Here is a 223,951-nt window from a genome sequence, read left to right on the forward strand (position 1 = left end):
ACGATATATGATTAGAAGTGCCTAAATACACGTTTTTTGGCGCAATTATTTAGACGAATTTTCAATGATTATCATGATCGTTTCTCATCAACTTCCTCCCCTCATAGCAGGATATCCTCCAAAATCACATAGCATTTAATAGTATTCCTGGCCCGGCACTCTTCATAGTCAACAAATACCTGAATTGGAACGAATAAGTTAAAGGTTGTAGAGAGGTCTTGAGTTTAGGACGGGTGCGGGAGAGAATCAGAGAATTTGTCGCTAAGGTGTTGGCATAATTCGCTTATTACAGACATATTAAATGCATATCGTGAGTATGATTTTTTTTCAAACTAGCACGACAACGGTATCATTAGACTACTTTCACCCATTCCATTCTCGTTAAATCCGATCTCGAAAAGAACAAATCCAAACACAGGCTATCAACTTCCCGAGTATTCATTCCCTTACACCTAAACAGTTGGCTTCTGTGCCCATATCCTCCGTCTCCAGTGCTGTCAGCTAGAGTGAACCGTAGAAATTAAGCTTGAGACGAGTCACTTACCCCCGGTGCCATATATGATGACTAGGATTCATCAGCTCATTTCTCACCTTGGCCACATAAACTTGGACTTCCTCCTTGCTCCATGGATACGGGGCTCCAAATTTAGTAAACAACCGCATACTCCATCCTGCCATTCCACCCATCCAGCGCTGAAGGCTCACCATACCTGCGTCCTTGAACTGTCGTTCCCTGGCCCATGGTCCAACCGGTATCTTATAATTCTTCTGATGAATGTTCACGAATCCGACATGGTGGACACGTGGTACCATAGTGTCGATGATGTAGAAGGTTCGACCTGCCCTTTTAGCACAATCCAGGATATTCAGGCCCCATTCCTTGATGATGTTGTCGGATGCCAAGCTTTCGTTGCCAGTCTCAGCGAGAGGATGGTATTCTAGTTGTTTGATCCATCCACCTGGGCGTAGGTTGCTGTTATTTGTAACATCATATACCAGGTACCAGAATTCAATTAAAGTCTGTCTCTCCAAGAACTCACTCGTAGCATGTCTTGTAGAGAGATTCCCATTCAGCTTCACTGAAAGCCCCTGTCATTGTACGTATATGGATCAAATCGAATTTCTCACGCCACGCCCAGTCTTCCAGCACGTCATCAACTTCGAGAAAACAATTCGGGGGTACCCAAGAATATTTCTTCTGCATTGACGCCAGCTTTTTGGCTTGGCTGCTGAGTTCCGTGAAGATCTCAAGCCCGATGTATGCGTCCAAGACCACAGACCCGATTACGCGCGCCCAAAGAACATCTCGCTCGCCGCGATTGAATAGCGGGTGACTCATGCCCCTAGTATCCTTCAGCATTTCCTGCCGATGGTCCTGGGCATCGAGGACAGCCCTGGAAAAGTAATCAGGATCCTCTCGCAAAGCCCAAAGATGATCTTCCGCAGCAGATGCCCTCGCGGCGAGTAGTGACTCAATAAGTCGAAGGTCAAGTTCCGCTGGCACACGATAGGGAGCCTCTGCCGCCATGATTCCTAGAGACTCAAATCCAGTAATCTCGCTTTCAGGCTTGAGTGGTGGTTCTGGTAGAATTGGAAAAGCATCTCTTATCAGGTCTGACTCTCCCGGAGAAGCTGCAAGCAGCATTTGAGGAGAGCAGTCAAAAGTCTCTCCTGGACCTCCAGGATCAACAAGCCCTCCCCTGGAAGGAATTTTTTTTGTTTGGTCATCCAGTCAAATGCGTCAGGATGCTCATCCCAGCCCACAAGCTTGCCATATTCCAACAAGTTCTCAGTTATGCCATTCAAGACCATGATGTACTGGTTTAGAAAAATAGGCACGATTGCCTTAGTGACCAGGCCCAAGTGCATGGCATCGATATCAGCGGCAGCAAAATGAGATGGTGGGTGGCGGCCTCGCGCGTTCAACAGCAATGGCAGTGTCTAGGTATTTAGGATATCTTCCTGGTTGATGAATGGGGACAAGAAAAACGCGGTATTTGGTGCCTCTGTCAGGGTCGGCCTCTGACTCCTTGCGGAAAGCCTCAAAGTCGGGGCGATGCATTGTCGGCATGTTAGGCCAGGCATTTAGCAAAACTTTAAGCCTTTGGGGCCGTGTTTTCTTGAGCCATCGCTTACGAATTGTAGTTCGTGGCGCTGTAGAATTGCATGCAGCGTCTTGTAACTGGTAAAAATCTTCTCTGACCTTGCTGTAGCCTCTTGACGAACTTCTGGGGCTGATTTTGTTTCAGGCATAGGGATGCCACCCGCGCCAGCACCCGTGGCTTTTAAGAAGGATGAAGGATCACTCCAATCAATACTATAGACGATATCATCGTCAACACCATCATAGGCATCTGCATCAGGACCGAAAGGGTCGAATTGATGATTCGGCCTGAGCTCCATATCTCCTTCAATGGAGCAATAGAAGGTTCATATATGCAATCTGAGGGGATTCTCCTCAATAGTCAATGTAAAGTGACGATGAAAAGTGCCAAGATAGCAAGTGCAGTTATTATGTTTGAATAAACACTGGGAGTGAGGGTCATAGAGTGGGGGGAGTGGCTGGTCACATGATCCCCTTTGTGATGGGCCCATAAATATGCTGCACTATAACCCAATAAGAATCCAGGCTTCCTGGCATCGGGTATTCTTTGCAAAAACACGGTTGTTCGAAGCTTGTTGCCCGTAGATATGGCTAGATATCTCACCCTCTCAATGCGTTTCTTCTGATGGACCCATAAATCTATCCTAGCAACTTTACGGACTTTGCCTCTAACCTTGATGATGTTTCAGGGCCAGATTCGAGAAATATATATCGTAGGATGACGCTTGGGATCTGAACCTTGTTTTGCAAGTAGGCTCAGTCACATCTATCTAAGTAACTAGAGGTCCCGGTACTAAAGTGCGAAGGTGCTTTAAGGTATGTAACCAGGCAGATACATGGAGTATGGTTTGTCGTGGTTCGTTCCATAGGTGGATGCAAAGTAGGGTACACACATCCATGGTAACCTTCAACTAAATCTTACCGTGTACCTCTGAACAATACTTTCTCTTCCACATATTTAGTGCTTAACCTCTTCCTTATTTTTACGTTCATCTTAGTAGACCATGATGGATGCAGCATTCATGTCCGACCTGCAGGCTTGTTTTGGCCCCCGCGCTGACACGACGACCGCCCCAAAAGTGGAGCAGCACCCCCGCCATGTGATTTGACGCTATAAGCCTCACTCCTCGCCAGCTCAGCTGAATGCGCTCTTGCATTCTGCACACGAGGAGTCATGGATCCTGTGACGGCATTTGGGCTCTTTTCAGGCGCCATACAGGTCCTGCAGGCTATTGCTTCGACTGTTGGTGGCCTACGACAGCTGACGGGGAAATTACGAGAGGCCGATTTCACCATCCAATCCCTGATTCAGGAGCTAGCGTGTATTCGGACTGCGCTCACCAGCCTCAAGGAGTGGCTTCGCATCCACCGTAGTGGCAACGGTCGCGATGGGCCCGAATTTGACGAGCTTGACCAGGACCTGGCCGTCGCCATGGACGGATGCCGCGTTATAATGGAGATCTTGTCGTACGAGGTATTTGAGTTGGTCCAGAGTACAGAAGAGAGCGGCGGCATCAACTTTAAGACCCGTATGAAGATTGTTTGGAATGAGGATGCCATGAGAGGGCATCAGGAGAAGCTGCGTGCTCAAGTTCAGGCTTTGCAATTGCTACTTCAAGTCTGTCAATGGTAGGAATGCACACAGCTGATTTGTTGTTATTCTTTGAAAACTAACCAGGACAGCCATTCCTCAACCGAGCAAGTTCGTCTGCTCAGAAGGGCGACAACCCGTCAAATCATAGGCAAAGTCGCCGATGATACTGCGACGCTGAGATCCGGTCGGCTCAGTCGCACCGCGACCGACACAGACGCCGTATCACAGAGCAGCAGTCGGCGGGCTTATAGCGATCGGATCTTTGATTTTGATGCGACTATCATGGACTCGCCTGTTTATCAGCGAGCTTTGCAGCAATGGACGACCCCCAGCCTGCCTTTGGAGACTCAGCAGTCTCAGTCGCAATCAAGTCAACCTAGTATTAGCGTCACTCAAAGCTCCTTTACCGACGAGGGCTATAGTAGCTATCATTCAGGGGGGCATAACAATACTGCGCTGTCCCCCGATATGGCTCAGCAGCAAGAGAACTTTCTTGCGTTGCCAAAAAGTCCTTCAGCACCATTGCATAGTAGGAGTGTATCTCATACACAAGTTCCATTGCGACAAAATATTGGCAGTATACGAAGGATTGTTTCCGACTCAAAAACTTTGACACGGGGGCAATCATCTGGATCTAAGTTAGAAAGGTTCTCATCTTTTCTCGGCCGCATCAATACAACCAGCCGAAGAAGCCTTAGGGTATCGACGGTGGGCTCACAGAATTCGCCAATCAGCCCAAATACCCAGGGACGAGGACACCGGTTACGTCCAAACTTCCATACAAGCATTGATCTCACCAAAGATGGTGCATCGGTATCCCCGCTTATCAAAGCCGCCCAATCAGGCTCTCGAGACGAAGCAGAACGACTCATCGAGCGAGGCTTTGACATCGAAGAGCGACACGAAAGGTCAGGTCGAAACGCGCTTTTAGTCGCTTCTCATTGCGGTAAAGAGAGCGTGGTCGATTTGTTAATTCAAAGTGGCGCTCAACTTGCCGTAACGGACGGATCAGGCGAGACAGCTCTCCATTTGGCCGCATCGCGAGGCCACTGGGAAGCAATGGAATTACTATTGATAGAGCGGAGTCTCATCGAAATTCCGAATCTCAAGGGCCGTACTGCATTGCGTGTAGCAGCAGACTGTGGGCAACCAGATTCCGTGCATGTGCTACTCATGCACAATGCTCAAGTGAATGCCCGAGCCGAAAACCAGATGACAGCTCTCCATGCCGCTGCAAAGCGTGGTGACGGCGAGATTGTACAGCTGCTCGTCACTCATGGGGCTGACGTGGAGGCCAAGGATGGAACGATGATGACAGCGTTACATTATGCCTGTGAAGAAGGCCACCTTGATGCCATTCGCATTCTCCTGGACCATAGAGCGAACATCGAGGCTCAAGGTCGAGACCGAAAAACGCCGTTGATTTGTGCGGCCGAAGCTGGACGTGCGCTAGCGGTAGATTTTCTTCTCAAGCGAAAAGCATCTTCACGCAGCACTGATGATAGCGAAATGACAGCCCTCCACTGGGCAGCCTATAATGGGCATGAACAGACCGTCAGAGCTCTGAGCGAAAAGAAAGGATTGCTTGATATGGTTAACAGTGTGGGTCGAACGGCTCTGCATTTAGCGGTCATTCAGTCACAGTTTGCTGTTGTGGAATTCTTGCAGCGCAAGGGGGTTCCCCTTGAAACTCGATGCAAAACTGGTCTAACAGCTCTCCATTACGCATGCATGGCTGACAGCTTCGAAATAACACGGCTGCTGCTTCTGACAGGCGCTGATGTTGAAGCTTCTGGGTCCAAACACCAAGAGCGGCCTCTGCATATCGTCGCGGCTCGGGGCTCGCTATTTCTGTTAGACCTACTCTGTGAGAAGGGAGCATCGCTCGATGCTCGTAACGGTGTTGGTGATCGGCCTCTTTGCGTGGCTAGCCGGTATGGCCACGTCGAAGTTGTCCAGAAGCTACTCGAGCGAGGATCCCCGCTGTCTGTCAAATTTGGCACTGGATTTCGAGAAGACTCGCCATTGTGCCTGGCCGCCATGGGAGGTCATTGGCATGTAGCATCTCTGTTACTGGCACGTGGTGCATCCGTATTGAAAAAGGATGAGGCCGGGTGGCAGCCAATTCGCTATGCTGCGTATTATGGCCAACCGGATCTCCTGCAACTACTTTTATCAAGCGGGAAAGTGCCCGATGCAGACATTACGGAAATCATCAACATGCCAGACACGGTCGGATTCTCCCCTGGTATTCCTGAGGATCGAATGTATCAAGTGCGACACCTTCTTAGTCAAACACTCAGCCAAAGCCACCGACGTACCAATATACCAGCTCCAATGAGTCAGGTTGGAGTTTTCCAGAGTGGGAGTCTACGCGACTCACTCTCAAGCCCACCCACGCCTCCTCCCGCCCTTCCCCCTACAATCCCGTTTGCTGTTGAAGCAGATAGTTCAACCCCTTTTGAGCTTCCGGGGAGCTTGGATCAGGAGACTTCCAGTGAGGTTAGATCTGCGGATATCAGTCCACGGACTGCCACCCCGGAATCAAGACAATCCATCGAGCAGCCACCCCCTTTGGCCAGTGACCGAGTCACCGCACTATTGCGAGAATCCAGAGGCTCCTCACCACTCAGACGTCCAAACAGACGATCCAATGGGAATAGAAGTCGAAGTCGATCCCGACCGGATGACGCCCCATTGGTGTCTGCAACATTCACACCTATAGCATCTTCATCTTTCAGCTCACCGCCGACACATCAGTCAAGCTCTCATATTCACCGGCCTTTATCACATCGAATGAAAGAGGATACTCCTGTAGCTTTAGTCCCTACTTCAAACCCAACCTCGGAGCAACCAACCGACCTAGAACGAACTCCACGAACAATTCCAACGAAACCTTTTGCAACAACCCGGGCTGGCTCTCGGGCTCGTGCAAACACTCAAGAACATTATGATGACTCTGATTCGGATTCGATATCCTCTGTATATACAGCACCGGAAGGCGAGGCTGGACCTGACAATGCGACCCTGGATTATCGTAGTGGAGTTGCGGAGTCCGCATAACCGAGGGTTTACGCACGTTTAAACCCTCCTTCTGTGGCCATATCGATATATTTTTAACAGAATTCAAAGGGCTTGACCACAATCTCTTCTATGATATCTTCAATCTGTGGAAACGACGTCTTGTTCTTCGTAGATAACATATGCGCCAAGATGGTGGTCGTTCTGCTCACAATCGAACCATTATTCAAACTCCCATCTCATTCGCTTATCCACGAGCCTCCCCTCACATTAGAAGTTAATCAGCTTTGGTGGACTTTGAACATGGTAGCATCTATTCAAATGTCTTAAATGGCCTCTGTAACCTTCACTGTCATTATTCTACAGCATTCTTGGCCATCTCGTAAAGTGTCTCATATATCCCTGGTACATATGACGTCAATATAAGTTTCGACGAGACCCTGACTGCGGCGCAATAATATTCTAAATTAGGATAATTATGGTATAGCCACAGGGGCTTCAGTGGAGAATCCGGGGCCAAAATTCCCTATTTGTCCAGTGAGATCAAGAGTTGATAACAAGGCGCAGATGTGTCCTTAGCGGCTGTCGATCCCCCAGAGATCCTTCCAACCAGCACACAAGCACTGTCCCCTAGGCCACCCATGCTCTTGGCTGACATCGCTAAGATCGATAGATCTCAAAACTTGAAGTTGTTATTAAAGAAGATGCTGCCCGACTAATAGAGTACTCTGTGTTTGGCCGCTTCACAGCAAAATGTCGACCTATTCAACTTCAGTCTCGACTTCAATGTCTCAGTCGGCAGCTGTGGCGGAAGATCTCAAACAGAATCTTGCGATTGCGAAGTTTAGTTTGGATATTCTTGTCTGTATCTGTGCTCTGGGCTGCTCCATTTGGCTATTGGTGCTGCGAAGGCGCAGAAAATATGACTTGAAGGCTTTGCCAATGTGGACTGTCCTAGGGTCTGTCACTTCGGTTTTTCTGTGAGTCACTCATACTTGATGTTCTTCAGTGAGGGATTTCAGTAATAATAACCCCTACAAAACTGCAGTTATGGAATTTTCGCTCTTCCTACCGAAGGCCAGAATATTTTAAAAACCTCCAATTCGTCCAAGGCTTATAGGGACTTTTACTATCCCGGATCTATCATAGGGGCTTTCTTCCGGCATGCAACCATCTGCGCCCTATTCTATATCTTTTACCAAACCATCCATATTTGCCTTGATGTTTTAAGTGCTGGTACCAAGCCACCAAGGTGGATCAAGAACCTCCACTGGGGCATCCTGGGAGTCACCTTAATAACAGCCATCATCAACTGGGCTTTTTACATTCAGCAAATGCTCACACAAAAGTCTCGGTCTACGGGTCACTCTGTCAAAGCAATGACTGACATTTTGAATCGCATGTATGATATCGAGCTTGCATGCTCGATTATCCGATGGATATCTTCCATGGAAATTTTAGCCTGGACTATTTACCTTTCTACCAAAACTATAAAGACTCGAGCAAAGATTAGGGCAAGTATTTGGGAAATCCTCAGGCCTTACCAGCTTCCACTAATCTCCTTCACTTTAGACACCCTCGATCTTCCTCCTTTTCAGCAGCGTATTCTTGTTCGCACTGAACATGATGTGGGCCATCTACTATATCAACCTCTTTGTCACCACAAATATAGCAGCAACGACTATCTCCGGCGTGGGTCTCATTCAGACAATTTTCATCTTCCTTATTTATCTCGGATTGGTGCCATTCTGCGTGAGATGGGGCCTGGTCCGTTGGCATAACTCTGAAAAGGACTTGTTAGACTTGGGACAAATTGCCCGGCAAGATGAAGCTCAAATCGATCAAAGTCCAGCTGAAATGGATGCCAATACCAGGCCTTCTTTCATAGTGGAGGCAGACTCACGGATGGTACTGGAGGTCGGGGAATCCAAACCGATTGTGGAAGCAGATGGATCGAAGTCTCTCGTGGAGGCTGATTCAAGGACGGTTCTCAAAGACCAAAGCGAATCTCCTCCGCGATATGAAAACCCCGAGTAGTCTGAAATATCCAGGGAGTCTTGACATTCTGATACTTGCCTATACTAGGGACGCATCTAATGATTCGACATGAAGTATGAGAAGAGCATGCATTAAGCTAACACTGTGTTATATACCCCGATTTTGGTGTGATTTTATGGACATATACAGAATATCAATCTTTTGATTAATGTTTCTACGCTTGGGTTCCTATTTTCATCGATTAATCACATCAGGCATTTGATGCTTCAAAACACCTACGCAAGCCCTAAGAAGATGTTTTCAGGTTTTCTCTGAAAGTACTGCGAGATATAAGCTTTCTAGTACTTGCTTCAATCCCCCAAAGGCATTTCAATAGAGACGAAGCTGATTCCTATACGGCCTTCAGATGAGCGTGAAGATATGTGAGGGCATCAGCCTGGTACTGCCACTTCCAAGATAAATCGCCTGCCTAGATAGAGGAATCTTATCGAACCTAGAAAGCAGTACTTTCCTTTTCGGATGTGTTGGACATATCCGACATCCACTTGTCCGTCTTTCCTTTCCTCCCTGGCCATCTCCATCCACACTCTCATCCTCCTCCGTCTCCCAACTTTCCACCCCCATTATCAAAACAACCTTCATAAATCCAGAAAGATGTCTTTCCTCTTCGGTGAACATGTCATCACCCACGACGGCGAGTACTTCTGCCGTCTCTGCCAACACCAGTACCCCTCCTACGACGCCATCTGCTCGCACTGCCAAGCCGCCTCGCACCATTCGTGGTGCCAGGCCTGCGAGTTGGTGTTCCCAGACGAGACAGAGCTCTGGGAACACCTGGAGGACCCAAGGTACCACAATCTCTGTCTACATTGCGACGGCAAGGTCGACTTCTCCGATGAGGAGCAGCTCGATGCTCACCGGGCGGAAGCCCATTTCTGGTGCCCGGGGTGCGACCTCACCTGCGCATCGAAGAGGAGCCTGAACACGCACCTCATCTATGAGCATGCTGCCTGCGAGTACTGCTTCGAATGCTTCGAGGACATGGAGCTCTGCCGCGATGTACGTTTTCTCCCACATCTACATTCATCAGACGAATGGTAACTAATATACGATTAAAGCACATGAGAACCCATGTCCCGGATGAGTACCGGTGCCCTGGATGCGGTGACAAAGACGAGGTTTTCTCGACCACCATCCAGCACCTGGAGTCGAGCAGTGACTGTGGCGGCTACCAGCAAGTGATGCGCCTTGTGAAGGCAACGCCTAGCTTCCGGGATTTCTACATCCACTCCGGTTCGGGATTCGACTTCTACTGCAAGAGTTGCCTGCGCCGCTGGTCTACCCTTAGTGAGCTTGCCCTCCATCTGGAGGGTGCCAATGACTGTGGGTGGCTCCTGGACCCGGATGAGGCATTTTCATCCTTGCGACAACTTCTCGGTCGACGCCGCCGGCAAGACTTGCCTACGCAGCAGTAGCTGGAGATTCTGGGGACGATACAGAGCAGACACCTCTTCAGAGTTTCTGAATACTCTCTTTCTTTTTCCTTTTCTTTTTAGTCAGGGGGGCAGGAATGAGTGGACGGCAGTGTTCTTTGTTTTTTTTTGTTTTCTTGTTTTCAAAGTTCGTTCCCGTGAATGTTAGAGTAGACCAATACCCCGATGGCATCGGATCAGCCCCCCAGAGATTGAATTTCAAAGTTATTCTTCCAATTCTGTAATCACGTCGGTAGCAGAGATCGACAAATATGGTTACGTGTGAGCATGTTTCTCCGAGAGGTTAGGGTTAAGGAATATAGTGCGTGGCTCGACTAAAGTGCGTGGTTATATTGGTAGGACGTAAAGCTCTGGGGGTCTAGTTGGGCGTTTTTTGGTGCTGGGTGTTAGTCGTTGATCGCCGCGGCAACACCAACTGGCTAGGCATCTGAGGCATTATTCTGCCTCAGGCATGACTTCTTTATCGGAGCTGGGCTGCTGAGCTCATCTAGGTGCACCAATCGGATTTCAACAGGTCTGAATTGCAAAGAAGCCCCTAGCTAGCAATTTGGTGGGCAAAATAATGACTAATACATGCGGGTCTATAGTAATTCCTTCTTCCGAGTATCCACTCCTGGTTCTGCTCCGACACACCCCCTCAGCGCTTAGCGAGTGTTGAATAGCTTCGCCAATTGGTCTTCCTTGTTGAATTCAATCGAGATGAGCGCTGAATCTCTTCCAACAGCTCTCTCTTTTCTCTCAATTACACCTCAATTAGGTGCTGTATATCTTGCATGCGCAAGATCTTGATGAAATCTTCATGTTTCTGGCGTGGCAGGATCTTTGTGAGCCCATCTGCTGCCATCTTGGCAGTAGGCACCCATTGAATTATGATTCGACCTTCTCTAATCTCTTGTCTTAGCCAGTGCCCATGGATATCGACGTGACGAAGCTTTGTATCGATTTTGGCATGCTCCGAAGTCAATAGGTTGACTGTCTGTTGATTGTCACACTTTAATGTGATTGGGTGGCTTGGTTTGAATGAGATTCGGTCGAGAAACCTCATCCACCATAGGAGAGATCTTCCTGCGTCGGATAATCCAAGCAATTCGGCTTCGGTAGTCGATGTGGTGACTGTGGGTTGCTTGGTAGCTTTCCAATCTACTGGTCCACCATAAACCTGGCAGATATAACCTGCAGAGCTTCGGCGATCTCTGTTATCTGCGAAAGAAGCGTCGCTTGCCAATTCAATCGATTCCATATCTCCTTTGTCACCGAATTGCAAAGCGAGGTATCGCGTGGTATAGAGATAGCAGATGACCCTATCCACTGCACGTTGATGTTGAGGCCCAGGATTCTGAAGGAATTGTGAGAGTTTGGCGGTTGCCTTCGCTGCATCTGGCCTAGTAATTGTAGTGGGATATTGCACAGATCCCACCTTTCCTTAGTACAGTTTGACCTCTGCAGGGGTTGCAGTGCTATCGTATGGCTTCATTTCTTCCACTGGCAGTGGTGTATAGACCGGCGGACGGTCTGTCAGATTGTATCGGGCTGCCATACTGCTAATATAGGCATCTTGGCATAGCCAAAGCTTATGTTCACTGCGGTCGCGGATGATTCGAATGTTCAAGAACCATTCAGCTTCCCCATGGTCTGTGAGCTCCCAGTGTGCCTCGAGGTCCTTTTCTAGCTGCTTAGCTTTCTCGCGCACTGATGGGTGATTAGCAATGAGGATATCGTCAACATAGAAGAAGACGATGATTCCTTGTGAGACGAAGACACAGGGGTCTTCTGGTATTGGTGTGAGACCTAGTTTCTCGAGTACTCGAGATGCTTCTTGTTGCCATAGCTTTGGTGAGATGCGCAATCCATATAGCGCCCGCTGTAGCTTCCAACACATCCCTGGTCTATCGAATCCTTCTGGCATTCTTGTGTAGGTCTCGGTAGGCAGTTCACTATTTAAGAACGCTGTAACTGCATCTCTCTGGCGGAGATCGAGGTTGAACGCTGCGATTAGTGCGAAGATCATCCTCGCAGACCTTGCTGCGAGTGTAACCGCCCTCTTATCCTCTGGGGATATCGTCTCGAGGTCACCTCGCACGCAGATTCGTGCCTTGAGCTTCTGGAGGTAACCGTCCTGGTCGAATTTATATGCAAAGACCCATCGGAGTGGTAGGATCTGCTTCGAAACGTCTCTCGGTCGGTTTATGACGGTAAAGGTTGATTTCTCTTGTAGAGATCGTATCTCTTTCGCGCATGCAGCTAGGAAACCCTCTGCCATTGGATGCTTCATCATCTCTCTCCACCCATTAGGTACTGGTGGTAGATCGTCTCTGTGGCGTTGAATCGGCTTCTCGGTGTATAACGCTGCTGCGAATGTGCGAAGCAGTTCAGGTGGTTCGTTTTCGATCAGTGGTGTTAGGATAGTGGCGTATGCGTGGTAGTCGGGATCTACCCTTGGTCTTCTTCTTCTGCTGCCCTCGAGGATATTGGCAGTGTCGATTCCATCGCTTCTTCGTGTGTGTAGTTCAGTGTGTAGCTGCTGCTCGCTATCAGAAAGCGAATCTTCTTCGGTAACCTCTCCTGTGAGAGTTTCAGGCGGTATCTCCGGCTCTGGCGGCTGGTCTTCATTGAGACAGGATCTCTGGTTGGTAGCCTGGGATATTGGCTGGTTGTCCACCCCCTGACCAGCTGCACTAGGAGACACAGTGGTGATTTGGTCTCCTGGAGGACTTAGTGGTAAAATCGTAGGCTCTTCGATCGGAAATGAGCCTGGTAGGGTCTCCACCGGCAGAGGATGATCTACCAGTAGATGGTCTCTACTGTCAGGTTCCGGGGTAATCGGTATAACCACCCCCTGAGGTTCAGCGGTAGTCTCAACGGTAGGTTCTGCAGGGTCTCCTTGGTCAGGATCTTCTTCTTCAACCTCACAAACACGCTGATGAATCGCTTGGTCTTCGTGACAGATTTCGTTATGATCCTGTTGCCGATCCTCCTCTGTATTTCGGTTCGCTGATAGCTCCGCAGGCATCCCGAGGTCCTCTCGTAGGACATTCAGATGTTCCTCGTCGGTCAAAATCGTCGGTTCAGGTATAGGCAGTTCGATATCTTGCCAGTACTGCATATCAGGTTTCCATCGTCTCGCTTCATCGAACCTTGCGTCTCGCACGATTTCAACCTTTCCTTTCGCAGGGAACCAGACCTTCCAGATATTCGAAGCAACGTATCCTACCAAGAACCCAATCTCTGCACGGGGAGAGGTCTTCTGCAAGCGTGGTATATGGCGGATTCGGCAGTAGGTCAACGACCCATACACGCGGAGATTGGCAAGACTTGCCTTCTTCATCCTCTCGCCGCCGAAGTCCTTTCGTGCTTCATTCCACGGCACAATCCAGTGATTCTCCTCTTTCAGGTGTGTAGGGATTCGATTCAAAATCCATACTGCAGTGCTAACCATCTCTGGCCATAGCTTCTGTGGTAACTGGCTCTCTATTTGTAGGTGCCTAGCCATCGTCAGGATGACACTTCCCGATCGTTCTGCAGAACCGTTCTGCTCAGGGTGGTATGGGATACTGTGTGAGACGACGATGCCGATATTGCTTAGGAAGCTTTCGGTTTCTGCTCCTGCGGATAGCTCGTTGTCATATTGAAACGCTCTGATTGGTAGGTTCCACCAGTTCTTGACTAGGGCAATGAAGTTTCTGACTGCATCCCTACACTCCCATTTGAATTGGTGTGTATATAACCAGTGAAATCTGATGCCTTCAACATAGAAATGGGTCATCCATTGGTGGTTATTGTACCCAGGGGGAAACTGCACTAGATCGAAGTGGATTCGACCGTATCTCCCGAAACTACGACCGATGGGTCGTCTTGAGATCTGGCGTGGTGCGCTTGCAAGATTGCATATCTGACAGAGTTCCCTTTCTTCTTCCTCCGATGTCGAATCTGGCAGATCCTCGTTGATTTTGATGCCATCCACTATCTCGGCGGCCTTCTTGACCACACGCTTGGATACGTGGGCTAATCGTCGGTGCCAGCGGTCTACTGAAGCTTCTGCAACCAGTGGTTTCTCCGATGTGCGTACCGCATGTGCATGTGCATGGGCAAGGTCTTCTGGTAAGATTTGCTCCTTCGGTTGATCGAATGCCCATATATCTAACGCTTCGTTTAGGCGCACATTGATGACGGGTTCACCATTGGAATCCTTAATGCATTCGTTGTCCTCATCCCATTTCAGACCCTTCTTCTTTAGGCCTGCATAAGACATCAAATTCGCATGGAAATCAGGTGAATATAGCACATTGCTTAGTTGGATTGGTCTGGTAGAGCCATCAGGCCCCACGCCTGTCATTATGGCACTTCCAATTCCTTCAACAGCGGTATACGAGTCACCGGTCTTCAAGCCATCTTGCTTCGGTGTGAGCTTAGTGAATAGGTCCCTCTGGTTGCATATATGTACTGATGATGCGGTGTCCAAGAACCATCGCTTGCGAGTATCGTCTTCTCCTGCTGCTTTCACGCTTTGGTACACCTGCTTAATTGGAAAGCTGGTAAAGTACGAGCCCCAGAGCTGCGTTGAATTGGCCATTTTAGTGGTATCGTTAACCCCGTTCTTCTCGTTATGGTCCTTGACCATCTTCTCTATCCAGGTCTTCCACGCTTCATCTTTCGAAAGACGTTCCTCGACACGTTTGACCTTCCATCTCAGTGCAGGTTTGTCTGGGAAAGCCTCTCGGTTGATGACCCAGCAGTCCCATGGCTTATGGACCTTATTACCGCATGGGCACCAGCGCTTTGGAATCGGTGGTAAGAATCGTGGTTGCTGCGGTTGTAGCGGTTGCGCTTGCTGTTGATCTTCTTGCTTTGCTTCTTCGAATCCTTGCAGAGTTGAGAAAGAAGCTTTTGAGATCGTACTAACGGTAGATCTCTGTGGGTGTATCTCACGATAGGTTCCTCTGAAGTTTTCGATCAAATCGCGAGTATCCCACTCTTCTTGATGCAATACAATTGCCTCGAATTTGGATTGCCACCACATAGGAAGCAGATCCTTGACCGCACGAAGGAAGTCCTTGTTAGCGTTTTTTATCTCTGGCAGGTCTAGGCTGACACCCTGCTCTCTTAGTGAATCCCATTCGTTAATCCACTGGTCGATATCTGCACCTTTCTTTGGTGGTAATGCAGACACTCGCTTCCACTGCGTACGCACGTCTTCTTCTGCGGCTGTCGCTCTACCGAATCGAGTATGGAGATACACAAGTCTTTCGTATGGGGTTTGGTAGTTCAACATGGAAGTATGGTGAATTGCATCCAAATTGGAGATGATCCACTCGTTAATAGCGTCTAGGCTCTTATTCTGTTGTTCCCATTCGTTCAAATCGAGCTTATAGATATCCATGCGGTCTCTCCACTCTCTCTTCGCTGATTCGTTGCCATCTTCTGGGTATTGAGGTCTTCGAGGCTTGCGTATTGGTTCCTCGAGGTAACCTTCTTCGGTATGGGGGTCAATGAGGTCCCACACCCTCTTCTGGCGTGCGTACAGCTTAATTCGTGCGAACCAGTTCCTCCATTGCAGAGGGTCTTTCAGCTTTTCGCCCTTCATGGCGGAGATCACTGTTGACTCCATATTGATCGCCTTTCAGCAGTGTATTCAGCGATAGGAAGTTCAGGGGTAAGATAGGGCAGATCGTATATGTGGACTATCGCAATCATCGACGTATAGTCTCGAATTCGACGAATCTCCCTTCTTAATGGCGAATCGGGCTCATAACTATCGGAGCTGGGCTGCTGAGCTCATCTAGGTGCACCAATCGGATTTCAACAGGTCTGAATTGCAAAGAAGCCCCTAGCTAGCAATTTGGTGGGCAAAATAATGACTAATACATGCGGGTCTATAGTAATTCCTTCTTCCGAGTATCCACTCCTGGTTCTGCTCCGACATTCTTCCATCAAATGCCACGAGCCACGCACAAAGGCATCGTCACCCCACGATCTATACGAGCCTACCACAGCGACCTTCTATTGCTCAAAATAGTCAGTTGGTGTGATTCAAGTGGTACATTATACTAACTTGCACTGCATTGTAGGCGTGCCATAGCCTTTCTGTCGCCTGGACCTTCGCCCTTACTTTTGTCGTCAGTTTCCATCAGCATATCTCCCTCGAAGTCGCTTCAAACTAAGAGATCGCGTGCCCTGGAACGCTAAATGGCAATCCCCCACAATCAAATCGCTTGCGACTACTGAATAGAAGGAGTTTACATTTTCTCAAGGATAAACGTAGCGTTATTATTACATCTTGGATGAGAAACCAGTGGCTGCGCGGCAGGCTGCCAGTCGTCCTATCGCTGCTACCAAACGGCGATCCCTTTGTTCCTGAGCTTCATCAATCTTTTTGGGCCACCAAGGGATTCTTCGAGACTACATGTCTTGGGAGCTTTCTGCAGCGAACAAGCTCTGGCGCATATCCACCCTTCCAACTCCCGTTCGCCCGGGTCTTCAGGCCCAAAGTCTGCGTTTCAACTGGGCAACGTCCTCGTCTTCGATTCTCTCCAATCCTATAGATATCCATGCAAATTCTCCGGGTGGCTTCGTACGACGGGCCTGACCAGCGCAACGGCCCCCGTTTTTCAAATAAATGAGGGCCTCGAACGAGACGAAACCCCAATGTAGGATATCTTTAGTGGCTCAAGTAACACACTCCAAGCGATCCCAGAGATTCCAGTGATGAGAGCAAGAATTGTCATCATTACAAATCATCCACCCTTGTCAGCCGTTGCAGCGTATACCATGAATCAGGAAAACAAAGGCGATCAGCCATAAACTATAATATCGCGAAGCGATCCATATCCCTGGTCTTGTCTATTATAAGTCCTAGTTCTCTGCGCATGTGTTTATCGTTCCTGATGTTTTGGCCCCCGCTCAAGCAACCTCTGCAGAGGCACAACGTGGGTTTCTTATTTCTTATTTTTATTTTTAGCATCTAACTTGCGGGCCGGCGCGAACGGGATCAACTGAATTTGACATCTACACCTTCTATTCGCGGTTAGGTCTATGGTCAAAAGGCAATATTAGGTCGTGCTATGTCTATTTAGATCACAATTATTAAACCGGCGTTGTACTACAGTCGGTCGGCGGGATTCGAGAATAGCGTGCCATTTCCACGGGTCCTTGGAACATGAGTGGCTTGATTTAACTAGTAGATAACTAACCGGTTATTGTATAGTTACTCCTGACCGAGTGACTACTCAAGTCAACTACGATGGGGCTATTCTTAGAAATCTGACACAAATACTGACACCATTTCCCGCCTCAAAATGTCCACAACAAACGGTTCTACAAGAAACAATAAACTCGAATACCACCATGCTATCATTCCACGACAAATATGCCAAATCAACCCAAAATGGTCCCCGACGTAACTAACTAGCCGAGAATGCATCCACTCCAGCTGTCTCTCTAGTAATACACGCAAATGAGCCTCAGGCCTAGTCTCAATCTCAAACACGCAGCGCCGACCGTTTAATTTATTTTGTTCTCTTCAGCTGAATCCCCGCCAGTCCCCGCGTCGACTCATCGACTCATCGACTAATCAACCACTCACCTAAGCCGGTCCTTGTCCACCGTAGGCTGCCAACAGGCACCGTCACATTTCCTAATTAAATAATATCAGGCTATGGCGTGCCAAGCTAGTAGATAGTGGCATAGTGGCTCCCAAGCCGATCATTTGTGGCTTTGTCGATGCCCTTGTGGCTAGCAGGGGGGCTTGTAGCTGGGGTCGTAGCTGATAGTTGGTGTTTCCTGTTATCCTTACTCATTCCATTTTTCCTCGTGAAGAGTAGGTACCTATGAGTCGGCCCTGACTCAGACATGCACGCCGCGACGAAGGGCGCCCCATATTTAAAAAAAATAATTCTGGATTTCGACCGGTACTTCGGGCTGTTTCTTTCTGGATTCATCTGGAATATTACTTGAATTGGGAATTGGGGGCTCGGGATTTGCTGGGAGGCTGCGTGGTTCATTGGTGCTGGAGGATGAGCTCAGGCAGACATCGCGCTGTGATTCAGGTGATGCTGTGTTTGGCATTTTTGGGGGTTATTTTTCTGAGTTTTCTTGAAATTGTCAGAATAATTGGAATTTTCCTCTAAGAAGCTTTTTTTATAAATAAGGTCGTCGATCATGGCGATCAGACTTTACTTTTTTCTACATCACAGTTCAGAACATCCATACATTACGATATACTCTTGACTTTATACTTCAGCGACTTCAAAGACTATCATACATACTTGAGACACTATCATACATATTCGTCACAAGGCTAATCTTCCTTCTCAACTGATTGCCTATTTCAATCGATCATCTACCACGTCTGGCCAACCTTTGCTTCAATCCATCATATCGTCTCGATCCACACCTCAAGACATCACCAACACATTCACAATGGGCCGCGGCGGATACAACGGACCTGCCAACGACGCAGATGAGTCGGACGAGCAACGCTTCACCAACTGAACGCATAACCAATGCGCAAAGAGTCCAGTGACGGGCATCATCATCATAACACTCCACTCAAGGGTATCTTGACGGCACACAATGGATACGAGCACGATCACCCAGCAAGGACTGGGAGTTGACTTGAAACAACATCGCCACTCCATTTTGCAAGGGTTTCACGAGCTCTTCGCATCCGAAGATCCAGGATACGAGATCTCGTATCCCCACGACGCATGGATACCGTGAACATCGACATCACTTGCCGACGCAGAATCTACAACAGCGTTAGTCGCGTCGAGAATCATAGGGGTTAATCCGCTGTAGGAGGACTCACTTTTCAAAGACCACGCCGAGCACGTCTTCAACATCCCCGCTCTCGCCTTTGCCGGTGATCTTGGCCAGCATGTCGGCGGCGAAGCGTAAGTGTTCGGCGGCAGTCACAATGTCGATTTCAACATCGACAAAGGTGGAATCACATTCAGACGAGTCAGGAGGATTTGAGGTCGCAGCGGTGGTCTGGGATAAGAAATCGTTCAGGTGATCGAGACATTTCTGTAGATTCGAGCTTTGTCGATGTGTGACGCCCAATGAATCTTCCCAATACGATTTATCATATTGACCACTTTCATCTCCATCCGTGCCTAGCGGCGAGGCTATCTGCTCAAACGTCGAAATGAGCCCGCGTAGAAATGCCTGTAGATTGCCCGGGTCCGTCAGACTTGAGTCTTGATTTCCAACAGAAGGCAGCGACCCGCGCTGGGCTTCATTGCAGGATATAGCAAAAACTCGATCTGCAGGCACAGCAGGGAAGACCTCATGAATAGTCTTCGCCAAAGTCTGCGGCAGCAATGCACCCCTCTCGCCAGCAGGTAAATTGTCGCATTTGTTGACAGCAACGACGAGACATTTCCCAGCCTCGACGCAGTCATTCACGGCGTCCAAGACCTCAGGTTCCACAGACAGCCTCACATCCCCACCAACATCCTCCAACGAAACAACCACAACAACAACATCAGATTCAAGAGCCCTCTCCCTAGCCCTCCGAATCCCCTCCTTCTCAACAGCACCAATCACAACGGCCCCAGACCCGCCCACTTCAGCCCGAATCCCAGCCATATCGCCCAACTTGCAATACCACCCCCCAAGATCAACACCCACATCCACAATATCACGCGTAGTCCCTTCCTCGGTGCTAACAATAGCAGCTTCCTTCCCAACAACCCGATTCAACAACGAACTCTTCCCAGCATTCGGCGCGCCCAGGAGCGCAACACGGATTCCACTTCGCAGAAGCTCGCCTTTACTAGCATTCTGCACATGAAATCCAATCTGCACCGCCAGCGCACGTACCTGTCCCGCAACGGAAGTAACAAGTTCCTCAGTGGACTCGTCGAAATGCTGATCCTCGGAGAAATCAATCAACGCCTCCAACTCGCCGCGCGCATAAAGCAGCGTCTGGCGCCAGGCCTCGTACCGCTTTAGCAAGGCATCGCTGGCCCCGCGCACAGCTAGACGTCGCTGTTGCTCTGTGTCTGCGGATAGTGTATCGCCCAGGGCTTCGATTTGCGGGAGGCCGAGGCGGTCGTTCATGAAGGCGCGGCGGGTGAATTCGCCCGGCTCGGCGTATCGGACTACCGCGTCCGTCTGGCTGGTGCGTGATATAGCAGATAGCACTGCTTTTACGATAGCGGGTCCACCATGGATGTGCAGTTCCAGTACGTCTTCGCCGGTGACTGTCTTCGGGCCGGGGAAGTAGAGGACCAGGGCGCCGGCGTCTAGGACGGTGCTTGGGGAGGGCGGGCGAGAAGGATCGTAGAGGGTGCGTAGCGCCGCGAAACGCGGTTTCGGGAGGGGTTTATTGGGGCATAGTGCTTTGTATATCTAGAGCAAGGGCGTTATCAGTATACGGCGCGAATTGCGGAGTCTGCGAGAATGCATACTGAAGCACAAGCTGGACCAGATATCCGCACCACAGCAATTGCGGCTCTACCCGGAGCTGTTGATAGAGCATAGATTGTAGAGTCGGCATCTAGCATGAACCCCTTGTGTTGAGAAGACGAGAAGCTCCGAACATTGCTACGTGCTTGGTGCGGAGCTCGCGCGGAGACCGGGGCATGATTTCGGAGCAATGGGCGGTCATCTAGCCCTGATATCCTTGTATAGGGTTGTTTCCATGAAGGGCGGAAGGGAGAAGCCCAACGCAAGACTCGAGGGCGAGTTACTTGCATGCAGATGATTAGGCGCTGGTGCGGAGCTGCTGGAAGATTGCTCAAGTCGCCGCAAATGATGCGATAAGGATCTAGTCACGTGACTTCGTTGTAATAGCTCGTGGAATATCAACCTCGTCCTTGGAGGTTAACAGTGGCAGAGGAAAATCATATCATACATCGAATGACACACTTCAAAAAATGATCTTTCAGAGAAAAGGTGAACCCTTGGCTAAGAGGCTAAATGCTATAGGAGCATAAGCATTCCGAAATGTATCCCCATGTACCACGACCCCATTGGGTATCTATCTAGATCTAGGACACCAACAACACACAAGCCTGCCATAGAGACATCAACATACATGAACTAACATCCCTCCTACACATCAACATCTAACCCGACATACCTACCCCAAAATACAAAACACAAGAAAAATTCACCATCGAAGAAGTATATTCGATGCGCACACGCCCAGCAGGGACAGTCCACATAAACCGCCATGACCAGGAACGCATATGAAGACGGCTTTAAAAAGGGAATTATGTACAAAGAGAGAAAGAGCCACACAAAGCTTCAACAGCCAAAGCTAAGTGCGAATGCGAATGCAAGAGAAAAAAAAAATGTACCCTCGACCGGACCCAAAGATTGCACACGAATAGAAGGAGAAAAGGGGGTGGACAGCAAAAGAAAAGATGAAATAATGAATAGAATGGAGAAGATGAAAAAAATTCACAATTAACAGACGATGGTATCATGACACCATGCTTTGCTCATCACGGATAAGTGAAATTGGAGGTAGGTGAGGACAATGAAAAGGAAAAGAAAAAAAATGAGGAAAAAGAAAGATTGGGAGTTCGGAGTTCGAGGTAGTGGCTTGTAGGTCTGGTAGGGATGGAGACTTTGAAGTAAAAGAAGGGAGGGGGAGGGTCGGGTATGATATGATACAGGTCGAGGGCTGTGAAAGGCTGTGTGCGGTATGATGCAAGAGATGACAAGGAAAATAAAAGAGCATTCCGAGACGGCATCAAGGAGAATCTATCAGACATTAGATTATGAGGGTGGCCGAGTAATTGATGAGTGTGAGTCAGGGGGGTTCAGTCTGGTCTCAATCCGATAATTCAATCGGATGGGTGGCAGAGGATCCGTCAGCTGGTGATTCTGTTTCAGGCGGGCCATCGTCATGCTGCTCTGAAACAACAATCTCGGGGGGCACCGAGGGCTTGAAGTCGTCAGGCAGAGGGCTTGGCAATGGCTGATCTTCAGTACCACCAACAGAGTCTGTTTGTGATGGCGATGCCGGTTCCTGGACAGTTGCAAGACCCGATCCAGAGCCATCGGCGCTGTCTTTGCTTCCGCTCGTTGCGCCATTACGGCGTCTCATACGACGTTGACGACGCTCTTCATCAGCGCTTTCTCTTCGGCGACGTTGACGATCTCCATTCGCGTCAGAGTTACTCCTCAATCCCAGGAGCATACTAGCGGCACGGTCAGCAACGTCCTCGCCTTCAGATATCTGAGCCTCTTTAGCGCTTTCTTCACCCTCTGCAGGAATGGGCGGGCTCAGCAAGCCATTCTCATCCGTTTGGGCATTTCCGTCAGCAGGCTGCTCTGACCCTTCGCCTCCCTCGGTTCCCGAGAGATCGGGCACCTTCTGACCAGAAGCAACGCGAACTTGATGGCGTTCCTTGAGACGGGCACGACGACGGCGATCCCGCACGTCCTTAGTTTGAGGCGCAGCAGCACGCAGCTTCTCGAGCAACGAGTCCATGGCTCCACTGGTGGCAGGTGAATTGGGCGACTCGGTAGGAGCGCCATTAGCAAGGTTGACATTGATCCGCTTGCGAGCCAAAGAAGCTTCCGTGCGCTTCCTGGACTCTTCCAAGCCGATATTCTTTTCGCGCGATTTCTATATTGAGATGAATTAGCAACCGCAATCTTATCAGAACCCTTTCCTCTTTGTAACTCACCTTCCATTCCATCAAGAACGAAGCCAACTTCGCAAAGAAGTCTCGCCGAGCATTCTCGTCAGTGTTGTCCTCGCCATAGAAGACCATAATATCATCATAAGTCTTGACCATCTCATCCAGGTACAGCTGCAACTGCTCAGCCTTGCGACGAGCATCCTTCATACTCCGCTGAACGACCTGGCTCACACGATCCTGAGGGTGGAACTTCTTCGGATCGCTGAGGTTACCAGCATCCAAGCTCGACTGCACATTCTTGATATTGCTGATGTACTTGACAGAATCAGTGCGCAGCTGATCAACGCTGACCTTCTGCAATCCAATAACGCCTCCAATCTCGTCACTGAAGCCCTCCCATTCGGGATACTGGTTGCGCACGATACGCTCGACAAGATCTGCAAAAGTAGTCTCGTTCTTGTCATCCTTGACCATACCAAGGCGGGCAAGCGAGCTTAGCTTGAAACCTTGCGCCTGCTTGTTTGCGTCGTTCATGAAGTTACCGATATCAAGAATCAACCCGAGAACGTTCATCAGCGCAACGGAATCACGCAGGGACTCGCTGACCCGAACCACCTCCTGCAGTCTGGTAGAGATGTACTCATACTCATGCTCATAAGAGCGCGTCAACGCAAGAGCCCTCATACGAGCCTTCCAGTAGTGATTCAGTTCAAAGGCAGTTGAGAGATAGATCTGATCTTCACGGGTCAGTTCACTCGGATCCTGCTCGCGCTCAGAGCTAGCAGCACCAGGAACAGTCCAGTCACGACTATACGGAGCCATCAACTTGGCAACATTCTCCGGGATCGCGCACATCTCCTCTCTTTGCAAAAAGTCCATCACAACCATATTATCCAATATCTCCTTGTCACAGTGAATAATCATGCGTGTGACATCGTCAGCTGGGAATTGAGAGAATTTAGAAAGAGCAATCTGGAAATTCTTCGACAGATCATTAGAAATGACCTGCTTCTTGTCCTTGCGCTGCTTGGCTGCGGTGCTTGCTCCAAAGATCTTAGTCTCCTTGGCCATGAAAAGACGCTCGACTTCATCCAGAACACCCTTCTTAGCTAGGTCGGTATACTTCTGCTCCTTCTCTTGTTGAGTTGGTGCGTGGGCAGCCCAAACGGTTACCTGAGGAGTATCGACCTTGTCCCAATGCAGAGCCTTGAGCTTCTTCTTAGGCCGGATAGAAGGCATGCCGGTGATGGAAGAGGATACATCGTCTTGAACCATATACGTAGGTCTCCAGCCAGCGCCCAACGGAGCACTGGGAGGCGGAGGAGGGGGAGGAGCAAAGCCACCGGTTGCTCCAGGAATTGGAGGAGGAGGCGGGGGTGGAAGACCAATACCACCACCAGGTGGAGGTGGCGGAGGGGGAAGCCCAATAGCACCTCCAGGAGGAGGTGGCGGAGGAGGAATGCCAATCTTTCCACCGGGAGGGGGAGGAGGTGGTGGAGGGCCAGGGATAGCTTTGGCGCCACCAGGCGGAGGCGGAGGAGGGATAGCGAGTTTGCCGCCAGGGGGAGGAGGGGGAGGAACGAGAGCTTTGGCACCACCTGGGGGAGGAGGTGGTGGTGGTGGAGGTGGGGGGCATAGCTTTTTGATCTGCCTCTGCCTTGGCTCCAGACTCGGGCACCTGCGTAGGAGTAACATCACCAACATCCTCAGCCTTAGTAGATTCGTCCGCGACGGCGGCAGCAACACCAGCATCAGAATCGTCATCATACTTGGGCACCTTGGAAGCAAGTTCACCAAGCAAGCCAGTAGCCTGGGCAGGGTTCATGCGAGGACGCTGGTACTCAATCAGGCGAGGCTTCTCGTACACAGCCTCTTCATCCTCATCAACGGGAGACATGGGTAGACCATCAGGGCCCTGGTCCATATCCGGTACATGGCTGCGCTTGCGGTAAACAGATCCCAGAGAACCAGGGTCGAGATTACGACGAGTAGACTCGGCGAATTCCTCACTGTAGTCGACGTCACCTTCCATCTGCTCACGCAGCTCACGCAAACGGTCAGACGGGCCATGTTGACCCCAAACCTTGCCCTCAAGCTTGAACTGAGTCTTAGTTCGCTCAAGCTGGCGCTCGAGCCGTTCCATGAGACGCTCGCGATCCATGATGCCCGGCAATTGAGAAGGATCAGCAGGTCCGGCCTCCGATGCATTAGCCTGCTTCCTAGCATTCGAAGCAGCAATGTCCTGTGCGTCACGGAGCATAAGATACAGCTCACGAGTCTCCAATTCATTGCGCTGCAACTCCTGGGCACGTAGTCGCTGGACTTCAGAGACCTCGGCCTTGAGTGTTTCAGTCTGGCGACCTTGCAGCTCAATAATTCCGGCCTGCTCATCGATTTGCTTCTGCAATTTCAAGACTAGACCCTCAGCACCAAGCTCTACCTGGGCTTTCATCTCATCGCGCTCCGCAATGGCAGCCTCGGCAATCTGGCGAGCCTCCAGAGCTTCATCATACACACGTCGAGCCTCAGTATCGGTATGCAGACGATCCAGAAGGCTCTGCACGGTAAAGTTCAAACCCTGACGAAGATCTAGATCGGGTAATCGCCGATCCATAGCAACGTAGCTCATCATAGCATCAACGAGCTGGAACATACGGAGCCCCTCTTCGCCGGCATTCTCCCGAATCAGCAGCATATGCTGCATAGCCGAGAGGAAATAGTCATGCGAACGGGTACCCTGGATCTTCACGGCAATAGCATCCGCAATCTGGAGGGGATCAGTCATATCCTTGACCTCTCCCTCGACACTATCCTTCATACTACTGCCCTCACGCTGGAGCAGGTCCTCATAGTCGATAGCCTCATTTTCGCGGAAGCGCTCGATCTGCTTATCAATGACCTCATACTGGAAGCCCTCCATCTTCGTGAGCAGGCGCTTCACGCCACATGAGATGAATTGCGCACGGATATGGCATCGCAATTGCAGGTCGTTCTCGGCACCATCGACAAGCATGTTGATCAGAATCATTGTCGAGACAGCATACTCCATCAGCAGGTTCTCCATGCCAATACCACCGCTGCGGTACTCCTCGCTAGCGCCGACCAAACTGCCCATCTTGCCGCGGCCATCAATTGTGACCTCGGTGATACGCATCCATGCATCGAAGCGGCCGGTTTCATTATGGTCATGTTTGACTTTGTCCATAGCCTGGAGGACCTTTTGGTGGCCTTGACCCTCGGCCCAGTGGCACAGGAAGGTGAGGACCTCGCTGACAAGTTTCCGGGTATTGAGACGAGGGGACGAAAGCGAGTTGACGAGGGCGACCAGAACACCTTGGTGCTCCAGAGCATCATCCGCACCATATTTGTTGTTCATGAGACCCTTCAAACACTTGGCAATGTCATATTCACGGTCTAAGTCCTTATCACCCGATGGCGGAGCAGGAACGGGACCAGAGGCTTTGCGCCGGTTGATCTTTTGGAGGACATTCGTGAGAGCAACTTGACCCTGAGCTTCGACGAAAGCTTTCACCCAACTATATCCAAAGTCAGCATGGCGTAACACAAAGAGAACAGAGCATATAGCAGTTCAACATACCTGATGGGCTGCGTCCGCAGACTAACGCTAAGACTCGCAAGTTGCTTGGAAGTAATCGTATCATCCATAACCTTCTTCACATACCACTCCGGACTCCCTTCCTCATCAGCCCGCTCCAGCAGGCCAGAAAGTCCGTCATGCCCATGCGTCTGGCGAGCATTCTGTCGTCGTTTCTGCTCGCCTTGCAACTCCGTCAATCGATCCTGGTGAACCAAAGTCCACTTCTTCGAGGCCGGATAAGACAGCATCTGCCGCTTGGCCTGCTCGGGAAGATTCTGCCATCCACGCTTCTGCATCAACTCCAAGAACAACTGATCCACAACCCGATCATCCCGTGGCCGGGTCAAGTAGTTATCCGGCGGGCGCGGTACCGCGGCGGGTATGGGCTGGTGCGAGGCAGCATTCGACAGACGTCCAGAACTGCTGCTAGGAAAGACGGTATTGCGGTCACTCGAGTGGGAGGGGGTGAGGGTGCGGGAGGAGCCGTCGGCGGAGTAATAATTCGAGCCACGGGTGTTGGAAGAATGGGAGGAATATAGGCTGGTCTGATCGAGTGATGTACGAGAATTGGAAGAGGAGTCGATGGAGTGATTTGCAGCGGAGCTGCCAGGGCGACCCCATTGTTGGTATCGTGTGCCTCGGTCTCCGGAGGTGCTGCTGGTCATGGTCATGCCCGAGGTGTGAGGGGGTGGGCGGGGGCCGGAGGGATGTGATGATCCGTTTGGCGCAGAGGTCGATGTCCACGTAGGATATTGGTGGTAGTCACCGCCAGACTTGCCAAGGTTGTTGGGTGAGGGTTCCAGGCGGGAGGAGTCAGGGCGGGACATGCTGTCGATCGGGATAGGTGTTCTCGTGTCAGACGGCATACTATCGTAGGGAATGGAGGTGATGACACCGGCCGTGGGAGCGAGGCTGGCAGAGTCGATGTCTCCGGTCATATCAACAGATTGGATCGAGGAGCGCTTGGAGTATCGGGATGATCGAGAACCGGCTACACTGGCGGGCGGCGCCAGGCTGTCGAAGGAACCCCCATACCCATCCGAGCGCTCATCAGCGGGCCTCTCCTTGTACAATTTCCTCCCGAAAAAGGACTTCCCAGCGGACGTTTGCCTGGACTTATCGGCGGGCGGGCCGGTGGGCATTTTGGCGCGGGTTTCGCTCTCCTCTTCTCACACTCTCTCTTGCTGAGCTGGCAGGGTGCAGCATAAAGGAAGCCAACAGCCCTCCGTCGCGCAAGTCAGGGACGGGTGGCAGAGAGAAAGGCACGAAAGAAGTCGATTCACAGGGTGGTAGCGGGGTCGATCACTATGGATCTCGGTGTGAGAAGCGATAACATTCACAAATTTGACGAAAGTCTGTTTTTGTCCCTCCCTGGCTAAGTTAGTTTAGTATACCCGCTTTTGTTGCTACGGCGGAGCCGCCGCGCGCCTGGGGAGGGGTGTTGGAAGCAGGCGGGCCGCGCCAAAAACACATGGATTGGTGAGACTTACCGCACAAAGAAATGAAGGACAAGAAAATCAAATTATGGAAAATATGAAACGATCGGAAAATAGGTGCAATATGCAAGTCCCGGTCCTGACGCCAGGGTCGATCAAAGCACGGGCGTTTGGATCCCAAAGTGCCTGATTAGGGGGCTGCCAAACTGTCCCGGAGAAACTCCCCGACCGTGGCACGTGATGCTGATAGGAGAGTGTTGTCACGTGATGCGCTATCTTGAAGATCGGCCAGTCCCGTGGGGAAACCACACTTTGTTTCCTTGATTGATTTGACAGGTGTGGGGGAAGTTAAGCTATCACTGGTCTGGACTTGCAGAAAAGGATTACAACCAAAAAAAGAAGGATCCTATCATTTCCACTTCTGCCGTCAGTCCCCTCGATCCCGCCAGAGGCCGAGTTCACTCCCGAGTCCGAAGGTTCAAGGCACCAATCTACAAGCCCCGTTTGCCGAACAACCCGACTATAAACAGAACTCAGAATCCACCACAGACAAGCGGACTCGACACAACCTTGACCACCCATTCCCCCAAGGCTCAGCCAGAGGACAACCCTCCTCCAAACCCTTCCTAGCAAAATGGGCTCCTCACTAAACTTCGCAAAGGTCCGCCTCCCCAACCCCCCTTACCCTCCAATCCCCCATCCACCTCTCTGTACACAAACTAACAAACACAGACAATCTTAATCCCCGCCTCCATAGCCCTAACAATCTACCTCCTCTTCACCCTCCTCATCATCCCCTTCTTCCGCCGCTACCACCAACGCTACTCCCAATACCTCCCCCTACACACCCTCTCCGCGCACACCCTCTCCCTGCGCGACCGCATAGCAGACACCATAATGCGGTTCTTCCTACCATCCTCCTGGCGACGGGACGCACACCTGCACGAGCCTGATAACGACAATATCAGCATCGACGAGGAGGAGGGGGAGTTGATGGTGGGCATGGATATGGATGCGCGGAGGAGGGAGGCGCTTGAGCGGAGGCGGAGTCAGGCGCCGGAGACGCAGGGCAGGCTTAGTCGCGAGTTGGAGGAGGGGTTTATGGATGAGAGTGATGAGGAGGAGGAGACGGAGGTGCTTGTTAGGGGTGTGCTGGGGACGAGGCGTTCATGATGCCAATTTTGGTGTTAACCTTGAGCCTGAGGTTGATGGGTTTGTCGTTATGGGTTACGGTCATGGGTGGCGTTTTTTTAGGTTCAGCGTTTATACTTCGCATAAGAAGGTTTTAGGGCTTGGATGCCCTGGAATCAAGGCATTTGTTCTGTTATTTTTTTTCGAATCGTTTCGAGTATACTAGAAGACTCAAGCTACGTTATAAACTGTTCTTCTTTTTTTGATAGACGAGGTTGAGCTATAGAGAAATCTACATAGTACCGAAACAGCGTTTTACAACTTAAGAATTGACAATTGTAAATCAGACGATAGTAGCAGGACTATTCGCATGATTATCACAAAGCTTCAATCACTGATATCCGGCTTATCTCGAGATCTACAGCCCGTCCAGATCGACGCCCCACAATCGAAGCTCTAGAAGAAGCGGAGCCGGTACCTTACCTGTGACAGGAAAAGCAAACAGAACAAATATAGCAAAGAGGATGTGAACCACCAAAAATCAGAAATATGTATGAACAGGTCATGTCATTGGTATCGTAGCTGCTACATTTTGAAAACATAGCCCATCCCATCCTCCAACCGAGGAAAACAGGGACACATTGTAAGAAATGAAATATGCACAAATGGAAAAAAAAGCCCTTATAAATCCTCCACCCTCGCAATCAAATTATTTCCTTTTATCGCCCATAATTTACTTGCGCTGGCCGTAAGCCTTGGTGGCGTAGTCACCCTTGTGGACAATCAGATCCTCAGGGCGGTAGTCCTCACGACCGGAGAAGTAAGAGTCCAGAATGTTCTTGGTGCCCTCGGCGTAGCGGACCTGGGCATCGATGGAGGTACCAGACATGTGGGGGACCATGGCGTTACCACCGCCCCAGGGGTACTCGGCGTAGCGGAGAGGGTGGTCCTTGGGGGCGGGCTGGGGGAACCAGACATCACCACCGTAGCCGCGGAGGTGACCCGACTTGAGAGCCTCGGCGACGTCCTCCTTGACGACGATAGCGCCACGGGCAGTGTTAACGAGCCAAGCACCGGGCTTCATCTTAGCGATGAGGTCCTTGTTGAAGAGACCGCGGGTCTTCTCGTGCAGGGGGCAGTTAATAGTGACGACGTCGCACTGGGCGAGCATCTCCTCGAGGGAGTCGACGCGACGGCAGCCAATCTCCTTCTCAACCTCAGGGGCCAGGGGCTGGTAGTCGTAGTAGAGGAGCTCCTTGCAGTCGAAGGGCTTCAGGCGGCGCAGGACACGCTCACCGATACGGCCGACAGCGACGGTACCGACGACCTTGCCCTCGAGGTCGAACTCGTTCTTGGCGACGGCCGCGACGTCCCAGTCACCGTTGCGGATCTGGTCATGGGCGGGGACGAAGTTGCGGACAAGGAGGAGGATGGTCATGACGACGTGCTCGGCGACGGAGACGACGTTGGAGCCGGTAACCTCGGCGACGGTGATACCGCCGTTGGTCTTGTTGGCGGCATTCAGGTCGACGTGGTCAGAGCCGATACCAGCAGTGACGGCGAGCTTGAGCTTCTTGGCCTTGGCCAGACGCTCGGCAGTGAGGTAACCGGGGTGGAAGCTGCAATTTGTTAGCTGCGGGAGTTCCATTCTCGATCAATCGAGGGGTTCACTCACGGAGTAGTAATGATAACTTCAGCGTCGACGAGCTCCTTGTCAAAGGTAGAGTTCTCACCCTCCTTGTCGGAGGTGGTGACCAGAGTGTGGCCAGCGTCCTCGAGCCACTTGCGGATGCCGAGCTCGTTCTCGGTAGTACCGAGGAGACGGGGCTGCTGCTTAGCGTGCTCGCCACCCTGTAGAGAGTGTTAGTATATCGGAGAGGTCAATGGCGACGGGGATATCAACTTACGTCGTACAGAACGAGAAGAACCTTGCCCTGAAGATTGGCAGATGCAGTTAGCGTACGTGCATGGGAAAAGGCACCAGACACCGGAGCTCGTGCAAAGGAGCCGGTGGCAAGTGTAGGTTTAGAGCCGGCAGAGATGAACTGAGTGGCAGGACGTCGTAGTTGACGGGAAAGGGAACGGATAAATACCATTTTGAAGGATGATTCAAATAGAAAGTTTGAAGTGTGAAAAAGGGGGAATTGATCAAAGCACGAAGCTGTAGAAAAAAAGAGAGAACCAGGTCAGCAGAATATCCTTTATATAACAGTATCTCAACCGGTCGCATGTCTATGAAGTCAATGCTCCCAAAACGGCGTTGGAGAAGCGGCTAAAAGACTGGGAAGCGGGGGTGGGAAAAAGAGTGGGGAACATGCAGGCCCGTCGAGGCTTGAAGGAGGAAGTTTGGGATTAACCTTACCTAAGATAGATAGATTTTAAGGGGTAAAGAAGGTTAGAAGAAGGTTGGAATGATGAAAAGAAAAAACCAGTATTCGACCGGTCAGAGGAGCCAAATATATAGACAAACAAACAGGGTGGGAAATAGCCCCCTCTCAAAGCCCCTCTTTGAACCGGCCAACACCCCAGGACAGAGAGTGAGTGGGATTGGAGAGCGACAGAACCCAAAACGAGTTGTACACCCCTCAGATCCTCGAATTGTCCTGCAAGAGGGTACGAGAGGGGGACTCCACCATGGTCGGGTCGGAGGACGGGGGGATTGCACCACTCATGATGGTGGTCCGTCTCTCCGCATGAGGGACAACCAAAGAGGGGAGGAGAACCTTCGCAGTTCGTGTTCGTGCAGCCCGAGAGCTGGGGGAATCCATGCAGAAGCCTGGCCAGGTATTCTCGGAGGGACCGGCTTCCCGGACCGATGTTCTCTTAGAGTGACTTATCGACCATCGGATGTCGAGGTGGTGCTGGTGATAGTAGTTGATGGTGATGGCGATGGCAGTGAGCTCGTGCGGGGAAATTCCTAAACTTCTGGCCTGAGGCCACTATCTGATAGCACTCGGGAATTGAACCGTAGTCCACACTCTCAGTCTAGTTCCTACGAGACACTACTATAGAGATACATCCCTCTATGATCGTCCGTTTCATTGACACGGTACATGCATGTACATCCCCCGTCTTCCCCGTCAGCCCATCAGCCCAGCAACACGTCCAAGCGTAACCTTCTACTGGAGTAAGTTGGGCTGCTTCACCCGTTTGGGATAGCTCTCCGCAGCGGGGTGCTGACGTAATGAGGGGTAAATGGCCAGAAGGGCCCCCGCAAACAAGAAAAAAAGTGTCGCCGCGGATCGTAAATGGAGGTGGTGGTCCGAGTCAATTCCGAGCGGATAGCACGGCTGTTTGGGATTGTTGAGGTTGGTGATCAGAGGGATCATGGAAATGCCATCCTGGGTTGGCGATGGCTGATTGAGGTTGACATGGTACCTATACTTTTTTTCTTCTGCCAGCATTGTGTCAGGTCGACGAGCTAATGACTCTCCAGTACGGAGTACTTTGCTAGATTATCGAGTCCTATAATTCGAGCGATTGGAACAAATGCATCAGAGATATTCTCTATTCGACTATTTATACTACCGATTCTATGGAAAGCTATATGGAAAGCTACACTGCCAACCCACGATACACAGCGATCGCGATCGGATCTAGCCAAGTCCAGTCCAAGAGACCATCCCCCAGACAGCGAATAACCTTCAGAACGAAGACCAGGCCTGAACAACCCCATCTCAAGACCAAAGCAACAATCACAATCCTAAAATGCCGAGTCAGTGAGCTGTCAAAAACAAGTCAAGACATATGCAAAGCAAAATTGAAGGAAATTGATCAATCAGAAGGAAGGCAACGGAAATATCGACACGGTTTTGCGCATTCCGAACAGGTCTGTGAGTTTACATCCGAATATATTTCATCATGTGATCAAGTGGCCGACGAGGGAGCGGCCTGGCGAAGTGCAGGTGGAAGAAAAACGAAAAACAACATTCAAGGGGCAACTTACAGCAATGATAGCAGAGTCGTCGGTGCATTTTACATGACCCGACGACTCATCGTGTGTCAATTGGCTCTTGTCAATTGAGCACTCCTATCCCTCCAGTGTCGACTGCGCCCTCTGTCAATCATAGCATCGAGCGAGCGACCGAATGCGACCTGTCCCACCCAGAACGAGTCCGACGAAGACGAAAGCTCGAGCAGAATGCGACCGGTCCCTAGACGAACAGCCCCTTTCTAGACCTTCAGCTTTGTCGAATACACATCCTCGCGACAATAACCCTCGTCTTAACCAAAGCGAAGAACAAAAGAGATCATCGAGATGTCAAATCACGGGCGCATGGCGATGGCGACCACATAAAATCACCATGACCATGACCATGCAGGAAACCCCATGAGGTGAACACGGATGAGAAAGAAGAAGACAAAAGTCGAAAGTCCAAGAGTCAAGAAAGGAGAAGGTAATGTTAGGCGAGGAGAATTTTGCTTGTGGGGCCCAGCCCTAATAATTTGACCAGAACAGCACAATTCACCGCACCCGCTTCTGAATCGGGTCAAGTCTCCCGAAGTTCTCTGAATGAGCTCTGCCTCGAGTATCACCTCAGTAACGGACTGATAGTCTGCCAGGAACAGGCACACGGTATGCCCGTGGTGGATACCAATCGTGAGGGCGAGGAATCTCCAAAAACCTCCTCACGGAGGGGAAAGCAGCACCAGAACCAGAACCACAGAGTCGCTCAGCCAGCACAAGAGAAGCGGGTCCAGCGAGTTGGAGAACGGGCGAGAGGCCGAGTTTCGGCAGAAACGCGGGAATCGCTCGGCGGCGCTTGCCCAAATGCTTGTCCCAGTACTAGTAGTATGGGTTTACTATGGAATAGGATTGGACTACTAGGGGCTGGGAAGACGCGGGGTGATGTTAGCTGTCTACCCCAAGGTCCTTGATGAATATAGACACATTACTGTACGATACTGTAGCACTAAAAAAGGCTGATGTTGGAGTCTCTCCGCGGATCGGAGGCCCCTCCGCTTCGTGCGGGCGGTTCAAAGATAGCTATTCCGTACAGTAGCTTGTTGGAGATAAAGCCTCGTGAGGGGACTCCGATCACCTGGTTCTCTCTGAATTATTCAATTTGATATAACATATCTGTCAATTTCCCCTCCATAACTGAATTGCTGTCTGGAAAACCAACTCTGTGTCAATTCTAAGTCACGTGGACGCTGCGCGACTTGAACCGCACTGTTTATTTATTTCCGAGTTTAGAAAGACAACAGAATTGAATTCGAACTATGTCTTCCAAAATTCCAGTTTATATACCACATAACAATAATTGAGAGTTGAAAGAGTGGTTATAACTCTCCCTGCACCGGGTTCTCAGCCGGAGCTTGGGGAAGATTGACGATCCCGCTAATCTCCGCTCCGAGCGCGTTCTCGGAGATACAACATTTCCCCAATAGCATCTGCCTTATTAACAATTCTGTCGCGCCGCCGTTTCTGACACTGATTTCACTCTTGCGCACCTTGCAAAACCCCAGTTCAAAATATCCGCCAGAACCATTTGGATCAATGAGCGCGTGCCCAACAGCCATCGCGCAGTCGCTTATCCGCGACTTGCGTGGACAATACCACCACTGTCTCAGCACCAGGTTAACAAGACCTCTTTCCACGACACAATGCCGCACCAGTCGACACCGTACGCGCCTCGAAATCCCTCCCCCATTCCCAGTCACAAAGACATGTCCCGAGTCGAGCTGTAACTGCCCACCCACGCCAGCGATGCCCGAGGGCCTGCCTATTGACCACCACCATGCATTGAACGGAACGATGGCGGCGTATGCACAGCAGCTCGTAGTCTGCACCGGACAGCGGGACTGGACGAGTCGAATTGAAGATGACGGGAAAGATCAAGGATGGGGGAATCTTGTCCGAGGGCTGAAGCAGTTGATGGGTCGTGGAGGGCCATATCTCGATGTATGTGAAAGCCGTTTCAAAGATAAACTATACAAGACCAACTGCTAACTTCGGCTTTTTACTAAACAGCCCTTCAACAACATCCTCATCACAAACTCCTCCATCACCCCCGCAACAACAACCCCCTCAACAGCCTCAGCAATCCTCTTCCCATCCTTCAAATACATCCCCTCAATCCCAACCTCCCCACCAACCCTAGAAACCTTCATCCGCGCATACCTCCTCCCCAAAACCCCCCACAAAATGCACCACTCCCTGTCATCCACAAAACAAGCAGCCATGACCCGCGCCCCAGAGCTAGCCTCCCACTTCCCAAACACGCTAGACATAACCCACTCCCCGACAATCCTAATCTGCGGCCACGGCGGCCGCGACATGCGCTGCGGTGTGATGGCACCAGCCCTGGAAACCGAATTCCACCGCGTCCTGCGCGCGGCTGGATTTGATTCCGTCTCGGGTGGGGGCGGGCGGTTGGATGGGTCGGGCCATGCGAATGTGGGATTGATTAGCCATGTGGGCGGGCACAAGTATGCGGGGAATGTTATTGTGTATATCCCGCCGGAGATGACGGTGTCTTCGACGGGTTCGGGTGCCGGATCAGAGTCGGCGTCAACACTGCATCCATTGGCTGGTAAGGGGATTTGGTATGGGCGTGTTGAACCGAAGCATGTGCAGGGTATTGTGGATGAGACTGTGCTGGGGGGTAGGGTTGTGACGGATCATTTCCGGGGTGGGATTGATCGGGAGGGGAATATTTTGAGGTTGTAGATTGATGGATCTAGGGTGGATAGTTGGACGGGGAGGGTGTTGTATATATTGTATGAATATAGATTATGGCGATAGACAAACATACCAACCTTGCAAATAGGTTTTCCTAGAGGGTCCTTTTGAAATTTCCATCGGCTAGAAGGTATGGCTTAGTAGAGTCTCTGAATATTCCATGGAAGTAGGTTTATCATCTAGCGTGTCTCTGACCTCGAGGGCACATGGCGCCATTACATATATCTTAGACCATGCATGGCTTCCCGAAAAAACAGCACCACTGGAATTCCTTACTTTCCCGGCTGTGAATATTATGCTTAAGCCATACAATTACCCTCTCCACACTCCATCCTACAGTGAACAATACCACTCCTTTTGGGTATACATCCAATACAAACCCACCAAGGCAGTCGCAATAGGAATCCATCCCTCTTTCACCCGAACCGTATGCCAAACGAAGAGCTCAGTCGAGAATAAGAAGAATACCCCCGCCCAAGTCAGCATGGCGAGATTGTACAAGTTCGGATCATGTATATTGTACGCAGCGTACAATCGAATCATAGCCGTATAAAAATTTTTGACCCCATAAACATGTGCAGTCAAGGCGTGACGCGGCGGTGCTCTCTCGCCGGAAAACTGTCGCTGCGAGGCGCTAGGGAAGATGTATGTCACGATGGTATGGGTGCTTCCGACTATTACGGCCTATATAGTGAATTGCTCATATGAGAAGCGCCCTGTTCATTTTTGTTTCAGAGATTAGATCTCACATAGAATAAGAAGTATGGGAGATAGCCGTGATCGGCTGATGGGAGAATGGACATGGTTGTAATTCGCTAGCGATAAAATTCGTAAAACTCAAGAACATAAATTGGATAGATATGCAGAAAGGAAGTAAAGGGGGACTGAAATTAATATATTCTGTATGGATGGCCCCCAATCTCGGAGTCTTAACTCCGCGTCAACAGGGGTGCTTCTTAAAGTAAGACCAAGGCTGGGGAGCGCGGACGAAGCTCCGGTTGTGAATCTGACGACATTACGTGGCATAAGCATCGAAATCAATACCACTCGACCAATTCTACACTATGGGCGACAATCTTATTCTATATGTTTGCATATTTCTTCGACGTACATGATACGAAATCGGCACCGATGCTAAGAGATTACTATAGATGTTTGCTCTCGGTTGGAGGGGATTTGACTATTACTCGTCAACCAAACAGTTAAATCAGCGACTACCCATCTAAGGTATATGTTTCTGTATGATAAAACTGGGTCAACCCGGAAACCTGCTCTGTAACAAACTCGTGCGAGCCTCGCCCAGAGCCAACATTATTTTTGGCCCCAGTAAGCTTTATCCTGCCCTTCGATCCTTCAAATGCAATTGGATTTACTGGCTTGGTCGCCTGACCGTGCCCAGCCTTATCCCGCGAGCTGATTTCATCTTACTTGATTCCGCGGCTGGACCCGCGTAGGAATAGGTTCCACGCTGCGACTGGGGCTGTAGTCTCTTTAAGAGCAACCGTACGCAATCCAATTGTGTGCTATAAATAAGGGCTTTACGTCCCAGGCTTTAAGGCCTCGCGAATACTTGATACTCGTCTTGCACACTGCAAAACTAACCGTCACTTTGGTCTTTCAAACCGCTATCAATTCTTTCCTCTCGCATAATGGAGTGGACTCAAGTCTCTCCCACCCGGTGGGAACGCACGCTGAGCGGCATGGAAGAGTATTTCGTATTCATCGGGAACATCACCGCAGCACTCTACGACGGGCGCCAACAGTACACCGTTCTCTCCAAAGTAAAAGTCGACTTGAACATCCCCGACATCGAATCCGCTCTCCGACATGCATGGAAACAAGTGCGATACGAAGAGCCCGATATTGCGACTACCCTTGAACCGGGGAAGAAAGTCTTCGAGGTCCTCGACGATTCAAGCATCGACAAATGGGTCAATTCTACATTTATCATTGACCACGAACATGATGGCGAGGAACTATACCGGCTCGGCCGCACGATGAAGCCGGCGACACTATACTATCTGCCAAAATCGTCAGAGCTGGTCATGCACGCTCACCACGCTACGGTCGACGGTATTGGCATGATCATGTTCTGGGATCGGTTCTTCCGCGCCCTGACTAGTCCTAATGCCAACATCAGCTTTGGCAACGAGCACATCCGTCTGTTGCCTGCATTAGATGACATCCTAGGCTCAAGCGACCGCCCAGCCTCAGAGCAAGCCGAGATGGGAATGGCAGTGCTCATGGAGTACATTGGCAAGCTCCCCGCGATCGGATTCCCCTCTAAGGTGGGGAAGGTGCCCCCAGGCCAGTGCCAGGCTATGGAATATGTGTTTGATGAACAAACCACATCTGCAATTATCAAGGGGGCTAAGGCGAAGGGGATTACGGTAACCTCTGCTGTTCACGCCGCATACATTACCGTTCTCAGCAAATACGCTGATCCGGAATCGAACACCACGCGGTATGCTTCACCCAACGAATTTAATCTTCGCAATCGTCTCCAACCGCCATATAGCCTGGCCGCTGCTGCGAATTACTACATCCCGCTTCCATTCTCAATTGACCTCCCGGCTACCTTTTCGGAACTCTCAGTGGAGTTGAATAAATACTATCGGACGACGCTTAGCGCGAGGCCGGAAATTTTGGAGATTCAGGCGTACTTTACCCGTGCGTTGGAACAGGTTGTCAAAACGCCCGAGTATCAAACTGCACCAATTCCCACGGATGCTCTGGTGAGTAGTCTGGGTATTGTGGAGAACCACTTAAGTCGTTCGTATGGAGAGGGAGACGCCGTTGTTGTTATTAAAGACTGGAAACTTGGGTGTGATTGTATACTGGGTATGACTGGGTTCCATTTCTATACTTTCCGCGACACGTTACGGTTTGTGTACCAGATCAATGAAGCATATCAGGATCCGGCGGATATCAGGATGTACATGGAGGAGATTGAAAAGGTATTGAGGCAAGAACTGTTGAGTTTTATGGCTGTTTAGAGGATTTCTTTCCTGTGTACATAGAGTCTTTCCTTACTGTCGACCTAGTGAAATAACTATCGTCCAGGACTAAGGGGCTTGATTATTGGTATTATCTGTTCATTTTTAATTCTTCTCTTTTGTATGTTTATTCTATTTTGCCTGCCATGGAATTTCAGATGAGTAGGATCCCTCTCAAAGTGACCTTTTACTGCAGAATGCCACTAAAGATTTGGAACAGGACGTTCGCACCGTTTTGAGGCTTTACGAAAGCGAGATTTCGTATGGCGAAATCGCATATCTCTCCACGTGCTCGCCCGCGGAGAACCGAGCGAAGCGTTTAATAGACGAGGTACTCCACGTTGTGAGTGGGTTCCAGGTCGCGGGCTTGAGACATGTTATTGGGACATTGTGGCCGTCTGATGATAGTGTTTGTGTGGAAGTTGTAAGATCATTCTATTCTGAGGTTTGTTGCCCGGGTACGCTGGAATATACTGACAGAGATATCGCAATGGCACTTCACAAGGCAGTTTCAGCGCTTACAACGAGTAGTGAATATCGAGGGTTGCCGTTACGATAGGCGCAGTATGTCCATTATGGAGCATGATTATGATTTTATGAGAGAACAGTGTTATAAAATCCAATTCAATGAGTTACCGAGCACATACGACCATAGGGTGTGGAGAACAGGGCTTCCCGTCCGCTCAGCCGTACTTAAGCCACACGCCGGCCAGTTAGTAGTATGGTGGGTGACCACATGCGAATCCTGGCTGTTGTATGTTTTTATTTTTATGTTTTTCTCTAGCCTACTACTGCCTTGCTGGTTTTATTCTTCAGCCCTCCCGCTCCTCCTCCTCGCTCATGTCCAGTCCTTATTTTTGGTGATCCTGATCGGAGCTGATAGCGGAAAATAGATCCACGGTGGCCAATACAGTACAACGTCTAGTCTGATCTTGCTTATAGTCACAATCGAAAACAGATCCCCCTATGGACACTGACCATTTCTTTCTTATACAGTATCATAATGTTGAGAGAAGACCGCCGAAGACTACCCATTCCGCGGCAGACCGCGCTTCGCAAACGACACTCAGACCCCTGCATCCATCCGCCCGAAGTATCTGAGCAGTCACCCATGATATGGGCATTTGGCTGCATAGCCGGACGACCTCGGTGACAACTTCGGGAAGGATTTGGGCTCAGACTGTCGCACTTTAGGTTTCTCTGGTGTTCGAAGATACCGGTCTCTCTCATGTGGATAAAGCACTGCCCATCTCTCTGCTCTTTTAGAGTTCAATCAACCAATTCACTCTTTTCTCTCTGCAAGATTCCTCCTTACCGCTCAGAATCAGCTTGCCCAACACATAACATGATATAGTCTCTTTTGGATTAGCTGTAAGTTACAATGTCTCCAAGAATACAGAGTACCCTTCTCCACTTTCCTAGAAACGAGTGTGACGTATAATACTGCATACTATGGGTATCCTTAATACGTACTGCCGCTATCCCTCTATGACCGTCAATATTCTAGGGTTGGCAAGTCATTTTTTGTCAATAACCATCATCTCAAGTTTTATCAAGAAGGTCTGTGTTAAGAGATCAGCCTGGCTGATACTCCACATAAGCTAAAAAGACCATTAGATCCGCTATCAGCGCATATGATCCAGGAGCCAATGTATAGAGTAGCGCACTGTAATATTGTTATCGCATAACAGTTTGTACACATGGCCCCGAGACCTACCCCCAAAAAGCTACGGTTTCCTCACGATATGATATAATATGATACAAAGTCAGTCTTTAACAAAGTCTCAAATGCCTGATGCAGCAGAGTGCAGTGAACGGACAATGGAAAAATCCGTAGTAACTTGGGACAGTTTGGCACCCCACTCCCCGAACATATATGTCGGAGACGAAGCATAGCGCCACTGATGCTAGAAGCGCTCTGCGATCGTCAACTTAAAAATCCTGGTCTCTTATCTCGATGAAACGGCGGTCTTAGTATGGGATGGATTTCAGACAAAAGTAATTACTTTCAGTATTAGGTCGATCAATCATACGTGGTTAATCTAGGATAACGCCTAACCTAGCTGCTTTGAAGCCCGAGCTTATTCGTGATATGTTAATCAGTGGAGAATAATCTGCATTATAACTAGGAGCGGCGACTGGGCAAGGCAACGCTCCATCCATCCTCAGGATTGAACGCATCCACCCATGGTGAACACCATGTCTCGTACGTCCATGCCAGCACAGTTTTATCTGTTGCATCAGTAATCAATTGAGACCTAATGATGAACATCGCCCGGATAGTAATTGGTTTAATGATTGTTATATGTCCACATGTCCACTGCATCTTTCCAGGTCATGAAAAAGGGGTTTTGAAACGAAGCTACGTCCCGCTCCCCCAATTCATGGATCCATGGGTGGCCACCACGGGTTGAGGCAACGTGCTCTGAAGCGACATTGTGACCGTACCACCACCAGTGAGCATGATCTTCAGGATTTGTGCTTAGAGGTGGGAGCCCGTATACCTCAATAACGCCAACTGAGAAGAATCCCCGACAGTCGTCACACCAAAAGCTTTCCGAAAGATGAGCGGCGAGTGATCGTGAGGCAGCAACACGTTTAGGACTCAGAGGAGCTACTTGGTTGTGAATCAGGAAGTGAACGAGCGACCAGACTTGGTTAGGCTGCGAGGAAAGCGTGGCCGCACTAGCGAGAGCTTGGTTTATGTCCGAGCCAGGAACGTCAGCTTGAGCGACGCAATCTGAGGGGCTTCCGAAAAGATTGGGATCCGGAATCAGTCGCATAACTTCATCGAAACTGGGTATTTCATCGAAGAGTTGGGTGGGCCACAGGGCAGCGGCAATGTTGTAGATCCGATGCTGTGTAGCGAGTACACTCACGCCGACGTTACTAGTGCGATTCCAATAGGCACACTCCCCAGGAGAGGCAATCTCGCCCGGGTACAACAGGATAGCCCGACGAAGAGCTTCCACCACCTGATTCATGGTCAAGCCGCCTTTTGGTGCATCTGATTCTGTTCTCGGACACTCGGTGGAGTCCCACCATGGACCATCAAAGCACGTATTAGGAGGGCGTTGGATAACACAAGTCGATGGCCGGACTTCAAAGTCAGCACCCGTGCAGGTAAGTCCCGGACCGCAAACGAGCGGGCGAGGGAATGGCCAACCATTCTGTTCCCGGGCATAGTTCAGACCAAATTCGTCTTCAAAAGGACCAAACTCGAGAGGGTTGCCAATGCAGCTCTGCTCTGCTTTTCGGAATGCGACGCATCTGCCTCTTATAGGTTTCCAGGCTTCCGTTTTGGGTCCAAGTTTGATGCCGTAATCGCCAATGGTGCTGGCAATACAGTCAGCATTGTAGCTGGCGATCAACGCCTCATCAGTTGAGTTCGCGACGAAATCTGCGGCACCGTAGCAGTATTCCCATTGAGGAGTAGATCCATCACGGTCCATGGCCCACGGACCCCATCTCTCGTGGATGTCGATCATGCACCATTCATCGGATGAGCAGATACCCGGCTGTTCATAACAGTCGAGTCGAGCTGGTATCGGGCAATAAACGTCGTCGCAAGTCAATTTGATGAGATCCCCCTTTGCAGCCGTGCGAATAACAGTGGTATTACCGCTCATGTCGACATAGGTGAGGTCTTGGCTTGCAAGGCTGCAACCACCCTGAGTGAACCACATCGGCTGACCCTCGTCAGGCGTTCCGCATTGCACGCCGCCGTTACCGTCTGGCATGGTGGTGATCAATGGGTGACCCTGTGACACACGTTCATCCCGTAACATTGCCCAACGGTCCTGAACCGCGGCCGGCCAGGAAGTGCGGTAGTGTTGTGGGTTCGCATACACACTGCTACAGAATGTCGAACTGACGAGGGCGAGAAAGACGTTTTTTTTGTGGCGCGTAGCCCGAGTGCGTGGTAAAAGTATCGAGGCTACTGTATTGGCCGACATTTCTGCTGATATTTGGACTTGCAGATCCAATTGTAATTGAATGTGATCTTGCCATTGGAAGTTCGTGCTTTCGTAGGTATTCCAACCTATATATAAACACAGTGCGGCTACCAAGCCTAGCTGCAACCTTAGTTATCCCACGGAATGTGAATCACCGCTGGACCATGCCTAGCACACAATGTTCATTAAGTGACAGGGACAGCAATCCTCGTTAGAGCTTAAGTTGAAAAGTAACACATTCCATTGAGGATTGCATGGCATCGACGGAATGCATTTGTGGCATGGTGACATTCTAAAAGATGTGAACTAGGAACAGAGACATAGGGAGGATTGAACGAAGCGGGCAATCAGCAGTCAGAACTATTGGCCCGAAAATATTCTGTTGACAAATGACGAAGTGATTAGGCGTATGAATTATAGCCTCGAAAAAGTAATACATAATAGTAAGGAAGGGTGTGGCCTTTTCAGCTCTTTACTGGAGGACGGAATCCCTCGAAAGCTGATTCTGCCCAACCTGCAAGCAGAAATAGTTACGTAATCACAAAATTAACGTAACCTAATGTTTTTCTTGCTAAGTTGGAGCTCGGTGAAGCTGAATTAAGCTGGGCTGTATGATAACAACTAAACCCCCCAGAGGAAACATTTGAGAGTCTTATGCAACAGTCGGGCACGCTTGACCGTGAGTATGTTTTATACTACGATATGCTATAGGACAATTCGCCTCCAAGATCTTTTGGTAAATGAATCCTCCGTGACATTGGTGGACTAAACTAAGCCTTACACTCCTCGCTTGATGAAGGCTGCGGAAGGAAAAGGAAACTAAGTATACTGACGTATATAATCGAATAAAACTTACCATCTCTTCATAATCTGCTCTTTATGTCTCTCATTCTTAATATATATTTGAAAGAGGTCGGGGCTGTTCTCTCTTACGCAGGGTATTGTTATGATACAGTGGTACCGTAAAAGTCTGTGACCCCCTAAAGTATCGCGCTAATATTATGCTAGCAACTAACGTCTGTACCACTCACAAACTATGTATTATTAGCGGGCGGTATGTCTCTTATAAGGAGGCCGTAAAGAAAGGTACTTTGGGGGTTGCCACAGTACCCTGGGGGCGAGCAGCCGATCGTATCGGGCGTAAGCCAGTCATGGTCTATTGGTTGTTTAGCGTGACACAAGCTACGGGTCTCTTTAGATTTGCAAGGACAATTTCATAGATGATTCTGTTCGGATGCACTGCTAGCATTTTTGGTAGACCTATCGTCACCATTCATACCATGGCAGCGGAACATAGCACGCCCAGGACTGTATAAACACGAAGTCTCATAGTTTGGCGTTTCTCGAGATATGTTTAGGTTTATGTATACATGCAGAGGAAGCCCTAATTAGACACCAAGTCGCTCAATTCCTATTCGCGGAATGTTTTGCCGATGTTATTATGCATACCAAAAGCCCTGGTTACATAGTTGACTAGTTAGTTAAGTAGTTGGTTGGTTGACTGACATATTAGTCATCCGTGCGGAAAGAAAACGAGTTACATTCTAGGGAATATGTTCACGCTTTCCATATTGTAGTTTAAGAAGATAGGATATGAAGGCACACATTACCAAATGGGCGCCCTGTTACAAATCTGAGTAAGTGAATGTACTCGCAACATTTCTGTTATTCCGGCGCTATCCTTAGTGTAGACTAGTTGGTCCTTGGTATCTTGTTCTAGAAGACTTTCTTTCGAACAAGGCATAGCTTTTTCGAGATTAATTCCCAGTGGGAACTTAAGACCAAGTCCTCTTCCGTATTCGTCACTAAAATGTTGGTAGTAATGATGGAATTTTCTCATGTCCATTATCCAGATAGCGGATTCTCCTGCTTGGGTACAATATATGTACTTTAACCGCGCTTTTCAAGGCGCAGAACCTATGACTTTGGAATTAAGGTCGAGCTATAAAAAGTAGTTGGTAGTCGTTAGCTAGGGTTCTCTCGGATAAAGCAAAAATAAAAAGGAAAAAACATACAACAGCCAAGATTCGCATGTGGTCACCCACCATACTACTAACTGGCCGGCGTGTGGCTTAAGTACGGCTGAGCGGACGGGAAGCCCTGTTCTCCACACCCTATGGTCGTATGTGCTTGCTAACTCATTGAATTGAATTCTATAGCACTAATGTTTGTCACACAAGAATACTCATGCTCTATCATGTAACTATATACTGCGCCTATTGTTGTGGAAACGTTTAATTTAGAATTTCGATACTGCTCGTTGATTTAGGTCCCCATTAAGGTACCGGTCTGCTGGGATCGCTCAAGACAGTTTAGTTGGTTATCCACAACACGACAAAACTTCTCCGTGGGTAGACGTTCAGAAAGGAGGGTGTCGGTATTAAATAACTTGGACTGCTTCGAATTGTCAATGTACTCGCCGAGCTGTGGAGTTCAAGTTACGGGTTTTGGACGTCTCATTATCAAGGCAAGATCAGTTTTCTGTTAGGTGTAGAGTCCGTAAGAAAGTGAATCAGTTGAGGCGTATTGACATACCTCGAACATAAAAGAAAACAGCCCAACCAGGCTCGTCGGGCCTCCGATCGATTCCACACGCCATGAGTCCTATCAGGAGTCTTTGATTCTTCAATTCGGGCAAAGCTAAGATCTATAGCTATAGACAAAGCCACAGAGGCAAGCTGATTTTGATTCGTCCGTGCGTAAGTCTCTGGTGCCTTGTACCAGAACGACACGACAAGCTATGCCTGAACAAGCTTAAGTGACTTCTCCCCTATGCAAAAAGCAATTTCTGTCAAGAGCTTTCTAGCTTCGAATGCAAATTTCCTCTGTTGATTAAGGGTACAGAACCTAGCGGAAGCAACGCTCAGTATCGACATGAATAGTAATAGCTTTTGTCTTCCGCGTCTATGCTGCCGCTATGGCCAAAGGGAATACAATTATAGGGCATGTCGGAACAAATTGACTAGTATATTGATAGAATATTTGTTCCGCTATTCTTGGATAAAAGAAATTGTCGATCATATAATCAATCTAGCTTGGGTTGCGAAGAATGGCTTGACTGGGAATAAGCTGTAATGTTTGATTAACCAGGGTTTGGGAAGTAATGGGGTTACAGAGAGGACAGAATTTTGACAGGAATCATTGTCATTTGGACCCACATCTGTCAGGATCATTATGAATCGTTAGGAATTCCTCGGGTAATTTCGTTTTCGAGCTGAATTCGATTTCATGCGCCTTCGATCCTGCTTCGCTTGTCGCGTCATTCTTTATTATTCCAGGACTTTGCCCAATGTCTCAGTCAAGTGTTAGACATTATAATATTACAAAGGAGATCAGGCTACCACCTTTTGCTGCAACTAAATCTTTGGTCTCTGGTGGGAGCTAATAAATCATGGGTCTGCTTGAACTCGGGGGACTTGTGCTGTACATGATCATTGTTTACGTGGATAATAGCCGGGAAGGGGCAGCAGCTATAGGAACCAGAGTAGTGCGTTGGCCAGTTCTGTTCACTTTAAATTTATTGAAAGGTATTGTGGGCCCATGAGGTCATTGAATACGCCACGGCTATATTCGAAAATACGAAGCGTGTCAGAAGTTGTAACAGCGGTAGCATTCCGGAGAAAGGAGATACTCTAGTTAGTTAAATCCACAAGATTAGTCATTATTTATGTCAACATAAATTGTCAGTTAAGGGCAAATAGGCTCTCAGCAGAGCTAAACCTTAGGGTCGGCAACCTACCGCTAGCGTCGATTTCATAGGCGCGATGTGGAGCACTATCCGCATGACATGGTTGATCTCGGCCGTGAAGAAGGCCAACGCAGTCAGAGTGTTGTGGACCAGAAAAAAATCTCATCGTGTCGTCGAATTCATCGGCCTTAGTGCTTATGTACGAATATTGACCTAGGAGTCAGTTGTAGTGGTGCTTCTTCGTGGATAGTTAGTTCTCTGGCAGCACTTTTTGAGGGCGTGGACTTCAGAGACAGCAAGCGAATTAATTCCTTCCCTAGCACCCATAATGCTAACGGAGTATCGGGATACTTAGTACATGTAATTATGATATCGAAAGGAAGAACTAGCAGAGAAAATATTCGCATAGCCCTCCGGTGTTCTCATAATGTCCTGATTACAAACACTTTACAGGGCCGGCAAGTCCAGCGCCTTCTTACTCTTTCGCTTTTACAAAAACAGTCAATACACCCAGTATAGCAGGCCAAATTTAAATAATAATGCAACTGCATTTCTTGAAGTTGCCGCTCTTGAGCATTTGCGGAAGGCATACCGGCCCCCTATAGCCACGTGCAAAATGCTACACTTGTGCAGATCTCGTCTCTCTATGCTTCAAGCGAGGCTTCAGATCAGCTCATCCATAGCCTCATATGTAATTTCATTCGAATCCTTCGAATGTAGCCCCACCTACCTAAAGTCTTATGTATTTCTTGTCTGGCGATTGGGCCCATGCCGCGGAGACTTTTTTCGGCTGCTAAAAGAAAGTCCCCGGGCTGCTCTAGAGGGCATAAATAGACCAGTTCTGAACCAAAAGAGTCTCTTTTCATAGTGTATCTCTATTTGGCTTCCATAGATCTACTTTGGTTTCTTTTTATTATTATTTTCTCCCTCCAGGCGGCCCTTTTCATAAACTTGCTTCCCTGCACTAGCTACCACAGACAACGCACGTTGAACTCTCACAATGTCGACCAACAAGCTGCTGTCCAACGGAACTCTCCTTTTCGACGTGCTTATCATTGGCGCGGGCCCGGCTGGTCTTTCGGCTGCGACGGGGCTGGCTCGTCAACTGCACACGGCCGTCGTCTTCGACTCTGGCGTGTATCGCAATGCGAAGGCGCAACACATGCACAATGTCCTTGGATGGGACCACAGAAACCCCAGGGAGCTGCTAGCCGCAGGCCGCGCCGACTTGACCAACCGATACTCGACGGTTCAGTTCGAGAACAGTATTATCGAGACGATCAAGCAGATCAAGGGCCAACAACTGTTCGAAGCGCAGGACACCCAAGGCCAACGCTGGTATGGCCGCAAGGTCGTTCTGGCGACCGGTGTTCGGGATATTCCGCTGGAAATTGAGGGATACTCGACCTGCTGGACGAATGGCATCTACCACTGTCTCTTCTGCGATGGCTACGAAGACCGAGGCCAGGAGACCGCCGGTGTCCTCGCTATGGGACCCATCGCGAGCCCTCCGCGCGCCCTGCATTTGGCTCGGATGGCCCGCCGACTCTCTGAATCTGTCACTGTGTACACCAACGGTGATGAGGTGCTAGCGAAAGAGATCCAACAAGCCGCAGGGGCATCCTCCGACGCCACCTCATGGCTGAAATTCGATGCAAGATCCATCACGCGATTCGAAAAGGGTGGTATCGCCAAGACCGTCATAATTCATTTTGGCGAGACTGACAAGTCGAAAACAGAAGGCTTCTTGGTAAGGATTTTATCCAGGAGTAATCAGGCAAAGATATTTCCTGCTAACAAGACATTATCCACGCACTGCAGGTCTACAACCCCCAAACAGAGGTAATCGCACCGTTTGCCAAGCAACTCGCGTTGACCATGACCGAAGGAGGTGACATCCAGACCACGCCGCCCTTCAATGAGACCAGTGTGTCTGGAGTCTTTGCGGCGGGTGATTGTGCTACCCCGATAAAGGCCGTCTCCCAGGCGGTGGCTATGGGATGCGTAACCGCCGTAGGTGTGGTAGTTCAGCTACAGGCTCAACCATTGCCGGACGTTCGTCTCGATCAGGAACTGTAGGAGTATGATTTGGGAACGTCGTCCATGTGTTCCTAACTTCACGAAGTCTGTGATGTGTTAGGCCCGCGTCTCACTATATATGGCTTTGCTAAACAACCTTTCCCCACACACACTCCGGTCCTACCACTACCCTGCCTGCTATTTAACCAGTATTCTTGTCAAATTTCCACTCTTCCTGTTCTCCAAACTTTGGATGTGGCCGAATCAATTTTGAATCGATTCGGCTTTGGTCCTTCACAATCAGTACATACTTCACATAGTGTAGTAGTTATTGTCTTTCTATCCCATTCATTTCTATGTCATTTGTCATTTCGGGTATAATTATCATGCTTATCCTATAACTAGCAGTTCAGACTTGAATACTGCCATTCTTTTCTGACTACTTTCCTCTATAGATCAAATCATACCATACCATTTTCGTATAATCTTCCTGCAACCACCAGCGTATCTCTCTTACCATCTTCTGTAAGGCTCTCATCGCTGAGAGGAGTTATTGAAGTCACTTGGGTTTACTACTTTAGTGCGGACGACATGGATGAGCGGCCTGGGGACCCGGGTGAGAGTAGGTAAGAATAGGTTGAGCGCATATTTAGCAATTGCAATCCAGATCTATGGTGATTTCTAATATTGGTGCACCCGCAGGATCCACTAGTAATTCGACTACTGTAATCCTCCCCTCCTGGAGTCTTCGAACCTCTTGTTTCTCAGATCCAGTTATTCAGGTAGCCTTAGTTGAAAATGATAGTAGTATAAATAGGCGTATATATGATAGTGGAATCGTATCAAAGATCAAGGGTATAAGGGGACTTATTGTCGCCCAGAAATTATGGCGAATGCTTAGATATAGTACGGTCGGGCAGTCTATTATAGTAACAGATTTTCCTTTGTATGCTAAATCAATGAAGAGCACGGTACTTCTTCTGGTTGGGTAACTCTGAACTATAATTAGGAGTTGTGTGGTGATTTCTGCTACCAGTATGTGCAATATATATCTCTGTTATTTCGGTCGGATCTCGACACATTAAAAGCTGCAGAATGCGCAGAATGACAAGAACCTGGCATTACAAAAACGAGGTAAACCAGCATTTAGCTCGATCTCGACCTCGACCTTCACCTCGACACCATCATAGGTAAACCACGCATCCCGAAGCTTCACAACGCCATAGTACATGTGAACTCTATTCTTTAAGCTGCCTTCAACAGCCTGTCCGGCTAGCTCAATTGGTAGAGCGTGTGACTGTAAGTATCATCTGATTGGCTCCTTACGAATCCATTCTAACCCATTTCCAACAGTTTAAATTCGAAAGAATTAGAAATCCCAAGGTTGCGGGTTCGAGCCCCGCGTCGGACGTTGACAACGTTCAATTACGCTCCAGTATCTTTTTTTTTGTTAGATAAGGCTTATTATAGCACCTATCATATTTCCCCATCGTACCCTAAATTCTGCCTTACTGCTTGATTTCAAGTTTCGGATGAAAACCAAGCATACTGGTTAGGAGTTCAGACGAAATGGCCAATTAGTGGAGCAGAAGGGTCATGTGATTTGAATTGGTGCTGGTTACTAGATAAAATACTCAAGCAATAAGGCAGAATTTAGATTGGTATTAGGCTAATTATCACTCCGGAAGCTGCTTGAAACTTTGAAAGGTCCTGCGGTGCACTCGCGCTATCTTTTGGTTGGCACGGCAATTTTTTGCTCACCGTCAAAGAGTACCCCCCTGACTGGAGCCACGATGAACCAGAGCTCATCATGCCGGCACTCCTCCGACTCCGATTGAAGCCTTCGTTCGCGCAAGCTCGGCCATGCGCGCTCACGTTTCCAAGCCTCCGAGCATCCAATCCCTACTCTACCTCCCTCCGTCGAGCAGCGACCGCATCTCTTTCCCAAAATCTCGACCTTCCAGCCTTAGACAAGAAATGGCAAGCGAAATGGCAGTCCGCGGGCGCGTCATCGCGACCGGCCGCGGAAACGAGCTCGCAACCCAAGCCCAAATCCTACGTCCTGTCCATGTTCCCATACCCGTCTGGCACACTGCATATGGGCCATCTTCGAGTATACACGATCTCCGATGTGATTTCACGCTACTACAAGATGTGCGGACATGATGTCTTGCATCCCATGGGCTGGGATGCGTTCGGGCTGCCAGCGGAGAATGCGGCGATCGAGCGAGGCGTCGACCCGGCGGTTTGGACGGAGCAGAATATCGCGAAGATGAAGGAGCAGTTGCAGTGTATCTCTGCTTCGTTTGACTGGGATAGAGTGAGTGGAATCCGGTTGCTCCGTGTTGTGATGTTGGTACACGTGCTCCTAACTGACTGGGCTGGTTCTTCTAGGAGTTGGCGACTTGCGCACCTGAATTCTACGAGCAAACGCAGCGCATCTTCTTGATGCTATACGAAAAGGGATTGGCATACCAGGCCGAAGCATTGGTCAACTACGACCCCGTTGACAAGACTGTGCTGGCAAACGAACAAGTGGACGCGAATGGCTTCTCATGGCGATCAGGCGCGAAAGTTGAAAAGTTGAATCTGAAGCAGTGGTTCTTCCGTATCACCCAGTTCAAAGAAGCTCTATTGAAAGATCTCGACTCGCTGTCTGGAGGCTGGCCCGAACGCGTTCTGTCTATGCAGCGGAATTGGCTTGGGAAATCACATGGAGCAAACGTCACGTTCCCCGTCACGACTGGCGGAGATGGTCAGGAAGTCAAGGTGGACGTGTTTACGACGCGCCCGGATACTCTGTATGGCGTTGAATACCTCGCCCTGTCGTTGGACCATCCAATCGTCGCAAAGGCTGGCGAGAAGGACGCAGCGCTTCGAAAATTCTTGGACGAAGCTTCCTCGCTGCCGGCGGATTCAAAGGCTGGTTATCGCTTGAACGATGTGTTTGCGTCCCATCCTTTGCGCATGATCGACACAGAAAGTCCCCACGTCCAGAGGAAGCTTCCAATTTTCGTGGCGCCGTATGTCTTGAGTGACTACGGAGAGGGGGCTGTGATGGCCGTTCCTGGCCACGACAACAGAGATATGGCCTTTTTCAAAGAAAATGTCAACCCCGAGTACATTCCCATCGTCATCGAACCAGAGTCTTCCGAAAACGCAACGAGCGACAGCATCGTACTAGCCAAAGGGGCCAAAGCCTTCACTCAGGATGGGCTTTTAACCTCGCGATGCGGAAAGTACCAAGGTCTTCACTCCAAGGAGGCCGCAAAGCAAATTGTGGCAGACCTGGAAAAGGTCGGGCAGGCCAAGTTTGTCGAGACCTGGCGCCTTCGCGACTGGTTGATCAGCCGGCAGAGATACTGGGGAGCTCCTATTCCGATCATCCACTGTGGTGATTGTGGCCCTGTTCCAGTACCGGCGAAAGACCTGCCCGTTAAACTGCCCAAGATTGAAGGAGATTGGCTGAAGGGGAAGAAGGGTAACCCACTTGAATCGTCGAAGGAATGGCTTCACACGAGTTGCCCTAGCTGTGGCGGTGCTGCAAAGCGTGACACCGATACTATGGATACCTTTGTGGATTCGTCTTGGTACTATCTGCGATTCTTGGATCCTGCAAACAAAGACGCTCCATTCTCCTCTTCCGTCGTCCGGCCTGTGGATGTGTACATCGGTGGCGTGGAGCATGCTATCTTGCATCTGCTTTATGCTCGATTTATCTACAAGTTCCTTGCCCAGTCAGACCTGTTCCCAGCCATTTCCCACTCCGATGATGCCCCAGCCGAGCCCTTCAAGACTCTTCTTTCACAGGGCATGGTCCACGGCAAAACATTCACGGAGCCTTCAACTGGTCGATTCTTGCTCCCATCCGAAGTCGACTTGTCTAGCCCTGACAAGCCCCTGATCAAGGGCACCACGATCACGCCCAATGTATCCTTCGAGAAAATGTCCAAGAGCAAATACAATGGCGTTGATCCCACCGTTTGCGCAACCAAGTATGGCGCCGACGCCACTCGCGCCCATATTCTTTTCTCCGCGCCCGTCAGCGAAGTACTAGAATGGGATGAGACCAAGATTGTCGGTGTGGAGCGCTGGTTCGGTCGACTATGGAAGCTCGTCCACGACGCGCAACAGACTCTAGCTAGCGCATCCTTTACTATCAACGCGGCTGATCTGGAAACCTCTACCGGCCATATCGTCTCCCTCCCACCCTCACTCCAAGACCTGAGCGACTCCGATGCCGATGCTGTTCTAGCAACACACAACATCATCTCATCCGTGACATCATGCATCGAGTCAAACCCCTACGGTCTAAACACCGTCATCTCAGACCTAATCAAACTAACCAACGCCCTATCATCGGCTCCCCCCTCCTCCCCTCTAGCCCTCTACCTATCTATCTCCTCACTCCTCCGTCTCCTCTCCCCAATCGCCCCAGCCCTTTCATCCGAATCCTGGGAAATTCTCCACGAACCCCTCCTAAAGAACACCAACCCCCAAACCCCTGTTCCTTCAATCCTCTCCGCCCCATGGCCTACACCCCTCCTCACCCCAGACCAAGCAGAAGCCCTCTCAGCGCGCGGCGGCCAAACCGTCGCAGTCCAGATTAATGGAAAACTGCGCTGCGCCGTGACTATCCCGCGCATGGACTCGTCGGCTACTTCTTCCAAGGGTAAAGGTCCGTCGCAGGAAGAGCAGGACTGGATTATCAGTCGTGTTTTGGAAACCGCTGAAGGCAAGTTGTGGCTTCGGGAGAAGAATGATTGGGAGAAGAGGAGGAGGGTTATTGTTGTTAAGGGTGGGAAATTGGTGAATGTTGTGTTTTAGGTTGGGTTTGGTTTGCTTCGAGGTGCATTGTATTGCGTTGCATTGCGCTGCGTTGCATTTGCATTTTCCTGGTTGTATGTGTGGTCAGCTCTCTCCATTCTGAAACTTGTATTTTTATGTTAAACTAGAACTGTACATTAGATATTAAAATTCATCTCTTTCTCATGGAGATACTGATCTGACACTTTAATGGGTGCTAGGAATTGTTGGGGATGTGGTCCTTAGGCTCCAACTTAAGACTGTTAGCAGGAGCCCCAATATAAAACAAATCCTGCCCGCTGCCTGGAATCCAATGCTACGACGCCTAACTTCACCAGCTCCATTAAGACTCAGAAAAGTGCTATTTTGAAAGAGCAGTTCAAATTAAAAGGCAAAACTGAACAAGATATAAACATGATCCAAAAAAAAACATCAACAATTTATAAAATGTCAAACAGATATTTCTCACAAACCAATTTCTTCCCGGCTTAGACCTCTTTGAACGAATCATAATCCACCCGATATTTATAATGAGATCTAAAATGATAGCCCATCATTCTGGCTTTAATCAAAGAAACACTCTTTTCTGGGTGTGTTCTGTGGAAGAGTATGTTTCCTGCAAATGCCAGAACATCTGGCGGCGTAAAACTGACCACCGAACCCCCTACATCTCTGTCCTTGAAACCAATGTTTCTCATGGCTTGGATAAAACTTGTGAAAGAGAATTTGCCAGGGGGGCCGCCACCTTCCCGATCATGAGCGAACATTGCTCGCCACACTTTCATATCGTTTTTCTTTTTCACATAGAACACAATCGGCTCTGGCTCTGGCTCCGGCGTTTGCGTTGGCTGTGGCGTACTTGATGCGGCTCGTGCGGGATCTGCTATCCCTCTTGTCTTGACCTTGACTTTCTTGTCTCCGATCTTGATAGCCTTGTTTGGTGCTTCAATTTCGGCGTCTCGTTGTCGCTTGTGTCCTTTTTTGGATGTCTCTGCTTTCTCTGGCTCCTCCTCTTGCTCCTGTTCTCCCCCCACGCTTTATCCCATTCTTCCTCCCACATCTTTTTATATCTCTCGTCGCTTGTTTGCTGGACGTCATTCTCATCTTCCTCTAATGCTGGCTCGTCCTGTTGCTCATACTCCTGGATCATCTCCTGCTGCTGCTCTTCTTCTTGATCTTCCTCGTCCTCTTCCATTCCCGGCTCGACTATCTCCTTTCCTTTCTTACTTTTCTTCTTCTTGGGTCGTTGATTCTTCACTTTTGCAGATTCGGCCAATTGTTCTTGTTGTTCAATCTCGTGGGCGTCCTCCACAATTGGATACTCAACGAGGATAGGTCTGAGTTGCCCATCGACTTTCTTCCAGAATTGGGCAAGAGCATTCTCGGATTTCTTTCGTAGAGCTGCGACTTCTACCTTGTGCTTCCCTTCGGTAGGATAGATATCGTCCGGTGATGTGTCGCATAGATGACTCGCCAAATCGAACATGCCCGTCGCGGAACTCGTTAGAGAAAGGTAAGAGGATATGCGGTAAATCACACCTTGGAAATCGCGGAAGTCTTGTGACAAATCGTCTCGTGAAGAATGGTTTTGTGAAAAATCATGCTGAACGGCCAATGACCAAGGATGAAGGAGTTCCAATGTGTTCAAGATCTCTGACAGAAGTCCAATGTCGGCCACCAAGCCGTAAATGTAATTAGTCAGAGAGGCCTGCGAATTCTCCATAGCGTGATGTAGCAAGCTGATCATCAAAACAAACGGAACTTTTCGGTTCGGGCCTGTATTCACGAGCGTGTCAATTAACCAGGAAACATCGGACGGCTTGTCCACGATGGTCAAAGGTTTTCGTCTCTCGATAAGGTATTTTGTCTGGGAGGGTGGCTTCGGATAGATCCAAAACTGCTCCCGTAGCAGCGGAGACGCAGCTATCGTGTCTCCCAGTGCCTCGGTAGCTGGACAAATGATCAAGGTTAACCTGTAGAGAAGATGGCCAAGTTCCTTGAAAACGTGTTTCGGTAGCTCCTTGTCAGGACTGATCAAGGAAGCCGTGGGGTTGGATGGATCGAACGAGTTGTAGATTGTGACAAGCCGGTCGTGCAAGTCGTCGAACAATATGAGTTTCCAAAGGGTCTCTTTAACCAGTTCAATCAAGACATAGTTCCAAAATAGTGGATGTGATTTTTCATCACTCAGAATAGGGTGTTTGCCCCTGTGGGGGTCCTTTCGCTTGTCCCACGGCGGTCTTCTGTTCATGTTTTCCACAACGTAAGCTTTGACTTGAACATGCTCTAGTCGGTGCTCGCTCAGATCTTTCAGAGCTTGGGCAAAATATGCGGGATCACGCCTCAATGATAGGTAGTGAGCTCGGGCAAAGTCTCGAGTCGCTGCCACATTTTGTATCAAGGTTTCGAGATCGAGTTGATCAAACCTCGGTACTCGATATGGGAATTTGATCAACGCATCGACTGTCGAGGTTGGTTTAAGCTGCACAGTCGAATTTCCCAGCGGAGATGCAGGATCAAGGTGGTTATGTGAAGCCTGAAATTGCGCCTTGGTTTCATCCAGAATAACGAGACAACAATCGAACAGGAAACTATAGATGTGTGCTTGTACTACCATCGTCGTCAAGCCATCGCCTGCACGCGCAGCAAACTGAGGCCATATTTTAAACTTCGCATCGGACATCTGTTCCCCCGTAGTGATGTTGCAGTAGTCATCGACAGTGTCTTTTCCAGTGACCTCCATGAGGTGTTCACTTAGCCAATATGCCTGGACATACCGGTTGGCTGCCGCAACAGCCCAGGACTCTTTATCAAGCCAAAAGAACATCCAAGGTGGTTGACGAGTTCGTGAATCAAGGAACCCAAGAAGATTGTCGGATTGTGACAAGCCTTCCACGTTGATATGCGGCCATAGACATGCCGCATCTGGGGGTTTATTGTGCTTCATGATGTCTCGCACATGCGACAGGTGTTTGGCGCTGATAGCTGGCCATACCTGTCTCAAGATCTTCGCACGGCCTTTGGCGTCTGCACGGGCCCATCGATTCTGAATCTCCTTCTCACTGGTTTGCATCAACCTCCGGAGGTTATCGTAGTTCTCGAATATCACCTTTGCATATTTATCACGAAGTGCCTTGGCTTCCTGAAGCGTGGGAAAGAAACTCGGAACTGTAATCTCCAGGTCCAGGCCTTTAGGAACGATCGCAAGCCATACCGCCAAGTTACCAGAGGTTAGGGCGATTTTCATTGCGCCCTCCAAGGTGTCATTCGCTTGCGCGGTTAAATTTGAGGAAATCAAAGTAGGGAGGGTGCATGAGATCCAGGAGAACAGTGCCTTAGCTCGCTGTGTATCTTCAGGGGGAATCGCTAGTAGAACGCGGGCTACCCTGTCCATCCAAATTGTCCCCAAGTCACGATTGAACTTCAACCCAACATCGATAATGAGCTCCTCAAATTCTGGATCCGCATAAAATCGAGCTTTCTTATCCGGCGGCCATCTCACGACCATAGACTGGAGCACCGATTTTGGATCTCCGAACCCCTGCTCACTTGACTTTCGGACTTCTTGATCCATCGTTCTGAATGAGAGGGAGAATTGATACGATTGAGAACAAATGTAGAGAAAATGAGGTAATTTGCAGTAGGAGTAGAATGAGATAGATATATTGACAATATTGGCAATTCTTGGTGACTTGGGAAGGGTAAAAAAATTGACAGTGGGAGAGAAACTGCAAGCGATTTATTTATCTTGAATGTCCTCAAAAAGGGTCGAGCTGCTGGTCTGACCCCGAGGGAAACCTTCCCATGACCCATGGAATCCAGAGTCTTTGTTCGAAAATTTCGGCGATATAAACACGCAGACATTCAGAGAACCATCGTTACATGATTCGAACTGTTCAATCAAAAGTGGAAAAAGAGGATCCATAGGATGGCGCGAGCTGATTTTCTTTGATAGATTATGGAACCTGGGGGAAATCTCAAGATTATGGACAGCCTTCGTTCAAGCTTTGGGACTAGTGGACAAAACCACAGAGGCTGAGTTTGATAAGCCCATGTTCTTTGTTACTCGAAGGTGGGCTGGGAGAATGTGGTTGAACCGCGCCTGTTCGAATCTATGAGGCTATAGAAAGGAAGAATTTACCTTGTGGAAGGTTAACCTACTAGTGATATGTAACCAAATCACTGACAATTTTCACTCCCTAAGTAATAATATACTCGATGCATTCTCCTACTTCTATGTTAAGATCTAAGATACGAGTAACAAAGATGAGAAAATTGTTTTTCTACAATCTCCTCTCGCTTCTACGACTTTGGTAAATTTCTTGGTCCTGTCCTAGATTCTCCCTCGGAGCTGCTTCTCAGACAAAGGGACCTTTAGACTCGGCGCAAATTATTCTTTGTCGGTGTTGATGATGGCGGGGAAAGGTGCAGTTTGTGGCTTACGAAGAGACAAGCCCCAAATCCTACCGTGTTGAAAGCCGTCGAACGAGGGGGCTGTGCATATTCTCAAGACTATTTTTGTTGCTAAAGTCTTATTACAAGAACCTTCTATGGAGTCCAGACTATTGCGTGATTTGGACCTTGACGAGCTTGATGTCTTTGCGTCGCGCACACAGGAAGTAGAATAGCCGGAGAGGCAAGCAACCACGTTTGATTTACCTAAGAGGAAATGAAAGGGGAACATCCACAAAGGTCTAATGGGGCTGACGAGGGGATTGTACTGGAGATCTCCGTGGGAGTATCCTTTGTTCAGACATCGATAGTTGATGTTCGTTTCCAGGAACCTACCGAGCGGGACTAAATCTCGAAAACCGAACTCTTTGTCTAGTCTGAGCGGTGGAGTGAAGTGTATACCGTGTCACAGCCATTAGTGAGGTCAGTCTTTGTCACAAAGAATATCTAGGTCTCTCCGTGGGGTATGAACGCAGCCTGATCTTCATCAATGCCCCGACATTAAGCTATGTACCCGAAGGGACACTGAGCAAATCCAATTTTTCGGATCAATTGGCTAGATGTTGTCGTTCTCCCCTCTCTGTGCATTTATTAGAAGCAACAGCAAGATGGTTCACGAGATCATCGCAAGCCAGATACTGACATAGCCTAACTAGTCATAGATCCTTGCTTTCTGTAGTATTTTATCTACTCCACATGAGTCTTGTCTGTCTTTACAGTTGACTTCAAAGCGATTACCAACTTTAAAATTTTAATAACACATGAACATACCTCTTGGAAGAAGATAAAATAGCCCCATACTATACCTACCAGTGACGTAGTACGCTTTGACACCCAAACTCCAAACCCAGTTAAGGTTAACCGTGTCCCTAATTTCCCCAATGAACTTACCCCGCCCGCTACCGGACTGATGTCACCGCACAAGAATCAAGCAAACGCGTCACAAGAGTTTCTCCAACAAGATTAATCGTTCCTAAAGTCTTTTGTCGGTCGGGATTTGGCTACCATACTAGACCGAAAGTGGACTTGATCTACTATCGGCGCCTTATCGGGCATCAGGCTGCTCCATACAAGAAGACCCTTGGGCGCTTGATAGGCGCGTTGGCCTGTGCATCGACTGGGCGTTTCTCCTGCTCCACCCAAACATCAACATGAGTGCGAATATTTTTGTCACAGGGGCATGTGGTTACATGTATGCTTTTTCCCTTTTTGGCGATGCTTTCCATGCTAATCCGGTCATTTATAGCGGAGGATCTATCGTCGCTGAATTTGCTCGGCATAAGGGCGGGCTCCTTGAGTCAGCTAGAATACACGCTGCAGTCCGGTCAGACGAGCAAGCTGAGAGTTTGTCGACGTTAGACGTCAGCGTTGTCAAGATTGATCTTAGCAATCCCTATGCTTTGGCAGGGTATATGATCCGCAATGACGGTAAGTTAGTAGATGACTTTTTGGTAGTGTAACCTACTGATCCCTCCTTGGTCTAGTTAGCATCGTGATCCATACTGCAACCTCGATAGACGCAGAGGTGGTGCAAAACCTAATAACGGCACTGAAGAAACGGCGTGAGGCTAATGGAAAGAAAGCATTTTTCATCCATGTAAGTTCATCGCGTCCACTCTGGATTCATTGGCCATCATTGACTATGGGACAGACTTCGGGGTTATCAGCATTCGATGACAACACTGGTTGGCCATTCGGGGAAGTAAGAGATATTGACCCAGTTTATTTTCTTGAGAAGCAGTGTACGGACTCGTACATTGTTAGACAGGTAGTCGCTATCATTCTCACCACATCGACTCGAGGACTCTTTCTAATACATCCCAGGTTGACGTTCTTGTCGCCGAACAAACACAAGCAGCCGGTCTAACGGGGTTGATAGTGATGCCCCCAACACTGCGTAAGTATACTTCCCGCACATTATGGAGAGCCTTCTAACAATGATATAGATGGAAGAGGCGGCGGAACCTGGAACCGACTATCCCCGCAAATCCCCGCCCTTGTCAGAGCCGCAATTAAGAATAAACAAGTATATAAGTTTGCAAAGGACAGGGTAGGTTTTATCGTAAATCTCTAACCGCCTAGCCAACCATGCTCATTCTCTCCGCAGGAAGTCGTCTTAACCCACATCTCCGACCTAACCACCTTCTACGCGCAAATGGCCGAAGCAATCCTCCAAAAGCGAGCCCTCCCTGCCGGTATGTCAGGGTACTACTTCACCGTTTCCCACTCCGTCCGGTGGTGGGATATTCTCGACTGTTTAGCAGCAACAATGCACGCACGAGGACTGGTAGACGAACCGACCACGAAAGTATGGCCAAGCAATGCCTTCGCAGCAGAGGCGCTCGGTGTCCCGATTAATTTTGCTCATAGCATGTGGGATTCGAGGTATGACTGTCCAACATCTTTCTTTTTTTCACTTGCAATTTACGAGTACCGATTATTGTATGCGCAAGGCTGATGCGAGATACTATAGTCCGAAGGTTGTCTGCGTGAATAAAGATTTAATTGGCTGGAAGCCAGTATGGAATAGAGAGCGGTTATTGCAGAGTATTGATGAGGAGATTGATGACTTTTTGGAGTTGGGAGTGCCCAAGAGTAGTCTTCTGGATTCTTTGAGACAAGCAAGGGGGTGAGGCTCGGAGGGAGAGCCAGCAGTACAATAGAACCTTGCTTCGAACTACGACGAACACGAGCATGATTACAAAAAGGGTCTTGACAAGCGATGTAGATTTAGCATAACTAAGGCGTGGTGGACTAATAAGCCATTCCGATATGTACAAATGAGGTATCGTGCAGTGCTGTGTGAAGATTGCATCCTCCATGACCTCCCAGTGTCATATCTCGCGCACACAATAAGAAGACGCTAACAGAGTATGGATTCTCTAACGGACTTTCCGAAGGGAGGTAGCGCTATATGACCCGGAGCCAGCAGTCATTGGCGTTTCCGGATGGGGCAGTGTACATCTAGGCGCCTTGCACGCAGACCGTCCCGATAAAAATTTGTTGTATTGTAGGCATGCGTGGTGACAGCCGTAATAGAGTTGCGCGAATAAATACACTGTATAATGAGCGTGGTTTAAAAGGGCCGCTAAGTCGCCTCTGCCCCTATCATCATGAATATGGGAGGTTAGTATCGATCTATGGAACTTGTCGCGGGCTGCTTTACTCACATGCTGAAGAAGCTAAGAACTCTGTCCCAAGGCGAGTTTAAGTTGACAACATTTTAAGGGGCCTCTTGATCTAAAGTGCTACGAAAAAGCACGATCCGGAAGTTCTAAACTTAGGATTCTCTAATCTTCCCTTAATGTAGATCAGCAGTAGAGTTCGGTGGCACTGATATCCAGCACGGCACGGCCAACATTCAATCCTGAGCTTTGTATACCGCCATAGTGTATGCAATCACGGTGATAGGGACTGTGTACGAGCATATCCTGTCCACCAAGGTTTGAATGGGAGGTTGAAGAAATTAAACAAGAAAAACGTCTCCACGATACCACCTACCTTCTAGTAGAATGGAAAGACTGGCCATTGAAATACAATCAATGGATACCCGAAGAAGATGTAAAAAATGCGAAAGGTTTGATTTCAATTTTGGGAAAACAACGAGGACGACCTCTGCCTGAGCGAGGGGGGAACTACTTCACTGCATCAAAATTGGAAAGCTAGAAAGTGAACACACGAAAAAGCATCGAATCCATGCTGAATGGCCGGTTCGACACAGTTTAAACCGTGAGTCGCACAATGGGCCACAAAGATAAGACTGACTCCGTAGGAGCTGCATATACGCATCGACCTTACGTCAGACGATCAAGGCTCCTAACCATTTCGGAATTCTCGAACTCTTTTGCCCGTCTAGCTCAGTGTTTGGGCACCAACCGAAATATCCATCTATCGTCCCCAAAATCTCCTCCCTATGCTGTCCTCGCGCCCTTCCAGCAAAATTTGATGGCATCGACACAGGTTAACATTGACCTGGAAAAGATGAGCGTACTTCTCAAGACCGGCATGGCTCCGGTATTTGGCGGGGCGTTGAATCCTGGCGTACCCAAAAAGTTGTATGTCACGTTCAGTCTGCGGTAGAATTCCTCGACGCTGACGGGGGAAACTATCGTCAGCCGTAAAGGAGGAGACACGTTTATCCTGGAGTTTGCGGATTTCCTTTATAACAGCCTAGGCATGCTTTCCAAGCCTAGGCTCTTTGAATTTAGCGCCAGTTTCAGGGTGAAGTCTCTTGTCCGGCAACTTAGGTCCCTACACAATCTCATCGCTACCTCAGGATAGTCTTTGCTTCTTCTTCAAAGTCGCCGACTCGAGCATTAATGTCTCGTAGACTTTTTTGTCATTTACCCAGGCATTTCGAATGGCATTGTGGAAGATCAGACACTGGACGTGCATGCAATGAGACAGGATGCGAATCTGGCGTTCGATCTTGCTCGGCCCTTTCTTGCCATCCAAGAGGTCTGATACATGAACGAAGACTTCGTTCTTGTCCAGGATTAGCTCTAAATCTTGTAGCTCCAGTTGGGGCCCGGCGACGATAGGCGTCGTTGCGCTGGTCGTATTAGTGTTGATAGCATCCTCCCAGTCGACATCCTCTTCTTCCTTGTCGTCAGAATCAGCTGGACCCAGTCCCTGCGGTGTCTCAAGATCGCCCTCGTCTATACACCGCTGTCTCTTGCACGGCGACCCCAGACCCCAGACTTTTGACCCGTCCCAGTGGACCCGGTCCCCAGGAGCCATGAAGGATCTATGCCCTGCAGTCAGATCCTTAGAGACGAGTGAAGGAGAGATGGCTGGTATTGGAGATAGTTGAGAACAAGACCGAGTGAGAAGAAAAGATGAAGACAAGAGTGAGCAGAAGAAGACGAAGGAGAAGAGATCGCCGATTGAAGCATGGGTCTTGATCTCGTGATATGCTCAAGTGGAATCCAAGCCAGATAGTTTCAAGAAGCATGAGCATGCCACTACCGAGTTAAGACAGTTGTTGACTAGACCCGCCATTACTGGACCGCAAAATGGCTTCTATGAAAGTGCTGGCAAAACCGACCCCTGAAGCTGGGGTGTTCTCCGACTGCTTCTGGAGAAGAAGGTTGGCCTGGAGATCCTCGCGTATCAGAAGAAGAATCTCGTAGGCATGCGCCAGGTTTTGCACGAAGGGTACGATATGGCCGCGGTAATTATACTGGTTCAGGCCGATGTCCGCCATAACAACGCCCAGTCTTGATAGGACCACATCCACTCCTTCCACATTAACCGCCCCCTGATGCATTACGTACTGCCCACGTCCATGTTGTGCCGGTACCGTAGTCGTATCATTTGCCGGGTCGACTCCGAATACCGAAAACCCCCTTGCCAGCAGCGCCTGTGCTAATATGCCGGGATAGTCGCCGATCACGACTGCCCTCTTGTCACCGCAGCACATCGAATGTAGCATATTCGCCATTGTAGAGTATTTGTCTTGTGGCGAATGGCTGGGGTGGAGAACCGCGCTGTCGAGGGACAGGATCGCTGTGGGGCCATCCACCCCATCGCGGAACTCGAGCTATGTCTTGTCGCCTAGCATGGAAACTACGCGCCATGAGGAGCTGGAGAGTGATATAGTGCCAAGATTGGAGAGTTGTTGAGATGCAGAAGCCAGGTGAAGAATCGATGAGTTAAGAGGCCAACACCAAGTAAAAGCAACAAGAGCCAAACCAGCCTCCTCAAGTAAGGCTTAACACACTGGTCCTCGCTCACAAGAGTTCAATGAGCCCCTCCAGGACTCCCTTGGTGATTATGACTTCATCCGCTTTATCGTAGGTGTAGATTCGAACCAAGTTCCTCATGGCATCACTGAAAGCCTTGGAGGCGATGACCGGTCCGAGTAGCCAGTTTCCTCCGGCGATTCTGGTGGTTGCGTTATCCTTGGGAGGTCGGCGAGGATGTAGTAGCCGCGGAAGACAGCGATTCAAGGGACGCCGAACACGGAGAAGAGCGGGCTTGAGTTGAGGGGGACGCGGTCTGCGCGGATTTCGCCAGTAGCATTAATTTTGTCCGTGGAAATGTGCTTCTTCCTCCTCGATAATTGAGAGGCATTTGGTGACCATGTAGACATGTTTGTCCGAGAGTTTGACGTTAGGAGGCGGCAGTTGGTAGGTAGAGAGGGCAAAAACCAGCGCCAAATAAACCACCACTCAACAAGTACTATACATCTTTTTTTCCAGGTCTTTCACTTCCCAGGAAAGTCCCACGACGCAATCACGTGTTCTTGCCAGGTTCAACGCGGATAGACGATCACAAATAAACCGACACATCCCCGTAATGCGGAGGGCACTGTCGAACAGGCAACGCTGATGAAATCAAAGAAGTTGTCGAACCCAGCTTCCAAGACATGGTCGCGGTTTCTCCAGGTTCCAAGTATAAGCCAGAGTACAGCAGTGAGAGCTCTCTTGTTGAGAATGAACACAGAACTTGTCAGGTTCGAGGAGTAGAAGACAGGATATATGCATACTGTATAGTGTGTATAGTGCGGGGAGGTTGGTACTCAAGCCCGTCTGGCTGAACAGGTACCCGAGTGCGGAGTGCGGAGGTGGATGTGGATGTATGAGGTGTTCGGTGCGTATTGAGAGAGAAGCTCAATCTGGTTTCTATGCCGGCGTAGCAGAATCGAGAGTCCTGCCCGGTAGCAAGGAGTGAACAGCGAGGACAGAAGGGGAAGCTCGATAGGACCCTCAGGTCGGAGAGAGGTACCCGTAAGGGTTTCGTTCCAGTGCAAAGCCTTATGATAGCGTGGTCAGAATCGAGAAGGGAGCCTCCAGCTGATGGCTTGAACGATGCACTTTAAGGTGGCTGGGTAATTTCCCGGTCCGTGATATCTCCCAAAGCCCCAACCTTGAAGCGGACGTGTCCGCATTTCCCGAGACTCGTAGGGAAGACGGGGATATATATCTCGCCGAGACAGCAAGGGTAGTTATAAATATATAAATATATGTGCTTCTAGCCCAGCAGTGATGATATATATAAAAATATATTCAGTCTATATTTGCTCTTCGAGAATTTTGAAGAGGAATTTAAAATCAATTAGGTTGAGAAAGGTGATTGTTGTGCTTTGAGGTTGAGGTTGGTTGTTATACCTCTCTCGGTTCAATATTACGCCGAGACCGAAGTGTGTAATTTCCAATATGGAACATCCCGACTACAGTTATGTATGGACTAGTTGCTCCAGCAGATGTAAATCATATTGCGTATTCATTAACCCGTTTCAAACCGGGGATAGCAGCCATGGACATCCATACCGTAGACTTCGTGACATACAGATTCATATTCAAACCGCACTCAAAATGTACCGCCATGCAAAAACACAAATCAATCATAACGAGGAAAACGAAAAAAAAGGAACAACCTCATGGGAGAATCCCTCCTCATTTAACCCCCTTCCTCCCAAAATCTACCAAAGCATTATACGACTCCGTCAACGGCCACAACGTCCACGCAAAACCCACCGCCCCAACAACCAACAACACATAATACACAACCGTCCACCAAACACTCAACTCCCCATCCCCAACACTAACACCCCTCCCCTTCCCATCCTCATCCTCCTTGCCCCGCACCGGCGGTCCCAAAGGCTCGCCAGCCTCCACCCGGCCCCAGAACCGGGGCAGCCCGCACCAATTGCAGAAGCTATGGACCAGGATGACGGCGGGCAGGGAGCCGGTGCGTAGGTAGACAAAGGTAGCGAACCAGCCGAAGATGGTGGTATAGCCGAATTGGAAGAGGGAGCGAAGGAGGGCTGCTAGAGCGGGGGTGTCGGGGTGTGTGAGGCGGAACTCGTAGAAGTGGTGGATGTGCGCGATGCCGAAGTACAGCGGGGAGAGGAAGGTGATGCGTCCTGGGGAGATGTGGGCGAGGATGTGCAGGGGGATTATGGCGGAGCGGAACATGACTTCTTCGGTGATGGGGCCCTGCAGAGGAGATAAGTTAGTTTGATATGATGTGTTGAGGAGGGAGTGGGATGTGAATACGTACCGCGACGTAATTCCTCCACCCAATCCACCCGCCTAGCGACTCGGACCATTTCGCCCGCCTAAACCATGACCGCCATTCACCCTCGACGATTCCACGTTCATACAGCGGGCCGATGAACAGGATCGCGGTCAACAGGAGACTGCGCAGGATATCACCGAGATCAATCGGCCACCAGCCGAGCAGACTCAACGCTGCACTCAGCGAGGAACCGCCCTTATCAACGACAAGCCAAAGTACGACTAGCGAGCAGACGAAACAAGAGCCTGTCACCGTGCGAATACGCGCGCGGATGACGGAGGGCGCATCGCGGCTTAGACTGGGCGACGGCCTGGTTGCGGGGGAGAGGTAGAAGGGAACGACGTAGAGTAATGTAAGGGCGACCTGGGAGGGTTTCGTTAGTGTTGGGCACGGGCGTGGGATTCGAGATGTATATATTCTGGGTGTGATTTACCGAGAAGAGCGCGACGGTGTACACTGATAATGAGGGTTCATCTAAGCGGGCAGGTTAGCTGACAGGTCTGAACTTTGTGTCGGTCAAGAGTATTTGGGGGGTTGGTAGCTCGAGGCCAGGAGGATAGAAGATATAAACCTTGATGCTTAGTGTAGAGGCTCTTAAGACGAGCCAGAATGCCGACGGGAGCCATGGGCAGCAGGTTGAGGGTGATGCTCAACGGACTTTGGAAAAGCGCTGGTCAGCCAGTTTATCAAGGCAGAATCAGAGTCGAGACCTTTGTTGCGTGAGCAGTTGCGGGTGACGCGGGGTGACAATACGAGACCATAATTACCGGTGGTGAATTTGGGTCTATTATGGGAGAGGTCTTACGTGGATGGTAATTACATTGTCACAGGATAGTTTTCTGGCTGGATGGTTCCTGGATGGTTCCTGGATTGTTCTTAGTATTGTTCCGGATATTGTTACCTTCCATCAATGGGAACCGTGGTATTCTGTAAAGTTCATATCCATCCACAGAACCAGTCTGTGACGGTGTCAATTGTAGTTTCAACTACACCTACCCCGGCTCTAGTCCCGACCATAGTCCCGATCGCGATATAGACTTCGTCAACCTGGCTAACGCCAGGAACTATTGAAATAAAACTTCCGTGGCAGGCGAGAGATCTCATTTTCAGTCCCGAACACATGGACCGAGCGTCCTCATCGCTCGTGGGCTAGGATGTGCCTGGATTAGTCTATTTTGTGAGGCATCAACTGCAGGGCCCCATCCCTTGCCCATCTTCATTTCCAAAATCTGAGTCAATGCGAGGGAATCGTGGACGATAAATCTCCGATTTCACGAGCTGCAATAACGGGTGGATTGGAGTGTTTTGGTTGCTAGGTGACGGGCTATAATCGGGAGAGTGTCGGCGAGGGTGGGATATAGTCTTGAGACATGATATGTATGAACTGTATAGTTTGTTGTTCGTACATTGCTTTGACAGGCACTGGCACTCCTTGAGCCTCTCTATTCTGGCTATCTCGGCATGAGGTCAGACGGCGCTAACCATTCTCTCGCTAACTGTTCATAGTTTAGTTGGCCCGAATCCTGGAGGGGGAGGACAACGCATGGGGATCCACCGGGCTGACGGAGAAGAGGAGAAGAGAGGAATTGCAGGGGAACCGATGGAGTTGGATGGGGCGTGTAAATGAAAAGAACGATCTCGATTGCGTGGAGAAGCTAGCTCGGAGATTGCTATTAAACCGGCATCCTACTGTAATCCGAGATAATTATTGACAGTTGTCCCTATTAAACCCTAAATACTTGTTAGCACAGTACTTTCCGAGTTTGCCTTTTTCTTCTCTCAAATCTACACCTATCAGCAGAGCCATAAAAAAAAGAAGCCAGCCATGCAGCTTTAGCATCGTCTCGCGAACCATACAAATCGGAGCAGATCCACTTTGAAAACCAAACAAACCCGTATTTTCCCCTAACGAGGCCAACGGTCGAGGCCGTAATTTCGCGACCGTGCAATGCCTGCATACCCCTGCGCCTCGGTCTCGTCGTGATAGGGGCTCATCAGCCAGTGTCAGCCACTAAACAGAAGTACAACCCACACTGGCTGGCCAACTGTGACTGGCCGATTATCAGGCGCTTCACCGCCGCTGGGGAACAAAATTCCTGGCGCCCCCCTTGAGATCGCCCGAGTGTCTCACCATCTCTCTTTTTTCCCCTTTCGTGTTTGTTTCTTTTCGGTCATTTCGTTGCCAGTCGTTCTGCTTTCCCCGTCCTTCCTTTGAAACTCTTTAATGACCTTCTTGACGCTCTCTAATGTCGCTGAAACGATCATACGCTTAATTTGCTTGTCCTTGACGACTTGAACGCTCATTGAATCACTTCCGCTCTTTCATGAACAATTTGAATCTCCCCCGGCCCCATCGACGAATATAGAGTCTCTTATCCACAGTTACCCACCACAACCACCGGTCTCTCCGGCTACTATCCTTTTCAAAACCGACCCTTCGATCCAACATTCCTTACGTCGTTCCAATCTAGGAAAACAACAACATCTTCCCCCTCCCCAATTATTTCGGTACAACGTCATTCTTGTTTATGATTCTTGATTTTGGCTTTTGCTATTTGTGATTATATCATTCCTTCGCATTCTTCATTGCGGTTGGGTCATCTCTCTGGCTTTCCACCAACCTGGTCCTCGTCTTCCAGACCATGCCCTAATATTCCCCAACTTCGACAACCTCGACAACCTCAACGACAATGCCGACGTCTAACCAGTCAACGTCGCCGCCTCCTCGCCGGCGACGAGCTCTGCAAGAGCGCAGCTCAGCTCACAACAATGAACGATCGCCAACTCGGTCCATCCAATCACTCCGCATGGTCTTCGGGGAGAAAGAAGATGCCGACATGTATACAGCTACTCCATTTCCCACCAAGCCAGAACAGATCTTGCTGCCGATTCCCGGTAAAGGTCAGCAAGGGTATATCTCGGATACGGGCTTTAGCTATGCAGATACCCCCGGCCCATCCACGTCAACCTGGTCATCGCCCACTTTTAGCCATGCCGCGGCTAGTAGCACGCGGGACCTGTCTATTCGCGAGACATGGGATGTATCGTCAACCGTGGATACGGTCAATTCACCACCCCAGATGTGGGATGATCCTACTTCTAGCAAGTCCTCCCTGCCAGAGGTCAGCCCAATGATCAAACATGAGGAGTATATGTCAGACGGCCCCTACGAGCCAGAGTACTCAGATGATGAAATGATAGTACTGCCCACGGCAACACCTACTATCAAAGCTGTCATCTCGGAACCTCCGACCTCGCCCAAGTCTGTCAGTGAAGAGGATCAATCTATCATTGCCTATTCCAGTCCCAACATCGAGCAGATCGGTGCCCCGTCAAGCCCTAACTTTGAACCCATTGGCGCACCATCAAGTCCCAACTTTGTGACACTGGACAACTCGAGCGTCACCTTCCTGCCACATGGTGCAGACAATTCCGACTCAGAACCACGCTCCAATTCGCTCTCATCCTGGAATTCTCGTGGAACGGCCGTTCGACACGCCGGTACGTCCGCTCCCTGGATCCATACGGCTGGCTCATCCGAGCAAGTGAGCACGCGCTCGCCATCACCATTCCACTCCAGCCCGCCATTGCGCTCAGTATCATCATTCCGGTCTGTGACTAGACGTCCATCAGCAAGTCGGTCTCGCTCCACGAATTCCTCCACACGCAGCTTCCGCTCCGTCTCGGAGATGGCCGCCGCCATCGACAGTGGTATCCCAATCCAGTACGCACGTATCAGAGCACCGTCATCTAGCTCCCGCGCCGATACATCGGTCTCCTCAGATCGTGACTTCACTCCGACCCGAGACTTCACACCCGGTCCAGCCTCCGGACGCTGGAACCCGCATCTGTCCCGTGTATCTTCAGTCTGGTCCGACGAAGATCTGTCTAACCTCGCCGCCACGGGTCAACCCGAGTCTACCCCAGTCCGCGAGATGTCAATGTCCGAACCGGCCGTCCCAGATGCAGTCGCTCTAAGCTCGAAAACCAGCAACTCAAGCGACTGGGCGGTAACAGACAGCGACGAAGAGGAGCGACTAGACAGTCTGACAAATCTACCCCCACGCCTGGGCTTCCCAACAAGTCTCTCTTCAGGGTCTAAGCGCAGCAACAGCAATCGCAGTCTCAAACGACCTGGCACAGCTTCAAGCACCGTCTGGCATATCCTGCCCACCTGGGCAAAGATATACTACCGCGCCGACGCACTGGGGCTGAACTCAGCTCTCTCAATAATGGACGTCAGCAGACCTGGTACCTCCAACTCCAGCGTCTTCAATTTCAATCTCATGCCCACACCACTAAACATCCCCCGTCCTCGATCCCCGGACCGTCCTCACTCCCCACCGCAACGCCCAGCATCACCACCCCAACCCCAGCAACTTGCTCAAGAACCCTCCGAGCAAACTGCCATCCAGCAAACTGCAGTCTCACTCCCCCAACGCCCCGGCGCAGTCCGCTTCGTCCAGGGCCACATAGAAAACGACCCCCTCGACCCGCGCGCGCACTGGGTCCCCGACCCCGAAGAAAACGGCCAAGTCGTCGGTCCATCACGACATCGAACCCGACACAGCTGGTCCCCGCATTTACACTCTGACCGACGCGGGATTCCGCACTCGAGTAGTGCATGGACGGCGCCTTCGTTGGATTCTACGAATGAACCCGCCTTCGGGAGGAGGAATGTGCAGGTTTATTCTTTTTGTTTGGGGTTTATTTTTCCGCTTGGTTAGTCTCCCTCCCACTTAGATTAGGAATATGCCGTGTGAGAAGGGTCTAGTTTACTGACGAGGTAACAGCTTGGATAATCGCATCGTTCCTACCTCTCCCGCCAATGCCGAAACTTACGCCGGAGATGGTGCATGTGAATGACGATGATGTCGAGATGGCGCTGGAGTCGCAGTTGATTTCGTTGCAGCGGCGACGACATGAGAATGCGCGGTGGTGGAGGAATCTTAATCGGTGGATGATTTCTCTTGGTGTGGTGATTATCGTTATTATTGTGAGCTTATAACGTATCTTGGATAGATTTGAGTTGAGGCTAACTTGTGTGATGCAGATTGCATTGGCTGTTATTGGGACTACTACCGGCTTTTAATGTCTGATTTTTTGATCCTTTTCGACTTGAGTCTTGTTCTTGTCTTTTGAAGACTGGACTGGACTGGACGTCTTTCGACTACACTTTTCTTTGGAACTTGCACTTGATCGAATCTGCTCGCCTGTTCTCGGGACTTGCCTTGGACAGCCATCTACCTTCTGGTACTTTTCCTACACGTGCTTCGACCTTTTCCCTCTTATCCCCACACTCTCTCCCTTTCACTCAACCTGCAACTGCAACTACACCCTCGACTTGACATTCGACTTTGATTTCAACTTCATAGCGACAACACCCCGCCATTCCCACATTCCACAATACATCTCGAGATAAAACATTTCCCATCTCGGCTTGCTTTCGTCCTTGTTTATTTTTTTTTCTCTTCGTCGCACATTTATCAGATACGACCTCCACGACACGATTGTACGCACATATAATATTCCCCGCAACACGGTTCGCTTGACTTCGCTTGATACTTTTGCACTTTGCACTTTATATTCTACTTTTTTCGTGTTCTCTTCTCTTCTCGTCTTACCTGTCATACTGGCGGTCTTATTATTTACTTTTACTTTATCTTCACCTTTGACACGAAATGTGTTACTTTGAACTTAACTTTCGTCTTCATTTCTATCTTCATTATCAGCTAAGCTTGGGCTTGACTTGACACTTGATTTCTTTTCTTGATTGCATACAGCATCTGTATAATGGATACATGCTCTTATTTTTCAATTCTACTCTTAGCCCCAGTGCTTTTTACAATCCTTATATTCATACCTTGTATGCATTACTCAACGATCTGAATCTCTTTGATAATTTCAATTTCAACACTGTCATTCTTGGAGTAGACTTGACATGCCGCGCACTTATGATTAATGCGATGCTCGTTGATGAATTACATCTTGCGAAGCGAGACTTTTCGATGTCGACATGGACGTTTGGTCTAGCTAATTAGTCAACACCGTCAGTAAATAAGTTAGTTAACTAGTTATGAAATCGTGTATTATAAAGACTTTTTCGCACCATCTCATGTGCAACCCGAAATGACATTCGTCGTGATTAAAACTTGAGAAGCAATGCACTCTCTAAACGCTATTCGCAAAAAGACACCCACAACAAGACCCAGGCCAGACCAGCTCTCGTCTCAACAAGAACGTAGAGCCAGCCACCCCACCACCACAGTGGTCCCCATATCTATATAAGCCCTGACCCACAAGTCAACCAAGCAAATCCAACCTGGACAACAGCCTAAAGCTTCCGTCCAATCTTCTGCTCAACGGCAATCTTCAACTCCTCCCCAGTAGGCATAGTAACCACACTCCCCCTCCGACGCCTCGACTCAATCTCCGCCTTAATCTCGGCGACAGCTTCATCAAAGTCGCGCTCCGGGTCATTCGGCAGACCCAGTGTCGGCGGGCGCACGGTCTCCTGGCTCATCGTGCGCGGGGCATGAGGCCGGTTGCGACGCTTGAGTTGACCCACTAGATAGGCCTTGACTGGGGAGAAGGAGGCAAAGGCAGCGAGGGAGGATGCGGTGCCGATGATACCGTAGAAGTATACTCGGGACCAGACGGTCATTGAGTCGGGAAAACTGAGGAGGATGAAGGGGAGGACGGCGAAGCCGAGGGTGAATTGGGTTACTACCCAGCTGAGGATGTCGTAGTATCGCTTGTTGGGGGTTGGCTTGGAGCCGTCTGGTGTGAGGAAGAAGGGGCGCACGTAGCGGCGGAAGTCTGTAAGATGTTAGCATTGAGACCAAATAATGATGGAAGTTTTATATCTTGTGGTGGAATAGGGGTCATACTCTTTGCAACGGTCTGGATGAAGGAGCCTAGCACAAAGGTCATGTAGTAACCGGGATAGAAGCCGTGCCACAGGGCACTAGTCGCAAAGGTAGCCATGCTAGCACGGAAACCCGGCTTCTTGCCCTTTGGCGTGACACGTAGGTAGACATAATTGCGCAGCCAGTGGTTAGTATTCTTGTTCCAGCTGCCAAGGTAGCTATACGAGTTCTGGGCAGTCTCAAGACCATAGGGGTCGACGTTCTCAAGTCGGTTCCAGAAGACTTTGCCTGACTTAGGATCGAAGCCGTTGTATCCCATGCCAGACAGGATACAGGCGCCCTCGGTCAAGGACCACACGCCATAGTACTTCAGCCGCGTTGTAAAGCCGAGCATGTACACGGTGAAGACACGGCGAGGGAAGGAAAACTCCAAGAATGCATCGGAAAGCACAAACTCAGTGGTGAACCACGAGCCCAGTTTCAGGAAAGCAAAGATCCAGAACAGGCCGATGGCGGCTTTCTTTGCAGCAGGGGTGCCGCTGCGTGGGATCTTGCGCTTCTTCCTTGTCCGAGGGACCTTGGCCGGGTCTGTGCCTGGCGGAATCTCGAACAGGGTTGTATCCAGCCAGCGGCGGTAATCCACATACTCAAAGGAAGGACCAGCAAACAGCGACGGGAAGAACAGTACATAACCCAGGTAGTTGGGGATGCTGGGGAACTCGGTGATTGCAGAGTACTTTTGCGCATCCGATAGCTGTTCCTGAGGGAGACGGCCGTCATGAATATTCCAGCAGAAGGAAGACAGTTTCATGACTAGAACCATCTGTGCTCCGGTAATATCGATCACCTGTGCATCGTCCAGGATTTGGCGGTAAATGTGGCTAATTGACATGTGGCCCATGAGGAAGATGAACCCAATCCAGGGCATCAACGAGCCATCTACATAGTATGCAATGGCATAGGTACCAGCTGCACTGTAAAGAAGTGTCCGGAGACCATCCCATAGGTCGAAAAGGCCGACAATGTAGAAGAGCGAGGCAACGATAATAAAGGCATTCTTTTTCCAGGGCTGAGCGTCGGGAATTCGTTTTAGTAGGCCGGCGAGCGGGTATGAGAGCAGGAAGGAAGCGATCAGCTTGACTAGAGAGAAGAGTTAGAAGCTTGAATCTCGAGTTTCAATCGCGGGTTGAAGACGTACGCTCATCCACCGACGCGCCTGTAAGCTGAGCAGGGTAGCTAAACACTGCGGGGAGGTCAGTCCGAGGTCCAACAGCTATTTGTAGCTTCGCAAGGAGAAAATATGGGGGGACGAACAAGCGTCTATATAGGGCAACATGGTGTCGACCCAGATAGAAGACTGGCGTTTAGATCCAAAGAAGGCATACACGCTGGAAAAGAAGAAAGGCGGAGGAGGAAAAAAGGCGTCAAGAGATCACCGGGGAGGGACGTCATGTGGAAAAGCGGATGCACCCAACATTCAACCACCTCGACTTCTCCACCTTCCCCTCGCGGAAACAACACGACACCCCCGAGATCAGCTGCAACTTCTTTTTAACTTCCTACTCCCTCCTTTCAGTTCCGTTGATTACCTGCACTCGGGCGCATTCTTCTTCCACCATGGACGTCGTCGCGGCCGTCTCGGGCTACATCTCCAAGATGGTGACGGCTGGCGAGTCGGCCTCGGGGTCGTCATCTACCAAGATGAAGATCCTGCTTTTGGATAGTGAGACAGTGGGACTTGCGCTTGACTAATTTAGGATTGGACATGATAGACTAACCACCGTTCACCCAGGTATCCATTGTCTCGACCGCCATCACCCAATCCGCCCTCCTGAATCATGAAGTCTACCTTATTGACCGCCTGGATAACGCCGCGCGCGAGAAGATGCGCCATCTACGATGCTTGTGTTTCGTGCGCCCTTCCCCAAACTCGATCCAGCTTCTTATCGATGAGCTCCGCGAGCCCAAGTACGGCGAATATTACATCTACCTAAGCAACATAATCCGCAAGTCCTCCCTTGAGCGACTGGCCGAGGCGGACAGTCACGAAGTCGTGCAGTGCGTGCAGGAACAGTTTGCCGACTTTCTAGTCATAAACCCGGATCTCTGCACGTTGAACCTAGGATTCCCCCTGTCACGACTATGGAGCCATTCGCCAGATCTATGGAATCCGGACTCGTTGCAGCGGGCCACGGAGGGAACTCTGGCTTTGCTGCTATCGCTGAAAAAGAACCCTTTGATCCGATACGAGAAGAACAGTCTACTAGCTCGGAAACTGGCGACGGAGGTTCGATACCATATCACACAGGAGGAGCAGTTGTTTAATTTCCGCCGGACGGACACCCCTCCCATCCTGCTTATTCTGGACCGTCGCGACGACCCGATCACACCGCTGCTTTCACAGTGGACATATCAGGCTATGGTGCACGAGCTTCTCGGCATCAATAATGGACGAGTTGATTTGCGCGACGTACCGGACATTCGGCCAGAGCTACAGGAGATTGTTCTCGCTCAGGACCAGGATCCCTTTTTCAAGAAGAACATGTACCAGAACTTTGGCGATCTGGGACAGAACATCAAGGAATACGTGGAGCAGTACCAGGTCAAGACGCAAAGCAACATGAATATCGATTCCATTGCCGACATGAAGCGATTTGTGGAGGATTACCCCGAATTCCGCAAGCTCTCTGGCAACGTGAGCAAACACGTCACCTTGGTGGGTGAACTGAGTCGTCGAGTGGGCGAGGATAATTTATTGGATGTGAGTGAGTTGGAGCAGAGCTTGGCCTGTAATGATAACCACTCCAATGACCTAAAGGTATGTTTATTCCCTAAAGGAATGGATTAATTTCGTATACTAATCGAACACTCAGTCACTCCAACGAATTATCCAGCTACCAAATGTCCCAGCAGACAGCAAAGTCCGCCTGGTAGCTCTCTACGGACTCCGCTACGAGAGTCAGCCCAACAACTCCCTTCCAGTCTTGCTCGACCTGCTCGTCACCGCAGGCGACGTTCCCTCCAATCGCGTCAACATCATCCCCAAGCTCCTCGCATATCACCACTCCCTTCAAGCACCGCCAGTTGCTGGCGGCTTCACCGATCTATTTGAATCAACCTCCTTCTTCTCAGGCGCCAGAGACCGCTTCAAGGGTCTCAAGGGTGTTGAAAATGTCTACACCCAACATTCCCCGCGACTAGAGGTGACTCTACAAAATCTAATCAAGGGTCGTCTGAAGGAGCTGCAGTATCCGTTCCTCGAGGGCAGTGGGCATACCCGGGACAAGCCGCAGGATATTATTATCTTCATGGTCGGCGGTACCACATACGAGGAAGCTAAGATGGTGGCACAGGTCAATGCCAGCTCTCCCGGTGTGCGAGTCGTCCTGGGTGGTACCAGTGTACACAACAGCACCACGTTCCTCGAAGAAGTGGATGATGCCGTTGGCAGCTGGCCAGAGCCTGGGCCTACGACAGCTGCTGGTCGGCTGCGGAGGGAAGTTGGGCGCTAGGTGACTAGAATATAGGCGGTGTCTCCTTTTTAGGAATTCAATATATGATAATGTCATTCATCTTTACTATCGAGCCACAAGAGAAGGAATATTTTCCTGTACCTGAACGACAGTACACCGAGGAATACCAAGTGGGTCCGGAGAATGCGGAGAGCCCGCCAGATTTCCACCGCCTGTTCCCCTCGTTCTCACCTCCTCCAACTACCTGCAAATGGAGCAATACTCCCCTCCCAAGGGAGGCCCTTCTTCTCCGGCTGCTTCTCGTGAGCCGCGACTACATCTACCATCAACTACTGATCCCCCAGGCCCGCAGAATCCCCCCAAGCCCCTAGTATGGCTGGTAAGTGCACCGCACCTACTCCCCCACTTTACAGCTCATGCGCAACCTCCAAACAACCTCAAGAAGTCCTTCCAAACTACAATAACTAACCATATATGTTCATTACAGATCTTCGGAGCAACAGGCCACATGGGCCGCTCCCTCGTCAAAAACGCCCTAGCCCGCAACGACCTCGTCGCCGCCGTGGGCCGCACCTACGAGAATAGCCCCGAATGCATGAAAGAGTTAGAAGACGAACACGAAAACTGCCTCGGTCTCCTGTGCGACGTCCGCGCCCGCGAAACCGTCAAACGAGTAATCGACCAAACAATAGCCCGCTTCGGCCGCATCGACGTAATCGCAAACTGCTCCGGGTACGGCGTCATCGGCGCCTGCGAAGACCAAGACGAATTCGACATCCGCAACCAATTCGAGACAAACTTCACCGGCACGCTGAACATGATTCAATTATCGCTGCCGCATTTCCGCGAGAGGCGCGCGGGGCGGTATTTGATTTTTAGCTCGACGTCCGGTGCGTTGGGTGTTCCGGGCTTGGGGCCGTATTGCGCGTCCAAGTATGCGGTTGAGGGGTTGATGGAGAGTATGCTTTACGAAGTGGACAGTTTCAATATCAAGGGCACGCTGGTGGAACCGGGGCATATGCGACGCGATGATATTGGGGATTTAGTTTCCCCGTCCATTATGGCTGCGCATCCCTCCGAGCATAACCTGTCTTCGCCGTTGCCGCTTTACGGCCATTTCTTGGTGAAACCGCCCAGCGAGCCGTATAATACCCAGACATCCCCCGCGGCGCATGCACGGCGTATGTTGATGTGGTTGGGTGATAAACAGCCTGCTTCGGCTGTCAAGGCTGCGCATCTTGTTTGGGAGTTGGGGCATTGCTCGTATCCGCCGCTGAGGTTGATTCTGGGTACTTATGCTGTGGAGAGTATTCGGGATCGGCTGAAGTGTATTATTGAGGAGATTGAGGATTGGAAACATCTTAGTTTTCCGTTGGGGGAGACGCAGCCTGCAGCGGGGAATCGGGATAAGTCTGTGCCTGCTGAGGGGGCTGAAGGTGGAATGGGGTGATGGATAAGGGCTGTCAAGTTTGACGTTTCTATATCTGCTTGAAAGAACTCGATATACCCATCACCACCGGCAAAACACTGCCGAGAGCAATTGCCATTTTGCAATCTGACATCCTGGCGGCTGGAGTCACAACAGCATTACCGGAGCGCCTTTCCGGTTCAGACAGGCCAGCTTTCATAGGCCTATGTGAGGCTTATTCGAGCCTCCGCCTTGTTCTAACCCGAACCTACTGTCATGAACAACACGATAGATACAAGGCGGATTAGCCGCCCAGTTGTTTCCACATAATGCATAATGAAGTCTACGAGTATGGACAGACGCATCGACCAATCCGAGGGACTGCACTAAAAAGCTTAGATGCTAATCACCATGCTCTAAATCAAACAGGATTCATTCATCAGGGTGTATATGTACACGCTAAGACTATGTAAAAAAGTATACAAGAAGAGGACGTGACCCATCATCACATTAGACTTCACGCGCAGCAAATGATAGTCGGAAACGACAAGCTCTATGTATCATGAACGTCACGAAAAAGAAAATAAAAAGGCGGGGGACATTACAGCGCAGCACTGCAAAGCCTAATCCCTCGCAAGAATAACACAAGTCTCCTTCGCATGCCAAATCCGTCGACGCCGAACCACGTCCGCGCCAAAGGTATCCTTGATCCCATCCTCGATGAACCGAGTAGCAGCATCAGGATCTTCCTCCTTGCCATCTTCACCAAATCGCGGCAAAAGTCGAGCTTCCTCGACGCTAGCACCGAACTCGTACTCGCCGCGGCAGAGGACCGTCACACCGATGGATGTTTGTGTGGATGCCCCAGCTTGCAAGATTGGCAGTGCTTGTTGGAGCATACCAGTCCAGGCAAGACGACGGGTGAGGTCTAGCCCGATGTTGTTTGGTTGGTGGCGGAGGCTAGGCTGGAGACGGACGAGGGGGTGGATAGGTCTTGAGGAGCGGTTGCGAACGGTGACGGTTAGAGTGAGGAGGTCGTCTGTTTGGGCTTGGAAGCGGGAGCGGCCGGTTTGTTTTACTGCGGAGGAGATTTCCTGGAAGGAAGGGGATGCTAGCGTGAAGGAGATCTCGACGTCTTCGAGACGCATTGCCTCGACCATGCGGGTGTTTAGACGGATATTGCGTAGGTCGATGGATCCCGCACGGCCGGTAGCTGGCTCGGACCAGCCTCCAAGGACTCGTTTGAGAAGTTCTTCGCGGAACCAGAATGCCTCACGCGAGGCTGCCTCCGCCTCGAAGGTGAGCTTATTAGCGCTGACGACGAATTGGCGACGAGTTCCCGTGTTGACGACGGGGATGCTGGCATATGGGTTGTCGAGGTACACGCGAGGGAGAACTAGGACGAATCGAGAGACTTGGCCTGGTTGGAGGTTACCATCAACAGAGTACTGGCCCTTGCTGCCATCCTTGAAGGACTCGGGAGCTTGGACGATGGAGTGCTCGTTCACGCGCAGCCATACTGACAGAGGGCTTGGCCAAGCATTGCGAAGGTCGATTAGAACAATGCAGTGATCTGGTCCGTAGGCCCCATTGCCGAGACGGGAAAGAATTTGAGAAAATGGATCCTTGTCAGTGGCAGACAACGGGCAGTCTGATGTCTCCGTCGAGTCCGATGGGGCATCGAGATGGTTCTTCCAGGCAAAGTCTCCACTAAAGGGCAAGATGTCACAGCGAGCAACCTCCACACTGGCATTGACAGTGACAGTCAGCGGCACAAACAGTTGCCGAGTGTAAAACACCTCTGGCAGCTGTCCCTGCTTGCTTTTCAGATACGAATAGTCAATCTGTACTGTCGTATCTTGCAACCCAGGCTTGCCCAACACGTCCACAGTGAACGTGGCCTTCTCCCCACGTGGAATATTCCAATCATCAGACTGCGGGCCCTCGCGGCGCCACTTTAGGGCAGGCTGGGTGGCCAACTTCAACTCCAGCTCGTAAATCTCCACGGGAAGTAAGTCCTTGTTTCTCAAGGCTGACTGAAGCTGGCGAGTGGTTGAATCTTGGAAAGTGAACAAGACAAAGTCCACGGGACACGAAGATGTGTTTTGAAGGGTGATAGAGAACGACTTGATCTCCCCCTCAAGGACCATCATTGCCGATTGCGAGAGCGACATAGATTCAATGAGCAGAGACGGCTGTTTGCCAATGACCTTTACCGGACACGTCTCCGTTTGAGGTCCCTTCTTTGCAAACACCTTGCCATCTTTGGATGTAATTGAGCTCCAGGACATTGGGCGATCGCTAAGAGGCTTCTTTGCAGACAGTCCCGTTCGCTTGAACTTGATCTCAGGCTCGGGTCTCCATAAGGTCCTGAAGATGGGGAATCGTCGCTCCCGGCAATGACGCACTTTGACGATGCACCCAGAAATGTTAAGATCGCCCTCCTCGTGAGCAGTACCAAGAACAATGATATCCTGCAGACAGAGTGGAGGAAGAACGATGTTCTCTGCCACGGCCTCAAAGTTAACACCCTCACTTTCTAGCCGCAGGTGTTCGATCTCGATCTCAAACTCATAAGGGTTTTGGAGGGTCACTCGGAAGGAGGCAGGCTCATCAGTCACGGTAAGAACTTCCAAAGCCTTGCTACTTGGCTTGGCAAAGGGGTTGTACAGGAAGGGATCCTTCTTTGCCTTTTCGGATCCCGTGGTAACGGCATCTAGCTCTGTCTTGGAGCGACGGACGGGTCGCCGCGGATCAGGCAGCGCCAGCAACTGAATATCGCGGACAAGGAAATCATCCCAGTATTCGGCAGCCATGTTAGCTGCGCCCAGCCGGTTTCCAGCGCCCACAGTGCGTTTGATATTGTTCAAGAGACGGACTTGCTCGTCTTGTGGCAGGTACGGTGGCACCCTATGAGCTTCGTTCAGCATGAGATCTCCGCGGATAGTTTGCAAAAGCTCCACAGTGAAGCGGAGGACGCCATCAAAATCAGGAAGCGCCTCGCAGCAGTTGATACACGCTTTGAGAACGTCAATCTTGAGATTAAGATCACCATATCGATCCAGCGCAATGTGACGGAAAGACCGCTCTGCAATGCTCGCGATTGAATCATACTCGGGACACTCTTGTGCGCTCCCCGAAGCAGACATCCGACTCTGTCGCTTCTCCCACTCATAGGAGGCTGAAGGCTGAACTCCGTAGATCTCACCAATTGTAGCCAGAAGAAGCCGAACGCTTGATTCCATATTACCAGGACCAACATCGAGAGCATTGACATCGAATGCCGTGTCACTCAGAGATGCTAGACCAGCGGCAGGATGAATACCAACTTCTGCAGCACCAATTTTTCGAGCCTGGACCAGACTGGGTACCATCACAGTGAGAAGCTCACGCAGGACAAATGCCTTTTTCCGTGGCAAGTCAAGAGTGTTGAGAACGGAGATGACACCCACGATGATGGGAACGGCATCCGTAGCAGGCAAGTCTGCCTCAGGGGCAAGTGGGAGAGCCCGGTAGAGGAAGTTGGCAATCTCCGACTTGCGGAGCACGACTGTCCCCCGTGGGAGTTCTGGTTGATGTAATGGAATTAAAGGTTCATTCATCACGATGTGCTTCAAAGCATTGTCATCAAGTCCGCCGTCCCGAATGCGAGCAGAGACCATGAGCCTCGACAGTCGAATCACAGTTTCAGAAAACACTAGCTGAGGGAGGGGTTCGTCCGTGATATTTGCGGCACGAGTGTAGAGGTTCAGGATAGTGTTAGAAAGATCGGGTAAAAGGTTCGCAAGGTTGTGAAGAGAGACCATGCGGTTGCCAGCCGCAGATGGTGCCTGAATTGCATCTCTAACCGCCTTAGAGGCCTTGTCCGCAACTGGATAGAGAACCGGGGGGATTTGGAAATCCATCCCTGCCCATGCGAGCATCACGAGACAGAGAAGAATGTTCTCTAGAGCCTTGCCATGCCAGACATAGTCGCTACCAGCCCGTGCATTATTGGCCGCTTCGACTAGCTCTTTGAGTGCATCTGGCCACCTTCCTGCCTGCAGGAAGAGAGTACCAATGACGACCCCGGAGCGGCCCTTGATACGGTTTTTGGTTCTATCAGTGGCACTGATACCACTCACGGACATGCGGTCTCGGCTATGCTCCTTAGGTGACGCTATTGAGGGGCTTCTGCCACCGGAGTTCGTTCGTGACAAGTGGATGGATCGCGTGATCTCGTCGAATGTCGTAGGTGTTTCGTGGTCACTAGGAGCGGGGGAAGTGGCATTCGAGCTAAGGGGCGTCTCCGGCGGTGCACCATTGGGGTTGGATGGCAGCTGCGCAGGCAGAGTCATGCGATTCAGCAGTCGGTCCACAGGTCGCGGCCGCAACTCCGGATTTCGATGTGGACCCCATGATGAAGCTCTGGGCGACTCTATCGACGGGATATTTTGGATTGTCTTGGCGAATTCATCCAACTCTGATAACAAGACGGATGTAATATCACACAGGACAGTTTTCATGGTAGTCGCTTTGGAGACTTCCGGTCGAGGAACCCAAAGGACATTCTCTGGACCATTGGTGATGTTATCCAGCCCCTCATAGTCGAAGACCAGGAGCTGATTTACCAGTGCCCTCGGGTTCCTCTCCCTCACCGCATCAAGCTCCTCTCGCAACTGATCCAGTTCATGGGGCGTGGGATGCTTTGCGTTTGCTCCGGAGCCTTGGGACAGCTCAGTTCCATCGGCTATCGCAATTATGACCAGTGGTTCCCTGTATATCTCGAATGGGAACAGCTCCAGATGTGATGTGGGGGGAACGGAGAAGGACAGGTCATAGAGGATCATTCCGGTGGGGAAGGCAAGCGGGGAGAACATATCTATAAGTCCAAATAGTCAGTTTTCTGATCAGTTCATTAACAGTTGTATAGGTCCATTGGCACTGCGCTAGGTATTGCGTACTTCGGTTTGGACGAGAGTCTGGACTAATGTCCCCTAGTCGCACCACATTCTCAGCTTGAAGCCTAGCAGCGAAGCTCAAGAAGCGTGAGCGCTTGATCTTGCCAATTGGAAGCAGTAACGCCCGAAGGCGCACTGGCGCAATTGGAGATAGAGGATCAACTCCCATCGTGTCATTTGAGGGCGAACGGGGTAGATGCGGTCGACGGTGTTAGGCCCGCATTCACAACAGACGGAACGGCCCAGCTTCCAAACGGCGCCAGCTCAGGGAAACAACCAGGAGAAGCACAGAATGTCACAAAAGAGCGACCGTAGTGGCTCAACGAGCCACGAAAACAGCGAACGATTTGAGCTCGACCAGGGAACTCCACTCCGCAAATGCTCCTGAAGCCGTGATGCTTTGGAAACAATCATGATTAGGTAAGATTGGCTGCTGATCTAAGCCCCGATAAGCCCGGAGCGATAAGGGGCCCTCCGCAGTCGCCGAGGTGTCTTTCGGAGGTTTCACCTGGCATTTCTTTGGCTTCGGACTGTGCTCGTCATATCCTTCGTTAGTCCAGATCTGTTTTCTGTGACGAAATATCTACGGACACACTCTTTTCGATACACGCGTCTATCGGTCGTTACCCTCCTATTCGAGACCCGTCCCAAGCTTGTTTACACGCCACAAGATGGCATAGGCATCTCCATTTCCACGTGGAGCTTTGCATACACCACTCAAAAATCGAGACAGATACACCTAGAGACATCACCCGAAAATAGACTACAAGATGGCCTTGAACATGGATTTCAACGCTCTGAAAGCCCGGACCATGGGGTCTGGTGCTGATGAAGAAGCAGTGACGGTTGACACACGGGGCCTGATCTCCAAAGTTCTCGCTCGCTATTCTGGAAAATGGTATGGCCCCTGAAGAGGGGTATGCGGCACGAGTGTCGTGATGCTAACCGGATATCTACAGGACCGTCCTGCGTGAAATGATTCAAAACGCTGCCGATGCTTCCGCGACTAAAGTGACAATTAAATTCGAGACTCTCCCCTCCACAACGGTACCAACTCCATCCTCGACGGATCCTACGGCCCTCTTGAAGCATACGATCTCCAATCATACTCTTCGTCGTCTCTTGATCTCAAATAACGGTCTCCCGTTCAGTGAAAAGGACTGGGCTAGATTGAAACGTATTGCCGATGGAAACCCGGATGAAACAAAGATTGGTGCTTTTGGTGTTGGCTTCTACAGTGTGTTTGATGACTGTGAAGAACCATTTGTATCCTCGGGCAGTCAGGCTATGGCCTTTTATTGGAAAGGCAATGCATTATTCACTCGCCGGTTGGACTTGGGTGAAACCCCATCCCGGGACACGACCTTTGTGTTGGACTATCGCAACGATTCTTCCCCAGTTCCGTCCTTGATGCAGCTGTGCCAGTTTCTATCGAGCAGCTTGACATTTGTTGCCTTGGAAGAGATTGAGCTATGGCTGGATGATCGGAACTTGCTCAAGCTGTCAAAGAAGACAGCACCTGGCGTCAATGTTCCAATCCCCAGGGACGTTGAAACAAGAACAAGTGAAGGGTTGATGAAGGTTGCCAGCATCACTCAAGAGATTGCACAGGTTGATGCGGCTTGGATGCGAATTGTGGAGTGGAACCCAAATGCGAGCATGTTAAGCTTGGACAACCTTCGGGATACCACGAGCTCACTCCGCAGCTTCTTCTCCAAGTTCACTGGCCAGAATGGACCCGACAAGCTTGCACAATCCCAACAAGTAGAGAAGGTTGACGAGACAGCCAACATGACTGCGATGCTAAAGGCTACTGTCTTCCTGCACATCAACACCGCGTCTATCCAACCTTCAATTAGCACTGCTCTCAGCAAAGAACTTGAACGAGCCACGAGGAAACCGCCTCCAAAGAGAGCAACCATTGCCATATTGACGCCGTCTTACGATGCCAACATCGCGACGGGCGCATCCGAGTCGCAATCGGAGATCCTGGCCTCCATTCTCCCCACAAAGGCAGGAAGGATATTCATCGGTTTCCCCACCCAGCAAACCACAGGCCTCAACGCTCATGTGTCGGCACCATCAGTTATTCCTACTGTGGAGCGTGAAAGCATCGATCTCAACACTCGTTACATCAGCAAGTGGAATCTTGAGATGCTCCGTGCAGTTGGCGTTGTCTGTCGAATTGCCTGGTCTGCGGAGATGAGCACCATCAAATCCAAGCTTGCTGCCAAGGTTGGCTCAAAACGTGCTTCAAAGATTCGAAAAGAGGATATTGTGGATGTCCTCCCTGAGGCTATCCATACTGCCAATCAGTTCGTCTTCCGCGAGTCTACACCCTCTTCCGTTCTGGGACAAACGATTGAGGATGCCTTCTGGATGTGCAACAGGAATGCATCTATCGAGGTACTTTCTACATGCGGTGTCATTCCCAGTCATCAAACCCGCATTGCTCCCAAGGATCTCAGTTTCATGGACTCGATTCCAGCGTTGCCAGAAGAGCTCGTCCTGAATGCCAAGGATTTTGTTCAGAGGTTGACAGACTTTGGTTTAGTTACAGAAATCACAGTTTCTGATATCAAACGTGAATTGGAGTCGAATACATTACGACCCAATCAGATCATGGAGTTTTTGTCATGGCTTGGTAGCAAGGCTGTTAGTGGACAACTCGACGGCAAGTCTGTGCAGAGTCTACTCCGGGTTGCAGTGGCAAATGATGAAGAGAAAGACGGCCAGCCTACACGTTTGATCGTGTTTGCGGACATCGCTGGGTTCCTGAACCCCCATCGCATCCCAGCTGATCTCCCCGTGCCACCTTCGGTGATGCCATTCCGATTCACTAGATCTCTGAGTAAATCGGAGCTTGAAGCTTTAGGCTGGGGGGAGCTGCAAATCGTGCCCTGGATCAGATGGCTTGTCACGAATGCCGGCGACGAGAGTCTGCTTGAGAAAGAGCAAAACATCTTGAAAAGCCCTGCATTTGCTGGGCAGGTTTTGCCTGTCTTGTCCAAGGGGTGGGAGATCCTGAGCTCTTCGTCGAGGCAGGCAGTCATCGATGTTCTGCAACCGCAAACTGTGATTCCGACCAAACTCGGGATGAAGCAGCCGACGCAGACATATTTCGCCTCGGTTCGGCTTTTTGATGATCTACCTGTCGTCCACGGCCTCAATGGTGTTAAGGAGAAATTTTTGGTCTCACTTGGCGTTCGTAAGACCGTTGAGCTTGGTGTTATCTTCGATCGGTTGATCAATACACCCGAGGCTGTCGATGCTAAGGGGCCTCCAGCCAGGAGATGGAACCATGTGGATCTCATCCGCTACCTCACCTCAGTCCGCGAGGACATTCCTGCCAACGATATCCAGAGACTCAAGAACACGAGCATTTGCACGGCTGAGAATGACGCTCAGAACAGAGGTACTCGCTATAAGATAGCCGAGCTTTATGAGCCAAAGGATTCACTCCGTGCATTGGGCCTACCCATCATTGAATGGCCAGGCATCTACAACAATGCGAGCAATGAAGGCAAGTTCCTTGCCATGATGGGATTGAAGAGCTATCCATCCGGGTCCGAACTCATCCGACTTATGGTAATGAGTGATTCTGAAAAGGATGCCAGTCGAAAGAACAAGGCATTGACGTACTTCCTCAATGAATACCACACGAACGGATATGCCGCATTTGATATCAGTGCCGTCACGGTGCCTTTCCTACCAGTCGAGGGCTCGGAAAGTCTCAGCACGCCAAAGAGATGCTTTACCGACGAGGGTGCATCTTTGTTCGGTTTCAACATTCTGCAAAAGCGTCTCCATCCGCATGCTTCAAAACTGGGTGTGAAGCCCCATCCTCCCATGTCGGATTGTCTTCAGACTCTCATTCGCCAGCCCCCCGCCACTCAAAAGGATGCCAGAACGATCTTCAAATACCTGGCAGGCAGGGTATCTGACCTGAGTCCACAGGATGTTGAGCGAGTTGGAAATGCACCTATCATTCCTGTCGCGATAAACACTCAGTCGGAAAAGGGCCCTCGTACTCGTCTCGTTGCACCCCGGCTTTGCTATCTTGGCGACGGCGAAGACTACAAAGATATCTTTGACTTTGTGGACTTTGGACAGGAAGCGAACCTCTTCCTTATGGCTGTGGGGTCAAGGAGAGAGCCAACCAAGAATGAGATTGCTCGTATGCTGGTGAAAGAGCCCGCTCGTATCTCTGCCGCATTCCAGAGCTCTGACAAGTACTTGATGCTTCTACGGACTCTTGCCGAGCATCTCTCCGTGCTGAAGAAGGACCGAGAACTTTTCAGTGATATGAAGAGGGCCAAGTTCCTGTTAGCCAGTCGTGATATCCCTCCGCAGGCCACAGCTCAGAATGGCAAAGCTAAGTCTAGTGAGAAGGATAGCACAGATGCGGATGAAGACTTGGATATCAGAGAATGGAATCTCTCAACAGCAAAGGAAATCGTTGTTGTAGATGACTTCCAGAGCTTCAACCTCTTCAAAGAGCATATCTTTGCTGCGCCGCAGGAGGAAGCTTTGGAAAATTTCTACGTCGCTCTGGGAGCAGTTCCCCTGAGCAGCCTCGTTGAAGAACAAGCGCGATTCGGTGGCGTGGCGGCTGATCAGAGCTCGGGTGCTAAGTTACACAAAGTGATTCTCGAGCGTGTACGTCTCTTCTTGCACGATCAGCCCGCTGATTCTATTCAGCATGGAGCCAGGTGGCTGGAGACTAGTTTTGTGGTGCAAGTGGTGAATTCGATCACGTTGACACGTTCACTGAAAGGTCGGAGGGCATCTCATACCCAGAAGCGAAGTGCCATTGTGGCACGATTGTCTAACAACTGGGGATTGTGTATTTGCCCGGGCAAATATGATCTCTACGAGATCAGTCAATCACTTGTCCATTTGATTCTCAAGCGGCCAAAGCTCCATTCCACCCTGACCCTGGAGATGCTGTTGAAGACTGATCTTCTGGAGCTACGTGCTCGTGGTTACAACGTGGAGCGTATTCTCCGGCAAAAGGCCCACGAAGCCCGGATGGCAGAGGATAAACGCCAAAAGCAGTTGGAGGAGGAGAGACGGGCGTTGAAAGAAAAGGAAGCGGCATGGGCCGAGGCTCAAGCGCAACGAGCCCAAGAGGAGCAGCCCGAATCAAATTCACAGACCCCTATGCCTGGTGTCTTCCCCGAGTCACCGAATGCTACATCCTCGGTGGACCAAACACCTGCTGCACCAACTGGGGCTGCTATACCCGAGAGAACTCCTCGTGGCTTATTTGCGAACCTGTCGAAGCGATTCGGCCTGGACAAGAACCAATCTTCTTCGATGCCTGAACAGTCACGCTCCTTGCTCCCGGAGTCTGCTACGCCTCCGCCACCACCACCTTATTCCGCCGAGGATCCCAAAAATAAACGCCCGGAACAGCCGGTAAATGTCAGTTCCCCACACCGGTTGAACCAGGAACTTCTCTCCGCCGTTCAGGCTTGTCGGCCTCACGGATCATCGGATGTGTACAGTCGGCCCGAGACGAACCAAATCTCAGAGAGCAAGTCTTACTGCGATGAGAGACCGAGCCACGATCTGGAGTTTGTTGCTACTCTCCCCAGCGGGGTGAACGTGTTGTTTGTCCGAACCATAACCGATCGATCTACCTTCCTCGCAAACAACCGAACTGGCATTAACCTTTTCGCATCAGTTCTTTTGGACTGCGGTTCCATCTTCTCAATGCGTGCCGACAGCTTGAGTATCTTCTATGATCCCGGTGGCAAGACTATTGCTTTCAACCGGGCGGGCAGCATCTTCTGCAATTACTTCTACTTCCAGCAGTTGCAGGAGCAGGCTCTCCTCCAGAGCGCGACCCCCGACCGTACTGACGCAATTGTCTACTGGTGGGTGATTCTGTGTCACGAATTGGCTCACAATCTTGTGGGTGATCATAGCTCTGCGCATAGCTACTACACCGAGGGCTTTGTGGCTCAATACTTCCCCAGAGTGGCAGCCAAGCTCGCCACCCTTCCACAGCAGCAGCAACAGCCGCAGCCGCAGTAGCTCATGCGCCAATGTTTTCGTTTGTATGTGTTGAATAATTTAGAACTTTAATCTGTTTAGAAATGTTGGATACCCTCTACTTTGTTAGTATCGTCATCTATGAAAAGCTTCTCGTAGATAATCTCCAAGATAAACGGCGTCGCCACCCGAATTGCTCCATCCGTTTTCCGGCGGTACCCGCTTTTTGCCTGCAATCCAACCTTAATTTTTCAATTCCTGTAACCTCAGATCCAATTCCTGCACAATACATTGTTAACTGCATCGACTATTTCCAGCCCATCCATCATAGCCGCAATATACGATGCGGCGCTAGTTCTCCTCGCTACAACCTATCAAACGAGGGGCGCGTTGAAGAAACGCTGACCACTTTGCGCCACTCTCCGAGACCCTCAATTGGGACATGTCTGACTCGGCTTCGTGAAGCGCGAAAAAAAATTAATAGCCGGCGCTTTCCACGCGCACCGTCGGTCTAGGCTCTAAGCTATTCTTATACCGAGCTACCAGTTCCTCGGGCCCTGGGAATTTGTGCATGTTTCATCTTCCAGTGCTTTCCCGGTGACTCAACAGGAACATCCCACGATGGCGCCGCTGTTAGGCAATTGGGATGGAGACGCCACTCCATCATCACATTCATCAAACAAGGATGCCACATCTCTGAAAAGTATCCTCTATGTGGATGCCTACGACTCATTCTCGTACAATGTGGTCGCAATGCTGGAGGAGACGCTCGGCGTCCAAGTCACCGTCATGACAATTGACTCGGACTGGCCGGATGGCAACATGAACGAATTCCTCACGCACTATGAAGCGATCGTGCTAGGACCCGGTCCCGGAGACCCCAATCTGCCCAAAGATGTCGGCATCATGCGCGATATCTGGAATCTGCGGGATGCCGAGCTCCTCCCGGTCTTCGGCATCTGTCTGGGCTTTCAGAGTTTGTGTCTGCATCACGGCGTGCCGATCGAACGTCTACCTTATCCACTGCATGGTCAGGTTCGGCATATTTCAACTACGTCGAAGGATATCTTCGAGGGGCTTTCCGATGTTGAAGTTACGCTGTATCACTCGCTTTATGCCGATTTGGATGCCGTGAGCAGATCGCGGGGTGGGGTGTTGGACGATCTCGAATTCTTGGCATGGCTTCCTCTTGAGCAGGCGTCTGGTGCAGTGACGCAGATTCCAATGGCGGTTTCTCATCGCCAGAAACCGTTCTGGGGTGTTCAATTCCATCCTGAATCCTGCAAGTCGGAAAAAGATGCTTGCAGAACGTTGCTGCTGAATTGGTGGCGCAAGGCTCTTACGTTCAATAAGCTTGTTGGACGGGGGGGTATGCAATTCTCCCAGAGACCATTATCACGCCGCACGAAGATACAAAGAGCTTCCCTGAAGTCGCATATGAAATGTTGAAATGGAGTTCATCGACATCGTCCACTTCGGCATACCGGTCTCTCGATCGGAGCAATTTGACTGCAGAGTCTATTAGCGAGCTGTTCAATAAGCCCGGAGCACCGACGGTTCTGTTCCAATCGAATGGCCGCTACAACATCATTTCAGTTCCTAGTCCTGGCTCATGGCGATTCGAATTCAACGTCGAGACTCAGAAATTGACCATGTACCAACTCAGCGCTGGTCGCAAAACAGTCGAGGATTCTCTTACAGTGACTCAAGTGTGGGATGCTCTTCGATACTTGATGGAAATGAAAAAAGTCAATTCGGGCAGTACCGAAATTCCTTTCTGGGGTGGCTTCTTGGGATACTTTTCCTACGAGCTGGGTCTGGCGTGTCTGCCTCATCCCAAGGGATCTTCCTCGCCGACATACCATAACAACGTTTCATTCAATTCGCCGCCTGGCGGTGCTGAAAATCACCCCGCCGATGTCAGTCTACTATGGTGTGAAAGGAGCATCGTCATCGACAACACCACTGGAAATATTATCGTACAGTCTACCTGCGAATCCGACAACTTGCCATGTGGCTGGCTCGATGAGACATTGCAGCTACTCCAGGAGTCTTCTGGAACCGTTCAAAACATGGAAGCCGTCGATACACAGTTCCTAGACTCCATTCTCAGGGATGGCAAGATCACCTTCCCCGAAGAAGCGACCTATAAACGACAAATCCAGGCTTGCCAAGCAGAACTAGAAGCCGGTGAATCATACGAGCTGTGTCTAACCTCCGAAACATCAATTACACTACCAACCCCCACAACAGCCGACGGCAAAGCCACCTTCCCTTGGAAGTTATACAAGAAACTTAGAAAATACAACCCCGCCGCATTCAGCGCCTTCGCCGACCTAGGCCACGCCAAAATCGTCAGCAGCAGCCCGGAATGTTTCCTCAACTGGGACCGCTCGTCCATGCTAGAAATGAAACCAATGAAAGGCACCGTCCGCAAAACACCAGACATGACCATGGAAAAAGCCCGTGAAATCCTAGGAACAACGAAAGAAATGGCCGAAAACTTGATGATTGCCGATTTAATTCGTCATGATCTGTATGGGATCTGTGGATCTGGCGGTGTTCGCGTTGAAAAGTTACTCGAAGTCGAGGACCATGGCCGGGTTTATCAGATGATTACGCACGTCAAGGGCGAAGTTCGCGCTGAACAGCTCGGGTATGCGGTGCGGCATATGCCTCAGCTCAAGTCCTCGAATATGGCGGTTCACGGCCTCACGGCGCTTCAACGTTGTCTGCCTCCTGGTTCTATGACTGGTGCACCCAAGGAGCGATCATGCTTACATCTTCGTCATATCGAGGCGCGTAAGCGCAGCATTTACTCTGGTGTGATGGGTTATCTCGACCTCGGTGGTGGTGGAAGTTTCTCCGTTCTGATTAGAACCGCTTTTACTCGCTATCCCGATGAGGACGTTGCTAGTAAAAGTCATCAGACTTGGAGGATTGGTGCAGGCGGTGCAGTTACTACACTCAGTACGGCCGAGGGCGAATGGCAAGAGATGTTGACCAAGCTGCGGACCGTGTGCAATGTGTTTACTCCGTCGGAGCCAGCTAGCAAGGGCTAAGGCTTAGCTCGGGAGGTCAATTTCCATGCCTGGCGATTTTGTCAGGGCATTGGATAGTTTTGTTTATTTGCTTTCATCTTCACTGGATCACAGACTGCACGGTGGAATCGTGTCTTCAACATCTGGATCAGTACATTGCGAGTGAAGACTTCATTCAACATATAGCGGTGGGAGGAGTTTTTGTGTATTTAGACCTATATCCATTGCATATAACATTCTTGACTATCTCATCTCGACGGTTTTCTATTATTCTCTCTGCGAAGCTTTCCTTTCAAATACTTCTTGCCGGCTAAGCGGCATTGTAAATCCCTGCGGCTCAAGTTACTCCACAAGTTATCCAAATTCCAGGCAACCGTGAGACTAACCTTTCCTAACTCGGCCAAGTTAAAAGCATCTCAGCCTCAAACACCCAAATCATGTCCATTGAATTCCACTGTTCCAGGCTACAGCGGGGCTAGTAGTGTCTAAGCACCGAAATACCCGCCAGAAAAGAGAAAACAGTCTAGCGGGGTTCTTCTTTTCTCTGCGAAGCAGATATATAACTTGATCTCTTCCCCTCCTAGGACTCTCTCATCATCGTCTGCTCTACATACTCTGTACTACCCAACATCCTCAAAATGGAATCGTTACCAAATCGACGAATCCTCCGCCCACGCCCTCCACCAAAAGGGTCTAATAACAATAAACCTGCTTCATCCCAAAACCACCCCGATCTCACCCCCTCACTCCCCGCAATCAACCAAACCTCCTGCTTCCTCTTCACCGTCTTCCCACCCGAAATCCGCAACCGGATTTACACCTTCTCCCTCGAATCCGAAGATACCAGCACCACAAACGAAGACACGACCAACAGCTCTACTCCAAACACCCATCTCTACCGCCAAAACGCCTTCTACTACCGACCAGGCTACAAACAACCAAAACGCATCCAAACCGCCCTCCTCCAAACATGCCAACAAATCTACGAAGAAGCCTCCCTCCTCCCCGCCTCCATAAACGAACACACATTCTGGTTCTACCGCGCACCCCCACACGTCAAAGACGCTTCCTCGCCGCTGGACTATTTCCAAAAAATGACCGCCAAACAACGCGCCCAGGTCCGACACATCCACCTCTTCACGCAACAGTACTTCCTGGAGGATAACTGGTGGACGCGGATTTGGGCGGGGACGTTGACGAATACGGGACACCGGGGCAGCGAACGGGCACCTGCGTACCCTATCGCTCCTAAAAAGCTGACGATCACGTTCCGGCATACGGATTGGTGGTTTTGGGAGAATAATGATCCTTTGGGTATTGATCCGTTCAGATCGGGGCGTACGCGCGCGCATGAAATGGGGAGACCGATGCGCGGTGTCGATGAACATGAGGTTAACCGGGCGTGGGGGAATCAGTTTATCGCTATGCCTGGGTTGGAGGAATTGGTGATTGAATTTGAAACTATTATGCGGAAGAGGGATCAGCTCGATGCTATTATCCAACGAGCGCTATCGTGGAAATTCCCGGTTCAATTGGAGAAACGTTTGTATCTTGTTGCGGAACCCACGTCGCGGAGTGCGTATACTTGGGTTGGTGCTAAGGAGGGGGATTTGAAAAGACAGCCTGGGAGAATGACGATTCCTAATCCTCATGCTATTCCGGAGGAGGAGGAGGTTGTTGTTCCGGCTGTGCCGGTTTTGAGGCCTTTTGATGCTGAAGCTGCTGGTGTTAGTAACGGTGTTGGTACGACATCTGGTAGTCAGGCTGGGGCTGATTCTAACACGGAGGAGTTTTATGTGGTCTTTTTGACTTGGAAAAGGCAAGTGGTTGACCAGTGATTTGGTTTCTTATAGCAATGATCTATACGAATGGAAGGAATCATCAATGGATTGAAATGATCCGATCCTAAACTAGTACTCCCGTCTGTACACCTCGTCTGAATATAGTAAATACTCGTTTAGACCCTACTGTCCTAAATGAACATCACCCATATCAATGCATAACACTCAACATACAATGCAATTGAACTATACGCTTTTATATACTGTACAGGCTCAAGGGTCCAAAAAATCTCGCTAAACATCTCCGCGCCGGGCATCTATATAAACCAAAGCTCGGGTATCACGTCAAAAAACGCCAAACTTATTCTTTTTCACCGGCAGAACGAACCACATTCAGGGGTTCTTCTTTCTCCGGATTTACGCCTCAATCGCGTTCTTGACCCACTTCTCAAGACCGCCCTTGGCAATAATCTCCTGCACGTTGGGAGGAAGCTCGCCGACCTTGTGAGTCCACTTGGCACCGTCGGGGCCCTCCTGGACCTCGATCTGGCTACGGCGAACGTCCCAGGTCAGAGTCCAGCCAGTACGGCGGGTAAGAGCCTTGCCGTCGCCCTCGGCGAAGGTCTCACGGAGACGGGAAATCAGACGGGGCACTTCCAGACCCATCAGCGCGTTGTTGATACTGTTGCGGGAGAAAATGTTGCCGAAGCTGCCTGCGACGACGAGAGGGATCTCCTTGGCAAGGATGGCGGTAGCGGCCTGCTCACGAGAGGAACCGCAGCCGAAGTTGTAGCCGGTGACCAGGATATCACCAGCCTTGGCAATGGTCGAGAACTTGGTGTCGTAGTTCTCCATGCAGACCTGGGCCATGGTCTCGACAGGGACGTTGTCCTGGTAGGTGTACTTGCCGGGGTAGATACCATCGGTGTTGATGTTGTCTCCGTCGCAGAAGACAATCTCTCCGGACACGCGCTCGGGGAAACCGGGGTACACATCGGTCAGAGAGTCCTCGGAAGAGGTCTCCTCAACCTTGGCCTCGGTGGGCTCGGGAGCAAACTTCTTCTCACCATCAGCCACCAGATCGTCAAGCTGGCCGAGAAGCTTCTCAAGAGCCTCCTCGGTGGTAAGCATACGATCCTCCTCAGCAATACCATCACCCTCGCCGCGCTTCACGCCAGTCCAGCCCTCGGGGGTCTGGTACCAGCCAGGACCGGAGAGCTTTCCGCTAAGAGCGCTGGCAGCCACGACTTCGGGAGAGCCCAGGTAGGCCTTGGCATCGGTGGAACCCATGCGACCCTTGAAGTTACGGTTGGAGGCACTGATACCGACCTCACCGGGCTCGAGGAGACCAGCGCCGAGACCAATGCAGGGACCGCAGCCGGCGGGGAGAACGGTAGCACCAGCATCAATCAGAACCTGCCAGTCACCAGCACCCTCGGCAGCAAGCTGCTCGGGGATAGAAGCAGCAGCGATGTAGAACTGAACACCGTCGGCAATCTTGGGGATCTGACCACCGTTCTTCTCGGCAGCCTCCTTGAACACACGGGCGGCAGCAGCAATATCAGAGGCACGCGAGTTAGTGCAAGAAACAAGGTAGGCCTTGTTAACCTTGATATCGGCAGCCTCAAGCTCGCTCAGAGGAGTAGCAACCTTGACCGAGTTAGGGCCGGCGACGTAGGGAGACAGAGATGAGAGGTCCAGGAAGAGCTCCTTGGCGTACTTGGCACCCTTGTCGGCGGTCAGAGGGTTAGCGAAGAGCTCCTCGATAGCCTCGTGGGTGAAGCGTTGAGCAGCAGTGGTCTTGAAGGGGCCATCGGCCAGACCCATGGCGGCGGTAGTAGCCTTGCCCTTCATCCAACCCTTGAGGACGTCATCCATGGGGAAAAGACCAGAGAGGGCACCCCATTCGGTAGTCATGTTGGCAATGGTCATACGGCTATCAATAGGCAGGCTGCGCATCGTCTCCTCGGAACCAGCAAACTCGAGAGCGTGGTTCAGAACGTCGTCCTTGTCGAAGAGACCGCAGAGAGCAACGATAACGTCCTTGCCAGTGACACCGGCGGGGAGAACGCCAGTGAGGGTGATCTTGGCGATGGCAGGCACTTGCCACCAGGTCTGGCCAGTGCTCCAGACACTCGCGGCATCTGTTCGGACAATAGGTGTTCCCTAAGCAGTCAGTATTTGGAGTAAGAGCAGAAAGAATGGGGTATTTACCAAGCAAGCAAGCGCACCGTAGTGGTTGCTGTGGGAATCCGAGGCAACGCAAAGAGTTCCGGGCCAAGCCAATCCCTCTTCAGCCATAATCTGGTGACCAATACCACGTCTAACAATGTAGAGTTAGCAATTGAAAACTACAAACCCCAGATATAGATAGTGTAGCATACCCAGCAGGATAGAACTCGACACCGTGAAGCTTCGCAAAGTCCTCAATCTGCTGATACTTCTGGAGGTTCTTCTCGGTCTTGTTCTGCACATCGTGGTCGAGGGTCATAACAATCTGATCGGGGTTGTGAATCTTGGAAGCGCCAATGGACATGAACTTCAGAGCAACGGGCCATGAGTTGTCGTGGGTCATGCAGCGGTGGGGAGAGATGGTGACATAGTCGCCGGACTGGACAAACTTGTCCTTGGCAAGACCGACGGAGTACTTCTGCACAATCTTTTCAGTCAAGGTCTGGGGCACAGCCTTGGATGCCAGAGACGACAGAATCTCCGGAGTAGCAGTCTCAAGCTGGGAATGGAAGCCCTGCTGGGAATTGAAGGTCTGGAGAAACACGCGGGAGGTCGCAAAGGTTCGGCGCAATGATCGGAAGGGGCTGCGCATGGCCTGGCGGCCCGAAGGCATTAATCGGGACTGCATGAGAGGGGAGATTAGTATGAGTACCAGCTTGAGGTTCAGGCTAGAGTAATTGAGCACTTACAGTCATGATGCCCTTGTGTATAGTCTTGAAGACAAGAAAGACAAGAAAATGAATCCCCGGCTTTCGGCAAATGAGCGACCGGGGATTTAGAGAGGTGACTCATCTGCATTCTGGTTGGCTGCTAATGCCAAGACCAGGAGGCAAACAGGACAAACATCGCACATCACATGACACGTGACTCTATATATTCTGCCGATGTCGGATTGATGTTCACCTTGTCTACCTTCTTTGCTAGTCTCGCTTCTATGGAGTATTCAAAAGCCAATTCATTTGTGTTAGCAGATCAAAAGAACAGAGATATCATATCTATATATCAATTGCTTGATGCTATAGTATTTTACCGGTGGAGATATGACGTAGGCATAGCTCGTCCCAGGTGGACACCGAAGCTACTTCGCATGGTAGCAGAGCTGATTTGAGACTTGATGAGCTATTTACTCTTATAATTGTTCTAGCTGAAGTTCCATAATGCTAAATTTCAATACTGTTTAGTTTCATTGTAGCACGTGCTCATATTCACCAGCTTATAGTAAAGACAAATACACGAGTCTTATCCTATACAGTTTGATGATCGAATGTACTAATAAGATTGGATAGTCCTAATATAGCCTGACTCTTATATTCGATTTGTGTTACCCCTCAATATGTACCCCGGATTCTTCTCGATGGTGAATTACAGTATGCAATGATGAATGTATAGTATACTGTAGTACATATCTTGATCGATAGCGTAGATCAGCCCCACTTCTCTAATCAGGAAGAAAAAAAAGTGAAGACACGAACACAGCTCTATATACAGAAAACTGAAGCCGGAATTGGATAATGTCTTAACTAGGACAATCAATATACGTGTGTTGTCAATTTTCCAGCAATGAAATCAACCTCGAGACCTCCGCAATCGCATCTGCAGCTTGGAACTCTCCCCGCGCACTTGACTCAATACCCCGCCATAGCCGCCAGAATTAGCTGCAACGCACCGCATTATTGGCCCTCAAAAAAGGACAATTCGGTGAATCCTCTCGTAGACATCAAATCTAAAGCATCTAATTTGACGTAGAGCTAAATTGACTAAATACGATGACTCCCAAGATTGATAGATCCACTTGCGGCGCGATCCACCTATGACTCTTTTTCCTTCCCCCACTGCCTTCCCTTCTTCTCTTCTTTCGATACTCAAGATACCCTCTTCCTTACCAACCCACTCCCATCCAACATACACAAAAATGCCCTCCCGGCAAGAAGTCTCCTACTTTGGAGCTGGTCCAGCTCCCCTCCCGACTCCCGTCGTCGAGGCCGCCGGCCAGGCCTCCGTCAACTTCAACGACTCCGGTCTCGGACTCGGCGAGATCTCGCACCGCTCCCCCACCGCGAACAAGATTCTCGATGACGCCAAGGCAAACCTGTCCGCCCTCCTCGATATCCCAGATAACTATGAGATCCTGTTCATGCAGGCCGGTGGTAGCGGTGAGTTTAGCGCCGTCGTCCAGAACCTTGTCCCCGTCTGGATTGAGCGCCGTCGCCGTCGCGCTGAGGCCGATGTGGTCAAGGCCAACCCGGATGCCGAGAAGGCTCAGGTCGATGAATTGGTCTTCCAGAGACTGCAGAAGGAAGTCGATGAGGAGCTGAAGCTTGATTACCTCGTGACGGGATCCTGGTCGCTCAAGGCTTCGCAGGAGGCTGCTCGATTGGTCGGCTCTAAATATGTCAATGTTGCTTTGGATGCTCGCAAGGCCAATGGTGGCAAGTTTGGCACTATTCCTGCTGAGGATACTTGGTCGTTGACCCCGACCAAGCGTGAGGGTGGCAAGGGCTCTGCGTTTGTCTACTTCTGCGACAATGAGACTGTCGATGGTGTCGAATTCCAGAACTTCCCCAAGGTTCTTGAGGCTCAGGGCCAGGATGCCGAGGATGAGCGCCTTGTTGTGGCCGATATGAGCTCCAACTTCATCAGCCGTAAGGTTGATGTCAGCAAATATGCTGTTATCTTCGTACGTTATTATCCAGAACTGTAATTGAGCATCTCAGAACTAACATGCACTATCTATAGGGCGGCGCCCAGAAGAACATCGGTGTCACCGGTATTACTATCGCCATTGTCCGCAAGGACCTCCTCCCTCCTCAGACTGCCACTCCTCCCGCTGCTCTGCTGCACCGGTTGAACATTGGTGGTCTGCCCGGCCCCGTCGTGCTCGACTATGCCACCATCGCCAAGAACAACTCTCTCTACAACACTCTCCCCATCTTCAACCTCTGGGTTGCCGGCAAGGTCATGGCCGACCTGATGGGCGTCTTCGGTGCTCAAAAGGTCAGCGGTCAGGAGCAAATCGCCGACCAAAAGGCCGGCCTCATCTACGGTGCTCTGGACAAGTACCCCCAAGTGTACCGGGTTGTTCCCGATAAGAGCGTTCGCAGCCGCATGAACATTTGCTTCCGTGTCTGTGGTGGTGACGATGCCAAGGAGAAGGAGTTCATTGCCGGTGCTGAGAAGCGCCTTCTTCAGGGTCTCAAGGGCCACCGCAGCGTCGGTGGTATGCGTGCTAGCAACTACAACGCCGTCCCTCTGGAGAACGTCCAGAAGCTGGTGCAGTATCTCGAGGACTTTGCTTCGACCCAGTAAGATGCCCTGGAGGCAGAACAGGCGTTGAGCATGGTCTAGCGAAAACAAACATTCAACCTGGAGCTATTTCTTATTTGGTTTATTGAACTTGAGTGGGCATTGGTATTGAGAATGCGGACGACAAAAGCCGGTCCGGGACTGTTGCAACTATTCAACATAACTCCATGGTATATGCTATATATGCTACCAAAAAATAATATGATACAAATGACTTCAAAAGGGAACACAAAGGAATTCCTCACAGCTTCCATACAGCCCAACCTTTAGGATCCAACTCCTTGATGATTCCCTTCAAAGGACCCTGGAGCTCGGTACCTTGAGCCCACACTTTAGGCCCAGCCATGTAACTGATGAAGCCCTCGGGGCCAGACACTAGAATCAGCTTTCGCGTCTCCTGGTCCTCAACCTCCTTTGTAGGCTTGATAAACTCGGCCAGATCATTCTTTCCAATGAAGCGATTCTCTTCATCCAGATAATAATCCACCGTAATCTGCCCGGGATACTGCGACTTGAGCGCTTCCAATTCGCGCACAATCAGCGACTGTTCCTGATCCTGAGAGACCGGACCGACCGTCTCGCTTTGAGAGACACTGGCACTGCTGGACGAACCAAACCAGCCCGAGAACCACGATCGACTTGACGACGCTGCCGGGGCTTTCGGTGTATCACTCACACCGCCGACACAATCAGCCCTCAATCGACTCGCCCAGATAATATGTATCCTAGGACGATTCTCCTTACTCGTCCGATTCAAAAGCGAATACCCAGCCTGCAACGCCGGCGCAATCCCCGTCCCACCAGCAACAAACAAAATCTCCCTCGTCTCCTCAGGAATCGAACACTCTATTTGCGGCCCTCGCATCTCAATATCCGCCCCAGGTTCCAGCGTATGCAAGTACCTCGAAACCTCCCCAAACGGATCCTTCCGAATAAAGAACCGCAAGTATCCCTCATTCTCCTCGTCAACGGACAACGACGTCGCCGCCGTCGTGGGCAGCGGCGTATAGTCGCGGCCAATTTGGAGCTGTGGCTGCTTGAACATTACGCTCCATACTCCTGTGCGCCAGGCTTCTTCGTAGACGTCGTAGTTGCCATCGCTGTGGTATCGGGGTCGGAGGGTGAATAGGCTGCTCGTTGGGGAGACGGGGTCCCGGGAGACGAGGCTGTATTTTGTGAAGGTTTCTTGGTTCAGGGTTGCTGAGTTTGGTGTTTGGGATCGGATGTAGGCGCCTGCGCCGGCGGCGGCGATGCTCACGAGGGTAATTGCCAGCCAGCGAGTTTTTGGAGACGTGGTTGGGGTTGTCGCCGAGGCCGAGGTTGAGGTTGAGGAGGAGGATGATGAGCTCGAGGTCGAGACATACCGGCGAGATCGAGTAGCTGTCGACCGCAAGGTAGCGCTGCTGCATCGGCAGCGCAAGGAGGATACGGAGGATTTCATGTGTACAGACGAGAGAGAAAGACTATGAAGATCGCATAGTTGAGAAGTTGAACCGCGGGGAAATTGGGTTGCGCGCAGACGGAAAGCCGATTGGGTGAGCGATTGGAATTAAACTGCACTTGGACCCCCCTTGGCACTGGCTCTCCCTCGATTTACTACTACCCACCGAGAAACCCTTTTTCTCCTACATCTCCTTTGTTTCTTGATCGCCCTGGGTTCTTACTGGTGGTTTGCAAGGAAATGGAGAGTCTGGTCGGCTTCTCTTGATTTCAACACTCTCCTCTTGTCCATCTAACCTCCTCCTCGAGAGAGAGCTCCTCTTTGTATCGCACGACCCCCCGGATACAGCAACCACACCAACACCAGACAAAGGGAGAATGTCGAATAGCGCATTCCCCCACGAATCCCGGAATGGCAATCTCGCCGCCCCAAGAGACTCGCTAGAACTCGCCTCACTCGCCTCCTCCTCCCCCGTCTCCGTTGGAGGTTCCTCACGCTCCTCATCCCCCGACGGAATCTCCTCCTCGCGCAAGCTCTCCCTCGAAGATGAAGATCCCCTCGCCGGCGAAGAAGGGGACGTCTACCTAGAAACAGGCCGTCAACGCACTCTCCGCTCATACTCGATCTCCTCCGCCTTCGACTTTGGCCGGAACCTGTTCCCATTGTCGCAAACGCAGACCGGATATGCTCCGCTAGGAACGCCGTCAGCGCTGGGCAGGCAAGGAACCGATGGCTCGTTGGAACGGAATAAGACGTTGACGTACTTGAATGGATTGTCGCTGATCGTGGGGTTGATTATTGGATCCGGTATCTTTTCGTCGCCGAGCCAGGTCAATGCGAACGCGGGGTCACCAGGTGCGGCGCTCATCGTTTGGGCGGTGGCGGGCTTGTTGGCGTGGACGGGCGCTGCGAGCTATGCGGAGCTGGGAGGTGCTATTCCTCTGAATGGAGGTGCGCAGGTTTATCTTTCCAAGATCTTTGGAGAGCTACCGGGTTTCCTCTTCACGTGGTGTGCGGTGCTAGTCTTGAAACCGGGTTCTGCGGCGATTATCTCGATTATCTTTGGCGAGTATATCGTGCGTGCATTTGTCGGGGCCGATGTGGAACAGGTCAATCCCTGGATCAACAAGGGTGTTGCACTGGGAGGTCTGTTGGCAGTTACTCTGTTTAACTGCATCTCCACTAAGATCGCTACTCGGATTGGTGATCTATTCATGTTTTTCAAGTTTGTCGCCCTGCTTGGTGTTACTATTACCGGTATCGTGGTTGCCGTGACTGGCCTTTCGTCCAAGGGGAGTGCCAGTCAGGAATGGAAAACCCACGGCTGGTTCGAGGGTACGAATACTGAGATATCGGATTTCGCCGTGGCGTTGTACGCAGGGCTCTGGGCCTTTGATGGTTGGGACAACGTAAGCAGAGATCCGAATACCGGGAATATTTCTCGAAATGTTCATGCTAATGCTTCTCAGACAAACTATGTCACTGGCGAATTCAAGAATCCCAATCGGGATCTACCACGAGTGATTCATACGGCCATGCCGCTGGTCATTCTGTGTTATCTGATGGCCAACGTCTCCTACTTCCTGGTCCTCCCCCACGAAACAATCGAAGCAAGCAACACCATTGCCGTCCAATTTGGTGGCAAAGTATTTGGCCCCGTAGGCGCTCTGATTCTCGCCCTCGTCGTGGGAGCCAGCTGCTTCGGAGCTTTGAACGCAACCACCTTCACCAGTGGCCGCCTCGTCTACGCCTCCGCCAAAGAAGGCTACCTCCCATCACTCTTCGGCCGCATCGGTCTGGGCAACTCTTCATCCCCCGCTCCCCCAGCCGCAAGCCGTCTTCGCCGCCGGTCATGGGCAAGCAGATCCCTCTCACGAGTCTTCGGCGACGAATCCCGCCTCGGATTCACCCCCATCAACGCCATTGTATTCAACGCCGCCCTGACAACGGTCTACATCGCTGTAGGCGAGTTCAGCACGCTAGTAACCTTCTACGGCGTCGCAGGCTACACATTCTACTTCGTCACCGTGCTAGGCCTAATCGTCCTACGCATTCGCGAACCACACCTCGAACGACCCTACCGCACGTGGATCACCACGCCGATTATTTTCTGCTGCGTTAGTCTCTTCCTTCTCAGCCGCGCGGTGATCGCCGAACCCCTTCAGACCCTCATCGTGGTGGGCTTTATCATCACGGGTATCCCGGTGTACTACTGGCGTATCTACCAGCGTGATGGGTCTACGGGTATCTCAGGCTGGAAGTCTTGGAAGTGGCGCTCGCGTTAGAGCTGCGATGAAAAGATTGGATTATTTAATCCGTATATCTCCGCATAGTTGGTTCCTGTTTTTATGATTTGATACCCATGCATATACAAACCCGGGTGTGAGGAAAACGGGATGCGCCTTCTTATCTGTCTTTCCGTTTACCTCTTTTCGTGTCACGCACTGAGTGTGATTGGGATGACTTCTTGTTTTTCTGAAGCCTGCGATTGGCGTACGAAATGATGACGGTGGGCTTTGGGCCTGTGCATTTTCTTCTTTTTCGAACTTTGAACTTCGGACTTTGTCTTATTACCTTTATGCACTTGATGATATTGCGAGTGTTTTAGATAGATTTGAATAATCATAATATTATATCTTACACGGGAATATTCTTGATTGAGAAGATTAGACACGAGAAACAAGGGCAGTTGGATATTATGAGCCCGCAGGACAAGGCTGGTAGCTAATATAGGTACAACGTCAGGCTATTACCCCCATTAGCCGCCACCTGCCCAAACAATTAGACAGAAAGTGTCTCAATGTTTAGTCAAGCCGCATAAGCTCGTTCAAGGCTCAAAATAACGCCTGACTGCGCCCACTTCCTTCCATTGCCGCGGTCCCTACGCTTATTCGAGGGTCTGGCAAAATACGGAGAATGCAGCATTCGGTTGCGGGACATCGACCTCGGTATCCTTGATTTCCTGGTTCAGGTCCTGGCACTCGGGGTCAAAGTAAATGCTGCATGAGTATCCCAACTCAAGTCGAATGGAACGCACGTTCGTGTCCATTCCACTTCCATCGATGGGAAAACATAGGCCTATTTGACCAATTTGCTAGGACCCTCCTTCAAAACCAGGTTAGTCGTAAATAGTAGCCTGTGTGAATGAAATACGTTAGACGTCTAACACTCTCCTTGTTTGCGAGATGCGGAGTAACGTACGACTGGAGGATCCTGAGCGGCCACGACAGCTGCAAATGCAACGAGGAGGAGTTGAGAGAGTTGCATGGTTGCTGAGTGTGAGGTTTTTGTCTGTCCTATGTGTAGGTTGAGTATGATGGATCCTGTGGATTCGCGTTAGAAATTGGTTGAAAATGGCCGGTTTTGAATTACCAACGTTTCTCGGAGATGATAGCTGAAGGGATGTGTACAATTTGATGGATATCAATTGAGAGTAGTAACACAATGGTGTTTAATCCTTATAGATGGCAGGGGGAAACTCGCGAATTTATATCTTCTTGACCACGACTACGGAAACTCTTCAGTAGTAGCTTTGCCGATAAAATTGTTCGAGCCTTTTAGCGCACCTGTATCTGAGTTACCAGATCAATTTTACCCCTCTATAATTCATAGGAAACACGTAATTAGATATCAGATTACGAAAATATCAATTATGTAGCGCTAATGCACTATGGGCGATCTACAGCCAGAGTTTAAAACCTAGTAGATATAGCTTTATACTGTGCATCTAATAAAAATAAAATAAGATGACTCTACCTCCGAATTAGACTAATGAATGTCTCACATTGAGACTTTCATCTCAGCTGCTCCTTCACCGCTATAGGCGGTATCACTGTTTACCAGACGGATAGCTACATTTTGCTTGACGATCTCTCGTATTCTATGCAGATCAGGGTTCTTGCTCTGTTGTCTAGCTAAAACTAAGCCAGTATCCACAATTTATTGATCTACATATACTCCATGTACACGTACACAACACAGGTCAGAACACAATTTCTAGTCAAGATCCTACTGTATTGACTATCCTACTATCCCATGAAATACAGTGGCTCTCTAAAGGACTTTTCGAGCCTGAGACGATTGAGCTTGAATATCGATATGTTGTTATATCTTGCTGGGGGCGTAGGAGTTGGATACGCCGTGGGAAAGAGTAAGATCTCGCTTGTTGAGAGTCTTCCGGCTAGTCTTGAATATCTGTGTATTCGGGATTACAAGAAGGGGAAGAACGCACGGCATGATGAGGAGATGGATGCACTCAAGGAGGCGTTTGAGTCTGGATCTCTTCGTTTGAAGACCGTGAAGGGTTTTGAGATAATTTCTAGCGCGACGAGTGTGGGTCTACCGAGTGATACTATGTACCAGCTGAGTGAAGTCTTTTGGGGTTTGAGTGATGCTGAATATGAAACGGATGATGAATATGAAACGGATGATGCTAGTGAAGAGAGAGAGCTAGAAGAACGGAACAGAGATTTGTGAGAAAATAGGGACTGAGCTATAGATTTGAAAACAAGTATGGAGCATAATCAAACCCACTCTCGTCCCCTTAGATAAGGCGCCTTGTCTAATGGAGTCAACCTGTAGCTATGATAAAAGAAATCTAACTCTAAATCTACCTATTGATTTAGCCCGACAGAGGCTTCACAGCCACACATCTCAGGCTATAATAAGTAATCCACTGACTCCCATCTTCCTTCGTGGTACCATGTCGCAGCATACGACACATCTGCGTCAAGACACTCTTCTTCTGCTCTTCCGTCTCGAGAGCATCCAACCACGGCTCGCCAAGAAGCCGCATAAAGCCTTCAAGCCCACCATTAATCTCAGCATTCATCTTCAGAGGCTGAGGCTTCAGATCTATCAACTTGACCTGGAAGCCGATGTCTTCTAGCAACCCCTTCATGTAGTCATCAGAAGGATGGAACCAGGGGATCATCGCTTCTACCTTTTCGACAGGAATCCCATGGTTGACAAGCGCGAAAATGTACGACGTGACCATTTCAGGTGCATTTCCGAATCCACACATCTCGAAGAAAAACGTTCCGCCTGGTTTCAGGGAGCGGTACACTGTCTCCAGTGTAGAGACACGGGTGGTTGGATCTCTCAGAACCCAGTGCAGCGCAGCATTAGAGGCCCTATACATATGTTAGTGGGTATTCAGCAGCAGAAGAATAAAAAGCTTACACTTTATCCCAGTTACCATTCACAACATCAGCCTCCTTATTGAGGTACCGGCAATCGACAACTCGGAAGTCCGTGACTGCTCCGCCGTAGTTCTGCGTTTTCGCGGCTTCTATCATCGCCGGAGAAGAATCAACTCCCATCACATATTTCACTGCGGGAGAAAAAGAGGTGGTGAATTTTCCATCACCACATCCGATATCCAAAACTCGATCGGTAGGTTTAAAGTCTATGCTCTGGACTAGGGTGTCTGCGAAATGCGGCACAAAAGAAGCAACTGCTTCGTAGGTCTATATAACGGTCAGCGTGTAGATAACGACATTGGAAGATAACGAACCTCGGTGGACCAAAAGTCCTTCTGACGAGTCTCCACTTCAGTCATACTGCGAGGAGAATATACTTCTAAGGGTAAAATTGAATTCAAAGTGTATGGATACCAGAAATAACCACAGAAGAGGAAGGCATGATTTGTTTAAATAATGATTGTAGTCGGAAGAGCACCTGTCATTACTGATATCGATTTACTCGATGTGGTGTTTGTTGTAGCTCGTGGTAACTATGCTAATTCAGCTGAGCAACTGGATGAGGAAAGTAAGCAAGCCGCTGTGGTCAGGTTTCATTGTCGCATGGTAGTCAACACGAATTGGGGTACTAGGCTGACGAGGGTTTGAACCACGGAGAAATCAGCCAGCCATAGAATCACATTTGAGCCACTTGCTTCTGTATTTACCGTTTAGGAGGCGCGTTGAATATAGTTATTTCTTTCCGAACTAGAATAGGAAGGTGTAAGATCTTGGCGACTAGCACGTGAGATGGCGATATAGGCGCAGCGTGTCAGAAGAACGTTCGTACAATCTGAACATCTGATAGAAGAGATAACGTAATTAAGCACCTAGCCCAGAGGCACCAAAAGACTTGAACAGAACTCAAAAAGAGTTCAATGGAATTCAAAAATTCCTGATTACGGTAATCTTGGGTCCCGTTTAGGTGCCGCAGCTCACGGGGACCTAAAACATCTAGATTCTATGTTCTCAATAGGGTAGTAAGAGACCTAGACTATATCTTACTAAAAAGATAGTAGTGCATATCTTAATCCTTCCCGCTTGGCAGGCTTATAGGGTATTAACTCCAAGGATAGAGTAAAGGACACTAGTTACGAGTCTAGTTAGAAATATAACCTGAATAATACATAAACATCATGCCCACATTATGCCCCATAAACTATATTCTAACCTCAATGCTTAATTATGTTAATGCACACCCAAAATCAACCTCCCAAAAACCCCACTCTAATCCATCGTCCCCATTTCACCTCCTACCTCACACTTCCCCCGCAACCACCTCAAATACGCCCACACCCTCCCGCATCAGCCGAAGCTCTGCCGAGTCCGTCGCCGTAATCACCGGCATGGGCGTGAGGATAAACGACGTCCAGTCGTCATTATGATCTTCACCACTTCTCTTCTCGTCCCTGTCATAAGCTGCTGCTGCTGCGGCCGCGGCGGCCGCGGCTGTGAAGCACACCCAGACGTATGCCTCCGGCGCGTGCTGCAACCATGAGACGAAGTCGATTTTCGGCAGTGTGGCTTTTAAGAGTGAGATGTCGTCGTGTAGGAGGTGGGGTCTTGTGGTAGAAGATGTGGGTATCGTTGCTGTTATTATTGGTTTTATTGGTGATGTCGTTGTTATAGGTTTTAACGTTGCTATTGGTGTTATCGTTCTTATTGGCATTATCGTTGTTGTTGTTGTTCTACTTGTCCTTGTTGGTGGTGATGTGCTCGGTCCAGCCCGTACAGCGCGCAGGAGGAGGTGCTTGCGGCAGATTTTCGCGGCCAGCTGAACGCATTTATTCATGTGTTGTGCCATTGGGCTTTGGTTCTCGAACGAAGGGTATAAAGATGCGCGCCGTAGAGCTTCGGCGCCGAGAGTTAGTATCGTTGGTGTTGTTGTTGTTGCTGCTGCTGCTGCTGTTTTTTCGGCGAGCGATTCGTAGAGAGGGGTATTAGCGTCTTGTTGGGTCACCACGTGTGCTACGCCAATGAGGTCGAGTACGGTGTCTGGGGTAAACACTGGCGATGTAAGGATATCATCATGGGCTGCAGCGCGCGCGAGCACTCGACTGAGAAGACTCGAGGGGGAGATCCCCGACAGAGGATTGACGGGATGAACACCTTTGTCGCTTGATATCGAGGAGTGGGGAAGGGAGAGAGCATCAGTATGTGAGACCATTGCGCGGGTAAAGTGTGTCCTATTCAGGGTCAGTGGGTTTCGAACCAGGTTTCGATATACATGCTTTGCTTACATGTTAGCCAGGCCCAGCAAGGCCTCAGTGTCCGGTCCTTGGTCGTGCTTGGTGGTCAGCATCTGAATGAGGCCCTGATTGTGTGCCTGGACGCCGTCGACATTTCCAATGACGATCTGTTGTATCAAATTAACTATATATAACCAGACAAATATTGTAGGGAAAGAGAGCATACATCGAAGTAGCCTAACCCCAAGACTGCGCCTATCGTTTCGTAATTGACCCGAAAATGCGGTTGTGTTAGTCTCTCACGAAGCAGTTTGACTGCTTGGAGCTGGTGGTAGATTGTACGTGGGTTATCCGCGATGCCGAATAGTCCATCCAGGTGTGCCGACGCGGCGAAGAGGGTCGAGTGGAAGAGGCACGGGTCGTGCATAGCACTAAGCATCCAGGTTGACTGTACATGTCTCGCAAGGCTCTTCGGCAGAGCCGTCGTAGCTGGTATTATAAGGACCGAACAAACTATATACCGGCGATTAGGTTGGCATTCTAAAGATCGGGGAAGAGGAGAGTCCAACAATGATGCAGTAAGCCCGGAATGTGATTTGAATCTCGTACGGGGTAGTCTGTGCAAATTTCCGGCCCATAGATGGTCCGTAGATGTATCTTGGCCCTCGAAACCTCGGTGGATATTTGGTCTAATGCTAAATCGGATAAGAGTTCGGTTTGCCACGAATTTGATACGAGACGGCTGGAAGACTTACCAGGCGACGTCTCCGTACGCCTGTTCACCGGGAAAGCGTTATAGACACATGTTTTAGACTGTCTGTGGTAGATATATTAGCATTACCCGATCAAGAAAAGAAATCAAAGCCTCTTCGTATTCGAGGATGTGATGATTAGATGATAATTAGAAGCGGGTCTCAGCCTTACAATTCACAGCGTGTGCATGAAGGCAAAACCCGATCGCAGGCTCGTTTCTGACTCCGACATTGTCCACAAGCCAACTTGGACTTGGTCGGCGGTCGCACTACAATTGGCCTACCAGGACGACAAACTTATTAGCTGATGTTTGAGCCAAAGCGAGTGACACCTCAAAGGGCAGGCCTTGTCGGACGCTAGCGGAGAGGAGGACGAGGCTCACGCTTCTGGGCCAATGGGCTGCGGCAAATTTTTGTACCGACAGAGTTCATTCGTCCGGATACTAAGGAAATGTCAACGAACTGTGAGATTTATTCTCGAAGGGGATAAGCGGACCTGCTGCAGCGCGAGCACACAGGTAGAAGACGATCACATTTGCGCTTCTTCTGGGCGCAGGGGATACACGCGGCTACTGCGTACTGCATCCCTTCTGTCAAGCGCGAGGAGAGAGTTTATTTTTTTTTTGCCCCGAAAGGAGTTCCAGCCACAATCTACGGGAGTGATGGGAACAGCCTCAAGTGGAAAGAGGTGCGGATGCGCGGTCGGGGATCAAAAATAGCTGGTTCGTCGAGTAGGTGGAGTTTCGGCCTCGCCGAGAGCAAGTCAAGGGAATTGTGACCCCTGTGGAGAACTCCGCAGGGATCAGGATTTCCAAGGAATAACAAACTCTTGCCGCCAGCGTTGTTCCTGCAGAGTACTGTAGTAGAATGTGGATGGAGATTTGACTCTCAGAGCTGAGGAGGTGCCCACGAAGAGTTCGGGGATCAATTCTGGCAGATTGAGGCTTAGCGCTCCTCGCTTATCCTCAACGGCTTGAAAAAGCAGCTTAACTTCCCCGAGAAACCCGTTCAAGTCCCCGATTTCCAGTTTTCCAGTAGTCGCTCCCATCGCCTCAACTTGATAGGGTTTCTACAGACCCAGGGAAGCCGACCGTTTCCTTGGTGAACACTGTAAAAGTACTATGATCCTCTTAAAGTTGAATTAGATTATCCAACTGCCATATTGGGTATATGTAAGAACAAGTGGGGCGAGTCTAACTCTAGTCGGTAGCCCTGGCATGAACCTCGATTAATAATAGTGACGAACAAACCTAAAGAGCTAGATATTTCCAGCAGTTGGCCACTGATTTATTTACATGCTAGCTAGACCTAGATGCTAGACCTAGATCTTCTAGAACCCCTCGCGAAGGATCAGTATGATTGCCTAAATTGAGATAAAGGATCAACACTGACCGCGCACTAGCTCCGTACGGGATATGCCTAAAGTCATGATGAATACGTTAACTCTATCGACAAATCCGGCAGAGACTTGGATGAATGTGGTCTAGGGCTGCTTTTTTTTCAAAAAAAAAAGATGGCAGTCTACTCGCTTTCGTTACGCTCCAGAGCTGAACCCTAGCCTGTGTCTCAGATAGACACTATATAATGTACAGTCTAACCGATAAAGGCTTATGTACAATTAGGATCTACCCCGCCAAGGAAAGGTTCATATTATAATTCTAAACCAGACTGAAAAGGTAAGCTCCACTCGTTTGTATAACCGACAGAGGCAAAGTCAGTTTCAACATCTAACCTAACCATAAATGCCAGATTCTAAACGCCTGACCTTGAGAAAACGAATCTAGACATTTTTACTTGCTTGGCATTTACTGTGCAAAAGAAGGGAAATCCCTTGATTTCTATAGTGTTTCGGTCAACTCTATATCTATCTTATTTTCAGAATTCATTAGTACTCGCACTAAAACTGACGAATACTAGAACACCGGTTTTATGTAGTTCACAGATAGTTATGACAGCCCGTCATCTGGACATAATCCACTTTCATCGGTTAAGATAAACGAGCCAACGAAGACGACTCTCCCTCTGGGCGGGGTGATGTGAGAATTTAGTATGGAATGGCTTGAAAATTCCGCTCTGTTGTTCCCCACGCATATCATAAGAAACAGACGACGAGAGAAGGATACAAAAACGACACGATTCCACGCTTTTCGATCAAGGTCCACAACAAACTACTCTAAAATTCTTTCGAATTTCGGTCCACACATCTTCAATATGAAGTTTCTCAGTCTTGTTGCTGCCTCGTTACTCGCCGGCCACGTCAGTGCATTCCATGGCCAGCTCGCCTCCTCCGACTACATCAAGTCCAGTGACGGTTATACCTACCAAACGATCTATTTAACGGACTACGTCTCTGGGTCTACCTACGCTGGGTCTGTTTACGGGGGCTGGAATAACTGTGCCTCCTCGGAATGTTGGGTCGCGTAAGTCAAGCCATCTTTCAAGGTGCATTTCTATGTGATCATAGGACATTATACTAATGCTTAGCAGCATGTATGAGACCAGCCCTGGTGGATATAACTTTGGTGCATATATATGGCGAACTACCGACGGTTGTCATAATATTGACTTCAAGGGTGCTCTGGACGCTGGGCATGGTTACTGCTGTGGCTCATTACCATGTGATATTACCGCTTAAGGCTTGGAGGATGAGATCAGTCTCCAAGATTTAGAAAGATAAATAAAGTTATAGATAAGCTTCCGCAAAGATTCCAAACACAGACCCATTCTGACTCGGCGGTTGGGGCTAGATCTCTGGCCTAGAACTGGGTCTGGGCCGATATGTAAAACCCTAAACCGACCACTGAGGCTATAGATAGTCGAAGTTGGCGGGTTTCATGATATCGCCCTTAACCCGTGACTGCATAAGTTATGCAGTTACTGCGCTAAACCAGATATAGCAGTGGAGGTGTCGATGTAGTAATTCTCAGCACTATGCGCGTAGTCTACCATATTGACTGCCTAGTGTTCTTTTGATGTTAGAAATATCATTCTGGCTTATTTCAACCTCAAAAGATCAACAGCAGTGCCACCGCGCCCTGTGCAAACTCAAGCTCCTAGACATCCTAAAAGAATCGGGTATATTTGCCTACAGGCTTTATTAGCTTAAGTCTAATATAATACACGTCACGATATCTTAACAACTATACACATCTCACGTCTCCTGCTTCCCAGAACCAACCACCTCCTCCCCAGTCCTCGCCTCACTCGACGTCCGATAAGACCTCCACTTCCAAGCCGGCACCTTCGCCGCATACATCTCATCGATCTCCGCAAACGTCCGGCCCCTGGTCTCCGGCATATAAAAGTACACAAAAACAATAATCGCAGCCATGCACCCCGCAAAGATAAGATACGTCTTTGCGCCTAGACCTGCCGCATCTGCAGATGTCAGTTGCGGGACGACTAGCGTTGTAATCACGGCCGTTACTTCTTGACATGCGATGGTGTAGGACATGGTATGGTGGCGAAGTTTGGGGGTAGCGATTTCTGAAGGCATCAGTGTGGAAAGGGAGTAGAAGGAGGAAGCCCAGAAGAAATTGAAGATGAAGGATAATGCGGCGATGGCGAGGGTGGCTTGATTGTTTTTGCGGTAGAAGGCGAGGGTACCAGCCACGACGTCGATGATGAAGAGGATGGCCATTCCGACGAAAGCTGTTGGTCGACGACCGGCGCGGTCGATGACCAGTGGTGCAGCGATTGTACCAGCCAAAGTACAACATGAAGCGATGATAGTCAGAGAAAAGGCATCCCCAATGCCCAGTTGCGTAAGGAAAACAGTCGTGTACGTCGTTGAGAGAATAATACCCGATATCTGATTCAACGAGAAAAACGAGCCAGCGACAAGAGTCCGTCTGAGATGTTGACGTTGGAAAATGTGCCAGAATTTGACTTCGGCTCGCATTTCACGGTTTTGCTTCTCGCATAGCTCCATCAGACGAAGTTCATCGTTGACCTTTGCGTCGCTGAAGCCGCGGAGTTTGCGAAGGTTTCTTCGGGCTTGGGAGAGGTTGCCTTTTGCAACGAGCCATTCTGGGCTTTCGGGGAGGGGAATTGTAAGTAGAATCAAAATGACTGGTACAGCTGATTGAACCGCGAGGGGAATCTGGAATGATAAATGACCCCCGAGTTTTTGGGTGCCCCATACGATGACGGTGCTGACCACTCCGGCTGTGAGGTTGAGGATGTTGAGGGAGCTGACACTTCGGCCTCGCATTGAAGCAGGGACGACCTGTAAAATGACCATGCATTAGTACTGTATACATAATCATATATAGGGGTGTCTATCTCACCTCTGATAAATAAAGAGGAGCCGTTGCCATTGCAATCCCCATTGCAATCCCATTGATGGATCGACCGCCGACGAAAGCCCCTAGATTCGGCGCAAAGACTTGGAGCAGGCCACCACCAATAGAAACGATATACGCTGCTACCAGAGGCCACTTGCGACCAAAATGAAAATTCAGAGGTGAGGCTAGCAGTCCTCCGAGGATAGCGCCCACCAGAGGCAGCGAAAAGACCAGATTCTGGTTGCGCGCTGTGAGAACCAACTTGCCCGTAACTGGGTTTGGTCCTTGGAATTTTTCAACCTGAAAAGATGGTATCTCGTCAGTTCAGATCTTACCGATCAATACATGTTCTTCAACTCACGAAACCAGACAAGGCCGCCACAGGCGAAATAAGCTTATCATCGTATCCAAACATAAACGACGCTGCTCCAAACACGATACAAGCAAAGACCAAGCGCGCATTAACAACGCCCTTCTCTCGAGCCGAGGGGCCGACATGCTCAGCTTCTGCAGAGCCATTTTCATCCTTGTCGGACATGGCCATCATCGTTCGAAGCGATCCTGCACACCGCGATAGCAAAGCCACCGGGGCCAAAGTGCAAAAACGCAAACGAGACTCTGCCTGCATCGACATGGCCGCTGCTGCTTTATATGCTCGTTTTAGCTCGACTCAGCTCAGTACCTCCTCGGCCATGCTAGTCAGCAGTGCACATCGAATTGTGGATTTCCCCATGGAGAAGAAGTCAGGCGATGAAATGGATGGGGCCACTCCTCTTCCCCAGACTTTTTCGCGTTTCGCAGCGTTCCCGTTTAGAATTTCTTTAGTCAGAGTTGGGTTTCTCCGAGGTTTCCCAGTCAAGCGCATCCTGCCATGATTGGAGTACAGTTGAGTAAACAGCTGGTTTTTGCGAGATAAAGCTCTCCTAATTGGACTATGCGCGTGAAACAGGAGGTTACAGATGGGATAAATCCACCGTCGATCATTGCTGGGGCCGGTAATAGTTTCGTCGTTCTGCAATGGGGTTTCGCCGACGATCCTCCGGTCAGCCAAGTTGCCGAGTCTCCTTCCGACGCTGTGCCGATTTTGATCGGGGAAACCTCCGTTGAATCTTGTCGCCTGGAGGGTTTTATATCTGATCCGATATCCCTGTCTGTGAGGTGGAGTTGGGGAAAGATCCTCGACGCAGGTCTCCACCGGCTATCACAGCGACCATACGACTCTCAGCAACACTGCCTATACTGCCTTACTACTCCCTCTTAATCGACATATCAAGGAATGGTATTCAATTTCACGATCGAAAGACTTTGTCAATATCGCTGGTCTACGGTTCTCTAACCTAAACCCCCACCAGACTACCTACCATGTCTGTCCTGGTGAGCTCGCCCGATACATCCGGGCCCGAACTACGCGATAAGCACCCTGAAGCTGCAACACAGGACCCCAAAGATGAAATAGCTTCAAAGATTTCTACTTCAAAACCATCATTCCATCTAAAGGCCCCAAATGGCTGGATGAACGACCCCTGTGGCCTAGGCTACGATCCCGCCACAGGTCTCTACCATATCTTCTTCCAATGGAATCCCCACGGTAACGACTGGGGCAACATGTCCTGGGGCCACGCGACTTCCACCGACCTAGTTTCATGGAAAGTATCACCCACACCAGCTTTGACTCCATCGACTGAGTATGATTGCTGTGGTGTCTTCACGGGTTGTCTGCAGGCTACAGATATCCATGGGAAACCGGGCTCATTGACAGCAATGTACACCTCTGTCCGCCATCTGCCACTCCATTACACACTGCCTTATACTATTGGCTGCGAATCTATTGGTATGGCTATCTCTGATAATGGTGGACAGACATGGAAGCGTCTAGCTTGTAACCCTGTACTTACAGGTCCCCCTGAACACCTTTCAGTGACGGGCTGGAGAGATCCCCACCTTACGACCTGGCCGGAAGAGCAGAAGACGAACTCGGCGAATCCCAATCAACCATTATACGGCATCGTGTCTGGTGGGATAGTCGACAAGGCACCAGCTATATTCGTCTACAAGGTCAACCCAACAGATCTTCGACAATGGAAATATGCCGGCCTCCTCGTCAATGTCGGTCTCAACTTCCATCCATCACGCTGGTCAGGAGACTTTGGCGTAAACTGGGAAGTTGGCAATCTAGCAACCCTGTCCAATGAGATCGCTGACTCACGAGATTTCGCAATCATGGGCGCTGAAGGATGTCTCCGCGCCGAAAACTCACTCTGGTCAACACCCGGTTCAGCACAACACAAACGACAAGCCCGGGGACAGCTATGGATGTGTGTGAAACCACGCAACCTGGCTGATAACAGCGAAGTCCTCGCCGACTATGCATTCGCTGGACACTTTGATCACGGCTGCTTATACGCCGCTAATTCCTTCTGGGACCCTGTTACATCCCAACGCATCGTATACGGCTGGATCACGGAGGAGGATTTACCAGATGGGCCCCGTCATCGTCAGGGGTGGAGCGGGATGATTTCGATTCCTAGGGTGGTGCACTTGATGACATTGAGAAATGTCACAAAAGCGCGTATCTCGCAGTTGGAAGCTATTACTTCCATCGAGGCTGTTCCTAATACATCTGAGCCACGGACGTATACGATTCACACTCTGGGAATCAAGCCCGATCCGCGACTTTCTCTTCTCAGGGAGGGTGCTGAAAGGAGATCATTCTCATCATCAACTCTACCTATTCCTCTACGGGACATCTCCAACGAGACTCTTCCCTTGACTACATGCCGGTGGGAACTCGAAGCCGCGTTCTCAATCAACCAACGCTGCGAACGAGTCGGTATTCAAATCGCACATTCCTCCGGTAAACAACCTATCCATTCCATCCTCCCTCATTATTACTCGGCCTCTAACATAAGACGCAGACTTCAAACAGATAACAACCCTATCCTACACCCCATCCACAGAAACATTCACAATCCACCGTCCTACACTAGAAGACCAAACCATAAACCACGGCTACGAGTCCGCACCACACACGCTATTCACATATCTCAACGAGACAGGCGTCGAAATCGAAGAATCCCTGCATATCCATGCTTTCTTCGACAAGTCCGTGTTAGAGGTCTTCGTGAATGGGCGGACTGTTATTTCAACGCGTATTTATCATCCCTCGGAGAGGTGTTTTGGCTTACGCTTTTTTGCGGAGGGGAAAGAAGCCAATGGTGTCCATGGTACATTTAATGATGAAGCGCCTGCTTCGCTTACCCAGGCTGAAGTTTGGGATGGCCTTGTTGAAAGTCAGCGATAGATTGGTGGCGGCAATACCCGTCTACAAGCCTCGCGCCCATACAGATCTACGATTCCAAATACAAACAAGAAATAGAGATGAAAGTGACTCGAGGCAGAGAAAGCCTGCATAGATATACACATGATGAATCCAATCCCACCCGGTCTATTGATACAATCCACGCCAAACCCCCATAAAAACACAAAACAATAAAATCCCACACACAAACAAAGAATGTAAACTAAACAAAAACAAGGGTGATCAAAAACACTCACACCCACGATATTAGATTCAAATGAATACATCACATCACAGTCAATGAGCCTGGCCCTGAACTTGGACTTGGACTTGGACTTGAGCAGGTCCAGGTCCCCAGTTCCCAGGGATCTGCAAAGCCCGTAAGTGAGCCTTATACTTCTCCACGAACGGGTGGTTTCCGCCCCGGAAACTGCTCAGCAGTAACAAGAAATCTTCCGCCATGGCTTGCGGCGTGGATGTTGTAGGTAGTGATTCGGAAAAGTTGCCTAGAGGGGTTATTCCCGTGCCGAAGGGTGGGTTGATATTGCAGAGGATATCTGTAGCGCCGACGGCGATGTCGTATAGTTTTTCAGTCTGACGGGGATTGTTAGTGGGATCAATCATGGAGAGATGGAAAGGATGTTTTAGGGAGAAGGGGGGCATACAAATCCAATCCCATGAGCCTCCATCGAACTCAACCGCATCGAACGACACAACTGAATAGTCGATTCAGCAATCGACACGGCAAATCCAAACGTCAACTCCGGCCTATCAGACTGCGTCCTCAAAAGGCCATGATTCAAACACAAAAGCCAAACCCGATTCTGCACCCATTTCTGCGTAATAAAGACATCCGCAGCCTGAGTCTCGCGCAATCCCATAGCCAGCAGCGCATTATTATCATTCCCGTCAACCTTGGCCCGCTCAAACCAGTCATACCCCTTATACCGCTCCGCCTGACTGACTTGCTCGAGACTATCGTACATGGATAGAGCTTTGGCTTCGGTGAAGCGTTGGCAGTACCCGTTGCGTAGGTCGCAGCGCCGGTTCCAGCAGTGGATGAAGTCTTCGTCGATTGCGTCGAAGAGTTCCATTAGTCGGGCTAGACCCATCATGCCTTCGGCGTCTTTTTCGTTGTGCACGATAATTCCGGAGACGAGGCTGTGGGTGGCGTTGTGGAGGAAGTCGTGGACGGAGCGCATGCTGAAGCCGGGTTTGCCGGAGAAAGTGACGGGGTGTAGGCGTTGCAATGCATATGCTCTGTATGAGAATTAGAATATGAATTATAAAGCATGTTGTATGGGGATTAATACCTCTCCGTGATTGACAGGACTAGATATGTCCGTAGTCGCTGACCCTTCTCATCACCGGGTAAATCTCGATATGACTCTGGATCATTCAGTCCCAATGTCGACGCGAGATCGAGAGCTTCTCGTAGACGCAGCCACGCTGCATTATGCTGATTACTTCCAAACAAGCACCCAAAAAGGAAGAAACTCGTCAAAACAGCCTCGATGGTCGGGCTTTCACCAAAATCACAACAACTCCGCATCTTGGTAGCTTCATGCATCATCGATCGAGCCTGGTTGGCACGAGACGAGGTCGTCGCGCGCTCATTGATCTCAATAGGTTGCGTTAGCGAAAACGCACACAGGGATAGCACCATCGCCCCGAATTGGGTATTCTTTCGATGCTCCTGACACATCATCCGCGTGTATAACGAAGACCGACTCAACACGGGGACGGTCGGGTGAAGACGGTCAAAGTAGACGTCAAGCCAGGGAATCATATTCGCCTCGTTGATCGAATTCGGCCAGAATCCTTCCGGTTCCTGACTTTCCGAGGACTGTATTGACCCCACGGCCGGGGAATATGGGATCCCCTGGTGTTCGGCCGGGGGTAGATTGATGGTGGATACATCGGGCACGGGTTGGATAATAGATGGGAGAGAGGGTTTGAGGTAGATGTTGCTGCCGGGGAATTCAAAGACGGGGACCTGCGCGCCCAAATGATCTGGTAGCCAATATTCCACATCCGGGCGATCATTCCAGCCTACGCTGGTACCCGAAGAGTCGAGAGATGCCGTCTCGCCCGCCCAGGCGTCTACGACACCCGATGCTGGGCCGGAGGGTGCAAGGCCGGTTGTTCCCTCCATTGACATGGTAACCTGGCCTTGCGCCGGGGTCCACGATGCTCCGGGTATCGTGACGGACGGGCCCGGTTCCAGGCCAGAGGTTGGGCCATGATATCGGAAGGGTTCCTGCTTGGGGATGGGAGGTTCCTGGGGAGTACGAGAGATAATATGCGTTTGTTGCTGGCGAATTTGCGAGACACGACTTTAGACGAAGGAAGAAGCTTCTAGTTAGCGCACTAATTCGGGCGCGTGGCGCGAGTCATTTCCGACGTCGACTTACTGTCCGGTTGGCCCGCGCTTCTTCTGCGGTTGAAGGAATGTGCAATCAAAGCCCATTGACTGACACGCCTTACAGGGCTGCGATAGGCTACACTATAAGCAAACTATTAGTATTATTCAAATTTCCCCCTAGCGCCAGGCTGGGGGCCACGCGAAGGCGGAGGCCGTTGCGGTTTTCTTCTGGGGCAAAATCAAGTTAAGCATACCTTGATCTTGCGGAACTTGCATTGGTCGCAAGCTCTCTTTGCGATCGAGCCAGAGGTCTTGTTGCGTGTGCGGATGGCGCCGGTCGGACTGGCCGTCGGCGACCCTGAGCTCGTGGAATCCATGGCGCCTCCACTCCATCAAGCTGGGAGATCACAGTCTCAGTTTTCTCTCAGACTCGGACTCGGATCTTTTGAGGGGAGGGAAGAATGGGGGGGGGGGGGGGGGGGTCCAGGATGGTCCTTGTGGCTGAGTGGAACAAGGTTAATCAGAGGGTCCACAGTCATTCCCCGCTCAGTCACCGCGGAATGGAAGCGGTGTTTCAACTTTTGGCCCAAAATTGGGATGATTGGGTTGACATGTGCGAGTATCTCAGATAGATCTGGAATTAAATCATTTACTGTGGCGCTGATAAAATCATAGTAGAAGCTGTATAGCAACAGGAAAGTCCAAATAACCACGTTGGAGATGGTACAGCACCAAGAAAACTACTCCAACTCCGACGAGCTCCCCCACTTTTAGCCACGAGAATGACAATTGGAGCAGTTCTAGCTATTATCAATGGAGTATTGGAGTAAATAAGATAACGGCACGTCTCCCGAATTGCATATATAGTCGGAGGCTTGCCCCAAGGATTCCACCATAAAGATAAGTCACCCAATATTCAATATTCGAGGAAGCCAGGATACTTGAAACGATCAACATTATGGGCACCATTCAGCAACCATGGGAGCAGATCGTCTCTCAAAAACGTGCGATCCGAGAAAACCTGTTGGCGCCATATTTGGTCGACATTGAGCATCGAGTGCCTCGAGTCGATCGTGTGGATTACCGGACTCGTCGAGAGGATGAGCCTGAAGTCCAAAGGATCACCGATCTCGACCTGGCAAGCTTGTTGAAACGACTGGAGACGGGCGAGCTCACTGCGCACGAGGTTATTCACGCGTATATTAAACGGTAAGAAGAGATTTCGCAGAAGTAATCAGAAGATAAACCAAGTATAGCTAACACTGCTCAATTCTAGCGCCGTGGTAGCACACCAGTTGGTAAGACCCTCATCCTCATACCAGAATCACCTGCTAATTACTGGACTAGACCAACTGTTTAACGGAAATTTTATTCGACGAAGCCCTACAGCAAGCTCAAAAGCTAGACGACGAGTTCAGCAGCACTGGAAAGCTCAAAGGGCCCCTACATGGCATTCCCATCACACTCAAGGATCAATTCAACGTCAAGGGCGTTGACTCGACATTGGGATACGTCGGGAGATCCTTTCAACCCGCCAGCGAGGACGCAGTCCTAGTGCAGATATTAAAGGATATGGGGGCTATCGTCATAGCAAAGACGAATCTGTGTCAAAGTATTATGGTGTGTTGACCCTATTTCTACTCTTTCTACATGACTATACAGACGATGTGATAAACTAACACAATGCAGTGGGCAGAAACTGAGAATCCTCTCTGGGGATTAACCACCAACGCCAGAAACCCTGCCTTTACACCCGGTGGTTCAACTGGAGGTGAAGGCCCATTACTAGCACTGCACGGCTCAATCCTCGGCTTCGGCACGGATATAGGAGGAAGTATACGGATCCCCCAGAGTTTCGCAGGTCTATACGGCCTGAAACCGAGTGTAAGCCACCAACCCAAACCACATCCAATCCAATTCCACAAATTCAAACCAAACATCTATTCTAACTCACCAACAGAGCAGCCGCTTCCCCTACGAAGGCGTCCCCGTCTCAACCCAAGGCCAAGAACACGTCCCCTCCTCCATCGGACCCATGACCCGCGACCTCCCCTCCCTAACATACATAACCAAACAAATAACCTCCTGCACCCTATGGACACTGGATCCACGCTGCGCCCCCCTCCCCTGGAACGAAACACTCTTCACATCAACCCAATCCAAGCCCCTAACAATCGGCCTAATCCTAAACGACGGCATAGTCACCCCACACCCCCCAATAACCCGCACCCTCGCCGAACTCTGCTCCGCACTAACCGCGCAAGGCCACGAAGTAATTCCCTGGGATACATCCGACCACGCAGACTGCATCAAGATAATGGACTCCTTCTACACAGTCGACGGCGGCGAGGATATTCGTCGCGATATAGCCGTGGCCGGGGAACCGTATCTGCCCCACGTCCAAGCACTAGTGAACCGGGGCAGCCCGATCTCCGTCTACGAGTATTGGCAATTGAACAAGCGGAAACACGCTGCGCAGAAAAAGTATCTCGACAAGTGGACTACCACGCGGTCCAACTCTGGAAGACAGGTGGATGTCTTGTTAGCGCCGGCTATGCCGCATACGAGTATCCCGCACCGGACGTTTAGATGGGTTGGGTATACTAAGATCTGGAACTTTTTGGATTATACTGCGTTGACGTTTCCGGTTGATCAAGTGCGGAAGGAGATAGATGGGGTTGTGGGGACGGAGTATGTGCCGAGGAATGAGTTGGATGAGTGGAATTGGAAGCTGTGGGATGTTGATGCTGTGGATGGGTATCCGGTGAATTTGCAGATTGTTGGGAAGAAACTTGAGGAGGAGAAGGTTTTGGGCGCTGCGACTGCTATTGAAGGAATTTGGAAGAGTTATGTGGAAGGGAAACACGCAGAGTAGGAGGGATCTGATAGACTGTGAAGTTAATTGATATGCTAAAGAGTACTAAATTATCACATTTCAAAGTAGAGAAATATCATTCATCATTGATTTTAAATAAGACGCCCTCAACGCCATGGGGAATATGCTGCGGAATATCAACTTGCTCAACTCAAGCCTTGGGTGGCTGGAATAGCTCCGGCTTCATGTTAATCTTGCAGAGTTTCGAGATGCAACCACTCAGTTGCAGCAGCGACTGCACTCCATCCAAGATACGCATGTGCGTGAATCCAATCTCCTTGATGAATTCCAACTTGGAATGCTCCGAGAGCGTGGGAATGGTCTTGGTCACCCGGAACATGGTGCTAATGATATCGTGCGAGGAATATCCCAGCGTCCTGTATGACAAAATTAGAGATGTCTTTTCAAAGCACATACCAGTGGGAAAGGGACTTGTCTTACCAGAGCTCATTCAAAATCTCCAACGCAGCATCCACCTTCCCCTCCCAACAAGCCTTGATCATAGCCTGAACCTTGACGGGATGCGGGCTATCCACAACACGGAAGACATTATCGCCGCTCACAAAGCCAAAGCCCGACCAAGTACTCTGCAGGTTATTGATAGCCTGACGCATATCACCCTCGGCACTGAAGACCAAAGCCGCAATTCCATCCTCGGAGTGTTGGACCTTTTCCGCCTCGCAGATCTGCAGCACTCGCTTGACGACCTGGGCGTCGGTCAAGCGAGCATAGCGGAGGATTGCACAACGGGATTGCAGGGGTTCGATGATTTTGTTCGATTGATTGCAGGCAAAAGCGAAACGGGTTGTCGTTGAGTAGATTTCCATTGTACGTCGGAGGGCTTGTTGAGCACCGGGGGTCATGCTGGGGCATGTGAGCAAAGACTTGTAAAACATGGTGAGGGTCTGTCTGTCGCTGTCTTACCTATCGGCTTCGTCGAGAATAACTAGCTTGTGCTTGCCTGGGGGCAATGTGACCTTTTTCTGGGCGAAACCCTTGATTCGGTTACGAACGACGTCGATACCTGAGTAAAGAGTTAGCAACCATCATCATGCCTCCATTCTCCTTCTCTCAACTGACCTCGCTCGTCACTAGCATTCAACTCCAAAACAGCCTCCTTATAGGCATCCCCGAGTAATTGCCTAGCCAGACACAGAATCGAAGTGGTCTTTCCAATACCCGGCATGCCAGAGATAATAACGTGAGGCATATTACCATCCTTGGCAATAATCTTCAGCCGTTCCACCGTCTCTGTGTTACCGACAATATCATCGAGGAAGATCGGGCGGTACTTTTCAACCCTGCAGAGAGAGAGAGAGTAAAAAGTCAGCTCGGTGTCCTTGCATCAGTCACGGTCAATGGATACTGACCAGGGGAGCTCATAGTCTGCAGGAGAACCTGCAGTAACGGCTCTGAGAGCATTGCGCTCGGCAGTCTTGGAGGATTCGGCTTGCACCATGGTGTGGGATGGTTAGGATGATGGTCGTGGGGAAGAAAGCGGGAGAGACGCGAAAGTGGACGCGTTTCGCGATAAGCGGATAAGAGCTTCCTTAAAGGGTGATACTACAAAGGTTGAATTAACGGACATAGTAGAGAATGAGAAGTGATACTAAGCTTACTAGTGATGGATCCTTTTATTTTATACTACTAGTCTAGATCTATTCAAGTTGAAATATGATCAAAACCGAAGTCTTGAAGGAAATGGAGTTCGTGCATTATACATACAAAGAACACCCATCAGGGGGATTTTCTACCAAGATAAAATCTATAAACTATTCGATAAGCTCTTCCTAGACAAACGAAAGTAATGAGACTAGCCTATTCCCAATGCTGAATCTAGTATCGTTGTGTCTGACCTCACAGCTTGACCACTAATTTCCACTTTGACGCGCCGCCGCATCATCTTCCGTTCGCGGCCATCTCCATCTATTTCTCCCCCTCAATATTCAACCTCCAGCACCTCCACAACATACCAGCCTATCCTTACCACCCACACAGTGTCCAGTCAACACTTTACCATCTCTACACCCTAAAATATCCCTCCAGACTCGACCTGACTCGTCAAGTCCGTCCACTCACTTTCCACAACAAACAACCACCTCGGCGCGCTTGTCCATCTCCAAAATAACAAGCTACACAAGCTCCGCTCTACAAACCACCAACACAGCCAAAAAAGCCTCACCCAGTATTCCTACCAAAATGCCAAACATCTCCCAACCCTCCGTCCGCCGCACCCTCTTCCACCAAACCCTCAGCCGCCGCCCCGCCTCCACAGGCCCCCCAAATAGCCTCAATCCAACCGCAAACCCAGCCACAAGCATACCCACAGGCCCAAGCATAGGCATCCAACCAAGCAACACCAACACAACCAACACCCTCACAGCCCGCTCCTCCCACCACCGTCTAAAACCCTCCTCCTCGGAGACATCCCGCCCCATTAAACCAACCGAGAACAGGGAGATTGTCGTCCGGGATAAGAATGGCGGGTATAAGTTGGATGTACCGTCGCTGCCGCATGCGCTTGTTGGGGAGGATGGGGAGGAGTTGGGGGGTCTTGAGGCCGAGGAAGAGGGGGAGGCTGGGTTGGATGTGGAGTTGAATGGGAGGGATAAAGAGAGTATGTTTGATATTTGCTGCAGGTGGATTAGGAGGGGAGCTTGAGCTAACCGTGTTGCGGGATAGAATTCGAGGCTGCGCTTGTTGAGATGGTTATTCGCCATCGGAATCGTCAGTCTAGTGGGGAGCCGGATGGTAAGTCGCTTTCTTTTCTTGAATGTTCGAGAGAAGCTGTAAGGTTACTAACGTTATTGCTAGAAATCTTGAATATTGTCCACCAGAGTCTACGCAAGAAAGTCGCTTCCCTGGACGACGACAATTGGATGTTCGAACCGGAGAGAGATGTACGATTCTAAGTCCATTCCATCTACACGCTGTGATACCATTGTTCAAGTCATTACACCGTCAATTGGGTATGTCCACTACCAAGCCAAGCTTCAAGCTTCTCTTCAACCACCTCCACCGTCGCCTTCTAGTCAAGCTCCATGTTTGAAGGAGGAGCCTCGACCTTCTTCGCGGGTCTCCCACCAACCTGACCCTGGCCCTGACCCTGACCACCGCCAAACAACATGCTACCCATCATATCCAACAACGGGTTCCCTTGCCGGGGAACCTTGATCTTAAAGTACTGCTCGCCAATCTGCGCCAGGAAATCATCCCAAATACCCACCTCCCGGATCTGCGCCGCATAATGCGCCGTCAGCTGCTTGTACATATCCGCACTAACCCGCTGGATAGTGAGCATCAGCAGGCTGAGGAAGTTGAGCAGCGGGAGCGCGGGGAAGAGGCGAATGTCGGAGCTGGAACTGCTTACGTCCTGCACAGCAAGGGCAGGGTTGGCAGTGGAAAGACGCGAGATGAAGATGAGAAGGGCCTTGTTTGCGCTGCGGATGTTGCCGGTCAAGAGGTAGGGGAAGACTGCGCGCGATGCGTACAGGGCGGCCGTGTGCGGTTCATCGTGTGTGTACCACTCATACTCGAGCTTCGCCAGTGTCTCTGCGGACTCGGACGTTCCCAGTACCAGGTGTCTCTCGGCATCGTACGGCTCGTTATCTGTACATTATCAAGTTAGAACCTCATTAATAGCCCGATACCCAGATACCCTAATAATCCAGATATCCAAACCAAACAGCCATCATGATGTCCACTAACCTTCAGCATAGACTGAGCCCACAGCATGGTGTAGCTCGGGATCTCCACGCTCCAAAGGACCATGCCGTCCACTCCACCCAATCATCTCCTGAATATAGCGCTTCCTCGTAGGTTCTTCCGAGGGGAACTCACGCAGAAGCTCAATCAGACGCTCTACCCAGAACACGTAGAAACATTAGCATCAACGCACTTCCACCACTCCAACCACACCGATCCAAGATCAACTCACTCTTCCGCGCCCGACCCTCCGTATCATTGTCACCCCCCTGAATCTCCCACTCAGCCTTGTTATAAACATCCACAACCAACATAATCGCCAAATCACCACCACTAGCCGACGCACCCTGCTGAGAACCAGCCCTCAACAGAGCCGTCGCGCCGCCCGCCAGCAACTCCGCCGCCGCATCGTAGTTGGACTGCTTGATGTAGCGCGCAGCAATGACACGCAGTTGCTGGTGTGCCTCGTAGTAAGCGCCCGCCGCGATCCTAGAGGTGGAAAAGAGAGAGGGTCAGTTTGAGGGATGTACGGGTTAAGCGGGTTGGACGTACTTTTCTCGCTGGCGGGCGATGGTCTTGTCGATGCGGGAGGTCATTGTCGAGATGGCGGGATGTCTCGGACAAGATGGACCGGAAAAGAGAACAGGCGTGAGTGCTATGCAAAGTGTTGAAAGCAGAACCTCAAGCTCGTTGATGGAGAGAGTCCGCGGGGCGTGCAGAGCACAAAGTTGGTGGGGAACGGGAGTCCAATCGGCCGGGCCTTTTCCCCGAGCTACTTTGAGCTGTTTGCGCTCGATCCGGTTAACTTCTTCTTCGACGATTAAGCGCGACGTCAATAGAAGATATTCAGCCTTTGCTTTTTATTACTGGTTTGGCAATAGCGCAGCTATATCAAGTCACGAATTCTTGCGACGATTGCTAGGACAGCGCTGGATCTTACGGCTCATCATTCCCCAGGGCCGCCCTTAGAGACGCTGATATTGGCGCAGCAAGCTCAAGCTTGTCTTTGGGACAGACCTACGAGCGCATTTCCACGACCTATTCAACAGATGTCTGAGAATAGCCCTTGACTGTCATCCCAACCTCAGTCCCAAGGGCCGGCGCATACCCATTGCGCCTGGAGGAACTCCCAGATCACGATTGATCCCTCCCTTCCACAGTCACAACCATGAACCAAGCAACCTTCGACATCCAACCCGTAAACCGCTTCGGCGGTTCAAATACCACAATCCGCAGACCAAAGGTAAAAATTGACCCACAGACCTGCTAGAAACCCCATCCCTTTCACCTTGAACAACCAATCTAAGACCGATATATAGGAAATTGCGTGCTTCTCCTATGATCAGGATCGCCGCTTCTCCCTGGGTGATGCATCTATCGCATACTACTACCCACCAAGTCTACCCGCAGATCTGAATATCGGGTTTGATACATTTCAGAAACTGAATGATGCTGCGGATGAGCATTTGGATGCGTTGCTTGATACTATAGTAGCGATGGAGAAGGAGACGGGGAAGATGTGCGAGACTGATATTGTGACGTGGCGGGGGATGTTGACCAAGGTAAGTGGATGGAGGCTAGTGGTTGTATTGGAGAATACTGACTCGTGTATAGATTTTGACTGCCCCGTTTGATATGATGAATGGGTGGGTAGTCCGTTCGAATCTAGATTTAGTGGGTAGTTTGGCTGACATGGCTTCGTCTTCTACAGGTTTGAGATGAATGCAACGTGTTATCAGGTAAGGCCGACCCTAAGTCCAACAACAGAAGCATCAAACTAACCTCGAATAGGGCACAATGTGCGTATCAAAACTAGTGCTACAACATTCCACAGTATTGACATAACATCTAGATTCATCGAAGAAAACAACTCATACAAAAACCGACAAAAAGAACTACAACGAAACCAAAGAATGCCCCCGGGGATGGCATCCCAAGAACTCATGATGTACTGGGGTATGAAATCACACTATATGATCTATCAAAGTTGCCATCGGGCTAATATGCTTGTTTCAGGCTACAAATTCGAAGTTCTATCCGTCCTCCGAAAACCATGGGACCCATGCACCCGCGACGAAATCGAAAATCGACAAAACGAAGTCGTCAATAATAGCGCCCAATACTGCTCAGTCGTCAAAACGGGCATGGGAAATGTGCGCATGGTCCTTGGCGGCGAAGTCGATGCTGGTACATCTTTCCACACAACCCTGCCCTCCTATTCATAATCCTTCCATCCGTTTTGTATGTGATACTAACACTCTCATCTCTAGTCTGGGACTGTAAACCCGACAGAAAAGAAGATCCCATCCACTGGGTCGAACTCAAAACCTCAGCCGAAATCCGCAACGACCGCGACATGCTCAAATACGAGCGGAAACTACTCAAATTCTGGGCCCAGTCATTCTTACTCGGTGTCCCCAAGATTATCGTCGGATTCCGCGATCAGCAGGGTATCGTGCATCGTCTGGAAGAACTCGAGACTGCTAGTATTCCTGGTAAAGTGAAGAAGGTTGGTCGGGGGAGTTGGGATGGGAATATTTGTATTAATTTTGCGGCGGCGTTTTTGGAGTGTAAGTCTTGTACCGTGTTTGAGAAGTTGTTGAGACTTGATATTGTTTAAGGGTTGGGCTTTGGCTAATGCTTTTTCTGTAGGGCTGAAACAGGTTATCCAAGGAGACGGGGTTTGGAGGATACGAAAGGTGGAAAAGTCTCATGTCATTGAGGTTTATAAGGTTGAAGAGTCTGGGCATGGTGATATCCTCTCGTCTACGTTTAAGACGTGGCGAGAGGGCTCAATGGAGGAGTGAATGGCTGAATTGAGTGTGTGACTATAGATGAGATATGTATGAACTATGTGGTATCCTCAAGATGCTAATACTCTGCACTGAATCCTCCAATTCCAACTTATGCATTCAACTTGCCCTCGGAATCAGCCTCCAGGGCCTCTCCCTTCTGAGCCTCCAGCTCCCGCTTGCGAAAGTACGCATCTCGCTCCGCTTTTCGAGCCGCAGATTTAACACCTCGCTTGTGACTATAACTCTTGAGATGAATCTCCCACTGTTCGTCGCCAACCACAGTCTTCCCGCATACATCACAGGTAAAGCTCTTCATAGCGGATCCAGGCTGCGCCTGCGCCTGTTCTTCCTTAGCGCCGAGCACAGTCTTCGCCAGCACGGAAAGACTCTTCGGATCCGGAGTAGTTTCACTCTGCAGCATCGACTGGACAATCTGCTCTGAGGGATCCGTAATGCATCCACCCCATTGACTCACATTGCTGGTGTCAAGAAGATACAACCGCCTCGTCATGTCCGCCTCCGCGAGGGCCCGCCACAATTTATTGCGAATCCACTTAACCTGCGATCCACCGTATTGCCTCGTCGCAGTCCGAATAGACTCGATACACCTACTGCGCAAAGCCAGCAGCTCCTCCTCACTCATCTCCGCCTGTCGACGCGCTGTAAAGTATGGAGCCAGCTCCTTGAAGCCAATAGACACCCACACACCACGCGTAAGATCAACCGGAATCCCCTGTGCCTCTTTGCTTTGCAAAAAGTCAAACATAGTCTCAGCCTCGGCGAGTAAACCTTGCTGAACCATATCATCAACACGCGCATCCAGTCGCGCATTAAGAATCTCCTTCTCAGCATGAACCCAGAAGATAAGGGTGTTCTCAAATCGCAGCAATCCCTCCTCTTGCGAAACAGCCTTCTCCTTTTGAATCTGCTGTTCAGCATAAATCTCCGAAGCAGGCCGTCCAGTCTGGAAATAAATTTCCAATGACCGGCGAATCTTCCTTGCATCTTTCGGGTGCCAGCGCGCCGCCATAACGGGATCAACCTCCTTCAATTTCTCCATTAGGATTTCCGGCGATGAATCAAGGATAGGCCATTTCTCCGATGTACAGGGTACTTCCTCGTAGGCTTCCACACCATCTTCAACGTCAGATCCCTCCCCGACTAATTGATCCTTGAACAGCACGGCCTGGGTATAATAATGGGTGCCGCCGACGAGAATGGGTAATTTGCCCCGACTCCGGATATCCTCGATAAGACGCAGTGCCTCCTTTTTAAAGTGACTGATCCGCCATGCTTCGGCTTCGAGATCGACACAGCTTAATAGGTGGTGTGGGACGCCCTTGCGTTCGGCGATGGGGATTTGGTTCGTGATGATTGGGAGACCGCGGTACATTTGCATCGCGTCGCCGTTGATGATTTCTCCGTTAAATCGGGCGGCCAAGTCCACGGCGAGCTGTCTGTACCCGTTAGTCCTTGTGCGCGGGGATGGATAGCTAGCTAGCTAGCTGATGGTGGGTTTGGCGGGGTTGCTCTTATTACCTTGGACTTGCCGGTGCCCGTTGCGCCGACGACGGCTATGAGGGGATCCATGAGTGTTCTGCGAGGATTGAATGATCGAAAGGCTGAGAGCATGCCGAGCTCCACATGTTGCCTTTGCGTGGCAGGTAGTTTGAAGATCAGAAGCCAGAATGCGAAGAAGAAAAAGAATCTTATCGCGGGGTTCTTATCGGGCATTACCTCATCCGCGATGGCGAAGACGCTAACATCACAGTCTAGTTTCATTGTCGAACCACCTCGGATGTTACCTTGTTGGACTGAACAAGGCTGTGACTCACCTTGAACTACTCCTGAATTCACTGTCCTTTTTGTATTCAAAATACAGCCCTCGTTCGGGTCAATTCCTCTCCACCAAGAGCTTCCCCCACCTACACCATGGCCAAGCCCGCCCCATCAATCGCAGTCAAGGACCTCTCCTATAAATTCCAAGATGGCTCCGAAGGCCTGGAGCATGTTACCCTCGATCTGCCCGCGGGAAGTCGAACCCTTCTAATCGGCGGTAAATCCCACCCTCTCACCATCTCATCCTATATCACCCCGCTAACAGCACCCACAGCAAACGGCGCAGGCAAAACCACCCTGCTCCGCCTCCTCTCCGGCAAACGCCTCGCACCCACAAACACCGTCTCCGTCGGCGGCGTCGACCCCTTCAAAGACAGTCTCGAAGGCGTAACCTACCTCGGCGTAGAATGGGTCCTTAACAGCATCGTCCGCACAGACATCGACGTGCCTACCCTCCTCGCCTCCGTCGGCGGCAACGCCTGGCCCGAACGCCGCGACGAACTAGTCGACATCCTGGACATCGATCTGCGATGGCGCATGCACGCCGTCTCAGACGGTGAACGGCGCCGCGTCCAGCTCGCAATGGGCCTACTCCGGCCGTGGACTGTGTTGTTGCTTGACGAAATCACCGTGGACCTGGATTTGCTTTCGCGGAGCAACTTCCTCGCGTTCTTGAAGAGGGAGACCGAGTCTAGACCCTGTACTATCGTTTATGCGACGCATATTCTGGATAATTTGGCGCAGTGGCCGACTCATCTTGTGCATATGCATTTGGGCAAGGTTAGGGCTGAGGGTCCCTTGGAGACGTTTTATGATCAGGTGCCCGATTGGACGTCGGAGAATAGTAGGCTTGGTGAGTTGGTTCTGAAGTGGTTGAAGGAGGATTTGAAGGCTCGGGGTCCTAGGAATGGGGCTTCGGGTCAGGCGAAGACTTATGGGGCGAATGATGGTATTGGTGGATATGGGTTGGAGAAGAGGAGTGAGTAGGAGATACTCCTCGTCTTCCACTAGGTATCATTCTCCCGGTTTTTGTCTGCCCTTTTGAGTTTTTCTTTTCTTCTTCGATGCAACGGGAGGAGTCTTGTTAACAATGTGCCATTCAACAATCATCGGGTTCAACCACCAGGGCATGGGCGGGGTTTTGTGGGCATTTGGATTTTGCAGCGGAGGCTTATATTCAACATTTGGAGTTTTTCAACCATGACTCATAGAGGATTCTGATTTCTTTGATTTACTATGTTTTGCATCCATATATATGGAGTACATCCCTTACGAATGTTATGTATGCCATGCAATTTCGAATCGATATTCAGTAGACTGATTGATTGACTATCAAGATACAACTTATAATACACACTGCTTCACTTAACCTAGCCAATGCTCAGGCTGCTTCCAAATAAGTGGATGATCATCATCTGGATAGGCATAATCAGGAACTTCCTTTGCCCGTGGAATAACCGGGTCGAATCCTTCTATCGTTTTCAACGCTGGCAGTTTCTCATCTTTCTCAGCTACCAGCGTCTCCAATAGAGCATCGACGTCCAAATCCGACTGATGTCCAAAGTTAAGCACTGGGTTACTCTCTTCTCCCTTCCCATAGAGCCTAAGACTTTCTAGCGAGCCCGGCAAACGATCCACAAGAGAGAGCGATTCCGCACCGAGTCTATTCGGCCCTATCCCCCGTGCCAGAAAGCAAAGCGAATGAACTCCCAACCCCAGGCGTTTCAATTTAGGGAAATCCATCAGACAAATATCCACCGGCACCGTTTCAAGACTCGTATCGAGTTCGGCCATCTCGCCTTCCCACGCTTCATCATACACCAAGTCCTCGTCCTCGTATAACTCCTCATGACGCTTCACACCATACATTCCATAAATCTCTCGAGCAGACATATTATCCTCAATATCAATATCAAGTTCCTCTAACGTATACCGGTGTTTCCAGAGAGATCTCACCAGTGGTGAAAGCTCGGTAATAGCCAGCCCTTCAGAACCAGCACGCCCACCGATAGTCCATGTAAACTTGCGCAGCGCTTTAGAAGAGTCAATCATAAAACAGAAATCACTCTCCCCGAGATTCGAACGTGTAACGCGAATATCGCTATAATTCGCCGAATTTGGCGGCGGAGGGTTCCCGGCCTCATTATTCCATTCAGCGATCACGAAGGAAACGGATTCCAAAACCGGCAGTCGTCGAACAAGATTCAGTCGCTCGTGGTAATTCTCGCAGGTATTATAATGGAAGCCATTATTACCCATTGACCCTTGGGCGGGAAGGAAAAGGATCTTTTTGAGGTTCTGGAGATACGGAAGTGTGCCTCGGGCCGTGTTTGCACGACGGAATAGTGACAGTAAAGAATACCCTTTGATATAGCGATGATATTCTCCAATAGGGCAGACTGAAAGGGACTCCAGGTTCGGTGCGGTAGTAATCAAGAGCGCTGCGACGGCTTGCTTAAATGCCATGCCGGCAAAGCGGTTATCAGAATATCTGGTAGATCTTATCAGATAAATGACTGACTGACCAGCCAAAGAAACAAAAGGCAAATGGGGAATCACGTACGTATATCGACCGTCGGGATTTTGCAGCAATATATGCAACACCATTTGCGCCTCGTTACCCTCCATAAACCCAGCTTTCTCGATAGCCATCTTCAGACTTTCCAGATCATCGATATCTAGCTGTCTCGGCTCCTGAGGTAGGATACTAAAGTCAGGAGCGCGATCACGATCAAAATGCACATCCGAACTCCCATGAACTTCCAAGTGTCGAAGTTGACCAGCAATCTCAGGAGATTTCACGAAAACCAACAAGGTCTGAAAGGCACTCTCAACATCCCGGAACTCAGCTCCCAGTCGTAGCTCTCGATATTTCTGCTCCTCTTCCGTATTACAGGCCAGATGAATACCTCGAGCTCGCTGAGGAAGAGCTATCGCGTCTACTCGTGACTGGGCATGGATTCCCGTCCTCCACGCTCTCCCGAGTAAAGGGCGTTGCAGGGATGGTGCATGGATAGCTGTGCGGCGGGTAATTTGTCGACAGACCACTCCTGATAAAAGAAATCGACCAGGAAACCCCATTAGAGACCGGTGGGGTGATCTCAGGCTCATGAAGAAATCAAAGTGAACAGCGAGAGGGGGGGGGGGGGGGGGGGGGGGGAAGGGGGGCACCCTAACGTTCAAAGAGTCGGCATTGGCATTGGCATTAGCATCATCCTGGTTCTAGATTAATACCGCTAGCCCGTTTGATCAACACGACGATTTATGAACGTTTCTCAGCACAGCCATAATAAGTGACCGAGTCTTTACAATCACAGTATGATCCTAATAGGAGGAATTCCAAGGCAATTCTAATCTGTGATAGGTCTAATTCTAGAATGGAATGATGGGAGATTTTTAAACACAAAACACAAAGGTTCAAAACGATAAAGCGGATACGGCTTGCAGGCAAAGTGTAGAAGGGGTTTCCACCAGTTGGACAGGATAGGACCACTGAACACTGACTTCGCAAAATAATAGCTATCAGGGAGATCAACACCTTAGTATACACAATTCCATACATACATCCCATTATGTGTTATGTACAGATTTTTACAAAACATGACAGTCTACACCCACTCATCCTTCCATACCAAATTACACCACACTACACAATCTACAACCCCCAAAACCAACCCTCTCCAAAAACCCCCATCTACTTCAAACCCAAAGCAAACACCTCATCACCAACAAGGCAAGAATACGAACAGAAAATAAAGTAGGGCAGAACCAAAGATATGAGTTCGAAAACTTAGAAGTTTAAAGGCAAGTCGACATTCGAGCACTCGAGACTCCGAACCAGGGAAGAACCAGGGAAGGGAACCAGGGACCAGCCGAGCCCGCTAAAAACCAGGACAAATGACATTTGCAACAAAGACATCGAGACATGGGAGGAAGGAAAGAAGAGACAAGAGAAAGCTGGAGATGGGGAAAACGGGGAAGAGGGAAATAGGTAGAGTAAAAAAGTAGGGACATCAAATAGAAGGGAAAGAACAAAGCAACATTAAGAGACGCAAAGGGGAAAGAAAAAAACAGGATTCTAGCGCTGCAGGTCGAAGGGGGCAAGGGGAAGGAAAATTTGATCTCCATTTCCAGTTTCAAGAGAAACAAGGAAAGCTTAGAACCGATGTCCGAATCGAGACTATACCGGATATCAAAAGATCAGATATAAGTTTATCAGATCCAATCCGAACAGACCCAACCAAGCCAGCGGTAGCTCCAACACAGGAAACATTGGAAATCGAGATCGAGAAGAAAAATGAAACAAAAAGGAAACCGGGGAAACAAATAAAAAGCCTTCAAGACCGTCCATAATGCATCCCTGTTGTATGTCCCGGGGAATGTCGGGAGAACCAAGAGCATCAGGCAAGACAAGCCCATAAGCCACAAAGTTCTCCCGAATATCCAAGATCCAGATCCCATTTCCTCTCCCTCGACCGGCGGAGCTATGCAGCCTTCAATCCCCGGCCAGACTTGCAAAGGGTATCACTTTTTCCTCCCAAGAGCATGTCGCAGACACCTCCAAAATCAAAACTCCAGGTCCATGGACCTCCCCACCGTTGACGTGACAATCATCAGGCTTCACCCCGGTTACCGACACCCTTCCATTTGTAATAATGCGAATGATCTTTTTTTCCCGTTTTTCTGGCCATGAAGGAGAAAAGCCATGAAGAAGAAGAAAAAAAAATGTTCCATATTCTGCGTTTGCACGTCCAGGTCCCTTCTCTCTCTCTCTCCGAAACCTCATTTCCATGTCGCACCTTTCTCGTCACCTTCACTCGTTTGCCTCTTCTTTCCACATACTCCCTCCACAAGTCCAACTTCCCCAACTCGACAAAGATTTGCAGTTCCTCACCATGGCTGCTGCCGCTAGGTCCAAAAAGGTGTACAGACTTAGCAATAGGCAATGGGACCCCTCCGTGCTCTTGTGTCAGAGCCCACTCGAAACATGATAGGTTGTCGGATCGGTTAGGCCATCGAATACTCACGCACTGGTGCGGAACGCATTAACAAACAGACGTGTCCCTTCGCGGAGGTGGTATCAATCGACTCAGTCGAGATGAGCCATCATCTCCTCTTTCGATAAGGGCTTGAAGTTGTTGATGTCGAGACCTTGTGCTTCCAGAGCGGGACGAGCGTGAGGGGGGACGATTTGGGCGTTCAACTCGGGGGCAATCGAGAGTTCTGTATTATTGTTAGTTTCGAGCCCGCATGAAAACTTGGACGAAAAAAAAAAGAAATGCGCAGAAAAAGCAAAGGAAGAAAAAAAAAGAAAACATAAAGCTAAAAAATATCGGTTGCACTCACCATGTCGTGTAAAGTTGAAGAGGGCGGGCATGTCCTTAGGCGGGTTGTTGTGGTGTCGCGAATCTGGTAACCGGGTGGCCGGATCCCGCAGTTCGTCGAAGAAGGGATGGCACATGGCTTCGATGGCAGACAACCGTTGGGTAGGAGTGTATTCCAAAAGGGCCGAGATGAGGTCAATGGCCTCTGGGGGTGCCTTGCGGAAAACCTGCGATCGGTCAGCATCGATAGATCGGAGTCTCCCGTACTGGCGATTCATGCGACCGAGGGAAAAGAGGCAGAAATATCAGGGAACATACCTTGTTGAAGGGATGGGGCTTGATTTGAGGGAACTTGTGCTCCATGTAATTGGGGTTCATGGTGCGAATCTGCTCACGAGTCGGAGTGCCGAGCACCTTGATGATTTCCACCAGCTGATCGATACCAGATTCACCGGGGAAGAGAGGTTGACCCAGCATCAGTTCGGCCATCACACAACCAGTCGACCAAACATCTGCAGAAGGAATTAGCCACGCCGGGCCGGTGGAAAAGAGAAGGGTATGAAAGGGGGGATGGGGGAGAGTAGAACGACGTACCGATCTTCGTTGTGTAGTTGGTAGCACCGAAGATCAACTCTGGCGCTCGGTAGTAGCGAGAACAAATGTAGGAGACGTTGGGCTCGTTTTCAATGAGAATCTTGGCGGATCCGAAATCGCACAGCTTCAGGATACCGGTATTGGGGTCCAAGAGCAGGTTCTGGGGCTTGATATCGCGATGGCAGATGCCTTGTGAGTGAATGTAGGCCAGCGACCGGAAAAGTTGGTAGATGTAGAGCTTGACCTCCAACATGGGCATTGTCGTCTTCAACTTGTTGAAGTACCGCGATGCGCGGTACACGGTCTCGGGGACGTATTCGAGGATAAGATTGAGGTAGACTTCATCTTTCTGCAGTCACGGGACAATACCAAGTCAGCCGGAGCGGCGGAAAGTGAAGGTAAGAAAAAGGGAACGAGGAGGGGAGAGAAAGCCAGAGCCAGTTGGGCGGAAAGAGGTAGGGAGAGAAAGTGAGTCCGTCACACACGTACCCTGTCACCGTTAGAGTAGTAGAAAGCCTTCAGTTCGACGATGTTGGGATGGCGCACGATCCGCATAATCTGAAGCTCACGATTCTGTAAAGCAACAAGACAAATCGATTAGCCTGAGGGGGAGGTTCTCCAGCATCAGAGGATATCCGCCAGCGTCCGCCTTACCTTGAACCGCTTGTCTTGCAAGACTCTCTTGATGGCAGCGTCCTCGCCGCTGGGGGCCATCTTAGTCTGAAACACGACACCGAACGATCCATTGCCGACGATCTTGCACTGGGTATAGGAGATCTCCTTGTGCTCGCCCGTCAGGCCATCTTGGACCTTTTCGCGGATGACCTCTGCGCGGGAAAAGAGGGAAAGAGACGTCAGTGAAACACGGACCAGCGAGCGCAATTGACCACGACCAAGGACTTACCACCCATGCGCAAACTTGGGAACAACCCAGGTCGACTCTGTGACATCTCTTGGGGGATGGGGGGATGGGGGGATGTGCTATTGTAGAAGAGAAAGAGAATCCGTTTTGGGCGAGGTGTAGGTCGGTGGTGGAGTAGCTTCGGAGGGGGGGGGGAGGGGTGTGGGAGGAGTGGGCGGCAGGTCCGAACGGGGCGAGTTGAGAAGAAACGGCGAGCGCCAAGAATGCACGAAAGAGAGAGGGAGAGAGAGAGCAAGAAGAATGAAGAGGGAAGAAAGGTGGGCAAATAGCAGGATAATGTTTTGACCAATGAAGAGGACGTGGAGGAAATAAGACGGGTTAGACTGGGAAGGTTAAGTGTGGTGGATTTGGGGGGGGGGGGAGAGAGAGGGAGAGGAGGTCACCTGTTTGGTTAGTCAGAGGGAGAGTCAGTTGGAGGGTCCGGTGGGTAAAGTTGGGTAAGATTGGTAAGATGATGGTTTTGGTGGTGTATTAATGGGTATTGGGTAAGAACCGGGTATGCCTCTGTATAATATGATATTGGAATATTGAGGGGATGGGGAAGGGAAAATATTGGGTCGGAAACCGGGGTGACGTACGAAGAACCACTGGCTCAAGTGGGAAATATTCTTCGTACAAAAGCTTACCAGCAAGAGTACGATAGATGATAAGAAAAAAAGCAGAGGGGCTGAAAGCAAAGAATTAAAGAGGAGGGGTTGGGAAAATAGCACGAGTGATAGGGAAGACGGGAATTGTGGCAGTGGTCGTGGCAGTGTACGGAGTATGAAGTACTGATATAGACAAAAGAGGGGGGCGCCAAACAATTACAAGTTCAATGATCTCTTATGCTTCTTAGAAAAAGGGCAAAAAAAAGAAATATGAAAAGATCTAGCCTCCCATTATGCGTTCCATTCCGGCTTTATAGACCCTCCTTTGAATAATGGATCATGCCCTGAAGAAAGAACATGAAGGGCGATCTGATCTCTCATCATCTCCATCGCCCCCACCCCTAAGCTGAAAGAGCTGGAATATTATGGCTTGATTATTTGCCTCTCATGATTATGATTATGATCTCGTCAATAATGGTGCTTTGGCACGAAGTACACATGCGGTGGCTGGGCAGGTATAGAATACATAATACCATAATGATGGTATAACCGATACGACCCCCGTCTGAGCGGTATTCAAGACGGAGATGATATCATCGGAACGAGGGGTAATCACCAATACACAAATACAACAATACATACCGGCGCCTGGAATTTGAGTGTTCGCTGCCTTCTTTTGCTCTCTCTATGGCAGTTATTCATTAAAATATCTACAGTACTTACTGTATACGGCAGTGGTATTCCCAGTATAACCGCGTACTATTGATGACTCTATAATCAACCCCTATACCTAAATATAGTCCGTCATACTCATATCTTTTCCCCTCTCCAACCATCCAAATGACCAAACAAGTCGGAGACACTGATGTTCCGCGGTCGGGTGACCAGCCGTGATTTTCGCAGGAACCCCGACGATTGGCTACACCCGCCTCGTGACCACGATGTCATCGAGTCCAGCTGACTTGAAGAAGCTTGGGCCATGAGGTGGCCCGTGGAAATAGTTCCGTAGTTCCACAGTTTCCATAGTCCTTAACTAAGTCAACTAAGTGGTCATTGCTCCAGAGTCCAGAATCGAGAATCCGAGAGAAACAAAGCTAACTACCGTACGGAGTATACTACTGGAGACCTAATTTTATACTACTCCTGATATCTTGACCACGTTTTTCAATCATAAAGTATATAGTTGTTCCTGGCGCTAAATAGCCACAGTACCACATTGAAGACTATGCTGGAATAATGTGGAGTGTACAGTACCTAGACTAGTCTCCTTTCATTCAGAATATATCAGAGTTACTCTACCGAGTAGTCTTCTACCATATCCGATTTTGAAATTTTAACAGCATGGCTATAGCTTAGCCAAGATCAAGCTCGAGGTCTAGTCCTTCGGCTTAAGCTGTAGTGGAGTTTTCATTCTCCGTTCTCCGTACGGGAAGTATGCGTTGGAGTTTCCCGAGCCCATCATTTGCTCTCGGCTGCACGGTCTCTATTTTCTTAATACTTAATACTGTATTTTCTTTTTTTTCTTCTCCCCCCTTACTGCTGAGCGATAACCTTTTATCGTACCGACGGGATGGAATCACCTACGAAAGTAGGTACTTCTTTGTAACTACAGTCCCAAATCTAAAGGCATGTACATTGTATCCTAGACCTCGTACTGTACTTACTACTTACAGTAGTACCTTCTACCTCATACTTGACTAGTCAATCCCAACTCCCGTCTCCCTCCTGCCGCCGATCTCGCTTCAAAGCTTGAGCCACACATGCCATGCGAGATACGGCACGAACGGGACCCGGCAGCCCAACACCGAATGTCGATCCCCGTCAATTGTTTTCCCTCCCCCCCCTGGGGACTTCCCTGGGGAGGTCTAGTCCCTTCTCCGGTGGACTAAATTGGAACTGAGAGACTCGACTACTGTCGGTTACTAGGTACTAAGACATGGCAGCCAATCTCCCACTTCAGGATGTACTCTCCGTATTTCGTGAATAGTAGATGCCTACAGGGATCCCCCCCCCTTGGCAAGTGAGCTGCAGTGATCATAGCCGGTGCCCAGCTCCGAGTAATTGGGATTCCAGCCGTGCGTTCTCTGTCCCGTCCAACGGTCACCGCTGGGGTTCTAGTCCTGTCGAGAGTGATGGTACATTCAGGTACTTGAGAATAGACGTAATCACGGGATTGTAATAGGTATACTCTGCTCGGTCGGGATATAGAACAGGTACCAACACGAGGACAAACACTCTCTACATATATCCCCTTGACCAGGATGTATCCTATACTTCATCTACAAAGTACACCCAGCCAAGAAGTACGGTGAGTCGGATATCGGGCCCCGGCAGAAGTAAACATGCCACGACCGATCAATGTATCCAACAGGTTACTGCACAGCTATACTTAGCCGGTACCGAGAGCCTCGACGCACTCGACAATCAAGTTCAGTCCAGTCCAGACTTTTACACTAAATTCCCATGAAGGATTTGACTGGGGAAAGCTGGTAGCTTTACAGTATGATAGTAACAACTCAATTCCATCACAAGACTCCAGTAATCAATCAAGCTAAGCCCTAAACCATACTAACGCCCACCACTAACGCCAGTAGTGAAAAACTTAGTGAACACTTATGTAATTGACTAGTGAACTGGCCCCCGTATTCCCCATTTATTACATTTGCCTCTTCCTTTAAACCCCGGCCGTTTAATTCATGGGAAAAAAGGGGGTAGACTTTAATATAGTTGGGATGTGATAATGGCCCGTTCCTGACACCTTTACCCCTGGACCAACCTGTCAACCTGTCAATAGAAAAAAAAAAGTGGTCTGTCCGTGCCCATCCAGCATCCCTCACACACAGATCGCACCCGAGTTCGGGCTTTCGAGATCCTCCAATAACATGCAGCGGGTCGCGGGTCTCATCCTGGCTCCTGCTGGGGCGGGGTGGGACGTGGTGGGCACGGGGGCCACTCAACAGCAGCAGGACTGGGCCGTTGAATTGATTGAGTTGAGGACCAACGTACACCATGTTACGGATACATACTATAGCAAGTATAGTAGTATATAATAGTATCCTGCGTAGGTTCGCTCTGACCTCAACTTGACTACGAGGTATTTTAGGTTGAGAGTAAAGAAAAGAAAAGGATGAGAGGTGCAGAGATGGGCAACTGCACCTGGCTGAAAAGGTTAATGTTGAGAAGCTCCCGGGCGGCGCTTACTGGGCGGTCGCGTAGGCCAAGGCTGCATCTGCAATCGCCTTTGGGTCGTGCGTCAATGCACAGGTTCGTATGATAGAGTAGAGTAGTGTAGACATGAAAGAATGAAGATAGGGAGTACTACATACAGAGTATATCCTATATAGTATCCTTGGTAAATAGGAAACATACTGAATATTCATCAACCATATGAAAGGATCTCGGGATGGAAGTACTCAAGCCAAGACCCGAAAGCAGGGGCCAACTCGTATGATCCCGTAATATTACCCGGTACTCCCGTTTCTGGGTCCCTGCTGACCGGTAATTACACCGTAAGGGATGTTTTACCCGGCAACCTGGTCAAGGTTCTTTCCCGCTTTACATAGTCTTTGTACCGGGATTTCCCTCTGGTATCGAGATCACTTGGGTAGATTTAGGTAGGAATTGAAGTCTACAGTAACAGTATCACGGCCTGAACTCGTTAGGCATAGCTATGATCTTTCCAGTTCTCCATAGTTTATATCCCCTCTTAGGTACTAACCACTATTCCACCTGACTACTCTTCTTTCCCTCTCATACTCCCCAACATCTTAATTACCGAGTTATATCCTAACGCATGCATCCTCCCACGAGGTCCGACATCCTTAGCGCCCTCGACTTAGTATCAAACTAAATCCCACTTCCCTTTGTCTTTGTCCCCTTTGTACGCTCTCGCCCTGGCAGATCGACATCACCAGACCCAGGGGGAACTCGCCACAGTTCGTGCTTGTCATGCGACGCAGCTGTCACCCCTCCCCATAGTGACGTAGGCCCGCACGGTCCCGTCGGCACTGCATTCGAGATGGACGAGTTTGACGATGGATTAAGAAAGTAACTATATTTCATGGTGAGCGAATTTGTCTAGACTGGTAGATAATCGGGCAATCAGGATCGAATGGCCACTACATGCTATTCTATTAAGACAACAAACGATAGCCTACGACGGACACTCGCTGCCGACATCTGTATGTTCTGGATGTCGGAGCTGGGCATGGTCCGGGTCTCTCGGGCTGAAGCCCAACCTCCAACTGGCCCAGTGGGATGAACAGGGTCAAGGCTCCATTTCCCAGCCCGGTTCAGCCCCATCGATCGTCTCTGGCCAGTGAGGTTGCCCAGTGTGCCTTCACATAATACTAATCATTCAAGTTCTAACCAGGGTGTATACCCATCCTCCTTTGTAACAAGTGGACCGCATACTATCCATCACCTGTCGTATCGCTTCGCCATGTCCTGCCCTACAGCACGGCCCATCACTCTCCTCCCCATAACCGAGTCCCGCAACCCACCGTGAGAAGCACGGAGTACGCCGTACTGTACATGCCTAAGACCCTGTGGCTTCGGCACGAACGGGCTGGACTAGGGCAGGGTAGTCGGGCACACGACGTAGTCAACCGAGCCGGGGGCCTCTTTCTGACCTCAGCCCGGCCACTGGCATGAGGAATGCAGAGGTACAGTACATACGATGTACTTAGCTACTGTAGATACCCACACTGCTGTAGTACTGTAATTGACTCCAGCACTCGGTCTATCGTTAAACTACTGTATGTCGATCGGTCCCTGAAAAACGCCCCCGTCTAAGGTGGGAATGCACATATGGATCCCAGCATGGCATTTGGCATTGGCATGCGTGTTTTGCCTCGACGAGAGAAACTGAGACGGACGGGAAGGGGAATGGCGACTTGGCCCTGGACGCAAGGGCGGACAGCCGGATACATACGGCATTTTCTGCAATAAATGCGGCGCCTCCGTGTCAGACACGTGGAGTTAGGCGAAATTAGCCTCGCGGTTGTTTTGTGGTGATGTTTAGGATTGTGAGCTATGTACTCCGTACCTCTAACGTGTATCGTGGCAGCTTGGAGTATACCTCGTACTTCTGGATAGTATACTGATCTAATGAAGGAATAGTTCCACGACGAGTGTTTTTATGTAGATGCACATTACAACTGGACAATCGTGTTCCTACACCACGAACAACAAGTATCGTCCTCGGGAGGAAGCATATTTATTGCATGTTATATGCATATCCCCCCAAGCCCCGAGAGCACCGCAGTTGCATAGCATACCACAAAAAATCTGCTCATTCTAATCTCCAACCGACAATGCCCCAAACCAATATCCAACCTCTAACATTAACACCCTCGGAAGCGAGAATTGGGACTAACCGTCGGAGAGAAGTTTAGGAATGTACCGAGTAATGCGAACGCGAAACGCTCATCTCCGCGCGGCTCATTGGTCGAGGTCCCACCCGAGATTGGGAGGGATCCAATATTAATCTAAGTATACTCGGAGCTTCCAATCAGACTTCTATCCATACTTAGGAGTAAAATTGTGATATGTACGGGAGTACATATTGTGCTATGAGTTCATATCCTACTGTAATTGCCTATTGCCTTTTTGATACAGTGTGTTATTAGGTTTGAAACCATCCTATTTCCTCGGTGATCTACAGTTCACGGGTTATGCTTCTGCCGTTCATGCTGGATCCGGGCGCTACTGTACGGTAAGTTCGGCGATCTGCCAGTTTTCAGGCGACGATCCAAATAAGTTGGGATCCCCCAGCGCGTCTATCGGGATGGCTGGCATGTTAGGTTTGGAGTTGCCGTTGGTTGAGATTTGTGGTAAATAGGCTATGCCGTGCCGTACGCCTCGTACATGTCGTCGTTGCACATATAGTATAGCTGCCTGACTAGCGACTAACGAACCTAGAAATGAATTTTTGAGTCGAGTTCTTGTATTTGGCTATTCAGTTAATCGTACAATACATTTCGGCTAACACAGTTATAAATTTAAAGTAAACCCTCCATCTGATCCAAATGGCGGGTACATTAATGTTCCACCATTAAACGAGCGTCTACACCCACAAACGACGATTCCACTTTGCATACTGTACAATATACCCAATTTTTGCCAAGGTAAAAAGAAGCGGACTCCCAGTAGTCCGCAAATGCAATCCAACAAGGGCCAGTCCAGTGGCAGGACCGAAAAAGACAAACCTCGGGAGTGGACCGTTACCCACAATCAATTTCAAGGAAACGAGCAACCAGAGCCCGCACTTCGTTTCCCTGTGGGGACTCGACTGGAGTACAGTAACAGTTGGAACTACCATAGTTAGAATTTCTGAATTGGTTCGAGTCCACTCCCATTTCTTAACCAACTACAGTACAGAATATACGAATAATAAGAACCCCTCCAATTCACGGCCGAGTCAGTTCGGGCCGCGGGGCGTGATTCAACGTTGATAGTTTTTGATGTACAGTACGGCGTCAAGTATAATTTACACTTTACCTTTTACGAGGGGCGCGGGGTGGATGGGGGGGTCCGTGAGTTTTTGGGGATGAAGGAGGGGGAAAGATATACCCAGGTCGCACTACTAGAGTACAATAAGAATTCAACAATCGAGCTCATAATACAGAACGGGGCCCGGAGTACAAAGTACAGAGTCCAGAATACTATATACCGTATAGTACTCCTCATATTAGTCCTACCCTAACCATCTCCCCTCCAAAAGCACCATCATCCCAACCACAAAGCCAAGCAGTATCTGACTCGCGTTACACCCCCTCCCCCCCCATTAATCAAATCATTAGCCTCGGAGATACTAGACTTAAACTCCTACTTACACTTACTTACACTTACACTTACACCTACAGTAGCGGGTTTGTACGGGATACTTCACTACATTAGGAGTAGCGGCTTCGCCCCCCTCCAAAAGGCGCCAATGCAGGTCGACAAACCCGGGTAAAATGACTGGGCCAGACTGTGAGGATGATGTCAGGGCCGCAGGTATCCCCCCCCGACTGACTATCAGATTTACTTTCGGGATTTTGAGGGGACTGGGGTTGTTGTGCGCGGGGGTGGCTTCGGGGTTTGTGTGGTGGTGATGATGATGTTTTGAGGGGAAGAGGAGAAGGAGGAGGGGTGGGGCAGTGAGTATACGATCATACTATCATACTTTCACGCTATATGGGGAAGATTGGGCAGGAAGTGAGGTATTTTATTTCATGAATTTGATAGGTTTGTGAGAATATCTTCTGGTCGAGCAAGATGTTCATACTACATAGTAGCCCGTGCATGGTAAATGTGATGAGCTTAAGCAGTCAGCTCAAGCAGTCAATATTAACCCGGGTCACTTATAGCCTAGAGGGACTACAGCAATCATGTTTTGTCACCTCTTTCGACACCTCTTATAGAATGATGTATGTCAGGAGTAAAGAAACAAAAAGTCAATCAAAGCTGCACGTATTAGTCTTAGCAGACTTTAACGAGGTCGACTAAAATATCTTCTTAGCCTACCTAAAATTTCGCTTGTGTAAAAGCGCATTTCTATGTAACGAACAATCTAATTAACTACCTCCTCTGAAAATCAATCAACCCTCTCTATACTACATGTTGTATGCACTATAAGCAGGTCGGCCATACCCCATTAAGCGCCCTGCACATCGATAATTAGCAGTGACCGAGAAAAAAAAAAAACTAGAGTTTCCCAACCCGAAAACAAACACATTATCACAGCCACTATGATAACTGTGTGTATTATTGCCCTTTCAGATTTCTACAAGACACCGAAACAGAACCAAAGCATGCTTTATGTACGTATTGTAATTAGGGTTTAGTGTTGGTGGGTGACAGTGGGCTATGCAGTGACGAACCACGATAGGACCGTTTGCTCTAGTTTTGCTGGACCTTGATGATGTCCAGCAACACTGTGGTAATCCCCTACTAAGGCATCCTTCCCTACAATGTACCTTTTGCTTTTTGACACGTGCTTCTAGTAAAATATCGATTATTGCTGTAGTGTGGGTTAGGTGATATAGAGAGTTGGGTACTGCATGTAGGAAAGAATGAGTGTGACAAGATTCTTGAATACGGACGAGTTATATTCAACAAGGTTACAAGCCAATGTCAGAATCTTCGTACACTAACCATCAACGCTAAAATAGCAGGGCTTATTGATTGTGTGGCTCTTGATTTGGATCTAAAAGACTAGCCAAAACTTACCAAACGAGCTCGAGTCCATCCTGGTAGCAATTATCACTCGAAGATTCACAAAACACAAATCGACTACTCTACTAGCCTACTTATACACTCGGCAACGAAGAAGACATACAACATGCAAAGCGCTGCAATTAAGATTCAAAGACTGTTTTACATTGGTCCGTCTATGATGCGAAACATAACCAGAGATCTCTCCAGACGCAACCCATGCACCTCCAACCCCCAACTTCACAGAAAACCTCTCGCAATCCCACAGGCCACACGAGAAACACCAAAGCCTCGAATGGAAAAGGATAGATGAAAAACGTAAAGACGAAACCCCGACCAGTCACGAGAGAAAACAAGACACGCAAGACCACGGACCAAGACAGAAAGCCGGAGAAATACGAGCATCAGATATTGGCGGAGACGGGAGAAGAAAGGAAGAGAGAAGATCAGAGGTAGAAGATAAACGAGACGGAAGGGAAAAGAAACCATTGGCAGAGAAAAAAAACACACAGCGATGTGAATCTATACAGGTCATGCGGGACTCTCCATGGCGCCAAACAAATGCCGCCTACTCCAGCAACCCGGATTCAGATGGGGATATACCGATGGAGATGGAATTGACGTGCCATATCAATCCAGACATTGGGGGGAAAGGGGGAGGGGAAAGAACTACTAAAACAGAGAGGTCGAAAGGGTGATTAACTCGAGAGACACTGGAAGGATGTATGCATCTGGACCTCGAGAGGTTTTGAGGAGGGAATCTCGGACGGAAAGAGGGAGAAAGGTTCAAGAAGCTTAGAAGGGAGGAGGAACCATGTTGGGATCGGCCTTCTCCTGCTGCTCCATGAGCTCCTCACCGGCAATCTCGAGGGAGACGGCGAGGCCGACCTTGGCCGTTTGCTATAAGAAACAAGAAAATCAGTATCAAATCATAGTAGAAGAGGGTGAAAGAGAGGAATGATCATACCTTAGCCTGGTCAATCTCACCAGCAAAGGTCAGGGAGATGGGCATGGCAATGCGCTTCTCCAAAAGACAGCTGACCTTACCAGCGCTGTCAACCTGGGCGCGGAAGGAAGAAGCACGGAAGTCGTACTTGGCACCAATGGCAGTGGTACCCTCACGGCTGGGACCACCCATCATCATAGCAGCAGCGTTGGGAGCGAACTGGAGGTTCATGTCAACACCAGCCTCAACACGCTCGGACAGCTTGCGCCAGTAGGTGGCGGCGAAGGTGCCCTGAGCCTGCAGCTGAGCGGTACCGATCCAGTCCTCACCCTTGTACTTGGCGCAGTAGGACAGAGCAGTCTCGGGGCGGGTGTTCAGACCCTGACGCTGCCAGATAGCCTCGAAACCAAGGGCGAGGCCGGGGGTGACGGACTGGAGGTAGCTACCAACGAAGATACCGGTGAGGCCGCCCTCGAGGAAGGACGGGTTGAAAGCCTTGAGAGATGCGGAGAAGTCCTTGCCAGTGTAGTCGTTGTCAATCTGCATGAGACCCTGGGTGGCACCGGGCATAATTTGGGCGTTGGTCTTAGTGACGAGGGCCGGGGTCCAGCGCCAGTTGTAGACGGCGGAGAGGGTACCGTCACTTCCGAGGTTGCCTTGCATGAAGACCTATAGAAAGGAGGAGTTCCATCAGTAATTGAAATCAGGGAGGAGGGTAGGATCTCTTCGTATGTGAAGGGAGTTTAAGAAAATAGAGCTTGTTCTTACCTTGGGGCTACCGTACATGGAAGAGAAAGCGTACGGAGGCAGGTTGCCTGAGGAGCCCATTGAGAAGGCGTGGGACACGCGGAACAGAGGAGACATGCCGAAGACCTTGGTCAGGTCTGCCCGGAGGCCTGTGAACATGAAGTTGGACAGCAGAACCTCCTTCTGCACCTCGCGCGCGATGTTATCCACGGTGCCGGGGTTGGGCAGGTTGAGCAGGGCCCGGCGCTCAGAGAACGAGGTGTAAAGATCGTTCACGATCGCCATGGCGGGATTGTCCGTGAGCATGGACAGAGATGATGTGAGATCGGCCATTTTGAAGGATAGGAGGGTTGGATTATAGAAGATGTCGTCACGCGATGCCGGTCAACGGGGGTTTTTTCGTTGCGAGGTTAGAAGGAGGACAATGGGTAAGGAGGATGGAGGCCAGCCCGGTATATCTGGGACGAGTAAACGACTCAGATGATGGAGAGGGTGGAAAAAGGGCTGTATCTGATTATCCCGGAGGAGTCGGGGGAGTGAGTATTGAGGGATTCGAAGGGAAGCGGAGCTGGAAGACTTTCGGATTGAAAAATGCCAGTTGCGTAGCGTCTTTGGTCGCTGCCGGTTGCCGGGCCTTAGGTAAGCACGCCGGGGATTCTCGGACGAGCCTGTACATAGTGCCTGACGATGAAAATTGATATTCTAAGAGATTCAACAGGGAAACTAAAGATATAAACACCACCGAAAACAGCTAGAAGCTTGGTGTTTATTGAGAATCGATTCCCAACTCGTGTTAGTGAGTTTGAGGCGTCCTGTATAGATCTGGACTGGCTCTTTGAGCTGAGGATCCACCCGATATCTACTTATCGCGTATACCGCCCATGCCGCCTTCCCTCTCCCTTCATCCTTCCAACTTTCTTTTCATCGAAGATTTCGCCATCGGGCGTAGGCGATTGAATTGTTACTTTAACTTCTTGCTCGACTGCTTCAGAGTGCAGCTTCGCGCGCAGTTACCTGAGTGATTTTTTCGGGAAGAGGACCTTGCCCGTCATTTCTTGCCCGCCCCGCCATCATGGATACCTTACTGTAAGTCAACCCCCTAGCTTGATACTCGCTGTATAGCTGTATAAAGATATTCTGTCACAGTTATACAAGCAGTACATATATGGTTTCTTGGATATCCTGCCTTGGGACCAAGTTTGCCAGAAAGTATAGAGCTTCTCTCCCTGGAATCAAAGCTGACGTCAGTAACAGTACGGCAGATATCGTGGCCAACTCGCCGCAGTTCCGGCGGAAATCTTCAATTTTCGTCGATGCGATCCACGACCTACCGGAAAAGGCCGATCTGGCTCCAGCTCAGCTGTATAGCACGGAATCCGGTCGGCTGTTCCACTCCGGTCGCATTGTGATCATCACCGTGGGGCTGCCTGCGAGAGGAAAGACGTAGGCTTGACCCGATTGTGCTATGACAGTTTATGCAACATACTAATAAGCTTGAACCGTGATAGGCACATGTCTGTGGCCTTGGCTCGCTACCTACGATGGTATGTCTCGCTGTCGGAAATCTAGAAAGCTTCCGTAGCTTTTGTTGCTAGTATCGAGTTGACAATTTGGCCAGGCTTGGTGTCAAAACCAGAATTTTCCATCTCGGTGACTATCGACGGGCTACTATTCCCTTTGGTGAGGACATGCCTGATGACTATTTCTATGTGAATGGTGAGCGTGCCACAGCCAGACATCGCCCGGAATCGCAATATTAATGTAGCATACAGCATCGGCATCATCTGTCCTGCTTCGCCAGAAAATTGTACGAAAGTGTCGTGAGGATATCTACCGCTTCTTGAGTCATGAGAACGGTCAGATTGCAATCTATGATGCGGTTAACCCACTGGCTTCCGGGCGGCGCTCACTTGCCAAAGAGTTTGCAAAGCATGATATCGAGGTATGTTGGTCCAGTGAGACTGAAAATAATGCCAGAACCTTACATGATCACGTAGACACTCTTCATTGAGTCTTGGTGCGACGATGAACGAATCATTGAGGAGAATGTTCGCCGAGTCAAGATTTCCTCACCCGATGTGAGTACTACACAACTAGATAGCGAGGACTATCCAGCTCACACTGTTTCTAGTACGTCTCATGGAGCCCCGAGGATGCAGTCAAGCATTATTTGACCCGTATCTCCTCGCGAATTCCCCAATTCCAGACCATGGAAGAGAAGGACCTGAACTATATCAAGGTTTGTCACACCTAGCTTCCATCAGTATCAATACTTACCTGTGAACAGATGATCAATGCCGGAGAGCGCCTTATCGTCAACAACTGCAGCTTCGGCTATCTTTCTAACCGCATCGTTTTCTACCTCTTGAACCTCCATATTAAATCGAGACGGACCTACTTCGTTCGGGTGGGTGTTCAATCCAGCCATGCTGACATTGTTTGACCAAAACTGACTGTTCATTCCAGGCGGGCGTATCGAAAGATGCCGCATTCTACAAGTCCGATTCTGGCCTATCCGAACAGGGAGACGATTACGCCAGAAAAATGACAGACAGTCTGCTTGCTCACCGAGAGTCCGAGAAACAGGACATGATTGCCCGCGGTGACGCGGGTTATGAACTACGACCACTGAAGGTCTGGACCTCCACTAGACGCCGAACTGTGGAGACTGCGAAATACCTCTACGACAAAGGATACAAGGTCCGACAGCGCTCTCAAATGAGTCAACTCAACCCCGGTGTCTGTGAGAAGATGTCGGAGAGACGCATCCGTGCAGAGTGGCCGGACGAAGTCGCAAAGCATGAGCTTGATCCCTACCATCATCGGTACCCTCGAGCCGAGGTAAGAAGATCCAGAATTATTGATGACTAGACCGGGGTTGACGTTTTAATAGTCTTACCATGATCTTGCTGTCCGTCTTGAGCCCGTTATTCTCGAACTAGAGCGAGAGCAGAACGATTTGCTCATTATCGCCCACGAAAGCGTGCTGAGAGTCTTGTACGGCTATCTCATGGCTTGTAACGCCGCCGACATTCCATTCTTGGAATTCCCACGCGATGAGATCATTGAGGTACGATCAAGTCTTTCTGCTTGATTTTATATGTTATGTCAACTGAATTATTCTAGATCATCCCCGAGAGCTACCAAAATGAAGCACGCAGAATCCATATTCCCGACCTGCCAGAAGAGATTATCCCCGCCTCGCCCGAAGATCTGAAGATCCCCGTGCCTCCTAGCGGATTCGTTTCCCCAATCCAAGGCCTGGGCAGCCCATTAGACGGGGCTGGGACTCCTCAGAGTGGATTCAGGACCCCAAGTGGACTTCGTACCCCTCGTGAGCCGGAGCGAATCTCCCAGCAACACGTCGAGGACGTTGTTTAAAGTCCGATCGGAGAACCTCTTCCTGGTGGGAATAATGGTGTCATTATTCCTGCGATTTCTTCCAGCTGCAAATTGATTGCTTATATCGTTATCCACGTATATACCGTACCACCCGCAAATATCACTAGCCTCCGTGTAGCGTCGAGACAAATACAATATTATCTCCTGCTTGAAGTTCGTAGTTCTCCTCGCCTTCGAGTTCCCAGTCGGCGTCATTAATTAGAACGAGAATACCGGGCCGGCTGCAGTTCTTGTTAGTCCTAGGTCTAGTCAATGGTCTTTATATCACATACACATTGTCCTCCATGATAAACATCTCCTTCCGTTGGTCTTGCATGAGATTGTCCACAAGGTACGGAAGTAGGTATGCGATGTTGGTCGGGTTGCCATCCTCCATGGATGCGGGTAATGAGACTTTATGTTTCCGCTCATTGCCAAATAGCAACTCAAGTCCGCCACTATAGAAGCCGTGTTAGAAGCTGCTAGATCAAGTCTTCGGGGAAATCGAGGGACCGTACGTGAACTCGACGGTGATCGGGATGGATGGGCCAGCAGCCCCCTTTGCAGCATCAGACATGACTCTAGGAAGTAGAACAACGAGTCTCTAGAGTTATTATGCCCTTTGAAAGCGTTATGAACTCTCTTGACTGGACTGGTGAAAGGTAGAAGTTGATGATGGCGGTGGGGAGGGGCTGGGGCAGAATCATCCTTATCGATAAGACCGCTTCCACAATTATCTTTTGCGACAGCTCTTTTCTCCGTCACTGCAATCTCCAACGCCGACACGACGGGGACGTCTGAGCTCGGGCAACTTTTTGCAAGCATGGCGTCTGTCACAACCGACTATATCAGCGTGGGAGGAAACCGGCACCCCGGGGCTGCCGATTGGGATGTCCAGTCGGGTGTGCTTGCCTTTGGTGCGGACAACAATGTCGCCTTGTGGGAGCCTCTGGTATGGTCCATTGAGTGTTTAGAAGAGTTTGAAATTTTGTGACAGAGCTGACAGGTAGCTTAGGATGACTCACACAAGGGTGTGTATGCCCTCCTCGTGGGCCATTCCGACAAAGTCAGCGTCGTTAGATTTTACACCTGCCCCGCCTCGGGGGCGAAGTTCCTCCTCACCGGCTCCGTCGATCGTACAATTAAAGTATGGAAACAAGAAGAGAGTGACTCGCGCAACTTCAAACAAGTTGCGTCCCTTGAGGGGCATGAAGGAAGCGTGAATGCGATTGCCGTGGCCGACGGAACGGATATCGTCGCAACTGGTGCTGCAGATGGAACGGTTCGAATTTGGAGAATCAATGCGCAAGATGGATTGAAGTCTGAATTGGTGGAAACAATCGAAATGAAACCTCGATTCTTCCCGCTTACGCTTGCTCTGCGGGTACTCGAGGCAGGTAATGGCAAGCCCTTGGTGCTGGCAGTCGCAGGAACTACCACGAGCGTGCAGATCTACTCTGCGGAATCGTCTATTGAAGCGCCAAAATTTCAACGTCGGGCTGCTCTTTCGGGCCACGAGGCTTGGATTCGGTCGCTCTCGTTCACGCAAGATAAGCAGGGCAAGACCAATGATCTTTTGCTTGCCTCTGCTAGTCAAGACAAGTACATTCGTCTGTGGCGACTATGTCAGGGTGAAGCAGAAGTCTCTGCTACGGTTGATGAAGATGATCCTCTCTTGGGTGGAATGGAGCCTACTCTATCTAACAAGGCCCATGAGTTTGAAGCTGCTGGCTCAAAGTACTCGATCACTTTCGAGGCTCTTCTGTTCGGCAATGAAGACTGGATATACACTACAGCATGGAACCCCGATCCAGCGCGATCACAGCTGCTGACTGCATCAGCCGATAACACCATCACCATCTGGGAACAAGACCCAGTATCCGGAGTCTGGGTGTCAGGGGAGAGAATGGGAGAAATTAGTACTCAGAAAGGTTCGACCACTGCGACTGGCAGTGCTGGTGGCTTCTGGATTGGTCTTTGGTCGCCAGATGGCAAGCAGGTGGTAAGCCTTGGCCGCACAGGTAGCTGGAGAGTCTGGCAGTATGATTCCGAAGGAGACATCTGGGCTCAAAAGTTCGGCATCTCAGGCCATGTGCGGTCAGCGAATGGCGCGCAATGGGAGCCCAGTGGTGGCTATCTACTTTCCACTAGCGCCGATCAAACTACACGTCTTCATGCTCAATGGCTGCGAGACAACAAGAGCTCATGGCATGAGTTCTCTCGCCCTCAGATTCACGGATATGACTTGAACTGCATTGACACATTAGGACCTGCACAGTTTGTATCTGGTGCAGATGAGAAGCTTCTGCGTGTCTTCAATGAGCCCAAACAGATCGCAGAGCTTCTAGAGAAGCTGACTGGCTTCCAACAAACCATTAAGAGTGATATGCCAGACACGGCTGAGATTCCAGTTTTGGGTCTTTCAAACAAGGCTCAAGGAGATGAAGCCCCCGTCGAAGAAAATGAGAACTTCAACGGAGCAACGCCATCTGCTCCTGCTACCGCTTTGCTTACCGACTCCCCACCACTTGAAGACCAACTATCTCGATATACCCTGTGGCCCGAGCACGAGAAGCTCTACGGCCACGGCTATGAAATATCCGCCGTTGCCGTGAGCCACGACCGCTCGCTCATTGCTACTGCTTGCAAGGCCAGCTCCGTCGACCACGCAGTGATCCGTTTGTACGATACATCAGACTGGCATGAGATCAAGCCATCTCTCACAGCACACTCCCTAACAATCACCGACCTGTCATTCTCCGATGACGACAAGTTCCTCCTTAGTGTGGGCCGAGACCGCCAATGGGCCGTCTTCGCAAGAGATGAACAGGACCCAACCACATTCACCAGCTGGACGACAAACCCGAAGGGTCACTCTCGAATGATCCTAGGTGCAGCGTGGGCCCCAACAACCGCCGAACGCATCTTCGTCACAGCCGGCCGTGACAAATCCGTCAAGATCTGGCAAAAGACCGAAGACGCATTTACCTGCAAGACTACCATCGCTTTGACATCTGCAGTGTCGGCAGTTGCATTCTTCCCTACCCCTTATAAAAACAACTTCATCCTGGCTGCAGGAGAAGATACCGGTGCCGTGTCTATTCACAGCATTGCTGCTGATAGCCTCGAGGCACAACACATTGTGACCATCGACCGGCTTATTGCCCCGTCGAAGACAATCACCCAATTATCATGGAGGCCTGTGCCAGTCGCCGATGTGGATAGCAGGACTCACTTTGAACTTGCAGTGGCTAGCGAAGATACCTCCACTCGCATATACGCCATCTCTAACATACTCTCATGATTGCAATGTATATAGACGAATAAAGTGATTTGCTTACTCGGCTTGACTAATGAACAAAGTCATCATAAGTATTTTCTGGATATGAACATGCTGGCAGCAAGTAGTAAATACTGAAGACCACCTTCACATCAACTGAAACCCCCCAAATCGCATCGACGAATTAATTTGAACTTTCACATAATCATGCCTCTCGACCTCAAACGATAGGACTTGAATAGAAAAGCTCACACGGACTCCGTGGTTCTTCGCGTCGAGAAACTCATCCCCATGGTAGAAACATTCGATCCATCCACAACGCCTGGATTAGTAACGAACTTTGCACGCAGGGCAGCATGAATATCCGCCTTACTCCTATCCTTCCACGCAGGAAACCCATCCTGACTGAGAGGAAATAGAACCAAGTTTTCCGGGCGACCCATGAAGTCTTCCGCCCTTGGAGGCGGAGTAGCAGTTATGATATCAAGCTCCTTGGCAATTTGGCGACAGTATGTCGTGAGCGGTAGATCATTGACGTCTTCGCCGAAGGGATTCTCAACTTCACTGCCGATGAAGAGTAGGCCGATGATGATGTATGCGGCGACTAGATAGAAGCGGGTAAGTCAGGGATGTTTCGTTTAAGATATGACTATGGCATTGGCGTACCTATGGATGCGGGAATTGTAGTCCAATGCAAGAAATTGTACAACTGGAATGGGAGGAGCATCACGTAAACCCAGGAAATCTGTGATATAGCGATACTGTAAGCTGCGGGTAGAGGCGTATCTAGGACTCGCTCCGTTCCGGTCAAGATTTCGTTTAGCGAGGACAGCATGGTCACTATACGATTAGTTGAGATTTTGGGAACTTGTTTTCCGTATGACTCTCTTCAACTTACTGACTTGGCCCTGGTACTGTGGCACCGAGAGCGTACCATTCTTGACGCAACACTCAACGTAGGCGGATAAATGAACGAGGATCTCAAACGGGAGATGTCCAAGTGGTTTCTTGGATCGCTTGACGAGCTTGCGAGGGTTAGACTTGGCGAATGAGAAGCCCAAATACTCTCCCATGGATTTCCAAGGTGTTTTCGAATGCGGCGATACAACGCTATGATCATGCGCGTCGAGTGCGAACGTGTCTAAATGGCCAATTAGGCCGGCCAAATCCTCATAGGCAACATCGGGTTCAAAGCGGAGCTTGTGTTTCAATGAGACAGCAAAGGCGAGAATGAGGTTCATGGCTGATCTATGATGAGATGATTAATGGTTAATGCAAGTCCAACTACTCCAGATGGGACTCTGGATATACATCTTTCTCAGAAGATCCACCTTGCTATTCTCCTCTCCTTCACGTTCGCCGATATGTACCCAGATGACGCGGGCTAGGTTACGCGAAGTTTGAATGAGCCCGGCCCAGTACTTGCGTCCATCCGCCCATCTATGGAGTGTTATCTGCAGTCAAGATATGAGTTTGTAGGGAAGTATACCTTTCGTACGCAGTTGAGCCACGAAAAGACAATGACAAACCCACCACAAAGCCCAGGACGGTAAGAAGAATATTGTTAATACCAACTACATGCCATTTCAATCAACCATGTCCAATCGTGGTAGAAGGAGCTCAGACTCACGATTATGTTTGAAATGAGAAATGCATGTAATAAGAGTAGCCCAGCCCCCGACTAGCAACAGCGGTAAAATCATCTGAGGCATTACGCTGCCTTGGACTCTCATGACGGTTGGCCATTTCGAATGTCTGGTCATATTTCGAGGTCCATGCTAATTTCCAGATGTTATATATCGATATTATCCTCGATGGTTCTGTTCGGGGCTACATACAAAGTATCGCTCCAGCTCGCTTCTGTCCTGTACGTGGAACTGTGACTCTCGGGAGTCCGCTAGATGATCCATAAAGCTCGGTCGCCGGGAGAAGGACTCGATAAAGTCTTGCTCCTTAGAGCGTGGAAACGATGCGGTCGGGACATCCTTATCGTCGTCGTGGTTTACATCCACGGAGGTGGATACTGGATCGCCGCAATCCGACATGATAAGGAAAAATCGATCCAAGGGAAGAGGGGAAAAAGAGAAGAGCGAAAAGCCGTGCTGTTTAGATTCACAACCTAGTGGGAGCGAGAAAAAAAGGTACTAGAGATAGGTCCGCCAGTCATTAATATCAACGAGGAAGAATGTTGAAGCTACGTCATTCGTGTTTACTTATCCCGATCTACAGATCCTGGTGACTATGCTTTGACCAGACTAACCATCCAAGTACATCAAGTTACAGTGCGACTTGCCGTCCTAGGAAACAGCTGCAGCCACGCCAAGGAGAATGAGTATCAAAGTAAAGCTTTGAAGGCTTCTGACTGGAATAGTAAGGCTGCGTGTCTTCGTAAGCGCTTCTTTTGGCGATATTCTATTGGGCCAACTAGGAGTTATACTCCGATTCGAGCGGGGTGATCATCAATTGCCCCGCTTGGCCTGGTAGATCTTTACTTGTCTAGCAAGTACTTGTACAAGAAAAGAAATGAAAGCAGTACTTCTTTATTGATGTATGGCTAATCATCATCCAAGGCAAGAATCTCCTCGGTTATCCCTGCCAGCTCCTGCTGTTTATCGAACAGCATACGCACGTAGTCTTCGATACTTCGCTGCGCATCGATAGGTAACTTTGCAATGTGTTTCCCCAAGACCTCCATGGCAAACTCCGTGTCCCAGGTAATGAGGGCATCGCTCAAGAATGATCGTAAGCCTAGATAACCATCCTCCTGCAGATTTGCAAGTGCAGAATACACTTGGAATCGAATGCCGAGCATCTCTTTACGCGTTTTGTGATCGATTCCCTGGAGGCTCAAAGCTTGGTTGATCTTCCACAGGACAATCTCGAAATGAAGGCTCCGGCCATCCAAGTGCTCGTCAAAAAAGAGCTCTAGAGAGTCCCTGACTGCTTCCAAAAGCTCCTCGCCTTCAAGGTTTGATATGAGAGTCTGTATCTCATCCAGGCATACGAACTTTTCAGATGGTAGCGTGCATAGCGCACGACGCAGCAGGCCAGTGATCTCGGTTGGTCCCAATACTCGCATAATGCCTGTAGCTCCTTCCTTGAAGCCGAAGATTCCAGCAATGGGCAGTTCCAAGGCTTCTTCGTATTGATGGTGCTCTCCATCATCAAGGCATCCTTCATCGGAGCGATCTGCGTCGCTTTCCTCCACGTCTTGTTCGCTTTCCTCTGTATCCTGGTCACCTTCTTCATCTTGGTCGCTTTCTGCATCTTGGTCGCTTTCATCACTCTTATCTTAGTACCAGACATCGCTTCCTGATTCGCTCTCGCCTTCCGACTCAGTGCTGACAAGGCCTGACCATTTGATGCCTGAAACTTTGATCCGGTAGTCAAAGAAGAGACTCAAATTCTCAAAAACTGGTCTTTTTGGTTTGATCTTGAGAATCACAAGGCAGGTTCTCCTTTTGTTGTCATCCTCCTCCTCTGGTGGTGCCGAATCTGTAGTCATGTCATCAGGATCTTCGGGTGACAAGCATATTCTGCCTTGATCATAGTCGTGCGAGGGGCCGTCTGGGCTGTCCTTAGATGTGTCTGTGTCTTGCTCAACTTTCTGTGATATCAAACAAGAGTGAGTCTGCAGTCCTAAATTTAAGCCCACGTACCATCACTCATAGGCCGACTTCATAAGTCAAAAGCGATGGAGTCATGACGCGAAAGTCAGTGCAGTGGGATGATGGAGATGGAGAGATCCAGGTAAACAAGGATATGTTGGGGACGTCGGTGAAGAGCGTGAGTTGGGAGTTTCCGCAAGGAAAGAGCGAGGGCGGTTCGCGTACCTTCACTTTCTGTAGTCATCTAGACCAGGCCAAGACATCTTTAGGTATTTTATTTTCAGGGCCTGGTCTCTATACAAGTAACTTTGTTAGTTACTTGACTTGAAGCTCGATTGATAGGCATTTGCGGGCAGGTCCATGTTGGGAGCTTATGTCAACTATGTAGACTATATTCCAACCCAAAAGGCTTGTCTCAATATGTGATAGCCATCATTTTAGGTATCTTGTGAAACTAAAGCTGTTAGCCGGTTAAAGATTGAGATAAATGATTGTTTTGCTTGCTCCTATGAAGAGCTAGAAGCCTTGGCTGCTCGCATATATCGGATCCAAATATTATGTTGTAGAAATGTGGATTCTATCATGGGAAGTATATTTGAAATAAATTCTAGAAAAAAATCAGTATCTATTCCATGCATTTGTAAATATCTCCAACCAAAGAACCTGTTGGTTTCCTCGTTTTTACTTTTGTTTGATGCAGGGCGGTCGGCCCGGATTATCCTCCCTTCCGAGCTGTCGTTGACCTTTGGGGAAGCTCTCCTCCGCTGAACCTTTTTGAATCTCATCCCAATCTCAAGCTCTTAGTTCTTCCCATTGTCGCTCCAATCTCCACACGCAATGGCCGACTACGAGCGCCGGAACAATGGCTACCGGGGCGGTGGTGGTGGGCGCAAGCGCCGTTATCGAGGTGAGCGATCCTCCCGAGGGTCTCTTTTTACGCGCTGCTGACCAGGAACCTTTTCCAGATGACGAGGACTATGATCGCCGCCCTCAGCGACGGAGATATGAGGAGCCACTGTTTGTTCAAGTTCGCCGGCAGCTTCTGACCATTGCGGAATCGGTAGGATCACCTTCCTTTACAAGGTCTAGGCGCGTTGTTGTGCTACACTATTTCAGAACTGGTCACTGATGCTGAAACTCGCTGTTTAGGCTGCTCGGAGAGTCGAGGATGATGTCGTGAGAATCGCAAAGACTGTGGCTGAGAACTACGAGGATGAGGAGTTGCGCGACACCTTGATCAACATTTCCCTTGATCTGTACGAAACCTTGCCCTTGGCTCCCGCTAGCACTACCTCAATGCGCCTACTGACATGTTTATGCTACACAGTGTCCTGGAACAACCTATGAAGATCCCCTTTGTTGCTGCGACAGCGCTTTTCACGTACAACAACAAGCCGGAGCTAGGAACGGAACTTTTGAACAAGGCAGCCGCGGCTTTGCAGAAATACATCGATTCCGGATCATGGCGCGAGGTTAAGCTTCTCGTCCGCTTCCTGGGATGTCTACAGCCTCTTTACGAGGGTGATGGCATCTTTACGCTCTTGGAGGAGCTGTTTGCGCGTGCGGTTGATCTCCAGACCGCATCTTCGGAAGACGTAAGTCTACTAGGCTCTTGGACTCTGAGAAATTCGCACTAACCTTCCTGGTATAGTTGCTCGGCATGGAGCTTGTCAAGATCATCCTCTTCACCATTCCCTACGTGATGTCATCCCCCGCTACCGGCTTCGAATCTCAAGCTTCTGCGCTTCTCGAAAAGACCGACATCATTGCTTCTACTCCCCACGCCCTGGTCGACTTGGTCAACACCTTCAGTCCCGAAGAGAACGAATCCGCGGCTGGTCCCAGCTTAATCAGTGTTCTTCAGCGCCAGCTTCAGGGCGAGTCCAGCAACGGCTGGGAGTTGAAGTGCCTGCCTCGGCCATGGAAGGATGTGCGGGAATCAGAGGGCGACGAGCCACAGCCTTTCGAGGTAGTGACCAAGGTCGCTTTCCCCCAGATTACCGTTCCTAACCCCGTGCCATATGGCCCCCGGGCTCTCTTCCCGGAGGTCTACCTCTCGGTCTACGCCAACCAGGAGATCGACACTGTACCTCCCATCTCGGACATCACTGCCTCGCTCATGAGAGACGCATTGGTGGATACCCTCAACCTCCTTGACTTTAACCGCGTCGCTACGGCTAAGTACCTTATCGATGTGGATTGTTATTATACCCGCCACACATTCGTCAAGCGCGCCACGCCATTTGACCGTATGCGTGAGATTGCCGGTGATAACAAGTCGTGGAAGCCAGAGGATGTCGCGGTGGATGCTGTCTTCTCGCAGTTGTTCCAGCTGCCCACGCCGGAACACAAGCTTGTTTATTATCACTCCGTCTTGACCGAGTGCTGCAAGATCGCCCCTGCAGCAATTGCGCCCAGCTTGGGCCGTGCCATTCGGTTCTTGTACAACAGCCTGGAGACTATGGATCTGGAGCTGAGCAGCCGGTTCTTAGACTGGTTTGCTCATCATTTGAGCAACTTTGGTTTCACCTGGAAGTGGAGCGAGTGGTAAGAACACGGCCATGTAACTAACGCTGGCAAGATGCTAACAGTTTGACAATTAGGGTTGAGAATCTCGAGCTTCCCGCCGTTCATCCTAGGATGGCATTCATTAACGGAGCACTGGACAAGGAAATCCGGCTGAGCTTCGCGCAGCGTATTAAGGGTACTCTGCCTGAACCTTACTTGCCTTTGATCACAGAGAGCAAGGAGAAGGACACTCCCGAGTTCAAATATTCCTCCGAAGGTATGTATAAAGATAGTTGTCACCATTCCCATCCCCCTGTTCTCTATTCAGTCCGCTAACCATCTAATAATAGCAACCCCATACTTCAAGGAAGGACAAGAGCTCATGCAGCTCATCCGCAAAAAGGCAAACGACGATGAACTCCAGCCCATCATTGCTTCCATCGAGGAGCAAGCGCAGGGCCTAGGTGTGGAAGAGCCCAAGGTTCCTTCTACAGACGCCCTCGTTACGTCCATCTGCTTCGTGGGCTCCAAGTCATTGTCGCACGTCCTGTCCTGCATCGAGCGTAACAAGGACCGCCTACTGGCCGTTGGCGCAGCCTCTGAAAAGGCCCGCTTGCAAATAATTACCTCGGTCATGGAGTACTGGGCTGATCAGCCAGGCATTGCCATCAACATTGTCGACAAGTTGCTCAACTACACTATTATCAGCCCTCTTTCCGTCCTGGAGTGGGCCCTCACTGAGCACATTGCCGCCGGCTCAATCCTCTCCAAGCCCCACATCTACGAGATGATCTCCGCCACCGTTGGCAAGGTCACCAACCGTATGCGCCAGATCGTGGCTGCTCGCACCCAAAAGAACCTGTACGAGCCCCAACTGAGCGTGCTCGACGAGACTCTGTCCCGTGAACGCGTTGAAATGAAGAACCTGTTCAAGTTCATCGAGGATGCCGTCGTCTCCGTTGCCTCCGGCAGCAACGACGAGCTCATGGAACGTGGTGATGGATCAGGTGATATGCCCGAAGACGCCATCCTCCGCCAATGGGGCCGCCGCTGGCTTCGTGTCTTCCGCCGTAAGGCTGCCGTGGAGGACGCCTTCATTTCTGATGCGCTGATCCATGCCACCCCCGTTGGCACTAACGCCCCGACTCGTGAGGATCCCGCGGATACCGCGGGTGACGGGGACATTCACATCGCTGATGCAGATGGACAATGAAATCATGGAGACCCGGGGTATTATCCATGACTGCATCGAATAGGAATTTTCGAGTACTGGACTTAGCACTGATCTTGTGGGGTTTTCCCTTGTTTTTCTTTTTCTTTTACTTCCTTTCGATCTCTGTGTTTTGCATTATCTTTCCTTTTTTTCTCTTTTCTGTGTTTTCTCTCTGATCCATGAACGCCCGAGGCGATTCTCGATTAGGTCTCCGGTCTATCTTGGATCTGTACACTAGCGAACTGAGCCCAAAACTCGAGTCTTTGCGAGCTACCGCAATGAAATATCATTAACATCATTCAAAAGGGAAGAAACATGAAAAACGTCTCTCAATTTATACTCGATGTTGTGTAGACTTACAATTGACCATGTCCAGGCTACTCCCCTGTCTTTCCCAGGTTACTATATCTGCACCCTTCAGCCTATTCCAAGCCTATACACCTCCAACACACTCACCCTTTTACCCCTCCACCTCTCGCTTCACAATCACAATCTTCAAACCCCCCCGGAAGCCGCTAAATAAACCAATACAACCAGTTATCACCAATAATCCGGTCAGACCTACCGGCACGTACAAGTGCCCGATTTGCCCACTCAGCAACCAGTGCAGGCGTAACGGGCATACTACTATCTTTCATAAGCCTAATCCACTCACGTACTCGGTAGAGCTCATGTTGGGGTTTGTCGGTTGTAGGTTAGACCGAAGGGCATACCCTTTGGCACTGAGTTAGCTCATACAGTTCTCGCTAAGTTGAATGCCGGAATTAATTAATCAATCAGTAGTATCTATGAGTGGATCATAATGTAACAGTATAAAACAGGAGGTAATGAGATAAACAGTTTTCTTGGAGATTTGGTCAAGCCATTGCTGACCTGATATGGTCCTTGACCATGTTTAACTAACTCCTAACTCGTTTTAAGCCAAGCCTAATCCATCTCTCTACCAAAGAGTAAAGACTTTCTCTGGTTCTTGTTCGTATAAATGCCTTATACGAAAGAGCTAGTTTTATTTTCCCGTTCCAGTTGAATAGAGTACAGATAATATAGAGAAGAGAGGACAAAAGAAATAGTATATAAAACCCCAACAATAAAAGGAGATGGATATCACAAGATCACAAACAAGGACAAAGTAAACCCCAGATCAAAGACAAAGACATGCAAAATGCAAAGATCTAAATAAACAAAGGCCCCTCATAACATCGTATACATGATGTAACAGTTGATAATAAAGGACCGAAAACAAAAAAAAAAAGCCCCAAGATATTAGGTCCAAGATCTCAACACACAAAGAACCAATACTCCACAGCCCATCGCTCATCCAAATCCATGTACAGGGTCTTTATTTCAAAGACCCCTCCTCTCAATGTAATACCCCCCTTCTTCCCCCTCGCTACTCGACCCCCCATTCGGGCTCGCGCTCGCACTCGCATACATCCCCATCCCATCTTCATACCCCCGTCTATCCTCCTCAGACTCCATAGAGGACATTCTCCCCGCAACACCGCGGGTGTGGCCATGGCCGTGACCGTGACTGTGACCGTGGTTGTGGGCACTCGTCGTCGAGATCCGCCGATCTTTACCCCGGCCCTTGATACCCTTGTTGCTGTTCTTGTATAGCTCGGCAAAGTACTCCCATAGTTCGCGGTCTGCGGGGTTCATGGGGCCTGCGTCGCCCATTTGGGCGAAGCGGAGGGTTAGATTTCGGAGGGTTGTGGAGTGGAATTTGTTTTGGTGGGACTGTAGGAGGAAAGGGCGTAAGTGTTTTTGTTCTTGGAAATGATAGGAGTAGGGGATGGGGGAGGGAGGGAGGGGCTTACCTTGAGGTTACCCAGTTGAGTAAACTTCTTTCCGCAGGAATCGAGGAGACAGGTAAATGGTTTTGCTTGGAGGTGGGTGATTTGGTGGGCGCGGACGTTACCCCGCTGTGCGAAGCGCTTGTGGCAGATGTCGCATTTGAATGGCTTTTCGCCCGTGTGTCGTCTTTGATGGGTCTGTATCGAGGGATGGGTTAGTATACTTGATTCTTGTCCAGGTTCAAGGTAAAGACAAAGACAAGGATCGGTGTATCCTTGTCTTGCAAAGTGTCACTGCACATGCGTACCTTGAGGTTTCCTAACTGGGAGAACCGCTGCCCGCATGAAGGCTCCTTGCAGATCTGTACATTCATTAGCAAATGACTTCTCTTCTCTTCCTCGATTCCCTCTGCATCGTATTCCTCTTTTCTAAATGCTCAACGGATGCCGCGGGTAATCCATAAAAAACTTACAAAAGGCTTCTCCCCCGAATGCGCCCGATTATGAATATCCAAATGCGTCTTCTGCGCAAAGCTCTTCCCACAGTTCGGCAACATGCAAGTATACTTGCGCTTCTTGCCAGACCGGGACAACTGTCCCTCATTAGTGAGCAGGCTGCGTGGCGGCGACATCGGATACCCAGCGTAGCTTGGATATCCCGGTGGTGCTAGTTGCTGCAGTGGTGGCAGCGACTGCTGCATGGGGACTGGCGAAGTCGAGGATCCGGGCTTGGCCTGGATGGCTTTCATCAGGACGTCGACTTCGGTGGAGAATTCGGCTTCTGCGCCGGACTTCTTGGACGGGTCTGTTCCTGTTGATGGGACTTGAGTGCTTGCTGGGCTGTAGTCGTTGATTCGGGTGGTCACTGGGTTGATGGCGTTCTTTGCGGGGCGGATTTCGGGGAGTGATTGCAGTGGTGGTGGTTGGTGTTGATGCTGCTGGTGCTGTGAATGATGCTGCTGAGACTGATGTTGCTGCTGCTGATGGTGGGCTTGATGGTGATGGTGTTGAGGCTGGTGATTATCCGACGACAGGCGCACCGGCGAGCCCAGTGATGGTTGGTTGGCCATGAAATACTGGTACGGATGCGATGGTTGACTCAATACCCCCGAGCTAAAGCTGTAGGCAGCTGTCGTGGGAGTTGGTTGGTAAGGCAGCGTGTACGGAGTCGAAGTTGGGTGGGAATAGTAAGAATATAGAGGCGAGTCCATGGCGCGACGGTGCGGGAATGAGCCCACACCGTGACCAGGGAACTCGTAGGCAACGGGTTCGGCAGTCTCCATGATGATGAGTATGACAGATTGAGTGACAGAGAGATGAACTCAGGTCCAGGGGGCGGGGAGTGGGATGTTGTGGTTAGAGAAGGGTTCGTTGGGATGCGCTGAAGGTGAAACCCTGGCAGCCTGACAGCCGCGAGCCACGTACTCGGTAGGGCTTATGCTGAGGGGTTCGTCGGTTTCTTTTTGCTTTTGCTTTTGTTTTTTTATAGAACCCTAAGATCTTGATTCTTTGTTTTGAGTTGATTTGGGTTTTGTTCGAAGAAGAAGAAAATCCAGGGCAGCGAAGTATAGAAAATAGACAATCCGGCTGAAGTAGTATGCACGACGATGATGTGGTCCTGGGTATACACACTCAATAGTGAATATAATGGAATACCTGGCTAGGCTTGGGATGTTCAAGAGAGGGATATATAAGATATATCAAAGGGTTGGAGGCTGTTTGTCTCGCGCAGCCAAGATGCAGAGCCGGGGGGAGCAGGGTCACCGATCGATCTATATAGGATCACCCGCGGAACGAGGCAGACGTTTTTGACAGAAACGAGCGAACCAGTAAATTTCAGAGGCGCAATTTCCCACGACTATTCCCACAGGCTGCAGGTGGGCTGAAGAAAGGGCCCAGAGTACGATGGGGGATCGGCCACCATACGCCCAGAGAGAAGTCCGAGGAAACTAGTGGTGATCACCCGCGTCGTCCGCCGTCAAAAGAAGTAGTCAAAATCGAGAAAGTCCAAGCTCAGGTTTGTTCCCGGTGGAATGGTTGAGGAAGCGCCTAGTGGGCTCGAGTTGTCGAGAAAAAGGATGTGTATTTTCTCTCTGATACAGAGTGACGTTCGCCCGGAAAGGGGAGTAGTTCGAGGGCCCCCGACGTGCAGTGGGGATCTCACCGGGGAAAAGAGGGAAAATAGTATAATAAAAAAAAGAAAATAAAGTAAATCGAATAATCATATAATCATATAAAATGAGAATATTTGATAGAAAACGAAAATGATCAGCAGTGATTAGTAGTATCCAGTGGTCGTTACTGGGTCTACCCAAACAGCCGATTCCACTAGGATCAGGGATATGATTGCAGTGTGAAGATGGCAAAGGAAATGAAACCAGAAGAATATTAGAATATTCAGAATAATAGTACTCATTTATTATTATAATCATATTATAAGAATATATCAATAGGCGACCTGAAAAAAAAAATCCCCCATCGAGGTACTCCACTAGGCCAGATGCATCATTTCGGACAGGAAGATCCTGCTGTATCACGAGAGAGAAGAATATTCTGATTTAGTGTCCCCGCACAAATCAGAGAGATCATGATAGCAAACTAGAGTTGTGTCAATTTCTATTATCATGCCCAATCCTTTTCCATTAGCAGTTCCAATTCTCTGATTCGAAGAACCCGATGGTTGGGAATGGGGGTGTAGAGAGAGTACTGGAGAATCTCGGTGTGCCCCCCCAGTCGAATTCAATCGCAGCCGCGACTGGCGAGGATTTTAGCTAATTCACTGGACGAAATGGGATTAGTTTGAGTAGGTAAAATCAGAATAAAATAAATAATAAAATGGAGAACCCTGCTAAGCCTAAACTAAATAGAGGACTTGGGGGCGTGACTGTCATCCACCACTGACAGTCTCTCAGCGACATTTTGGCCCACCTAGACCTTTTTCAAGTTTTCACTCTCTCTTTGTCTCTGTCTGTCTCGTGGTTTTGTTCACGTTATTATGTACAGTGCCAGAATACCAGTATCCTCCGTATAGCTTCGATGTAGCACTGCATCCATTATTTCTCCTCTTCCCGCTATACTTCCTTTTCCAATTCCTTCTTTTTCCTTTCTATCCTTCTACCCCTTCGATCATTCTATTAAACTCATATTAGCTCCGTACAAAAACACAATAGAAGAAAGAAAGAAAAAAAGCAATCACCCTTTACTGTAGTGCCCTCGAGGGCGGGCCGGGCCTTCGGGCTTTCAATGTGGACGGGGATCTGCGACAACAAAGTCGACAGGTCAAGCCAGCTTTCTCCAGTCAGAGAAGAGACCAAGAGACCATTTCATCTGGATCTTGATTCGTCCATAGCTGACTCTGCCAAGCCCTACTCCCCCCTCTTTCTTCCCTTAGGGGGCCTCGACCAGGGTGGTTCGTTCCCTTCCCACATCTCACTGGTCAACTATATACCTAAATACGACAAGTAATTGTGTACTTTCTTCAAAAAATACTAAAGCCCTCCACCTCCACCACCCGGATCAAGCCCGGAGCAGGGACTGCACATTGTCCAGGTCTCCAGTAGACGGGCTAGGTGGCTGGTGTGTTCCCTTTTATTTACATCTTCTGATTGGACTCTCGTCCGGCTGCGCCCGCCCGATAGTCGCCAATAGCGTCCAATCCCCGCCTCAACATGATTCTCCAGTTAGAAACTTAGGGGAGAGTACTCCGTACACTAAGTACTCTAGACTAGACACTCCGAAATATCCTGGTTAGCCGCCCATGGCCCTGGAAAATTCCTTTTGCTGACCCTCCCGATCGGTTTCAGCTTCCCAGATTCGCCTCCTGGCCCCCAGATCTGCTCGGGCGATCTCCTCGGATTCTGGCTCGGCCTAGCACTGGTGTGCCCCAGGAGTGACCTCGGAGATACGACTCGCTGGGGTCTGCTACCCTCTTCTCTTGGCTGGTTTCACCCTTGGTTCACCTGGTCGCTGGTTGCTCCGTGCATGGAGAGGGGGATAGTGAATACGGGGGCACCCGGGTTTACCAGTGCCCAGGTTCCAAACAGATTGGGATGAGAACTCATGACCCGACCATGATACTCCTTCTCCTCGGGACTAGAGATAGGAGATAATAACTCCATGGATGAAGGAGTCCTAGGCTAAAACACAGTCCCCTTTAACATGCAGAAAACTACGGATAGGCAGTAAACTACTCTACCTGTAGGCGTTATTACATACCGCATGATCTCCCCGAAAAGAAAGTGACAGGGCACGTCTTCGGCAAGATTTGTATTTTGTTTTTCTTTGACGGTATTGACCCGAACCTGCACTGCACGTCTACGAACTACGGTACATACTGATGCATCAGGGGAAGGCGTCCGGTTCTTGCTGGTTCCTGCAGGGGGAAGAGATCGGAGCTACGGGAATGACTGGGGGGGCAAATGGTTTGCTCCTCACGAACTCCTACCAGAATTGGGGACTCGGCGGGTATGAGAGAGAGGGAGAGGGGGGGGGCATAGAGTCTGATCGGGAGTGGAGAATCCTAGTCAAAGTAGGTAATAGGTGGTTACTGTAGGTATAGTTAGCCAGACCAGCTGCCTAAGGAGATGTATACAGTATACAGTATCTATTGTACGTACCCAGTACGAGATTCTGGCTGACCAGTGGCAAATGGGAACTTGGTCAAAGGTACGGAGTACCTAGCTAGTAACTTAGCTACTAACTTATAGTTTGGTACTGACTCGCTCCTACGACATTGAATGACCAACAAACTTTGGCAAAGTAGTTAGTACCGAGTAGTTTATTCGGATAATCCCATTAAACTTCCCAGTTCAAACGGCAGCTCTGGCCAGCTCCAGAAACAGCTCCAGAAACAGTTTAGTCCAAACAACCTTTTACGCTCTTTTTGCTTATCTCGTCTAGCTCAAGCAGATCACCTCCAGAACCCGCATCCATAAACAAACCCCACTCTAACCAGTATATGGCAAATGGTGGTACCTTCGTACACTCTGGACAGTATGTGGTCAGTGATTCAGATTCAGGTCTAGTCTTTCCAGAGTCCAGACAACTCCTTAACAGTTAATACATCCAAGACTGCTCCCCCATCTCTCTCCCAATCCTATTTCCCGACACAACCAGGCAGCCGCTAACTCTGGCCCAAGTACAGTAGCGCTCCCAAGCTGTCGGTACCGTCCCGTTGAAAGTGATGAGGCTAGTCAAGCAAAATCACTTGCTCAAGCATGTCGAGCTAGCTAGCTAGCTAGCCCCGAGAGAGGGGGGAAGCTAATTAGGTAGCCGTAGTTAGGTAGCAATTTACTCGATCTAGTCACTGTGTACAAAGTACGAAGTACAAGTACTGTAGGCGTAGTTCGCTGGTTCGCAGTCTATATTAGAGAGGGGGGTACTTACTCGTAACCTCGACGCAGTCAATCTCGAGACTATTTAACAAACGTACATAATTCATGCCTTTGAGTATTAGGGACCCCCTACCCCATATATGTACAAACCCTGACCACCCCTACACCTATAATAACCACCTTCTATATAGCACAGTACACTACCCAGACAATATACAATATTCAATATACCAATCTCATTCAGATAACAACCAAAACGGTCTCCACCCCTCCCACATCCACATTTCTAAATCCTAATCCCCCCAACTCCGCGGATCACTGATCGCCCTCCAGGGTACGTCCAACGACTCGACATGTCGTCTCTCTCTATCCGTTGCCACTATCCTCCTATCCACAACCCTCCCGGGGGGTCCACCACCACTCGCGCGGCTCTGTGACGATTCAAACGGGGCCAGGGCTATCTAGCTGGGTCCCCTGTCCCAGTCTGTCGGTGCCAGTGGGCTTGTCTATTAATTTATTCTTGTTTATCGTTTTTATTTGTTTTTTCTGGCCTGTCAAGCTTACGGGACGGTAGTACGAAGAACTGTACCTATGAAGCACTGGCCACTGGGTCACTGGCCACAGGCTACTAGGCCAGTGGCCAGAAGCCAGTGACTCGAAACTACGTTCACATTCGTACTTTGTACAATGGAGAGTACCGTGTCGAAAGTCTTGTTTTGATTTGTCCCCCCTCTTTTCTCTCTCTCTCTTGCTCCCTTTTCATGACGCCTTGACGCCTTGTGCAACTTGCCCAGAGCGGGTGTGGTCACTTGGTCATGCGCCCCGGCTGGCTGGTCCTGGTTTACCCTAATAGGCCTTCCGGGAGTAGTTAGATTGGGTTGGTTTGGAGAGGATGTTTTGGGTTCGACCGAGTTATTGGTTGGAATTGCAAGAACCCCGTGGAGATGATGTGATGATGTGATGACAGCTACCTACCCTAAGGTACGGAGTACACCTAACTGCACCAGGCCCCAAGTAGCTTACGGTCGACTCTTTACCAATTACTAAAGACAATACTGTGCATGTGCATTATTCAAGAACAAAGCACCAGATATTTGAGCCAAAAATAAAGATATCGGAAGAAAAACAACAGAGTTGGTAACAGGGATAAACATAAAGACACCGTCAAATTCAAGCCCTAACCTGGCTACGCAGTAATCCAAGCAAGTAAAGTCATATTGCGCCGTGGCTGAGCCGATCCATTTTACCGTCCTGTGTACGTCGAGTATCTGAGGGAATAAAGGGTCAGTAGGCTGAGCTGGAAAAGAACACCATAGCAACGAAAAAAAAATGATCGATCGCGGATAGAACAGAAAAGACATGATTTCCAAGCTGGATCGGACTGGACCATCGATGAACCCAAACGACGATCGTAGACCCGACAGTCTGGGATAGGGGAAACGGGAACGAACGAAAAAAAAAGTGGAGAGAGGGAGGGAGATGGAGAGAGAAAGAGGGCAAAGGTGTTGACGAGAATAGCGATTTCTTACCTCCAGATCCGTGCACGCATGTCTCCACTGCCAGTTGCGAAGAGGTTACCGGTCGGGGCGGGGGCCACCGAGATGACTATCCGCGGAGAATTAGAAACAATGATCGACGAGCACGACATCACTAGACAGTCGCTAAACTGCTAGGATGAAGTGATAAGATAGTAGGATCAAGCCCGTCTCCAAGTGGCAGATATGACAGCACACTATCGATCCGGCTAAATCCCAAACTATCGGATGATAGACTCACCAGAGTTCTTGTGGCCCTGCAGCATCATCTGCGCGTTTCCAGTAACGGGATCCCAGAATTGGACCCCACGGTCCTTCGAGCCACTCATGACCCACTGGCCATCGGGCGTCAGGCACACGCTAAGCACAAAGTCCTATAGCGCATCGCAGTAGTTAGTACCCAGTAAAATGTCCAAAGGAAGTGGGTCCCTTGTGGTTGCCGTGTGGCGCGGCCGTTCCACGGGGGAGATCATGGGTGGCATGAGACCGGGAGATTGGGGGGAGAACAATAAACATATCAAGTCCCATCGGGAGAATCAGGAACGTACCTTGTGGCCCTCGAAAGTGCGAATGCACTTGCCGCCCTTGACGCCGCTGTGAGGGTGCATGCCCCGCGGGACGGTAAGCTCCCACAACTTGATAGTCTTGTCCAGACTACCGCTAACCAGGTCGCGACCGTTGGGCGCAAAGGCAACCGAGTACACGCTGTCCTTGTGGCCGTCGGGGTTCTCCAGACGTTCCACCAAGTAGCCAGTGGTGGTATCCCACACTCGCACACTCTTGTCCAGCGAACCGGCTGCCACGTAGTGGCCATCGGGGGACATAGCCACGGTAGTGACGCCGTCCTCGATGCTCAAGGTGTAGACGAGCTTGCCATCCAGGATATCCCACAGACGGACAGTCTTGTCACCACTGCCCGAGGCAATGTAGCGACCGTTGCCAGCAAAGTCCAGGGAGTAGATATCCTGCTCGTGACCGCTGAAGATATGCTTGATGGTGCGTGCAGCAATATCCCAAACCTATAGAACCCATTGAATGGGATTTTGTCAGTCATCAATCTCACACATTGAAGGGAAACAACAGATTGTTTTGTCCTCTTTTCACCAATTTCAATAGAATATCGGCTACGGAGGTTCGCGGGGTCCGAGGATTTGCTTACCCGAATCTGCTTGTCCTCAGCACCGGTGGCCAAGTACTTGCCATCCGGACTGAAGCAAACACTGCGGATGTAAAGGTCACCATCCTTGTCAACATTCTCATCCTGCAGGGTGGCCACATTCTGACCAGTGGTCACATCGAAGATCTGTGCTGAGCGGTTGCAGCCCGTCGCCAGGTACTTGCCATCACGGCTGAATCGAACACAGCAGACCACGCTGTCGTGGTTGAGATGGTGCACCAGATCAACGTCCAACACACGCTGAACCTCCGGGTTGAACACGGCATACCAATCAGAACCCTCGCGCTTTTGCGACGCGGGAAGATCCGCAGGGTCCCAGTTGGCAAGCATGTTACCTGGGCGATCAGCGCGCACAATGGACTGGCTGGGGGGAGTAGGGCGAGGGATCTGGGGCGAGGCGCGAGGATCCGGATAGGCGATCTGAGTCTGCTGAGGGGTGGCCGGACCCGGGGCAGTGCGACGATTCTTAGTCGGGCCAGGGGATGCAGTAGGAGGAGGGGGAGGTCCGTAGCCTGTGTAGAAAGTTGCGACCCGCCGGGGGGTCAAATACGTTAGCCAACCCTGACAAGACATCTCCACTTATGCAAACATACCGTTCACAGCAGCGCCAGGCTGATATCCTCCAGGGAAGCTCTGCGGGGGCTGCGGCGCACCAGGCTGGGCGGCCGAGGCAGGCTGTTGAAGGGTATGCTGGGGAGGCTGCTGATCCTGGGAGGGGGGGAGGGGCAAGACCGGGACCACTACCTCCTTGGTTGGTCATGATACCACCAAACAAGTTGCTGGGGCCGTGGCCCAATGAAGGTGGTTGCGCCTGAGGACCGGTGTGCTGCGCGGGCGCGATATGCGAAGAGACCGGTTGCACGCCGCGCTGCTCGAGTTCATGTCGCAACATTCGGATTTCAGCCTCGTAGCTGTGGGGAGAGAGTAGAAAATGTTAGTCGCAGGGAGATTTCAACGTCAGATGGGCCCTCCCCTTCCAACCATGGCCTTGCTTTCGGTTTGCGCCTAGGTCTGAAGGGGATAGGAGAGGCGCAAAACAGAGTGGAGCGGGGGAAGGGAAATGATCCTAGATGGAAATCTAGATTCATAGGAGGAGAGGAACAAACGCACTCTGCCTTCATTTTGATCTGAGTCTGCTCCAGCTGGTATACCTTCTGACGGATCATCTCCATCTCCTGGAGCTGTCCGGTTACTGCGTGATCTGTCAGTTAGAAAACGTTTCAGCGAGTTTTCGCGACCCATGAGAGAGAAGAAGCGCGCTTCAGCCATTGATGGACTGGGCGACACTTGAAAAAACGATGGACAGGAGAGAGAAGCCAAGGATAAGCGTAGAAAAAGGAAGCTGAGCGGGCGTTTTATGCGAGGGGGAAGATGTAGGGAAAAAACATACACTGGTGTTCATATTCGCCGGTGCTCCGAGACTGGCTCTCAAACTCCTGGCGCAGTTGGTCGAGCAACTCCGTCAGGCGGGAGTTGGGGGCGGGCACCATCCCGCGGTGAGTGTTGTACATGGCTGGAATCGGAAGACAGTAATCACGTCAAAGAGACGATGTTGTTATACGAACGATCTCTGTAAATGGGCGGTCGGAATCAGCGACAGCTCGCGACGGGGGATCGTAGCGTGGACGAGGGTTCAATTGACTGACACTGCGATCGCTAAGAGGCGCGATTGCTGCTTGGTGGACGACACCAGGCAGCTAGCCCGATGATGATGATGGAGAGGGTCGAATAAAGCGACGAAAGCTTGGGTGGATCAGAGTTGGTGGATGGGGGTGGGAAAAAGGCGTTAGATTGGATGAAGAGGCAAAAGGTCGGAGGAGGGAAGAGGGGGGTGGAGGAGGAGGAGGAGGAAGAGGCTGGCAGCGGGAAGGTTGAGTTGAGTTTGGGGGGTGGAGATGGGAACGGGGCGGCTAGCGTTGGCGCGAGAAGCGAGCCAAAGAGCCGAGAAGCGCAATAGAGGGACACCACGGAGGAGACGGAGTGGTTCCGAGTGGAGGAAAACGAGAAAAAGGGGGGATATATGGAACCCGGTCGGAGCAACCAGGATTAATAGGTAGAGGAGTGAGAATGACGAATATTACCGTGAACCTACGAACAAAGGAGAAAAGACCCGTTTGCAAACGGGCTAGGAAAGGTTAGAATGTAGATACATAAGATAAACGGTAAGTAGATCTATATAAGCGGGTTTATTTTATCCGAAAAGTCTTTCAAGGTAATTTTGTGATGTTCATATTATACCGTCGTTCACTCTTATCATTTTTTATGCTCATCAAAAGATATTAGGTAGTCTTATTCAATTAAAGTAGTAACTGTAGTACTTCTACCGTACTTCCACTGCCAGGTTTGGGTGGGTCGGCGATAACGCCGCATCTGGCCTGGACCGGTGGCCTAACAGCCTTGGTGCCTTATGGCCTCAGGAATAAATATCCGCCTTCTTTCTCAGGCAACTAACCCCTGACTAACCCGATTAGGCCAAGCCACCCAGCGTTTAAACATCCTCTTTCCTTCGGCGTACTTTCGAGTCCTCCGTAAGTATTAAGAAATGGCATGAGGACACCACGCCATTCAATGTTTATATACTCCGTAGATGAATGATTAACTCTATCGAGCCAGATTGCATGATATATCTGTAAACATACATCTAATTCTCCTAGTCCACCCCAATCGAAACCAGCTGATTAAGAACGCCATCCCAACGGCTGGCCCCGTTCCGCGCTGGTGTGATGCGGGCAGAATTTATTATTCGCCGCCCCAAATAATCACCCGGTTTCCCGATTGTAGTCCCTCCCCCTTCCACCTATTTTCTCTCCATCTTCAACACGCCTCTCCTCCCCTCTCTCAAGCCCATCATGGATATTATCCTTGAACTCTGGGACACCTTTATTGGTGATCGCCTCTACTCGACCGTTCTCCCGACCTCCCTCTCTTCCGCCGTCGGCCTCCCGGCCTTTGTCAATGCCGCCAACAGCACCCTGTCCCTCTTTGGCGCCGCGGAGCCCTTCATCTATGAGCCGGCGACACAGTTGATTCATCTGGAGCCTTCCAAATATGCTTATCTTAGCGCCTGGCCTCGGAATAACATCTACCGCCAATTCACAAGCTTTTTCCTGATCACATGGTATGCGTTCAATGCCACGCCCTCCTTTTCCCCTCGACACCCCTCGGTATCTTCTAAGAGGGGAGAAACGATGCGCGCGAATACCTCAGAAACTAATTATCGACATCTCAATTGATTTAGGATCTTCGGTCTTCTTGTATACTTCATCGTCGCAACCGCCTCGTACATCTTCGTCTGGGACAAAACTACCTTCAACCACCCTAAATTCCTCAAGGGCCAAATTCCCTTGGAAATCAAGCAGGCCATGTCCGCCATGCCCCCAATGGCCCTCCTGACCGCACCTTTCTTCGTCCTCGAGGTTCGAGGCTACGCCAAGCTCTACGATACCGTCGCCGAGGAACCCTTCCCCTACTACAGCATCCTCCAGTTCCCCATCTTCATCTTCTTCACCGATTTCTTCATCTACTGGATTCACCGAGGCCTGCACCACCCGCGCGTCTACCGCACTCTCCACAAGCCTCACCACAAGTGGATTATGCCTTCTCCTTTCGCCTCGCACGCCTTCCACCCCCTCGACGGTTGGTCCCAGAGTGTGCCCTACCACGTTTTCCCCTTTATCTTCCCGCTGCAGAAGCTCGCCTACGTCTTCCTCTTCGGTTTCATCAACTTGTGGACCGTCTTCATTCATGACGGAGAGTACGTCGCAAACAGCCCCATTGTCAACGGTGCCGCTTGCCACACCATGCACCATCTGTACTTCAACTACAACTACGGCCAGTTCACTACCTTGTGGGACCGTCTGGGTGGTAGCTACCGCAAGCCTAACGAGGAGCTGTTCCGCCGTGAGACCAAGATGAGCGAGAAGGAGTGGTCGCGCCAGTCCAAGGAGATGGAGACTATTCTGAAGGATGTCGAGGGTGATGATGACCGCACCTACTCTGCTTCCACTCAGACGAAGAAGAACCTATGAGGGAGAAGTACCTTTTTTTTGTCTTTGAACTCTTGTTTTTATATTTTAAGGTGCAGCGACCTGCACATGTCCCGAGTCGAGCTTGGTCTCTTATTCTCGAGGGCCGTCCTTGGGAAACTCCCTTGACCTTTTGCTGCCGCGGTGATCCTCATCCGTGCCCATCCATTCTCCCACCCTTTCCCCGTTTACGTACATTACCATTAATCATGCGCCGTGCACATCCCCATACTCTGTTTTAATTTCCCCCCAAAAAAGGGCCTGACCGGGTGGTCCGCGGTCTGCCGCATTGTCTGTACATACATTTTCTTGACCATGGCGACCAGAATGCATTGTGACGATTTAAAGTTTTACTATTTCTTATTTCCTGATCTACATTGCATGTATTCTATATTCGATATTTGGTGTGCATCCGCACAAACTATAAATACTGTAGTATCTGATCCGAAACTTAAATGTAGTTTGACTTAAAGTTAACATGCAGATGCACCGAAGACACAATATATCTATCTCAAATCGACCTACTTCATACCCAACCCGTGGCTGGCTGAACGGAAACAATACCCCCAGATCAAACTCAGCTGCTATCCGATCATGTATATACCCAGAGTACCACTTGATCACACAAATACTCAATGATCGACACCACGCGGTAACACAAACCGCCACCTTATCCATAAACCCCTCCACCCATGTCAATGTCACTTGTCAGGCGGTGGACCCAGCGGACTCGCCGTGTGTGATGCTCTATGCTGTGTGATGGGTAAGCAGACCTTGCATCCCAGCACTGACATTCAGCTACGCCGCAATTCATGCACGAGATCTTTTTTGGCTTGATCATGCTTTGCGTTCAGTACATATTGTGGGGCATACCAGCGAGTATTGGAGGATGAACGATGCAGCACTCAGCTATTGAGGAAGTATATGTAGTGTCGACGAGGTGATGATGTGCATGGGCTTATTTGTCATGATTCAATTTACGTGTGATGGTAGCAGAGTCTGTGCTGGAGCTGAATTTTGATGTCCCTTAGTATTCTATTTCCAGCAGCTACAATAATTTTTGGTCTTCTATCCATGACCTCGAGCGAATTGGTCTCATGCCGAGATATCATCGTGAGATTTATCAAGACATGACATGCTAATACTCCCAAATCTACTATAACCAGCCATCCCATTTAACTATTACCACTCCCACCCCTCCCCCTCCGAATAACAACGCACCTAGACCCATCTCTCCTATGAAACCCATTCGCCAAACAATCCTCCTCGGTATTAGGCCAAACCTCCGCTGTAAACCCATCCTCCTCCCCCATTCTCCCCTGTTGCCCCCTCATGCCGGAGAACATCCCAACAACCCTCTCAGCCTGCATCCTATCCCCGCATTCCAAAACCGTAATACTAGCCCGTACAGCCAGCGATATCCCTAGGATGCGGCGGTAGAATATATCTTCGGGTTTATCGCCTGTCTTGCCGGCGGCATCGGTATTGGCATGCACGTGGGGTGGAACAAGTGCTAATCGAGGCTCGAAGAGCCGTACACTTCGGGCGGTTGTCCCGTTGTGGAAATCGGTCGTTGAGATGTAGGGCGGGTTGGAGATTAGGAGGTCGATTTTGGGCAGAGAAGCTGATGATCCATCCGCGGGCTCAGGTCCGGGTTCAAGTTGAGTAGTGTATTTGGATAGAAGGTCTTCCACGGTTGGAATAGAACCATCATTGATGGTGCTGGCGCTGGTACCGGCGCTGCTGCTGGAGCTCAACACATCCGCACGATGAAATCGAATTTCTTCACGAGCACGACTACCCAAAACATCTAGACCGATATTATGCTCCAGATTCCTTTGCGCAAGATTCAGCGCTATAGGACTCAGATCAAGGCCCATAATCTGGATCCTTTCAAAATGCGACGCGAGGAGCGCATGCAAAAGCAGCGCTATACAACCCGTTCCCGTACACAGATCCAGAATTCGAAGCGGTCTCGTCTTGCTAGATGGTGACGGACTATTCTTGTCCGTTTCCAGCGCCATCTGACGGACTAGTCTGGCTGCTTCGTACGTATAGGACTCCGTATCAGACCTAGACGGTGGAGTTAGCTTGGCTGTACCAATGCAAAAATGTTGATATGTTTATTTTGTGGAAGCGGTTATTCACCTTGGAATTAAAACTCCCCGTCGACAGAGAATCTCCAGGTCTCCGAATGGTTGGTCACCTAGGATATATTGCAATGGAACGCCCTGGGAGCGCTTGTGGCACATCGTTCGTAGACGTGTCCGCCATCCTAGTCGCGTTCCTGTGGCATTGGGGGAGTGTTCCCGGGCGTCGCGAAGAGCGCGTTCTCGGATCCATCGAAGTTCGTTACGGGCTGTGTCTAGTGATCGGCATTCCTTCAGGAGGATGGATAGAAGGGGATTCTCCCGATAGGCCTTGAGAAGTAGTGAGGTCGGGATTCGTGGCATTTTGTGAGGTGTAGAGTCGCGTGGAGGTTGGTTGATGATGCCAAGCACTAACCCGCCAGTTCGTTAAGTTCGGCTACCTAGGATGATCGACACAATACAAAGCTACAGCTGTATTCAACCAATAAAGATATGACATGGAAAGTTTCAAGTAAAGTTGTTTAAATATTGACAATCGTTGAATTTCGTATCACGTTAAATAGAGACAAATATGTACTCATGAGTAAAAACAAAAACAAGACCAGGTATTCCTAGACTCCAATACACCGCAAGAACATGCAACAAAATGTCTAAAATGGCAGAGAAAAATAGACCCAAGTCTATATCAGCCCCAAATCCATTCCTTTAAAGCGCCAACAAAGCTCCGGCTCCGGCCAAACCGAGAGCCAGTTGCTTGGGCATGCTCGTTTGCCGGGGCATGGCGGCATTCTTCGTCGCTTCTGCGGATGAGAAGATACCAGTGCCTCCATTGGGGCCGCCAATGCGAGCCCCAGTGCCTACAGCAGCCACGGTCGTCACGGGGTTAGCGACGGCTGTAGCGCCGGGAACTGAGTCGGAGCCGGTCGTGATTTCAAGAACGTTGTTCTCCGTCGAGTTGAAGTTGGTGTTGGCGAGGGAGATCTCATTGTTGGCGAGGTCGTACACCACGTAGGCGCTGCGCAGGAATGTGTCGCCCAGGACGGGGATGCTGTCACCAGCGGGGACGATGCCAAAGGCGCAGGCGCGCTCGCCGTCGTTGAAGAAGTAGTCGCCAATGTCAAGGAGGAGCTCGCTCATGGCTACGTTGATGGTGGGTGACGAGAAAGTGAAGGAGATGTTGACGTTTCTTGAGCTCTGAGTGCAGGGCAGATATCCAACGCCGCTGGAGGAATCGTAGGTGACGTCCAGATCATTGAAGATATCTTCGACAAGCTCGTCCGGCAAGTAAGTCAAGGAGCTGCCCGAGTCGAGCAGAGCCGCGGCTGGCAGTGTACTGGATGAGTAGTTGGTGGTACCGGATGAGTTGGTGAGAGCCACGGCAGTCAGGGCGATGATAAACTGGGAGTAGCCGCCTCCGACCTTCTGGATTGGGAGAGTCTCCAAAGTGCCGTGGTACTTCTTAGTGTTCACACCACCGAACAAAATAGAGCCAGTGCTAGCATCCAGGTCGTTCAACCACAAACTATAAGCGCTGGACTTGATGAGTCCTTTATTGACCATGGCCTTGGGGAGGTTGGCGTAGGCACTCTCCCCACTCACACCAACTTGAACTTCGTTCGATGGGTATCCAATTCCCAAAACACCCTCTGTACCACAATATTAGCTTTCCGTTGTATATTAGAGGAGGAAAGGTTTATTGCTGGCTGCCACATACCGGAGGAGCTTGACGTGAAGCCAATGCCAAACTGGAAATCCTTCAATGTCGCCGAGCCAATTGCAAGGGTATCGCTGACATAGTCGCCCGACGCACCGGAGCCATCTGCATAAGTGATGTTGAAGTCGGAGTTCACAAAGGCGTAAGTCGAGGACGAGCTGGAGTCGTAGGTGCCGGATACGTTGCAGGGGTTGCTCTTCTTTTCACAGAGGGTCGAATTGGGTGCGTTTGCCCAGAGATCACTACTACCAGTGTCTAGGACCAAGCGCAAGCTCTGTGCCGGTGTTCCCAAAGTGACATTCGAGAAGTAGAGAGTTTCCTATAGCCTACTATTAGCTCTTTATCAAGACAACGACGAGATGGGAAAGATCGGCGGCTGTAGTAGTTGACATACCTCATTGTCTAGAGCCTGGGAAACCGTTGAACTCCGCTTCATCCGTCGCACTCTGTCTCGAGCCACAGGATCCGAAACGTCTTTCCGCTGAATACCCATATCAACCACCGATGGAACATCCCGCTGAACGAGATTCAGCTTCCCCAGCGCCGGTACGGCGAGGGTCGCCAGCCAAAGCCAAGAATTCTTCATGCTTGCTCGCCGTTGGCCGAAAATAGACCGAGCTCCCCGGTAGGAATGTGTGGGATCGGTATGCCGCCTTTCACTTTGATCTGATCGGCACGATCTTCACCGCTGCAGGTTCCCGAGGAATGCGCCGGAAATGGAAATTCGAGATCGCGGGGAGAGGGGTCGGGTTAAGTCGAGATGGTGAGGATATCTCGAGAGAGAGACGGCGAGATGTGAAGCTGTGGGAGAGGAAGAGAGTCGTGAAGAAGAGAAAAGAGAACGAGAAATATGGAGTCTAAAAGATTGAAGAACATGTATGCGGCGGCTGTGCCGGAGAGGCGATGGATGTCGTATGCACTTCCCCCCCCCAGACAGCACTAACTTGGTTTGCTGGAGTGTCCAGGCGGCTTTGGCACACCTCGGGCCAGCCGGGAAAGATTGACAGGTTCATTATTTGTTCAACGGCCAGTCAGCGGCCCACGAGTGGACCATTGACTTTTTTTCTTTTCCTTCTCGTAAGCGCTGTAAAAACCACCGTGGAGACGACAGTGCAAGTCACTCGGGTAAGGCGCTGGTTGAGAAGGGCCCCACAAGGTCGAAGCTGTCGTCACCAACTTGGCGTCTACCCAAAAAAAAAAAAAAAAAAAAAAAAAAGGAGTGGAAGTGTTACAATGGTAGGGTAAAGGGTGCAAGTCATGGAGAGTACAGACTTGTACTCTATTCGACTCCTCTCATCTCTTTCCCCTCATCATCACCATAAGTCCCCGACGGGAAAAGGCCTGCGGGCAATGCAAAATTGATCTGGCGTACGTATGCAACGTACGTGGTTGGGTCGAGCGCTGATGACGCGGATGGATGACGCTCCACTGCCACCAGCCCGTTTCTGGCTTAGCCCCGTGACCTAGCAAGAGCCAAGACTTTGATTCTTTTGCTTAAGTGGGACTTCGTTAACGGTCTATTAGGAGAGGGTCGATTATTTCAATATCAAGAATGATTCATGTCGTGATTGTTAAAAGTTACTATTAGACTTTGATGTCTTGTCGTCACCACGTGTGTCGGACTTTTTTGAGCTGGACCTGCCGATCCTCGAACTATATTTTTTGTCAAATACGAGATATCGTACAATATTTCCCCTGACGAATAAATTCATCGGAGATAACACCAGACGGACACTACAAGTACATTTGATGACAATGCATAGGGCGCTGACGAGTGCATTTTTGACTTTGTATACTGCGCCATACAGTACATTCTACAGAGTATATTCCACAGTAATACCCTCATGTACGGAGTATGTGGCTTCAAATGTGGATAATAACCATACATTATCGACAATCATGCATCAATACCGTCTCCACAAATATTCTAATCCTTATAAATCTTTACTGCTGCCTGCAATGTCTCTATTTAAGATCCAGTCCCAGGGTCACCCGGGTGCATAGCCACGGCGGCAAATCCATACAGCCACCGGACCAGGCGGCTACATAACCAAAGCTTACGATCGGCCGATCATGGGGATCTACCTTAACTCCGATGGATCATGGATCATGGAAGGTCTAGATAAATTAATCGTGGCAAATGTGCTAAACATGTCTCAAGTAGATTCTGGTATTCCAGCCCTTCCGATATCTATGCTCCATGCTACTGTAGTCTCTTACTACTATGATACTATCAGTTTACTACAGTATGCTAGTCGACACCATATATCAAGTGGCTGGGATGGGCCACTAGTCTCCCCACTATTCTAAGACTCAGGGTCTACTAAGCTAAGCGGGTATGAAGAACGATATTAAATAGTACAAGTAAATCTAGTGGCCCCCCTTATCCCTGAAACACTGAAACAACGAGCATGCACCCGAACTACACTTCGGGACGCCGGAAGCCCTGTCCATTACTACTACTCCCGGCATAGTCTTGCACCATGACGTACCCCCACGTCTCCAACTAAAAGGAACTTATCGAAGATGCGAATTTCCTACCGTATTTGGACTCTATTATCCGATTATATAATACACGGGTCTCTGCCACGCAGACCCCCCCCCCCCAAAAAGGTAAATGTTAGTACAAGAGCCGTCCACACTAAACACATCATGTAAACATCTCAAATTTACAACCCCATCGCATCTCGAACCTTCCGCATAGTCACGCTAGCATTGGCCTGCGCCGCCGCCGCGCCCTGTTGCGCAATCGAGTCCAGATACCCAGTCTTGTCGTCCATAATAGAGACATACCGCTCCCGAATATCCGTCAGATGATGCGTGATTCGGCTAGCGACGTGCTCTTTCAAAGCGCGTAGGCTTGCGCCGTCGAAACTCGCGGCAATTTCTTGGCATGACTGTCCTTCGAAATGGCTCAGAATCTCGATTAGGTTCGACACCCCGGGTCGTTGGGCTGGGTCGTAGGTGATGTTGGGTTGGGAATCGGTTAGGGCGACTTTGATCTTCTTTTGGATGACGCTGGGTGAGTCGGTGAGGATGATTCGGGATTTTTCGTCTGCGTGGGATTTGGACATTTTGGATGTTGGTTCTTTGAGGGACATTACTCGCTTGGCGGGGGCTTGGATTCTGTTAGATAGGGCATGTTGTTGTATCGCGAGGGGATCATCCGACTTACAGATATGCGCCTCTGGGATGGGGAAGATCGGCCCGTAGAGGTGATTGAAGCTATTGGCTGTATATCTCGAGAACTCCAAGTGCTGTCTCTGATCCTCGCCAACGGGGACATGCGTTGCCCTGTGAGATGTGGTCAGTGACGCTCTCATGCTCGAAACATAGACGGAGATTCGTACCTATGAACAAGGATATCCGCGGCTTGAAGCACTGGGTAAGAGAAAAGGCCGAGTCGCAGCTGTGCCCGAGCATCTGCTTGCTCTAACGTCGTATCCTCTGGAAGCTGGAGTTTGCTCTGCATGAAGTCAGTCAGCAGTCACTCCTAATATCTCTGGCTATCCAGATATTGCAATCAGGCAGGGTACTAACCTTCCATTGAGTCATTCGCGATAGATAACCCATCGAAGCAACGGTACTCAGAATCCACATCAATTCCGCATGAGCCGGAACCTATTTGATATCTCATTAGAACCCAATTCCATTCATCCACTCTCAACTCTCCAAGCTCCCGTATCGTACGAGACGAATACTCCAAGAACCACATACCTCAGATTGATAAAAAACCGTAGACCGACTCGGGTCCAACCCCACAGCAAGCAGCGTAGCAAAAGCCTCTCTCCTCCATTTCCTCAACTGCGCCGCATCCTGCGGAACCGTCAATGCATGCAGATCCACGATGGAAAATAACAGCTTCGTTCCCGGCTTCGCTTCATCCTGTAGCTTCACCCATTCCCGTAAAGCTCCCAGGTAGTTACCCAAGTGCGGCACTCCAGTGGGCTGAATGCCGGAGAAGATGACGGGTTCTTGAGCTGGTGGTGTGTTGGTGCTCGTGCTATTTGACCGATACAAGGATGGCCGAACTGAGGTGCCCGGGCGAACGCGGTTGAAGTGCCCGCCCACCAATCTCAGGGATGCGCTTCCCTGGTGGGAAATTGTGGCACGCATCGCTGATGATTCTATGTATGCGTCGCAAAGTAAATGCGACGATTGGGTCGAGTGCAATTCTTCGTGGATTTCCGGGCCTCCGCGCCGCAAAACATCCAATTGTCACGTGATTATATCATTGGGCCTATCGACAGTCGATGAATAGTCAACTAAGCATTGTTAACAAAGCATTCCAGGATTATTTTGGAATTATCTAGCTTTTTACAATAGCCCGTGCTAGTGTTGTTGCCACGTCTCGGCCATTTGGTAAAAATCAATCAAAAAAGCAGACTCCAGTTCTTCATTGACGTCTGGCTATAATCAAAGTAGAGTACAGATGGGCCTGGCCAGAGCCACAAAAGGCCAAAGATGATGACGATATAAAACTACATGACGCCCGGGTGTTTCCCAAATAAACACACACACAAATTATGCAAAGCTCGAGCAACAAACCAAAATCCTCTATCCAATTTACAGGTTCTTGCGCTCGGCAAATCGGTCGCTGTCCAGCGCATCGAAGATAGTCTCCTTGACTGAGTTGTCCTGTCGTTGTCCGAACTGTGCAAGGTGTGGGCCCACGGTCTTTTGGATCTCGGGGAGTGAGGCATCCAGTGCCTTGGCGGCATCTATTTCTATGTGTCAGTCGTGCGATTCTATAACTTGCGAATTCAAGAATCATCATACCCAGGCTCTCATTCTCCCAAACGTTGGCCTTCATACCGACTCCGTGGAACGCGTGTTTCCGAAGGAAAGCCAGCCATGCCTGGACCGCTTGCGGGTTGCCATCCTTGATCTGGATCAGACGGCGGAGCGTGATCCGTTCAAAGTTCTCCTTGCTCTTCTTGTGTACGAAGTTACTGCGAGTCACGGTCCAGCGTTCGGTGATACGGGGGAGGGGCACGGGGCCGGAGACGGGGAGGTTGAGGTAGTAGGCGGCACGGATGGCAAAGTCGGCGAAGAACTCCAGGTTCTGCACGCTGTAGGATCGCAGTTGAAGGTCGCAGACGGGGAGGCCGTGCTCCGCCTTCCTCCGGAGGGGACGAAGATAGAGGGCCTGGACGCTTCGGGGGAGTCGGGCGTGCTCACCAAAAGCTCCTAACCGCTCGGACCTGGGATCTGTATGAGCTGCGGACTCTTCGATTCTGTAGGGGTAAAGGTGATGCGATTGACTGACCATTCCTTCACGGGCAGTTCGGCGGGTTGCTCGGTGTTCGTGGGACTGTAGTGTGAAACCAATTCCATCAGCCATTCTGCTCCTGGCACGAATAATCTTCTCAGGGTTCACGGTTTCTTACGCGACAGAGGTGGGAGTCGGCTCGGGCTTGGTCTGGGAAGGTGTAGTCGCCTTCTCGGTGGATGGCGCATTGGTCTGGCTCGGGGTTGATAGTGAGCGAATGGGCATAGGCACCTGATTCCGAGTCCATTAGCTTAGTTTCGATGGATGATATTGGATTTCAAGCGTTCCACCTACCCGCAGGCGCTTGCTAGCTCCAATCAAGGAGCGCGTTGTGCTGGGAAACATGGTCGTTGGTGGTTGCAGTCTGTTTGGTGCGGGTTTTTTTTCGGAGTTGAAGGTGATGCGGACTGACCGCCTTGGGAGTCGACCATTGGGGCGTCCTCGAGTGCACCCACGGCTACGACAAGCATCATCCAGGGCTCAGGGTTTTGATTTGTGTGGTTTTCTGGGGTTATTGCATGTGGCAGGTTTAAAAGGGTGGACGTATGGTGACTATTCGTTGTATCCTGTAGTATGTAGTGGCGTATTAAATAGGGTCACGCAGTCATAGATATATACTACCAGCCCAGTACTACTTGATCCTAACCAGGTCGCCAACGATCAGATGGAAGAGATCAAAAACACTTGATCATTATCACGGACATACAATTCCAACTAATATTATATGCCGTACATTTCAATGTCAAGAATAACACAAACAGTAGATTCCCAACCAGCAAAAGGGTAGCATCGGGGCTCCAACGACGAGCCAATAAGACTGCACGCCAACTCCGCAGCATCATGACAGCCCACCCCACCCCTCCCTCCATTCATTTTTTTCCCTTTCTTTCCATAGACATATCAGTGACAAGAAGATCAGGAATCATGACTCAAGCAGGGACCTCCGCATTCGACCGAGCCAACGAGGCCGTGACTTTCCTTAGAAGTAGCCTGCCAGAGGGTCTGCAGGCGCCCAAAGTTGCTATTGTATGTGGCTCTGGGCTGGGAGGACTGGCCGATACGGTCCATGCTGAAGGTCGAGCGGAATATGATTATGCGTCTATTCCTCATTTCCCTCGTCCGACGGGTGAGTATCTCTAAATGCCGTGGAAAATGGATGGAGAGTGAGATTGGCTGACTGGTGCAGTTGCTGGACATGCTGGGAAGTTGGTATTTGGTCTGCTGGGCCAGAAGATTCCCGCTGTCTTGATGGTTGGACGTGCCCAGTAAGTGATTATTCCAAGTATCAGGAGGGTCTGTGGCTAATTGGATCATGAATAGCTACTACGAGGGCCATTCTATGGACCAAGTCACTTTCCCCATCCGAGTCTTCAAGCAGCTCGGAGTTGATACTGTCGTGTGTAAGTTCACGCTAAAGATGCCAAGAGGTTTGTGCTTGCGAGAGGAAACTAAGAATAATGATTGACAGTGACAAACGCGGCCGGTGGCCTGAATTCTGACTATTGCGTGGGCGATATCGTCATGCTGAATGATGCAAGACTACTATCAACCCCTTTCTATCTGAACCGAGTGACTAACGATGGCTTCTAGCACATCTTCCTCGCCGGTCTAGCGGGAGTTCATCCCCTCCGAGGACCCAATGAGGAAGACTTTGGAGTGCGCTTCCCACCTCTGTCCGACGCATATGACCTGGACCTTCGTCGTCAGGTACACCAAGCGTGGAAGCAAGTCATCTCTGCGGAAAGCACGAGGAAGTTGCACGAGGGTGTGTATGCCTTCGTTGGAGGTCCCACGTAAGTTTTTCTCTAAACGGTGCATCCATCTACTGCATTCTCTCTGACTGGGTAAAGCTATGAGACGAGAGCGGAGAGCCGCATGCTGCGAATGATGGGTGCCGATGTGGTGGGCATGTCCACCGTGCCAGAGATTGTGGTGGCGAGGCACTGTGGGCTTCGCGTATTGGCTTTTAGCCTGGTCACCAACAATGCAGTGTTGGCACCCGTGCCTCGTGGCGATGAGAAATTACTCCAGGGCAAAGACGCTGGTGAGCTCAACGCCATCATCGAAGAGGGCAAGGCTGGACATGAGGAAGTCTTGGAGGCTGGCCGCAATGCGGCACTGGACATGCAGGTGAGATACATTGTCCCCACCAGTACCAGCGAATCAACGACTGACAATTGCAGAAATTGGTTTTGCAAAGTCTTGTGAACGTCTTCGAACAGGTATAGATGGGACTGTCCTTTGAGTACACATAGATACCGCCAGGTATGTATAGTCGCTGGAGAATAGACTCCAGCACACCATGAATATAGTGAAACGGCCGGTAGAGTGGTCGTTCTAATCTTATTTGATCTTCCGATTCCTCTTGGCTTGCAAGCTTTTGTAGAAAGCCTTCTTTCCACTGGTCTTGGTGGCTTGGATGTCGCGGTACTTGGACTCGAAACGCTTGTTCTCCCGCTCCAATGCCAAGACCTCCTCGACAAAGTTCTTCTTGCGGTCCTTCTTGGCGATACGACCACTGAAGAACTCGGTGGGACCCTGGATGATGGTGCCGACCTGCGAGAACTCGGGGATCTTGGCCTTGCCATTCTCCTTCTTGTAATGTCTCTTGGAGTCGAGCACCGAACGCATCCGAATGAGCTGGAGATCTCTCTTGAGCTCTGGGGTCAATTCGGTCTTGGGGAGGTTGAACCAATCGGGTCCGGCGGTAGCCTTGTCCTGTAGAATCGACTAGTCAGCGAATGAAGTTCGTAACAGGGTCGTTTCAAAAAAAATCATGATGATTGTGTGGATGCTCAGAGTAACTATGAAAATGAAGGCTCTCACTAGTGCAGCACAGCCCAAGACGGACTGAGGACGCCGCATCAAGCGCTTAGGCGTTGGGATAATTTTCCTCATAGCAAAGACGAAAAAAAAGAACAAGAACAGAGACAATGATAGACTAACCTTCTTTGCAGCGGACTTTGTTGCAACAGTCCGAAGAGAGTTGGACAGCTCCTTTTGCTTGGGATCGATGAGCTGGGCCGAATCAACGGTAGCAATTTCCTCAGCACCCGGACGCATGTAGGGCGCCAACGTGGAGCTAGTAGCCAACTTGGGAATTCTAGAAACGTGTAAGTCAATTTGTCTTGAGTATCAATAGCTAGCGAGGACAGCATACCTCAAGGAAGCGACATCGTCGACCGGGGTGACCTGGGTGTCTGAACCACGCAGTCGGTTCTCTGCTTCAAGCAACAGTTGTTGAATCTGGTCATCAGTGAGCTCCACCTCGTCTTGAGGTGGAACACTGGACCCCATAGTAATTGAATCACCCATCCCTGCAAGTCAGGGTGGAAGGTCTCGGAGAATGAAGAAGAGCTGGACGTAAGTGGGCTTTATAGGAATTTTTTTTCTGTTGATGCTCCGTCGGCACGGAGAAACCTTTATCAGAAATCTTTTCCGGGACAGCTCTGGTCATGTGACTACAGAAGTCACGGGTACTTGGTCAGCAAAGAGAAATACACCCAATTTCAAGTATTCGGTACTTTTATCAGTACTTTTGGCTGGTTTGTCGGACTTGACGAGATAGAAATGGCCCAATTATGATTTTAGATTGGTCAATTGAGGACTAGAAGCCTACAATACCCACAGTAATCTCATCTTGGAGCAATATTCCTCTAGAAAGTGTAGTCAGTAGTACAGTACCTGCATCCTCTATTCAGTACTCGACCTTGGGCTGACACGGGCGCAACTTGGGAGCGGGGGGCTTGTCCAAGAACGTCAGACAGCTGAAAGAGCACCACCTCCACGGAACCATCCCGACGCGCTTTCTACAACAACATCTAGAAAACACGCTACACTATAGCTGACTCTATATCGCCTACGCGACCGCCTTCGGCATATTCCGCGAATTCCTATATACTACGTTAATTCTGTCGCACGTCGCCCGTCCGTCGCGTCGCAACCTCGGAGCACCCCAAGCAGCTCTCCCCGAGACCTGCCTGACTACAATTCAGCCCACCGTTCTCTTGCGCGCAACGCATCCGAATCACCATGGAGCAGGCGCCCCAAGGAAGTGGCCAGCAGCAAGGCAGACAGCAGCAGCAACAGCCTGTGTACGACATTAGGAATGGCGGACACTATGGTATTTCAGCCCCCCCGGAGAGATAAGGCGGTGATCGCATAGCATCGGTTTGGGGTCTAATGCCCCATGAGAGCATGCGAAACAGGCATTATGATTGTCGCGTTTGTCTTTTGTCCTATACTAACGGTTCTTTCAGGTGCTAGCGCAGCGGTATGCCCTAATTCATCCCAACCCTCAATCCGAGTCCTCCGGCGATCGATCGATGCAAGACCCTGGGAACCCCGAAGCTAACTGGATATGAATTTGGAATAGCTCTCTGCACAAGGATATGCTCCAGTCGCTGAGCTGTACACCGGTACCTGGGCCAATGTGAGTCGCTCGCTCAAGCAATGTGGTCACCACACTCATCACTGACACTCCGTTCAGGTGAATCAAGGTCTGCAGGGCACAGCTCGCGATATCTTGACGACTTACTGGCAGCATGTCATCAACCACCTGGAGACAGACAACCACGACTACAAGATCCACCAGTTGCCTCTTGCTCGAATCAAGAAGGTGATGAAGGCCGACCCCGAGGTCAAGATGATTTCCGCCGAGGCCCCCATCTTGTTTGCCAAGGGCTGTGACATCTTCATCACCGAGTTGACCATGCGCGCCTGGATCCACGCCGAGGACAACAAACGCCGCACTCTCCAGCGATCCGACATTGCTGCTGCCCTCTCCAAGTCCGACATGTTCGACTTCTTGATTGACATCGTTCCTCGTGAGGAGGCCACCTCCCATGCGAAGCGCTCTAGCCAGGCTGGCGCCACGGCCCCTGGTCCCGCAGCAGCTCCGGGCCAGATGCCTCCTGCCCAACACGGTGTGCAGCCGCACATGGGCCCGGCAGACTACGGTTCTCTGGGTCAGCACGGTATGGCGCAAGAGCAGGAGTATCGCCAACAACAGGCCATGTACCCTGGTGCAGTCCAACAGGACCCGACGGCTGCATACGGCCAGCCACAGCCTCAGATGTTCGAAGGGATATATGCTTACCCTCACATGCCCCCTCAACAGGTTCGTATCATCTCCCTTCCAACCCTTTCCCGACTTAAGTAAAAGACTAACACCGTTCAGTGAGCCACTAAAATCGGGCGCATTTGGTTATTCAATGTTTTGACTCGATAGTTACGCGTGTGTCTTCCCCGGCGAATACTGGCCTTTTTGGTTGTCTGTGCTTCTTTCATGTTTCGTCCCCCTTTGTCCAATGGACAATTTATTTTTCGCTTTTCTATTTCCTGCCAGATTAGGGCAAATCTGATACCTGTAGTCGGAACCGGGAAAGAAGGTGTGGTTCCGTCCGGAATCGCAACTGGAGTTGAACTTGTTCATTATTTCTATCTTTGAATCAGACACGATTACATAGAGGTTGCTTCAAACTCGATTAAACTCTGCTAAAGCTAGGTGGGGTTCCTCCAAGTACCAGATGAATGGTCTCGGCCCACAAAGTAGAATTCTCGTAACACGCTAAGGCATGTCTACCGGACTATGAAGATTTCTTGAACCGTGATGACAGATTCACGAATTTGTCCACCTTGGTGGGCACTTGGACTGTTCGAGTCAACCTGGAAGAAGGGGGTCAGCATAATCCAGGACAAACGACTGGGAAAGGATCGTACTTCTCAAGCAAGATAGGCCCCTGCATGGCATCGACACGTCCGTACTTCTTATTACGCGTCGAAATATCGTAAAATTCATCCGCATTATCCGCTTGCATCAGCTGCACCGTTTGTTGCAGCTCGTCCAGGTTCTCACGCAAGATAGGCACGTTCAGGCTATCCACGAACTGTGTAAGGTACTCGACATCCTTGGCCAACGCGGTGACACCGTTAGGATTGATGGTCTTGACCTCGGGAGCCAGAGGTTGAGCCTGTGAAATACAGTCAGTCAAACTGGTACCCAATATAATGTGGTGCGATGAACGGGGGTAGGATCCTTACCAAGATCATGTTTGCGGCATGACTGAGCGCGTCAAAGTAGATCAACTCTTTGATTTCAGTTGGCAGCCCGAGTAAGGTGGAGTTCATAATGTTAGACAGGAATCGCGTCAGAGTCTGCATGTAGTTGCTGGGTTCGCTGGGAGGGTTAGGCGCCATCCATTCATATTCTGCCGTTTCAATAAGATCGTCAATCTTGGAGTTGACCACCTCGAATATTCGCTTCTCAGCGGCCTTTTTGTTGCTTCTGAATTTCTCGGTGGCTCTGAGCGCGATGGAGGTGCCAGTCGAGTTCTGTGACCTTGCAGCCGCCAGGAGAAGTTCCAGTTCGTGACAGGCCAGTTCAAAATGTTCCAGGTTGATCAGAATCTGAACGATCTGTCCAAGATACTGCGAGGAAAGACGCTCCACCAGGGTATCGCAAACCTTTCGAGAGAGAAGATCATCCAGCGCCTTGAATTTGAGATTAGCAACGCGTGTTCTAGATGGAGTCCCGGTAGATGGCAGCCACTTGCCTCCTTTAATGTCTCATCAATAACATTTGGGTGAGAAAAGTCGTCGTTTGCAAAGAAGTAGAACTGGTTCAAAAAATTCCGAATATCGATGCAGCACAATGGATACATCCTTGAGAATGGCAGGATGCATGGGAAACTGTTCCGTGATTTAGTGATTTAGCTTGTTGTAGTTCATGCGGCTGTAAGTCCGGGGAGATCATACACTTGTTCATCGCGTGGCTTTTCAGGACTGTACCAGCTCACGTTGAGCACCTTGTCATACTCTTCTAGGGTCTGAATAGGCATAGGCATGTAGTCATCCGTGGACACGATCTAGACGCGTTAGATTTAGAAAGGTCTTGCTGTAAGTTCGGAGGGCAACTTACCTCTTGGAAATCATCGCTAAACCGCCTCTTGAGTAGCTCCGCGTACTTTTCAAACAGTTTCAATAAGAAGTCGTCAAAGACTCTGACGGAAAAGCCCCACGTCTGTTTGGGGGGTTGATAGGGCGTATTAGCCTCGCTGCCTGAATCAAGTCGAGGGAGGGGAAAGGACCCGCTTACGTTCATTGTCTGCATGAACAGCGCAATCAGATTCTTCGTCTTCAAAATGCTCTCCGCGTTGTCTACTTCATGCAGCGCCTTGGAAATCACACCAACCGCGGCCTGGCACGATGAGTCCCATAGTTCATCGATCTACCACGCGTCAGCAAGCCCATAATGGCCGAATTCGAGCGATTGAACAAAAAATCTCGAGATACCACCACCTACATCAACGGAGGATCTCAAATCCGGCACTCTTTTCATCGTTGCTCGCTCAACAATCGCAAAGCCTGCCATTTCCTCCAACATATTATGAAGACTGGCACCGTCCTCATCTACGAGCGTGATGGACGCAGGAAGCAAAAGGTCTTTTTGCCGACGTCGAGTATTCGCGTACTCGATCTTGAACTTGTCCATCTGCCCCAAGGACTGGTGAATGTGCAAGCACTCGAACAAAGGCGCAAAGGGAACCTGGAGATCGTCGTTCTGTAATAGATCGTACTCTTCATCTTCATCTGCCACGAGCTCAATCGCAGAGTTTAGATTGAAGCTTTCAAGATAAGGCATCTTCTCCGCGCGTTGCTTCAATCTTGACTTGCGTTGGTCCGTGTGGAATAAAGCTAACTCCCCGAGAAAAGGTGACATTTCTCGAATGCGATACAGCCACGTATTCAAGTCCGACATGACAGCTTCCGCAATGGCCCGCTGAGTGGCAGGTACCGAGCGTTGAATCATCTCCGCGATCTTGTACTGCGTGACACCCTTGAGATGCACATTTTGCAACTCCTCCAGCGCCCGCAATGCTGCATAGTGATTCTTCTTGGCTAGCAGGTCGTGGACCTGATTCGCCAACCGCAGAACCTCGAGACAATCTTGAATGGCGCGCGACGTTTCGTCAATATTCTGCCGATGACTTCGAGACTCAACCAAGGCCTTCTTTTGTTCCGCAAGACGCTCCGTACTTGTTTGTATGGACTGGTTGAGGTCGAGAATCTCGGCAGTAAGGGTGACGGTGCCTTCACGGATACGGAGGAGTGAATTGACCGAGGAGACGAAATCTTGGTGATTCGTGTTGCAGATACTCTCAATCTCCGCCTCTTTATCACTTGCAAATCGTGATAGGGACTGGAGGAGCTGCGGAGTTCGGTTGCCGACGCTGTACTCCCGGATAGAGGGAATGAGCTGGTCAAGGTAGTCCGTGTCCGACGGCGAAATGATGATCTAGAGTACCAGTCAGCACGCCAAGCTCCTGGTTACTTGAAGGACACAACTGACTTGGTTCAGCACGCTAGTTCCATTAGGCAATGCCATCTTCTCATCGAATTTGATGCCGTTATGGCCTGGAATCAACACCGACTGACGTTGCTTATCGCTATCGGCAAGCTTAAGAGATCCGACCATTTTGTCCTCTTTTGGTCTAGCGCGTGCACGGGCCATATCAAATTGAACTATAAAAATCCAGCCGTAACTGGAGAGGTGTTGTCTTGGGCAAAGTGACTTTCAAGAGGAGATAAAAGTGGATGGAAAGGAAGGGGAAAAAAGGGAAAAAAACAAAAATGCACGAAGGTACTGTTATGCCGTGTTTCTGCGAATGGCGTTCCCGTCTTACACGAGCCAACTACTGACATTAATAGGGATTCTAATTACTTCCGGCGTACAATCTAATGCCGTCGCGTACTTCTCCGCGAATGAATTCTTTTTCCGAGAAGCGTTTAGCAGTGATTTACGGAGGATTGCACACCAATCTAAATATCTTACTATGTATACGTCAATTACTCGGCGGGCTATTCCCGCGGTCTCCTTCGCGCTTTCTACTCTACAACCAGCTTAAATGCCACCAATCTGGCATTGTTATATTTCGTTACTTTCTAAGCGCCAGATCTTCCAATCCCGCTGAGCATCGTGAGCATGAGTTCCGCGAGAAGCGCAAACCCAGGCATCCATGGCAGTACCGGCCAATCGAGAGCCTCGAATATCTTCCGTTATATTCCTCGCGCCAGATCGTCCAATGGCGCGTAGCGGCTCCAGCATGGGATCTGTACCAAGGCAACGATGATCGTATCGGCCAATGGACTCGAGGCGTTTGATATTGAGTCTCCGCTTTTCCCCCGACTTCCCAACGGTTTCGCCGGGGGGCAATCGACCTAGCATACAAGCTCCGAATTAAATACCACCTGTTAGCCCCCAGATTCTCAATTCTTTTCCTCTCCACGACTTCTATCCTTTTCAACTTTCTCACCCTCCTTTCCAACACCCATCTTGAGGAAAATACGGCTGGGTTGCTGCACTGAGCTGCCCTTCGTCTTCGAAAACTTCGTTCTGATACAGTCGTCTCCTTATTTTCAAGTCTTTCCACCTCACTCATCTACGCTCAAGATCCTTTCGACGCTTCGTAAGTTTTCATCAACTACCTTCATTGGTTTGGACGTCGGAAACTTCATGCATGCTAACGACTCGACTCAGGAAACCCCCCTCTTGATATCTTGACGCGTCAAGTTCATCATGAGTGACAATTATCCTGACGGGATCCCCCCAATTACGGGCTTGAGACCTCAGGGCTCTTCGATGCCTCCGGAAAATGTCCATCTTCCCGCTATTTCTGGGAGTTCCAATGATCCCCCGGCATCCCAGGAGATGCTTCCCTCGAGTTTCGACCTCCCTGTTACTATTGGTAGCCCTGATGACCCTCTGGCGAGTCTCAGTTTTGAAGAATGGAAGGCTCGCGACTTCCGTGCAACCTCGCCAAAGATCGAACTTCCAGCTTGGGTGACTAGACCTTGGTCACCGCCGCGCCCTCTGTAAGTTACTTTGTTTTATTCCATCCCATTGCCCCAGAAATATCACGAAACTTGAACATATCTGTCCAATGTGCCGAGAGTTTTTGTGGCAAGTTCCATTATCAATGCGTGAGGGTCACATTTCCGCGATTGAGTTCTCCCTTTCTTCTTTTTCTTTGTGATGACAGAGCTAATCAAATTTACTAGTCATCCATTGGCCTACATTCATCTCCCTGACAGCGAGAACCCTTACGTTGTTGGCCAAGAGCCTCGCCGTGATTCTTCTTTGGATCATCAGGCATCTTCCTTTGAGCCTCAGGATATGAATATTCCGCAGACCACCGGCTTCAATGATCCAGGCCCTGTTCGCCTTAGTCTGCAGTACCCTCCACCTGGGCTTCCGAATCCATATGCTGTCAACCAAGTGACGCAAAATGGACAGCCTGGTCCAAGTCCTGCTCATCGCGGTCCATTCTTAGGCCCATCCGAACATCCGAATCCTTACGCTGCTCCTGGTTTCCCTTCGCACCTGTCACCTCCTGGGGCATGGCCTTATGCGCCTGGAAATGATCATCCTGGTCCAAGTGCCGCCCATCATGGTCCAGTCTCGGGCCCATTTGAACATACAAATGCTTATGCGGCTCGTGATTCCACTTCACAGTACCCGACACCTGCTGGGGCATGGGCTTATGCGCCTCGAAATGATCATCCTGGTCCAAGTCCTGCTTATCGCGGTCCATTCTTAGGCCCATCCGAACATCCGAATCCTTACGCTGCTCCTGGTTTCCCTTCGCACCCGTCACCTCCTGGTGCGCTGCCTTACGCACCTCATGGTATGAACACCCCGCAGACCAGCCCCTTCGATCATTGCGGTCCAGTTCATCCTGGTCTGGCTTCCCACCCTTCTGGACTTCCGAACTCTCTTGCTACTTTTGGTCCCCCTTCGCAGTCTCCAATACCTGCTGGTGTATACCTTCCTCGAGCTCATGGTACGGATTCTCGGTGGATGCCCACCTTCGATCACCCTGGCGTTGCTCGCAATCGTCAATTTCTCCCTGATGAAATGCCCCGAGAGTTTGATGCTACTCGTGCTTCCCTGAATCGGCGCCACGCATTTACTTTACCATCTCGTGACCAACATGTTTTGGACATTCAGCAGATTGCCAGCGTCGGTCGTCCTGATCCGGACTACCCTCAGCCTGATCATACTGCTCGTAACTTGGCTCCATCCTCCCCTGGTATTCGCTCTAACCGCCCTGGCCAAACCCGCGGAGTGACTGCTCCCGAGACTCAGCTTGAGCGTCGTGTGTCTCGTGCACCAAACCAATTCGAAAACTCCGCTCGCTTCTATCTGGTGAAGGGAATTGACACCGATATCGAAGGTTGGAGCGTGCTGAAAGTGCTCGAGGTATGTAATATCTGATGGTTCCCGGATGATTGATGAATACTAATTATGTGACTAGCTTTTCACTTCGACTATCGGCCCGGTCCTCACGGAGTTGAACACCAAGGGTCAATTTCACGTCGGCTTTGAGGATCTTGATGAAGCAGCGCAAGCTGTCGGGTTGTTTAGCAATTTCCCAGATTGGCTAGTTCTGTCCTTGTCAAAGCAGCAATTCAACCAACAGACCATGATGGCCTTCCCTATGCCCCAGGAACTCGGTGACACGGTATTTGTTACTCTTTACTGCGGCCCCCAAACGGATGTCGTCTCTTCAAACGCTAAGCGCCACGCGAGGGATTTCCTTGCATTGATTGGACCCGTTCGTTCCATTTGCAATGTGACTACCCGCGTGGTCGATGAAATTTCGGTGGTTCGATACTACGAGCTGGAGGTTCGATATCACATGGAGCGGTCGGCATACAACGCTATCAAGGCACTCAATGGAGTTCGACGTGATGTAAGTACAAGGGAAGATTGGTTGATTCTATTTCGGTTTTTCGTTTCTTTGTTTCCCCTCGCTATGAACAACGAAAATGCTAAACATACTATTTTCAGGGACTCATCATTGAAGTCATGCCCCGCGCGGATGATACTCACTTCACAACCACTACCAAGGCTCGTTGTGAGTTCGAAAAGACCACGTTGGCGAAGGAATCCGGCCGGCGTCCACCGAAGACCCCCGCCTACCGCGGCAAGGGCCGTCGCCCCCAAGCGACCTTCCATGGCCACCGCGGTGGCGAACGCAGCAACGTGATCTCGATGGGCGAGATCCCATTCGGCAATGACGACCGAACGGCCGTAAGTACTGGGGTTTGAAAGATCCTATGAGAAAGATGGAAAGCTGATTCATCGTGCTTGATATAGGTCATGTGCCGAAACATCCCACATGTGATGGCCTGGGTGAGTGATGGTCCTTCATCTGCTTCTTTCACTTGACCAAAAGCTAACAATGTCAATAGAGGGAACTCAAGGCCATCTTGGACCTGAGTAGCGCTGGGCGCTACAACTACCTGTACCTCCGAATCAGTAAGTCACCTCTATTCCATCTCACCTCTCACGATTTTTTCTGACCATGTTTCTTTCATCTTATACTAGACTTCGGAGCCGACCTGAAGTAAGTTTTTGGAGAAGGTCGAGTGCCCTGGGATCATCTACTGACTATTTTCAAACAGCGTGGGATACGCGTTCATCAACTTCGTAACAGTAAGTGATGAATCTTCACCATTCTGCAATATATGACACTCGCTGACGTTTCTCTTAGCCTGCCGACGTGGCGGTGGTTAGTATTCCACATGGATATTCTTGACAAACTCGACTTATGCTGACGCTGCTATAGTTCGTTCGGGCCCGTGCAGGGCGTACCTGGCCCGGTTTCGAGCAATTTACTGGAAAAATTGCCGAAATCACCTATGCCGGTAAGCATCTTTTGTTCCATAATTACTCCTACCCATCTGATGACTGACACGATTCTTCTCAAACAGATGTCCAGGGATTCGGCACCCTGGTCGAGCGATTCCGGAACAGTCCGGTAATCCTCAACTTGCCGGATCGCCGGCCAAAAGTAACTATTCCTCGTCCCCCTTGACAGAAGAACAGATTGATACTGACCTCCAATCTAGTTGTTCCACACCAGTGGACCCAAGGCCGGGGGGAGGCCGTATTCCCCCAAGTCAACAATTTCTACACCCTGTCGTTGGGTGTACACCGCAGCCAGGAAGAAGCTGGTTAGTCAAACTTGTATCTAACTTGACTTTGTGAGTTGATAACTGATCACTTTTCGCAGGTCTGCACCCGGGCGGCGCAAGCCCCCAAGCCACTCGCAGAGGTGCTCGCCGCGCCCCTGCACCCCGTCAAGCCGCCCCGGCGGAGGATGACCAGGCCAACTGAGTGGCGGACGTGCCCCCAAGGCCCGGGCTCGACATGCCCGTGGCTGAGGGAAACAACATTTGTCGGAGTTTGGTTTGTGGAGTTCTTTGGCGGTTGGGTTTTTGCTTTTTTGCTTTTTCTTTAGTTTTTAGTTTTTTTTTTCGATTAATTGATGAACTGGGGCCAGTTTCATCTTGGTCTACCTCCGGGAGACTCTCGGCCGCTTCGGTTGCTGAGGTTTTCTGTTGAGATGACCTGGCTGCGACCCGGATCTTTCTTTCTCGACTTTCATTCGTGTGATGTTTAGTTCTTTCTTTTGTATTTTTGGGTGGGTCACTTACTTTCGTTCTGACCTGACCTGACCTCCTTGAACATCTGGCTGGCGCTGGTATCTATCCCCATTTCTATAGTTTTGACTTTGTAAATATCGGGTGTCGCTTATGGTTCAAGGTACCCGCCCGCGCTTAACTAACGCCTTGGCAGCGGCGGACTTGGCAACTTTGCCGCGGAAACACCCGCAAATTTGTGGATTCCCCCATTTTCTCTGCTCGACTTTACGCAACTTCGCATCATCGTGCCACATGGATACTCAGGAGATTCAGGCAGTGCATGCTGTGCTGCATTTAATCTTCCATCGCAACAAGAACCAGCACCAGCGGGCAAAATGGTGGAAGTGGCTGGCCCGACTGAAGCGCACGGCTGTTGATTTGGGATCGCGAGACGCCAGTGTCGCCATTTCGCCTGCATATAAACAGTATCTGTCTACGCATTTGATTCCGAAGTGTTACTTGTAAGTATTCCTCTCATCTAATTGTGCAGGAAGGCGTCGAGAGACCGGCTACGGATGTACATGCAGAATCTGACTGACGATCGTGATAGGGCATTCTCAACTGTCATCGCCGAAAACCAGTTTTCCACACTGGGTATCGTGCTGTTGGCGACTCTGTCCCGCTTTGCCAAGGCAACTGGGATAAAACTTGAAGAGGAGACCCGTCAACGACCCCAAGCCAAGAAGAAGACTCAGTCGGCTCCGCCCACTGAGGATCGCGGAGAACGCGTGAGTCGCGCTGATATTGGCGTGACACCATCATCGGAGCAAGAACCTCAAATGCCCCGGAAGAAGTCAGAGAAGCCTACCGCTGAAAAGGCCTCTACCGTCAAAAAGCCGAAGAAGGCTAAGCGAAAGAAGAATGCCATCGACGATTTATTCAGTGGTTTATTCTAGACTCTGTGGCACGGTACTCGCCTTACTCGTATTTACGGGCCATGCTCAGCGTCTATGAGATATGAAATTTCTATTGCGCTAGTGATGGAATGTCTCATTTCCGAGATCGAAGAGAAGAGAGGCCGGCACCTCCCAGCAAATTTACTCCAACATGATTGGCGGTCGCCCACGCCATCGTGTACAGATATTTGGGCGAAAATACTGTCCAGATGAACAGGTGTGTCCTCAGGGCAGTACATGCTGCCATGACGGACATCAGTGAGGTGGCGACGTGGAAAGTCAGCAACGAGGCTGAATTGTGATCCTCCAAGCTATCCTGGGGTCGAAGCAAATGGCCTGCTGAAACCCACCAGATTGGGCCTGCCCAGTTACTGACGAACGTCAGAATGCCAACCATCACCACGCTATAGCTGCCAACGCCGTTGTAGGCACTGGAAAGGTCGACGGAGGAGATCGCGTTCGAACCTCCAAATGCAAAGAAGGTAGTGTACTGGAGGATCAATGTCGTGATGGTCACTTCGATCCCCGTGAGTCTCATCGAAGACAGAATCAGGGCAGCGACGCGGAAAACGAGGAATAGGGGAATGTTGGTGGCTCGAGATTGGGTCATCAAGAACAGATGAAGGGCCTCGTGGAGGAGCGTATTCGAGACTACTGGCATGTGTCAGTATTCAATTTCTGGGTTGAATGGAGGGATTCGCAAGGACGAGAGGGACTGCTTACCACGCTTTGTACTCGGGCGATATCGAGCCCCAATCGCCAGAACTGCACAACACACGAGCCCTCCAAAAACGAGCCTCGCCTGCAAAACCAGTGACAGACTTTCGGGCCAGTTCTCTGCGGTCTTCGATAAGAAGGAGTCCACCAGGAGCTCCGGAGAGTCGTTTGCTACGAAGTTCAGCTTGAACATGAAGGCCAAGGCTGTTAGAGCCACTCCACCAAGCTTCAGCACAGCAGCAGGTGGGAGGCTTTGCAGAAGATGATAGCCCGCATCTGCATATGTGAACATGAAGAGACCCCAGAAAACGGCTGGGTGGGCTGGGAAGAAAGTGCGCGCGATGTCTGGTTCAGCTGCGAATTTCTGGCCAGTTTGATTCCAGCGCCGAAGAACTCTCTGGGCAACAGCGAGTCCAAGAGTGGCCAACTTGCTACCGCGAAGGAAAAGTCCTCCGGTGGTTGGGGAAGATCCTGTTCTCGGCGATTGCGAGCGAATATGCAGATAGAACATCCACCCGGAGCAAATCCAATACCAAAACTGTTGCTCCTCCTCCACATAACTGCTCGCGAACATCATACTTCCATATCCAACGATCATAAAAGCAAGGAACACACCAGTGTACGTCGACCGCGCACATTCATAATAGGTGCTGGGGAAGACCAGAAGAGCTGCAACGCCAGTGATCACCAATCCGAGGCAAAGCTTGGAAATATTGTAGTTGCTAGCGGTGCTACTCATCACGTCTTGGGCAATTCGCGAAAACCGAAGCAACGCTGATTCCAGGGCGGACGAAGTCTCATCATTCGTGATGTCGCCAGAAGAAAGCTGGAGGACTTGAGACCATGCGCACTGTGCACCTTCAATTCCAGAGTCTGCTCCCGTCGCGCAGCTTCCTGCAATGGCCTCTTGGTCAAATGCAAAGCCGGGGAACGTAGCCTGGACGGTGTTCAAGAGTTGACGTGCATTACGAGATAACATTTGGATTTGCTGGGGTCCTATTGACGAGTTAGTTGATGTAATTACGTGTTTGCAGGCTACCTCTTCCCCAAGAAACAGAGATAACTTACTGGAATCCCACATATCTAGGAACTCGGGAATAAAGACCCCTAGGCTGTTGAGGGGAATCGGCAACCCGAGAAGGCTTGCCAAGGTTGGTGTAATATCTGCTTGCTCGACTGTGCGATAGTACTGTAGATCATCAAAAGCCTCGATAGGGCTTTCTTGGCGGACCCCCAGGGCCTCGAATTTGGGCGATATGAAGAGCAGTGCTGGGGAGGTCTCGCCGGCCGATGCACCGCCATGGTTTCCGGCATCGTTCATACCATGGTCACCGCATAAGACGAACAGGGTAGACTGGAGATGTGGCTGTTGCTGGATTGCGGTGTAAACTTCGTTGACTATCGCGTCCATCTCTTGCTGTTTTGGTATCATGTACGAGCTGTCATATAGTGTTAATTACGGCGGTCGGAATTGACAATGCAGGGAATGAATCGAAAATTACCTTCTAGGCCCTGCCTTGTGGCCAATATGATCCAAACCCAAGTAATGCATGATCATAGCTGACCAGTCACTTTGTGCAAGCTCGGTAGGAACATGACGGGTTACATTCTGGTCTACTTCCACAAAGTCCTGTCGGGAAAAAGGTTAGACATTGAACCTGTTTGCGCTGAATATTGCCCTCCACAAGATCACTTACCGATACAAAAAAGCTAGTAGTACCATCGGCTCGACCAAACATGCCAGGGAAAAGTTTAAGCCACGTATCATCCCCGTACATGACGAGTTGATCTCCGCGGGCTTTCAATTGGGCTAGCCAGGTGTCCTGAGACGCAAGAGTCGACGAGGTGTCTGACTCGGCGATATTGAGGATCACATCTAGGAATGACGGAACAGAGCCGGTGGTCATGGCCTTCAATCGAGGCATGGTCACCGTCGGAGAGCTGGCATGGGCAGTAAAGGGCAATGCCACACCCGATCGAATAAGACTATAAATAGAGTTAGCTTTTGTCATTTACTTGGGGAATTTTTATCCAAATTGTTATTCCAAATTTGAATATCATCAAGACTAGTTCGTAAGAGCATTCATACCTTTGCGTGAACAAGAATCCAGACTCGTTAGAATAAACAAAGTCACTGTATTATCGGTTAGTTTATTATCTCAATTTCCAAGTCGACTCAATACAGCCCATACCTGCGCAATGCGTCTACCACCATAAACACAACTTTATCAAAGACTGCAGACGTGGCATCCTGATCACCCTCGTCGAATGTCGCAAGGCCCGAAAGGAGTGGTTTATAGGGGAAGAACCCGGATGAAAAGGTGAGAATGCCCACAGGAATCAAGACATTAGCCAGCAGAGTGGTCCAGCTGGATTGAAAGAGACCCATGATGCTCACCCCCAACAGACAAGACTTGATCTGTAAAAGAGGGTCCTCATCGGATGAGTCGCGATCTAAAGTCTCCTGGTTGTCGAGTTGGCGATACGCGACCACACCGCCTTCACCCGCATTCTACAAAGTCGCTTTGGTTGATCATCGTGGTGGATCTAGGACTATCTGCATGTACCTGTATTAAATCCACTATGCCTACACAATCTCTTTCTAGTACATTGAAAACAGTGTCGTAGTGTATCTACAGATGCAATTGACTAAGGTCGTAATCAATTAAGAAACATATATGCCCAAGGGACTCCCAACGCCGCGGAGATAATTTTGCTTCCCCTCATCCCACCGCAATTTGTCGTCAAATATCATCGTCTCTGACTTTTATTTCTTCTTAGGGCCGCCCTTCTTGTTCTTGGATCCAGGCTTCGAGAAGACGATGGAGGGACGGGTACGGCGATTGCGATGCTGCTTCTGAATGCGCCCGGACTTTGAGGAGGTCTTGGAGGACTTGTTGTCGATATCCATGGCTGTATAACAATTAGAATGCCATTCAGAGCACAATATAGCAGTGCCGGAAGGCATGGAAGGGGGTCAACTTACCCTCGTCGCCAGCAGCAGCCTTCTCGTTTTGACCGGCTGTGGGAAGAAAAAGTTAGATACGTTCTCTAGACATAAAAAACCGCTCTGCGCACACATACCAGTCTCGTCAGTCTCTAGATCCATAGTGGCCTTCGCGGGAGCCTCAGGCTTAGGCTGAGAGGCGATTTCTTGCAGCTTTGCAGCCAGACGCTCGGTGCGGGCATCGACGACTGGGCCGAACACCTTCTTGCGGAGGGCGGCTCTGTTGCGCTTAGAAACGCTTGCGCGGACACTTTTCGCCATTTTGATATGATCACTTGTATATCCAACAGAATCAGATCTGCCCTGAAAAGAAGAGTCGAGTGGAGTTTTAGAGAGGGGAATGCGACGAGGTCGTCGGCTCGAAACTTTTTTTTATCGCGATAGGCGGGCGTCTTATGTCATCCGCAACAAGGCCGGGGAACGGACAACCACCGCCGAACAAACCAACTTCACCCTCGGACTCGTTTCCACGAGGCTGACGTCCTGTCGCCCTTATAGATCTGCGCCGCGGTTCAGCGATGTATATTTGTGCGTCCATTATACCTGGCTTAGCGGCATATTGCACTCTGCCTGAGCGATGCCCATTCGAGGCTCTTTGAATCACAGCCGGAAGTCACAACTCGCACGTCCCCAGTCACAATGGCATCCTCCGGCCAACTATCAGAGATTCCACATCTCGTGGCTCTCATCAGGACCCTCACAAATCCGCAATTGAAAGAACTTCTACGAAATGAGGGCCTCGCGGTGTCCGGTGTCAAGGCATCGCTGCAGCTCCGCATCATTGACTGTTCGTTATCTCTTTCTCTTCACCCCGATCCTCTTTGTTTTCTGTTGGATGGTGTCTCTCTCTATGTGTGGCATACTTTTGGTCTCTTATAGGAATCTCTCACTTTTGTTTCTGGGGCTACATTCTTTGTGATAACTTGCTAATAATTTTGCTACAATAGATCTTGAGCGCCTCGCCAATTCCGAAGGCAATGGAGCCCGTTACGATGCCCTGAGACGACTTATCTATCAGGTCGCAATCCCCGGAGCTTCGGCTTTTCAGTCCTCTTCGCCTAGCTATCAACTCCCACCTCCACCTACTGCTCAGCCTACACCGTCGCAATCTCGACCTACATCTTTGGGTGCCATGGCTCCCCAATCCAGCTCACACGGTGCGATACCTATTCCTGCTACAATATATACATCGCCAGCAATAACTGATAAGTTTTCAGGTCGCCTGGTTTTCAAAGAAAGCCCCTTCTTCACGATCATGTCCCCTTTGACTTCGGTGATGGAATGCAAAGGTATACACCCTACCCCACCGTACAATCGCATCAATTCGTCTAACATGTACCAGTCCGTGAACAAACCAGGGATAGCATTGAGCTCAAGGTCTCGCTGAGTGCATCCACGGCGTCGGATCTGCAAACCGACCCAAACCTTCGGGTGATGATCTACTGTGCGGCGGACTCGGGCCTGAAGCAATACACCAAGTCTGATATTGCGTTCCCCCATCAAGTGGAACTCAAAGCCAATCTGGATGAAGTCAAAGCCAATCTCCGTGGTCTGAAGAATAGACCTGGCACGACCCAACCAGCAGATGTCACAGCGCATATACGCAAGAAGGCAAATTATCCTAACAACATCGTGATGACTTATGCATTAACAACAAAGGTAAGTCCTCGCTTTGATTTTCTACATAAAAATGAGCGTTACTGATACCCCGGCACAGAAATTCTTCGTGATTGCTAACCTTGTCCGACAACATCCCGTTGAAGAACTTGTCATGCAACTCAAATCCCGCAAGATCATCTCGAAGGAACAGGTGATCCGCGAAAGTAAGAACAACGACCGTTTCTGAACTGGGGACTCGACCTTCTAACATATGCCTGCTACAGTGAAAAATCGCGCAGAGGATACTGATATAGTTGCGACATCAAGTATCATGTCACTCAAGTGCCCGCTCTCAACGCTCAGAATCCAAGTTCCTTGTCGCTCAGTGATCTGCACCCATAACCAGTGCTTCGATGCGTCATCTTTCCTTGAGCTGCAAAAGCAGGCTCCCACTTGGACCTGTCCAGTGTGCTCAAAGTCCACGAGTTTCGAGTCTTTGCAGGTAGACCAGTAAGTCCTGATGCTCTATGCCCCTCTGTTCAAATGTTATTTGAGCTTGTATATTGAATGTAGCCGTGACAGATATGTTGATGACATTCTCGGATCCACATCACGAGATGTCGATTCAGTGGTTGTAGAACCGGATGGCACGTGGTCCGCGCCCAGCGATGCAAATACAGTGAATCTCGGCGGGCGAACTCCAACAAGCGACGACGATGATGACGACGATGACCTGATTGAGATCAGCGAGCCTGGCATTCCTTCTATGAAACAAGAATCAATGTCTACAAACATCATGCTGGAGCGAACTCCGGCGCAGTCCAAGTCTCGAGAAGCATCGACTCCATCCTCAGCGGCTCGCTTATCAAGTAAGAAGCGCCCTGCAGCCCAGGTCATCGATCTCACTGGCAGTGACGACGACGATGATGAATCGCCCGCCCCTCCCGTGAAACGTCCAGCCTTGAACTTTGGTGTTCGCGGGATAGCACCGCATGATTCTCACACGCCAGTGGCTAACAGCCCCCTGAACAATCGAGCTTATCCACCTCCTCCGTTCTAGGGGAGTTCATCGCGGGATCTTGGTTCACTGAATTTACGTATTCTTTTGTTTCCTGGCTCCTATCTGTCTTGGAGTTGGGCCTTCTTCTTTTCCCTTATTCTTTTGTCTTTGTTGATCCCCCCATTTCCCCTTATGTCTCTCACAATTGCATCTGGCTGTGGTGTTTTGGGCGTATCCCTGGTCTTCTTGGGACTTGCAAGCGGGTTTACTTAGGCAGATGTGGCTGTTCGATGCCAGCAATAAAAGCATCTATATCTGGAATTGAACAGGACGAATTTATTGTTAGTAACGATGGATTTGTGAGCTGCTTTATTGGAACAGCATTCTTTTCGGATTTAAGTAACTTTATTGACGTAATCTGCTGAAATATAGAGTACTATTATTTACAGACTTGAATGGTTCTCTAATTATATAGAATGGGTAGACAAAGGTATCCGCATGTCAACACGAGTGGAGAAAGCCGAGCTCTTCTCCAACTCCGCCGGCTTACCACATTAAACCACCTCCCGTACCTCTTCCCCCTCCAACTAACACCGCGACAACCAACGCACTTCAACTTCACCCTCCTCCACGACTTCCGATAGAAATATCCCCCTCCAGCCCACAATGTCCTTCGACGCCTCAGCCTCATTATCCATCTCCGATCCAAACGCCCGCGCCCTGAGCTCCTCATGCTTCGACTTCCTACTCATCGAACTGGTCCCCATGGCCGAACGCCTTGCGAAAGACCTAGCTACACAAGATAATCCCGAAGATGAGGAGGTTCGCGAGTCTACATATTTTCGTCTTGAGTCCCTGGGGTACCGGGTTGGACAGGGTCTTGCGGAGAGGTGTGTGAATGCAATACAATCCACCCCCCCCCCCCGGGGCATGATCTTCCAGGAGTGCGCGAGTACACCGGACTCCTGAAGGAAGAGGAGCCGAGTCCTCCGTTATTTCGAGACCGGCTTGTGGTATATTAAATACTGGATACTGGATGTGTGGACTAACATCAATCAATTGATCCAGATTCTCCCGAGATCGCCCCCGATTTACCGATAACCTGGACGTGATCAAGTTTCTCTGCAAAGACCTGTGGACGGTACTATTCAGGAAACAAATCGATAATTTGAAAACAAACCACCGAGTACGTTCCATGGCCCGCACACCGCAAAGCAACGCTTAAAAGCCGGACTCCTCCCGCGGTCTTTACAACGGTGATCGCGATGCTAATCGGAGCTGGATAGGGAGTCTACGTGTTGACGGATAGCGCATTCCGACCCTTTGCCAGGATGAGTATGGCAGTGCGTGCGGAAGCTATAACGATGGCGCAAGCAGTAAGGGCTCACCCCTCTTCCCTTGATACTGTCACTGTGACTGCGGAAAGCTAACGCACGGTGATTCCAGTACCTATGGTTCCCTTGCGGTATCATCCGAGGCGCTCTCGCCAATTTGGGCATCAATACGACTGTGCAGGCGGAGACGTCCGAGCTTCCAGGGGCAACGTTTCAAATCAAGACGGTGCCCGCTCGGCCTTGAACTTGAATTGGAAATGGAACTAGAAGAGCGAGAGCCGGAGCCAGGAGTACAGGAATAACGTAATGTCCAGGCAGGCCTGGACCACGACTTTGCAGACTAGAGACTTGCATCGCTCCATCGGCATCTTTATGATTCTTTTCCAGGCTGAGCTCTTTTGCCGGCAGGATCCGACAAGAGTTCCGCTCATGTCCAGAATACCTTCTCCATCACGATGGAGAGCCTCTTCGGCCGTGGGCTACGCAGAAAAGAACTCTAAAAAATGGAGGACACAAGGAGTATAAAGGCTTGAACCGAATAATCTTAATTCTTTATGCGCATGGCTTTCATTATCTGTGGAATACCGTGTCGCTCGACTGAGAAATCCTCCATTCATCTCCATTGGTCGTTCATAATCTCATTGCCTCGCACTTAAAGCCTATCTTTCCGCGAGAATCATAATTAGCGAGGCTCTGCAATTTCCGAGGCCAAATAAATTTGGGGGGGCCTGTCGGCGGATATCAAATGCGGTATTGGGGGATGGTCGAATAGCCCCAGTATGGGAATATAATGGGTAAAAACGACTGGAAGGGAATGAGGAGAGGGGAAGAGAGTATTACTTTGGTGGGGGGTTCTTGACAAACTCAACACCCTTCTCGATGTTGGTCTTGAGGCCCTTGATGCAAGCCTCGAGGAGGCTCTTCTCCTTCTCGGTGACACCACCCAGGATGTTGGTGGCCTTCTCGGCACCGTTGGGCTATATGTATCGTGTTAGCAGTTTATTACAATCAATGAGAAACTCTTGGAATCAACTTACGCCAAGCTCAACAGGGGTGGAGAAGAACTCAACGCCAGTGGCCTTGACGATCTCCTCACCACCGGGGACACCGGGCAGGTAGACGTAGGTGGGCTCGACAATGCCCTTCTCGCCCTTGGCGGCCTTGATCACAGCCTCGGCGAAACTGAGAGATGTTAGTGGTAGAACTTTCAAATGCAGAAAAGGGCTGAACTATACCGGAAACCGGCGAAAGCCATGGACAGAGTGGCGGAACCGGCACCGTCCTTGGCCTTGACAACCTCATCACCACCGAACTGAACGCCTATAAAGAAGGTCAATAGCCGCAATTAGACAAACTGGTGAGGTCGTGGTATGAAAGCAGTAGCACTTACGGTTGACAAGAGCGTCATAGCGGTCAGCGGGGATCTGGAAGTCGGGGGAGACCTTGCTGAACAGGGGAACAATGGTCTCGCCGGAGTGACCACCGATGACGGGAACGGTAGCCTTGGAGGGGTCGGACAGACCGGAGAACTCCTGGGTGAAGGTCTCGGCACGAACGACATCCAGAGTGGTAACACCGAACAGGCGCTGGGGGTTGAAGACACCGGCGGCCTTGAGGACCTCGGCGGCAATGGGGACGGTAGAGTTAACGGGGTTGGAGATGACCAGGGTGAAGGCATTGGGGCAGAACTCGGCGATACCCTTGACCAGGTCACGGACAATGCCGGCATTGATCTTGAAGAGGTCGTCACGGGTCATGCCGGGCTTACCTGGAATTGAGAGTGTTAGCAAGTTACGCCCCGCCAGTTTCTGGGACAAAGAGAGGAGGGTACGAACGGGGAATGCCAGCGGGGATGACAACGATGTCAGCGCCAGTGAGGGCGTTCTTCAGGCCATCATCCTTGGGGAGGTAGCCGGTGATTTTCTAGCTGATGGGTCAGCAATGGTGACTTTCTTGGCAAGATGCTATCTTGTCGCGAAGTATAGAGAAGAGTCCATAGGGATTGAATCTGATACAGGGCGAATAGAAAAGGATCTTGTCACGTACGGCAACGGAGGAGATGTGAGACAGGTCAGCGGCGACACCGGGAGTGTTGACGACATCGTAGAGGGCAAGCTCGTCAACCAGAGGGGAAGCCTTGAGCAGGAGAGAGAGGGGCTGAAGGAAAGAGACGGACAATGGTTAGCAGACAAGCTTCGACATTGATCTAAATCTTGTTGGGGAAGGGCTTTTACCTGGCCAATACCGCCAGAGGCACCAAGAACAACTGCGCGCAATCCGGTTAGTTAGTCAATGGGGTCGAGAAGCTAGCTGGGAACAGCATGGACATGATGATTCATGACATACCAGCCTTGACCATGATGTGAGATGGGATATGAAAGAAGAAGATGGGAGTAGAGCAAGAGGGGAGTTGATGGGGGGGGAAGGAGAGAGGCGGAGAGGAAGGAGGGGATCGGGTTATTTATTTGACTCGTTCCGGACGAGGAGGAGGGGCGGTTGCCCCTCAATCAACCCCGGAGTTGCCCATCGGTCCCTTCACAAGCTAAAAACTGAAAGCTCCGATGACGAATTTACAGTCCAGACTGGAGATTGTTTGAGTATAGATCTTGTTTCTGATGCTATATAATAATATTTAGACTTGATGATGTTTAATAGTGACTTTTCACTATGATTGTACTGTATATATTCATCTTATCAAAGGGTACACCTTGTATACTCCCCCACCAAAGACATGTGCTACTCGGTACTTCTTATAGAAATGTACTGAGTACCTTAAGTATCTACCTATCTACTATTAAATACTTTCTATATCACTATATCATTTCCTCTCCTCTATTTTTGAAAACTGCATGATCAGCAATTACCAATCCAACGTCTCAACAATATTCCAACTAGCGGCTCTCGCTTTTTTACTGAATTGGGCTGCCCGGTCTGCAAGTCTCCGCAATTCATAGTCAACTGATGGTCAGGAGGTACAACGCGGACTACTCTGGTCCCTACGGGTAACTGTGGTACACCCTAGGTTCCAAATGTGCCTAATTACTTAGTCCTACTCTTTGATCCAATGGAACCGGCATTAGTAGTGATCAAGTTGACGTTCTTGGATATAGTCATACATAGTAGTAGTCCATTATGTCAAGGGAATACTCTTCCTACTCTACTTAGTATACTCGTACTATATCCTGCACTCTCCCTCTTGTCAAGGTCTCCATCAGTATATCTATCGCTTATTCAACCAGTATAGTTAACTATAATACTATACATAGTGTTCCCCAATCCAGTCCTAATAACCTGTTCTCCGCACTAGTCTACTCTCCATCCTAGGGCAACAATTCCCGGTCCATCTTCCGACCTTCGCTCCCCAGCCCTTTCGTTTTCTTTTCGGTCGCGGCAACTGTCCTTAACAAAGTCTCGGCTATTGTCCCATCATGCCCGTGATTCTCGGAAACCATTTGCAAGGGTTCCATTCGCCGTCGGGAAAAGGCGGAATCATCAAAGGGTCTCCAATTCCACGGCAAACGACATCATTCCAGTACAGTAGTAAGTGGGACTATTTTGGTGGTCTCGTTCTCTCTCTCCCCCCACGATATCCACCCAATCCCGGGTCTTGATTCTCAAATCTGGATGACGAGTCCAGATCACTGCTAACCATCCAGGGCCCGAGGCTGATCTTCCATTCGGCCCGACGAATCGGCTGCCAGTCAGTTGAACTCCCTACTACACCCGCACCAAAGCTGATGATCATTTTTCCGTTATCTCCGGAATCATGGAATACCTATGTTAGAAGCACTTTTCTTCCTTTATCGTTGAAATTCTTGTTTTCTTTAAACCAACCGGGGTCGGGCAACTTAAACCCCCCGGAAAGCAAAAAGGTATATTTTGCTAGATTACATGGACAGGTTATTCTCCAATCATGTTTTCCAGCACCGGCGCGCGCACGGTTTTAAATCTTTTCAGATGCCCGAATCCGATCCCACCTAAGATGCGCGTTCGCCCCCTCATCGTTTTGACTTCCCTTTCCCTATCTCCGTCCGTGAAGATATATTTACTCGGAGGCCTCGGTGGCCTTGCGGGCCTGGGCACCACGGGGCTTGGAGGCGGGGGTGTCCTTCTTGGGCTGCTGGGAGCGGCGGAGGGCGCTCACACGAGCAACGGCCTCCTCGCGGACATCAGCGCGGTAGCCGTGCTGGGCGGTCTTGCTGGCAACACCCTTGTAGATCCTATATAAACATTCGGGTCAGTACGATTTCCTTGTCTTTTCGCGCAAGCTCTTGTATAAACCGATTTTCCAATCCATGCGCAATGTCGCAGGCGATGTAGAATAGAAAAATGTAACGGTTCGCTAGCTTGGCGCGAAAGAGGGGAAATGTGAGGCCTTCTTACTTGCGGGTGGCGGTCTTGGAGCCGTAGGTGACGGAGACCTGGTTCTGGGCGGGCTGCTGGGGGTTGCCGGGCTTCTTGGTGATGACGGTGACGGCACCGTTCTCAGCGGACTGGACACCGACGGCCTATAAGAGATTCGAAGAAATGGTGAGCTAGTAATCTTTGTCGAGTTCCCGGTTCGAGAATTGTGTATTCAAGAATGAGGCGATAGAGCGCAATGGAGAGAAATTGGATATATACCTTGTTGTTGGCGTAACCGGCGTACTATAAGAACCCCTCCGTTAGCTTTCGCGTCACTCGATCATTTGCCAGCGGGGTTTCCAGGCTTAAGAATCTTCATAGATTCAATTGCACTATCATACCTTGAAGGAGTGCTTGTTGACCAGGTTCAGGGGGTCACGGGAGAACTGGGAGCCACCAGCGGTGTTGCGGCGAACCAGATAAGCATTCTGGTTACCTATGATGCCACAGCTGTCAGCCACGGGGCTCGCAAAAAACAAAAATTCGATTAGGCGGAAATTTTTGAAGACGTACGGGTGATCTGCCAGATCAGGTCGTTGGAGACGTTAGCGCGCTGGACGGACATGGTGACGGGTATGCTTGATTCGGTGGAATAAGATCGTGAATCTCCTTCTGGCAGTGGTCGGAGACGTCTTGTGTGATGGAATTCTCGACTCGGGCGCCTCGCTAAGCAGGCCGCTTTGGGAATAGTGCCCGTAGTGATGCCTGGATGCCTTAAGGTTGGTAGGACCTTGCTTTTCTTATCTAATCGGAGCTGCATTCCAGTTTTGATGCCTTACAGCCCATTCTCTCAGGCATCTTAAACCTTTCCTCATTCGGCCAGTTTGGGCGTCGCGGATGACGACTCCCCTTCGAGTGCTCCGCCTCACTCTTCATTGTTGCGACCTTGTGCAACGCCTGGCTTCGGGAAGCCTTTCGATCGGCCTGCCCTCAAGCTCTATCAAACATTTCGAACACTTTGTGTGTTCTGTCCATCATGACTTATTTCCTTTTCTACTCTCTTATAATCTCCGTCATCATCGCGGGAACAGGTAAGTCGTGAATCCCTCCCCGATACGGGTTCGTCGGATCTACTACCATGAATGAAGGCTGACCAGACATTTCAGCGCTCTACCTCACGCGGTCAAGATGGATCCATCTACTGCCAGTCCCTGATTACCTCTACCATCGCCTTCCCTCTAGCTTCACGGGCGACTTGGAGGCCGGCTTCAGTTCCTCGCAATTCGACATCACGGCTAATGTTGCAGACGGGGACACTCGGGCTGGATTGGATCAAGCAGCAAAACGGGAAATTCAAAAGATCATGAGAGCCCAAAAGGTCAACTTTGACGAGGCCCGCCGAATCTACACCGAACAACGATTCGCGAGTAATAATATTGGCCCTGATGGTCGACCCCGGGACCCCAAATTTGTCTCGTTCTCATGATCCCACGCCCAAGCGCATAGTTCTTTCGTTCTAGTCTCTCTTTTTTCTCTCTCCCATTTCCTTCGTCGGTTTCTGTTGACCTTTGGAAGTTCCTTCTTTTTGCACCTCTACCGTGTGCTTCTCCGGCCAAATCGTGATGACAGCACCACGTCTACCATGCTAGTCGTAATTCCTTTCATCTGAAACATTACATTACTCTACTTGTTCAAAGTACCTCCACAAATGTCTTCCTATCATATCTCATTTGATTGGTCAAGGGGTGGCCTCGCAAGGGAATTGGCTAGAGCATCGGCTGGCGTCAAGGACGCCGCTTCCCTATGTCTGTTCATGGCGGAGGAATCTGCTGGAAACCCCCAGAGTCATATATTCCCATAGATCATTCAATGTGATCCAGACTCCAACGTGTGGTCATCCTAGTCGTCACCACCTTAGCCGAGGCATGCTGTGTATAAGTGATCCGCTGAGATTTGAGGCCGCAGCTCCCCTGTTTACTTTTAGATCGTAGCATGCACAAGTTTCTTTCGCGGCAAAGTCATCAATCTGATATACGGCCATGTGTTGCATTCCAAATGTCGCCTATGTTTGCTCAACGACCAGTTCCGTATCCCGGCTGCTGGAATCCAGGAGGTAACGACGGAGGTGCTCCCGGGGCCGCGGGGGCCCCCGTTGGAGGTGCAAAGCCAGGAGGACCAAAACCTGGCGGTGGGGCCGCCGCTTGTGGAGGATAAGAAGGTTGTTGGCCTGCACCGTTGAATCCTGGTGGGAGGAAGGTCTGGGGGCCGCCATACCCGGCCTGAGATGGCGGAGGACGAGCTGGGAGACCTGGCGGGGGAGTGGTGAGTGACGAAGGAGGAGGAGGTCCCGGTCGGCCCTGCTGAGAAGGAGGGGGTACGTTCTGATAGTTCATGGGGATTGGCATGGGGCCCCTGCCCATACCGAGGTCAGGCGTCTGCGGACCGGTGCTCACAGGACGTGAAGCATCACCATTTGGTATAGCGGTAGGTGTAGCAGCAGGACCAGTACCCGCTCCTGGGAATTGAGTAGGTGTAACCTGCTGTGTTGGTGGGCGAACATTATGTTTCCGAGCCTGCGCGGCCAGCGTTCTCTCGGCCTCGTCACCATGTCTCTCTCCCTTGCCATCTTTTTTGTAGGCATATTGCACGGAAACTTGCTTATTCATGAGGTATTGGCCGTTCATGTTGGTAATGGCTGCGTCGGAGGACTCGAAATCGGCAAAGGAGACGAATCCATAACCCTTGGACAGATTGTTGTCATCCCGAGCAATCTAGAAGTAAATTAGCTCTTGTTGGTTTCTCACAGTCCAGACACAAGGGGCACTGACCTTGGGAAGATTGACCAAGCTGCCAAAGCGACTGAATGTGTCGTATAGAACTTGTTCCGAAACCATGGGGTCGAGATTTCCGACAAAGAGCTCTGCTCCGATTTCCACTGATTTTTGCTTATCTGCGGAGGCCTTGTTCACCCGAATCGGCTTTCCATAGAGGCGAATGCCGTTCATGATTCTCGAGGCATACTCGGCATCTTCTTCACTGATATACTCCACGAAACCATATCCTTGGTGTGACTGCGTGACTCGATCTTTAGGGAGGTGGACGTTCACGATGCGCCCAGCTTGCAACATGAGCTCCCATACCAAGCTATCGGAAGCCCGCTCATCCAAGTTGCCGATGTAGACCGTGGCCTCTTTGTCTTGCTCCCTAGGTTTCTACTGTCAGTACGAAGGATACTTCAATGGGAGGGCATGGGTTGGGGTAGGATAGAAGATCTTACCAGTGTCTTGCGCCAGACATATCAGCGACGACGCCACTTACGGCGAGAGACAAATTCGAATTTCAAACTGAACGATCGCGAGCGCAGGAAAAGAAAGCAATCGAGTTGTAATTTTGTTTTGAATTGGCTGCCGGTGGTAGAGTAGAGAACGTGGTGCGTTTGGTTGAAAGGGAGGTTTGGCGGATGGAAGCGCGGCAGTGATCTCGGTGGTCATTTGGATTTCCCGACCTCCGAAAACTTTTGAGCCAACTTCTCGCGGCTCCCGCATTTCTCGAACCTCCTCCGCTTTCCACCTTCGACCCTTCAACCCATTCCCATCTCCGGATTCCCAACCGTCTATCGAGATTCTTCACGTCTAGTGCCTACGACTATTCCTTTCGTCTCTCGAACTCTCCTCCTCTTTTCTAAACCCTCTATTCCTTCCCGGACTGCTATTCATCATGGTTCAATTCTCCGAAGAGACCAAGGTAAGCCTCCATTCCGATATCCACACGATCCTCATTACATGACCACTAATTCGGTATTTTCTCTTTCTACAGGAGCGCGTTTCCAAGGTCATCGATATCTCTCGCGTTGCGATCCACTAGTGAGAGGCCCCCTGCCTGCCCGCATCATCAACCATCCTTTCGATGCCCTTTCCATATACAACCGAGCTGACACTTTCGGATCTGATAGCGGTTACTTGCCTCTGATCGTCTACCTTGGTATGTCGGAACCAGTGATCTTTTCCGGAGAAACGATCAGATGATTAATGCGCAATGAACAGGTTACTCCTACAGCGAGCCTAAGCCGTCTCTTTTCAAGTAGGTCGCAAGTTTACTGTCTCTCGGCAGCTCCATCTAACTTGAGTGATCAGGCTTTTCTCGCCTCTGGCATAAGCGTCGCGTTGTAGCGCATTCTACCGGCACTAGAATGACCATTAGCCGGCAATATTGAGGGATCCACGACAGTCCAGCTAATTGGCCTCTTCTCTCACGTTTCGCTCGCCCTACAATGAAGCCCAACAACCCCTTTATTCGGGTAGCGTTTTAGATCATGCCTCGGTGGCTCAATATGTGGGGGGGGGGGCGAGCTGTACAATCTACCCTTGAGTCTATGATATGTATTTTTAAATGGAAAATTGGATGTTAATTGATTTTGGGTTGCAATTCCTTGCCTTGGTATGGTGGGCCACTACCTAAAGAGACTTAAGATATGTCACTTGCCATAACCAGCATAATCATCATGATCCTTTGTATAATAAGCAGAGCGTAGACTCCACCATATCCTCTCCTGTAATCCGTGATTTATGACCCGTGACTCCCCAATAACAAAGATGACGGCATTCTGCCGCGGTTCTCCGATATCGTCTGGAATCATATTATATTCTTCAGTCATCCAGCGGTTAAAATCACTTCAACCCTTGCAACAACCATCACAAGTACATATTCACGTTCACCAACATTTTGTTGAAATTCCAGCCCAGGGTTCATGACTGGCAAGGATGGGTTGTCTTCATCAGTCGTGGAGACCGTAGCGGGATTCACAGCAGGTGTTGCCTCGACACTCTGTGTACACCCTCTTGACCTAGTGAAGACCCGCCTTCAAGGTACGCTGATGACATGAGGTCTCTCCCATGGCCCCCTCTTGACTCTGTTTTTCAGTTCAAATATCCTGATGCCATGATTTGACTAATTTGACCTGCTCAGTCGACCGATCATCCCCCTCCCGTCTTGGCAACTCTTTACGGATTATCCGTGAGATTTCCACGCACGAGGGCGGTCTCCGTGCCTTCTATCGTGGTCTGGCTCCTAATCTGATTGGAAACTCGACGAGCTGGGCGCTGTATTTTCTCTGCTATGGCAGTCTCAAGGACGCCATCCGCATTTACCGAGGACGGGAAGATTGGATGCTCACATCTTCTGACTATTTTCTTGCCTCTAGCGCAGCAGGTCCGTATCCATTGGCAGGAACACTTTGACCTTCCGACCTCTGACTAAATTATTCTAGGAGCCTTAACATCCATTCTTACCAACCCTATCTGGGTCATCAAAACCCGGATGCTCGCAAGTGGTGCCCAATCGCCCGGAGCTTACCCTTCGTTCATGTCTGGTGTGAGGCAAATTTACCGCACTGACGGCATGCGTGGCTTTTACCGTGGACTGATCCCCTCATTGTTCGGTGTCAGCCACGGCGCTTTCCAGTTCATGGCCTACGAAAGGCTGAAGGTCTTCCGTTCCCAGGCACTACATAGAGAATCCTCAACGGAGCTGCATGATGCCATGGTGACCAAAAACCTTGGAAACCTGGATTTCCTGGTTCTCTCCGGTCTGTCCAAGGTTTTTGCCGGGTGTGTGACTTACCCATATCAAGTCATCAGATCACGACTACAAACCTACGAAGCCCACATCTTATACCGTGGGGTTCTGGACGCGATGGGTCAGATTTGGGCAAAAGAAGGTATTGCAGGGTTCTACAAGGGACTCGGTCCGAATTTGCTTCGAGTTTTGCCGAGTACCTGGGTCACATTCCTTGTTTACGAGAACACAAAGCTCTTTATGCCCAAGCTCGCAGAGAGTGTGTAGTTCCAATACAGATACCCTGCCTACCTTGGTCTTTTATTATTGTTCGACATTTAAACTGATCCCGTAGTTGTTCCGGGACTTCGAGATTTCGGAACATAAAAAACACACAGCGGATCAACCACCGGCCCTGAAACAACTAGTCTGCCTAAAACTTAACTCATTTAGCCCGGAAATATTCGCAAACTCCTTGCGACTTCCTGGTCTACATGCACGAAGATGTTAAGGACACAAAATCTAGGATAGGAACGAGCCCTTTCACCACTAGTGACTTCTCCGCTGTTGGTTCCATAAGTAAAGGCCTTTTGGGACCGAACACAGGTATCCCTGCACGGAATAAGCAATTTTATATAGAGTCTCTTCGATCCCGAATCAGATCTCTCGATTAGTAGCACCAAGTAAATCATAAGTAAATCATAAGTAGATAGTCACAGTCATCGGGACAAATTCACGGTAATATCGTAATTCCAGTGATCGGCTAGTACCTGTCTATGTCGTGCGTAGTCTCAGCCACAATTAATGGAACAACGCCCTGACAAGACCGTCAGTCTTCTTTAGTCCCGGTTCGAATTCAAGAGTAGCGAGCGGCAGTCAAATACTGCCGGGAGCTTTGAAGACTTTTTAGCTGTTCTATTAGATAGAGACGAGAAGGCTCACATGTTCAAGAACAAGCGTCACTACCAATTTATACAGGAAGCGCACTTAACAGTACCTGCTTGCCCTTCTGTGAACGACTATTTCCTACCCAGCTCGGCTATTTCTTCTGGAACTTTAGTATTACCGAGAATAACTCTACTTGTGGATTCTAGATCTAATCCGTATGTAGGTCGAACGTTGTTGAATAGCGATATATCACTGGATTGCCTATATGGGAACAAGAACCCTGTATACCTCCACCCTGGAGATGTCAGCCACGAATAAGCGCCACCTAACTATCTCTTGCCCCTCCCCCATCTAAGTTCGGTGACCTGTTTGCAGAGATTATGGGTTATAATTAAGGATTTTAGCCAATGAGCGACCCGGCCGCATTAGCGCCAAAATCCCCCTACCATAAAGTGTCCCAGAATATGGTGCTTTCTAGGGCGGCTCCCTAAGGAGGACGAATGTTTTGGGGGTTTGGCGGGATCACGCGAAATTCCAGGGGTATGATCCAAATAAGTATGCTCGCGGTCTTGACAAGGCTACGGAGAGACTGAGAAGATATCACAGCGTATCTATACGCCATGCATTCACATGATATGTCGTCCCCTGGGAGGTAAGATTCCAGCCAAGCCACAGAGCCAGCGTGGCTTTGGTTTCGATGTCTTTACATGCATGATGTCCGATTGCCCCCCACCCACCCCCTCCCTGGCCGTACTTACACCCACCTACTAACATGCGTATCCTCTACAGTATCCTTCATCGAAGTAACTTAAAGAGAAATTAGACGCAAGTTTAGGATTGATGACATTCAAAAAAATGAAGCGCGTTAAATGCCTTCATCCATCTTCCCAAACACCTAGCCCCGAGGCTAGTGCCTGGCACCTACCAGCAGAATTGAATCGGATATCACAACCCTAGCTGCAATCTGTCAAGTCAGGCAGCCACAACGTGCTCCCTTAGAGACAAGTGTTGATGGAGAGGTGAACTATGCGGAAAGCTCAGGTGACGAGCAAATGGATGGTGATCAACAGCCCTCGACGAGCATTGCCGCTTCTTTGACGGAGGAGGGTACGAAGTCGGTTAAAATGCGGTTTCTCGATCGACTGACTGAGATACTCTGCTACAAGAAGGAAGCGCACTATGTAACTTGTACAGCTATACAGGAGGCAACTGACGAGGTTAAATATTCTAGCAGTGAGGAATGCTAGATGGGGGGAAAGGGACACAAAGCTCCTAGAAGAGATGGCGAGGCAGCTGGAACCAGTTGCAAACAGAGGTACGCTTTGAATGTTTATTGACGAGTATCAATCTATTCTCCCAAGTCTAAATTATAATCAATACCAGAATCTGTTGACATGGAGTCTTTACCGGACCTCTAAGTAATGCTCAGCGAATACTATACTCCGCGCCTTAATTATCATGCATCATAGCTCCTCGCTCTGATAGAAAAAAAAGAAAGAAATGCAGAAATTGGCTGCATGTTTAAAGGCATATCGCTTAGGAGGAATCTCTTCAAAAATCCTAGTGGAAATTATCGACGATATTTGCTGCAACATAACTTTGTACTCTGAAATCAATCAACTCTTCACAGTAAAGCAGGTCAAACGACTAGTCCAGGAGCTGGGCTTTCTTTGTCACCCTAGATGTGCCTACACTGCCTTTCTGGAAGCAGCGCGCGAGCTCGAAGGTTTTCAGAGCCTGAAGATTACGCTCGTCCCTGGAGCCAAGGCAAAGCAGGTTCCACCGAGCATATCGTTGTGTCCTCAATTGTTTAAAAAAGCGAACACAAAAAATCTGGAATTGGAACTCCGAAAGAATAAATGTGTCCACGCTGATATTGGAATGGTTACCTATCTAATCATCAAGGACAGTGTGGCTCGAACTTTTCCATATCTCGGTATCAGCAAAAAGACATGTTTTATGTGTGCCCACATTCTGCAGAGCCTGGATCTCTTTTAACCGCGTAACAATCATGGGAAAGTTTATTCCCAATGGACGTTACCCAGCTCTCTGGTTACCCCGTCCTTACATCAAGGCAAGCTAGATCGTGCAGTTCGAAACCTCCGCGATGTGCTGCATCGTGAGTTTGTGGTGGATGATGACCAACATATCGATGCGGTCAAGGAGTTAACTATTACAACTCCAGTGGCGCCGAAAACGACGAAATGGTCCCCATTTAATCGTCATATCCCAGATCTCAGATCCCAGGCAAGACAAGCGGAATGGTTGTCAACCTGCAGCTCAAGAGCAATGGCTGATAGGTACGAGACTTAGGCTTTTATACTGGCAGATACTAATCTCGGCTATAGAACCAACCAAATTCAAGCAAATATTCCTGACAATTCGCTTTTTTCTGAAGGTGACGAGACACAAACGCTAGAGTCAATCGGTCCCCAGCTGACATCCAAGTTTTGCGCCCAATGTCATACCACAATAGATCCACTGACTCCCTGCTCAAAATTTGACACGTCATTGTACTGCAGCAGAATGTGCCAAAGGCTGCACTGGTTAAAGCACAAGTATTCCTGTATCGGAAGACCCTTAGACGAGGTGGACGACTTCATTCTGGCATGCCAACGAAAAGCGTTTCCAACAGATGATCTTGTGACAGCGGCCTCTGGCTTCCAATACTTTGCATCCGGCGACGACCGAAAAAGAATTTTCCATATATATTGCCAGCTAGTGAATAGCTATGGAGTCACAGAAGATGAGCTTCGAGATGCATGGCGAAGCAACAAACTGAAAGAGTTTCTCCTCTTCCGTGGCTCCCAAATACCTTCTCCAACACTTCGGCGAGGAATGCGTTGGTTAAATCAGCATGATGGCTTCGGCACCGGCGCAGTACATAGTTTATGCGAGGATTTTAAATCGCGACTGCATTTAGTCGAGCCAAGAGATCGCAAAATTCCATTCGCTCAGTGGAAGCCGCGAGAGAAACTGGAGGCATACGCGTTCTTCTATCAAATTCTGAATGGATTCGTTCCAGACACAGGCGAAGACAACTGGATTTTCCTTGGCTTCTGCACAGCTCGAGATCACGATGGTGTTGCAATGCTAGCAAAACTCTATAGGGTATACTTATCGGCAGGTGCAAATTTCGAGAGTTTTGGGAGGCCATGGAACAGTCTAATATGGTCGGTCTGTTCAACAAGTACGGCCTTGGGCACGCCATCGAGGAACTGCGTAATTTCGGAACCCTCGTGAACGCCGTGGGAACCTGGCACCAGAGTGTTTGGGAATCAAAGCGCTTTACTCGACTGCCGACTGCAGAATCGATGCAAGCTGTCGCTTTGGATTACGGGTTCTACAATTGTCAGACACCGTAGGAGCGAATGGCTCTTCGACAAGTGTACGTGGAATTCTTCACACGGGGTGCAGACGAGATGGAACTTCATCAGGCCTGCATAAATGGCTAGTTGGCATCCTTCTTGCTGTCAGAGTTGCAGAAGCTTCCTGTTTCGGCTGATCTGCTGTCGAATCCTTATCCTTTAGAACGATGTAATTATATGGGCATGGTAGTTGAAAGTGCAATTCTTTGTTCGGAGTCTAACTACGAGCTTATGAAGAAGGTATACGAGGAAATAGGACAGAAGGGAGTTGTTATATTGTCCTATCCCGATGAGCAAGACGAGGCCCTGAGTGAGGGCAGGATGGAAAGATTATATTTTTTGGGAGGATCAATGAGGATCCGGAAGACCGATATTCAAGGGGTGACTTTGCAAGCGATGGATACGATGTCTCAAATTGTCTAATGACTAATCAATCAACCAATCAATCAATATTCAGGAGCCTGATTTAGCTTCCTTTATATATAGGTACTATACGGGGATTTAGCATCTAGCTTTTCCAGTAGTATAACTAAGCTACTAGCGAAAGGTAGTGATAGATAGGCATGAAAATCCTCTTTAAATTATATCTATTATATAACGGTTATCCTAGTCCTAGCCTAGTCATAAGATAGGTACGACTATAGATATCTAGGCATAGGCCGGTTCAGTACCTAATAAAAGGGGGGAAAAACAACTATCTCTTGGCGAAATCGATTTCTTGCGATATCTCCGGATCCAGGGCTTATAAAGCCTTGTAGATACGTCTCGGACTTTAGGCGGTGACCATAAAGTCGTGGTTATACACACAAGAAGATAGTGTGTACAAAGGTAGCTAAATACTCAATGTGGTGTCTGAATACACGGTTATGAGTCTATCGGTCGTGCGCACTTCTTAGAAAGAAGAAGAAGTACCACGATTGTGGAAGAGTACCACCGATCTAGAAGAGAGATCAAAAGGGATGATAAACTTGATTCAATTTAGCTAGGAAACATAGCAGTATTTATATCTTAGAAACATGGTAAAAGATCACATGAAACATCAAGAGATTGGAGTGTTAAATAGTCTCCTGCCTAATTAGGTAATTCAATGCAAGATCGTTGAAGATCAATCTGATAGATCTTATAGAGAAGATCTAGATGTAGAGAGGGGTTATATGAGTGGGTCCTTCGTCATATGACCCCATAATATCCATATGTTGACAATATATTTAAATTATATATAACCTCACGCCCCGCCGCCCTACACCGGTTTTAACCGCGAGCGACCGTGATAGCGGTGGTGGTTAAGCTAAATAGTATTCCGCTACCCTAAAACTGAGTTTTCTATCGTATAGATTCTGTGCTAAGACCCCGTAACTTAGGGAAACACTAATAGACGCGGGCCTAAACTAATAACTAAAATAGAGCTAGCTAATAAGGCTAGAAGGAATTAACTAGTATAGACGATATCGCTAAGGCTACCTAGTCCGTTCTCGAGTATATCGAGGCTAATAACTATAAAGCTAATAGTATAGTAAAGGGATTCGTGTGAAACGTTAAGAAATTTACCTAGAAAGCCTATAGAGGTAACGCTAGTAATATAAGTAAAGTACTTATAGCCCTCGTGTCAATATATGGATGTTATGGGGTCATATGACAAAGACCCACTACCCCTCATTGCTTCTAGATCTTCTCTATAAGATCTACCAGATTGATCTTCAACGATCTCGCATTGAATTGCCTACCTAGGCAGGAGACTATTCAACACTCAACTTTCTTATTGTATTATGTGATCTTTTACTATGTTTCCTAAGATATAAATACTGTCATGTTTCCTAGTTACATTGAATCAAGTTTATCATCCCTTTTGATCTCTCTTCTAGATCGGTGGTACTCTTCCATAATCGTGGTACTTCTTTCTAAGAAGTGCGCACGACCGATAGACTCATAACTGTGTATTCAGACACCACATTAAGTATTTACCTACCTATGTACGGAGGTCCATCCAAAAAGTAATGTATAGCGCACGTACCACCATTTAATTACATTCACGTACTACATAGTATAATTTACCGGCCCTCCTTATATTCGTTCCCCCCTTCTAATTCAATGATCTTCTTAATATAAGTAGGGATACTCTCTATCTAGGCCTGAATATTTTCCTACGGAAGATCTCGCTAGGTTTAGTTCTATATAGTAATAGCCTCCTATCTAGACTTAGGTACTCCCTTTCTAGTAGTCCTTCGCTTTATCTAAGGCTATATAGGCTTAATTGTATTAAGGTTAGGCGAATTTAGATACTAAAGTAATCGCTATACTCTAGCTACATCGAATACTCGCTATTAAATATAGTGGTTATACACTAGAGCTTTATCTTCCTATACGATCGTCTTTAGTCGCTAAATAGTGTATTCCTTAGTAAAAGGAAGAAGCTTTAGTATAAGAATTATCTTTTAGTAGCGATACTAGTTAATCCCGCTCTTAGATCCTCGTGAAAGCTTACTATTTTACTTATTAAATTTCTACGTAGGCGTTCTACTAGTAGGCTACCGACGAAGATTAATCCGTCGTACGCTAGTCTTAAGCTCCTACTACTTGTGTAGAATAGGTTTAATCTCTTAATTAAGAGCTTTAATCTCTTACTCTACTTTACGTTTCTATATAGTAGTTTTAGGGCACTAGTAATAATAAGGGCCCTTTTTATCGTAGATAAAATAGCCCTAAAATATAAATTAAGAAGAATCTTTCTAACGCTCACGAATACACGAGCGTAGAAAAGCTTTATCCTTAGAGCGCTAAATATAATAACCGCTATAATAATATAAAAGAATTACCGATATCTTATTAGAGAAAATTATATTCTTCTAATCCTTAAGAGTCTAGTACTCGTGAGCTAGGCACTAAGCTAAGCGCTTAGCTCGTATCTTCTTCGTTAGTCTAGGCTTCCTCGTTAGCTTTATTTTACGTAAACTAGCCTTCCTAAGGATAGTCTATATAGTAGAGGATAATATTTCTATTCCTTCCTAGCTAAGCTCCCTAGTAAGATTAGCGTATATTTTCTCTCGACTAAAGTAATTAAGGCGTACCTTCGATAGGATAGTCTTAATAGTCTTAGGATCTTACTTAGTTAGCCGACTAGAGCGAGGTATATCTTATACGTATTTATTAGAGATCTTTATATAAGTCGGATCGAAACCGCGTTCGATTACACGCGTATATATACGATTAACAGTATTAATTAATAGATCTACTATCTTCGCAATCTTAGCAGACGTTTTCGTTATATACGCTCTTAATGTAACGATAGTCACACGATTAGTAAGGGTTGATTGTTTTGGTATAGTGGTAGATATAGGTAGTAGTGGGTAGTGGTAGGAGAGAGATAATTAAAGAAGATTAATCTAGTAGGAGGATTATGTGTATTCGCTTAGTAAAGCGCTAGTGGTAAAATAATGGTGGTGCGTGCGCTGTGTATTACTTTTTGGATGGACCTCCGTACACACTATCTTCTTGTGTGTATTACTACGACTTTATGGTCACCGCCTAAAGTCCGATACTTAACTAAAGTACTATAACCGCGTAGGGTGAAGATTGACTGACTAAGATAGGGCGTACTGGTAGAAGAAATACCGAGGATTTCTGTCCTTATTTAATAAAGATATCAAACTTAATTCAATTCAACTAGGAAATATAACAGTGTTTATATCTCAGAAACATGATAAAAGATCACATGAAGTATTAAGAGTATCTTGGAGTGTTATATAGTCTCCTACCTAAGTAGGTAATTTAATATAAGATTATTAAGGATCAATCTAATGCAGGGTAAGGGTGGGGCACTACCTATATATGCTGACAAAGTATATAAATACTAGCTAGCTAGAGGTCTTTAGTCCTAGTATAACTATATAAGTATCTACCTAGGGGATAGTCGTTCGCGGTATCCCTATTAGCGTAGTCGGTATAAAGGGGTTAGTACTATTAAACCAGGAAGAGATTAGTAAGCTTTCTAATAAGCTTATCTTACTAAATCCTACGTAGTCTATTAAAGGGCTACTACCAGCGAAGATTTACTACCTTTCCTAGCTAGTAAAATC

The 223,951-nt window shown here is 49.8% G+C and overlaps 78 protein-coding genes across 78 annotated transcripts; 37 read left to right on the forward strand and 41 right to left on the reverse strand.

Moving 5' to 3' along the window:
* Window positions 1-438: 438 nt before the first annotated feature.
* N7496_010899 (class I SAM-dependent methyltransferase) lies at window positions 439-2,071 on the reverse strand (the record flags this gene model as incomplete). The annotated part of the gene is made up of 6 exons (XM_056703812.1): window positions 439-486; window positions 545-565; window positions 592-973; window positions 1,041-1,581; window positions 1,620-1,941; window positions 1,991-2,071. The coding sequence occupies 6 exons, from the start codon at window positions 2,069-2,071 to the stop codon at window positions 439-441; spliced, it is 1,395 nt and encodes a 464-aa protein (XP_056549772.1).
* A 1,207-nt stretch (window positions 2,072-3,278) lies between these two features.
* Window positions 3,279-6,761, forward strand: N7496_010900 (ankyrin repeat protein; the record flags this gene model as incomplete). Its single annotated transcript, XM_056703813.1, has 2 exons — window positions 3,279-3,733; window positions 3,788-6,761. The coding sequence occupies 2 exons, from the start codon at window positions 3,279-3,281 to the stop codon at window positions 6,759-6,761; spliced, it is 3,429 nt and encodes a 1,142-aa protein (XP_056549773.1).
* Window positions 6,762-9,371: 2,610 nt separating this feature from the next.
* On the forward strand, window positions 9,372-10,192 carry N7496_010901 (C2H2 finger domain-containing protein; the record flags this gene model as incomplete). The annotated part of the gene is made up of 2 exons (XM_056703814.1): window positions 9,372-9,776; window positions 9,836-10,192. The coding sequence occupies 2 exons, from the start codon at window positions 9,372-9,374 to the stop codon at window positions 10,190-10,192; spliced, it is 762 nt and encodes a 253-aa protein (XP_056549774.1).
* Window positions 10,193-11,350: 1,158 nt separating this feature from the next.
* N7496_010902 (uncharacterized protein) lies at window positions 11,351-15,815 on the reverse strand (the record flags this gene model as incomplete). The annotated part of the gene is made up of 2 exons (XM_056703815.1): window positions 11,351-11,546; window positions 11,641-15,815. The coding sequence occupies 2 exons, from the start codon at window positions 15,813-15,815 to the stop codon at window positions 11,351-11,353; spliced, it is 4,371 nt and encodes a 1,456-aa protein (XP_056549775.1).
* A 3,194-nt stretch (window positions 15,816-19,009) lies between these two features.
* N7496_010903 (tRNA modification GTPase) lies at window positions 19,010-20,907 on the reverse strand (the record flags this gene model as incomplete). The annotated part of the gene is made up of 2 exons (XM_056703816.1): window positions 19,010-20,560; window positions 20,650-20,907. 2 exons carry the CDS (start codon window positions 20,905-20,907, stop codon window positions 19,010-19,012), a joined length of 1,809 nt encoding a protein of 602 aa, XP_056549776.1.
* A 1,085-nt stretch (window positions 20,908-21,992) lies between these two features.
* On the reverse strand, window positions 21,993-27,549 carry N7496_010904 (formin sepA; the record flags this gene model as incomplete). Its single annotated transcript, XM_056703817.1, has 4 exons — window positions 21,993-22,793; window positions 22,855-24,407; window positions 24,508-26,345; window positions 26,408-27,549. 4 exons carry the CDS (start codon window positions 27,547-27,549, stop codon window positions 21,993-21,995), a joined length of 5,334 nt encoding a protein of 1,777 aa, XP_056549777.1.
* Window positions 27,550-28,477: 928 nt separating this feature from the next.
* On the forward strand, window positions 28,478-29,016 carry N7496_010905 (uncharacterized protein; the record flags this gene model as incomplete). The annotated part of the gene is made up of 2 exons (XM_056703818.1): window positions 28,478-28,504; window positions 28,576-29,016. The coding sequence occupies 2 exons, from the start codon at window positions 28,478-28,480 to the stop codon at window positions 29,014-29,016; spliced, it is 468 nt and encodes a 155-aa protein (XP_056549778.1).
* Window positions 29,017-29,707: 691 nt separating this feature from the next.
* On the reverse strand, window positions 29,708-31,070 carry fdh (formate dehydrogenase (NAD+) FDH1; the record flags this gene model as incomplete). Its single annotated transcript, XM_056703819.1, has 3 exons — window positions 29,708-30,593; window positions 30,650-30,825; window positions 30,882-31,070. 3 exons carry the CDS (start codon window positions 31,068-31,070, stop codon window positions 29,708-29,710), a joined length of 1,251 nt encoding a protein of 416 aa, XP_056549779.1.
* Window positions 31,071-34,684: 3,614 nt separating this feature from the next.
* On the forward strand, window positions 34,685-35,647 carry N7496_010907 (sucrase/ferredoxin-like domain-containing protein; the record flags this gene model as incomplete). Its single annotated transcript, XM_056703820.1, has 2 exons — window positions 34,685-34,879; window positions 34,949-35,647. 2 exons carry the CDS (start codon window positions 34,685-34,687, stop codon window positions 35,645-35,647), a joined length of 894 nt encoding a protein of 297 aa, XP_056549780.1.
* A 1,661-nt stretch (window positions 35,648-37,308) lies between these two features.
* Window positions 37,309-38,655, forward strand: N7496_010908 (uncharacterized protein; the record flags this gene model as incomplete). Its single annotated transcript, XM_056703821.1, has 1 exon — window positions 37,309-38,655. The coding sequence occupies one exon, from the start codon at window positions 37,309-37,311 to the stop codon at window positions 38,653-38,655; it is 1,347 nt and encodes a 448-aa protein (XP_056549781.1).
* A 2,291-nt stretch (window positions 38,656-40,946) lies between these two features.
* N7496_010909 (uncharacterized protein) lies at window positions 40,947-42,611 on the reverse strand (the record flags this gene model as incomplete). The annotated part of the gene is made up of 1 exon (XM_056703822.1): window positions 40,947-42,611. The coding sequence occupies one exon, from the start codon at window positions 42,609-42,611 to the stop codon at window positions 40,947-40,949; it is 1,665 nt and encodes a 554-aa protein (XP_056549782.1).
* Window positions 42,612-47,299: 4,688 nt separating this feature from the next.
* On the forward strand, window positions 47,300-48,378 carry N7496_010910 (NAD(P)/FAD-dependent oxidoreductase; the record flags this gene model as incomplete). The annotated part of the gene is made up of 2 exons (XM_056703823.1): window positions 47,300-48,049; window positions 48,121-48,378. 2 exons carry the CDS (start codon window positions 47,300-47,302, stop codon window positions 48,376-48,378), a joined length of 1,008 nt encoding a protein of 335 aa, XP_056549783.1.
* A 1,750-nt stretch (window positions 48,379-50,128) lies between these two features.
* Window positions 50,129-53,145, forward strand: N7496_010911 (leucine--tRNA ligase NAM2; the record flags this gene model as incomplete). Its single annotated transcript, XM_056703824.1, has 2 exons — window positions 50,129-50,638; window positions 50,713-53,145. 2 exons carry the CDS (start codon window positions 50,129-50,131, stop codon window positions 53,143-53,145), a joined length of 2,943 nt encoding a protein of 980 aa, XP_056549784.1.
* An 862-nt stretch (window positions 53,146-54,007) lies between these two features.
* N7496_010912 (uncharacterized protein) lies at window positions 54,008-56,698 on the reverse strand (the record flags this gene model as incomplete). The annotated part of the gene is made up of 1 exon (XM_056703825.1): window positions 54,008-56,698. One exon carries the CDS (start codon window positions 56,696-56,698, stop codon window positions 54,008-54,010), a length of 2,691 nt encoding a protein of 896 aa, XP_056549785.1.
* Window positions 56,699-58,727: 2,029 nt separating this feature from the next.
* On the forward strand, window positions 58,728-60,209 carry N7496_010913 (NAD-dependent epimerase/dehydratase family protein; the record flags this gene model as incomplete). Its single annotated transcript, XM_056703826.1, has 8 exons — window positions 58,728-58,768; window positions 58,823-59,004; window positions 59,061-59,173; window positions 59,228-59,335; window positions 59,401-59,473; window positions 59,523-59,626; window positions 59,684-59,961; window positions 60,050-60,209. The coding sequence occupies 8 exons, from the start codon at window positions 58,728-58,730 to the stop codon at window positions 60,207-60,209; spliced, it is 1,059 nt and encodes a 352-aa protein (XP_056549786.1).
* A 1,639-nt stretch (window positions 60,210-61,848) lies between these two features.
* Window positions 61,849-62,316, reverse strand: N7496_010914 (uncharacterized protein; the record flags this gene model as incomplete). The annotated part of the gene is made up of 1 exon (XM_056703827.1): window positions 61,849-62,316. One exon carries the CDS (start codon window positions 62,314-62,316, stop codon window positions 61,849-61,851), a length of 468 nt encoding a protein of 155 aa, XP_056549787.1.
* Window positions 62,317-62,548: 232 nt separating this feature from the next.
* On the reverse strand, window positions 62,549-63,019 carry N7496_010915 (uncharacterized protein; the record flags this gene model as incomplete). The annotated part of the gene is made up of 1 exon (XM_056703828.1): window positions 62,549-63,019. One exon carries the CDS (start codon window positions 63,017-63,019, stop codon window positions 62,549-62,551), a length of 471 nt encoding a protein of 156 aa, XP_056549788.1.
* A 1,957-nt stretch (window positions 63,020-64,976) lies between these two features.
* On the reverse strand, window positions 64,977-66,227 carry N7496_010916 (CAAX prenyl protease RCE1; the record flags this gene model as incomplete). The annotated part of the gene is made up of 4 exons (XM_056703829.1): window positions 64,977-65,519; window positions 65,584-65,964; window positions 66,035-66,075; window positions 66,173-66,227. 4 exons carry the CDS (start codon window positions 66,225-66,227, stop codon window positions 64,977-64,979), a joined length of 1,020 nt encoding a protein of 339 aa, XP_056549789.1.
* A 2,064-nt stretch (window positions 66,228-68,291) lies between these two features.
* Window positions 68,292-70,693, forward strand: N7496_010917 (putative serine-rich protein; the record flags this gene model as incomplete). The annotated part of the gene is made up of 3 exons (XM_056703830.1): window positions 68,292-70,323; window positions 70,395-70,597; window positions 70,655-70,693. The coding sequence occupies 3 exons, from the start codon at window positions 68,292-68,294 to the stop codon at window positions 70,691-70,693; spliced, it is 2,274 nt and encodes a 757-aa protein (XP_056549790.1).
* A 1,242-nt stretch (window positions 70,694-71,935) lies between these two features.
* N7496_010918 (lysophospholipid acyltransferase) lies at window positions 71,936-73,922 on the reverse strand (the record flags this gene model as incomplete). The annotated part of the gene is made up of 4 exons (XM_056703831.1): window positions 71,936-72,420; window positions 72,492-73,610; window positions 73,669-73,713; window positions 73,856-73,922. The coding sequence occupies 4 exons, from the start codon at window positions 73,920-73,922 to the stop codon at window positions 71,936-71,938; spliced, it is 1,716 nt and encodes a 571-aa protein (XP_056549791.1).
* A 165-nt stretch (window positions 73,923-74,087) lies between these two features.
* Window positions 74,088-75,982, forward strand: N7496_010919 (Sec1 family protein; the record flags this gene model as incomplete). Its single annotated transcript, XM_056703832.1, has 3 exons — window positions 74,088-74,201; window positions 74,263-75,288; window positions 75,344-75,982. 3 exons carry the CDS (start codon window positions 74,088-74,090, stop codon window positions 75,980-75,982), a joined length of 1,779 nt encoding a protein of 592 aa, XP_056549792.1.
* Window positions 75,983-76,193: 211 nt separating this feature from the next.
* On the forward strand, window positions 76,194-77,393 carry N7496_010920 (SDR family oxidoreductase; the record flags this gene model as incomplete). Its single annotated transcript, XM_056703833.1, has 2 exons — window positions 76,194-76,322; window positions 76,431-77,393. 2 exons carry the CDS (start codon window positions 76,194-76,196, stop codon window positions 77,391-77,393), a joined length of 1,092 nt encoding a protein of 363 aa, XP_056549793.1.
* Window positions 77,394-77,974: 581 nt separating this feature from the next.
* N7496_010921 (TRAPPII-specific subunit TRS120) lies at window positions 77,975-82,460 on the reverse strand (the record flags this gene model as incomplete). The annotated part of the gene is made up of 2 exons (XM_056703834.1): window positions 77,975-82,212; window positions 82,295-82,460. The coding sequence occupies 2 exons, from the start codon at window positions 82,458-82,460 to the stop codon at window positions 77,975-77,977; spliced, it is 4,404 nt and encodes a 1,467-aa protein (XP_056549794.1).
* A 601-nt stretch (window positions 82,461-83,061) lies between these two features.
* On the forward strand, window positions 83,062-88,333 carry N7496_010922 (histidine kinase-like ATPase domain-containing protein; the record flags this gene model as incomplete). The annotated part of the gene is made up of 2 exons (XM_056703835.1): window positions 83,062-83,189; window positions 83,251-88,333. The coding sequence occupies 2 exons, from the start codon at window positions 83,062-83,064 to the stop codon at window positions 88,331-88,333; spliced, it is 5,211 nt and encodes a 1,736-aa protein (XP_056549795.1).
* A 579-nt stretch (window positions 88,334-88,912) lies between these two features.
* pabA (aminodeoxychorismate synthase pabA) lies at window positions 88,913-91,353 on the forward strand (the record flags this gene model as incomplete). The annotated part of the gene is given in 2 exon segments (XM_056703836.1): window positions 88,913-89,660; window positions 89,678-91,353. 2 exon segments carry the CDS (start codon window positions 88,913-88,915, stop codon window positions 91,351-91,353), a joined length of 2,424 nt encoding a protein of 807 aa, XP_056549796.1.
* Window positions 91,354-91,970: 617 nt separating this feature from the next.
* On the forward strand, window positions 91,971-93,170 carry N7496_010924 (uncharacterized protein; the record flags this gene model as incomplete). Its single annotated transcript, XM_056703837.1, has 1 exon — window positions 91,971-93,170. The coding sequence occupies one exon, from the start codon at window positions 91,971-91,973 to the stop codon at window positions 93,168-93,170; it is 1,200 nt and encodes a 399-aa protein (XP_056549797.1).
* A 360-nt stretch (window positions 93,171-93,530) lies between these two features.
* Window positions 93,531-95,973, reverse strand: lysF (homoaconitase LysF; the record flags this gene model as incomplete). The annotated part of the gene is made up of 3 exons (XM_056703838.1): window positions 93,531-95,279; window positions 95,328-95,436; window positions 95,498-95,973. 3 exons carry the CDS (start codon window positions 95,971-95,973, stop codon window positions 93,531-93,533), a joined length of 2,334 nt encoding a protein of 777 aa, XP_056549798.1.
* Window positions 95,974-97,257: 1,284 nt separating this feature from the next.
* N7496_010926 (O-phospho-L-serine:2-oxoglutarate transaminase) lies at window positions 97,258-98,651 on the forward strand (the record flags this gene model as incomplete). The annotated part of the gene is made up of 2 exons (XM_056703839.1): window positions 97,258-98,022; window positions 98,082-98,651. 2 exons carry the CDS (start codon window positions 97,258-97,260, stop codon window positions 98,649-98,651), a joined length of 1,335 nt encoding a protein of 444 aa, XP_056549799.1.
* A 238-nt stretch (window positions 98,652-98,889) lies between these two features.
* N7496_010927 (cytochrome b5 reductase family protein) lies at window positions 98,890-100,089 on the reverse strand (the record flags this gene model as incomplete). The annotated part of the gene is made up of 1 exon (XM_056703840.1): window positions 98,890-100,089. One exon carries the CDS (start codon window positions 100,087-100,089, stop codon window positions 98,890-98,892), a length of 1,200 nt encoding a protein of 399 aa, XP_056549800.1.
* Window positions 100,090-100,466: 377 nt separating this feature from the next.
* N7496_010928 (putative amino acid transporter) lies at window positions 100,467-102,374 on the forward strand (the record flags this gene model as incomplete). The annotated part of the gene is made up of 1 exon (XM_056703841.1): window positions 100,467-102,374. The coding sequence occupies one exon, from the start codon at window positions 100,467-100,469 to the stop codon at window positions 102,372-102,374; it is 1,908 nt and encodes a 635-aa protein (XP_056549801.1).
* A 1,750-nt stretch (window positions 102,375-104,124) lies between these two features.
* N7496_010929 (uncharacterized protein) lies at window positions 104,125-104,565 on the forward strand (the record flags this gene model as incomplete). Its single annotated transcript, XM_056703842.1, has 1 exon — window positions 104,125-104,565. The coding sequence occupies one exon, from the start codon at window positions 104,125-104,127 to the stop codon at window positions 104,563-104,565; it is 441 nt and encodes a 146-aa protein (XP_056549802.1).
* Window positions 104,566-104,710: 145 nt separating this feature from the next.
* Window positions 104,711-105,649, reverse strand: N7496_010930 (class I SAM-dependent methyltransferase; the record flags this gene model as incomplete). Its single annotated transcript, XM_056703843.1, has 3 exons — window positions 104,711-105,221; window positions 105,271-105,557; window positions 105,605-105,649. 3 exons carry the CDS (start codon window positions 105,647-105,649, stop codon window positions 104,711-104,713), a joined length of 843 nt encoding a protein of 280 aa, XP_056549803.1.
* A 938-nt stretch (window positions 105,650-106,587) lies between these two features.
* Window positions 106,588-107,957, reverse strand: N7496_010931 (uncharacterized protein; the record flags this gene model as incomplete). Its single annotated transcript, XM_056703844.1, has 4 exons — window positions 106,588-106,815; window positions 107,062-107,515; window positions 107,570-107,685; window positions 107,745-107,957. 4 exons carry the CDS (start codon window positions 107,955-107,957, stop codon window positions 106,588-106,590), a joined length of 1,011 nt encoding a protein of 336 aa, XP_056549804.1.
* Window positions 107,958-110,481: 2,524 nt separating this feature from the next.
* On the forward strand, window positions 110,482-110,694 carry N7496_010932 (uncharacterized protein; the record flags this gene model as incomplete). Its single annotated transcript, XM_056703845.1, has 1 exon — window positions 110,482-110,694. The coding sequence occupies one exon, from the start codon at window positions 110,482-110,484 to the stop codon at window positions 110,692-110,694; it is 213 nt and encodes a 70-aa protein (XP_056549805.1).
* Window positions 110,695-111,421: 727 nt separating this feature from the next.
* N7496_010933 (uncharacterized protein) lies at window positions 111,422-113,190 on the reverse strand (the record flags this gene model as incomplete). Its single annotated transcript, XM_056703846.1, has 3 exons — window positions 111,422-112,498; window positions 112,560-112,856; window positions 112,918-113,190. 3 exons carry the CDS (start codon window positions 113,188-113,190, stop codon window positions 111,422-111,424), a joined length of 1,647 nt encoding a protein of 548 aa, XP_056549806.1.
* A 728-nt stretch (window positions 113,191-113,918) lies between these two features.
* Window positions 113,919-115,857, forward strand: N7496_010934 (glycoside hydrolase family 32 protein; the record flags this gene model as incomplete). The annotated part of the gene is made up of 2 exons (XM_056703847.1): window positions 113,919-115,410; window positions 115,472-115,857. 2 exons carry the CDS (start codon window positions 113,919-113,921, stop codon window positions 115,855-115,857), a joined length of 1,878 nt encoding a protein of 625 aa, XP_056549807.1.
* Window positions 115,858-116,151: 294 nt separating this feature from the next.
* Window positions 116,152-118,596, reverse strand: N7496_010935 (CeGAL family transcription factor; the record flags this gene model as incomplete). Its single annotated transcript, XM_056703848.1, has 5 exons — window positions 116,152-116,448; window positions 116,520-117,114; window positions 117,168-118,190; window positions 118,269-118,360; window positions 118,474-118,596. The coding sequence occupies 5 exons, from the start codon at window positions 118,594-118,596 to the stop codon at window positions 116,152-116,154; spliced, it is 2,130 nt and encodes a 709-aa protein (XP_056549808.1).
* Window positions 118,597-119,177: 581 nt separating this feature from the next.
* Window positions 119,178-121,094, forward strand: N7496_010936 (Amidase; the record flags this gene model as incomplete). Its single annotated transcript, XM_056703849.1, has 5 exons — window positions 119,178-119,428; window positions 119,496-119,517; window positions 119,567-119,839; window positions 119,909-120,103; window positions 120,180-121,094. The coding sequence occupies 5 exons, from the start codon at window positions 119,178-119,180 to the stop codon at window positions 121,092-121,094; spliced, it is 1,656 nt and encodes a 551-aa protein (XP_056549809.1).
* A 151-nt stretch (window positions 121,095-121,245) lies between these two features.
* N7496_010937 (replication factor C subunit 4) lies at window positions 121,246-122,553 on the reverse strand (the record flags this gene model as incomplete). Its single annotated transcript, XM_056703850.1, has 5 exons — window positions 121,246-121,471; window positions 121,536-121,958; window positions 122,019-122,118; window positions 122,175-122,395; window positions 122,465-122,553. 5 exons carry the CDS (start codon window positions 122,551-122,553, stop codon window positions 121,246-121,248), a joined length of 1,059 nt encoding a protein of 352 aa, XP_056549810.1.
* Window positions 122,554-123,293: 740 nt separating this feature from the next.
* N7496_010938 (uncharacterized protein) lies at window positions 123,294-124,006 on the forward strand (the record flags this gene model as incomplete). Its single annotated transcript, XM_056703851.1, has 3 exons — window positions 123,294-123,711; window positions 123,777-123,845; window positions 123,909-124,006. 3 exons carry the CDS (start codon window positions 123,294-123,296, stop codon window positions 124,004-124,006), a joined length of 585 nt encoding a protein of 194 aa, XP_056549811.1.
* A 116-nt stretch (window positions 124,007-124,122) lies between these two features.
* Window positions 124,123-125,395, reverse strand: N7496_010939 (protein GET4; the record flags this gene model as incomplete). Its single annotated transcript, XM_056703852.1, has 4 exons — window positions 124,123-124,703; window positions 124,803-124,955; window positions 125,032-125,288; window positions 125,352-125,395. 4 exons carry the CDS (start codon window positions 125,393-125,395, stop codon window positions 124,123-124,125), a joined length of 1,035 nt encoding a protein of 344 aa, XP_056549812.1.
* Window positions 125,396-125,967: 572 nt separating this feature from the next.
* N7496_010940 (DXO/RAI1 family decapping nuclease) lies at window positions 125,968-127,606 on the forward strand (the record flags this gene model as incomplete). Its single annotated transcript, XM_056703853.1, has 8 exons — window positions 125,968-126,042; window positions 126,119-126,361; window positions 126,414-126,445; window positions 126,511-126,554; window positions 126,591-126,755; window positions 126,816-126,986; window positions 127,070-127,369; window positions 127,452-127,606. 8 exons carry the CDS (start codon window positions 125,968-125,970, stop codon window positions 127,604-127,606), a joined length of 1,185 nt encoding a protein of 394 aa, XP_056549813.1.
* A 97-nt stretch (window positions 127,607-127,703) lies between these two features.
* N7496_010941 (tRNA dimethylallyltransferase) lies at window positions 127,704-129,376 on the reverse strand (the record flags this gene model as incomplete). Its single annotated transcript, XM_056703854.1, has 2 exons — window positions 127,704-129,047; window positions 129,134-129,376. 2 exons carry the CDS (start codon window positions 129,374-129,376, stop codon window positions 127,704-127,706), a joined length of 1,587 nt encoding a protein of 528 aa, XP_056549814.1.
* Window positions 129,377-129,526: 150 nt separating this feature from the next.
* N7496_010942 (putative ABC transporter) lies at window positions 129,527-130,420 on the forward strand (the record flags this gene model as incomplete). Its single annotated transcript, XM_056703855.1, has 1 exon — window positions 129,527-130,420. The coding sequence occupies one exon, from the start codon at window positions 129,527-129,529 to the stop codon at window positions 130,418-130,420; it is 894 nt and encodes a 297-aa protein (XP_056549815.1).
* A 378-nt stretch (window positions 130,421-130,798) lies between these two features.
* N7496_010943 (uncharacterized protein) lies at window positions 130,799-132,544 on the reverse strand (the record flags this gene model as incomplete). Its single annotated transcript, XM_056703856.1, has 1 exon — window positions 130,799-132,544. The coding sequence occupies one exon, from the start codon at window positions 132,542-132,544 to the stop codon at window positions 130,799-130,801; it is 1,746 nt and encodes a 581-aa protein (XP_056549816.1).
* A 1,978-nt stretch (window positions 132,545-134,522) lies between these two features.
* On the reverse strand, window positions 134,523-136,301 carry N7496_010944 (GSK family serine/threonine-protein kinase; the record flags this gene model as incomplete). The annotated part of the gene is made up of 7 exons (XM_056703857.1): window positions 134,523-134,656; window positions 134,780-134,984; window positions 135,076-135,269; window positions 135,352-135,700; window positions 135,841-135,924; window positions 136,006-136,178; window positions 136,256-136,301. The coding sequence occupies 7 exons, from the start codon at window positions 136,299-136,301 to the stop codon at window positions 134,523-134,525; spliced, it is 1,185 nt and encodes a 394-aa protein (XP_056549817.1).
* A 9,553-nt stretch (window positions 136,302-145,854) lies between these two features.
* On the reverse strand, window positions 145,855-147,085 carry tom40 (TOM complex pore protein TOM40; the record flags this gene model as incomplete). The annotated part of the gene is made up of 3 exons (XM_056703858.1): window positions 145,855-145,959; window positions 146,027-146,674; window positions 146,774-147,085. The coding sequence occupies 3 exons, from the start codon at window positions 147,083-147,085 to the stop codon at window positions 145,855-145,857; spliced, it is 1,065 nt and encodes a 354-aa protein (XP_056549818.1).
* A 739-nt stretch (window positions 147,086-147,824) lies between these two features.
* On the forward strand, window positions 147,825-150,133 carry N7496_010946 (bifunctional fructose-2,6-bisphosphate 2-phosphatase/6-phosphofructo-2-kinase; the record flags this gene model as incomplete). The annotated part of the gene is made up of 11 exons (XM_056703859.1): window positions 147,825-147,838; window positions 148,007-148,195; window positions 148,261-148,296; window positions 148,371-148,468; window positions 148,525-148,694; window positions 148,750-148,830; window positions 148,884-148,991; window positions 149,040-149,159; window positions 149,219-149,593; window positions 149,646-149,822; window positions 149,879-150,133. The coding sequence occupies 11 exons, from the start codon at window positions 147,825-147,827 to the stop codon at window positions 150,131-150,133; spliced, it is 1,623 nt and encodes a 540-aa protein (XP_056549819.1).
* A 124-nt stretch (window positions 150,134-150,257) lies between these two features.
* N7496_010947 (ubiquitin-related modifier 1) lies at window positions 150,258-150,710 on the reverse strand (the record flags this gene model as incomplete). The annotated part of the gene is made up of 3 exons (XM_056703860.1): window positions 150,258-150,375; window positions 150,427-150,591; window positions 150,652-150,710. 3 exons carry the CDS (start codon window positions 150,708-150,710, stop codon window positions 150,258-150,260), a joined length of 342 nt encoding a protein of 113 aa, XP_056549820.1.
* Window positions 150,711-150,956: 246 nt separating this feature from the next.
* On the forward strand, window positions 150,957-153,437 carry N7496_010948 (Elongator subunit ELP2; the record flags this gene model as incomplete). Its single annotated transcript, XM_056703861.1, has 2 exons — window positions 150,957-151,085; window positions 151,149-153,437. 2 exons carry the CDS (start codon window positions 150,957-150,959, stop codon window positions 153,435-153,437), a joined length of 2,418 nt encoding a protein of 805 aa, XP_056549821.1.
* A 224-nt stretch (window positions 153,438-153,661) lies between these two features.
* Window positions 153,662-155,458, reverse strand: N7496_010949 (bestrophin family protein; the record flags this gene model as incomplete). The annotated part of the gene is made up of 7 exons (XM_056703862.1): window positions 153,662-154,017; window positions 154,080-154,253; window positions 154,312-154,661; window positions 154,725-154,853; window positions 154,903-154,987; window positions 155,044-155,191; window positions 155,252-155,458. The coding sequence occupies 7 exons, from the start codon at window positions 155,456-155,458 to the stop codon at window positions 153,662-153,664; spliced, it is 1,449 nt and encodes a 482-aa protein (XP_056549822.1).
* A 509-nt stretch (window positions 155,459-155,967) lies between these two features.
* Window positions 155,968-156,492, reverse strand: N7496_010950 (uncharacterized protein; the record flags this gene model as incomplete). Its single annotated transcript, XM_056703863.1, has 1 exon — window positions 155,968-156,492. The coding sequence occupies one exon, from the start codon at window positions 156,490-156,492 to the stop codon at window positions 155,968-155,970; it is 525 nt and encodes a 174-aa protein (XP_056549823.1).
* A 1,366-nt stretch (window positions 156,493-157,858) lies between these two features.
* On the forward strand, window positions 157,859-160,742 carry N7496_010951 (NCBP1 family protein; the record flags this gene model as incomplete). The annotated part of the gene is made up of 7 exons (XM_056703864.1): window positions 157,859-157,928; window positions 157,987-158,081; window positions 158,171-158,277; window positions 158,349-158,616; window positions 158,673-159,568; window positions 159,625-159,806; window positions 159,880-160,742. 7 exons carry the CDS (start codon window positions 157,859-157,861, stop codon window positions 160,740-160,742), a joined length of 2,481 nt encoding a protein of 826 aa, XP_056549824.1.
* Window positions 160,743-162,086: 1,344 nt separating this feature from the next.
* On the reverse strand, window positions 162,087-163,818 carry N7496_010952 (C2H2-type zinc finger protein; the record flags this gene model as incomplete). The annotated part of the gene is made up of 4 exons (XM_056703865.1): window positions 162,087-162,479; window positions 162,560-162,733; window positions 162,844-162,897; window positions 163,009-163,818. 4 exons carry the CDS (start codon window positions 163,816-163,818, stop codon window positions 162,087-162,089), a joined length of 1,431 nt encoding a protein of 476 aa, XP_056549825.1.
* Window positions 163,819-169,111: 5,293 nt separating this feature from the next.
* rcoA (uncharacterized protein) lies at window positions 169,112-172,091 on the reverse strand (the record flags this gene model as incomplete). The annotated part of the gene is made up of 9 exons (XM_056703866.1): window positions 169,112-169,136; window positions 169,398-169,473; window positions 169,645-169,777; window positions 169,952-170,422; window positions 170,563-171,092; window positions 171,174-171,288; window positions 171,434-171,491; window positions 171,691-171,772; window positions 171,971-172,091. The coding sequence occupies 9 exons, from the start codon at window positions 172,089-172,091 to the stop codon at window positions 169,112-169,114; spliced, it is 1,611 nt and encodes a 536-aa protein (XP_056549826.1).
* Window positions 172,092-173,429: 1,338 nt separating this feature from the next.
* Window positions 173,430-174,608, forward strand: N7496_010954 (sterol desaturase family protein; the record flags this gene model as incomplete). Its single annotated transcript, XM_056703867.1, has 2 exons — window positions 173,430-173,698; window positions 173,819-174,608. The coding sequence occupies 2 exons, from the start codon at window positions 173,430-173,432 to the stop codon at window positions 174,606-174,608; spliced, it is 1,059 nt and encodes a 352-aa protein (XP_056549827.1).
* A 1,172-nt stretch (window positions 174,609-175,780) lies between these two features.
* N7496_010955 (N5-glutamine methyltransferase family protein) lies at window positions 175,781-177,058 on the reverse strand (the record flags this gene model as incomplete). Its single annotated transcript, XM_056703868.1, has 2 exons — window positions 175,781-176,678; window positions 176,754-177,058. 2 exons carry the CDS (start codon window positions 177,056-177,058, stop codon window positions 175,781-175,783), a joined length of 1,203 nt encoding a protein of 400 aa, XP_056549828.1.
* A 342-nt stretch (window positions 177,059-177,400) lies between these two features.
* On the reverse strand, window positions 177,401-178,995 carry N7496_010956 (pepsin-like aspartic protease; the record flags this gene model as incomplete). The annotated part of the gene is made up of 3 exons (XM_056703869.1): window positions 177,401-178,341; window positions 178,410-178,728; window positions 178,804-178,995. The coding sequence occupies 3 exons, from the start codon at window positions 178,993-178,995 to the stop codon at window positions 177,401-177,403; spliced, it is 1,452 nt and encodes a 483-aa protein (XP_056549829.1).
* A 2,083-nt stretch (window positions 178,996-181,078) lies between these two features.
* Window positions 181,079-182,525, reverse strand: N7496_010957 (tryptophan--tRNA ligase MSW1; the record flags this gene model as incomplete). Its single annotated transcript, XM_056703870.1, has 5 exons — window positions 181,079-181,527; window positions 181,585-181,703; window positions 181,760-181,875; window positions 181,950-182,030; window positions 182,127-182,525. The coding sequence occupies 5 exons, from the start codon at window positions 182,523-182,525 to the stop codon at window positions 181,079-181,081; spliced, it is 1,164 nt and encodes a 387-aa protein (XP_056549830.1).
* Window positions 182,526-182,975: 450 nt separating this feature from the next.
* On the reverse strand, window positions 182,976-184,026 carry N7496_010958 (mitochondrial 37S ribosomal protein uS10m; the record flags this gene model as incomplete). The annotated part of the gene is made up of 5 exons (XM_056703871.1): window positions 182,976-183,130; window positions 183,189-183,613; window positions 183,679-183,723; window positions 183,800-183,912; window positions 183,976-184,026. 5 exons carry the CDS (start codon window positions 184,024-184,026, stop codon window positions 182,976-182,978), a joined length of 789 nt encoding a protein of 262 aa, XP_056549831.1.
* Window positions 184,027-184,605: 579 nt separating this feature from the next.
* On the forward strand, window positions 184,606-185,909 carry N7496_010959 (purine-nucleoside phosphorylase; the record flags this gene model as incomplete). The annotated part of the gene is made up of 7 exons (XM_056703872.1): window positions 184,606-184,807; window positions 184,868-184,946; window positions 185,002-185,081; window positions 185,150-185,214; window positions 185,272-185,474; window positions 185,532-185,811; window positions 185,865-185,909. 7 exons carry the CDS (start codon window positions 184,606-184,608, stop codon window positions 185,907-185,909), a joined length of 954 nt encoding a protein of 317 aa, XP_056549832.1.
* A 115-nt stretch (window positions 185,910-186,024) lies between these two features.
* On the reverse strand, window positions 186,025-186,996 carry N7496_010960 (Fcf2 domain-containing protein; the record flags this gene model as incomplete). Its single annotated transcript, XM_056703873.1, has 3 exons — window positions 186,025-186,399; window positions 186,628-186,784; window positions 186,842-186,996. The coding sequence occupies 3 exons, from the start codon at window positions 186,994-186,996 to the stop codon at window positions 186,025-186,027; spliced, it is 687 nt and encodes a 228-aa protein (XP_056549833.1).
* Window positions 186,997-187,713: 717 nt separating this feature from the next.
* Window positions 187,714-188,842, forward strand: hapE (CCAAT-binding factor complex subunit HapE; the record flags this gene model as incomplete). The annotated part of the gene is made up of 4 exons (XM_056703874.1): window positions 187,714-187,804; window positions 187,941-187,954; window positions 188,057-188,113; window positions 188,171-188,842. The coding sequence occupies 4 exons, from the start codon at window positions 187,714-187,716 to the stop codon at window positions 188,840-188,842; spliced, it is 834 nt and encodes a 277-aa protein (XP_056549834.1).
* A 427-nt stretch (window positions 188,843-189,269) lies between these two features.
* Window positions 189,270-192,193, reverse strand: N7496_010962 (Rab GTPase-binding exocyst subunit SEC15; the record flags this gene model as incomplete). The annotated part of the gene is made up of 8 exons (XM_056703875.1): window positions 189,270-189,348; window positions 189,403-189,653; window positions 189,724-190,173; window positions 190,260-190,371; window positions 190,438-190,547; window positions 190,601-190,909; window positions 190,985-191,977; window positions 192,032-192,193. The coding sequence occupies 8 exons, from the start codon at window positions 192,191-192,193 to the stop codon at window positions 189,270-189,272; spliced, it is 2,466 nt and encodes an 821-aa protein (XP_056549835.1).
* Window positions 192,194-192,607: 414 nt separating this feature from the next.
* On the reverse strand, window positions 192,608-193,014 carry N7496_010963 (uncharacterized protein; the record flags this gene model as incomplete). The annotated part of the gene is made up of 2 exons (XM_056703876.1): window positions 192,608-192,900; window positions 192,996-193,014. The coding sequence occupies 2 exons, from the start codon at window positions 193,012-193,014 to the stop codon at window positions 192,608-192,610; spliced, it is 312 nt and encodes a 103-aa protein (XP_056549836.1).
* Window positions 193,015-193,258: 244 nt separating this feature from the next.
* N7496_010964 (putative meiosis protein MEI2) lies at window positions 193,259-196,864 on the forward strand (the record flags this gene model as incomplete). Its single annotated transcript, XM_056703877.1, has 13 exons — window positions 193,259-193,554; window positions 193,774-194,941; window positions 194,997-195,434; window positions 195,533-195,775; window positions 195,842-195,877; window positions 195,937-196,003; window positions 196,073-196,091; window positions 196,150-196,180; window positions 196,239-196,256; window positions 196,314-196,392; window positions 196,459-196,500; window positions 196,597-196,701; window positions 196,761-196,864. 13 exons carry the CDS (start codon window positions 193,259-193,261, stop codon window positions 196,862-196,864), a joined length of 2,646 nt encoding a protein of 881 aa, XP_056549837.1.
* Window positions 196,865-197,424: 560 nt separating this feature from the next.
* Window positions 197,425-198,068, forward strand: N7496_010965 (uncharacterized protein; the record flags this gene model as incomplete). Its single annotated transcript, XM_056703878.1, has 2 exons — window positions 197,425-197,633; window positions 197,723-198,068. The coding sequence occupies 2 exons, from the start codon at window positions 197,425-197,427 to the stop codon at window positions 198,066-198,068; spliced, it is 555 nt and encodes a 184-aa protein (XP_056549838.1).
* A 94-nt stretch (window positions 198,069-198,162) lies between these two features.
* las21 (mannose-ethanolamine phosphotransferase LAS21) lies at window positions 198,163-201,174 on the reverse strand (the record flags this gene model as incomplete). The annotated part of the gene is made up of 7 exons (XM_056703879.1): window positions 198,163-198,722; window positions 198,792-199,781; window positions 199,854-200,224; window positions 200,288-200,415; window positions 200,483-200,771; window positions 200,875-200,919; window positions 200,978-201,174. The coding sequence occupies 7 exons, from the start codon at window positions 201,172-201,174 to the stop codon at window positions 198,163-198,165; spliced, it is 2,580 nt and encodes an 859-aa protein (XP_056549839.1).
* Window positions 201,175-201,552: 378 nt separating this feature from the next.
* On the reverse strand, window positions 201,553-202,053 carry N7496_010967 (DUF2423 domain-containing protein; the record flags this gene model as incomplete). The annotated part of the gene is made up of 3 exons (XM_056703880.1): window positions 201,553-201,698; window positions 201,772-201,807; window positions 201,870-202,053. The coding sequence occupies 3 exons, from the start codon at window positions 202,051-202,053 to the stop codon at window positions 201,553-201,555; spliced, it is 366 nt and encodes a 121-aa protein (XP_056549840.1).
* A 378-nt stretch (window positions 202,054-202,431) lies between these two features.
* N7496_010968 (Siz/PIAS RING finger protein) lies at window positions 202,432-204,451 on the forward strand (the record flags this gene model as incomplete). Its single annotated transcript, XM_056703881.1, has 7 exons — window positions 202,432-202,579; window positions 202,740-202,949; window positions 203,010-203,081; window positions 203,135-203,451; window positions 203,510-203,615; window positions 203,676-203,901; window positions 203,974-204,451. The coding sequence occupies 7 exons, from the start codon at window positions 202,432-202,434 to the stop codon at window positions 204,449-204,451; spliced, it is 1,557 nt and encodes a 518-aa protein (XP_056549841.1).
* A 606-nt stretch (window positions 204,452-205,057) lies between these two features.
* Window positions 205,058-205,969, forward strand: N7496_010969 (trafficking protein particle complex subunit; the record flags this gene model as incomplete). Its single annotated transcript, XM_056703882.1, has 4 exons — window positions 205,058-205,281; window positions 205,460-205,577; window positions 205,678-205,767; window positions 205,838-205,969. The coding sequence occupies 4 exons, from the start codon at window positions 205,058-205,060 to the stop codon at window positions 205,967-205,969; spliced, it is 564 nt and encodes a 187-aa protein (XP_056549842.1).
* Window positions 205,970-206,561: 592 nt separating this feature from the next.
* N7496_010970 (malate dehydrogenase) lies at window positions 206,562-208,084 on the reverse strand (the record flags this gene model as incomplete). The annotated part of the gene is made up of 8 exons (XM_056703883.1): window positions 206,562-206,702; window positions 206,763-206,907; window positions 206,961-207,045; window positions 207,116-207,493; window positions 207,561-207,648; window positions 207,772-207,882; window positions 207,960-207,991; window positions 208,072-208,084. 8 exons carry the CDS (start codon window positions 208,082-208,084, stop codon window positions 206,562-206,564), a joined length of 993 nt encoding a protein of 330 aa, XP_056549843.1.
* Window positions 208,085-209,770: 1,686 nt separating this feature from the next.
* Window positions 209,771-210,694, reverse strand: N7496_010971 (uncharacterized protein; the record flags this gene model as incomplete). Its single annotated transcript, XM_056703884.1, has 5 exons — window positions 209,771-209,945; window positions 210,109-210,233; window positions 210,349-210,372; window positions 210,471-210,565; window positions 210,643-210,694. The coding sequence occupies 5 exons, from the start codon at window positions 210,692-210,694 to the stop codon at window positions 209,771-209,773; spliced, it is 471 nt and encodes a 156-aa protein (XP_056549844.1).
* Window positions 210,695-211,105: 411 nt separating this feature from the next.
* N7496_010972 (DUF2015 domain-containing protein) lies at window positions 211,106-211,555 on the forward strand (the record flags this gene model as incomplete). Its single annotated transcript, XM_056703885.1, has 2 exons — window positions 211,106-211,160; window positions 211,236-211,555. The coding sequence occupies 2 exons, from the start codon at window positions 211,106-211,108 to the stop codon at window positions 211,553-211,555; spliced, it is 375 nt and encodes a 124-aa protein (XP_056549845.1).
* Window positions 211,556-212,141: 586 nt separating this feature from the next.
* Window positions 212,142-213,366, reverse strand: N7496_010973 (U2 snRNP complex subunit HSH49; the record flags this gene model as incomplete). Its single annotated transcript, XM_056703886.1, has 3 exons — window positions 212,142-212,840; window positions 212,898-213,273; window positions 213,347-213,366. The coding sequence occupies 3 exons, from the start codon at window positions 213,364-213,366 to the stop codon at window positions 212,142-212,144; spliced, it is 1,095 nt and encodes a 364-aa protein (XP_056549846.1).
* Window positions 213,367-213,786: 420 nt separating this feature from the next.
* On the forward strand, window positions 213,787-214,224 carry N7496_010974 (mitochondrial import receptor subunit TOM7; the record flags this gene model as incomplete). The annotated part of the gene is made up of 5 exons (XM_056703887.1): window positions 213,787-213,813; window positions 213,886-213,932; window positions 214,022-214,050; window positions 214,113-214,149; window positions 214,203-214,224. 5 exons carry the CDS (start codon window positions 213,787-213,789, stop codon window positions 214,222-214,224), a joined length of 162 nt encoding a protein of 53 aa, XP_056549847.1.
* A 592-nt stretch (window positions 214,225-214,816) lies between these two features.
* On the forward strand, window positions 214,817-215,910 carry N7496_010975 (putative mitochondrial folate carrier protein Flx1; the record flags this gene model as incomplete). The annotated part of the gene is made up of 3 exons (XM_056703888.1): window positions 214,817-214,934; window positions 215,035-215,277; window positions 215,336-215,910. The coding sequence occupies 3 exons, from the start codon at window positions 214,817-214,819 to the stop codon at window positions 215,908-215,910; spliced, it is 936 nt and encodes a 311-aa protein (XP_056549848.1).
* A 3,755-nt stretch (window positions 215,911-219,665) lies between these two features.
* N7496_010976 (uncharacterized protein) lies at window positions 219,666-219,875 on the forward strand (the record flags this gene model as incomplete). The annotated part of the gene is made up of 1 exon (XM_056703889.1): window positions 219,666-219,875. The coding sequence occupies one exon, from the start codon at window positions 219,666-219,668 to the stop codon at window positions 219,873-219,875; it is 210 nt and encodes a 69-aa protein (XP_056549849.1).
* Window positions 219,876-223,951: the final 4,076 nt, after the last annotated feature.

This window comes from Penicillium cataractarum, assembly GCF_028827025.1.
Source record: "Penicillium cataractarum strain IBT 29864 chromosome Unknown utg000009l, whole genome shotgun sequence".
Taxonomy (NCBI): Eukaryota; Fungi; Ascomycota; class Eurotiomycetes; order Eurotiales; family Aspergillaceae; genus Penicillium; species Penicillium cataractarum.